The sequence below is a fragment of the Podarcis muralis genome, chromosome 2 (assembly GCF_964188315.1).
Source record: "Podarcis muralis chromosome 2, rPodMur119.hap1.1, whole genome shotgun sequence".
Lineage (NCBI taxonomy): Eukaryota > Metazoa > Chordata > Lepidosauria > Squamata > Lacertidae > Podarcis > Podarcis muralis.
Window position 1 is genome coordinate 36199966 of NC_135656.1, and position 259484 is coordinate 36459449.

The window sequence follows — 259484 nt, forward strand, 5'->3', positions numbered from 1 at the left end:
AAGGTAAAGGTACCCCTGCCCGTACGGGCCAGTCTTGCCAGACTCTAGGGTTGTGTGCTCATCTCACTCTATAGGCCAGGAGCCAGCGCTGTCCGGAGACACTTCCGGGTCACGTGGCCAGCGTGACAAGCTGCATCTGGCGAGCCAGAGCCGCACACGGAACGCCGTTTACCTTCCCGCTGGTAAGCGGTCCCTATTTATCTACTTGCACCCAAAGGTGCTTTCGAACTGCTAGGTTGGCAGGCACTGGGACCGAACGACAGGAGCGCACCCCGCCGCGGGGATTCGAACCGCCGACCATGCGATCGGCAAGTCGTAGGCGCTGAGGTTTTACCCACAGCGCCACCCGCGTCCCCAGTTGGTAGAGCACGAGACTCTTAATCTCAGGGTTGTGAGTTTGAGCCCCACGTTGGGCACAAATATTCTTGCATTGCAGAGGGTTGGACTAGATGACCCTTGTCATCCCTTCCAACTCTACAATTCTGTTCTTATGAACTACTTCAAAGTTTGGTAAAATTAATGCCAAGCTTCTCACAGACGTTACCAGCAGGTCTATCTCCTTTTTCAGCCCACCCCTGGTCAGAGGTAATGTGACTGTAACAGCTGAACTTTCTGTTTCATAAAACTACCGGTATTCAGTCCAGAGTCTAAAGTTACTCTGAGGGCTACCTACCAAAACGGTACTGCAACAGAGCTTTTGCCTTCCCCTGAAGAAGCAGCGTGTGCAAGAGCTAGCTGGGAGCTGTTCCTCAGCAAACACTTGTTTCCGGACACTTGTTGCTCTGTGCTTGTAGCAACCGGTGTCCAGAACTGTATACTGCAGTCTGATTCAGGGTGATGGAGAGGTGATCCTGCTTCCATTCATGAAAGTCCAGAGCCATTTCCTTTCCTAGCAGATGCAGATCTTTCCAGAAGTGCTTGGAATACCAACGTCAGGATGATCTATCAGCCTTTCTCAACCTGTGGGTCCCCAGATGTTGTTGAACTACAACTCCCATCACCCGTAGCTAGCAAGGCCAGAGCTCAGGGATGATGGGAGTTGTAGTCCAACAACATCTGGCGACCCACAGGTTGAGAACATCCAGCCAGATGGATTCTTGAAGGTCGTGATGACTGGTCACCATAAACAAAGCCACTGTTTCTGGGTGAGAGGGAACAAGGCTTACCTGCAGCCACAGGATCCAGCTATAGCTTCAGAGGTACATTTGTTTCGTTAACCGGCTGTTTTAATTATGGGCAGCACTACTAGCTGTATATAGTTCTGCACCTTCATAATAGCACCATGGTTCATTTTATACATCATTACTTCTGGAGCTCCAAAAGACAGCAATGATAAGTCTAAGGTAAGTCTATGCCGGATAGTTCTACAAATGATGGGTAGTTACTCTTTTTTAAAATTCGAAAGCTGGAATCTGGGGGTTGTGGTTCATTCTGTGGGACCAATTGCGCCCTTGGTGCCCGGAGGCCCTGAGTCTCAATGTAGGAGCAGCCAAGAGCCATTAGTTCTCATCTGAAAGCAGGTGGCTAGAGAAGTCGGGACTGAAAATCCTTCCTTCATCCCACTCACCAATGTACAGGTTCTGTATCTGAACAAATAAGCAAATAATAATTCGTCTACTCATCCTCCAACTTATCTCTCTTTTTCCTTCAGAAGCACTAAAAAGAAAACACAAGGAGCCCAAAGCCCAGAGCTGCCACGTTGTGAACCTGCCTTTCATGTTTCTTGACAATGTCAAGACATTCCCTTCATTTTTGTTTTCCCCGAACTGTCACGGGTTGTCGCATTCCTCCGCTTATGCCCTTGATCGAAAAACTTTACTGAGCCTGAAGAAAGAATATGCTGGTTGTTATTGTGTTTATTTATTGCTTTTGCTTCTTCTCCTGCTGGTTGTTATCGTGTTTATTTGTTGCTTTCCCTTTCCCTCTTGAGAGCATCAAGAATTATAATGTATGCTCATAGAAACATAGCAATGTATGCCTCTGGCCCAATCCACTCCCGACATGTGGCCCATGAGGGAAGGCAGTTTGTGGGTTGACCACAGAGCAAAGGCAGTTTTATAAACCGCTCTGAGGTGTTTCTTTTAAAAAAAACAAAACAATCAAGCAGTGTACAGATTTTATGAAATAGATAAGATAATAAATAGCTGCAAGCAGACCACACTTCTTTCCAGGTTGCCTTGTTTCAGGGAAGGAGGTTCGGCAACCTGTAGAAAATTTAATGCAGCCCTTGGACTGGTTGACGAGAGACAATGAACTCACGTCACTTGGTAAGATTTGCTGAGGTGTCTATGCATAGTTTTATTTTTATTTTGCATACACATATAAAAAACCCCCTCTGTATTTTCTTTTGCACGGTGTACATGCACCCAAACAGTTCCCAGAATTCCAGTGGGTTAGAGAGAGAGAGATGTGTTTTAAATATATGGTGTGGTTGTGACCTATGGCAGGGTAACAATGCCACAGGGTGAATGCTTTCATTTTAAAGATTTTAAGAATCTTTGGAGGGTTACTAAAGGCCCGTTGTTCGCAGATTTTACACAGCCCTATAGTTATGCCCCACTCTAGGGAGAGGAAGGATGGGAAGTGCATTCTTATGAGTGGGTTGCTGGCAGCCGTCAGCTTGTGTTTACAGGTGCCTCAGCCAAGTGCTTTCTCCTGGTGACCCTTTTATCCTGACTAAGCCTGGTTTCCTGTATACATGCTGCACATTTATCCTCTCCCTCTCTCTTTCTTAGCCCCCCCTCCTTTGCTCACTCATCTTCTTGCAGGACATACTGCTTCTTTCTCATTTTTTCAACTCTACCTGTCAATCAGGCTCAGCAGCACTTTTGATTATTGAACTGTAAGGTGTCGGACTGAAAGCTCACCCTGCCTCTCTTATACCACACAGAGGGCCAAGCAAGGCATTCTGGGTAAACATGTCATGGTGGCCTGACGTTCCTGTTTTGAAAGGAAAAAGCTCCTTCAGGAGAACATAGGAAGGCAGCAATAGATTTATAGTTAAGCGTAGCAGTAGGGCCCCCACGCAGATAACGGTTTCCCCCTTTCCCCAAGTTCTTAGGATGCACCATTCAATTAGAGACTACCTTTGAAACATGGCTATAAGCAATGCCACTGCCACTGTTGAATTCTGGTATTTTAGTTTGTTGCATTGTTCCTGTTCTTCATTTCTCCTGCTCCCTTATTAAACAGTAGTGGCCATGACAATGCATTTAATCGGGGCAGGTTTCCACAGCACAGCCAGTGGCACACAAAGGTTTTCATCAGACAGAAACAGGTCAGTATTGCACGGAACTTCATTCCTGTCATCAAGGCCAGATAGGATGCACGTCTTTTATATGGCTCGCCACAAGATGCTGGTGACGCTACTGGTAGGAGTAGGATCTTGCAAGTGTGCAGAGAATTGCTTTGCTGAAGAGTATTGCTTTGCTATTTAAAGGTAAAGGGACCCCTGACCATTAGGTCCAGTCGTGGCCGACTCTGGGGTTGCAGCACTCATCTCGCTTTATTGGTCAAGGGAGCAGGCGTACAGCTTCCGGGTCATGTGGCCAGCATGACTAAGCTGCTTCTGGCGAACCAGAGCAGCGCACGGAAACGCCGTTTACCTTCCCGCCGGAGCAGTACCTATTGATCTACTTGCACTTTGACGTGCTTTTGAACTGCTAGGTTGGCAGGAGCAGGGACCGAGCAACAGGAGCTCACCCCGTTGTGGGGATTCGAACCGCTGACCTTCTGATCGGCAAGTCCTAGGCTCTGTGGTTTAACCCATAGCACCACCCACGTCCCTCTGCTTTGCTACTTAATTCCCCCTAAAATATCCCCAACAGGATCTGGGAAGTCTCCATTGTGAGTGACCACTCTTTTTATGTATAGGGAGCTATTAAAGTGAGCTCATGCAGCAATACAAAATCTCCAGTGCCACCGGTGTCCTGAGGGCACCCTGTCTTCATCCCCCCCCCCCTTCATTTATTTATTTTAGAAAATTTCCTAATATTTTAATATTTAAAATAATCTCAAAGTGATATATAAAGCAAAAATCAAATGCAATGCAAAAGAACTCAAAATTATATACAAAATAGAACTCAAAATACATATGAAAAAAACCTACTGGAGTAACAGCCATATCCCTCAAGTAAAAATCCCAGCCCATCACATTCATATGATCCAGGTCCCATAATTTCAGTGCTTTCCCAATATCTGGACACAAATTATTTTCTTACATTTATATCCCTCCTTTTCTTCCCCATCATGAGACTGAAAGTGGCATATGAGGTCTTCTAACCAAATCAGTCCAGAACTGCTTAGCTTCTCCAGGGTGGTGGCCTCATGCATGCCAACCTACTTAAACTGAATCTGGAGAAGACGGAAGCAATGACTACCTTTACACCATGGAACTTGTTAGGACTCCATCATTGATGTGGTTCGGTCACCTCTAGACACTCAGCCCTCTGAGTCTGAGTGAGCTCATGAAGCCACTGCCAAATCTCAACACCCAGCTTCTGTCTATGTGCATAAAAAGTAGACTGCATCCTTTTCTTTCCACGTCATACACAAGCAAATATCATTGGTTCCTCAGTAACTTTAGGAGTAGTCTACTGCAGGGCTCTCCATGGGGATGTCCTTGATGAGGTTGCGGTCTATCTGCTGAAAGGCATGCTTTGAATGCATGACACCAGCCTCTGGCACCATCTTCTTATGGTTCATGGTCTCTCCAGGCTTCAACGTCATTCACTAGGACAGCGGCTTTCTAATGTTTCTATAGCAGATTGCTAGCAATAAAATGTTTGCTTTTCCTCAAAACCCGGCCATGGGTCCCTTGGCATTGTGGCTGTACATGATGGCCCCAATATATCCACTGCTGGAAGAACAGCTGTCCATCTGTAAAGCACTGTCCGTATGACCCAGAGCTGAGCCTTGTCCACCATTGGACAGGCAGGCCTGGAATCAATGCGCTTGCAAAGGGTTCAGTAGGACTCTTCCCATTTTCTTGTTTCTAATGATAGGGAAACAGAGGACAAAGATGTGGGTTCTCCAAAGCTGAGCACCCAGCCAGAAGCCGATTTTCTTATTCAAATCCTCGAGAGCATTTCTTGGAACAAACAGCATGAATGAGCAGTGCTGTTATTCCCCCAAAATGGCTATGCTGAGTGATAATTGTCAGGGTATTATTGGAGGGGGAGGGGAGAGATAAAGAGAGGGAGAGGAGAGGAGAGGAAGGAGGATGCCACTTGTGAGTTATTCCCCTCTCTCCTTCACAAATAAACACAGATGCCAGAAAAGATCAGCCATCTCTGCACAATGCACGTCTTTCCCTCCCTCCCACTCGTCTTCTGCAGGGAGACTTGTTTTAGATGACAGCTGTGGGAAAATAAAGGGGAAATGCTTGAATATATGGAAGGCCAGGAGCAGCTGAAGATATTTAGACCCTCTAAAGCTACACACAGCACTTTCTATTGCCGGATTTGTTTTTGTTTAAAAAGGAGAGACGTGGGGAAGTCTGACATTGCTTGCCTAGGGTGCTTGAAGTTAGGTTGTTTTTTTGCAAAGCAAGCTAGAGGTCTTTTGCTAAACTCACACCTCCTGGATTCCATGAATGCCACTGGGAAGCCTGTCCATAGCCCTTTAGGTTAGTCAAAGTGGTTGTCTGAAAACCAGTGCTGGTCCGTGAGCCATTGGCTGCTGGTCCACAGTGATACCACCAAACCCCAAGTTGAGTGGGATGCTTGGGGGACTAAATATGCAACTCCTCCCTGGCATGTTTGGAAAATTACCTGTCTACCACACCACATCAGATAGTTTGAGAAGCACTGCCTTAGGTTTCTTGTAATGGAACTGCTAAGCACTCCAGTTTCTCAAGCAGCTTAATCCTCTCTCCCCAGGGAACCCTGGGAACTGTAGTTCTTTAAGGGGGCTAGAAATCCTTAGTAGACGATTCCCAACCTCCTCAACAAATTCCACTTTGCATGATTCTTTGGAGGAAACCATGACAGTTTAGCTGGTATAAAGTCCATTTAAGGGTGTATTGTAGATCTGTCTGTATGGGATTACTCCATGGCATTTAGTCATTTTTCCTTAGAAAAAAAATTGCTTCAAATATACTGCCTTTCAAAAGTAGTGTCCTGGAAAGACCTCTTCCATGACCCTCTGTATAACCTTACAAAACAAATAATGTTAAATAGAGACCCACCTCCAAAAAAAATAAAATAAATCCACATCATATTTTGTACAGATTGTATGACAAGACTGGACAGGACTTTGGAATTGTTATCTAGACATTCAGTCCAAGTGGCTGTTTCCGTGAAGTTGCTAATTCCTTAGCGATGAGTTATGGTGCATTCATCCATCCATCCATTCATCCATCCATTACAGAATGCCTCGGGGATCTCAGTTATCCACAACCAAACCCATGAGGAATTATTCAGGAAATTGCTTATTAGGCTTTATGTCCACACCAGAATATGCTCTTGCAGAAAGTGAGATCCAAGGCCCTCTGCAAGAACATATTGCCCTCCTTAGATGGTGAAGTGTGTGACTTCACTTATTCCCAAATGTGGTAAGTCAGCTCTGCTACATGAGGATGTGTGTGTGTCCTCCTGCTCATTCTGTTGAGTGGAAAGTCCTGCCCCGGCGGTGCCATTGCATATGGAGCATCATACATGAAGCAGGAGCAGGAGTCTCTTTGTGATGACATCATTTGCACTACTTCCCCTCGTTCTCAAAGCCTAGTTAGCGTCTGCATCTAAGACCACCACCCTTTCTAAGACCATCACCCTTTTGGGACTACAACTCCCTTCATCCCTGACCACTGGTCCTGTTAGCTAGGGATGATGGGAATTGTAGTCCCAAAACATCTGGAGGGCCGAGTTTGGGGATGCCTGACATAGAGCAATGGAGAACAGAGGAAAGTGTGTGGAAGGGGAAGGAAAACACAAGCACCCTCCTAAAAAAAAAAGCAGCCTCTTTTCTCATTTGTTTCCCCCTCCTCCTTCAAGGAGAGGAAGGAGAAACGCACCATTATTTCAGAGCGACAACTTATCTAACTGCCTGCACGCCTATCAGCTACTGGTTTGTTTGCTCGTTTGTTTGTTTTGTGCGTTTGAAATCTTTCCCAGCCTCACACATAAAAGGATTTCTGTGCAGCTGAGATAAAGGAGCTCGAGATGGAGGTGGTTGGGTTCCAGCCGGAATAATCCAGCCGGCAAGCCCAAATGGCTCATCTCCTGCAGCTACTGATTCTGTCCCAGACTCAGCACTGCTCGCATGGCCATTGGCAGATGTTGTTGGGCTCCAACTCCCACTAGCCTCAGTGAACATGGCCAATAGCTGGGGCTGATGGGAGTTGGAGTCCGACAAACATCACCTTGGTGCTATTCGTGTGTGTGTGTGTGTGTGTGTGTGTGTGTGTGTGAGAGAGAGAGAGAGAGAGAGAGAGAGAGAGAGAGAGAGGAATAGCAATGGTGCAGAGGGACACGGGCTCCATTACAGTGCTACCCTGGCCTAAACTGGTTTAGCTTGCAAGTTTTCCACAAAGGGACCAATGGGAACTTTATTTCTGGAGTATACTCAGGAATCTCAAACAAGTCTCTAACTGTTATCTGCTGGAGCTGTAATTCCCAGGATTCCCTGAGGAAATAACCTAAGGGTGCTTCCAGACTGTCATTATTTTCTGGTGGGATTCAATCATATAGTATTGGGAAATTCAGGTTGCACAGCTAAAGTGCAATGGGAGCTCTTGTGCAACAAACTTGCTTTCTTTCCCCTGCCCAAATTAGACTTTTTTTTTCTGCTGATGGGGAAATGTCTTGGAAAGTGTGGGATAACAATTTCTTGAAGTATTGTTGTCTATCCTCATGGCAAACAAATTGAGATGAATGCTCAACAAACAGGTTGTCTGGAAGTGACCTAACTGGTTAAGCTTCTCCTTAAAGACTTGATGTGGCCTCTCTCTCCAGAATCCCAAATCCTGAGGTCCATAAGAGTATATGCAAATATCTGTTTGTAAATTATTATTTTTAAAATGCACAGAAAGAAGGAAAAACAGACTGCATGAAGAATGGATGCATGGTTTTCATTTTGAAATGGGGAATGCGGGTGGCTGCATTGCTCAGCATGCCTCTTCCTTTGTCTTCTTTCTCCAGGCCAAGCACCTCAACCACAAGACACCTCAGATCAAGAAGCCCCTGCTGTTTGAGAGCAGATGTATCCATTTAGAAACCTCCAGGCTACCCAGCCACTATGCTCCAGTAGTTTGGTTTCTCCTGACCCTGGAATCCATTCTTCCCTCTGGACTGATGCCTGAAGGAGCTGTCATCGTGGAGGCACTGAGCTCTTCACAACCCATTTACCCACTTTGGCCATATGTTGAAAGAGATGATCACTGCAGGAAGGCTGTCCTGAAATGCTGCAATGCAATCCCAAGGCTCCAAGTAAGCCTTCTCCTTTAAAAAAAACACCAAAAAACTGCAAGACGCAGCACTCTGCGAAGGAGCAAGCATGACACGATTCTGTCAGCTTCTCCTTTAGTAAAGGGGACCCCTGACCATTAGGTCCAGTCGTGGCCGACTCTGGGGTTGCGGCGCTCATCTCGCCTTACTGGCCAAGGGAGCCGGCATACAGCTTCTGGGTCATATGGCCAGCATGACTAAGCCGCTTCTGGCAAACCAGAGCAGCACACGGAAATGCCATTTACCTCCCCACCGGAGCGGTACCTATTGATCTACTTGCACTTTGACGTGCTTTCGAACTGCTAGGTTGGCAGGAGCTGGGACCGAGCAACGGGAGCTCACCCTGTCATGGGGATTTGAACCGCCAACCTTCTGATCAGCAAGTCCTAGGCTCTGTGGTTTAATCCACAGCGCCACCTGGCCCAAATTCAATCCCCAGCATCTCCAGATAGGTCTATGAAAGATTCCCTGTCATAAACCCTAGAGAGCCACTGCTGTATATTGGGCCCATTTTCTTCTTCAGTTGACCAACTGATGGGCAGAGGCAAAAACTAGGGGAAAGGAAATGGAATGGCATTTCCAGAGAAAAGGGTGTGGCTGGCAGGCATCCAAAATACTCCACAATGCAATATTTTGCTTCTGATACCCCTGGTACAGGTACTGAACACAAAAGAGGAATCCAATATGCCATTGTAGGTGGAACATTCACATTGCAGACCTATTTAAAAGCCGATTCAAGCCCTAACCGTGAGTATTATCTTGGGCTCTGTGGCACTAAAATTGTTTCTGTGTTTTCTCAGGCTTAAGGAACATCCTCAAGGCTGATATGAAGCGACTTTGGTTGCTTGTTAAAAGTAATGGCTGCCTGTCAAGTGATGATGAGCAGAATAAATATTTGTATGTCAAAACATTGTTATCTTCCACCCTTGCTTCAGTTTTAAACATAAGCACCCCTCCAGATGACCTGTTTATTGAGCAATCGTTCTGATTTGCTTGCCCAAAGCTTATGCAGAGCTTAGATTACATCAAGCCTTTATTGAGCATTCATGCTGGTTTGTTTGTGGGGAGGTTATATGACACTGAGCAGCCATCCTGCAATCATCCTGATTTGTTTGTGAGGTGTTTACACATCCTCCTTTTGGTCCAAATCCAAAGCTGCGCCTGTGTTAGATGCAGCTGTAGTTGTTTTGTTATTATTTAATGGATTTCTAGTCTGCCAGGGAAACACACAAATACACGTGCACAATCACATACCCAGTCCCACAAAGACACATTTTACACACACACAGGCATTGCAAGGTTAAAGGATGCGTCAGGTTGGGGGCAGGGGGCAGGGAACAAACAAGGCTGTGGGCTGGGAGAGGAGGAAGATGGAGGTTAAGGGGAGGGTAGAAATTGTTATGCCAGGTGCTGGGAACAGGGAGAACTGGTGAGATTTAGGGGTGAGAGGGGAAGAAGGAACATGCCTCTAACACAACATCTTTAACAGTCTTGCAAAAACTTGTCATCTGTCTCCAGCCACAGCCTGGATGATAGGGCAGGGTTAGCCCACCCAACCTAATGGTTTCGCTGCAGACTTGCTTGACCCATCAATCTCTTAAGCATTGGAAAAAAGGTGTACTCAGACAAGTTGCAAAATGACACCCCCCACTTTCAGAATATTAAGTGAGAATCAATTTTTACAATAATAAAGAGAACCAAGGAAATGTCTGGACTGTAGCATCTCCCTCCACCCCCATCATTCTGCCTGGACACTGAGGTCCACCTTCGAGGGCCTTCTGGTGGTTCTCACTGCAAGAAGCAAAATTACAGGGAACCAGGCAAAGGGCTTTCTCGGTACTCACACCCACTCTATGGAATGCCCTCCCAGCAGAGGTTAAAGAGTTAAACAACCATATAACTTTTCATAGACATCTGAAGGCAGCTCTGTTTCAGGAAGCTTTTAATGCTTAATGCCCCCCTTCCTTTCCCTCTGTATTTTTGTAGGAAACCACCCAGAGTGGCTGGGGCAACCTGGCGCTACTAGGCTGGGGCTACTACTACTACTACTGCTACTGCTACTGCTACTATTACTATTACTACTACTAAATATAGCATCAAGGTCCAAGTATGGAACGGGGGGCATATTTTATCAGTCTCCAGAATGAATGTGGTGGGTCTGGGCTGCAAGCATATGACCTTGTAGGAAAAAAATCCCTCAACCCCCAAGTTGAAGGTTTGTAGATCAGCGGCAGACCACCTGCTTGAGATGCAGAAGGTCGCAGGTTCAATCCCTGGCATCTCCAGGTGGGGCTGAGAAAGATTCCTTTTACAAGGCATAATGCATAAAAGTACCATTAAAATGTAACTGTGTACCAATTTTCCTTCAGCGTTGCTACATTTTGAGGGTATGCTATGCAAAATCCATTTCCATATAAGAACTTTGCTTCAGGATGAGAACAGAAATAGTGCTCCAGCGGCACGGCAGCAGCAGGAGGCCCCATTAGCTAAAGTGGTGCTTCAGGTTAAGAACAGTTTCAGGTTAAGTACGGATCTCCGGAACGAATTAAGTACTTAACCCAAGGTACCACTGTATACAGTAATGTAGAATAGCCAAGTTTATACCTTTCTCTCATTTGGTCAGATATGGATGAGTTGCTAAAGAGTCCTGCTTACAGGTGACTTTTTAAATGAATAATAAAAAAAGCTCAGTCTAGATTTTATTTGCTTGTGATGTCCTTCAGCAGGGATGTAGTAAGACTGTTCATTTCATTTCCCCTTGAAATGTTAGCCAAGGTCTGCTGCTAAAAGTTTGTGTGTGGCTGGAGCACCCCCTAGTGGGAAAGTGTGCTCAAGCTTCAAGCAGCAGAATTTGGACAAAATATTCCAGAATCAGGAAAAAGTGTGTTTCCAAATGGATGCAACTGTATATCCTGAGGCGCCTGATTTGCTTGCTGGTTCATCATTTATTGCTGTCAGTGGTCTTCTTAACTGGATGCCTCAAATAGCTTCACCTTCCACTTCCATCTCTGCCTTACTTACCAAGTCAATATATTATTTCACTTGGATCTCCAATCATTTTGAATCTCTACATCCCAATTCCACCGCTGCAGGAAAGTTAGAGGCATGGAGTTATATACCAATAATAATAATAATAATAATAATAATAATAATAATAATAATAATAATATCAAGCCATAGGATAAGTAATACATGCTCTAGCTGGGATGAGGAACACCCAGTCCTGCCTAAGTGTCTGCTTTAACCAACACCCTCGTGGCAAATGCAGTGTACTCCAGCCATTAAATTCTGTGTTATGTAATGAGTTCACAGTGCAGGAGCTAAAGCAAGCAAGGCGGATGGAATACCTGTGACTACCCATATGCTGTTGGGCTCCAGCTCTCATCATCCCTGGTCATTGGCCCCACGGGCTAGGGCTGCTGGGAGCTGGCAGGCCACACATATTCCATCCCTGAGCTTAAGAAATGCAAAATGGTACAACTAGGCAGTGTGAATTAATGGTTAGAGTGCTGGTCTCTGAATACTGGTTTCTGGAAACGACAGGAGGGGAGAATGCTCTTGTGCTTGTGAGTTTCCCACCGGCATCTGACTGGCCTCCTTGAGAACTAGAAGGATGCTGAACTTGAAGGGTCTTTAATCTGATCAAGTAGGACTCTTTTTATTTGTGAACGTTCCTTTCCATCAACTTGAAAATGAAACAAAGGCTACCCTGCCCAAACTGCAGAACCTAGTGCCCATTCACTGGAGAATGTGCCCCCTCCACACTCAGAAGTGTTTACTTTTGAGTAAAACTATTCAAGGATTGCTTTTAAGTCCACATTGCAATCACTGGGACTCACTCTGAATAAGCATGATTCGTTGATATGTGTAGTAAGGACGTCTGTGCCTACAGAAAATAACAATTATACAAAATAATAATTATACAAAACAGTAATTGTACAATTATGAATACTTAGTTTTTGCTAAAGGGAAAAGCAAACTCGACTCTGATGGATCACACATGCTGTTCCTGTCAGTTGCACCGCGGTATTTGCTTAGGCAGGATTATAAACGCTCTTACTCAGAAGTAAGCCTCAATGATCTTCTTATGACAGGTCTTGCTCTTTCGTTTTTAGTGCATTTAGGGTTTGCCCAAAGGAGGTGTCAAGTTCTGAAACGGCGGTGAGGCTGTTTTTCTGCAGGCTGCATTAATTAAACTACAGTTGAGTGAAAAGCATTCGAGAGTACAGTATTTGCATCTGTACTGAAGCGGAGGATTTAAGTTCTAAAAAACTACATTTCCCGAAAGAGCTTTCGGTCTCGCGAGAGGAGCTCTTCCCCCGCCCGCGGGAAACCTCGGTCAAAGTTTGCGCAGGCGCTTCTGCTTTCTCTTTCCTTGCTACCGGCTTCAGAGGTGCAGTGATGGTGAGTAGCGCGGTTTCTCTCCGTAGGATCCCTTGTAATCCTCTACGGCTGCCGCTCCTAAGCAGAAGTGAGCTTGTGATATGTGTCCCGGGGGCGCTTGTGCACAGCCAGGAACATTTATTTATTGGTTGGCTCCTTTCTTTCTTTCTTAGCTTTTTTGTGATTTTAACTGCCTCCCCCCCCCCCCGACTCTACACGGGTTGTTGGTGCGTATCAGGCCAGTAAAGCGAGCCTCCCCCCTGTAGGTTGAGAAAGACGAGTGTATTGATGAGTTGCACAGCCTTAAACGTTTTGAATCGCATCCTTTATTTTCTTGCAGGAGAAGAACACGAGAGGAGGGCGAGTATGGAGCCACTCTGGCCTGTGCTTTACGAGCCTCTGGTCCCAATTGGAGCAAGTTGGTTGATTTAAAGGGGTGTGTATTTTGGGATGCATATTGTACTGGTTGCAGAAAGTTAAGGGGAAAGAGCAGGGAATTGCAAAAACTAACCATGGATTTGTTTGCATTCCTGCTTGAAATATACATAATGTATTTTTGTATAGGTAAGGTTTGTCGAGCATTCTTTTAAGTACAGTACCAAGAAGTTACAGATCCTATAAGTTCCTCTTCACTCCCTGCCCTCATGTATTTTGTGTGAAGGGTGTGGAGCCCATCCTGGCCCCAATTTCATGTGGTTGGCAAGGAGAGTAGAAAAGAAGATGCAAAGAGAAGAGGATGGTGATCTCTTGGCTGCAGCTTGCTTGTTTTTGATTGCCAGTATGTGGTCCCCAAAGGGACGTGGGTGGCGCTGTGGGTTAAACCACAGAGCATAAGGACTTGCCGATCAGAAGGTCGGCGGTTCAAATCCCCGCGACGGGGAGCTCACCCGTTGCTCGGTCCCTGCTCCTGCCAACCTAGCAGTTCAAAAGCGCGCCAGTGCAAGTAGATAAATAGGTACCGCTCTGGCAAGAAGGTAAACGGCGTTTCCGTGTGCTGCTCTGGTTCGCCAGAAGCGGCTTAGTCATGCTGGCCACATGACCCGGAAGCTGTCTTCGGACAAACGCTAGCTCCCTCGGCCAATAAAGCGAGATGAGCGCCGCAACCCCAGAGTCAGTCACGACTGGACCTAATGGTCAGGGGTCCCTTTACCTTTATGTGGTCCCCAACAAATTATTGTAAGATTTATTTGCAAGATTAATATTCTGCCCTCCCTTCTAAAGGAGCTCAGGGGAGAAAGCAACAAGTGATAAAACTTGTTCAAAACAGATGCAGCTAGTAGGTGCTGAAAAAACCAGAGAGGGCAGCTGTCTAATATTCAAGTGAAGGGAATTTCAAAGAGAAGGTGCCACCACACTAAATGTCCATGCCAGCAGATCTCCTGATAAGATGGGATCTGCAGGAGGCCCTCGCCTGCAGAGAGCAGTGATCCATTGGGTATAGAAGGGGAGACAATCTGGTCTGATACAGAGTAGGCACACTGAAATTAATGGAGCCAACTTAGTCATGTGTTTTATTTTCTGTGGGTTTACTCTGTATCTGGCCAGCACTGGATACCTACCACCCCTTGAAGTCAAGGGGGGGGGAATGCCCACCCCAGGTAGGTTTTGTGCATTGTCCGCTAGATGTCGCCACGAGGAAGAGAAATGAAGTTGCTTTTACCATGTGCATTTTGCCAGAGTTGTCCAGAGCTGAGCTTGTGATGATATAAAGTTATCCCTGTCTGAAAAGGAAATCTTTCTCATTGTGGAGTTGTCGATTCTGAAGCTCAGCTCTAGGGAAACCTGAAAGCTGCAGAATAGCTGAATTGTACCGCTGTCCCTAACCTTTCACTTCTCCCGTTCTCAGGCTGCATGTGATTTTTCAAGCAAACCAGTCAAGAAGACGCAAAGTTTCTTTGTGTTGAGATGTAAACACCTGAGACCACGTCCCTTGAAAAGAAATGAAGCCTGTGTTAGCCACCGTGTGGTTATCTGATTCATATGCACAATGGTAAGCGTGTGCCTGCAGTCTTGTTGGTTGCTTGATTCATTTCTTTATGGTTGCAGGTATAAAATCCCATGAGCCTGACTGATCCGATATGAGACTTTGAGTTCTGTCTACTCCTGCGTGTGACTTCCTCAGAAGAGTGTGTACACAGTTGCTATTGTGTAATCCAAATTAGTACTTTTGCACACAGAAGGTCCCAAGTTCAAGCCACTTTAAAGGACCTTGTTTAATAAATAATGAAATAATAATAAAGTCTTGCAATGTGCTAAAATGAGGAAGGCTACTAGAATGCACAGATTCCTATAGGGTTATAGTCAATTTCCGAATGGCAATTGGAATGAATTAATCAAATGTGATTAGTTGTTTACACACTATTTTTTATTCTTTTGGAGTGGGTGGGTGACCATCTTTAAATGTCAAAAGATTGCCCTTCCAAATGGTCACTGGCATAGGATGTATCTTGTTAAATATCCTTGCATAAAATACCAAGTGCGTTGTCAAGTGTTTGTAGGGATGAGTGGGAGACTTTGACATACCTATCACCATTTTGCAACTCTTCTTGATTGCAGGTGAGGGTAGAAATAACTGGAGGTGATTGGACAGCATGCAGCCTTTGCCCAATGCCTTGCTGTGGCCATTTGGAAGGGCAGTAGTTTTCTGCTTGGTCATTTTGGCCCCTGAAAATCCCCACATAGGCAACACATCCCTCTTGACTTGATGCATTCCTGTAGTCATTCAAAAATTCAGTATGTTCCTATGGCCAGTAGCGTTCATTCAGAAATTCAGCACGTCTCTAAAATCTACCCAACGCCAGTCGGAGTAAAAAATGCTGGGCTAGATGTACTGATGATCTGATTCAATATAAGATAGCTTCATGTTGAAATAGTTGTCCTTCATCTCCATGACATTGGTTGTGCAAAGTTGGGATTCCAACAAGCACCCCTAGGACATGTAAAATACTTTCTGGGCTGGATGTTTCTTGCAGAGTGTTAAGTATGCGCACACACAAAAATGTAAGGGATTTTTTTCCCCTGTAAAAGAAGGTGTGCTTTGTCTGCTGGCCCACATTGTTTGAATGCTCTGAAGCAAGTAAAGATGAATTCCGCTAATATAGTGGAAATTTGATGCTGCTCTTAATGTGCAGATGAACACAATGGCAACAGTTTGGTATGCTGCAACTAGCAGATTATCATCTAGGGCCATTCCTTGGGAAGAGTGAGGATCAAACTAAACGTGACTTAGAGCACTTTTTTTAATTCAGGGGTGTGGTTTTTTTGCAACAGCCTACTAATTTTTGTTGACAAAACAGCCAGGGGCTGCAGAGGAATGCAGATGAGGATTGGGAAAGAGGTTTAACTTTTTCCACCTTGCACTGTTTCCCCAACTTTAAATATTTTTAAAATTGTGACATAATAGCTTTGTGTATAGGGTGGGTTTTTTGGGGGGGGAGTTGGTGGGGGAATTTTCACTTGGAAAATGACATTGGAGGAAAGCATTAACCATCCATGGCCCTGCAATTGTTTTTGTAAACAAAGATGTTGACAGTTGCAAGCGCATGATGCAAAAATGTGCTTAAAGTCACGTCTACTTTCATCTGGAGCTGGACAGACGTGTCAGTGATGAATCCAGTTGGGGAAAGCAGATGGTGGATTAACTGTCAAAGTACTACTGCTCAAATATGTTTTGGAAGACAAGCTTTAGGCCTGATTCAGACACAGCAGTAATCTACGACTTGCTGCTATCCCATGTGAAGATGAGCTGTGGGTTTGCACACTTCCCCTCGCATCCCCATTCTTTTGTGGCACACCTTCCCAACTTTGAGCATAATGGGAACTGTGGTTGGTTTAAAAGTAGATGCATCTGATCTCCTTTCAGCAGCAAAAGGAAGAGGGAGGGAGAAGTGTGCAAGCCGAAGACTTGCCATGGCTTGTTTGCATCACTACATTCCCTTGCAATATGTTTGCTGTAGAACTGGAAGTAGGCTTGTTGGTTGAGTAGATTGCAATAAGAAATATATGATACTTTGGTGGTATTTGAAGTTTTTAAAGTGCCCATTAGAATCCTGTTACGTGAACCTTAGTAAGCCAGAAATCCCAGGTATCTGAAATTGTGTGTACAACACCACCCCAACGTACGTTGAGCAGAATAACTTTGTGCCACAAACTGGAATGTCTGGTTTTCTAAATGTCTGGTTTATCCCAGGACTGAAATGAAGCTGCTGAATTCACTAGAATTAAATTTGGGTCTTGATTTAATTCCACATTGTCCTCATTTTGCACAAAACAGATGAACTCTCAAAGACAAGATCGTATTTTTTATCTAGTAACAAGATGAAGCCCTTTCCCTCCAAACTGGACTCTTGTTCCTTTTGAATAACAAATTGTCATGGGGCTTGTGATTCAGTTGTTATTCAAGAAAACTGTCTGAAAGCAGTGTGCAAGTTTTAAAAGCAAAATGAAGAAATAAAATTGATATGTTTGGCTCCACAGGATGCAGACCATTTGCCTCTGGACTCAGAAGTCAGTTTGGAAACAGCTGCTCAGGGTAAGGAGCTCAGGGTAATGCTTATTCATTTGTTTGGCTTCTGACAAATTTGATAATCCCTTCATGTCAGTGGAATGTGAGTTGCCAAGGACCAGACTCCCTCATTTCAGTGAAGCCTGAGAAGTTATGACTGGATGGGGTTTAGGTTTTGGCCTCTAAATCAAGTGTAAATGCTTATTTGTGACATTTTAAGCAATGCAAGTGGTTGGAAATAATACTTGGATCTTGCTAGTCGAAGTCCACCATTCTGTCCACAACATCACATGACTGAGAAATCCTGGGCGGGACTTGCTTGTTTGATAGAAATGGCAAGGGCTTAAAGGTTACCCTGATTTAATGCCTCAACATTAAGCCAGCGGCCTCCATATTTTAACACAACAATCAAATTCTCTTCAAGGGGGCAAAATCCATCCATCAGCCAACACCAAAGAAACATTTGCACTTTAAGATCCTTTTTAATTTTTTGGAGAATATGGAAAAATCCTGAACTCTTCAATGGAGGCAGAAGATGCAATTTCATGATCTCAACAGGCGGTTGCTGAGAAACCAAGTGAAAAGTCATCACACCCTAAACTTTGCATATTTCAGAGCTGGCGTGGTGTAATAGGCAAGGTGCCAAACTAGAACTCGGGAGACCAAGGTTCAGGTCCTCAACATGGCCACAAAACTGCCTGGGATACCTTGGGCTGGTCTCTTTCCCCCCTCACAGGGTTGTTATGAGAAAAAGGCCATGTATGTAGCCTTGGAGGAAAGATTGAATATATTTTAGCCACCACAGGAAAGCAGTTGAAGAAGTTAACAGCTTTTTTGGATCAGTCCTAATGTTGGCTTTTTCATCTGTCACACTCCTCCTAAAAGCCTGTGATGTGATGTTATCCCTGTCTGAAAACTCAGCTATGAGGGAAAATAAATATGCACTGAGGCTTGCCCACTTTGCCATCTCACAGTTGTCTTTGGTAGGAGTGATTTCTTTTGAGATAGGTGTGACCGCTATATCCTTCCCGCAGCATCGTGATTCAAAATTCAGCTGTTGGGCTACATTTTCCAGTAGTTTCTCTGGCATTGATTTGAGATGGAAGGGTTTCTGAAAGCGGGCCTTTCGCAACACCAGTCCCCTTCTGGAGGCTATTACAGTAGCCACAGGGTACTCCAAAGATGCCAGTCAAAGGGAGAACAATCTGTCGTCTAGTTTTAAAATTTCTTGAATCTGTAGAGATTCATATATCTGAAGCTGGTATCAGAGGCAAAGAGGTAATGTATGCTTGGCTGGGAACAGGATAGACAAAACTGAATGTTCCTTGTGCCAGTATTTTGACATAGATGGAGGAGTTGCCTGGCCTCCTTGCAGCACTAAAATCATTGGAGCAAAAGAAAATGCCATTTTTCTACTTCCACTTTTATTGTGTTGTTGACTGGAAGGAGGCCTTGGCTCAGCAGCACGAGAAATGCCTTGTGTTTGAGAACTCTGGAGAGTTGTTGCCAGTCAAAGCACACAACCCTGGGCTTGATATAAGACAGCTTCATATTCAATATTTTTGTCCTGAAAACAAAGTTGATCGGCTTTACAGCGTCGTATCTTCAGGGTCACAGAGGCCTTTTCTGCATCTGCTTGTCTGCCATAAAACCCTTGAGTATTGTGGGGGGTTCTGGAGCATAAACTCTTCACATGGGGTGCTGCTCTAACTGTTGGGCCTCTGTGCCACCCTGAACAAACCACATGCACAAACACCCTCGAACACCCAACATTCCCCTGTGGCTGCACAGGCTGGTAATGTTGATGAGCCAATTGTTTTCCTGCGTAGGCTTTCCACCATCACTAAACCTCTCCCTGTGAACCTTCTGATAAGCTGTCAGGGTGTCACAGGGTGTCCTGAACATAGTTTGCGTCGTCTATGGCTGGGGGAGGGTGGTAGGGGTGGCATTGGTGGATGGGCACAACATTTAAGTACAGAGCGCACTTTCCACAATTAAGTATATAGCAAGCGGTTGTTGCTTTCTCATTGGAGACGAGGCCTTGTTGATCACCTAATTCCCTCTGGTCTTTTACAGTTACAGCTAAGAGGCGAAAAAATGGTGGGGAGAACATAGACCAGTTTTTCCATCATGCAGTGATGTCTTTTCCTGCAAGCTTCCTTGGAATCATATAAGCCCTTCAGCCATGATATTATAGGACCGAAGTAGAGGGATCTCTTGTTTTGCCTTGGAACTTTGCCTGCAAGTTGCCTCTCCATTAACTGCAAATGCCCTGGTAAGCAGTGTGTCCCTGCTTTTTTTGCTTTTCAAAGAATTCCTTCTTGGGATATGATTGCTGCTGTTTCTTTTCTCTGACCATTTGCCTGGGGAATAACAAAAGCCCATCAGCCCAGGATACAAAGCAGAACAGCCAAGCTTTCTGTTAGGACTCTCACCCAGCAGTAGGCGGGCGAGTAGAAGACTCTGTATGCACATCTTTGCAGAGGGAAGAGCGACAGTTTTGTTAAAGCAAATGCCATGCCTGATGCAAACGCCTTGCAGTGATGCCCTGAACATAATCGCTCTTGTTGTGCCATGTGTAGGTGTCTTAAATGTCACATTATTGGCATAGTCTCAGGGCTGTTTATACTAGAGGGTGTAATCGGTTGAGGGATATAAAGACTTAAAACTGTTAACTCTTTATAGTCCGCATGCACCACACAAGTGGAGACAGACTTTTGTAAGGTGCAAGAAGTGCTGGTGTCAAGTTAGTAATGGAGTTTTGGATCGTTTTTTACAGCATCAAAGGACTAGCATGTCATACACATGTTGGCACAGAGAGGGTGACAAAACATCTGTCAAAGAGTGAATGTCTGTGGGCAACATGAATGCCGAAGCATTTCTATATGAAAGGTATGTCCAAAGTCCGTCTCGGGGCCTTAATCTGGCCTGCCAGTCAGTTTAATCCAGCCCCTGTGGCAGTTTATTTCCTAGGGTAAAATCCTTAAAAAACCCTCAACAATTTAATCCTAAAAAAGGTCAACAACTTTGGTCAGCCCCCACGGCCCTTCACTTCATCAAATCTGGCCCTCTTTGAAAAAGTTTGGACACCACTGCTATATGACATAAACTTAGTTTGAGGGAAATAACAAGCAAATAGTTTGAGGATGAAACAGGGTTTTTTATTATTATTTTTAAAAAGCAACACATTCCTTGAGGCCATTTAGCTCTGCTTTTGCTGTTAATGTTTAGTGGTCTTTTTATGGTTTTACTGCCTACGTTGAGAAACTTCTGGGTTTTGGTGTTCTTTCACATTGAGCACAAAAAACCTGAAGGGCAAGGTAAAAACAAAGAACCTTTATTTTGCTACAGGTGCAGCTGTAAGAGAAGAATGCATTTCAAGAACGGAGGAGTTCTTTTTTATTATGGGTAAGTAAGCTGGACTATTTCTGTTTTCATGACCGAAAATAACTGGTTGAAGGACTCCATTTCATAGTTAACATTTTTTGCAGCTCTTGGTCCTTGGCTGTGTCGCCTATTCAGATTTCAGTGCTAGACTTTTATGTGGGTCTCTGAAAATACCATTAGCTTTCTTTGCAGCAGTCCTTGATCTCTGGCAGGTCCCCTGTCCCCCTACCTGGGGCGCCTTTCTGGTTTCCTTTTCAGCCTGAAATCATGTAGTGTTTGACCAAGTGCTTCTAGTAACACACTGTACTCAAGTAGCTTGTTGTAGAAATTAAACTGCCTGTTGTGTTAAGCAGTTTTCAGTGGGGATGCTTTGCTTTGGCCCACCACTCCAATTTTACTGGGAGCAAAGCACTTGCTTGCTTGCCCTTTTATGAGCAGCCCATAAGGATGGTCTGGCTGCTCCACCTGTTTTCTCTTTCCCCCAAATGAAGAGGCAGAACAGTGTGGCTGCAGCAACATAAACACCTGCAGTAGCAGCAGAGGTTGGACTGGGGTACAAACATAAGAAGCAACCTTGCTGGGTCAGAATCGAGGGCCCATCTAGTCTACCAGCAGCCAGTGAGATGCTTCAGGAGGCTCATGCCAGATGTGGGTTGCCTTCCTCTGTCCTCTGCAAGCTGTTGCTTTGGTGCCTGTTCACGTTTGAATTAGTTTTCCTGGCAAACAACTGCTGCTAGTCCTAGCCTCCTTGAACGTGTCTAAATCAAACTATCGTAAGTCAGTCTGCATTGAGAGAGAGTGTAGTAGAGTGGTACCTCGGGTTAAGAACTTAATTCGTTCTGGAGGTACGTTCTTAACTGAAACTGTTCTTAACCTGAGGTACCAGTTTAGCTAATGGGGCCTCCTGCCGCCGCCGTGCGATTTCTGTTCTTATCCGGAAGCAAAGCTGTTAACCCGAGGTACTATTTCTGGGTTAGCGGAGTCTGTAACCTGAAGCGTCTGTAACCTGAGGTACCATTGTACACCACGTGTTGAAGAAGGCTGCCTTTTTGTTAGCCCTGAACATAATACCAAAGGGCTTTGTTGGCTGCCCATGAAGGAAGGAACCCAGCCACAGAGATATGGGGTTTATCCTTTCTGCCCTGCTGCCTATGGGCCTGTATGCAAGCTGCTGGAGCTCAAAAGATCAAGTGGTTCCAACACAGCTATTCTGGCCTCGTTCTCTTTTGCCAGCCTTATTTTTTCAGAGCCATCATTTTTTGATTCGTCTCCTCTGCCATCGTTTTATACCTTTTACAGGTGCTGGCTTTTAAGCAGAAGGGCCTGGAAGTGCCGAGCCACCCAAAAGGAGTTTCCCTGCATTGAACAAGAAAGCAAACTTGATCAGCAGTGGTGGAAAAGTGCAGTCTGCCTTGGTAGTGAACCTTAAAGGAGGAAGCCATGGATTCTAAAGTAGCGTATCCCACGTACCTGAGCAGTTAGAAGCTTGGACTGGTCCATGAAGCTCACCAGGTGATCTTGGGCCAGTCACTGCCTCTCCAGTTAACCTACCTCACAAGGATGTTGTGAGGATAAAACGCGGGAGGGATAACCGTGCACTTTTCCCTCATCCTTGGAAAAAGAAGTAAAATAAGAACAATAATAAAAACTTTTCCCCAACAAAAAAACAGTTATCCTCATGTTGTGTGATGCTAGTGGGAAAGGTAGTGTTTGTTTTTTGGCCCTAAAGTTCTTTCGCCTCTAAAGCAAGCTTTGCATGTTTACTCAAAAGTAAGTCCTACTATTCTCAATACTGCTCGCTTCCAGGTATGCATGCACAGGAATTCAACCTTAATAACTTAACACTGATAGCAAGGTAGGCATCAGAACTGTTACGTGGCAAGTGGTCTTCAGGCTTCCTCGCCAGAGGGAATCCACATCAAAACTTGTGCATTGCAGAAGGCTCTGGGGCACTTCTCCCCTGTGCCCACTGTTCGGGTCAGGTCCTTAGCCAAAGTTTTCCCAAGAAAATACCCCACACTCCCCTGTGGCTGCACAATGCCGGGGAAGATGGATAACGGCAGACAAGTGAGCTTAAGGGAACTTTATCCACTTAATTACAGTAATGAATAGAAGAACATTGATAGCCTCTCCTAGGAACACAGAAGATCACTGTTTTGAACCCTAAATCACTCACAGATTTGGGCACAAGGAGCGGTCAGAAAAGTGATACTCCCTGTTACATGTGAACAAAATTTGTTTGCCGGACTCAAGCCACCCATTTGCCCCTGCTTTTGATAGCAGGAGATGATGCGGAACAGTTAACACTTCCTAGAGTTTATACTTTCATTTTACAGTCTTCATCTGCTGCTGGTGGTTTAACATTCATACAGTGCCAACAGTTTGTCAAAAATGCTATATCTGGTTGCTTTATCAAAGAAGGAAGTTCAGGCTGTCAACTCTTTCTGGATCAGTTCCTTCCAGTTTGAAGCAGGCAAGAACCACTGATGAGAGATGGAACAAATGTTTGGTCTTGCACCAGAAGGCAAGGCTTGTTTCCCACTACTCTAGGGTGGTAAGGCCAAACTAGACCCCCTTCTTCCTAGGACCGCAGAAAGTAGAGCTATTTTTCTGGAATAATAGAATTAGGGAGTTGGAAGGGACCACAAGGGTCTTCTAGTCAAACCCCCTGCAATGCAGGAATCTTGCCCAATGCTATAGGGATTTCTAATTGCAGGGGAGCAGGAAGTAGGATATTAGATAACAAAGTTGTTTTGTGAGGGGAAAGAGGGTGTCTCCTAACAATTCTGAACACCCTTCACAAGGGGAAGCCATGACTGTTGGAAGTTACTTGCTTTAACTGTATACTGCAGATTGGGGAAGTAGGCATTCTTTACAAAACTGCATCCTACAAAACTGGAATTTTTTTTAAAGGGTTTCCCAGGATGTGGTACAAAGCTTATCTGTGAACATCTACTGCTCAAAGTTGTCAGTATTGCTCCATACATTTTTTTGGTGGTTTACTGTCTTTCATAAAACTCCATAAAGGCAGTGCCAGTCTGCTTCCTAGAGTCAAACGGAGCTGCCCCACCAAAGCCCTCTAGGGCTACACTGCTCGTGTGGTCCAGTGTCCTAGTGGTCAGAAGTTTGACAGGAGGTTGCAGCCTTCTTTCCTCCTAAATAACTTTAATAAAACTATTCCTTCCAGTAATACCTATCTGAAGAAGTGTGCATGCACACGAAAGCTCATACCAAGAACTAACTTAGTTGGTCTTTAAGGTGCTACTGGAAGGAATTTTTTTTGTTTTGACTATGGCAGACCAACACGGCTACCTATCTGTAACTTTAATAAAACTGTTTAATGCACAAGAGTCAACATAGCCAGTTTTGCAGTTTACCACATTTGTAGCCTAAAGAAGTGTAACCCGTATCATCTATGCGATAAATCAGAGGTGCATTTGAAGAGGTGCTCAGGGTGCAAGCCTGAATGCATCCCCATTTATTTCTCAAGCATGCATGGATTCTGTTAATGGGCAACAGGAGGACACTATACAACTGACATGGGTTCCTTCCAGATAGGTATTTAATATTGCAACAAGGTCATTCAGATATTGCAAATAATTCTGCAGTACATTGTTGGCAACAGTTTGCCATTTGGGTGCTGGCAGTGCTAGTTGGATGCTGTAGAAGTGCATGTGTTAGCAGTACCTGTTCTTCAATAAGCATCCATCTGGAAGCACTCTGTGTAGCCTCCCAACTGGGAGGTATCTTGCAGACAGGGTGCAGTGTGTCCCTGAAATACACATGGGAGCATAGGAAGCTGCCCTTTGCTGAGTCAGACCATTGGTCTATCTAGCTCCATATTGTGGTTCTCGGATGAAGGCATCTCAAGTCCTTCCTGGAGATAGAAGGGGTTAAACCCTGGACCTTCTGCCTGCAAGGCGCTGCCACGGAGCCCCAGCCCAGCCTGTCATTAGCATTGTGTATCATTGACTAAAGCGCAATGGTCAAACGCACCTGTCAAGAAATTATTTGGATTTCAACACGGAACAAGAAAAACCTAAATCGGGATGGTGTGTTTTGCCATGAAGCATAACCAGCATCATGCTTTGCTGCTGTTCCTTGATTGTAAAGAGGGAGGGTAGTTGGCAAAAGAACTTTGGCTTCAGTCGTGTGCTAGTCATGGAGTTTCCCTTACTCGCATGAAAGATAAATGTTAGTCATGTAACCATAAAGGCTACTTGTTTCCTCCAATCTAGAACTGCTTTCCTCTGATGGACCAATTTCTACATTTAAAAAGACCTGATTTTGGAAACCACAGAAGATTCAGTAAACATGCCTATGATCAGTCAACTGCTTCCAAGTGCTGTGATCCTGTGTGTACACTTCTTGGGAGTAAGCGCTGTTGAACACAGAGGGACTTGCTTTGGAATCAGGGTGTACAGGGCTGCACTGATCGTTGGGATGCAGTCAGGTTTCCTACAGTATGAAGGAAACATCCAGAGACTCCTTAGCACTGCCAAAGGATCAGTTTGGGACTTAACGGCCCATTACAAAATCTCGACAAAACATGTCCCCCAAAAATCAGTTCTCTGATGGAAAAAAGTTCTGACTTCCTATTGTGGCGGAATTGGACCACACTCTTCAGCATCCATTTGAAGAGTTGCTTTGCTGGTGGGATGGGGTCCCACCTGCATTTTGTAAGGTAACACTTAAATTTGGTACAGGTATATTTGTTGACTTCAGCTGACCAAAACTGCCCTGTGGTATTCGCTTGCATTTCCAGCTTTGGCTGAAAGCCTGGATTTGTGTCTTGCCTGGGTGACCTCTCCTGTCACCTGTGTACAAAGTCTGCCCAGGTAGGGGTTTTTCCTCTTCCTTAATGGTTACTTTTGACATTTCCCCTCAGGTATTTCTTCCTTCTCGACCTTCCATTTCATCTGTGTTAATACATGCCCACTCTCAACTTTCACCTTAAGAGTTGCATTGCGTGTTATATTTTGTTTGGTGTACACAAAACATGCTGCAAAAGCATACTTAAAAGCAGCACGTGAATGGCTCTGGAAAGGGTGCTGCAGAGCTGGCTGTGGCTCCGTGTATACCTTTTCAATGGCAAGTGTGGGCTTGCTGTCGCATCCTGTGCAAGAGGCCCTTCAACTCTCCAAGCAGATTTTTGGGTCTTGCTAACTGGGCTAGTTCCAATGTAAACTGTTGAAGTATTACTTTATATTAGGACTACAGCCCTATTAAAGAAATCTTAGGTGGTTGAAGGTAGGAAACTGAATGTATAAGTTAACTACTTAGAAATCCTATTGAATTTAACAGGGCTTACTCCCAGATATGGCTCTGTGGTTTAGAGGCTTGCTGATCAGAAGGTCGGCGGTTCAAATCCCCATGGCGGGGTGAGCTCCCGTTGCTTGGTCCCTGCTCCTGCCAACCTAGCAGTTCGAAAGCACGTCAGAGTGCAAATAGATACCACTCCGGCAGGAAGGTAAACGCCGTTTCCGTGCGCTGCTCTGGTTCACCAGAAGCAGCTTAGTCATGCTGGCCACATGACCCGGAAGCTGTACGCCGGTTCCCTCGGCCAGTAAAGTGAGATGAGCGCCGCAATTCCAGAGTTGTCCGCGACTGGACCTAACAGTCAGGGCTCCCTTTACCTTTTTACTCCCAGATAAGTGGGGTTAATCAGATTTGCAGACTACTAAAGCAATAGTTCTGAAGATTTGTTTTGTTTTTGGAACATTGTTAACTTACTACCTTTTTTAAAAAACACACACACACCATTGCCTTAGTTAACCAGAGGCACCAATTTCATTTATTAATTTAATGAATAGGCTCGATGTTGGAAATCCTGCTTCACATAGCAACTGACCTATAGGGACACAATGTTCAGCATTAGCTGGGGTTTTAGTTTGCGGTGCTGCACCTAATGATTCCATAAAACAGAGGACGTGGAAATGGGAGCAAGCCTCTTGGAGAAAAACCATGCTGCTGATGCTGTAGTAGATAACTGCTGCGACTTCTACTACTCAGCACTTCACATCCCATCATATATGTGAAGTATTGGGGCATTTTACATACATCTATCTCTAGAATCCTTACAACAAGCATATAAGTGAGCTCAGTTGCATCGCAGGGGAGTGACTTCCCTTTGGCAAATGGTATGTCCATAGCAGAAGCAAGATTTGAACCTGGAAATTTCTGGTCACTTATCAGCTGCTGTTACGCTCTCACGAGTGCTTGAGGGCCTCTAAGACCTTTGAGGAGAGTATTTGCTGCACACTTGAGATACTCTGTCAAAAGCACTGGGGTGTTTATCTGTGTTTTCATGGAATTTCATGGAACAGGTGGCATGTCATCATGACGCCTCTTCTGCAGAGGCTGCCACTCAAACAACACACGGTTTAAAACAGTTTGTTCTCTCCTCCCATCCCCACCAATCCTCTTTGCAGCAGCTTGGTCCTGTTTTTTACGCAACCAGCACTGCTTGCTCTGTTTCTCCCCCTACAGCTATTTCCCCCCACCTCACGCCCACATGACAAAAGGAAGACACAAAGGAGAAAAGATCATTCAACATTTATGCAATTATACAAAGTGGGAAAATGTTTCGGATTACATTCCACCTTCCCCCCATTGTGCGCCTGCAACCCTCCGTCTGTCACTAGCCGCTGTAACTTTCCCGGCAGAACAAAACTGACCCGATGCTGATCTCTTGGTTGCTATTTACACTTAATTATCTTACAAACACCAGTGGGAGGTCTGCAAGGTTAACTGGTGTCAATAAGCCCGCTTTCTTTGCTTCTTGGTTGCTAATTGTGGCTTAATTAGCTGGAGAGGGAATCTTACCCCATTGTGCCAGAGGAACGCGAAGTCAAAGGGTCAAGGTGCCCCCATTCTCCACGGGCTGCACCCTCTGTTGCTGCCTCTGGTGTCACTGGCATGCCTTAGCGCTAAGCCAGGCCACAGACCAAGCTGGCAAATGTCAGCATGAGAACAGCAGGTTGTCCTACACAAATGTTGTGGGTGTCTGAAAACTCAGAGGTGTGCTGCTGGTGTGTTGCCAGTTGCCTGAATGTGACTTGTCATCAACAAGAAGGGATATGTATTGAAAAAACGAGGAAATGCACATTTTCACTTACAAAATTCATCTGGGGGGGGGGTCGGCATTCCCATGAGACAAGATTTGAGCATTCCCTGTTATACCAAAGGCAAGTGTGTGGCTCTGCATATGAAATTAATGGAACACCTTAGAACATGGGTAGGCAAACTAAGGCTCGGGGGCCGGATCAGACCCAATCGCCTTCTAAATCCGGCCCACGGATGGTCCAGGAATCGGTGTGTTTTGACATGAGTAGAATGTGTCCTTTTATTTAAAATGCATCTCTGGGTTATTTGTGGGGCATAGGAATTCATTCTTCTTTTTCAAAATGTAGTCCAGTCCCCCACAAGGTCTGAGGGACAGTGGACTGGCCCCCTGCTGAAAAAGTTTGTGGACTCCTGCCTTAGAAGCACTGTTGGCTTTTTACTATTTCTCAAAATTGGGGTCTCCAGCTGTTTTTGGACTACAGTTCCCATCATCCCTGATCACTGGTCCTGCTAGCTGGGAACTGATGGGAGTTGTAGTCCAACAACAGCTGGAGACCCTACATTGCAAAACCCTACATTACAGCAAGGGTGGCTAACCCATAGCTCTCCACATGCTGCTGAACTACAAGTCCCAACCCCTCTCCTGATGGAAGTTGTGGTTCAGCACCATGTGGCGGACCAAAAGGTTCCTGACACCTGATTTACAGGTTAGAAATTTAGCATCCCCTATCTTGATCATCTGTCCTGCTCTCCACTTCCTGGACTCCACCAGCTTCATAGTGCAGGTAGGTGGTGCTCTTTTTGAATGCTCTCTTGCACAGTTATTTATTTATTTGACTTGTATAAAAGCCTCCCTATCTGTAGAAAACTAGGGGGAACGGTTCTAAGACAGGCCTTCTTCCTTCCGAAAATGTGTTTCTTGCCAATGCTACTGTAAACGTGGCTCTGGTGAATTTCAGAAGCCAAAGGTGGAGCATAATGGAAGCTCCTTGATAAGAAGTACGATTTATGCAAAAGTTAACAATTCGCGAATTACGCAATTAAAAAATAAATAAATTAGCAGACGTGACCCTATGCCAAAACAAATTAACAATATAATATTGTTCCTTAAGCTTCAAAGAAGGGGAAGAGCACGGGAGCAGAATACGCCCAGAACTTTCCCACCACCTGCAACATTTTCTGAGCCAAGCTGCAGCCACAAAGAGGTTTTCTTTGACACTTTAATAGGGCCCGAACAACTTGATTCAGGTGAGCAGTAAAGTAAAAGACAGATTGTTGGTAGTTATACAGTGTTGCCATCAGACCTGTTATCTTTGCGGCCGGATTTTCCTTGATTGACAGCATTGCAACTACTTCCCTGCTTGGACTTCTTCACCCCACGCAAGGAATTTTACACCACACGGACACAGAAATATCAATAGATTGTGGCTTTATTGAGAGGGTTGTCTTGCCTCTGTCATCGTATGTGCACGCCTTCGTATTTACATTTAAATACAACATGTTAATAAGCAGTCTCTACTCTGTTAAACATTTTGCGTGTAGTGTTGCCTTAACAGTCGTCTTTGCTGTCAGTCCCTGAGTTTACCCTGAGAGAAACCCAGCTTACAGAAACAGTCCCAAATGCACTTTTCTTGGCACAGCATTATTTATTTATTTTAACCGGAGAGTTAGACACGCAACCTTGCACCTCACCCACAGGGGAGGGATGGCTCCGTATCAATGCTATAATTTTCCTGCTTATCCCTGCTTCCGCACAAAACCAGGGGGAACTCTTGCGAGGCAGCCAACTAGGCCAGCCCTGGCCCACTTGAAAGGGGTCCAGGAGTCAGAGCTGGTGCTCAGGAGTGTGGATGGTGGAGCTGTAGTTTTTCACCGTGATGGAGATCTTCCTGTAAACACAAAAGTTCTGCCTGGCTCTTTTGTCCAGTGCTGACTGTGGGGCGAATTTACCAGTGACAGCATTTCCCATCTCTTCAACTAGCAGAGGAGATATTTTTGCGCGATCCGCCCGGAACTTAAACTAAACAGCCAGACTGGAGGAGGAAATCTGGAAGCAGGCTTTAGGAAAGGGAGTTGAGCTGTGTCACTGAGGAAAAGAGCCATTATCATAAAATAAGACACTGGCGAGTGGAGTGTGTATGCTCAGCACCCACATGAAGAAAGTAGCTGGTAGCCTGAGTAGTGCAAGAACACGAACTTGTGTGAAAGGTGGAAGACCCAATCATTCTTGCCCGCAACAATTACTGTTGCTTAAAAAATCCCCTTGTAGGTTCCTATTTCACAGTACTGTCCGTTAATGTGGGCCAATAACATTGCATGAGCTGAATGCTTGTTGTGTAGGGCCTTTTTTCTGAACAGGAGAGCTGTTCTGAGTTACGGAGCAAAGTTTTGTGGCTGCACCGAGGCCACGGCAAACACAAGCGCGCTCCAGCCCTTGTGCCCCATTTCACGACGAGTTTTGCCGGGCAGCTCCTAACAGGAAGAGGCGAAGAGTGGGGCGACTTCAAGAACAGCCATTTTGTTAGGTGAGGCCAATGTTCCAGGAAGACCAATGCTGGCTGGAAACATCACCGGAAGTGTGAGAGACGCTTGCAGAGCTGGGACTGTTGCCACTTTGTCACAGCAGGATCATGACTGCCGTTGCAGCTCCCAACTTTGCTGGGCCTTCCTTTTAGCATGGATTAGTACAGTGCAATTTGCTCTTTACCGTAGCCCATGGAGATGATTTCTCCACAGGCTGGCTGATGCAGGACTTCCTTTGGCACATTTGGAAGCTGCCGCTTTTCAGTTTCGTTGCTGACCTAAAAGAGAGGAAGGGCTACCCAGGATCCACCTGAAGGATGGAAATCAGGAGAAGCTACCCTCTCCCTTTCCATGCCCATGCGCCCACGCTGCCTTCACCGTTGATACAGCTTCATGATACCAGTCCGGTGCAAGCTCTTCCACAGCTCAGCTTCCAGCAGCATATCGTGGTTGGCATAGAAGACCAACGGCTTCTTCTCCTGCTCAAAGTAGTGGTCGGAGAATGCCCTGTAGTTGTCGGTGATGAAACCATAGGCACTGACCTGTGGGAGGGGAAGAAGCAGAGGAGGAGGATGACTTAGGGATGGGCGTAGACCTGAGGCCCAACCTCCCAGGCCTTGTCTGCCACCCCACCCTTGCCACGCACAGTGCCAAGCCACTTAAAATCTAGTTCCGAGGGCCTTCTGGCGGTTCCCTCACTGCGAGAAGTGAGGTGACAGGGAGCCAAGCATAGGGCCTTCTCGGTAGTCGCTCTCCCATCAGATGTCAAGGAGATAAAGAACTACACAACTTCTGAAGGCAGTCCTGTATCAGGAAGTTTTTAATGCTTGGCATTTTATTATGTTTTTATATTCTGCTGGAAGCTGCCCAGAGTGGCTGGGGCAAACCAGTCAAATGGGCGGGGCACAAATAATAAAATTATTATTATTATTATTATTCGGCACCTAACGGTGTGCTTGCGCTTTCAGATGACCCATGAAAGTTGCCCCTTTTCTCCATGCAGAGACAGAGAAGTTCTAGCTGCAGGTGGAACAAGCACATCTTGTTGGGAGGAAATTGATTATGTTCCCCGTTGGTGCTAGGTGTGTGAGAGTCATCTTCTCCCCTTTCCACGCAGTGTGAAGTCACCGTCACAACTTGTCTTAGGTCTCCACCCCCTGATGCTGAATTTATCAGCTGCTGGAAAAGTTAACGGTATAAAGACTCTTACCTGATCACAGGTATGAAGAGCTGTTAGAAGCATCAAGGCTCCAGTGCTGGGCATGTAGAGATGTCCATACTGGCTGTTTATTATTTCTGACCTTAAAAACCTGTAAACAGAAGAGGACCACAGGAGGGAAGTTTACAGGTTGTTAACAAAAAAAGAAGTTTTTAACTAATTGGCTGTGTCAGGTGCGAACAATGGGCCATATAAGAATCTGGCCATCAGAAAGATTTCAAACGTCCAGCCTATTCTTCTCCCTGACATACTAGCATTCCACATACAGGGAATTTTTGCCCATTGGTGTTGGCTCTCACATGATACAAAATGGAATTAAAGGCAAGATTCCTGCACAAATCCCCAGAAATTGTGCATCAGTCTTCCACCCAAATTACTCAGGTGACTCACAGTTCCCTCTATCCCTTCTGCCAGCCAGAGATTCAAACACCATCGACAAAGAAAGGCAATCAGAATTCTACTACATATGTATGTAAAAGTTAGGGGAAGAGGACTGTTATTATGATTATTTTACTATTAGGCTGCTTGTCAGTATGGTTTTTACTATGTTTTTATTATGTTTTTATCATTGATGTTTGGTAATTTGTTTTTAATGCTGTACACCGCCCTGAGATCTTTTGAGGTATATATATTGAATAATGAAAACAAACAAACAAACAAATGGTCAGTGGTGGGGAATCTTTGACCTGCTGGTCTAGTTAGACCTGGCAGAGTCCTAATTTGGCCTAATTTCCCCAAAGCTACACCCACCCACAGATGACGTCAGCTGCTGGGCCAGTAAAGAAACGACTGCAAAGGAAATGGTTCAGAAGCCTTCGAGTGCATGCTCAATTGCTCCCTGATAAGTGGGGATTGTACCCATGTCTTTTCAATCTGGCTCCAAACACAAGCCCCACTGGGATTCTTTCCACTCAAACTCCCAATCTGCACTCCAGAGTGAAGCCAATCCCTGCCAAATGCAGGCATGAAGTTGGTAGTGATTAGCTGACTGACGGTGACTTCAAGCCAAGCTAGAATTGGCTACATTCTCGAGTTTCCAATCAGGATCTCTGGAATGGGGCCAATCCCTGCTGAAAGTGGGGCTTGCAGAGAGCTCAGGATCTAGCCCACTGAGCTGAAAATGTTCCCACCCCGGATGTGTTTCATGTGATAATATGTGGGTTCCCCTCACTCCCACTGACATGATACAAGTAGTACATATATTGCTATTCGGTAATGTCCAATTAAGTAATACTCAGAGTGGACCCACTGAAATCAATGTGCTTATGTCTACTGATTTCAATGGACCTACTCTTAGCATGACTTAAGTTGGATATCACCCACTGTGAATATATGAAGGCTGGGAAAGCCATAAATCTCCAGATGTTGCTGGACTCCAGCTCCCATCAACCCCAGCTCCAACATGGCCAATGCACAAGGATAAAAGGAGTTGTACTCCACCAACAGTGGTCGTGTCCCGCTAAAAAGCAGGCCTTGCTGTGGTGTTCAAAGTCTCAAAACATTACCTCTCTGTTAGGTAATGCACAAATTCAGGGTGCAGCAACTTGAACTTTCCTGCAGATGCCTCAGATCCAAAATATTGTTGTGGCCTGTGGAAATAGAGCAAATAAAAATAGTTTTGTTGCATGACAACAATTTGACAGCGCTGAACTGATCCTGTGACTGGGGGAGAAAAACAATACATAAAGCAGAAAAATTGTACCATTTGTCAAGCGCCACGATGCCCGATAAAAATACTAAAAATGGATGGCGTAAAAATTAAATAACTCTCCAGAAATCTGGAAGAGGAAATCCAAATGGGATTTGCAGAGGGAAATGGAACCCTTCTGCACCTGCTGCTGGATGAGGTCCAGGAGAAGGGATTTCTGCTTATTCCTCCTTCCCACCTGCTGTCCAGAGGCTGAGCTACTGAAATGGTGCTGAAAACCTTACATCTCCCTGCATGCCTCAAGCTTCCAGCCTACCAGTGTGGTGTAGTGGTTAAGAGCGGTAGACTCGTAATCTGGTGAACCGGGTTCGCGTCTCCGCTCCTCCACATGCAGCTGCTGGGTGACCTTGGGCTAGTCACACTTCTTTGAAGTCTCTCAGCCCCACTCACCTCACAGAGTGTTTGTTGTGGGGGAGGAAGGGAAAGGAGAATGTTAGCCGCTTTGAGACTCCTTCGGGTAGTGATAAAGTGGGATATCAAATCCAAACTCCTCCTCTTCTTCTACCCTGTGCTTGCCCCTCTTAGATCACTAATGTATGAAGAGTTCATGGAACGTGGGTGGGATTGAGCTTGCAGTATTGCCAGTCAGAGCTTTTAAAGCAATCAAGGGATTTTTTGTTGAGAAACACAGAGAAAGAGAGAGAAGAGGTCAGAGAGTTGCAGGAAATTGTAGAAAAGAAACCGGAAAGGTAAAATAAAAGGTAAGCTCCAGCCACAGGCTTGCATCCATGCTTGCGCAAAGGAAGACCTCGTGCTTCTCGTTTGGACTCAAGCATCTCACCATGTGTCCTTGAACCCTAGATGCATGACTCTTACAAAGCATCGAAAGAGAAAGCATGAGATCAGTTGAGCTTCCTCCCAAGAGTTTCCATGAAACTTTAAAAGATTCTTCAGTGCTTATGAGAAACTCTGCAAGACCAGTGTCATACTACTGACATGGGAGTTCAATCTTAGGACTTCCACATGACATGGAATACAATCTCATGATACAATAGCTCTGGTTGGGTGTTCTGGAAGTGAGGCTATGTTGCACCTTCCACTGCCATCTGCGCATATTGTGCAAACATCTGAAAGGAGGGAGCTATCATGTGTCTACAGGCTTCCATGTGACCTAGGAACCATGAGCAACTGAGGTTCTACATCATGTAGAATCCTGTACCTACAACAACTCCCTCCCCACTTCAGACATTTGTGCTGGATGCGAAGATACCTAATTCAGTGCAGCCTTGCTTCCTGCTTGCAAATTCCCTTCAACCGTGAGTGGAATGCCTGAAAAATAGGGCTGGCATCACTGAAGACTGAAGGACTGGAGGAAGCACCTCTACAGTTGTGGAGACATACGCTACAACTGCACTATGATCCCCAGAAGTGTGATTTTGTGAGAACAAGATAGCACGATCATTTTTGGCAATGGGGTCTGGCTGCTTAAAAACCTATTTACTGCAGGGTTACCGGTAGCTTGCCGGCCTGAAAGGTGGCTCTCTGAGCTGCCTCAGTAGGAACTGGAAGCACAGAGACATTAAGGCTGAATAGAAAGCCGAGCTGATGTTCCTAGCTGAATCTGCTCTGGATGTCTCCAGGAGGACTGAATGCAAGGACAGAGAAGCAGATAAGGAGCACCTACTTACTCATCGCCCTTGTCATACCCGTCTGGGACCGGGGTGCCCAATATGGCAGATCTCAGCATGATATAATCTCGTAGATCTGAGGGGATGAAAATGTAGCGGATGTCCTGAAGCAAAAATAGGGGAGGAATGCAAAACACAGAATAGAAATTTAAGAATTGCACGTGGCACCCACAACAAAATGTTGCTGTATGGGTTCCAGGGTGTCAGCCAGCCATATAAAGACTCTTTTCCAGATACTCCATCCATTCCTGGCTCCTGGTTTTCCATTCCCACTCACCTTTGAAGAACAGATAAGATTATCGATGTACGTACCTTGCCCTGTGGTATCTGCGTGAAGCCATATTCTGCATAAGCAATGAGGGAATTCTTCATGGTGTTTACTGTGAAACCATAGAAGGAGATTTTTGTCCCAACATCTTCCTCGAAGCCTTTGATCACTGCCCCATTAAGCCTGTAAGGGGTATTTTCAGACATACATAGGTGTTAACCAGAAGAAACAACAGATTGAAGATTTTATTTTTGTTTGGCAAGCTCTCCGACAGGGGTTTTGGGGAAGCTTTTTACACCTATACCCATCCACAAATTGGATTTGGGTCCCTCCTTAAGAGGAAGGGATGCCGACCCCATTGTACCTGAAGACGAAGTCATGAGCATCTATCTCCTTGCCTTGACGAGAGCCGTTCAGAATCCCACCGTTCCCAACCACAGCACAGCGGCTGCAGCCATCAGGGAGCCCGGTCTTGCTGAAGAGCCTACCGCTGGCAGAGTCATTGAGGAGCTGCACGGTGGATGCAATTGCTGCCAATCAGAACACATAGATGCACATCAGGAGGAGGGCGGTACCAAGCACAAAAGGCTGATGGATGTGTTCCCTCTCTGCCACCCCAATGACTGCTTGTGTCATTCTTTGCTACCAGCCACTTTGGGCAAAGTGGATACAGAAGGAACTATGAATCGCAGAAACTGACTAGTTCAAAACAAATGATACGAGCTAGTTTGTTTAGGGTGCACTACATCAGACAATTGAACATGATGAGCTTCTGATCTGTTTGACTTCCACAGACCCCTGAAACATCCATGAATTGAATTTTGGAACAGCTTGATATACATAGTATGTTGAGGATGTCTTAACGCTATCTCCACCAAATAAAACATTGCTTACTTATTTCCCCAGCATAAAGCAGCTTTTGGGGTGGGGGTTCTTTTGTTCAAAATAAATGAGTAACAGTTCATGATGAATCAATTGAGAACTTGCAGCAAGTTGATTAATGGCTTTGAGTCATTGTTTTGAATAACTCATTTTGTGGTAGCTCAAACTCCTGCAGATAATAGAGATGAAGCGTTTGTTTGAGGTGCTTTAGTTCCTTCTCTTCCCCCTTCTTCCAGATGGAGCTCCCCACTTTTTCCTCTCAGTGATACCGTCAGGGCAGGACTACGTGGGCAGAAGGCACAGGACCCCACTCAGCAGGAGAAGCCTTCAAATGCAGCAGAGTGGGTGTCCATTTTGAAGTAATACAAACCACCGTCTAAGGCAAGGGTGGAGAACCCACATAAAATGTGGGTTCCTCTCACTCCTACCTGTCCCACCAACATGAAACATGCAAGTAGGGCATAAACTGGGTCTCACCCTAGAGGCCAGACACTGAGGTCCAGCTCCAAGGGTCTTCTGGTGGTTCCCTGACTGCAGGAAGTGAGGTTACAGGGAACAGGCAGAGGGCCTTCTTGGTAGTGGTGCCTGCCCTGTGGAATGCCCTCCCATCAGATGTCAAGGAAATAAACAACAATCTGGCTTTTAGAAGACATCTGGAGGCAGCCCAGTTTAGGGAAGTTTTTAATGTTTGATGTTTTATCATGTTTTTTATATTCTGTTGGGAGCCACCCAGAGTGGCTGGGGAAGCCCAGTCAGACAGGGGGGGTATTATTATTATTATTATTATTATTATTATTATTAATAATAATAATATACACATAGTGGACCCACTGAACTTAAGTTGACTGATTTCGGTGAGTCGGCTCTGAGCATGACTTAAATTGGATGACATCCATTGAACAGCTGCAACACTCCAAATGTTGCTGCACTCCAACTCTCAACAGCCCCACCCAGAGTCCAAAATTGCTTAAATGCACCACAGTTCCCCATGCTACCGGTTACAGAATGGGGTGCAGGGAGCTGGGGAACCCCAGGAAAGGTCCTTTGCCAACGTGGCTTCTGTGCTGAACTCATCTCAAGGCAGAAGCTTTCACACTTCCAAAAACTCTCTGCAGCCAGTTTCCCCACTACGCTGCTTCTTTGATTTGAAGCATGTCCCACATTCGCTTCCAGTTAAGAGATTCAGGACATCAGCTGGCCAGGCAGACAGCGTGCCTGGCAAGAAAAGGAAGAGTGGGCAATGTGGTAGGAAGTGAGATAATTCCCAAAGCCAATGTCCACAAGCAGCAGCAGCAGCGACAACAATGGAGTAGATTGTGCCAAATACTTTTGGTTCAAGTTAATCATCACAAAGACACTGGGATCTTTTATTTGGGCAAATGTCACAAGGCGTTGATACCAGCGTTTTCAAAGGCTTCCTCTCCCTTCAGATCTAAGTCTTTAAAGAGATGCCAGAGCCTGTGTGAAGCCCTCCGTCAAAATGACGACACTTGCAAACATTGGGACATTGCTGAGAAAGTAGAACGTTGAAAATTCATTTGGGTTTGAGCAGCTGATAGATGAAGAAAGACTCTCTTTTCCTTTTCTTCCGCTACCTATTTCCCCATGTCCTTCAGTTGTTGCTGATTCAGAGAAGGCACCTTTTTTATATAGGAAGCTCACTGAATACATACAGAACGAGCAGAGAGGAAGGATGCTTCTTTTGGGTCACATAAATTGTGAACAACGTCACTCCTCAACATCTGATCAGGGGAAGTATATCATTCCTGATAAGGATCAGTCACCCCCTTCCTCATCACCTCAGTCTGGATCAGGCAACCTGGATATCTGATGTACTCCACTGGCTGTGGGGCAACTCCCATGTGGGAAGCACCAAGAAGTAGCAGTGGCATGTGGGCATAAAGAGGAAAAGAGATTCTGGGTGCAGCTGCAGATAAGATGTGCAGAAACTACAGGCTGATCCTGGGCTTTAGAGCCTTTAGGTGGGCAAATGCTTGGCATGGCTCTGCCCTCTCTCTCCAAGTCAACAACAGTGATTCAGCTGTCAGGAAGCGAGGGAAACACTGCCAACCTGCCCCGCTGGCCATTACTGGGTTACATGAGAAATCAGGGATAGGGGACCATTTCAGCCCAATGGACCAGATCTTTATTTCTCAGGGCCAACTTTGACAGCTGGGTTGAAGAGAAGGGACTGTTTTCTTTTGGGGCAGGAATGTGTGTTTTTTTAGAAGCCCACCTATGTTATCAAATCGTTCAGCACATGGAAATTCTCGGCATAGAAATAAACACAGATCAAAATGTAAAAATGTATGATTAGGCAGAAAGGGGTTAAGGCACGAGCCATGGCTGATTGTGAATGAGGAGCACATGTGAGCGGCACGCCCTGCCTTATCACTCCTCCCCTAGCACAAGTGGAGCGAAGAATCATGAGCCACGACCTTACTATGCCATGCAAACTTAATGCTCGTGGTTTATTTCTCTCAAACAAACCATGACGGGGAAGCAAAAGAACAAAACATTGGCTTCAGATACTGCTTTGTTTGGAGACAAACACCTGGCTTAGAGGTCCCAGCAAGGCAAAGGTCATGATGTGTTGCTCATGCCAGGGGATGAGTGAAGCGGGAGCGATTTGGCAGCAAGCTTTTATGGCTTACCGTGTTGTCCAAACATGGCTGCTGAGGTTATGAGTACCAGCATCAATTAATGGAGTGTGCCAAGCACAAGGCCCCAAGAAAGGATGTATTCCTGCTTCATGTGTTCTATTACCATCTGGTAGGCACTGGATGGTATGAAGTTCCCTGGGCATTACAAAAAATTGCCATGGGCAATCGCTTGTTCGCACCAAGATTGGCTCATGTGTATTTATGCCACCGACACCTCCTGGAGCAGAGCAGTGTGAGCCCAGTTTAGAGCTAGGGTAATTAGATCACAGTGCATGCATACAATGTAGCATACAACAGAGTAGCCCTCTAGAGCTATGTCCCCAGCCCATTACCTGAATATGACAAGCCACGCCAGCCGTAGGGGACTTTGTGCTCTTTTAGCTTCTCCCAGGTCTCCGGGGTGAAGTGCTGCTTCTCCATCAGCACCGGGATGCCAAAATCAAACTGCTTCCTCATCGTTGGGTCCACCTTTACTTTGGACTTCAGTGAGTGGGCACACAAACCGGACTGAGAAAGGCTTGGCGTGAGCAAATCCTAAAGCGGTAGAAGTTAACACCAATCAATATTTCTTTGGAATGTTTACTTAGGTAGGTCACAGAGAAGTCTGGCAAAGAACATAGAACAACCTTAACAAAGCCCCAAATTATATACAGGAGTTTTCGGTTACAACACTATAAACACATGTTCATTGATGAAAATGTTGCAATGCTGCGAACATTCCTGCACTCAGAAAACTCAAATGCTGAGATCAGGGGCGATTTTGCCAAATCAAGCAAAGAAGCAGAACTTGAAAGAGCCTGTTGACACCTTTGGTTCTTGCCCAATGGCAGTGACAGAATCACAACAGACCACTGAACCCAAAGGGGAGGAAATGGTAGTTGGAGCAACGCTGTACAGGGGTTTGGGCTACACCCTCTGGGTTTGCTTAGCCTGATCAGCTGTGCTAAACGTTGTGTGGGATGAAGCCACGCAGGCGACTGGAACAGCCCCAGTGGGACAGATGGGAAGTCAGGTGTGCTGAATCAGTGCTTCTGATCTCTTAACAGTTTTTCTGTGTCCTGAGAAGGGGTTGCTGGATTTCTGTTGTCTGTTAAAACTTCCAGTGGGCAGCAGCTATCAGGTCACTAGTCCAGGGAATTATGCCTGTACAGTACTGAAGGTACATTGTTTAATTAGTTGACTGTTAAGGGTTGATGCTGCTCAGGACTAAACAAATGTTCCGCCCACACAGACACAACCCACTTGTGTAGCAGTTTTGCTTTGCTTTGCCCTTTCTTTGGGGTCAGCTCTTTCCTGCATCCCATAACACTTGATGGTACAGGAAAGAAGGGACCGTATGACTTATTTTCAAGCTGCACTGAATACTGAACAAAGAAATGGTGGGGTGGGGGCAAGAATCAGGGTTTAGGGAACCGTTTTTCTCTCCTCCTTGTGGGTCAGAGGAGAAAGCCTAAGATTTGTGGTTCTTCCTCCTTTGTTGTGACTCATGAAAGGAAAAAAATACATGTCCTGGAATGTGGGATTGGAGATCAGTGCTTTTCTACTTCTCGGCAACTCTGTAAAATAGCATTCCATACCATCGTACAAGTCAGATAATTTAGAGCACTAAACGAAGCATTCCAAATTTACTTCTATGGAGCTTAAAGCCAGATGTTAAACAGCAGCGAAGAATCGTATTCCTCGCTCCCACTGTTTGATGCATTTGCACTGGCTATGTAAATACGCTGCCCATGATTAAAAGCCTGCCATTAACATCAAAGGCAGATTCACACGGGCTGCACGGATGACATCTGCTGCTAGACGGATGATTTGAATGTCAAAATTTGAATTCCAATTTTGGGGGCCAAATACCAATTTTTAAAGTCAAATATGGATGGTATTTGAGTTCTGATGAGAACGTCCAAGGCAAGCATCAGAATCCAAATATTGTGCAGCAGAGTCAACCTAAGCACACTCGTGGCTGGGTTGTTGTTTTTTTTAATTAAAAAAAATATTCAACTCATAGCCAGAAACATTTGCAGAAATTCTGATTTTATTTATTTTTACGGGATACCTTTTCAGATGCCACTCTTGCACAATGACCCTCAAAGTGGCCTACAATAAAAATAAAGTGAAGCAGCAGCCAAATTCTCTGATCATTTCTGTGATCGCAAGGGATGGCGTGAGGATAAGGATACTGCTGGCTGTGGGTCAGAGTGAAAAAAGCATTAACCAGGGGAAGTGATATCCCCTTAGGAAAGGATCCGACAGATGGAGGAATGGGTTCTTTTCAGACAAAGTTACTGGACAATACAGTTGTTCTCCATTTACTGTGCGCATTTCAAGGCTCCATGTTTCTGGAGCCCTCTCCCCAAGGAAGTACACATGGCCTCACCTTTGTTACCTTTGCAATATACCTTTTCAAAGAAGAAGAAGAAGAAGAAAAAGGTTGCAGACTGTGTTTACCAAGCAGTGTTGTGCTGGGCTTTTAAACAGCTGTTGTGCGTATTTAGTTCTTTCACTGGTTTGTTTCATAAATCTATTTTTTTTAAAGCATTCTGCCTTGAAAGGCAGAATGTAAATAAGATACATGAGATAGACATCCCTGCAGATTTTGCATCACTTCTCGGCAATTGCCTTTTCCTTGCAAATTACTGTATAATGCTAAATTGACCAGGAAAACGTAATATCTAGGTTCAAAATCTACTTAAAGCATACTAGGAGATTTGGGGCATGTCACTGATGCCTTGCAGTAACCCTTTCTTCTCTCTCTCTCTCTCTCTCTGTGTGTGTGTGTGTGTGTGTGAGAGAGAGAGAGAGAGAGAGAGAGAGAGAGAGAGAGAGAGAGAGAAACTGAGCAAAGCATCCTAAAGTATTTTGTTTATTATGTTGAATTCAGACTTAAGTCTTATTCAGAGTAGATCCATTGAATTCAATGGGATTTAAATTAGTCACAACTAAGACTAGCTCTGTATTTTATCATTATAAATTCTAAACTATTACACACACACACATGCATTATATGAATATGCTATTCATTTCTCTGTTTAGTCTTAAGATATCATAACCAAATTCTGCATGATGGTTCCCAAGATCAAGGAAAAGGTTTTCATCTGGGGACATCAGAATGCCATTTTGAATTGAGCTGGCAGACTGAGCCTTTCAAAGCTTCACTGATTTTAACCAATGATTGCAAACCTGTGCTGATTTGTTGTTGCTGTTGCTCCTTAGAAACCCCAAAGATTGCCAGGTATGAGGTATTCAAATCCTGTGGATTTCAGTGGGCCTGCTCTAAGTGTTAATTGAGTGAGACCATCAACTGATAAATTTTCACAGCATGCAACCCTTTTTCACTAAGCACACCTGACGCTAGGGCACTCTGTGGCTTAGAAGTCCAGAATTTCCTTTTCAGAGGTTGTTCCTCTTGGTTGTAAACTAGCAAGCAAGAAAGTGGGGGATATACCTGTATTTGTGCCATGCCTGTTCCAGAGATATGTGGTCAACCTCTCTAACTCTGAATTAGAAACAAGTGTTGTGGAAGATTAACTCTTACGATGTGAGCCTTGAATAGCAGAGAGTAAATAGTTTTGTCTTTATTTAGTTTTTAATGTTTGATGTTTTGCTATGTTTTATATGTGCTGTAAGCCCATTATGATGATGATGTCTGGGTGCTGAACCGCTTTTGGGAAAGGGACAAAGGGCAAGGAAGTCCTTAGAATGAAGGATGGACTTGTTACCTTCTCCTTGGGATGATTAAGAATTCCTCTCTCAGATGAATTTTTGGTTGGGTTCCCCCTAGAACGAAAACAGCAGGAAAAGGAGACTGACTTTCACGCACAAACATTTGTTCACTGTATACTGAGATGCCTTCACTATCCAACAACCCTTTCTAAGGGTTTGCTCAATGTCCAGTGATTTAGATATGAAATCTAGACCCTTTTAGGGGACGCGGGTGGCGCTGTGGGTAAAACCTCAGTGCCTAGGACTTGCCGATCGTATGGTCGGCGGTTCGAATCCCCGCGGCGGGGTGCGCTCCCGTCGTTCGGTCCCAGCGCCTGCCAACCTAGCAGTTCGAAAGCAGCTCCGGGTGCAAGTAGATAAATAGGGACCGCTTACCAGCGGGAAGGTAAACGGCGTTCCGTGTGCTGCGCTGGCTCGCCAGATGCAGCTTGTCACGCTGGCAACGTGACCCAGAAGTGTCTGCGGACAGCGCTGGCTCCCGGCCTATAGAGTGAGATGAGCCCACAACCCTAGAGTCTGGCAAGACTGGCCCGTACGGGCAGGGGTACCTTTACCTTTACTTTAGACCCTTTTATAGCCATGGGATAGTTACAGATTGATGAACCTGTTGTACTGGGTCTGTCCCATTGCCATCTAGCCCACAGGAAGCATTAAAGAGCATATATCAGCATTGAAGTGCACTTATGAAGATGAAACCTGTGATACTGTTTGCCTGGTGTGACGATCAGAATGTTCAGTTGCTCAAGGAACTAAACACTTGGTAGTTGTAATTCTATGAGGAAAGGGGAAGTTGTCAGCATGGCTGGAATTAAAAGGTTGCATGTGGCAGGTTAGGAATAGGGAAGGAAACCTGGATGTTGGGAAATCAAGGGCCAGGGAGTCCAAAGACAAGAAAGATGAAGGAAGGAAAGGTGCAGGGCAAACCATGGAATATGAAAGACAAAACTGGGAAGAGGGGGCTAGGGCTGCAAACTATTGTCAGAAGGGAAGTGGGCAAGCCTAGGACACTGGGGAACTGTGGGTCAAGGAATCAAGAGGGTTATTAGCCAACATGGTGCCCTCAGAACCCTCTGGGCTACACCCCCCAGAAGCTCCAGCCTAAATCCTGACAGCGCAAATCTGCTAGCTGTGACTTATCTCGGCCCTGACATCCCTCTGGGGGCAAGAAGGACCCAGAAGAAGTGGGTGACTGAATCAAATGCATTGATTTTAAGTAACCACCCAATTGTCTGGCAACATTTCTGTGAGGAAGGGTTCACTCCAGCCTCACTCACCTCTTTGTCATGCTTTCTCTGGGCAGACTGTGGTTCCTGACATCTTGGGGAATTTCTGCTTGCGCTGGCCCCAGTGTCTCCTGCTGCAACAGTCTGGAATACAGAAACAGAAGCAGGTGGAGAAGTTATGCATGGAGTTCTCATTTCATGCCAGCGTTCCTATAGGTTCCGCCTCCAGAGACATCCATTTTATTCCACATTCGTGCTTATTTGTGCCCGTGACGCTACTGGATCAGTCACACACAATCCCACTATCAATACAGTTTGCATTTCTAAATGTTTTGGGATGGTTTGCATGAAACAGTCCATGCATATCCCATAACCTCCTGCTGAAATCCCATAACCTTTTATCCCACAAATGTTCTGGATTATTTTTGTCCTAGGTTTGTTGTACCGTAACCCCTACAGACAGCAATGACCACCTCCTAGTAGAGCAGAAATAAAACTGCTAGCACATTTGCAAAGCTAAGCAGGGTCCATTATGGGTTTCAAATTGGATGGGGGACCATGTGTAGAGATTGCTGAATAGCAGGGGGTTGGGCTAGATGACCCTCAGGGTCCCTTCGAATTCTATGATAGCACTGGGGAAGCATTGCAGAACAAACTCAAGCAGGATAAATCCACCACTAACGCACTTATTATTGTGTCAAGGACGCGTTGCAAAGTGTGCCTGCAAAAACTCCAGTCTGGAGAGGCCCTCAATCTGAGCTGCCACGTAGCTCAGCTTTTAGATCTTGCAAACTTTGTGTGACTTTAGCTCTGAGGTATGTAGCTGTCAGTATTTAGCAAAACTCCTGAATTAACTCATAATTTAGATGCTGAGGAATAACGTGTTCCACCATAAAGCATGGCAGCATGAAGCAATCCCTTCCCCCCCCAGTCTTTGCACAAGACCTTAACGATACGATGAATTTAGATCTTAGAACACCAGTGCTGGTTTCCTTGTTTTTACAATCCAGGTGAAGTAGAAACAAGTATGGAGAACGTGGAGTTCAAGTATAAGCACATTAAAAACAACAACAACAACAACAACAACACATTCTCTACTGGACTTCCCGGGGCTTGTAGGGATCCCAGTTTGCTCAAACTTGGCCTGAGTTGGTAAAAGGATCCACAAAGAAGGAGCAAAAGGCATTTGGGGGGCGGGGCGGGGGGAGCAAGGGCATAAGGACACGTTCCAACAAGATGCAGCAACTTGCAACGACAGAGTCTTGTGGTAAAACTGAAACCGGCCCATCCACATTTTCTTAGCTTGAACCGGTGTGATTTGGCAATCTTTTGCTTGGCTCAAGGCTGTTTCTCAACCATGCCTTTTGCAGAGGTGAGGTGGTTAGAGTGCCTCTCTATGGCTCTAATCCCCACTCCAGCAGTGAAGCACACTGGGCTTTTGAGAGGATAAAAAAGGAGGGAATGAGGATAAAATGGGGAGAGAATCAGAAACGCTGCCTTGAACTCCCTGGTAGTAAGGCAGAATATCTGTGTAACGAATGAACCAATGAATAAACAAATGTTATAAGAAAGATGCGTGGCAAACCTACATCTAATCAAACTTCTCTGCGCTGCCCAACTGCCTCATATTATTAGGCAAGGCAGGAACGTTGTTGACTTGAATGGCAAGCCAGACTTCTTCCTGTTCCTACAAGGCTTAGCGGGCCAGAGACAAATGAGACATGCTGGCCCTGATTCAGGGACATTCCTGCACAACAGCAGGCTGCCTGCCGGAGGCTGTGCAGGATGATCCCCCTCCTTCTCCCCATCAAAGAGATGATTAACGCTGTCAGCTTAGATTGGAACAGCCCTTAGACTTTGCCACACACAATCCGCGCATGGGAGATGTGAGCTGGCAACTCTCATCCTCTGCCTGGCATTGCATCTGTGGCAAAGGAACACAACACCTGCACAACGCCTGGTCAGGTGCTGGATCTGGGGATTTTGCATGCAGATCCGCTCCTCTGGATCTGAGTTCCCATACTTTGCCTTCAGTAGAATACCAAACTCCAAGGAGTGTGAATTTTTATGTCCAGCTGCTTAATATTGGTGTTAAGTATTCAAAGCCTCCTTTGTGGCTCTGGGCCACTAACAACAGGTGCGAATTAATGGCTCACATCAGTGCAGCAGATCACCTCAGCCATTTGGATCATGGAGGATGTCTGTTCAGGGCTATTAGCCATGATGGCTATGTTCCCTCTCCACTGTCAGAGGCACTATGCCTCCAAACACCAGTTGCTGAATACCAACCCTATTCATGCTCCCCAATATCACCAATTGGGAGAGTACTAATGCACGCAGGTCCTGCCTGTGGTTTTCCATAGGCCTCTGGTTGACCACAGTGAAAACAAGATGGCGGACTAGAAGGGCCATGGGCCTGATCCAGCAGGGGGGCTCTTATGATCTTATCAGTGTTGGTGCCAGGGGTCAGCACTCTTCTGCAGGGCCCCCACTTCCAATCTTTGGAGCCCCTTGGCCCCACTTCCCTGTTCACCTGCCTAACCCCTTTGACAATGCAAGTGGTGACTCGAGTGAGGAGACAGAGCAGCATGCTGTCCCTTGGGGTGGTTGTGAGGCTGCAGCCCAGAGAAAGAGGGCAAGCAAATGGAGGCAGCAGTGAGGAAGACATGCCCCCTCAAACCTGGAACCGACGCTGACTTGGATGGTCAGCTTGTATCAACCTGCAGGATAGGAGCAGGTTGACTGGGATGAGGAGGCAGGGAGAGCTGCTGCAAGAAATGGCTTTTGTTTTGTTTTGCCGTGGAGACTACCCCACCAACCTCAGTCTCCCCTCAGTCAGCCCCTCAACCCATACCCCTGGTGGCATTGCTTGTAACCCTTCTCTTCCTTAGGTTGTAGGTTGTATACATACATTCAAAGCGCATTCTTTCCCTCAAAGAATTATGGGCACTGTGGTTTGTTAAGGGTTGCTATGAATTGTAATTCTGTGAGGGGTAAACTACACTACCCATAATTCTTTGAGGGGAAGAACGTGCTTTAAGAGTGTCGTGTGTACACAGTCTTAGTCTCAGTGTTGCCCTTGAGGATGGGGACAAAACTAGAATTACCTGTCTCCGCCTGTCTCTCAAGGGCTGCGGTTGCATGCCCACTGTTGCTCTCCCTGCCACTCTCAATGGGCATCAGCCCCCGCTGTTTATTTTAAATCTGCTATGGTTGCCTCAGCGATCTCTAGAGAAACCATATTTGCATTTCTGAACGTTACTGTTTGTTACTATTTAAGGACTATTGTTGCTGCAAACCTAACACAGCCTGACCGTGTGTGCTTCTTTGCCTTGCAATAATTGCTCAACCAGTACATTTTTACATAAAGGGATTATTACAAAAAACGCAAGGAGTTTTCCAGTCCATGTTCTTTGGAAAGCAAATGGAACAACTCTCTAGCCTTCTCTCTTTGGAAAGCAAGAAGACCCCGTTAAAAGCAGTGGCTGTGAACATCTTTCACTATCGGGAAAACAAGAAGCACCATGTATATTTGGGAATCTTTAAAATCCAAAGGGTTGATCCAGCCAAACAGCCCAGTTAAATTTATTGTGGATAAGAAAACAGCTTCAGGATCCCATTTAGGATCTCCCTGCCCCATGCAGGAAGATCCTGACTATTAATCTGACTAACTTTATTCTGAAATAAAATCACTCACAGGTCCCAATCTGGAACATGCTTCTGGATCAGGTTCCTGTTTTCTGCTGGAAAATGCCCCTTCCCTGGCTGCTATTTGTTCCCGAAGGTGCTGTTGGCAGTAAACATCCCTTTGGGTTGCTGAAGTAGCAGCCATAAGATGAACAATTTGCAGTAGAAATCAGTGCAGGACTGACCCCAATCAAACCTGCAGTGCATTCCACACTGAGGCCCTGAAACTGGTTTTTTCTCCAAATGATAGTGGTCAGTTGAAGGATTATCATTATCATCATCATCATTATTATTTAAAGCAAGCATGCTACAGATCTAGAGGTGTCCATGAAGAAAAGAATTTCAAAGGAATTCTACTTGAATGATTTCAAAAGGAGGCATCAGTCTGAGATGCTGTATTACTTACTGAGCAAGGAATCTTGGCCGGAAAAAAGACAATGGCTTCATTTCCTACAACAGCATAACTCAGTTTTGCCAAGTTGATTGTACCTGTCACTGCTTCCTGTTAAGAAGCACTTGAGCTTGTTTTGAGCAACTGTAATTCAGGCACATCCAACCGGGTGCTGAATGTCGATCGCGGGATTAAATAAATTGGGCAATGACAACTCTGAGCACTCCCCTCTAAAAAAAGCTCAACAACTCTGGGGGCACTCCCCCCAAAATAAGCTCAACAACTCTAGGCAATGACAATGGGTAGATCACTGTCTTTTTTTATACCGGGAGTAGATCACAGTCTCTTGGGAGTTATCTGTACTTGTTGCATCTCATTGCTTCCAATGTCAATGCACTTTGCATGTGTATAAAAAGGACCCCTGACAGTTAAGTCCACTTGCAGAGCTCATCTCGCTTTACTGGTCGAAGAGCCGACGTTTGTCCGCAGCATGACTAAGCCGCTTCTGGCAAAACCAGAGCAGAGCACAGAAACGCCGTTTACCTTCCTGCCGGAGTGGTACCTATTTATATACTTGCACTTTGACATGCTTTCGAACTGCTAGGTTGGCAGGAGCAGGGACCGAGCAACAGGAGCTCACCCCGTCGTGGGGATTCGAACTGCCGACCTTCTGATCGGCAAGCCCAAGAGGCACAGTGGTTTAGACCACAGCGCCACCCACATCCCCTTGTATGTGTATACATACCTGCAATTGAAGATTAATATTACCATTCCTGAATCTGATGATGTGGCCTCTAGTCCACACAAGTTCCTGCTTATTTGTTAATCTTTAAAGTGTCACTTACCTGGGAGAAAGTCCCATTGAATGCAGTAGGCCTTACTGCTGAGTAAGCATGCATAGAAGAAGAAGAAGAAGAAGAAGAAGAAGAAGAAGAAGAAGAAGAAGAAGAGGAGGAGGAGGAGGAGGAGGAGGAGTTTGGATTTGATATCCCACTTTATCACTACCCTAGAGAGTCTCAAAGCGGCTAACAATCTCCTTTTCCCTTCCTCCCCCACAACAAACACTCTGTGAGGTGAGTGAGGCTGAGAGGCTTCAGAGAAGTGTGACTAGCCCAAGGTCACCCAGCAGCTGCATGTGGAGGAGCAGAGACGCGAACCCGGTTCCCCAGATTACGAGTCTACCGCTCTTAACCACTACACCAAACTAGGATTTGTTTTCACCTCTAGGTTGGTAAGATTTAAGCATGTGCTTCACTCCTATAGTGAAACAAATTGAACATCAAATGTGCTCAGGTATCACTGGATCATGCCATAGGTCTGGACAAATCAGCATATTTGCATGTGAAAACCATTATTTTACTGTACTTAAAGGAGCAAGTAGTTACAGAGTTATTGTAAAAAGTACAATGAATGAACAGGAAGCACTTTGAGCCTGCATACACACCATCGATTTAAAGGTTACTGGAAAATGCAGCACTGTGAGAAATAAACTACAGTTCCCAGTACATTTTTTTTTTAGGGGCAGGGACTGTGCTTTAAATGTATGGTGTGTATACAACCTGAAACTCTACATAAATATTATTATAAAATTATTTCTGAGACATGGGTCTCCCAGTCTAACTCAATTAAAGTACTGTACAAACATAGACATTAACAACTGTCACTTCTTATTCACAAGGACAGACAAATCTGTCAGTTTCAGATTCTCATTTTCCCCAAACTTCAGTTCAGTTCATTTTCACATCCATTTGCCATTTTCCCTTGAAAAAGTCCACATGAAGATTCACAGTTCACACACATTTCTTTCGATCTTTGTGTGCAATTTTGTCCAATATCGTTTTTGCAAGCAATTTCCCCAACTATGTTGCTTTGCATACTATTTCCATATAGTTGTGCACACTTTTTCATTGGATAACTGCAGCACAAAATTTGGGGAAATGAGAATTCTGAAGGGTATCTTATTAGTACAGGAAGTGTGAATTGGGTCATTAGTATCAACTTCGCCCCCATCCCTACTCAGAAGTAAATCCTATTGTATTCAACTGGGCTAATTCACAAATAAACTTGGGGTTGCAGCCACACAACCCCTAGCTTCTTCTTTTTGTTCCTACTTTGTTCCTACTTCTTCTTTTCCAGATGCCTCTTTTGTCTTGGATCTTACCCAGCCACTGGTAAACCTGAGGTCAGGCAACTTGGCTAAGCCCTTCTCAGTCAACAGCTCCACCTCCCTACATGCTAGATGGGTCATCTTGGAAGAAGAAGAAAGAGGCCCATTCATTGGGAAACAGAAGGTTGACTTCAAAGCAACTCTCACAGCAGCCTGCCCAAGTTTGTGTGGGTGGGGAAATCAATATCACCATCGTGTATCTGTGAAAAATGCTTTATTGTGGATTAGACAAGGCACATGTTGTTGAAGAGGCATTTACTGAAATATGAGCACTTGATGAGAGTATACTCGCCATCCTGGCTTGAACTTTCTGCAAGGCGTCGCCCCAGACCTGAACTGGCTTTAGGGTTAAGTTTTAATGCGCCTCTGCCTAGTTAACACCTGCTTCCTGTTTAACAGAGCCCATTGAAACTAAACATGGGCACAACTGGAAGACAGGCGTGTACTTCCTTGCAGTAATCTGGAGCTGCCACATTCACTGCAATGTGCAAATGAAGCTCCAAGCACAGACTGCCTTGTTCATTGCAACAGAGACAGCCAACCTACATGTACAAAGAATGGAAGCACAGATTTTCTCCCTCCAGAAAAAAGAATGGATTGGCTCTCTTTGTGTAGGTGTTTGTGTAGACCAGAGCTCCCACAACCATCAGGCATTGAGGAGCATGGCAAAATAATTTCGAGGGACCACAACGATCATCTAGTCCAACCCCCTGCAATGCAGAAATCTTCCACCCGGTGCGGGACTCAAACCCACGACCCTAAGATTAACAGTCTTGTGTTTTGCCAATTGAGCTATCCCTCAGCTGCCCCTTCTCCAAAAATGGATTTTAGGGGTGTATATAAAAAGAAACGTAGAATTACGAAAATAAATGATTCAATAAAATGAAGAGGAATAAAACTATCCAACCTGTGTGTGTGTTTTAGGTAAATAATAAAGTTGCAACCTGGCACCGAAAATAATAAACTGTTGGCATTGAAGTGCCAACCCAGTGAAGGTCATTTCTTTTGGGCATACAGTGGTACCTTGGGTTACATACGCTTCAGGTTAAATATGCTTCAGGTTACAGACTCCGCTAACCCAGAAATATTACCTCAGGTTAAGAACTTTGCTTCAGGATGAGAACAGAAATCGTGCTCCGGCGGCGTGGCGACAGCAGGAGGCCCCATTAGCTAAAGTGGTGCTTCAGGTTAAGAACAGTTTCAGGTTAAGAACGGACCTCCGGAACGAATTAAGTATTTAACCCGAGGTACCACTGTACACCAAATGTACTTTTCCTGTAAATGAAACAGACTTCCTCTGATGACTGGGTGCACAGGCATTAAGAATTCAAGCCATTTCCCCCCACAACTGAAGTCAATGGGGCTTGATGGATTTACAACCCCGTCCATCTAGATGGACAGGTCTGTGGCTTGGCGTTAATGAAAGGACTCCTGCCCTTTGCACAATAAGCCTTTCCAGGAAGGCCACCAAGAACCTTTCTCACAACAGAAAACACTTCTGTATCAAACCTATCCATTCTTAAGGAAATCAGCTCTGAGTGCTCACTAGAAGGACAGATCGTGAAGCTGAGGCTCCAATACTTTGGCTACCTCATGAGAAGAGAAGACTCCCTGGAAAAGACCCTGATGCTGGGAAAGATGGAGGGCACAAGGAGAAGGGGACGACAGAGGACGAGATGGTTGGACAGTGTTCTCGAAGCTGCCAGCATGAGTTTAACTAAACTGCGGGAGGCAGTGGAAGACAGAAGTGCCTGGCGTGCTCTGGTCCATGGGGTCATGAAGAGTCGGACACAACTAACCGACTAAACAACAACAACATGTGCATAATTCCACATCTAGTTCACCAGACCTTGCTTCGCTTGAATTTCAGGCCTCTGGGGCATGGCTTCAGAGGGATGTCTGCCACAGGCTACGCACATGCAGAACTGAAGAAACACGATCTGCTCGGTCCTCGGTGTGAAAATCACCATTTGGGTGTCACAAAGGTTTCCTTGTCTCTCTTTCTGCTCCTTCAGACTGGCCCTGGCCAGAAGGTCAAGCCCTTGAACCACAACTATTGGAATGGATTCCAAAACATCCCCCCTCAGAGGAATCAGTCTCCACATGCTCAGAAATATAGACTGGAGACTTTTTCAAAGCAAAAGGGGTGGTTAAAACTGATCTGTGAACTGGAACAGCCCTGTTTGTTTTTGCTCTGGGGTACAAGTCCAGAGATCTGGGTTCAAATCTCCACTCAGCCCTAAAGCTCACTAAAGTGGCCTTGGGCCAGTAGCTTCTCTTGGCCTAACCTACCTCACAGGGCTGTTGCGAGGATAAAATGAGGAAGGGGAGAAACTTATATGCTACCTTGAGCTGTTCGGATGAACATTTGAATCCTCAGTAACCAGTATGCACAACCCTTCTCAACCCACACACTTATGTGTTTTGCAACATATGTATTTCTATGAATGTCTGGCTTTTGTTCTGCTTGTGAAAGGATTATTCATACAGCCAGTGCAAACAATGGCAACAGGGGCAAATGTGAGGCTCTGCCTAAGCTACTGGTGGGGCCAGAAAGGAGAAACATTAAGAAGGGAACCTCATGCAGGAGGCAGAAACATCAGAATAAGAGTTTGCTTATGAAGCCTGGAGGAGTAGGATATTCTGAGTGGTTTACCCAATGATTTCTAAAAACAGTGGCTTTGTACATACGCAACCTTTTCTTCTAGGACTCCCATGTCTTTCACTGCTGCATGGTAGGCAGTTCTTTTGGACATCTTTCTTACATGCCTAGACCAGGGGTGGCCAACCTGTGTGGCCCTCCAGATGTTGTTGGACACCTCCTGTCATACCTGATCAATGGCCATTGCTGGCTGGGGCTGATGGGAGTTGGAGTCTACAACATCTGGAGGGTCACAGGTTAGCCATCCCTGGTCTAGACATTCCCCAGACTCTTATTATGACTACCGTGGGACTTCAGGAAGCCCATTTCAACAACTACCAAATAAAGGGGTTGAGAGGTAACAGCTACCCCATACCGTCCAACGTTTCTCCGATGAAAATAGGGACATCCTATTCTATTATTTAAGGGACGCGGGTGGCGCTATGGTCTAAACCAGAGAGCCTAGGGCTTGCCGATCAGAAGGTCGGCGGCATAGCTGTCAAGTGTCCCTTATTTGAAGGGACAGTCCCTTATTCCAGTGCCATGTCCCACTGCTGTCCCTTATTGATGGATGTCCCTTAAATGTCCCTTAAATGATGTCCCTTAAATTTCAAAGGAAGCAGCTCCTCTCCTTCCCTCCCTGCCAGCCAGGGAGGAGGGAGGTTCCAACTGTGTTGCTTGGCTGTGTTGCTCACCCAATAAGAAGTCTAAGAACGACTGGGGAGGTGAAGCTTGCATGCCTTGTGTGTGGCTAGTTAATGCAAGCTGAGGGGGTTTTCGAATTCTGGACGCCATTTTGTTGCACGTGCTGCTGCAAACTTTGCAGTGCAAAGCCAGGCCGGGGAGCCATCTTAAGTTGAGGCTGCATAGGCCTTGTGGTGCATGTGATTCAGATTCTATTCAGTTGAACCTCTGGTTACAAAGTTGGTTGGACCGTGTTCTCGAAGCTACCAGCATGAGTTTGACCAGACTGCAGGAGGACAGGAAGACTGGAGTGCCTGGAACAAGTGAGGCTGCAGGTCCCTTATTTTGGCTGCTGGTCCCTTATTTTCAAATCTGTAAGTTGACAGCTATGGTCGGCGGTTCGAATCCCCGCGACAGGGTGAGCTCCCGTTGTTCGGTCCCAGCTCCTGCCAACCTAGCAGTTAAAAAACCCATCAAAGTGCAAGTAGATAAATAGGTACCGCTCCGGCGGGAAGGCGTTTCTGTGCGCTGCTCTGGTTTTGCCAGAAGCGGCTTAGTCATGCTGGCCACATGACAGAGTGTTCCGATCTGGTGGAACACTCTGTCACAAGAGACTAGGGCCCTGCGGGACTTGAAATCTTTCCGCAGGGCCTGCAAGACAGAGCTGTTCCACCAGGCCTTTGGCCAGGGCACAGCCTGACCCCCTCCCTCGGCAATCTTCGCGGAGCTCTGGCCCAATGGTTGCCAGTGGCTTGATTTGAATTAATTTTATAATGAATGATTTTAGAGTGTTGTGTTGTGTTGTACTTTTGTTTTATTGTTGTTAGCCGCCCTGAGCCCGGCTTCGGCTGGGGAGGGCGGGATATAAATAAATTTTATTATTATTATTATGACTCGGAAGCTGTACGCTGGCTCCCTCAGCCAGTAAAGCGAGATGAGAGCCGCAACCCCAGAGTCGTCCGCGACTGGACCTAATGGTCAGGGGTCCCTTTACCTTTACTATTTTATTATTATTATTATTATTATTATTATTATTATTATTATTCTATTTATACACAGCCCATCTGACTCGGTTGCCCCAGCCACTCTGGGCGGCTTCCAACATATATAAAAACATAATAAAACATTAAACATTAAAGAACTTCTCCATACAGGACTGCCTTCAGATGGGTCAGGGGTCAGATAACTCCATAACCGCCAACATTTCTCCGATGAAAATAGGGACATCCAAAGGAAAAGAGGGACATTCCGGGATCAAATCAGAAACCAGGATGACGTCTGTAAATCTGGGACTGTCTCTGGAAAATAGGGAAACTTGGAGGGTCTGCTACACTGAGCCTGGAAACATCTATCCTGAGTGTTCCAGTTTGAACCTATGGTTTGCCTGTTCTAGTTTATGAATGTGAAAGGTCACCCAAAGCAGTGACAAGGCTACAAGGGAGATGCCACCCAGAATTGTCTCCGGCACTAAGCGGAGGAGACGTTCACATTTGGAGTTAATGATTTCAGATATCACAAAAATAAACGCAATATGTCCATCTGTTACAACTTGGCAGGCACCAGCTTTATGCAAATGATGTGCAAAACCTGTTAATTACAATTAGCTCAAATATACAAATTAGATGCCGGCACCTGGATATCGTATGTTGCCAATGTGGTTCTCAGAGCTGTTCACCCCTGATCTAAAGGGACCGGCAGCAGAAGTCTATACAACTTATGGAAACATGTATTTGGATTTAGCCTTGCGAACGTGACTTCTAACAAATCTGTCTCACTCAGACATGTCTTTCTTCCCCATCATCTCCTCTGCAAGCTTCTTTCGGACGTCAAATCCAATGAGAGCCAAAGCATCAATCAGATTTTCCCTCGAGCCGTCGCCAGGAAAGAATGTCTACTGGTGTGGGTATTGTTATAGCTAACCTACATCTGTTTTCTTAAAATTAAAAACAGCAACAGCATTTTCACATTTAGAAAATGAGATACAAATCCACTGCGTTAATGCATTTATTTTTAAAAGGGTAAGAAAGGTAAAAGCTGTTATATTGCTTGACTTCCAGATTATGGATTAATTAAATTGATTTAATTAATTTCTTAAATTCTTATGGAGCAGCTAAATCATCAAATCAACCCCATGGTCCTTAATCTGTAACTACACACTGGACTCCAACAACTTAAACATTCCTTAGTTTTCTTGCTTTCTCAACATGGTTGTTCATTTTATAATCCCAACCTGCTCCTATAACTTTTTATCAGGTCTGTTTTACTTGGTCTTGCACTTTTCCCTTAGTTTTTAGCATATCCTATCATGACCATCATAGGAATGCATAATACCCACACTTGGTAGATCGTTAGGATGCTATATTTTACATAATTAAATGAACAAAGCAAAGTGTCCATCTGAAATGCATCTTTAAGCATATTAATCACCATATGCTAAAAGCTCACAGCCTTCTGGCATCGCCATCCAATTTGATATAAATCTTCCCTGACCAAGTGCGTTGCCTTGAGGTCAGATTCGACGTTGGCTTTACCAAAAATAAATTATTTGTGTTAAAACTATTGCCTCAATTACCCTCCACATTCTACTTTTATTATGACACCATGTAATTCCGTTTTAATCAGTAAACTTGTTAAAAGCACGCAATTGACTCAATTGCAAAACTCTGAATAAGTGGCTAATGTGTAGGGCAATTGAAGTTTTGTTGTGGTTACCTCAGTGGCGGTTCACCGTTACCATAGTTCCTTGAATTACAAAGCAATAAGGGCAGGTCTCGGCCCAGGTCATTTGTGTGAAAGACTTGTGCCAACAACAGTCAATTTTTTTGTATGACAGAAGAAAACAGGATTAGGAGCTGCATAGGGAGGGTTAGGAATAGTAGTCTAATTAAATGTATCAGGCAAGGACCCTAGAAATTACATCCTGATTTCTAGGCACTGCCTGTGGAGATACTGGGTGATCTGTATGCAGAGCAGGGAATCCTGCAAGGACTGGAATCAGACATCAAATAAAAGGAAGAAGTGGAAGCTAGAGGCATCTAAATCAGTAGGTTTTGAGCTGTGCTTTGAGATCTTTTGGGGAGCAGCCACAGATAGGCTCCTTGCCAAATGTTGTGGTGCTCTATTTAGACCAAGGTTCCCCAAACTTGGGTCTCCAGCCGCTTTTGGACTACAATTTCCATCATCCCTGACCAGAGGTCCTGCCAGTTAGGGATGATGGGAGTTGTAGTCCAAAAACAGCTGGCGACCCAAGACTGGGAACCAAGTTTGTGAACCAAGTTTGTCCAAGGTACTGGACAGCCAGCATCAGGAAACACAGCAAAAAACGGTGGTCTTATTTAGCAGATATTCAAAGGATCTGACCTGATTTCAGTTTCTGGAGCATAGTCCCAGGAATAGCTGAGTGATGAGGGCAGCTATCGCCAGGGGTGGACTTTTGATAACATGGTGCCTTGAGCGAGGACAAAATTTGCCCCCTACTTTAATATTTCTTATTTTCACAATAATTCCTTTTGGTACAGTTGCATTTTTATGGATCTTCTCAGTAGGTTCTCGTGTTAATATAGGTATATTATTATTATTATTATTATTATTATTATTATTATTATTATTATTATTTTCTGGAGTGTCAACACAAGGGGGCTTGTGAAGAAGGCGCAGCAGAGACTGTACTTTTTGAGAATTCTAAGGAAAAACCATCTTCCGCAGAAACTGCTGCTTGCCTTCTATCACTGTGCCATTGAGAGCGTGCTCACCTATGGCTTATGTGTGTGGTATGGAAGCTGTACTACCCGGGACAGGTTGGGGTTGTGCAGAGTTGTTAAGGCAGCAGAGAGCATTGTTGGCTGCCCACTCTCCACCTTAGAGCAGATTTATGCCACAAGGTGCCATAGGAAGGCACTGGACATAGTAAAAGATCCATCACATCCTGGTCACTGTCTCTTCGAGCTCCTGCCGTCGGGACGGAGATACAGGACGATGAAGACAAGAACAAGCCGTCTTAAGAACAGCTTCTTCTCCAGAGCGATCTCGGCCCTGAATGGGAAGCCTGGACTTTGAAAGTCATCTAATCTTCCTTGCTGTTTTATACTGTATTGTTTTAATTAGTGTTTTTATAGTTGATTTGATTTTGTGTGGAGTGCCCTACCTGGGTGGATGGAGCAGCCAAGTAATTTCGTTGTCCCCGAGAGGGGGCAATGACAATAAAGATATTATTATTATTATTATTATTATTATTATTATTATTATTATTATTATTATTTTGCTCCCCTTTGGTTCAGCACCTTGTGCAGGGGAGACACCCACACCGCCCTAAATCTGGCGCAGCTCTTACACAGTTCCTCAAATATGACCCAGTGTCTGGTGAAAATTATAATTGTCCAAAAGCACAGCAAGTGTTATTTTGGCTTAAGTAGAATGTTTGCTAGGTCTACAAGAGAGCAAGATGGCTGCTACCAAGCATCCTCAAAGGAAGTCTTTATTTCCTCCTGTCTTCTCCCCTAAGGCCTTGTGCCTCTGAAGGCATTGCTTCATCCAGAGAAAGGAGCTTCCACCTACAATTTATTGCTATTAGGGGCACAGTAGACGTTACATACAAATGCGTGTAATAAATCTTTCTATCTGACAAATAACTGGGGGTGGGGTGGGGGGAGGCTGTTTAATCCTTTCCCCACCAGCCATTTCCCTGCTGAACATAGTATGTCCCTCTCACCCCACTCACCAGCTTCTTTCTCATGGACTCATATAATTTTAGGAGAGAAGAGACCCCTGTGGGGTTCCATATGCAGGCAAATGGGCATGTAATTCTATGAGGCTGCATTTTAATGTTTTCATGTTGTACAGTATTTTAATCTTGTTTTTAAGCTGCATTTCAATCAATTGTTTTTATATTTGGTGTTAGTCGCCCTGAGCCCGGTCTTGGCTGGGGACATAGCTGTCAAGCGTCCCTTATTTGGCGGGACAGTCCCTTATCCCAGGGCCATGTCCCGCTGCTGTCCCTTATTGATGATGTCCCTTAAATAAGCTACTGAAGGTAACGGGGCCCTTTCTATGTCCAGCTGTGCTTTGTCAACAACAAATTGTTGCTGTTTTTGTGTGTTGAATATATGCTATATGGTAATTTATGGACCTAATAGGTATCTAAAGCCATTTGCATGCAACAAAATATGTATTTTATCAAAGTAACTGTTGATCCCTTATTTTGGCTGCTGATCCCTTATTTTCGAGGCTGCTGGTCCCTTATTTTCAAATCTGTAAGTTGACAGCTATGGCTGGGGAGGGCAGGGTATAAATAAATTTCATTATTATTATTATTATTATTATTATTATTATTATTATTATTAAACTCTACAGCTGAACACCAGCTAGAGGCTGGAACAGAGAAAGGGACCTTCCCCTCCACAGCTCATCTGATACAAATCCCAGCCTCCGAAGGCTGTGTTTCCCTGATGAAACGCTCTAGTTTTCATTAGGAGCATTTAGCTCACCCTTAGTTGGCCTAGAAATGGGGGTCAATTGTGATGCAGCAGTGCTCCTTGCCATTTGCTTTCTTCATAAGGAAAAACTCTGGTGCAGATTTACCAGATCCTGCCCCTCTGAAAACATGCAGTGAGGAGGAAGTCACTTTGATGTATAAAAAGAAAGAGAGGGGAAAAGAAGGAATGAGACCCGAATGTTTATTTTGCAACTAGAGTACATGTATACCAGCAGGACAATGGTGTGGCAAATGGAAAGTTCTGATAGAGTTGAGATGAAAAATTGAACTGTCCATCTCAATAAAGATAGGACACGGTATTACCCCCTATCAATCTGAAAAATGCTGGGGCAATTGTCATCCATCTTGTTGTGGGGTGGTGGGGAGGGGAGGTTGGATAAGAGATATCAGAAATTTGACCCTCACAGAACTGACAAAATGTGTTGTTTGCTCAATTGAAAGGAAGAGGTTGGAAAACAGGTTGGGCCATTATGTCTCCTAAACTCCAAGGAGCTGCCCTGAAGGACATGAACAGTAAAGAATTGCCCACAAACTCTAACTTTAGGGTTGCCATATTTCAAACTGTGAAAATCCAGACAGTTGTTGAGCTTTTTTTAGTTTTGCCCAAAGTGGTTGATGGTTGAGCTTTTGGGGCAAAACTGCTAAAGAAAAGAATGCCGTTTTTATTTTTAAAAGGCACTGCCGACATTGGCTGCCGTACGTCCGGATTTTCCAGGACGTCAGTGCCGATTTCCGCCTTGAAAATACTGCTGACTGCAGTATTCTGGATATATCCGGCCAAATCTGGATCCTATAACTTAGAACTTTTCTGTTTTACAACAAAGGCAAATGTGTCCATTTCACTGTGAACTTAGTCATGCTGAGAAGGTTGGGCCATAGCAGAAAAATGGAGGAGGAGGAGGAGGAGAGAGCTCTTAAATCATACGTAGCTTGGATATGGAATGCCTTTCAAGTTCTTGAGATAATGGGCAGTATTCAACTAAACAAGTTTGTGAGCAGAATGACTTTTCCTCATTGGAGGATGGGACTTTCCCTCCCCTCCTCCCCCTGTGCACACCATGCCATCTCCCAATCTGCTCTGGAGGTTTGGAGGAAACCCCAGAACATATTTAGATGGAACTGGAGGGGGGAGGGGGGTACCCAGTCCATAGACTCATAGAGTTGGAAGGGACCACAAGGGTCATCTAGTCCAAACCCCTGCAGTGCAGGAATCTCTCACCCAACATGGGGCTCAAACCCATGATCCTGAAATTAAGAGTCTCGTGCTCTGTCAACTGAGCTATCACGCCTGGCCATTGTGCAAGTAAAAGTTGTTCTGCGACTTAGCAGTACGTTGGACATGACCCGTTCAGTTCAGGAATGTCCCTCCTTCTATTGTATGCCTTGAAACATTGGGGGGTAAGGCTCCTCCATCAGCAGAGGCCAGCAGAGGTGGCTAAGGCTGCGTGGAGGGGACATCTCCACCCCCATCCAAAACCCACCTCCGGCACAGGTGATCAGAGGTTTGGATTGCTCTGCAAGAAAAGGGGTGCTTTTTTTTACAGGCATTCCCATTTTCACTACGCCATGTCCCAGACTTGCTCAGCAAAGAGCCCCAGCAGGGCCAGTTCCAGAGGGCCAGCTCAGGAGCCAGTGGGTCCTTTGCTGGCCTAGCTCAGCCACCTGTCCAGCATACAAGATGTTGTCTTTTGGGGCCTCCAGCGACTACCAGCGGTAACTTCCACCCACCTATTGGGGTCAGGGAAGTACAGATTCAGATTCAGGGTTGTTGTGTAGTTAAAACCACAAACTGTGGGTGGCATTCAACATAAAGCCAAGTGGGGTATCTGTGTATGGAACAAGGTCTGCTCATACAACAAGACCTTTCCACTCTCTCCTTCCCCCAGGAGTGCTCTAGACCTGCTCTGGGGATTCCCCCAACCTGCCATCACAGATTTAGAGGTGCAAGGAGAAAGCCCTGTTGCATGAGTGAATCTCATTCCATGCACACAACAACTTAGTTGAGTCCCATTCAAGTAAGAGTAACCCTTAGTTAGTGGGTTACACTCAACTAACTTATTAACTAACTCATAGTGGACCCAATGAATTTAAGGGACCTAAGTTAGTCATAAGGGACACTGGTGGTGCTGTGGTCTAAACCACAGAGCCTAGGGCTTGCTGATTGGAAGGTTGGCAGTTCGAATCCCCGCGATGGAGTGAGCTCCTGTTGCTTGGTCCCAGCTCCTGCCCACCTAGCAGTTCGAAAGCACGTCAAGTACAGGTAGATAAATAGGTACCGCTCCGGCGGGAAGGTAAATGGCATTTCCGTGCACTGCTCCGGTTCGCCAGAAGCGGCTTAGTCATGCTGGTCACATGACCCGGAAGCTGTCTGTGGACAAACACCGGCTCCCTCAGCTTATAGAGCGAGATGAGCATGCAACCCCAGAGTTGTCCGCGACTGGACCTAACGGTCAGGGGTACCTTTACCTTTGTAAGTTAGTCATGGTGATTAATTTTAATGAGTCTTTTTTCTTTTTTAAATTTTTAATTTATATTTTTCAAGTTTATACAGTTCACTAATTTTACAATCATTTTGACATTTCAAAGCTTGACTTCCTTCCCCCTCCTGCTGTGGTTTCTTAAATTTATTTAAATATCTTCTGCATATCCATTGCTCATTTATTCATCTTCTTTAAATATACACTCTTATGAAGCTGCAGGTTATTACAATAATCCTGCCAATGTTCTTTTCTGTTTACAATTTACAGTCATACCTCATGTTGCGTCCGCTTCAGGTTACGTGTTATCATGTTGCGTCATGCGGCAACCTGGAAGTCCTGGCATGGGTTATTTCTGGGTTTTGCCGCTCGCGCATGCGCAGAAGTGCTAAATCGCGCCACACATGTGCATAGACGCAACGCTTCGCCATGCATCAGTTCCGTGTTACAGATGGGCCTCCAGAACAGATCCTGTCCTTAACACAAGGTTCCACTGTACAGTGGTACCTTGAATTACAAACACTTTGGGTCACAAACACTTTGGGTTACAAACTCCCCTAACCCGGAAGTAGTACCTCAGGTTGCAAACTTTGCCCCAGGATGAGAACGGAAATCGCGCACCAGCGGCGCGGCGGCAGCGGGAGGCCCCATTAGCTAAAGTGGTGCTTCCGGTTAAGAACAGTTTCAGGTTAAGAACAGACCTCCGGAACCAATTAAGTTCGTAACCTGAGGTACCACTGTATCTGTAAATATTCAATAAACCATTTGCATTCATTTATTTTAAAAAAGTTGTCTTGATGAGTTTATTCTGAGAAAACATTTGTTCAAAACCTAAGCACTGGCCACCCCTAACTCAAAGCTAAACTATGAACCTGCTGGGTGAAGTTAAGGAATTCACTATGTCTCACCTCCTGCAAGTATAATATGGAGATAGTCCTGGCCAACCCCCCTAGAGCTTTAAAGATTATGGATGTATACAAAACACTTTTTGAACTACATTTGGTATGGGGAACTTTTGGCCCTCTGGATGTAGGTGAACTACAACTCCCATCAGCGCCAGAAAGTATGGCAATAATGATGGGAATTGTAGTTCAGCAACATCCAGACGGCCAAAGATTCCCCACACCACAGGTAGTCCATAAAGTGTTTCATATGGTCATTTTAACCAAAAGATACACAGCTAGACCTGAAATTCATAGAACATACTGCTACATTCAAGGACGCGGGTGGCGCTGTGGGTAAAAGCCTCAGCGCCTAGGGCTTGCCGATCGAAAGGTCGGCGGTTCGAATCCCCGCGGCGGGGTGCGCTCCCGTTGCTCGGTCCCAGCGCCTGCCAACCTAGCAGTTCGAAAGCACCCTTGGGTGCAAGTAGATAAATAGGGACCGCTTACTAGCGGGAAGGTAAACGGCGTTCCGTGTGCGGCTCTGGCTCGCCAGAGCAGCGATGTCACGCTGGCCACGTGACCCGGAAGTGTCTCCGGACAGCGCTGGCCCCCGGCCTCTTAAGTGAGATGGGCGCACAACCCTAGAGTCGGACACGACTGGCCCGTACGGGCAGGGGTACCTTTACCTTTACCTTACTGCTACATTCAGAACTATTGAATGCAAAGTGAAAAGGGAAAAAGGAGGGAGGGTCTCGCACTCAGATCTATGGGTAGTTGCGAGTGCCTTCTCCTTTCAAACATGGATGGGTGGATAGTATAAAGCAAAAGCTGAACTTCAGGATGAAATGAAGGGTGGAGCCTAAAGCAGCAAGTTTTCTTTGATGCTTGCCAAATGGTTTCAGTTATCTGGGATCTGAGTTTTGGGTCCCAACCCGTTCCGAGAGAATCATCCCTTCTTAGCCCCTCATCCATCTCTTAAGCAGTAATGAAAGCAGATGACATCTGTATCTAGGAGCCCAGGAGCTGTAGGGCAAGTCCTTTAAGCCTAGTGAGCTTAATGTGGGTGAACCATCTTGCAGGCACTTCACAACATAGGCTTCATCAAGCTGGCGCCCGGCAGACACTCTGAACTACAACTCCCACCAGCTGGCTGGGCCTGAGGGGAGTTATAGTCCAAAACATCTGCAGGGCGCCAGCTTGACAAAGGCTGCCATAACATCTTTCCAGCCCTCTGTACTTGTCTATTCCAACTTTCACATCACTGCTCTTAGCATAGATTACACAGCTTCACCGGCTTACAAATTCAGGGCTTTAGTCTGCCAGGAGCAGAGTAGGAAGGCTCCTAAGCAAAGGTAAGGGCAGTACATGTTCCCTGGGATCTGCAACGCATCACGGGACATGAAATGAATGTACAATCTGAGCTGCACTTTGCTCTCTTGTCCGTGTGTGTGTGTGTGTGTGTGTGTGTGGACAACAGCAGCCTGCATGTCAACAAACAAGACAGGACACGCTGCAACCATGCACAGCACCCCATCTTCAAACTTGAAGCCACCTGGCACCCTCTTAAGAACCCTGCATTCGCCTGCTTGGTCTCCCTGGCCCCACTGTGTGGGAATGTGCGCTCACGGCTAGGAACTCTTGAACGCACAGGCGTCTGGAAGCCTCAACTCTCTGCTTCCCATGCATTACTCACTCCGCTGAACTTAATTAGCATGCCTGGCCTGCTTTTTATTCCTAGCCTTTTGGGAGCTGGGAGTACAATACCCTTCTTCTCTCCCAACACTTGCCTGCCCTTCCTCGCTCTCCAGGAGAGAGGTAGCGTTGTCGCTGTGGGCTTTGTTTCTGCACACATATCTGCCCGCGCCTCGGAGGGCGTGTGTTCCATTGTAAAGCAACATGTGCAGTCTCATCTCCGAAAGCAAGCTCTGAGGTTCTTCCAGGTTTAAAACTCCCCCTCGCTTTAAAAATAAACGAACTTGCACGATGTTTTTCGATACAGCTGCGGTTTGGGTCGCAACCCCATCGGAGCAAAATAAAGCACACGCAAACAAAAGAATATTAAGCAAGAGTCTTCGATTCTGAGGCTGGGCACACACACACCATACCCTAAAAGCACATTTCTCTCCCCAACCCAAAGAAGAATGGGAACTGTCGCTTGTTTAAGGGTATTGGGAACTATCGCCCTGCGAGATGTGAACTACAGTTCCCATGATTCTTTTTTTTTTTTTTTCGGGAGCAAAGAAAACGCGCTTGGGATGTGCTTAAAAAGTGCGGTGCGTACACCGCTCTTTCCTGTTCCGTTTCCAATACGATTGCCAGGTTCCCCTGGTTTAGATTTTTTTGGGGATTGCGCCTTTCCCCCAAACACCCTCGCACAACACACAAGGGATGCTACTCATTTCTGAGCAGCCGGCTGCTCCCTTAGCATGCTAGGCAGGGCTGTTTTTTCCTCCCGCGACGCTGCTTTTGGGATCATTTCTCTCTCCCCCCCCCCCACCGCGCCCCGCCCCGCCCTCCTGACTTACCTGGATGAATCCGTCGTGGTGTAGTAGTGCCCGTAAAAGATGACCGAGAACGTTATCCCTATCAGGAACAAAAGGCAGAGCCTCTTCCACCGGGCAGACCCCATCCAGGCAAGTTTGGAGCACGCCAGCAGTAGCAGGAGGAGGAAGAAGAAGCCTTCCTCCAAAAAAGGCTGGCCTCCCGGTGCGCGCTATCCTAGGCGCTGCCAAATGAAATCAGAGCCACCTTCGCTTCCCAAGCGATGCCGCCCTCCCTTTCAAAAAGCAAAAGGGGAGTGGGGAGTGGGGAACTCCACAGTGGCTCTTTCAAGCTCTTTTGAAAAGTTCCCGAGTTGCTCTCCTGCCTGACTTTGCCCTCTTGAGCCCAGCTGGAAGAGGTCCCCCGGGCTTTGGGTATTGTGCGGCGCGTAATAAAGACCTCCTTCTCTCTCTCTCTCGCGTCTCCTCCCTCTCCCTGCCCTTCCATCTGTTGATAGCTGCCAATGCACCTTCCCAGGATAGCTAACTAAGCAGAGGGAGAGAGGCTGTGTAAAATGGGGGGCGGGGGGGGGGAGAGACAGGGCACTTCTTCCCTAACTGGTTTAGACTCGCTCGCTGGTGGAGGGGGCGACGGGAGGCGCGAGTTCCTACTCCTAAAACAGCTACTAATTCTCAGCTGGAGATTAAACATTTACTCGGGCAGGAAAGGAGCATGCTTGGAAGCTGATCGTTCTTTAGCCTTGACCCGCGAACGTGGTTTATTTTGTTTTCTTCTTTCCCTCTTTTGGGGGGAGCAGGGAGGGGGTGGTGGAATTCATAAACGCTTATTTCAGATGAAAGAGCAGCTTTTACGCACCCACGGAAGCGCGCGTGCGCACCCCCATTTCGAAAACCTCGCAGCAGATATGTGAGAGGTTTCGGGCGGGGTTGGCGGGGTGGGGAGGGGTTGTTAGCGCTGATCTAAATCCGGAGTTACTCCTGCGGTGTTGTTGGGTAAACAGAAGAGCCCTGGAAGAGCGGCTGAGCTGCTGGGCTAAGCAAAGACCCGCCCACCCTCGCTGAAGAATGTATGGAAAAGACCCACGTCCCGTCCCCTCCCCTCCAACCATTGCAGGTACTCCTCAGAGAATTTCCATGGAGATTTGTCTCTCCTCTGCCCTGCCCTGAAGAAATCAGACCCTGTTCCCCCACCCCTTGCAACTTCACTGGGCGAAGGCCAGCTCCAGAGGGTGACCAGGTTGGGCATTTCCCAAGGCCCCAAGACCAACTTTGCACAGAGAATGTGCAAAGTTTGTGTGTCTTGGGAAGTTTGTATGTCTTGCCTTCTCCATGGGATGCTGTACCTGAATGCCTGATGAATTTGCATGCGCGAGAATTTGCGTGTCTCCATAATATAATACAGTGGTACCTCAGGTTACATATGCTTGAGGTTACATACACTTCAGGTTACAGACTCCGCTAACCCAGAAATAGTGCTTCAGGTCAGTGGCGTAGCGTGGGGGGTGCAGGGGGGCCCGGCCGCACCGGGCGCAACATCTGGGGTTAGGGCAAACCCACGGGTTAGGGGGCGCAAATCCACGGGTTAGGGGGCGCAAATTACTTGCCTTGCCCCGGGTGCTGACAACCCACGCTACGCCACTGCTTCAGGTTAAGAACTTTGCTTCAGGATGAGAACAGAAATCGTGCTCTGGCAGCGCGGTGGCAGCAGGAGGCCCCATTAGCTAAAGTGGTGCTTCAGGTTAAGATCAGTTTCAGGTTAAGAATGGACCTCCGGAACGAGTTAAGTACTTAACCCGAGGTACCACTGTACAGAAGGTTCGTCCCTGAGATCACCGAACAAGACAAAGGCAAGGGACTTGTTTTCTTTCTCTTTCTCTACCTACGGCCACTGAGTCCACACTGTACCTTCAAAGCACACTCAGTGTGCATTTAAATCTCATTCCTCATCCTGAGAACTGTAGTTTGCTAAGGGTACTGGGTATTGTAGCTCTGTGAGGGGAAACTAGGAAGTCCCAGGATTCTTTGGGGGAAGTCAGAGCCTAGGGCTTGCCAATCAGAAGGTCGGCAGTTCGAATCCCCGCAACAGAGTGAGCTCCTGTTGCTCAGTCCCTGCTCCTGCCAACCTAGCACACACATTTCCCCTTACTTTTTAGGAGGGAAAAAGTGAGTCTTATAGAGCAAAAAATACGGTATTTGCTTTCTGGTAAGTTTGAGTCCTAGCTATGCACTAAATAATCACCGGCTGAACTCTAAATAAATATTAAGAAATGACTTGCAGTTAAGGCAATGATGGTGCAGCCAAGGTCTGAATCTGCCTCTGTGCAGCCATCCTATTCATGTGCTCACAATCAACATGACGCTTTGTCTTACACACATTCACACCTAAAAACCTACTTGTGGAATTGCAAATGAAAACCCTGGCAGCTTCCTAAATCCCTGTCAGTGGAGTTAGGTTAGCAAAAATAGCCTCCCATAGAGTAATACCTCGGTTTACGAAATTAATCCATTCTGGAAGTCCGTTCTTAAACTGAAACCATTCTTAAACTGAGGCGTGCTTTCCCTTATGAGGCCTCCTGCCACTGGTGCCCTTCCACCGTTCGGCTTCCATTCTTAGACCGAGGTAAAGTTCGCAAACCGGGACACTACTTCTGGTTTTGCGGAGTTTGGAACCTAATAGTTCGTAAACGGGGCTGTTCTTAAACCGAGGTACCACTGTATTCAACTTCCCAATAGCTTCATTCACGTTTACTCCCACTTATGTCAAAATGGAGAGGTTTGCGGACATGATGCAGAATCGTGTTTCTTACCACATTGATGTTGTCACACAAACTTGCTCTGAAAATACAAAGGACTGGATTAGCCATCAAACTAAATGATGCAGTTGTGTAGGAGGTGTGTATGCGTGTGTGTGTGTGTGTGTGTGTGTGTGTGTGAGAGAGAGAGAGAGAGAGAGAGAGAGAGAGAGGCATTGTTCGTTTGTTTATTTCATAAAAATTATATGTTGCTTTATTGTAGAAAAACCCCTCAAAGTGGTTTTCCAAAAAAAGGATAAAACAACAAAATTATCACTAACATTTTTTACAGCATTAATTCAAAACATAAAAAAGTTACAACAATAGACTGAAACTAAAGAAAATTCAAATCAGCTTTCCAAACATCTGGGTAGGCTTGTCTAAACCATAATGTTTTTAGCAGGCACTGAAAATAATACAGCAGAGCAGGATCTGAATCCAGACCATCCACTGGGGTTGTATGAACCACCAACGCTACTGGGATGTAAAAGAAAGTGCTTGCATGTGACAGGATGTGTTCAGGTTCCAAACCTAACTGAAATCCCATTTTTGGGCCTTCATGAATGCCACTGTCTGCCAGTGGCACAGTGTCCCAGTTTAGCACTATTAGCATTCTTCCATACAGAAGGAACACTTTGTATGAAGGACAGAAACTCAACAAATGCTGCTTTCTCCCACTACATCTAATCCAATTTCTTGCATATGGCAAGAATGTTCTTCAACCAGGCATTGACTTGTCCATGATCCTGACTACAACAGTCCATTTCCTGCTAGTGGCGCCTGTCCTGTGGAACGCCCTCACATCAGATGTCAAGGCGATAAATAACTATATAACTTTTAGAAGACTTCGGAAGGCAGCCCTGTATAGGGAAGCTTTTAATATTTGATGTTTTATTATGTTTTTATGTGTGTTGGAAGCTGTCCAGAGTGGCTGGGGCAACCCAGTCAGATGAGTGGGGTACAAATAATAAAATTATTATTATTGTTGTTGTTGTTGTTGTTAGCATAGGAGGTGCACTGCAGAAAGCTGTTTAACTGGGCAGATAGCTTAAGAAAGACAGGGATTTTCAAGCTGGATACCTGTGTTTCCTTGTAAGCTCATAAAAGTATCTTCAAGAGCAGTAATGGCAGTTCAGGTTTGGATTTGGATTTGATATCCCGCCTTTCACTCCCTTTAAGGAGTCTCAAAGCGGCTAACATTCTACTTTCCCTTCCTCCCCAACAAACACTCTGTGAGGTGAGTGGGGCTGAGAGACTTCAAAGAAGCAGCTGCATGTGGAGGAGCGGAGACGCAAACCCGGTTCCCCAGATTACGAGACTACCGCTCTTAACCACTACACCACACTGGCTTCCACAAAGAAATAAAACACATTGTGATTCCTGTTTGAGGTTTGAGGGGTCATTCTGAATCCCTCCCAAACCTGTGACCCTGTATCTATTTAAGGGGAAACCAGCCAAACCAGTTCCTTTGTTTGGGTAATAGCTTGAGCTAGCCATTTACATATCCAAAGAGGTTGCCCTGTTGCCATAGAGACAAATGGGTGGCCTTCCCCCAGCTTACCTGGCTGGCTGGCACATCATCCTAGGATGCAGAACAATAGGCCAAGGGGTCTGTGCATGAGGTAAGTTTGGGCTGATGCTGGAAGCTGGAGACACAGGCTTGTCTTGCTCTGTACTGGATCCAAAGTTTGGGGCTCCCCACGAAACCTAGTGTTAATGCTGCGATCCCCTTCATCTTTAACTCAGGTTGTATATATGTGTACAGAAAACTATATAACCTAAAGACACCACAGTCTCTTCATTTCAAGGAAACCAAACCCTGGGTAAGTACTGGAACTGCTCGAGTCTCTCACCGCTCGTGTATTGGGGTGCATGATGCAGCATGACTATTACTGCATGGACATGCTATGTGATCTGATGGTGAATTTGGGGCGACCCAATGCAAAAATCCTGAGCCTGAGAGGGTGGAACTTTACATGGAGCAATGCCATTATCTAAGAGAGACCGCATCCCTTCGTCTCTCTCTGTGAATATTGAATAAACTACTTGGTAAGAACTCTTCTTGTTTTTCTGCTTCTTGACATCCCACTGTGGGAGCGATAAGATTCCCTGAAGTCCTGACACCTACCATCTCAAGTCTCTGGAGAAGCTTACATCATCACAGTGGGCCCTGAGAATGGGAGGATATTATTATTGTTATTGCAATTCCCTCTCCTGCACTCTGTACTGGCCACTGCCTTAGACAGCATGGTCAGGGATGGTGAGAGCTGCAGTTCACCAACATCTGGAGGACCCTAGGTTTCCCTCTCTAGCTGTAAAAAGCCTCCAGACACATTTATGGACATTTTTAGAGCAGGACACATTTCTTCTCCATCTCTAGCAATGTAGTCCTGGCAGGAGAACCCTCCAGCCCTTGCCAATATAGTGGAGCACGCTGACCGTGTCCTTCCATGCAGCCATGTTTCTGCTTGAAATTAGATTGTCCAAGTGAGATGACATTGCGCCATGTAGATTCAGGAAACATGAAGGCAAGAGGCAGTAATGAGATGATGGAGGCAGGTAATTAAATTTGTTCCGCTAGGAAGCGGGGACCCTTTCGAAAACCGCAGGCAGAAGAAGCCTGCGACCGTGGGACTCGGCGGGCACCGTTTGCGCCCCCCGTTTGGCAAAGGAACCCCATAAAGGGCTCCGAAGTGAGACGGGGGCTGGCGCGGTGCTGAGAGTCAATCGCTACTTCTGTGGAGCGAAGCTGCACAGCTGATGTCAGAGAGCGCTGTCCTTTTTCCTGTGACAATTCGGATTTTAAACAACAACCCGTGAGTAGGACAATTGAAACTATTGGATTAAAAATATACCTTTGAATTTGACCCGAGACGGGAAGGTGCAAACAGGAAGTCCGCCTCCCGTTCTTTGTATAAAGATCAAAGCAAAGATTTTACAAGCTAAAAGCCGGATAAATTGAAAGCTTGAAATTTCCTGCACTTTTAACCACCAAATCCCCCTAGACAGCAGGAGGGAAGGGGAAAAAAAACAACAACTTGACTTTCTAATCCTGCGGAGAGTGAGTTAAGAAAATAAGTCTCCATTGTCCCTAACCTGTGGACGGAATGACAGGAAAGAAACTGTCGGTGATGCTTACAATTTGAATATAGAAAAATTGACAGATAGAATTGGAAAAGGAAAAAGATAACTCCAATGCTGCTTTCTGCCTGTTTGTTTCATATTGAAAGGAAACAAAATATCTGAAAATTGAAAGTAACTTTTTTTTCTTCCTTGTTGGATACATTTTAAAAATGGATGCTAAAAAGTAACTACTCCCCCTAGAGGAAGCCTACCAGTGTGTTTGTTTCAATCTATAAAGAGAACATAGTAAGTGGGAAAATCAGACCGTGGGATCAGCTCCCTGACCTTGACAGAAATGATTAGAGAGGAAGTTTTATCTGCCCTGGACAAAATATATGATGTGCTGCGACAGCTGGATGAGAAAGTGTCTTTGATGAATCAAAAGATGGACTATATAACAGCTGCAGTCAGCAAAGAGGTGCCAATGGGAAATGCAGTTACAGAAACTGCACAACAATCTACCCAGGAAACTGGTTTAACAGGGCAAGTGCAAGGGCAGAGAAAGATGGAAGAGGTTGGTCCTAGGAGGCTGGTTTGTTTTTTTAAAAAAAAAAGAGGAACGCATTGGTTTCCAGCATTTCATGGCTATCAGCTCTCCGCCCTTGGTTTTGGACATGGCCTCAGGAAGTAACTAACCCTTGGGTACAACGGATGATCAGACGAGTCTCCTCTTCGTTAATACTTCTAGGCTAAGATGATGCGTGTCAATGAGGCACACGCAAAGGTAAAATCTAGACTAGAGGCCCTGGCTCGTAAGAGTGAATTTGTCGATTACAGTCTCGGAGGAAGGCGAGATTAAGACAGCCAGCAGGGAGCATCCTTTAAATAAATATATACTGTATTTTTTGCTCTATAAGACTCACTTTTTCCCTCCTGAGAAGTAAGGGGAAATGTGTGTGCATCATATGGAGCGAATGCAGGCTGCGCAGCTATCCCAGAAGCCAGAACAGCAAGAGGGATTGCTGCTTTCACTGCACAGCGATCCCTCTTGCTGTTCTGGCTTCTGAGATTCAGAATATTTTTTTTCTTGTTTTCCTCCTCCAAAAACTAGGTGCGTCTTGTGGTCTGGTGCATCTTATAGAGCGAAAAATACGGTAAATATATTTTTGGAATCAGCGCCCAGGGATTGAAAAAGAAAAAGAAAAAAACAAAAATTCAATATCGCTTGGCTGTGGATGACAAGCTGCTCTGGTAAGGAGTTAAGGTCTCGTACAATGTGTGCCTGAAGGTGATCCTTAAGAGACCGACTTCAATAGTCTAGCAAGATAGATCCACAGTATACGTTTATAGCACACCCACCACACATTTAAAGCACCTGGCTTTCCCCTCCCCCTCCCCTGTAGGTTTGAAGGGTTCTCCTGGGAACTGTAGCTCTGTGAGAGGGAAAACTACAGATCCCATGATTCTCTGAGCGGGAAACTCATGTGCTTTAAGTGTGCATTGGAAGTGCTTTAAGTGCAAGAAGTGGATCTGCTGCACGTTTGCAAGTAGCCTTCTGCACACGTTGCTGATACTTTATTAAATTAGTAGGATCTATGTGCAGCTTCATCTGAAAACAATGTCCTGAGGTTTGCATTAAATAGTATAAAATATTTGTTAAAAATAGCAATGAAAACAGACTTTAAAAAATTGATGGGGTTTTTATCTGGATGCCTGACATCCCTGCCAATATTGAGGCCACAATGGAGTCTTATAAGCTTTCAACCTCACCGGACGGCCTACTTGTACACCCAGCCTTTTGACGGAATCTGTGTCACTGTCCTTTGTTATTTGAAGGGGGTATGTGCTCTCTCCTGTCGTCCTGTTTCAATGTTTACTGCTAGAACGTGCTTTTTTATATACTGTGTTTTATGGGTACCATATCCTGCTTCCGGGTTATTTCCTAATGAAAAGCGGGCAACAACTTTTATATATATAATACCCTCAGCTCAGTTTGCAGCTGCCCCCTTATCAGCTGCAACTTGCAGCACATCCTGGTGCCAAATCCAGCACCTCGGAGCCCTCTGCCAAAGCACCACCCTGGCACCTTTGCCAAGCAAGTGTGGGCCACCACCCCCAGAACAGGCACCCCAGCTACCTGGTGCTGAGACTGGGCAGCTGAAGGAACAAATGGCCGAGAGAGACTGCCATAGCTGCCCAGCCCAGCATTGAGCCCTTGAAAGGAAATAAAAAACACACACCATACGCTGGCAGGGGGTATAATCATTATACTCATCCCTGCTAAGCTTACAGGGGTGGGGGACATGTTTTCGGGAGGCAGGCACAGGCTCTGGCACAGCTTTTTGTTTTTCCTTTTAAGGATTCAGCTCCGAAAAAGGAGTTCCAGGTCAGGCAGCTGCAGTGATGGCCATCTTGGCTCCTCCACGGTGCCTTGGGGGGCCCAGAAGCTTTGGGTGGTTGGGTGTGATGTGTTGGTTTTTGTCTTTTGGGTAATAGGAAGAAAACCACTAGGTAAAATAAAAGAAGAACTCCCTGGATGCTTAGATGGCGGTTTGGAGAAAGTACTCTTTGGTGAGAGAGAACTCCAACAAAGATCTAAAATCACAAAAATGCAGCAAAATAAAGTGTGGAAATCTAGACTGCTGGACCTTTACAATATCCCCTTCTAAGTTTCTTCCAAAGCTCCCCACTCTTAGCATAGAAAGAGACCAAACATTTTGTAAGTTAAAAACGGTTTACTTACAAACTCTTCAAAAGTCAGATTAATGTGCTTTTCCACACGGCAGCAAGAAAAGATAGGCAGTATAATTTAAGCTCCCAAAATGACAAATGTTTCTAAATTATTTGTCTAGGAACACAAAGATTGCTTGCTTAAGCCCCACTGTCTAAGCTTGGAGCATGCAGCTTTGTCTTCCTTACGGGTAGGGTTCACATGGTGAAAGAAGAAGAACAAGAGAGTTTGGTAACCCTTCCTTCCAAGATGATGGGGAGTGACCTAGCTAAGCCTGGCAGGACTGCTTACTTTATGGCCTTAACCCCTTCATGCATTTTATTATGTTTTTATATTTTGCTGGAAGATGCCCAGAGTGGCTGGGGAAACCCAGCCAGATGGGCGGGGTATACATAATTAAATTATGATGATGATGGTGGTGATGATTCATTAGAGTTAAGCATGTTTGTATAGGCTGGATATCCCACAGGATGGTTCCACACTTGATACTTCTTCTTTCAGTTTATGTCTGAAAACAAATCAATCCTGGAAACAGCTCCAGTATGCCCTTTGAGGCCCATGCCCCACTATGCTGTGTGCTAACTTCTGTCCTGTTCTGGGGAAGGGGTGTCTTCTCAGGCACTGAACTGCCCCACCCACCTAAATTAACCATTGAGGCCTTACAGGAGAGTCTATAAGGGATGCGGGTGGCGCTGTGGGTTAAACCACAGAGCCTAGGACTTGCCGATCAGAAGGTCGGCGGTTCGAATCCCTGCGACGGGATGAGCTCCAGTTGCTCATTCCCTGCTCCTGCCAACCTAGCAGTTCGAAAGCACGTCAAAGTGCAAGTAGATAAATAGGTATCGCTCCGGCGGGAAGGTAAACGGTGTTTCCGTGCGCTGCTCTGGTTCGCCAGAGGCGGCTTAGTCATGCTGGCCACATGACCTGGGAGCTGTACGCCGGCTCCCTTGGCCAGTAAAGTGAGATGAGCGTCGCAACCCCAGAGTCGCCCGTGACTGGACCTAATGGTCAGGGGTCCCTTTACCTTTACCTATAAGAGACTTTCTGTATAGGCTTTGCCTGAGCAATCGTCTTCGTGCCTCTGGAGTGATTCTGGGTAGTTGGCAACCAACTTCTCTCTGTGTTGCCTGTGGCTCACTTAGCCCTGATAATTGCAATGCTCATCCAAGCCCATTGACCTGGCTTTCAGGCATATTTTTATTAGAGAGGAAGGTGCACACCCACACCTGTGTCAACCAGTTGCCACATCCACAGCTTTACTGAGGCTGTTAACACTTAGTATAGCTTTTCATCAAAGGCTGGATCTTCGTTTGCACCCAGAGCAGAAAATCCAAGCATGAGAAGTATACATCTCCCCATAAAGATCCTCGAGATGGTCTACAAAGTCTGTCATCCATCAACCCTGCCAAAGAACATAGAGCATATGGCAGTCTGGGAATCTGCAGCATATGGGCAGAGTAGATAGCATATGTCTCAGGAGACTTCACAAAATCCTTCCACCGTGAGCACGATATGCTTAGGAACAAAAGCAAATGTGCATATCTCTACTGTGGTACATGTCAAACTTTAGATGCCCATAGATTTAGGAGGAGGACCAGGAAAGAGCAGACTTGGGGATGAGCTTGTGGGAAGGAGGAAGCAATCCTGAGGTTCGATTCAAAGCAGAATTTAGGAACATGGAAAGTTGCCCTGAAACTGAGCCAAACTCAGCCACTGGCAGCATCTCTTTGGGTTTGAGACAGGAGTTTTTCAGCGATCACTTCCTTTCATAGGAGCTGCTGGAAGGCTGGAGTCAAAGACAGTTGGGGAACTCAAGTAGCTTCAAGTGCATTCCAGCGCAATGACTGAGGGACAATTCCTAACAGCTCCTTGGTGATGGAAGAATCTCTCCAACCCTCAGAGAGGCCATATTTGAGTCAATCTACCTCAGGCACTGACTTTCATATGCACTTTCAAATGGCCGCACTAGTTTCCTCTTCTTTTATTATGTGGCATGGTGAAAACAAGGGATGCAGGTGGCACTGTGGGTTAAACCACAGAGCCTAGGACTTGCCGATCAGAAGGTTGGTGATTCGAATCCCCACGATGGGGTGAGCTCCCGTTGCTCGGTCCCTGCTCCTGCCAACCTAGCAGTTCGAAAGCACATCAAAGTGCAAGTAGATAAATAGGTACCACTCTGGCGGGAAGGTAAACGGCGTTTCCGTGCGCTGCTCTGGTTCACCAGAAGCGGCTTAGTCATGCTGGCCACATGACCAGGAAGCTGTACCCAGCTCCCTCGGCCAATAAAGCGAGATGAGTGCCGCAACCCCAGAGTTGGTCACAACTGGACCTAATGGTCAGGGGTCCCCTTTACCTTTTTTTTACCTCAGGCACTGACTTTTCATATGCGCTTTCAAATGGCCACACTAGTTTCCTCTTCTTTTATTATGTGGCATGGTGAAAACAGCAACAGACTCAATGAGAGAGAGAGAGCACAAACCATCCCCCTTTGTCTTGCTTTGTTATTGTAATGATATTGAAAGCAGACTGGATGTGCTAAATTAGGGATCACCAACCTTTCTGGGTCAAGGAGCAGAAGACCAGAGCATTGGCTGAGTGGCACAGGGCTTCCTCCTTCTGTTCTGATTCCCCCCTGATTCCCTAATGCACTCCGGAGAAAAGATTTGCATATGAACAGCGCTTGGGTATTTTGCTTTCCATTGCAGTACGTCAGATTGGATCACACACACACTCCCGCACTTACACTGTGACTGACAGCTGTACGAAAGATGGTACACCATATCTCAGATTGTGGCACTTTTGCAACATCACATGTTGCAATGCTATTTTGTGAAAAGAGTGCATTAAAACTAATAATCTATGAACACATTTCTATATTGCTTTTCATAAACAACAGCCAGAAGTGTACAAAACCAAGAAGTACAACAAAACTACAGTTGAGAATAAAATGTAGTCTCTAGGCAAACAGAAGGTTAAGTTAAAAAGAAACTAGCTGGTATTGGTGGCCAACAAGGACCTCAGACAACAGAGGGGTTTGCAGCACATGCCAAAATTGCAACGGTGTAGGCAATTGCTGCAATTCAGAGAGGGGAGGTGATTCTACAGAGCGGGTGCCACCACTAATAAGGCCTTTCCTCTTGTCACCTCTAAAAAAGCATTTGTAGGACACAGCATAGCCAGGAGGGATTCATCCAACAATCTTAGTGACTGGGCAGACTGACAAAGGCACTCCTTTGAGTAAGCTGGTCACTAGTTCAGGGCTTTGCAGTGCAAAACTAAAACCTTAAACCTGGCCAGGTTTAAGAGTGGTATAACAGCTACATGATAGGATGCCTGGCTCAGTACCTTAGCCCCTGCCTTTTGGAGCTGCTGAGGCTTTCAGACTGGTCCCTAAGGGCAGCCTCACACAGAACGCATTACTTTGAGCTTTGCTGTCAATAAATCATATGGCAACCTAAAGAGATGCTGCCACCTGATGGACCAAAGCAGCATTACAATTATGCAGGGAGAACATGCACATTCTTGCGCATGTTCTTGGGACACCTTCAGCCAGTGGCGTAGCGTGGGGGGTGCAGGGGGGGCCGGCCGCACCAGGCGCAACATCTGGGGTTAGGGCAAATCCACAGGTTAGGGGGCGCAAATCCACGGGTTAGGGGGGCGCAAATCCACGGGTTAGGGGGTGCAAATTACTTGCCTTGCCCCAGGTGCTGACAACCCACGCTACGCCACTGCCTTCAGCCCATACATTGGCGTCCGCACCAGAGAGGTGGAAGAAAGTTTAGTCCCCCCACTTGAATGGGGAAAACTCTTTCCTCTATCACTATGGTTCACCTCACGTGTGTGTCTGAGGGCATGCAGTGTATGCATTCTCTGGATGGGTAGGTTTTGTGGAATATATAACCTTCTTTGACAAACAAACTCCCTGCCATATTGATGATGGGCATTTCACTAATGACTTGTTCATTGTAAGGGTCATAGCGGAATAGGTGAAAAGTCAGAACTAGCCAGTATCCTGCCTTTGGAAAGGAGATGTCTTAGAGGAATGATTCAAAGATGAAACCCTTTGCAAAGCTCTGCAAATGCAAAAAGAACGTTTCCCTGCCCTCTCCTGGTCAAGACACCCATTCCTGTGCTGGCTAACCTAGGTATTTTTATATTTACATCCATTCTGATCACGTTCTTGTATAAGCAAAAGCATTCAGGCTGCAGTGCTAGGAAGTAAGCTCAGTAGGACTTTTTCTGAGTATTGCATTTAATAAGGTGTAAGTGTAAACATAGGCCTGTTTTTTAAAAACTCTGCACTATTTTTATATTGTGATATTAACTGCCTCTGCCAGCTCCTGAAAAGTTTGTCTTGTAATTCTTACCTTACACTGCAATCCTACGCAGGTGTGTTCAGAAGAAAGTTCCATTGAGTTCATTGAGGCTTACTGCCAGGTGAGAAATGCAACTTTAACTACTTATAACACTGGTTAAGAAATACCACTCGAGAAACAAGTACATGGTAGTACTTTCGGATAAGAGCAAACTATGTAGCAACGGACGCCAAGAGCAATAGAGTGGGCATAGGAATGCATACGTGTACAAGTAGATTTCCAGTACAACTGGACAACCCAGCAATAAAAAAGTACTTCACTTTCTTCACTTTTATTTTCTTTCCTTGCTTCTCTCCCTCTTTTATCACAAGCATCACATCTACTCTGGCCTTTCATAAATCAGAAAAAAATATTTGATAGTATCTTTACACTATATTTTTAACAACTCTGTTAAACCAATCAGCTGCTTTGTAAAAATAAAATAAAAAACAGTGTCAATATCTATCTATCTAAAGAGGCAGAATGGATCCACCCTCCAGCCTGAACTTAAAGGAAATTCAGCATCTTAACCTTCTGTTTTCTGGATCCTAAGAGATCAGGATTTTTCCTCCAGTAAGGCTACAATGATTAATCCCAAACCAGTTCTATGGTCTTGTAGGAAAAAAGCAAGACAGGGGTGCAATCAGCTCCGGTCATGCAGACAGTTGATCTTTGTCCATGTCTCTGTGCCCTTGATTTTTCTTGGATTTGCAGCTGACTTTGTTGTCAAGGGAGAATTTTCCATCACCTCCTGCTGATATGAAGGAGTTGGAAGGTAATCTCCTTTCCACAACAGAGAAGTGCAAGAGAGAAAGGGCCTCTGGAGAGAGAAACTTCAAAAACTTCTTGGGAATTGAAAAGGGTCCTATTCAGCTTTGAAGAATGCCAGCATGGAGATGGTCACCTAGCAACCTGGAGCAATGTGGCACAGCTTGGATTCCAGAGCCGAGAAACAATGAGTCCTTGCGACCCTACTGAGAACTTAAAGCCCCAGGATCGTCTCCCAGAGCAGAGACAGAGCACATCTAATGGGAAAACATCTAATGAGAAAATAGGCTTCACCAAAGCGATGGCAAATGCATCAAGACATGTTGACAACACACACACAGAGGAAAAAGCAAGGGCTGATTGTTGAGCTTTGCTCTTCACTGATGTAAATCAAATGTTTAAGCTACTGTAGTAGAGACTGACTGGTGGAGAACTGAAACCAGGAAGGAGTAAAATGGACCAGAGAGTACAGCGGAAATGCTGTCTGAGACCCCTTCCAGCCAACACAGGTAGCAGTGGCCAACCCGGCTCATCATACTCACAGTGGATTCTCAGGGAATAATTAACCCCATCAAAATGTTTTCAAGCAGTAATATCCTTTTAGTCTTTTGTTTTGTTCTGCAACCAACAAAACTGCATGTGCAGCGGAACGGGTATTTGTTGTTGCAAGGACCAAGTCTTTAGTTGGCAAGGACCCGCTCTACCAAAATGATAATAGAAAATATGGCTCAGATCCATCTCAGCTTCCAAAATTTGCCATCAGCCAGGGCTCCCTTTTCATCTCGCTCAGGATCGCTGGTACAGCTTCATGATGCCCGAGTCGTGAAGTTTCTTCCATGTCCTCCGTTCCAAATCAAAGTCATGGTTGCTATAAAAGACTAAGCGGTGCCATTTCTGGTCATAATAATGATCTGAATACTTTTGGTAGCCTTCGGTGATGTATCCGTAAGCACTTACCTGTGGAAAGCCAAGAGCCATGATTGGGGAGCTACAGGATAAAGGAGGGCTATATAACAATAATAATAATAATAATAATAATAATAATAATAATAATAATAATGTGGCCCACACAGAGATGTGCTGTGGAAGATCCATGGTGACTAGGGTCTCCTGCAAAATTATTAGCAGCCCCAGGGGGCAGTTTTGAAGGCTGGGGAAATAATGCATGGGCCGAAAGGATGCTCAAACCTTTTCTTCCCTTGCCCTTTCCTTAACCTAAAGCAATCTCCATCCAAAGCTGTTATTCGTCACTGAAGTGTGTGTGTGTGTCAGAGAGGTTTTGGCAGGGCAGGATTTAGACTGGGGAGAAGTAAGGGAGAAAGGGGTTCAGCCTCACCACCCTCAGCTGATACAACCCTGTCCATTGACAGCATCCCTAACATTCCCGAGATATGGGGAGGAATTAAATGTCACACTAATGTGATTGTTCCATCAGCGTGCTAGAGAGAACAATCCCCACTTGCCTTGCTCCCGTGCCCCACATGTTGTCCCTGGGGTTCTCCAGACCACCCCTAGCCAATTGGGAGGGGGCATGGAAGATGAAAAGGGGAGGAAGCCCCACAGCGCAAGCAGAATTCCTTGTTGACGGTCCTGCCCGCTGTGTGTCTGCAGCCCTTGCAGCTCAGATTATCACCTCGGGGCACTTCTAGACCGCCACTGATTTTTGAGGGTGGGATTCAGCCACAGTCAAGTTTCGAAATTAATTTCTAGCTCTTGTGCAACAAACTCGCTCCCCCACTCCGCAAACTGAACTTCTTTGTTGAATGCCACATTGTATAAGCTCCCCGCAAATAAATCAGAACAAATGCTCAGCAAATAGCCGGCGTGATCTAACCGCCCTGTAAACTTTGTGCAAACAAATCAGGAGGAAGATTCAACAGACAGATTGTCAGGAAGCAACCTTTGAGGCGCCTTTGAGTTCTTACCTGGTCACACAGATGGAGTGCAGTTAGAAGGAGGAAGGCACCTGTGGTGGGTCTATAGATCTGCCAGTAGGATTTGTCTAGACTTTTGGATCTTAGAAACCTGAAGTATGAGATATTATTTTTTTAAAAAAAAAAATGTTTCTTTTTGAGTTTTATCAACAGGATACAAAGGTAAATAAGCTAGCTGGAGATGCTTTGTGGGCACAGAGGGCTTGTATTACATCCTTATTTGATTGTGGGAGCACATCCTGTAATTTCTGATGGCCGCTTAGGCAGGTAAAAGAAGTGGCATTTTTAAAAATGTAGCAATACAGTGGTACCTTGGGTTAAGTACTTAATTCGTTCCGGAGGTCCGTTCTTAACCTGAAACTGCTCTTAACCTGAAGCACCACTTTAGCTAATGGAGCCTCCTGCTGCCGCCGCGCCGCTGGAGCACGATTTCTGTTCTCATCCTGAAGCAAAGTTCTTAACCTCCACTATTAGTTAGTGGAGTCTGTAATCTGAAGTGTATGTAACCTGAAGTGTATGTAACCTGAAGCGTATGTAACCTGAAGCGTATGTAACCTGAGGTACCACTGTAAAGCCAACCTAACAATGGATGCTCCTCATTTGTAAAAGTTGCCATCTTCCGTTCGGTCAAAGGGCCCTGTGTTTTTAAGAACTGTGCAGAAGAAATCCAGTGCTATGTTTCTAGAAAAAGAGGTGCCGGAACTCACCATGAACGCCTCCCCAAGAGGTGCCGGGACTCGGTACCAGTGAGTTCTGGCTGAAAAAAGCCCCAACTGTCAGTGGGTACAGCTTCTCTAACTACCATTGAAGGCAGTGGCAGCTGTTCTTGTTCATAAATGATGACATCATCATGCCAGGACAAGGAGCCCTATCCCCTTACTGGAGCTGACAAGCCTGTTTATTTGGACCCTGCTAGTCACAGAGCCTAGGGCTTGCTGATCAGAAGGTCGGGGGTTTGAATCCCCGCGACGGGGTGAGTTCCCATTGCTCGGTCCCTGCTCTTGCCAACCTAGCAGTTCGAAAGCACATCAAAGTGCAAGTAGATAAACGACGTTTCTGTGCGCTGCTCTGGTTCGCCAAAAACGGCTGGCCACATGACCCAGAAGCTGTAAGCTGGCTCCTTCAGCCAGTAAAGCGAGATGAGCGCCGCAACCCCAGAGTCGGCCACGACTGGACCTAATGGTCAGGGGTCCCTTTACCTTTACCTAGCCCAGAGCATCCCTTATCATTCAAGTTAACTTTACATACCACATACCTGTTTTTCATGTATCTGAGAAAATCGGGATGAATGACAAAGTAGTTATCCAGGGTGAAATTGCTACCAAATTTATCCCGAGGGTATGGCCTGGGAAAGGAAACAGAAAAAAACCTTTCAGGCCAAGCATGTGCCATTCAAGCAAGAACTAGTTTGGCCACTTCTCCTATGAGTGAGGTGATGTGGTTGGCAGCCACCATTTTTCAGGGTGTGCCTAAGAACCTTATGGGAAATGAACTTTCAAATGATCTTTATTTCGGCTGTTTGAAACAAAGCAAAAGCGCTGCCAAAAAAAGGAAAGGAGGCGAGGAGGACGTGGCTTTTAAAAGGGCAAGGGGGAGAAATGAAGCGTCATCAAGGGATGGGGAAAGGATGTTGCGTTTACCACAGAAATTGAATGAGGAGACCAAAGGCTCTCTTCTCACTGAGTTCAAATGCTGCTAAAGAAAAGCCCTGTGCTCATTCACAGTAGCATGGGACTCTTTGCTGACAATATTCCAGCCCGTCAGGTCTTCCTGGAGGGATCATGTGGCATATGATGTCCTCCATCAAGCCTTTATGTTGACATGGCTGTACCTGCAAGAGCACATAGTACAATCTTTGGTGGGCATTCCCACATACACAGGAGTTCTGGTTGAAGATTCACCAACTACAGTGGAACCTCGGTTGTCAAACGCTTTGGAAGTCAAAATTTCAGCTTTCGAATGCCATCAACCCGGAAGAGAATGCTTCCATTTTCGAACGCGCCTCGGAAATTGAATGGCTTCCAAGGCATGTTTCTCCATTTTTTCAATGGATTTTGCCGACCAGCAATTGTGCCTCAGTTGTTGAACGTTTCGGAATTTGAACAGTCTTCTGGAACGGATTACATTTGATAACCGAGGTTCCACTGTACTTGTTAAAATAGCAGGAGAATCCAGTGCTTTAACTCTGGAATTGTTTTCACTATCCATATTTGAAGAAGTCAACTGTAGTATTAAACAGAAGGGAGTGATACCTTATTTGTTGACTGCCACATGGAAATTTGAATGTACTTTAAATGAATGGTGTGGCTCTGCCCATGGTCTTCTGCAAATGCAAACTAAAATGGCCAAACTCTTAAGGAACATTGTCCTGAAATGGACTGAGAAACAAAAAAGGGGGAAATCTGCTTCTCTTACCCATAGCCATCCAAAAATCCCTTCCTGACTCTCGTGTTCAGCAGAAGAGCTTTCAGCCATTCGTAATCTCTTGGCCCTTCCAGGAAATGAAGGTACTTGATCTCCTAGGAAACAAGCCACACATACGCTGGTAGGGGTTGCAGCAGATGGAGCATAAGCGCTGCCAGAGCACAGCTAATGAATGGGTAGGCATTCTGTGCTGGCCAAACAAAATCCAAATTCTGATCCAGACCTCATTCTGAATAATTTATGTAAATGAGGCACGGCCAACCTCAGTGGAACAAGAGAGGCAAAACGACAGAAAATGGAATGCTCTGCAAAATTTGGAGTGCTGATTTAAAAATCCAGAGACAACCCAGATTATTCAGGGTCAGCATAAACTAGGTACTGTGTGGCTCTCCCAAGAAGTTCCACTGGCGGAGGAAGGGGGGTGCAGTGGGTGCGGCCCACCCCGGGTATCATCCCTGAGGGAGGTGACATTGCTGTGCCGTCCCCCCAGGACACTTTCCCCCCCATGGCTAGCCCTGCCCCTGGGTGCACAGCATGTGTGCCGCTCTGGGTGCAGGAGCAGCTAGCTCTACCTCTGTGGAGAACTGAGCTGGACACTTTAGTGACTGGTCTGCTGTTCTGCAACATAAAACACACGCTGGGACTAGGGTTAAAGGCTCATCTATTGTCAAGCCTAATGTCAATAGATACTAAGTGGTCACAGACTGAGGAACCAGTGCTTGGATATTAATGTGGAGCTTGGAGGGTGGGGAATAAACCTTTCCCCCTTCACCATTTTTCTCATCTAAATGACCCCTCTCTAAAAACCCCACTAGCTGTCCCACATGGGAGAAAACATCCAATATGCCATAATCTGCGTTACCTTTCCCACGGGGATCTTCTTGAATCCACGATTTCCCAGAATTGAGACAGAAGACACTAAGGAGTAGGCTGTGAATCCGTAGAAGGATGTTCTTGTTCCAACGTCTTCCTCAAAACCTTTGACCACGGCCCCACTCACCCTGGCCAAAAGTGACCATATAACATTGCAAAGTTAGCCTTGCAGCCGCCTCTCATTACTGGATTTCACAATGTGCTGCTGGGGTAGGTGGTTTTCAATATGTGATACAAAATAAGTGGCTTGGGCAAGTTTCTAGATGAAGGGAGCTCCAAAGGTTAAAGATATCTAGGTGATTTCAATTTTCTATAAGCCAGAACAATGAAACTTAATCGGAACCATGATCTTTGCACATATGCACAAGGTTGGTGTATAATGGATAGCTGTTAACATCCTGACATTTGGAGAAGACTCCAAATACCCTGGCATGGAATTTATATGTAGACACAAGCAATAAATTATACAGTATATAAGGTGTGGGAATCCCCCATAACTTTTAATTTTAAAAAAGGTTGTCAACGATGTTGGCTCCGAAGAATGAGAGAGAAAAGGTCATTTTGTGTGCATAATATTTGGTTTAGGACCATCAGTTTCAGATTTCTCAGACTACCTGGAAAATAAACAGCAGTGTTGGTGAATTGGCCCTGTCCCTAGGATCGCCTTCTCCTGTGTGAAGCATCCCTCTCATCACCATCAGAAGATTCCCTACCTTAAGATGCCCCAGCTATCCCTACATTTGAAAGCACTTTCAAAGGACATTCTTTCACTCAACAAATTATTGATGGAAGTTCACCTTGGCGCGCATACGTTCGTGCGTGCGTGCGTGCACACACACACACACATATACACATATGCGTGTGTGTGTAATTTTGGCTTATAACATTGGTTTTTAGTAGATGACCAAGAAGGCTTTGTGGTACTGTTGCAGGATTTCTCCCAGTCAATAATGACAGACACGGGTTCTTTCTGAGGAAGGACAGAATTTATTCACCTGCGCAGGGGCTGCAGCGGGATCTCTCCCAAAGGCTGAGCCCCTCCTTGTTCTCTGACGCTTCCTTTCATAGTGACCAGTAAACAATTTCTGCAGGATTACCCATACAGGCAAAAAAAGAGGAAGCTTACTCAAGCAGGCAAGAGAAACAGAACTTTTTTAGCTCCCCCCCCAATCCTGTCTGCCCCAAACTGCGAGCATGTGCAGGTTTAAAAACAGACATCCGTTAGCTCATTCCTTGCGACTGACTTTCTGTCATAGATTGGCTTTACAGAGCACTTTTCTGCCAATCTCCAGACTGTTGAGGGGAGATAATCTCGATCCTTCAGTACTGAGAGGAGATGCCAGTTTTAATTCTGGCTTTATCCTTCTGGCACTTTCATGGATTATGCTTTCGTTGACTTCTGATATACACAAACACACATATGCACACATAAATACGTGTGCACACGTCACTGTTTTAACAATACTGTTAAGCTACCTTAGACTGTTTTCGTTTGCTTGTTTAGGAAGGACTAAACTTCTAAATTGGGACGCGGGTGGCGCTGTGGGTAAAAGCCTCAGCGCCTAGGACTTGCCGATCGAAAGGTCGGTGGTTCGAATCCCCGCGGCGGGGTGCGCTCCCGTTGCTCGGTCCCAGCGCCTGCCAACCTAGCAGTTCGAAAGCACCCCCGGGTGCAAGTAGATAAATAGGGACTGCTTTCTAGCGGGAAGGTAAACGGCGTTTCCGTGTGCGGCTCTGGCTCGCCAGAGCAGCAATGTCACGCTGGCCACGTGACCCGGAAGTGTCTTCGGACAGCGCTGGCCCCCGGCCTCTTGAGTGAGATGGGCGCACAACCCCAGAGTCTGGCAAGACTGGCCCGTACGGGCAGGGGTACCTTTACCTTTACCTTTAAACTTCTAAATTGGGATGCGGGTGGCGCTGTGGGTTAAACCACAGAGCCTAGGACTTGCCGATCAGAAGGTTGCCGGTTCGAATCCCCGCGACAGGGTGAGCTCCCGTTGCTCAGTCCCAGCTCCTGCCAACCTAGCAGTTCGAAAGCACGTCAAAGTGCAAGTAGATAAATAGGTACCGCTCCGGCGGGAAGGTAAACGGTGTTTCCGTGTGCTGCTCTGGTTCGCCAGAAGCGGCTTAGTCATGCTGGCCACATGACCCGGAAGCTGTACGCCAGCTCCCTCGGCCAATAAAGCGAGATGAGCACCGCAACCCCAGAGTCGGCCACGACTGGACCTAATGGTCAGGGGTCCCTTTACCTTTAAACATCTAAATATATAGATAGGCAGAAGAAGAACATAGGAAAAAGCAGTTCCTCTTACCGGAACACGTAATCATGGGAGTCAATCTCTTGGCCCATTTTGGAGTTGTTCAGTATCCCCCCATTCCCTACCACCGCACATCTGATACACCTGGAAGTCTGGCTGCTGTTGCGTGCAAAGAGAATTTGGTGGTACGGTTTAGGGGGAAGCATGGTGATGACTTGTTTTACCACTGAAAGACAAAAGGCGTCCTTATTTAGTATGAAGGGCAGGCAGTAAACATGCACATCTCTGAGCTGGTTGGGGCGTAGGATGGAAGTAAGGCACAGGAACAGAACAGAATCAGAGCACTTTAAAGTCTGCCAGGTTGTCTTAGGCTTGGCCTCTGAAACGCTGCCATTTTCACTTTTGTAGACATCGCTTTGTAAGAAGTCCATACCTGCAGAAGACAGCGGGGCAGTTGCTGAATTGTTGCTATCTGTACGCAGGGAGGGCGTGCCTAGTGCACATTTAGATTCCTTGCTCTCTCCCCCCCCCCCATTTCAATGCCCACTACACTCCTTTTCAAACAATAAAAAAATCCTGCAAGCTTTTTGATATACCCAATGTGCAATAGCAGAAACTGTGCAGGCTCAGTTTACAAACGGAGGTTCACATAGCTTTCAAACTTCTGAAGCATCTCTGTTTTTGGTTCCATTTAATATAGCTGAGTAATAGTGTGTGCCAAACCGAACTTTTTCTACGGTTTTTTTACCGCAGTTGGGTAAAAGTTGGCATAAATTTTATCTAAAAGGAGATCCCTATTATAAGCTTTCTTCACCCTGGTCTTTATCTGGAATGCTTCCTGAAAGACTTCCTGACAATCTTAATACTTTTAAGTAAATATATTGGGCCAGATCCTGGGTTCTCCCACCCTCAGGAGGCAATTTCAGCAGGTGCCTGCTCACCTGTCAAGCACCTGACACCCCTATGCCTGTCAGCTGACAGGCACTGACTTGGAGCTGGGATTGCCTCGCAAAGGATTTCCCCTGGCTTGACGTCAGTGTCTGTCAGCAGCTGGGTGCTAACTTAAAGCTTCACTTTCTTCTCTGCTTTCTGCTGGAGTCCCCCACAGAGAATCCAGAAGTGCAGCTGATCCCAGCTGGTTTGCTCTCTCTATGCTGTCATCACATATGACAGCAGGTGAGCATGACTTTTGGGAGGACGCAGCCCGGTGGCCAAATTGGGGCCTGTGCCAGACCTAATTAGTTCTGCAGCCCAGAGGTCTTCCAGCCCTGCTGAAAAGCCCCTTCCAATGAAGGAGTCTCCTTTTATAACAGTGCTTTCCAAACTTGGGTTTCCAGCTGTTTTTGGCTACAATTCCCATCACCCTTGACCACTGGTCTGGCTCGCTAGGGATTATGGGAGTTGTAGTCTAACAGCAGCTGGAGACCCAAGTTTGGGAAACCCTGTTCTACAGCCTTCTACTTTAAGGATGCATTTGCACTGATACTCAAGATGCTCCTCACCACACTCATTTACCAAATGCGCAAGCACACCTGGAGCGCATAGGCACCTTCTGCTAAGGGAGGCCAGACCCAAAGAGGACATGGCGGGGGGGGGGGAGTCTCCTACATCTTTAAGGAAGCGAATTGATTCCCCAGTGCCACCGTCTCCAACCCCGCTCGCACTCTGCACTCTTTTTAGAGCTTACTGGGGAGCGGGGGAGTCGTTCCCGGCACCCGCAGGAACTCCAGGTCCTCAGAATGCTCGATCTGAGGGTTTTTCAGGGTGCCGCTGCACTCTAGCGGCTCTCCCCTGTTTTCAAAGCGCCGGTGCCCTTTCCGCGAAAGAACTCCTGTCCGCCATAATCGGGCGAGCCAACCGGAAGTCGAGTCTCCTGCATCTTTAAGAGCTCAGCACAAGAGGGAATTCCAGCATGGTGCACTTACACTTCCCCTCCTCTACCCAAACATCGAAGACGCAGGAACCATGCTTCCTTTCGCATTTGGTCAATCAATTTCTGTTAAAGCTACCTCAAGGCATTTTGGCACTTGAAGTGAAAAATCCAATAATGTCCTCTCTTGGTTCATCATCATCGTCATCATCTAAATAACTTACAAGCTACCAGCGTCCTGAAGGTGGGAAATGCTTCTATTTGAGGATACTATCTACCTTGTAGCAAAATAATCCCTGCTTCTTTACATCTATCTGTCTCGATAGACAATGGAGTGTGCGTCCAGGGGTGAAGTTTAACCACTGGAGAATCACAGCGCCTGCTGTGGCTGCAGAGACCGGTAACCCATAACTGCTGCCTCCCATGTTGTTTTGCTGCGTTCTTTACAGTAAGCCTTACAGTAAATCTGAGTGAACAGGTTTGCCCTAAACCTGAGTTTCTGCAAAAGTCCTCACAATTCTCGAAATGGTGACTGTTCCTAGATCACATGACAGGGGGACAGGGAGCAGGTTCTCATCTGGGGAATTTGAAAGAGGGTTGGTCTTCTCAATGAAAGACCTGTGAGCACTTGTCCCAGAGAGAAGAACCCTTGACCCTCGGTTCTTTCTGTCATCCCCTTCAAAGAGTTACTCACATGAGTAATTCAGCTCCATGAAGCCATAGGGTGGGCCAAAATGGTCTAGACGCTCCCATTCGCTGTCACTGAAGTGAGTCTTGTCCATGAAAAGAGTGAGGTTGGGCAGGAAGAGATCCTTCAGCCAATCAGACTTGGCAGCCTTGACCCGCAGAGAATCAGGGCAGCTCTCAAAATACACAAAAAAAGGGTGAATGAAGTCAGGAGGTGTTTATTTGAGAGACTATATTTAGAGAACCATATTAACTGACACTGAGAACGGTAACCACATCCTGTTAGTTACGTTAGCAAAATCCTGTTGGACAGTCTCAGTCAAAGGGAGCTGCTATTATCTGAATGATTTTTGTGTACACACCATGCATTGAATGCATGCACACATCCACACCCCGAATCTTGGGAACTGTAGCTCGGTGAGGGCTATACTACAACTCCCAGGATTATTGGGCAAGGGGGAAAATAAATATGTTGCAAATGGGTGGTGTGTACACAGTCAAAAAGAGTTTTAGACCATCTCACTGGGCTGCTAAACCTGTCAGAGATTGCAGATACAGGCTGATGTTAAGTGGTCCTCTGTACTAAAAAAAATACCCTTCCTTCGTATAGAAAACTAGACCAGAGAAGGAACCTTGACTTTCTGTTCCCTTCTCATGCCAATTCTCTGTGCCCATGGATTTATTTATTTACCTTATTTTGTAGGGACAATAATCCAAGCCACCATAAGCAGTCTAAAGTGCATTAATTTATATTCATCAACTCAAACCAGAACAGGTGTTTAAAACACTGTAGGAACCCTGGAGGAACCCTCATGCCCAAAAAGTTTACAGCCAAGATTAGAAGAGTGGGAAGAGAACAGGTGAGAATGTCACCTAGCGGAGTCAGCTTCTACTCTTTTGTTGGATTACGCCCCAGACTATAGAGAACTGAAATGGCCCAGGCCAGGTCTATACTTCTGTATTATTCTGTATGTGTAACCATGAAATGAAGGTATCTGTAGGACATTTAGGGCCAGGTCACGCTATACCAACTCACTGATGCTGGTGTTGAATTGTCCAGGAGATACTGGTCATCAAAGTCCCAATGGGGCTCAGATTTGAAGTCAGATGCTTTAAGCCTTTTCTTGGGGGTCGATGCAGGAACTGGATGTATGACTTGTTGAGCCCCTGGCCTAGGGATAGAGACGTTGTGATCTGCGACAACAGAAAGAGAATCAACTAAACTCTGGTTCTTTTTAGCTACGTCCATTTCTCTGGAAACTTTCCCCTTGGTGTGGCTTGCAGTGGGTCGTGGTGTGGCATTTTGATTGGATGCTGTTTTTGCACCTCTTTCCTCATCCAGCTTTTGATTGGATGCTGGCGCTTCATATTTAGCCTCAGCTCGTTCATTTCCTTTGTGTTCCGACTTATTTTTCTCTTCCTTTGGACTGGATGTTGATGTCACATGCTTCTCCCTTTTTTTCTTATACACCGTGGGGGTTGCATTCAGACCTCCAGCATGGTTTTGACCAGCTGCAGTTGTCACAGTCTTGTGTTTAGCTTGATTCTCATTGGCTGTGGGCCTTAGTTTCTCCACAACTTGCTTTGGATTGGCTGCTATCACACCTCTCTCCCTGGCTTGCTTCTCAGTCGAATCTGATGGGCTGGTGGCCTCCACATGCTTCTCTCGGGTGTCCATGGTGTTGCCACCATTTGCCAATCTCTTAACAGCATCTTGCTCCAATGGGGAGCTACTTGGGCCAAGTATTATACTGAGAGGCCTTGGTGTCTCCCTGCTGGCAGTCATCACTTCTGGGGTAGCGGGCCGGGTGTCTGTTTGCGGCATGCTTCCAGCACGGCAGAAGTAAGGAAACTGGCTGAAAGGTAGTTTAAAAAAGAGATAGTTACTGCAATAGATAACTATACAAATTATACACTGTGTTCCACTTGTATGAAGTGTACTAGACAGTTGCTTACACTTGGCAATATCATGGAAGCCGTGTTATGGAGACCCCAGCGACATTTGAACTCTCTACCCCTTGTTTACAACCTTTAATAAGCCATTATAATTAATTCTCCCCCAAGGCACCTGTGATGCCAAGGAGCGGACTGCCGATATTTGGATTTGTAGAAAGGTGACAGGAAGATTCTATGGATTTAAACAAATAACAAGTAAGCCCTTCCTGAGGCTGGGTTTTAACACATTCAGACAAAAAAGCCAAGTGTATAAATACACTTGGGCTATGTACACATTGGCGGCATAAACCGCAGTGAGATCATTTCAAATCACATTTATACATTGTTCTACACAACTGCGCGAGTGGGGATGTTTTCTCCAAATATGCAATACCGGATTTGTTTCCCCACCCTGTAGCGCCCCCTGCCAAACTTTTGTTCAAAGAAACTTCCGCCTGCGAATGTGCTGTCATCAGTGCATGTGTATGCGCAAAGACTGTACACACCTCAGATTTGCATTTTCAAATCAGACAAAAACTGCTTTGAGGGAAAACGCATCCAACTGGAGTGTTTCTCAAGAAACTATAGGATACAGATGGATTGTGACTAACATTTTGTGTAAGGTAAAGGTAAAGGGACCCCTGACCATTAGGTCCAGTCGTGACCAACTCCGGGGTTGCAGCGCTTAGCTCGCTTTATTGGCCGAGGAAGCCGGTGTACAGCTTCTGGGTCATGTAGCCAGCATGACTAAGCCGCTTCTGGTGAACCAGAGCAGCACACTGAAACACCGTTTACCTTCCCGCCGGAGCGGTACCTATTTATCTACTTGCACTTTGACGTGCTTTCGAACTGCTAGGTTGGCAGGAGCAGGGACTGAGCAATGGGAGCTCACCCCATTGCACGGATTTGAACCGCCGACCTTCTGATCGGTAAGTCCTAGGCTCTGTGGTTTAACCCACAGCACCACCTGCGTCCCCAACGTTGTGTGTACTTATCTTCAAACACCAGCAGTGGAAGCACACTGGAGCCAAGATAAACAGTAGTGGGTGCATAGCCTTGTTAACATAGCATTATAGGTTTGGTTCTGTGGAAGGCTGCTAACATGCAAGGCGGCTATATTGGTCATGATAGTGATTTAAATTTAAAAGATTTATATATCACCCTTCATAAAAAACAAGATTCCAGATAAACATGTTAAAAGTTCGTAATTCAGCAGTTATTGCAACTTGCTACAACACACACATCTCTATGGAGAGCAATCCGTGAACCTATTATGCCTGCTCCTTACTGTTCCTTTTGTAACTAGCATCCCAATAATATGTACTTCATGTGTTGTTGTTTTTTCATGGTATGTTTCTTTTGTTACTGTTGAAAGCCAATGAAATACATTTTTGTTTCAGAAATGAAATACAGCTCCAATAAAACTATAAACGCAGACATAAAGCCAAGAGTGCACAGATAAACCACAAAATGCCTGGGTAAATAAATGAACCTTTGCCTGCCGCCATGATGACTGTGACATAGGTGCCAGCCAAAGGAGTCTTTTTGGGGAGAACACCCTCTCCCTAGTTGGCAGCCTGAAGGAGTTTGCACTAGAAGAAGGGCATAATTTTATATCACAGCAAGATGAATACGAGAGTAGGCAGACACAGGAATATTTGGGTCTCAATCCATGTAGGGCACAGATGAGCAACCTGCAGCCCCCACCCTGCCTTGCAGCTGTCCCAATCTTCCATGCCATCAGGTTCCCTTCCTTCCTGTTCTGTTTCTTCCTTATCCCCCCTCCCCTTGGCTTTTAACAGTATTTCCCCCTCTTTCCATGTAGACTGCTTCCAAACTGGGCATTTACTGTGGAAGAGCAACGAGCCATCTGCATGTCATTGCGAACAAATCAAGCTCCTCCCATGTTGTCTGTGTTCATCTTCTTTCTTTTTTCAGAGCTCAGAAACGTAATCTTAAAAATAACCACACACAAAAAACCCACGCCACGGCGGAACAGCTGCACAGTTTCCCCAAATAGGATGACCCATGTGACACAGCAATTCTGGCTTCTTAGGGCTTGTGTAGATTGTTCTAGCCATTCCCTTCTCTACTGAGCATTTTTCCTCTCTGGGAATCACATCTAGCCATTTAAACATTCCCATTTCAAATGACATTGCATTTTTATTTTTTCTTCTTCTTATCAGCTGGTTTTCTCTCATGCCATCCACAATTGCAGCCAGATGTTGAAATAAGGATCTAGAATCATTGTATTTTAATATTCTGCTGGAAGCTGCCCAGAGCAGCAGGGGAAACCCAGCCAGATGGGTGGGGTATAAATAATAAATTATTATTATTATTAGGCAGCATGGGGGGAGCTGGGAGTCTGGCTCCCATGAAATTAGCAATGAGCCACCTGCATGTCATTGTGAACCTTTCCCCACAACACACACACACATAGGATGTGTGGCCCTTAACAGATCAATCCCAATGGAATACAGCCCTTGAGAAGAAGAAAAGGTTGTTTATGCCTAGTTTAAAGGTTCTAGGTAAGTAACAGCACTTGGACTCTGCTCAGAAACAACCGGGCGACCAGCACAGATCTTTTTAACCTATGCAACAAGAAGTGATCTGAACAAGCTGGGACACATCAACATTTTGGCAAATGTATCCTGCCCTAACGGAAGCTTCTGAAGTGTTTTCAAAGGCAGTTCCGAATACAACCCATGGCAGGAATGCAACCTTGACAATACGCTGTTATTTACCAGGCTTCCTGAGAAAACAACAACCCATATTCTGTGTATGAAAGCCACATGGCTGCAGCACAACTTGTTTAATGCATTAAGAAAGAGTATGGGGTTAAAGGAATAATCCTTTGGGGAAAGGACTTGCTGCAAAGTAGTAATATCACTGCTCTCGGCTCTTTGTGTCCTGCTAATGCAGCGCTTCCCAAACTTTCCAAGTTGGTGACACACTTTTTGAACATGCATCATTTCACAACACAGTAATTCCATTCTACTAGCAAACTAGAGATTAAACTAGCCCCTTTCCAGCCCCAGGAGGAGTGTAGGGAGTGTTTGTGCAACGCACTAACGTGTCACAACACAGAGTTTGGAAAGCTCTGTGCTAATGTCTTGAAACAGCTGGGAATATCATCTAATGGACTGGTAACTGCATCTCTTATCCAAGCCAATGAAGATGCTTTCACCTTGCACCAGTATCTCTGCTGGTGCTGGAGGCGAGATAAATTCATTTACCCAGGTGTGGCTGTATTCACACATATGTGCAATTCTTGGGGAGTGTGAGGCGTGTACTAGCACAAGGTGAGGAGATCCCCCCCCCAAAAAAAAGGGTGCAAGCACTTATCTGCTGGAGTCCTGAATGTTTGTAAGACAGTCCCCACTGCCTTTAGTGCATGCAATCGCACAGGTTACATGCGGTTGGAACTGTTTGTTGTGCTGGCACAAATGTGCAGAGCGGCAGCTAGCCAGAAGATAATCCATCATAGCACATTGCCGGAGGGTTTGTTTAAAAAAAAAAGTAAGTGAAATCCCATCCCCAAACAAAATAATGCTTCTGTGCATCAATTGCTGGGGCTCTGAAAAAGACACAATGTGCCCACGTCATTCAGCAAAGCACAAGTAAAATACTGCTGGTCTGTGGTTAATGGGGCTGTGGTGCTGGCTATTCTTGGGAAACTTTCTGTCACTGAGAATTACTGAACTCCCACTGAACCGCAATCACACGGGCATTTGTCACATATCTGTATCTCCATGACATTTCTGTAAGAATGAGGCCTTGATGATATCATAAGACTTCAATGTTGCAGTTCGGGAAAAGCCACCCATGGCAGTTTTTGCTTTTTGTTTGAGAAGGTTGGGATAAAGAGAAGCAGAGATTTAACAGAACTGTTTGATAGAATCTGATGTTGAGAACAGGCACCCTCTACCATGTCACCTTGCCCTCCTACAGCTACAAAGAAGACTGACTGCCGGATCCCCTGCTTCAGTTGTCCCTTCTCTCTTGGCAATACAGTATGCCTCTTGAAGTTCAAGAATTTGTTTTTGTTATTTATTTCATTTTGTTGAGAGTATAAAGTGTTCTTAATGTTAAATCACGCCCCCCCTTCCTTCCCAAAAAATTATGTAAGCAGTTGAAGAATGCTCCTGCCTCACAGTGGCTCCATTCAGTGCCAGCACCGTTCACCCCAATGACTTTCTCTTCCCGGTGGCACAATTTGGAGTACAGTAGTACCTCGGGTTACATACGCTTCAGGTTACATACGCTTCAGGTTACAGACTCTGCTAACCCAGAAATATTACCTCAGGTTAAGAACTTTGCTTCAGGATAAGAACAGAAATTGTGCTTCGGTGGCTGGGCGGCAGCGGGAGGCCCCATTAGCTAAAGTGGTGCTTCAGGTGAAGAACAGTTTCAGGTTAAGAACGGACCACTGGCACGAATTAAGTACTTAACCCGAGGTACCACTGTATATAAATGGCAAGTGGTGGCGCTTGTTATGGTTTCTTCATGGGGCTGCAACATGCCAGCTGGCTCTGAATAACCTTTTCTAGGAAAGTGACCATTAAGCTTCCTTCCACACGAACTTTTGGAGGAGACTGGCGCTCTAAGTTGGAACAGGGATCCCTTCTAAACAACATGCTGTTCTAATAACTTCTAGACCACAAGGACCAGCACAGGAGAGAGAACTATTAGCATGCCCCATGGTAACTTTACCCACCACAGGATGTACTGCTCGAGCAACCCTTGATTTATATAGAGGCCTTGCATTTCTGCGTTATCTTCCACCTCTTTTCAATAAACTTTAACGGTTACTCTGTCTTTTGATATGTTCAGCACAAGGTCTAAGCTCATGCACAACTCTGACCCTAAATTAAATCTCGGACACGCCTGAGTAAATGCAATTGTATGCACAGCCCTTCTGCAGATCGAGCACCAGATGGCTGCCAAGTCCAGCAGCCTGAAAGTCGGGATACCATTGTAAATAATTGTAGGTATGCAATTAAAAGGAGGAATGGCTTGTACTCCAAAAGTGACAGGCTTGAACCCTCTCCGCAAAGAATGATTTATTGATTTAAACTGTGCTGGACATCTGGTAATGATTAAAGCTTTAGGTTGAAAGTACAGTTTTGAAACGACAATAGGGTTGCCAGGCCAGTCAGTTAATTATCAGTTGATCACCTCTCACTTGATCACACCCAACTATCCCATGAAACCACGTAAGTGGAAGTTTTTCAACCCCATGCCCCACATGGGGCCACTTGTTAGCAAAAGCATGTGAGAATTGCAGTACTTACCCTTTAGCTCAGTGGTTCCCAAGGTGGCTGGTACTGCCCCCTGGGGGGCAATGGGATTACCCAGGGGGCACTAAGAGGCAAGAGGGCAGCAGGGGGTGGGACAGAGGTGGGCCCCTCCAAGCGCTTTGATCACTTATTTACATTGACCAAGCTAAACACCTTCCTCCCTTCATATTTAAAGTTCGACTGCTCTTCTCCATTTCAAGGCTGTTTCCTTTGGTCATGTCTGCATTTACAATTCTGAGTTGTCAGAAGTCACAAGATGGCTGCCAATTATTGGCAATAGCTGTGGATTTTCTTCTAAATTAGTTACTGTGCATCTGTGGTAGGTGAAGGTTGGCGCATGTTTGCCCTCGTTGCCCATCTGCCGGCAGGTGAATAGATCTTTCCTGTTCCAACAGTGCTGTTCTGATTTTATTGTGATTATTTGTGTGGTTTTTCATAGATTTAATATATGTATATAGTTTTAATCTATCAGTGTTCATTTTTTTTAAAAAAAATGATGGGTTTCCCCCTATGTATTTAGTGGTTCTACTTTTTATCTGTAAGCCACCATGAGTCCCATCAGAGAAAAAGGCAGGGTGTAAATAAATGCAATAATCAAGGCCAGCATGACCCATGGTCAGCATGACCCATGGTCACAAATGATGGGATTTGTACTCCCAAACATCTGGAGAGCTGGAGAGCCCCAGTATGGGCCTAAGACTGCCCATACTATTTTGCTTGCAGCAAAAAACAGAGGCTACCCCCTCCTTGTCATCGAGCTGTTTAATCCACACCCAGGTCAAAACATATTTTAGAATTCAGTTTCATTCTTTCAATAAACTGTAAAATAATTTTATCTGCAAATGATGCCTAGGCAATTATTTCAACAGCGCAAGTATTTCCTCTTTCCAGGGGGAAAGATTTCCCCTTTTCTCTCCCTGCACAGTGTTCTTCAGGTTCTCCTAACCTTCCAGAGCAGAGTTGGGGGAGGAGAGAGGGGGAAAGCCCTATTGCGCTGACAGGAGCCCTTAAGCTAGCTTCCACTAGCAGAAAAGGTTAGTTAATAGTTAATAATAACCAGTGCTTTTTTCTGGGGGTACACATACCCCTAAACATTTTGTGAATCTTTGTACTTTTGTCCATTTACTGTATTTATTTCCCCCGATTTGAACTATAAAATGGTGATTTTCTTGAGTCAAACTGAGAGTACCCCTAAACATTTTTTTTAAAGAAAAAAGCACTTATAATAACAAGAATAATTTTATTATTTATACGCAGCCCATCTGACTGGGTTGCCCCAGCCACTCTTGGCAGCTCCCAACAAGATATTCAAAGCACAATAAAACCTCAAACATTGAACACTCCCCTCTAAAGGGCTGCCTTCAGATGTCTCCTAAAAGTCATATAGTTGAATCCAGCTCTGTGTTATGTAAATAGATATATAATTTATCATTACTATTCAATATTTATTTATATCGCGCCTTTTCCCTTGACAGGGACTTAAGGCAGCTTACCAATAAAATAAGAGCAGCTAAAAACATAGAAGAAAAAGCAACCATTAAAAAACAAGTAGAATTAAAACAATATAAAAATATATTGATTAAAAACATACATATATTATTACAATAAAAATAGCGCTATCTAATTTATGTTAAAAAGAGGACAGTGAAACCACTAATGGAATATTTGGTAGAAACTGAGCTGCAGTGGAATGGAAACAGTGCTGACTGCAATGAATATGGATTGGAATGGAAACTGCTGCCTTCTTACATCCCTAGTTCTGTCCTTTCATTATAGACAGACGCAAGAAGTGTCAGCAGTGCTCTAGAATATTGTGCTGCTTCCTTGCTATCCCTTCAATCAAGGGGAACGGAGAGGAAGGAACCCCAGGAAACGGAACAGAAAAACTGCACGCCTCAAATAGTAGCATGCACTTCTTGGCAGCATTGAGGGCTACAACCACTACCAGGCAGCAAGCATTATTTGTCTTCATGTGCTCATAGCAGCAGGAGGCTTCTCCCACATAGGACAGAAAATTCTCTTCAGCCACCCTTCACAAATGGGTTAACCATGGGAGAGCTAAAGGGTGTTTCCAAGTGAGAACTAAAAGAGCTTTACTGCAGCCAGTATGTACCCTTTTTTGTATTTCTCAGCCAGTTTTTTTAAAGCATTGGTATGCAACACAAGTTTAATCCTGAGCGTCTGAAAAAATTAAGGTGCACAGCTATTTCCCCCACCCCCAATTACTATTAGTTACAGCAGAAGTAGTTTGCTTTAAATTTTTAGATACCTCATGTTCCTTAATTCTTATCTGGGGGGCGGGAGGGACTTCTTGTCATTTAACTCAATGAATTAGTAGTTCATTTTCCATTATATGTGGAGCTGTTATATCTGCATAAACTCACTATAAATCTCCCCCTTTTGGACATTATTTCAGGAATGTAGTCATTATAAGTGAGTTGATGTATTTCAGTTTACAAATAGCTGTTCTCATTCAACCTGTGTGTGATGATAGGTGAGCCTTTTATAGATACAGACACAGATTATGTGAAAGGCGTATCAAAGTTGCTGTTGGTTATAATGAAGCCAACACTTCTGATTTAATTCATTTGAAGCCCTACCTGGAAACATAGCAGTCAAGACTTTGCAAGGATGGCTGGCTATGGCCCTGCAGATAAAAGTGAGCCACTGACAGAGAAAATATTATCTTAACTTATATTATGCAATAGTTTTACGTGTCCATAAGAGAGATTACATGGGTAAGTATGATACACTATGCATTTCAGTATAAGGAAAGACCAGCTAAGCTTATCAGAGGAAGCAACACATGAGGTTCATCTGAAAAGGAGAGGGATCTCCTCTTACCTGTATGGATATTTTTCAGTAAAGCCAATGTAGGCAGCAAAAGAGAGAACAAGGAACAAGAAGCCTATGAGAAGCAGCCTGGTTCCCCTAGGACACCACCTCCTGATTGATCTCATGGTTTCACACTAGACATCCTAGGAAGTATCTGCCTTCTTTGCCACAGGTACTTTGCAGACTGACGAAAGCTACAAATCTGCTCCTCTGATATCCCTTGAAGGCAAGGCACACACTCCATTCAGGTGCTCAAGGGCAGCTCAGCCTCATTCTTCTGCCAAAGGGGCAGAGAAGGGTTACTTCCTCATATCTGGCTTAGTGATTTTGTGGGCAGAATTTGCAAGCAGAGAAACACCCGCAAGTCAAACAGGTGGGTTTCACACATTTCCTTAGCCCCATAAACAGTGCTCTTTGATTATCATCTTGAAAAAGGCTTGTTTGCTGCAGGTAAATATTACCTGAACAGATGGCGAAAGGAACAGGGCTCTGTTCCCTTTAAAAAATTAAAAAGAGGACATTTAGGCAGGTGTGGCTTTATCTTATTCCTGCAAAACAAGCTGCACCTGCCGAAATTTCCTCTCTGAAACAGCTACTGTACCTGAAGACAACACAGGCATTCTGTCTTCTTTTCCTGTTAGTTTCTCTCTCTGTCTCTGTGTAGAAAGAAGTGGCTGTGTTCACAAGGAAGGGGAACTACAGTAAGGCTATAATCCTGTACTGAAGTTACTTGGCAGTAAGCCCCACTGAACTCAGTGGGACTCCCTTCTCTAATCAACATGCATAGGTTTAGGCTGCATCAGATCTAAGATGTAACACTTCTGGAGGATTTGTAAAGAAATGTGCATTTTCATTAAGGAATTTCATTCATTTAGGGAGAGGGGGACCAAATGGACAGGGCGACCCTCTATAGCAGATTGGGGATGGGGAGGCTGCAGTGGAGATGAGAGGAAGGGGAATTATCAATGCAGACATCCACTCACACAGAATCTTTATTATACAGTGGTACCTCAGGTTAAGAACTTAATTCGTTCCGGAGGTCCGTTCTTAACCTGAAACTGTTCTTAACGTGAAGCACCACTTTAGCTAATGGGGCCTCCTGCTGCCGCCGCGCCACCACTGCATGATTTCTCTTCTCATCCTGAAGCAAAGTTCTTAACCTGAGGTACTATTTCTGGGTTAGTGGAGTCTGTAACCTGAAGCGTATGTAACCTGAAGCATATGTAACCCGGGGTACCACTGTACAGTCATACCTCGAGTTAAATATGCTTCAGGTTGAACATTTTCGGGTTGCGCTCCACGGCGAACTGGAAGTAATGGAACGCGTTACTTCTGGGTTTTGCCACTCGCACATGCACAGACGCTCAAAATGACGTCACACACATGCGCAGAAGTGGCGAATCGCAACACGTGCAGACGTGGGTTGCATTCGCTTCAGGATGTGAACAGGGCTCCAGAACGGATCCCATTCGCATCCAGAGGTACCACTGTACTAACACTATTATGTGGCACACTAAGTTTATCCATATTTACTGACCTAATTCTTCTTTCTCATTTGGATGGGTAAATACATTAGGTTTGTGATGGTGTCACAGATTTTACTTAGGATCTGTGTTGGATATTCTTTCAACACCAGGATATTAAAGTTAGCAAGTCCTTTTAGAAAACTATAGTTTGTGGTTGAAAGTATGAGCAGTAGTTCTAAGCTGCAGGCATTGAAAGGATTAAGGATGTTCTTGCAGTTCAACAATTATTTCATTATATGTCATAAATTATCATCCTTAAATTACCATATTTTTCGCTCTATAAGACGCACCAGACCACAAGACGCACCTAGTTTTTGGAGGAGGAAAACAAGAAAAAAAAATATTCTGAATCCCAGAAGCCAGAACAGCAAGAGGGATCGCTGTGCAGTGAAAGCAGCAATCCCTCTTGCTGTTCTGGCTTCTGGGATAGCTGCGCAGCCTGCATTCGCTCCATAAGACGCACACACATTTCCCCTTACTTTTTAGGAGGGGAAAAGTGAGTCTTATAGAGCAAAAAATACAGTATTTTCTTAGTTCTGTGAAACCATGATTTCCAGAAATAAAGATTTCCTAATAATTCTTCCTCCTCCATGTTTGCATTATAAAACAGTACAGTAAGAGGTGATTAAACCTGGGGCTATTTTTTTGCTTGTATTTATTATACAAAGTGTTAGACATGGCTCATATGCATGGCTTATAGCCTTATCAAAATGTGAGCAATGCCAGAGTGTATTGTTTAGACTTGTCAAAACATTAATTTGGTCCAGTATTTAAAATCTTTTTGGGTAAAATCTGATTTTTAAATAGGCCAGCATAGCTGCTTCAAAGTGTTTTCTAATTCATGGGAGAGCTAGTCCTTTCTCCTTCATTGTTATGTAGAGTCTTCAAAGTTACTCTGGGTCTTTTATTTTGCCAGATAAAAACTATAAATATCCAATTATCAAAAATTTCGGGTGAACTAATGGTAAATTTAAAAAATACAATAGTATTTTTGACAATACTATCATTTTCAAAGCAGCCATTTCCCCCAATTGTTATTTATGTGTGACCAGTGTTTTTATTCATTTTTGTCTTTGTTTTACTTCAGATAGTATGATTATGTTTTAAAAGTTTTTATGCACTCATTTATTTATTTATTTATTTATTAACAATGTATGTATATTACCCAACAGCTAATATACAGGTGAATAATAAAGTTTAAAATGCATAAGTATTTTTAAAAAGCAACAAAACAAGCAATAAAACATTAACTGATAAAACCATCAACAGCAAACCATGTAAAATAGCATAAAAATGGCAGATTGGACTATTGGAAATCTTGACAAATAAATTGAGACTTGCATGAGAATAAATTTAAAAAGGAAATTTCACTGCAACCTGTGTTGATTTATGAGTACAGCTGAACATTGCAATCTTCTGGCACCAGCTCCTTGTATTGTATAGTTGATGTAACTCTCCTAACCCCCTTTCTTTGGTGGCTCACCTATGGGGAAAAGGGCAAGTTTTATTTTATATAATCCTTTTGTCATAACGTCTCTTTGAATTAAAGTTTAATTATTTTTATTAATTCAATCCATCTCAAAGCATTATTTAATATTTTGCACCATAGTTGGGTTTTGTTTCTTCCTTTTTATGTTTCATGACGTAGTATATATTATTTGTAGTTTGTTTAGCTTGCTGCATTCTTTTATGATTTTGTATGTTATATTGGCTTAACACCTAAACAGTTACAGTAGTATGTATGCTAATATTGTGGAAATTCCAACTTTGGTGTTTTATAGCCTCTAGTTTGGAAATGTGATGTTTCTCCTTATTGTTAAAAATCTATTTTTTTTTTAAAAGATAGCATATAAAAGTATCTATTTACTAGAGTATCTTGAGGATTTAAAATCCCAGGGGAAATAAAAAAGGACCACAATGTGGGTGCCAGGCAAGTACCCCTAGCCCCTGGTTCCATAACCAGGGCATGACCACCAAAAAGGTATCATATTAGATGCTGTAAGAAAATAACACTGTGAAATCTAAAAATACTGGCAGGGTGAAGATTTAGGCTGTGTTCCTATGAATAGAGATAATGGAGGAAGCACTAGACTCCCAAGAAGGAGCACAGGACATTGGCCTTCCTTGCCAACCTCTTATTCAGTCCAATCCTAAACATGTTTATTCAGAAGTAGCACTGAACTCAGTGAGATTTACTCTCTAGTAAGTGTGTGGAAGATTACTCAATACATAGGTTAGATGGAAGCTGTTACACTTTTCTTCCTGATTGGAAGCTGCAGTGCCTAGCTTAAGAGAGACCACAGACACTCACATGAATGGCGGAGGGGAGGGGGGGGGGGACTGAATACAGACTTTAGCAGGGATAGTCAATGTGTTGCTGCCCTCTAGCTCCTATAGCCCCTGATGACTGGCCATGCTGGCTGGGGGTGATGGGAGCTCAGCAACTTCTGGAGGGCACCATATTGCAGTGTTTCCCAACCGGTGTTCCGCGGCACATTAGTGTTCCGCGAGATGTTGCCTGGTGTGCCGCGGCGGCGGCGGCTGCTACTGCAAAGCAGGGAGAGAAGGAGGCGGCGGCGGCGGCGGGGAGCCGGGCAGGGAAGTTGCTGCTGGGGATGAAGAGGCGGCGGCAGCGGGAGGCGGACTTCTCTCCCTCTCTGGTGCTGCTGCTGTGAGGCGCTTGCCAGCCCAGCGGCCCCTCCTGAGCGGGATATGGGTGGGCGGACGGGGTGGGTGGGGGAGAGGCGCCGGGCCCGCCTCGTGCCCTGACAGGAGCTGCCGCTGCGCCCGCCGGCGCCCTTGACGCGGCACCCCTCACAGTGGCGTAGCGTGGGGGGTGCCAGGGGTGCCGGCCGCAACATCGGGGGGGGCGCGAGTCCAGAGGGAAGGGACAAGTTCCTTCCTCCGCCGGGCTCCCCGCCGCCACCGCCAGCCTTGCGCCCTAGGGCGTGCGCGCCCCCCGCCGCCGCTGCGGCTGCGCTCCACTCACTGCTCGCAGGAGGAGCAGCCGCTGCAGCAGCGCCAACGCTGCCACCGACGCCTGGCCGGGCACGGGCAGCCTCCGCACCCCGACGCCGACGCCATCCCCTCGGCCCAGCCACAGGCGGCGGCTGCTTCTGCCGACTGGGAGGGAGGAGAGCTCTGAGGGGCCTCGCCGCGCCCTGCGCTCCCCAAAATCCTCCGAGAGGAAGCCGGTGGGCGGGCGAGGGTCTCCCGGCGGAAGGGGGCGCCGCTGGCTCCGGCTCTCAGCGCAAGTCTCAGCCGCGGGGGGGGGGGGCGAGGACGGAGCGCGGCTGGAAGCCCCCGGACCCGGCCGGGAGGAGGAGAGGCGCTCGCCAAGCTCGGATCTGGAGCGCCTCGGAGCGTGGGCTCCACCTACAGCCCAAGGAGAGGAGGGGGCGGGGAGGCGCGCAAGGGGAGGGGGCTTCGGCTGCCTCGGCCCGCGGGGGCTCCGCAAATAATAAATTTAATAAATTCCTGCTGAGCCTTTGGGGGGGGTCCTTGGCTCCTTCGCTCGCCCCCAGCCCCAGTGGCGTAGCATGGGGGGTGCAGGGGGGCCGGCCGCAACATCTGGGGGGGCGCGCTCGCACTCGAGTGCTAAAATTCACGGGTTAGGGGGCGCAAATTACTTGCCTTGCCCCGGGTGCTGACAACCCACGCTACGCCACTGGTCATCGGCTCCGGTTGTTGCCTTTCTCCACCGAGGTCGGTGGACCTTGCGCCCGGTGGACATGAGCCAACAGTGTGACGCGGCAGCTAAAAAAGCCAATGCAATTCTGGGCTGCATCAATAGGAGTATAGCATCTAGAATTCTAGATCAAGGGAAGTAATAGTGCCACTGTATTCTGCTCTGGTCAGACCTCACCTGGAGTACTGTGTCCAGTTCTGGGCACCACAGTTCAAGAAGGACACTGACAAACTGGAACGTGTCCAGAGGAGGGCAACCAAAATGGTCAAAGGCCTGGAAACGATGCCTTATGAGGAACGGCTAAGGGAGCTGGGCATGTTTAGCCTGGAGAAGAGGAGGTTAAGGGGTGATATGATAGCCATGTTCAAATATATAAAAGGATGTCACATAGAGGAGGGAGAAAGGTTGTTTTCTGCTGCTCCAGAGTAGCGGACACGGAGCAATGGATCCAAACTACGAGAAAGAAGATTCCACCTAAACATTAGGAAGAACTTCCTGACATTAAGAGCTGTTCGACAGTGGAATTTGCTGCCAAGGAGTGTGGTGGAGTCTCCTTCTTTGGAGGTCTTTAAGCAGAGGCTTGACAACCATATGTCAGGAGTGCTCTGATGGTGTTTCCTGCTTGGCAGGGGGTTGGACTCGATGGCCCTTGTGGTCTCTTCCAACTCTATGATTCTATGACCCCGAGCCTAGGCTTCCTTCCCGCACCCCGCTTTCCGAAGACCGCACACCAGTTGGGCCAGTACATATTCCCCTCCCGTGACTGGAGCGGAATAGCCCTTTCTCTTCTTCCCCAACCCTTGTCGTTGGAGGAGTCCCTCAGTCCCTCGCTTTGCTGCCTCCTCCCCCCCCACCCCCAAAGCTTGGAGGTTCCCCGGCAAGGGGGAGGGGGAAAAATTGAAAGTTACACTTTCGTGTGTCCCTCCCGGCGTGACGCTGCGCGCTGACGTCACGGGGCTGTAATGGTGGTGTGCCTCGAGATTTTTTTCATCAAACAAGTGTGCCTTTGCCCAAAAAAGGTTGGGAAACACTGCCATATTGGCTACCACTGCTTTTAGGCATTAGATGGGGGTTTATTTTCATTGTATTATTGACAGGGGTGTAAGGGGAGAGGTAGTATTTCTGGTGAGAGATAAGTTGTGCTCCTTCTGGGGGAGTTAGTCCATCTTGGTCCCCACCCTGCACTCAGCTCTCACCTGTGGCTCCTAGAATAAGGTTACCAGACGTCCCCGTTTCCCGGGGACAGTCCCCAGATCTAAACATCAGTCTCCATACAAAATCCATTGAAGTTGAAAAGTGTCCCTGGATTCATTGAAAAAAGCTGGTAACCTTATCCTAGAAGCTGTCAACATGCTGCAGTAGCCACACTCTGGGAATGGCTTCGATTGGCCAGCTAAACTGAGTGAGGCTAGCTGATGGGTCTCAAACCCTTGGTGAGTTTAAGGACCCTCCAGGCGAAGACAGGCTGAAGCAGATTGAGTGGATGAAACCAAGAAATGGTCAAGAAGGTGGTTTCTGCATGTGCTGTGTAGAGGGAAGCAAGGGACAGATGGGGCTCATCAGCCTGGGGAAATAGTAGCCTATCTAGGAGAAGGAAAACTCTGATCCTAAACCTCTGCTGCCTTGCAGTTTATCTTCAGGAGAAGGAAAGGCTAAGGAGTAAACCCTACACAAATCCAGTCCCTAATGTGGATGGATGGCGCCTTGCATGCCTCCTTCCAGCAACTCCTGCAGCCAAGCTGATGCCCAATGTATTGCTCTGCTTTCCTTTGGACCACATCAGCAAGGCTGAGAGGGGAACCATGTCATCTGGGCAGCCCAGGACCTCCATCCACACACTGCCCAGGCTTGTGCCCTGGGGAGGTCACTTCAGTGCTGCTAACACAGCAGTTTGAATTCACCCTTGGAGGCACACTCCATTGTCTCTCAAGATAGATGGATGCTAGCCACCGTTATTGACATACATTGTATCCACATCACTGCAAAAGGCCAGTGGAGCTGGTTGAAATGAGGTGGAAAACTTTAAATAAGGGGCCTGGGGCTGGTTAGAAAATAATTATTTATTACATTACATGGCCTTCTTGTCAGAGTTGCTGTTTCTGCTTCTGTTGGCCTTTCCCCCTGCTCATTCCTTTTCAAATTCAGTTTCAGTTCCAGAACACTAATAATTTAAAGTGAATTAACATACATTAAATGAGTCTTTACCTCGGAGGCTGGTTGTGGGTGGGACTGATATTGGCAACCTTATTGTCAAGTCAGGATCCTAGAAATGGTTACTTGGTAGTTTCAGTGTTATAGTGAATAGGATACTATGCTCTTTGTGGTAGGAAGTTGTCTTGCCTTGGGCATTGTATTCTGAACATACCAAAGTGTCTGTCAATGTTTGCTTGATCAAATCCATTCCAGAAGAATATTTGCCCTTCAGAATTATTTTTATCATGTGTCTGGCAGGAGCAATTTAACAGCATCAGACGGACAGCATCTGATACTGACTCTCTTTTTGTTTTCACTCTGGAATTTTAACACATTTCTCTCTCGAGGAAGTGCTCTTATAATGGCATTTACTTGTTTCCCTGACCTCCTCACACCTCCCTTTTTTGTATTCCAGTTCAATTAGTTAATTCAGCAAATCCTTTCCCTCTTTATTTTTATCTTAATCCTTTGTCTTGATATATTATAACTTTAGATTCACACCTATTAGTAATCCATTTTTACATACACCTTTGTAACATTGCTGCTAAAACCACTTAACTTCATTCCAACATCATTCTAACATTCATTAATTTTACAGTATTTCTGTAAATAATCTTTAAATTTCTTCCAACCTTCTTCCACCAACTCTTCTCCCAGGTCTCGGATTCTGCCAGTCATTTCCGCCAGTTCCATATAGTCCATCACCTTCATCTGCCATTCTTCCAAGGTGGGTAGTTCTTGTGTCTTCCAGTACTTTGCAATAAGTATTCTTGCTGCTGTTGTAGCATACATAAAGAAAGTTCTATCCTTCTTTGGCACCAATTGGCCAACCATGGCTAGGAGAAAGGCCTCTGGTTTCTTCAGAAATGTATATTTAAATACCTTTTTCATTTCATTATAAATCATCTCCCAGAAAGCCTTAATCCCTGGGCACGTCCACCAAAGGTGAAAGAATGTACCTTCAGTTTCTTTACATTTCCAACATTTATTATCGGGCAAATGGTAAATTTTTGCAAGCTTGACTGGTGTCATGTACCACCTGTATATCATTTTCATAATATTCTCTCTTAAAGCATTACATGCCGTAAACCTCATACCTTTGGTCCATAACTGTTCCCAGTCAGCCATCATAATGTTATGACCAACATCTTGTGCCCATTTAATCGTAGCAGATTTCACCGTTTCATCCTGAGTGTTCCATTTCAACAGCAAGTTATACATCTTTGACAGAATCTTGGTTTTAGGATCTAACAGTTCTGTTTCCAATTTTGATTTTTCCACCTGGAAGCCAATTTTCTTGTCCAAATTATATGCCTCCATTATTTGATAATAATGAAGCCAATCTCGCACTTTGTTTTTTAGTTTTTCAAAGCTCTGCAATTTCAATTTATCTCCCTCTTGTTCCAGAATTTCCCAATATTTCGGCCATTTGGCCTCCATATTGAGCTTTTCCTGAGCCTTCGCTTCCATTGGTGACAACCACCTTGGGGTTTTATTTTCAAGTAGGTCCTTATATCTTATCCAGACATTAAACAATGCTTTCCTGACAATATGGTTTTTAAATGCTTTATGTGCTTTGACCTTATCATACCACAAATATGCATGCCACCCAAATACACAACCTTGCATTCTCCACATCAAGAGAAAACTGCAGTGGTTCTTTATGATGATGCAGTCTTCGTAGCGCACTGTGAGGAAGCTGAACAGAGATCCATCAACCGTTTTGCCCAAGCCTGCAGGGAGTTTGACCTTACCACCACCCTGACAAAGACCAATTTCCTGGGTCAGAACATCGCCAGCACTCCATGCATCAGCACTGGCAACCACATGCTTGAGATGGTAGATGCTGTTGTCTACCTGGGCTCCACAGTAACCAGCAACCTCTCATCGACGTTGAGCTGGACAAGCATATTGGTAAGACAGCTACGGCAACGGCTCCCCTCTCCAAGAGTACGGGAGAATGTGGTGCTAATGACCAATAGCAAGATGAAGGTCTACCAGGCTTGCATGTTGAGCACACTGCTTTATGGAAGTGAGTCACAGGCAGTGGCGGAGGAAGGGGGCGGTCTGCCCCGGGTACCAGCCTGGGGGGTGACATCGCTGTGGGTGGGCACACCCCCTTGGGATGCCTGGGCAGATGCCACCCCATTGGGATGACGCTCGCATGGGCGGGCGCCTACCCAATTGGGATGACAGCTCGCATGGGTGGGCACCTCCCCCTTGGGAAGCTTGCTCGAGCGGGTGCCGTCCCATTGGGATGACGGCTCGCACGGGCAGGCACCTCCCCCTTGGGATGCTCGGGCGGGCACCTCCCCCTTGGGATGCCCCCATGTGCGACATGCCATGCCCCTGCCACCCTGGGTACCAAAGCCCCTTCCTCCACGACTGGTCACGGGCAACTTACAGAAACGATGCCTCAATGCCTTCCACATGTGCTGCATCAGGAAGATTTTGGGCGTCACATGGCAGGACAGAGTCTCAAACAAAGATGTGCTCTCCCAAGCCCACATTCCAAGCATGTTCACAATGATGTCTCAGCAATCTTTGCAATGGCTTGGTCACGTCCAGAGAATGGAAGATGGCAGGATCATCTATGGGGAGCTGTCTTCAGGCACCAGGCTTGTTGGCAGACCAACTCTGTATTACAAAGATGTCTGCAAACGTGCCGTGGAGCCAGGCTGCATTAACCGTGCCACGTGGAATCCCTTGCAGATGACCGCAGCACCTCAAGACAGGCAGGTTGTGTATCCACAGCAGTGATCGGAAGAGGAATGACCCCTGGGAGCACAGAAACGCATAGCACGTCTGCATCAGCACAACTGGATGCCTTCATCTGCTCCAGATGCAACCAAACATGTCGGTCTCTGCAGCCACAGCAGGTGCTGTAACTCTCCTATGCTTTGACTTCACTCCAAAGGTGCAGGGTTCTATTGCCTCCTGAGAAAAGATGCCATCAACAAATAGCTTACACCTAGACTGTGAAGAAACGCTAATGTAGGCTTCATGTGAAAATGCCCTATATGCCTCCCCTTAAAGAGATTGCCTTGCACGCCCTTAGTGTCTTTTGTAAGCAAATCCCTTTAATCATACTTTTAAGTATACATTGAAAAGGCCTTTTTTGTGTTCTTCTCAAAATAAACAAGGTGATAGAAAGATGTTGATTTTGCATCCAATGTGAAAGGATTGAAAAAATCTGGATGTTCAAGTCCTTACCTGGTTCAGGGAGGAAGTTCCATTAGCTAACACATTCTTTCTGTGCCCATCATAGTTCTAAAGCAGGCTTCCTCAACCTCGGCCCTCCAGATGTTTTTTGAGACTACAGTTCCCATCATCCCTGACCACTGGTCCTGCTAGCTAGGGATCATGGGAGTTGTAGGCCAAAAACATCTGGAGGGCCAAGGTTGAGGAAGCCTGTTCTAAAGAGTATGAAGCATTACACGACTGTGTTGACTCTGACATACATCACTGAACTTTGGAAGCACATCTTCATACTGCTAGAATGTGTACGTTAAGTGAGCCCTTCCAGTGAAGGGCAAAAGGAAGCAGGCCACAGCACCCATATTAGCTGATTTTTGAAACAGTGACCAGAAAACAGGAGCCAACTCCTAGGGGCTCAGGTCCCTTCGGTCCCCACAATAAAATATTTGAGGGGCTGCCCTCCCCCAGTTAATAGGCATTGCCATTCAAAAGGTGTGCATGCACTTCAACTTTTGACTATGTGGGGCAGGGGTTACCTCAGCCCCTCCCCCATATTTTATTCAAGTTGGACCCATATTTTATTCACCCCTGGACCAGAAACACTAAGTTGCAGGGAAATGGCCTACAGCTATACCCAATTAAGGCAGGGGGAAGATGATGGCGCAGTAAAATCAAAAGGCCCAGGGGGCTTCAGTGTCTACGGATGCCAGTTGGTTTGCCAACTGATGGCCCTTCCAGAATGCAGAAGCAGCTAAGGTGCTGGTGGGTACCACAGGCTAGGCACGTGTTCACCAGTTCTTAAGACCTGCACTGGTTGCCTGTGTTTGTATAAGCACAATTCCAGGTGCTTCAGGTATTTGGGGCCCCATACAACTTGGCCACTAAATACCTGGAGGATCCTCCTCCTTTTAGGCCTGCCCATGTGTTGAGATCTGCAGGGGAGGCCCTGCTGACAGTTGTGTCTCCCTGTGATGTTCACAGGTTGGTCGTGCATGAACAGGACCTTTTCTGTGGTGACCCCCCCAAATTGAGGTATGCCTGGCCTTACCGTTGTAAACATTTCAGCATTAGTCCCTTATTATGGACTTCATGTTAACTTTTGTGGATTTTTTGTGGACCTCTCTTTGAAGAGAGATGAGATCAAAATACCCCTCCCATTGGAGTGGCGTTACTATTTCTGCTCATTAATTTGGTTGAATTTATGGTCTCGTCATGTCTACTTGTACTGAGTTGCATGTATCCCACCCTGGGACATGGTGAAGGGTTGGGCTATAAATGCATACAAACAGAATTAGCAAAATACTGGGAGTAGGGATAGATGGGGTGCGTTTTCTTTCAGTCCTTCCTTTCCAGGATGGAGAAATGTGTGGAGAACACAGAAGCAACAAAGGAAAACAAGAACACTAACCAACAGATATCCTACCTTGAGAGAGCAATAGGCCAGCAGCAAGTGGAGCTCAAGAAATAAATAAATGTTTTATTTCTTGATTGAGGTTTATCCTCACACTTCTGGATAGCAGGAGATGTGAGATTATCTGTCTATATTAGTGAATGCCCACTGAGAAGTAGCTTTACTGTCCACATATTAAGACTATCACCCTGGTCAGCACCACCATTCTTGGGGCAACACTTTTCAGTTGTGATGCTGGAGGAATTAAAAGGTAGAAAACAGCAGGTGGTGATTAAAACTGCCATTAAAAGCAAAAGTTTATATAATTCTTACTTTCAGTGATGATGTGAATCAGTTCCCTGCTGCTGATTGTACAGCAGTGTGTGTCATGCACAAGGAGTTTCATTTATTCGCTCCATTCCCAGTTTCTGTTTTGTCAAACTGCTCAGGGCACCCGGCCATTTGCAGCAACAACTGTATTGTTAATGTTTCGTTAAAGCTCCCAGAAGCTTGTAATTATGAACGCCAAGCAATTGCAATTACTGTTATAATCCAAGCTCTGCTCCAAGGCATGTGCTGCAGCTAATAAAGAGGCAGAGTTCGCTCCAGCTTTTCTAATGAGCTTGCCAGTTTGCCATCATGCTGGACCCAAATAATTGAGCAGGGACCATCCCCGATTCAAGACAGAAAAAGCAAGAGAGAGTTTTGGAGCAGATGTTCTAGTACAGTGGCAAGTAAAGCAAAATGGCTTAAGGAAACCTTCCATGTTCTTTGACTGCAGAGACCAATTGTTATTAGAAGCAGTTTTCAAACAAGACTAATAACTTCTATACTTAGCAAACTATCACGGTAGGATGCAGATTACCCGGTAAGTTATAATATAGGGCTTTGCAGCCTGAGGGATTCCAGGTTGAGACCAAGACAGAGAATGTTGCAGTCTGGTCTTACACATCGTTATTTAGAAGGAAGTCTCACTGAGTTCAGTGGGGCTTATTTCCAAGTTAGTGAACATAGGGCTTCAGCTTCAGTGACATGAACAGTATTTTCTGAGAGATAGGACCGTTGACAACAATACCAGTGGAAAAGACATAAAATGGTGCATTTGTGAGCAGGGATTTAACCAGTCAAAAGCAAAGGAATGGGACAGCAAGAGGCAGCATTGCCCAACATGACAAAAACAAATTACAATATCAGAGTCAATAGGATAACATTAGGCTATGGTGACTGGCCTATTTTCGTCCCTTATTACGGACTTCATGTGAACTTTTGTGGATTTTTTCTCTTTCTTGAGAGTTAGGCAATGGACTGTTCCATCCCACTTGACTTTCTTTCCCAGCAGTATTATATGGTAGAGGCAGTGGAAGCAGCAGGAGGCTCAGGAAACTGAATGGAGAGGGCAGCACTTGGCTGCAGGGTGCTTATTTCCCTGACCTCTTGCTCCCACTGCCTTTGCTGGGCAAGAAAGCAACCCACAGCCAGGTGCCTGAGATGGAAGCAGCCTGTCTCAGGGAACTGGATCAAGGGCATATTGTTCTCCAACATTGTGGAATGGCCCGTCAGTGGCTTGAGAATATCCACATTCTTTTTGTAATAGGCCACAGCCACTCAAAGTGCATCCATGGTGTCGTGGACAGTAGTGGAAAACCTTTAAAAATAGCAGGAGGGGAAGGTCAGCTGTGTGACAACCTATCAATTTAAAATAAACGTTTGTTTGGGAATCAAGACAGTACTAAGGGCACCAGGGAGATCACAAAAGTTCATAAAACTGCATGTTTGAGAACTTTAATTTGAGATTAACAAAATTTATAAAAGCTTCTGCTATGGAATCTATAAAGTGAGTTTCCAGATTCTGTTAAAGAATAATCCAATGTTACTTATTCTAATCTCTTTTTTTTTAAAAAAAATTCTCCATACTACTTATTCCTGACAAGTTGTCAATATAGTACATCCAGTGATATTACAGTGAGCTCCAAACTATCAGCAGAACCAAGTGAAAAAGAAGTACCGTATTTTTTGCTCTCCAAGACTCACTTTTTCCCTCCTAAAAAGTAAGGGGAAATGTGTGCGCGTCTTATGGAGCGAATGCAGGCTGCGCAGCTATCCCAGAAGCCGGAACAGCAAGAGGGATCACTGCTTTCACTGTGCGGCGATCCCTCTTGCTGTTCTGGCTTCTGAGATTCAGAATATTTTTTTTCTTGTTTTCCTCCTCCAAAAACTAGGTGTGTCTTGTGGTCTGGTGCGTCTTATAGAGCGAAAAATGCGCTACATCCAGATGGCTCAAAAAGGTGAGCTGTCACTACCGTTTGCTAAATAGGAAAGACTGCCAAATACTATGTAGAACTCACATATGCAGTAACTGGGATATAGTGAAAATATTCCTGAACTGCTTCATGGGAGTCCTACAAACTGGAACTTCTACATTATCAACAACTGGCAAAATGAGACAACCACAAACTTTAAAACGTTGGTTTAGTCATAGCACCATCTAGTGGAATACAAAGTTATCACTGGGAGTATCTCATAATATACTGTAATACTGTATAAAAACAATTCTGCTCTTACAGAAATGAAATTACCATAGTAATAAACCTAAAACCGGCATGTAAATAAGTTACAGATAACATGAGTGATGCTCATGTTCTCCATGATTTAAATACTGGTTTTGAGTTAATTTTGTTTCTCAGATAGAGTTACAAGACAGCCTGACATGCATGTAAACAGAAATAAGTTCCATTGAGTTTACGCCCAGGTAAATGGGTATAGGTGTATAGAATGTAACCTATGTCTCATTTAACTGTATAAATGACTCATTTGTCCCCTTGCTTCCCCTCTCTCTCCAAGGTTTAACAACTGGAATATTTAACAAATTCGAAGTGTGAACCCCCTGTGCTGACTTAATAGGTAAAGGTAAAGGTACCCCTGACTGTTAGGTCCAAGGTAAAGGTAAAGGTACCCCTGCCCGTACGGGCCAGTCTTGACAGACTCTAGGGTTGTGCGCTCATCTCACTCTAGAGGCTGGGAGCCAGCGCTGTCCACAGACACTTCTGGGTCATGTGGCCAGCGTGACGAAGCTGCTCTGGCGAGCCAGTGCAGCACACGGAAACGCCATTTACCTTCCCGCTAGTAAGTGGTCCCTATTTATCTACTTGCACGCGGGGGTGCTTTCGAACTGCTAGGTTGGCAGGCGCTGGGACCGAGCAACGGGAGCGCACCCCGCCGCAGGGATTCGAACCGCTGACCATGCGATCGGCAAGTCCTAGGCGCTGAGGTTTTACCCACAGTGCCACCCGCGTCCAGTCGCGGATAACTCTGGGGTTGCACGCTCATCTCGCTCTATAGGCCGAGGGAGCCAGCGTTTGTCCGCAGGCAGCTTTCGGGTCATGTGGCCAGCATAACTAAGCCGCTTCTGGCGAACCAGAACAGCGCACGGAAATGCTGTTTACCTTCCCGCCAGAGCGGTACCTATTTTATCTACTTGCACTTTGACGTGCTTTCGAACTGCTAGGTGGGCAGGAGCTGGGACCGAACAATGGGAGCTCACCCTGTTGCAGGGATGTGAACCGCCGACTTTCTGATCGGCAAGTGCTAGGCTCTGTGGTTTAGACCACAGTGCCACCCACGTCCCTGACTTAATAAATTAAGTCAAAAATAGAAGTGTTATACTGCTGTAAGATGTGGCACTGAGTGAATATTTCCTTAGTTTAACTCGAACCCTATGTACATGTTTGTGCTAAACATGACTAAGAAAAAATATTATCTTTTATAAACATCAGCAGTGAAACACATTTTGGTTTTTCTATGTGCAATAAAGAAAGATGCTTTATTTCCAGGGGGAAAATGCATTTGTCAGATAACTGGTCAAAACATTATCTTCATAAATTAAAGACTCTTAACAGGGAAGAATTAACTTGAGACATGAATGCCTGTGTCCACAATGAAAGTAATAACTGAACCTGAAAATTAATTTCACATCTGTCTAAAGAATTCAGTCACTTTACTTTATTACACAAAGTTCACTGTGTGTTATTCCAGGAATACTGATACCAACATCTTTGTCATGTCTATCAACATTGAGTAAGAATTCCACCCTGAAACACATTCAGGATATTACGGTACAATTGAAAGGGTATGCAAGATTCAGAATAGACAAGATGTGCCACTGTTCTCATTGTTAACAGTCCCCCAAAGTACTTGCTTTTTGTTCTGGTGCACATGGTATGCCTTTTGATGACATCAGTGGATTTCCTTTTGAGAATTCTTGCTCTACAGACAACTGGGTATAGTTGCTGAAGGAAGTACATCTAACATTGGGGGCAGGACAGAAAGCACAGCCCTACTCCCCAATATTGCCCCATATGTCAGTAATACATGTATAGGGCCTCAAAGTTGACAGCAGCATGTCCGCAAAAAGATGATTTAGATCAGGTGAGGAGAACCTTTTGTCCTCCAGATGTTATTTATCTACAACTTCCATTACCCCTGTCCATTGGACATGCTTACTAGGGCTGAAGGGAGCTGTAGTTCAGCAACCTCTGTGGGGGCCAAAGGTTCCCTGTTCATGATTTAGATAAAACCCTTCCTTCTAGAGAAGAATCCTCATAGTATAAAGTAATGTCATCATTGCCTGTTGATAAAGGAACTGTTTCCAAAATCAGTTTGCAGCTGCCATTTAATGAAGAATTATTTATTTTGTTACAATTCCCAGAGGGACAGCTGTGTTAGGCTGGTGCACCAAAACCAATAAAGAGTCTTGTGGCAGCACAAGGACTAACAAATTCATTATAGGGTCAGCTTTCATGGACCAGAATCCACTTAAGTGGATACATGAAGTGCAAGAGTGGGGAATCTGCTGCTGATCTGCATTTCCCATCCTGCCCAATCACAGGGCATGTTGGTTGGGGCTGATGGGAGTTGCAGCCCACTGGTTCCCCACCCCTGCTGAAGTGCAATCCCCAATTGGTGTGGACGTGTACATACATTGGGGCGGGGGGTTGACAGGAGTTAGTCCAAGAGAAATGCAAAAGGACAGTGATAATAACGTAAAAGCAAAATAAGTATTGTAACAATTAACAAGGCTGCATTGACAAAAGCATAAACACCCCATCCTTGGTAGGTGCCACCAGACTCTTTGTTATTTTCATTATCGTGCAATTTAAACACTGTGGTGATGTATGACAGAAACAGGCTGAGAATCTTAACAAGATTAAGCAACGGTGCTGTGGATAGCAACTCAATATAATGTACAAGAACAGATTTAGTTCCAAAGCAAGGCAACTGCCGTAACGTAACATGAAGAAACACAACAGTAGCAGGTCTACAGGACACATCCTTTGCCTGCATACAATTTTTTACATTCGTATGTTACGAAGTAATACACAGTCAAGACATGTTTGCATTTCCATCACAGTACAATTTTGATTCTTCAAATGTCTTCACAAGTTGCAATTCTCTCTGGACATCTTGGTTTAGAGATCCTTTTGCTTGCTCCTGTGGCCTTTGCTTCTGGCATATACTATCACATTTTGCAAAGATCCAATTCTGTAGATAGTTTAGGCAAAGCCTCATCCTACTCGAAGCAAAACAAAATACAGACCAAGTGTGTAACTCAAGTGTATATATATAAAAAATCACAAAAATGGCAGTTCCTTGGTTTTGCAGGCGTCTCCATTTTTCCCTGTTGCTGCTCACCTTTTATTCACAGATGTCCATGTCCACTTAAGTTCCTGCAGTGATGTGATTATATCCAACAGCACGAGCCATAGGAAACATTTGCCTCCATCTTCAATCCAGATGGAGCAGTTTTTCTAGCAACTTACCTCTAACTCTGTTGCATCAGTTAACAGTAACTATTCTGATGTACCAAAAGCACTACAAGGCACTACTACACAAAGTCATATGGTTCTATTGCAATATTTACACTGAGATTCATGTTGCAAAAATAGATAATAAAAATTCAGGTAGCCAAACATAAAGCCATTTCTCCTTCTGTCTTGGATGATTCCATGACTGCCAAAGAATTATCTGGAAGAGTATTGGCCTCTGCTGCTAATTCCATTTGATTATTTGCACCTTACGGTTTCTTAAGTTTTTATTAAAAACCACATATGGAACTTCTGACTTCTGCACCTATATCTGACCTGCATAGATAAGCTCATCCTCAAGCTTAGACAAGACCCCAACAAACTGATGAATACATTCTTTGGCCATAATACAGTTTACAACATTATCCTGACCTGCCTATACTAAATGATAGCTTGTGAATTCAATACAAAATAGTGAGGGGGAGAGAGATAACATAACCGCCCCCCCAACAAATCATTTATCATCATTCTGACAAAAAAAGCACAGAAAATTGTGATAGCAATTTCTATTAATTATGGAAACGGCAGCCACTTTACAATACTTAATTAGGAGTAACTAGATGTCACAAAATAAGTGGCTAGTTTTTCAAATTTCACAATCCTCTTTGTCAGACAGGTTGTTAAACAAAACAAGGTGTCATGGAGAGAAGAGATCTGTTGCTGGTAGAGGGCATGGTAGAAGCCCTATCACCAGTAAAGGACAAGCCCCTTGCAGATTGATTAGGTTAGTTTATGCCAAGTACAGATGGTTCAGGTTGCACCAAAGAACATTGGGACAAAGAATCAATGGCCATCCCCCCTTTGAAAATACCTGAGTAGTGATTCAAAACCAAATCAGAGACAGGTTCAAGTGCTGGCTTTGCAATTTCCAAAGTGAGCGTGGTCACTGATTCTTTGTTCAAATCATTTGCACATGGCATAAACAGACCTAATCATTTGGCAAACGTTTTCCTGAATCACTGTGCTAAGGCAATCACATATGGCACATGGGACTTCCACTGCGCTCTTACTAGCAACACCTTTTTCTCTTCTCTCCCTGTCGTCTTCCTTTTTTGTGTGTGCATTCCATATTCATCCCGATAAAGAGTTCTGTGAAACAAGAAGGTTAGTTCACTACTCTGCAGTCCTAATAACAGTATTATGATGCTGGGGTTGTCTGGATTTTCTCTCATGGTCCAATAGGGTTGACTGTAATTATAATTAATTATGGATACTGAAGAGTTTCCCTGTACTTGTATTAAGCAAGTCTTTCCTACCAGATGTAATTCCATGTCCTTAAGGTAGTCAAAGTGGGAAAACGTATATCAGAATTACAAATAGTAAGATGGGGGGGGGGGGGGGAGAGATATAAACTGGTACAAATGGCAATAGACAATGAATACTTCCTAAGTGCCACCACACTAGGGAATGATGGTTGGGAATCACAGCCAATTATTGCTCCAAATGACCTCTTCTAGATAATGGAACTAGTCTGCGGCAGAAACACAGCCCTCAGATGGCTTATTCTAGAATAGCACATAGCATTCAATGACCAGCTGAAGTAAGAAATTTGCTGACTGCAAGAGAGAATCAATGCAAATGCAAATATCCAATGCTGAAAAACATGTATATGCTTACTTTGTGTGGTCTCATTTCCCCTGTCTACCCAATACACTTGCACATACAATTTGTTAACATCTGAAAAACTGTTTCACCTGTTTTTGCTTGGGTTCTTTATAATGACTAGTTACATACATGTGCCTCTCTGGATAATGCCTTGCAGACAGAGCAGTAAGCAGATACCTGGTCCACAGCATTTTTCATTATACCATCTTACAAGTTTCCATCAAAGAAATCAAAATGTACAGTTTCATTAACAATGAGAGTATACATTGAAAATCTTCACGATGTTAAAAGGGAACAGCTTCTTTCATCTGTTATTAGACAGTCCTATCGTTGCAGAGATTAGTCAGAGGAACATATCTGTTCATCTATATATGTAAAATGCAGTTTAAAGCTACCTAGGAACAGGAAGCCCATATCCACTCATATTCATCCAAGTGTACAATTTGTAAGACACTATATGATGGTCAAGCAGCAACAAACCCATTCTTTCTGACAAAAACAAACATATATTACTAGCATCTTTCCAACTATCCCAGAACCTGATAGAACCGCAGGACTTTCTTCAGGTCTGCCAAGAATAAATCAGCTCCTGCATCAGATAGGTCATTGACATCAGGCAAGAACAGGTTTGCTTTATCAGGCGTAATCAAGTTATGCGACAAAAAGTGTACACCAATTTCATTACAAAAGCCTACCATTTTCTTGTTAACATGCTTTTGAGCTTTTGCCATCTGTTCAGGATTTTGGTCCATCTTGCAAGCACGTCTTGGCAACAGTGAAGACCAAACTATAGTAGCATTTGGGAACGCTCTTTTAAGAATGCCCAAGTCATTTTTCATGGATATAATGAGAGACAAGTTATCGTTGGGAAGTAGATCATCTTCTCCAATATGAATTATTATAAGGGATGGAGAAGAACGGAGATGATAAATTTCATGCAGAAGAGGCATGAGCTGTTCCCACTTCATTGCCTGTATCCCATGCCAATACACATATGCCCTTGAAACAGAGATGCCCAACTGCAATCCATGTGGTAGAATTTTAGCTCTCTTCTTTGACGCCAAGATCACAGAATTGCCACATATCCAGATTTCCTTTGGGGGAGGTTGCTGTCCTCCAGCACCTAAAAGTAAAATGCCACATTAGTTCAACTGCTTCAGATTGACCCCTGCACTAGCTTACTGTTCCTCCATCCTGAAAACGCTAGTACTAAAAGGTTAAAGACTGAAATTTAAAATCTATAAACAAGTTAATATGCTAGAAAATTTGATCAGCATTCTCTCAAGACCAAAATCAAGAGACCAAGCTAGCTGTACTTTTGAGAAGACAGAAGTCCACTAATATGCAGCAGAATTAAAACATTCACAGAAGCCTGTTAAGACAACTGACTGAGGAAAACCCACGAAGAGGATCAAGGATGGGGTAGGGTGAACAGTGCAGCTGAGCTCAGCACACGAGGAAACACACAAAAAAGGATATCCCCCTCCTTCAGCTGTAAGCACTCGTTTTCAGGAACAGGTGACAGGACTATCACTGCCACGGGTCATGAAAAGAGCTGGCTGCAGAACCAGTCTCAGCACCACTAATCCTTCCACTATGAGCAGCAGCCCAGATGATACGCAGGCAGGGAAGACAACAGTTGCTGAGTGATCCTGACATCTGCACTCACCCACTTATCAACCTGAGGCTATAGTGTACCTAGCTGTAGCAAATGCAGCTCAATTTGACCTGAATTGAAGAAGGTGCAATAAAGTGTTTTTTCTGACCAAGAAAGACCATTAAGCTGCTTTCACAGGAATAAGCATTCTGGGGCAATTTCCCCCACAAGGAAAGGCCACAGCAGAAACCAGCAAGTAGAGGCAATTTGGCATGCCTCATCTTCTTGCCACCCCAGAATTTTATTATGGCCAAAACATGGTAATCTTATGCTGCAATCCTTAGCATACATGGTAAGGAGTAATGGCCACTGGGCATATGGAACTGACTTTGGAGTTAACATGCTTAATTTTGTGTTGTTAAACTACATTTTACATATATAAATGGCAGAGAAAGAGAAAGTGCATCTGTACAGTATTCTGTTTGCCCAGTTCAGTGAACTCTGTGCAGTTTTAACAGATCTCGCCACTGCTGTTTTCACAAACATATCTGTATGAACCAAAATTCAGGCAAACAGAAAAGATGCTCCTCTCTCTTTATTTTTTTTAAGAGTCAAACCCTGCACTCAAACCTGCCTCTCCTCCATCAGCAAACAAATACTGCAGGTATTGACAACTGCAGGTTATTTACTGCATTTTTTCGTACGATTACTACAAAGAGTTTTATTAGGTAAGAGGGGAACCAGCAAGATTAGTCTACTTACCTCTGTGATGAGACTAGTGTCATTTAGAATGAAGGAGGAGGATATAATCAACCACAGCAGTAAGAGTAGGAAGACAGCAAAATTCAGTGAGTGGTGAAAATAGTCAAGAGCACGGAGATGGCCATTCGAATGGCAGGTGGTGCTAAGAACCTGGCTTGAGAGTTTTTTTAAAGTATCAAAACTGCAGTGACATAATGCAGTAGATTCTTTTTGGCTCTGTTAGCTTCAAAATCCGCACACAGAGAAAAATAAGGGGCACAAGTCGCAATCATTATGCTTTGACATCTGTGGAATGTGAATTATACCTACCACCTGTAACTCAGTTCCATAGAAGTTTTGAATAAAAGCACCAGAGAGGAAAAAGAACACTTCCAAAAAGAGCATCTGACTGTAATTAGCTGGTTTCTTTTTATTAGATGGATTAATACTTAAGATAAATATAAACAATATATGGCAACAAACAAGGTTTTAAAAACCCACAAAACAAAACTACATCTTAACAAAGTCACACATAACTTGAAAAACTAGGGTAGAAAAAATTATCTGAACCTTGTTTTGTGTCAAGAACAAAGAATCATACTGCTGGAAGAGAAGATGAACAAGTATAATACTCTACTATGAAGCTGGTCACCCACCCCCCAGCTTCCCACAGATTATTAGCCCGTGCAATCCAGAGCAGAGTGCCCAACTAGTAACTAAGTGGAACTCAGAAATGTACATGATGTACAAATAGATCCAGGTGTTAAAACAAAGGAGATGAGACATATATTGGTTTTAAAAGTAAAGTGGATTTGATAACTAAAAGTCACTGCTTCCAGTCTAATGTTGCCAGTCACACCTTCACCAATTATGGCATTAATAAGGGAGACCAAATCTAGCTCTCTGCTCCCAGTGCTATCATTGATTATTTGACCTGGGGTAGCTGAGGGAAGGAATTATGTGCATAGCACCTATGCATGCACACAGAACATTTCTGGAAACATGTGTCTGCAGCAGGCTGTCTAGTTTTTTGCTGGATAAGCTATAGCAAAGCACATGAACCACGTATGGAGATCCAAAGTAAATATATATACTTCAGAAATTTCTTAAAGCCAATGAGATTCTTTGGTGCCACAGAAATTCTGGGCACCCAAATGCAGCATTCGAAATTTCTGTAGTTGAAAAACCTTTAATTTCCAGCTGAATTTATTTAATGGCCAACTAGGAAAGGTTGCTGTCTTATGAGTGATGAGCCTCTGTTATGCTGGTCACAATGACTGTTCCCATCTTTAAGGCATGCCCACAGTGTTATGAGCACTGCTCAGCAGTACAAAACTTTAGGCTGCCGTTTTTGCAAGACTTATCCAGCAACATGTCTGCAGGGTGCTCCCTGTCCCTAGCAGAGCTGGTTTCAGGGTGGAAGGACTACTATCTTCTTGCTGTTGATATGCCCCCAGGCAGGTAGGCAATCTCCTCACTTTCTTTGGTCCAGCAACTTGATATCCAAGGGCACCTGCCTCTGCCACATGCTTACCCTCAGTCCTGGAGAAGTGTCTGGTGATGCATACCTGGATTTTGATGCTGTATGAATCCTGCTCCTGGTGCACTGCTGGATCCTTCCAAGCGATCAGTGCAACCTTGAGAGCATACTGTCCCAGTTGTTCCTAGGCAATATTTTATGTGAGCTACAATGTATTTTTCACTTGATAGTATTTGGACCACTACCCCTGGAAACATGTATGCATTCACTCAAGTATTTCCACAAGTGTACTTGATCAAGGAACAATGGCTGGTATGGATTTGAGCCAGCAACCTCCTGAGTTTGTTCACGCTTGCTTGGAGACAGCACTATTGCATTCTCTTGTTTGTTGCTACCACTTGATTCTATGCTTTTCTTCCATTGGGGTTTGCTAGAGGGGTAAAATGTTTTGCCTTCGAGCCAGTAATCACCTAAGTATGTTTGCTACCACTTTAGCAGACAGCACCAGAAGGGCCCCTTGAATGTGACTGCTGCCCAGTTGTCTGCACTTCGTACATGTTAGGGGCACAATGGCATGGCCAAAATGCCCCCAGCTTGGCTTACTGGCCCCCTTCATGTCTGCATTATACGCAGCATGTTCCGCATAGCACCAGATTGATGGACAGTGGCACTGTTTCCCTTTTTGTGTATTTTCCAAGTAGCGTGTTTCCCCACTCCCAGTCTGAGTATGCACTGGATATGGTAGCCTTTTTTCTGGCAAAGCAGCAACATATTGTTGGTCTCAGTGTAAGGCAAACATATGACTGCTTTGTTAATACAGTATCTTTGGAACAGCTATAGGCAGAACCAAATGCTAGACAAAGAGAGGCCAAAAGCACAAGACAATAAAGATCGTCTTCTTCTATAGTACTTACATCTATTGTTCAGAAGCATAAGGACCTCCTGATCATGCATTGTCTGACTTGCTGTATGACACAATAACATTAAAGCTTATCACATATAGCATGGTACCTATACTGATTCAGCAATTGCTTTTTCTAAATATTTCAGGATTTTATATACCATTGCATTTGTGCCCATATTCTTTTTCAACTCTTTATTTACTACTTTCTGGTTTCATAATGGGTATTCCATTGCCTTAATTGTTCCACTTGCCCACTTTAATGCAGTCACTAAAAATCTACATTATTAATTCAGACGTTTATGGTGTGGGGTGCACAATCAATTTATACCACAACATGTGTTTTCTGCATTTTCAAATATTCCACAATTAATTCTATCCTTTCTGGCCTTGTCAAAGGCCATGGGACACAGAGACAAAACTTTCCGTTTCCTGCTAAATAAAGAAAAATCTACCCTTGCTCTCAGTGAGTTGCAGCTAGATATATAGTTGGCACAATTATCAGAGTCATGCCACACTAGGCAGCTGTGGTTTGGAAGCTTTTCTATCCTCACTCACTTGCTGCCATTTTTTCCAAACAGGTGTGGGACAAGATACAGTGGCTGGAAATGGCAATCCCTGCAGGTTTGTGTTTCAGAGCATCTCGCTTGGGGTTGCAGCCCCATCATATTAGAGGGCACCTTGACTTACCTGTTACCTGTTGCACGGCAGTTATCACAGACGTACGGATCTCATTGACAGCCTTCTTCTTCTTCCCCCCTCCTGCCAAGCGGGGAATAGGATTCAGGCCTCCCGGAGGGTCTACTGCCGGAGGGGCCACTCCGTTGCTGCCTCCTGGATTCAATTCTGGGGTGCCTCCCGGATTCAATTCCGGGGTGCCTCCCGCTGCTGCCATGGCTTCCGGGCCAAGCAAGCCACGCCGGCCAGCGATTAAAACCGCCTCCAAGGCTTTCATGAGGGACGGGTTGGGGGGACTGTCCTTAGGATTGGGTCCCCTGGGAAACTTGTTTTCTGGAGTCCCAGGGACGACGAGGCTGTCGTCACTGGGCCTCTTGACTGGCTCCATGGCAGAAACAACGGGGAGATGGCAGGGAAGCTATGGGGTGCTCAAAAGGACCAAATTTTATTGCAGGTATAAGGGGAACTCCAGGCCCCAAAATAAACTATAAATATAGGGCGCTGCCTGTCTCTTGGGGCAGGTGCTTTGCAGGCTCAGCACTGAGGTGCTTCAGGTCCAGCACTGAGGTGGGGGCGGCGGGAGCCGCACCTGGCAGCACAAGCAAGCGACTTTTTAAAGCGGGAGGCGAAATGTAGGGCCCTTCGGGGTGGAAGGCAGAGGGGGCGGTTACTCTGCAGCCGGAAGAAGCGCGAGAGCGGAGGGGTCCAGCCCAGGCGCCCTTCTCTACCCCTCCCCCCGCTACCCTCCACGGGTCTCAGCTCCCGAGAGAGGCGCGGGGGTATCTGAGGCGCCCCCCTCCCGCGAACTCCGCTAGGCCCCGGACGCTTCCTCGCTGGAGAAGAGCGAAGAGGCAACGGGCCGTTGCCCTGGAAACGCTCGTCGTCGTCGTCCCCCCCTCGTCTCTCCGTCACCGCGAGCGCCGGACAAACGACGACAGCGGCGTGTGACCGCGAGCAGGGAGCAGCTTCCCATTTAACATCGAGCGGGAAAAGGACCCACGCAGCCGCCGTAGCCAATGACCCTTCTTCCGGACTGAGGAGGGAAGTGCGCGTGCGCACCTGGCGCGGCGCGGCTCGCTACTATATCCTAGACTCGCAACTTGTAGAGAGTCGCCTGGAGGCTTCAGTTCGTGGTTCAGTTTATCCCTCGCTTCCCTCTCCTCCTGGCGGAGGTGAGAGCTGCGCAGGACAGCATATCACGCATGCGCAGTGCGGAGGGAGGACCAAAGATGGCCAAGATATACCAAAAATCTGCATGTGTTTTTATAGGGAACAAATGTGCCTGGGCTGATTTATATGTGTAGGTGCACATTTAAAAATAGTTACTGCGCCATAAACACAGTGGACTGCCCACGTGTGCTTAACCCTAACCCTGCTTCCCTGAATTCAATAGAACTTACACCTGAGTACAGTAGTAGACATGGTTAGGATTGTGCTGCTAAGCAGCATGAGAAGATTTACATAATTTCACGGGGGGCCACCAGGTGGCGCATTGGAAGATGGCCGACAATAACATCTCTCCGACCCAGACGAGGTAATTAAGAGGCTGCTATGGGAAGTATGCAGTCTTCCCGACCCCCCAAGGAGATGGGGGGGGGGACTGCCTTGCCAGCGGTGGCCACAATGCACCCCTGGATTCGAAAGAAGGGGGTGCCGGCCACTTGGCACCAGCCCTCGGTGAAGTCGGCTCTTCCTGACGCTGCTTCCAATCTGCGCGTGCTGGTTCGCTTTAGCTCGAAAATATAATTGGAAATATATAATTGGAAAGAAGCTAGAGCACATACATCAAGCAAAGTTCGGGAGATAAGACTGCTGATTAATGGATCTCTGGGATCGGAGCGGCGGGCGTGACAAATCAAGTGATGAAGCGCCATTAAGAGACTGGTATGTCTGGAGTGAAGAAGGCGGGTGGAGGAAAAATCTTTTCTTTTCTTTGCCTTATGTGAGTACTAATAACCCTCCACCCCAAAGAAAGAAGAATCGTCGTATTTTACTAATCACAAGCAGGAATTTAAAAACTGTGTGGGGTGAATTAATGATCAAAGAGAGGACTGGTAAATATCGGAGAATGAAAAAATTCTATGACGCAGTTTTAAATGGCGTCTCGCCGTTTAAGACAGGCTTGTCTAAGAAAGACGGAGGGAGGAGGACCAGGATTATTGGAATGTGAATGATGATTGGAATGCGATCTTAACTTGGCAGAGCCCTCTATGAGATATTTGACAAGCCTGGGAAAACTAAAGGGCAGACCGAAGATAAATTTTTGAAGGAGGAGGGGAACGGCGGCTGTCCCTATGAGATATGACTTGTGGAGTGTGCAAAACCCACGCAGACGATGTTTGCTTCCAACCTGCTTGTGAAGATTATCAGAGATCGCAAAGAAAGGAATATATGACAACAACAAGAAGATGAAGAAAGTAATAAAGTGACTATCTGGATAGAACTGTTTAATTAAAGCAGTAATAGAAGTGATGTTTGGACCCACGTTCGGAGCTTGATGTATGGGTACCCCCAACAAAATTTAAAAATCTGGCTGTATAATTTGGAATTAATGTGATTTGAAATAATGTGATGTGATTGGCCTGTTAATAAAAATTATGTTTAAAAAAAAGGAAAGAGAAGATTTACATAATTGCAAACGTAACAAAAGTCATCAGCAATAAATAAAACTCATCAGAAAGTGCCCAATCAAATGGAACGATTTCCACATAAATCATAATGGGATCTAAAAAATACAAGATACAACAAGTTAATAGCTGTAACAGTTATTAAACAAGACCCTGGGGCCAAAAGTCTGTTCAGCAGCCTCAGCTTTTGTGGCTGGAGTGCAATCCAGTTACCGTAATTCATGGACGCTGCAATTGTAGAACCTTTCTGGCTTGTCTTAAATATTCAAGTTGACTTGAGGCTGGCAAATTATAAGCAAAAGTTGTTTTGTGGGGAATGGGGACAATGCTGCCTAACGGTGCAAGTAGCCACCACTGAAACACTTGTATTCGAAAGGATTTCTTTTCTATTGATGAAAGTGAGTTGGAACGAAATGGCATAGAATACCGAGGAAAAAACATTTTGCCTATGCTCTTCACCAAACTACAGGTGGCAATCTTATGCTCACTTGCTTAGGAGGAAGTCTTATGAAATCAATGAAGCTTTCAGCGAGCAACCCTCAGTAAGATCACACTGTTATAATACATGAATTGACTATTATTTAATGAAGATATCCCAGCATGTGTTCTTACACCCACAAAGTCCCTTTGGACAAGATGCATTTCTCTCCCACTGCTTAACAAGCTATGGATTCATTTCCACGTTCATGTAAATGTTATGTGTTAATTTTATCTCTGCCTTAAATTCTAAGCGGGTATTATTACTCATTTTATGATCCAGGGGCTCAGATTTTTTTATTTTTTTATTTTATTAATTTGTTGATAGCTTGTGATGCTGCTCCTTCTGAACAGCCATACTGGACTGGAGGGTGGAGAATTACAATGTGGACATTTAAAATAAATAAAAGTCTCCATCTTACTGGAGAATACAGTATGAATACATAACTATATTCTGAGAGTTCTTATATGTGTCGTGGAGTATTTAGTTAAAAGGCTGTATGGCTTATTCCTACCATGGGAGAGCATGTGAAATTTGAATTGAAAACTGGAATAAAGTGTTATTTTAATCCTAGCCTGAGATCTTGGGGCAATCTCCCCCACCCCACTTTCTCCTGGCCTTATATTGAATAGCAGAAGAACAAATGCAAAGCCCAGATGGTCCTTCTAATCAACAGCACGTGCACACTCAGTGTTCCCCCCTTTTGTATGTTAAACAAGAATGCATTTATTAAAGATATCAAGAATACATTTATTTATTTAAGAAAACATAACATGAAAACAAACTTTTCATAAAATTTCCTAATGTGCTTTTAGCAGTAAGGTAAAAGGTAAAGGCAGTATATCCATTTATCCCATATTAAATATGAATGAGCATAGATCTTTATTTGTGAAAGTTTTAAGTTAATGTTTATCATCAGCTTTTAAAAAAAAATAATATTAGGGTTTTAGCCTTCCACAGCATCCATGAGAAAGTTTTGTCAACAAGTGTGTGAAATCTGATAAATGTAATGCCAATTAAGAAAATGTTTTATTTGGAAATATATGGGAGATAATATGTTGAGAAAGTAGCTGACATTATTTACTTTGCTGCCAGCAACAATATGTTTCTAACAACCATTTATTACTCTACCTAATTGGTTACATTATCTCAAAACAGATCATTTCAAACAATTATCTTGTTTCAGCTGGGTTCGGAAACATTGAATCTTCATGCAGCACTAAGGTTATCTTCCTTCAATGCGAGTGTAACATTAATGTATGGAGCGTTGATTGGGATAGCAGTTGGTATATTCAAACAAAAAACCAGAGGACATTTTTCTTCTAGGAAAAATCAGTTCCTAAAATCAGAATTAAAGCTAGTACTAAATATTTTCAATAGGCCAAAATGCAAACATTATCTTGTTCTACATATTTTTGCTGAAAGTTCTGCAGCAGTCTACATGTCATAAAGCTTAAGCTGTTCTTTGATGTCAGTTTCAGACATCTCCCCAAATGTTTCTGTTTTTTCCTTTAAGAGGGTGAAGATGGCAGTCAGTTGTTCTCTTTGGACCCTGCCAAGAAGAGAAGAACAGTAACAGAAAGAGAAAATGGAAAAACCATTGCACCATAAACTTATAATGCCTCTGAGCAAGATTAATGGAGTCTGTCACAATGCTTTCCAATACTTCTTCTGCAGTTATATCTGGTGTCTCTGTGGTATGAGTACGATAGCCCTGGGATATTCCCCATCCAGAATTAAAAGCAGGAATGGAGACCTGTGGCCCTCCAGGTGTTGGACTCATCAGCCCTAGCCTGCTAACAACATCTGGATGGTACCATATTTCCCATCCCAGACCTAAAGTCTGATTTATGGTAGGACATTTGAATGAAACCTTTCCCTAACATTCAGAATGGAAAATAGCATGCCCCTCTGGTTGTGGGGGACCTTGGTTTCTAATCCCCACTTTGAGTGTGTTCATTTATTAAATGGAAATGGTCTTTTCAGATACAAGAGCCTATTTCCCTTAATCCCACCAGTTCCAAAAACATGTTGTTTATCTTTTAGTCCCAGCAATCATGGAAGCTAAGACCAGTAAGGTGCTATGTTACGTATGAAGGTGTTTTATGTAAATAGATAGCTTCTTTAAGAAGGCACAACAGAGCAGTTGTTTAAAGCAGGGTTTCAGTTTAATGTACGTAATTTAGAGGGAAGTGATGGGATGTCTAAAAACACCTGTAACTTCAGGTTACTTCTCCCATCCGTTAGACAATGGACATGCTCTGTGACTTGTGACATTTTTATATGTCCAACTTTGAACTTCACTTTGTAGAAACAAGCATCTCTGAAGTGTGTCACCCTTAAAAACGACTATAGTTCCAAAACATACTTTTCTGATGGTCTCCATCACTCTGATACCTTGAGGAAGGGATCTAGCACTTATTCTTCATTGAAATTAGGGACAACTGGGGATTAATCATTTGCTACTCAGGAGTCAGTGAGCTTGCCATGAGGAGTTGAGCAGTGGTCCCAAAGGGATATGTGTGGTACAGAAGCAAGTTCAGTTTAAATGAACCTTCAGGGGTGAGAGGACATCATGTCTGCACAAACTAATGCTTCAGCGCTGATTGCATATTTTATTTCAGAAAATCATAGATGTCTAACAGCAGGGGTGAGATCTTTAATGTGGAACTCTCATTCTAAACATATTTTAGCAAAGGGGAGGGAATACTAATACTAAGTCCTGCCCATTCGAAATCCCAGTTCAGTCATCTTTCCCACCCTCCCATATAAAGAGAAAAACTAGTTCTGTCCCCCCCCCCCCTTATGGAACAAGTCAATCTTAAGGCACATCGGCACATCTGAATGGATAAAGCAACAGACTTCTTTGGAATGTTTTAAAGTCTATTGTGATATGAACTTCTATGGGCAAGAACCTTGAAAAATTCATGGCTTACACATGGCAACTGTACTGGTGTAAGAACATGCACATTCTTGAATCTGCAGTTCAGTTGAATGTCGGTTTCTTGATGTGGCAAAAGAAGAAATATTGGTAAATTCAGAAAGACTGGATTTGGAACTAAGAGGAACTTCTATAATTAATAGCAATGAATTAGATTATTATTATTATTATTATTATTATTATTATTATTATTATTATTATTATTATTATGACTTCTGGCTTAAAAATGGATTTTCCATGGTTATGTTTCAAAAGAAATGTAAGTTTTCTTGTTATTTTTCTTCTTCATCAAAAAGAGGAGGTAGAACAGGACTGTATGTGTTGTATCCAATGCTGCGAGTGCAGAGTTATACTCGTGCAATGGGACTTACCCTTCCTCTCCTTGTATGCCTTCAAAATTTATTATGGGGTATTCTGCAATCCTCAGGAGCAAATTTTCCAGCTGTACGGGGGGGGGGGCGGTTGAGGAGAGGAAGTATCGATTTGGAGGCCGAAGTATTCTCTGCTAGTGGAAGAGCAGCCTAGGCTACAAGCAGAAGCCTGTGGACCAGCCTAGACAAAATGCTCTGCCATGTGGTTTTTCCCTTGACATTTTCTTCTACAGAATGAGCGGCAGAAGTTGCAAAAGCAGAGAGAAAGATGTGTGCAGGTGGATTGCAGTGTGCCATGAGACAAAAGTAGCTTTGGGGCGAAGGGGTTTTAGTGTGGGAAAACAGAAAAGCATATCTCCTGTCATGCTCAACTTCAACAGCAGACATACTGGGGTGGGTGGGTGGTTGTTGTTTTTTAAATCACATGAAAACATAATGTGACTGAGTATCACGTAGCTTGGCCCATAGCCATTACTGTCTGAGAGAAATGGTTACCATTTTTAAAATGAGCTTAGTAACTGTCCCTGCTGAGGAGAACACACGGTGGTGGAACACTCTTTTCACAGCAACCCATTGCATAGATTTCATTATACTTGTGACTTGGGTTTAAAAGTTCATTGCCCTGATCATTCAGAAGACTTCTCTATTATAACCAAGGCTCCAGTGCTGATTCATGGTGACAGACACTATTATACATTCCTGATTAGCTACCATGGGTGTAGTCAGGACTTTTGTTTGCGGAGGGGCAGCAAAAGTTGTTGGCCTCCCCCCCCCCAAGGAAATAAAGATTGTTGAACTTTTCTTGGGAAATCACAGGTAAAAATACCCTGTACTGTAAATAGGACATTGCGGGGTGGGGGGAGCTTCTGCTTGGAGGGCAGAACCTCAGATAACTGAGCACTTTCAGTGCTTTTCAATAATATTTGTGTACTCCCATGGGTACAGGAGATGGGGAGGAAAGGGGGAGGAAAGGAAGCGACAGGCAGCCTTTCATGTGAACAACTCCAAATCCTTACCTACTTTGGAGTGAGGCATCGCTTCTTTCCAATTTTGGACTGCTCTTTTGTGCAAGCATGGTAGATCACAAAAGGTATATGCGCACATATAAACAAATATCATTGGATCTCAGGTTTCCTGGCTTGGAGCAACACACACACACACACACACACACACACACGGCTGCTGTTTTGTGCAAATTTGGTAGATTGAGGAAAAATAATAAGAAAGTTGTGTGCTTACAGGTAAACAAATACCAGTGTGCATGCCCATAGTGATCTCAGGGAAGGCCAGCCCACCCATGAAGTGGTGTGAAGTAGTTGCCTCAGGCAGAAGAAGCCCCCAAGGCAGCAGCCTCATGGGCGCCTCCTGCTACTCCCCCACCTCTGCCGGAGAATCGGTGCCAGTATAGCCGCTGATCTCCTGCTGGTTTCCGGCAAGATCTTGCGAGACATCATCAAAGTCTTGCAAGATGTCAAGGAGAGCAGAAGTCCTCATGAGATCTGGGTGAGATCTTGCAAGTTCTTTCAGGGAATCGGCACCAATGCCAGCACTGCTTCTCCACAAGAGGCGGAGGAGACACAACTGGTAGTGAGCGTCCCACTGGTGGTGGTGTGGCAGAGCAGGGTGGCACTTCCTGTTTCTCCTCAAGTGGAAAAATGGGATGTACCACCCATGACCTCAGGATTCCAGAACTTACAGCTGTCAGTTTTGAGGGAAGGCAGGCAAGAACCCACAGTCCAGGTGGGGCTCACTACTCGGGGAGGAGGTGTGTGATTCCTCAGCTGGAGTAGGTTTAGGACAGGTGAGGGACACATACGTCGTCAAGCCCAGAAGGTATAAAAGGAAAGTCGTCCTGGCCTGGCCAGGCCGGCATCCTTGCTGGGAACAGCTCTCCTGATAGATGATTTGGACTCAGGTAATTGGATGCTACTAACAGTGGAAGACAGGAATGCCTGGCGTGCTCTGGTCCATGGGGTCACAAAGAGTTGGACACGACTAAACAACTAAACAACAATTGAATACTTTCAATGCTTTTCAATAATATTTGTGGATCTGGGGATCTCATTAAAAAGAAGACGACAGGAACAATCTACATCTCTTGTACTGCAACTTCAGGTTCTGGTCTTCATATTTTGTGTGCTACTCAATGCTACTTACAATCAGAGAAGATCTAATGAAATCTGTTTGTTATGATTTATTTAGATGCTGCTTTTTGGCCCAAAAGCTTAAGTCTATGGATTTTAGTAGGTCTGCTCTGAGGATGACTTAACTGAATAGCATCCTTTGTGTGCTGATTCAGCATTTTTACATCCGGATGCAGAAGATTTAGCATCTACCAGTCACTGCTGCTCCACTAGAATGCCAGCTTGGTGTCCAGATTTTTGGAATCCAAATAACATTCTATAACTAAGTGATCCTTCCTCCTTTACTCAGCTCCAAATATTGGGTGTAGAGAGATAATTTTTATTGGGACCTTGGAGTGGAGGAAAAGGACTTACACTCTCTCTGCCTCTTGCTGCACTCCCAGTCATGATTGCCCCCACCCTTGCTGCAGCTGTGTGTGGTGGTGGTGGTGGTGGAAGAAAAGCAGATAAAAAGGTAGTACTATTTGGAAAGAGAAGGGTTAAAATGGTAGTCTTGAGTAGGAACAAGGAAGCTGCCTTATATGAAGTGAAGCCACTGGTCTATCCAGTAGCTGATGCCATCAGGTGGATCCCTGCAGCTTACCCAGAAGAAGAGGCAATGGGGAGGTCAGCACTGTGCAAACACACTGGCGTGAGCACTGTATTAACTCCACTGGTGCATTTGTGCAGAATCAACCTCCCTACAGCCTTGCCCTTCCCTCTCTCTCTTGGTAAGCAGCAGCAGCAACAACTCACCTGCACAGAGATCAGGTAAGGACTTCTGCCTACCACTGAAGCCATCTAACTCAATATTGACTAGCAGCTCTTTCCAGGATTTCCAGTTGATGCTTTCCCAGCCTTATCTGAAGATGCCAGAGGATGAACCTAGAACCTCTTGCATGCAAAACATGTGCTCTTCCACTGAGCTACCGTTCTTCCCACAAGAACCTAGGGAGATTCCTCAAGGGAGAAATCATAGCGAAAGAAATGACCAAAGCACCACTTCATCAGACCACACCCAGCCTATATAGGCCAGAGTAGCTGTGCAATGGGAACAGATGTTCCAGAAACATTTGGCCTTGCATGCCACTATTTTTCCTTTCAGACTTTATTTATTTTTAAGATGTTGTGTTAGTTAATCTAAAGTGCTTTATGCAAAGTTGTATGGTTTGATCTTTGTATTGATGTATTGATCATTGACACTAGGGTTATCTGTAACTGAGGGAAGGTCTTGTCTCCTCCATCTTTCTGGTTCAACCCTATGTTCATTGAGCAGAGATGCCGTCCAGATGCAGCCTTATTCTCTATTTCCAACTTTGTTTGGCTTGGTGCTGTCTCAACTTCCCCTCAACCACTTTTCAGCTGCCCAGCGGACGACCCATCCACATGTGCCCATATTCAGCCCACTGTTATACTGCTTACCTATGTGAAATACGAATGGACCCAGACAGCACATGACATGCAAAAGCATGAAAGGAAGTTTTTGAGGGCAGAAGGGTGGTGGTGTTGAGCGATGCCTGTAACTTTGTGTCCTGGCTACTTTTAACCCAACATAAACTGATAGTTTGAATTTGCTCTTTTAGAATACCTACTTCTCATACCATTCCTTCAAAGATGATACTGTCTTCTAGTTGTTAATCTTGGGCATTAATTATGGTATTGTTTCCCAAGGAGGGTATAACTAATGCTCTTTGAAGTATTCCTCCCACCCCCCCACCCCCAGGGTAATATTTGAAACAAACCAAGTAGTTCAAGGGTGGAAAGGCATGGACACCATGCACATTAAGAAACACAATGACCATTCATATAAACTATTTAAAGGTTTATTGGACTGAATAATGGCAATATACATTTTAAGCCACTAGAAATTACAGTCCTATGTATATAAGATCCACCTTCACATTTAGAAAAAAAAAATATGTAAAAAATACCCAGACAGCCACTTTTGTCACTATTGAGGAGATAGCTTTGCTCGCTGCCACTAGTAATATTCCTTGTACAATAGACGTATTGCTGTATACTGAGACATTATATTGTATATAAGGCATTCTTTGCATAGTTAATGCTGTTTGGAACACTGCATCTGTCAATGTGAGTTGGAGGCAGAATGGTTGCTAACAGGTTTTTCAAAGCCGAGTGTCCTTATACATATTGGTATATATAAATAGGATTCAATTGCAAACTGTATTGCTAGTGAAAACATACAGAAGCAGAAGCTTAGACTTAAAAAAAAGAAAAGAAAAGCCAAACTTCCCGCTGTTTCCTAAATAAGCCCTTGAAAAAGTTATGCTGGGGGGGGGGGGGGGGGACATCTGCCCCAAACCTAGGTGCCCCAAAGAATGATTGACTAAACAACTTCAAGTATTTTCTGCATAAGTTATCATTTTTAAAAGCAGCTTGGGTTTGATATATTATTAAGCATCGAATCAGTCTGCCCTCATAACATGAAGAAAAAACAGGAGTATTGGGAGGAAATTCCAGCCTAAAATGGTAATTCTACAAAACAGGAAGTGACATCAGTATTGTCCTGAAATACTACCTTTGTGGAGGAAAAGACTTATAAAACCAGTGTGGGCTTACAGTAATTGATGGTTTCTAGCCACTAAGGCCCATCAGACGTTATTTTCTGTATGGGTTAACGATCTGATAAATCTTTCAGGGAAGCAAAGAACAGAGAAGTTCAAAAAAGATGTAACAGTGTGGTGTCAGGGAGAAAAGAAAACAAGGATCTTTGAGGTTACTCGGGAAGTTTATAATTAATATTTCAAGAGTTGCCTTACATTTCATGGATTATGTTTTCTAACTCTGTTATTGGGGACAGGAAGCAACCGCTAAGTAAACAGAAGCATTGGCTATCGAGCGTTAATGATGCTCAGACCTCAGGATGAAAATCAGTCGTGAACTATTACACTAAGGCGGCAATCCTGTATATCCATTTTGCTGGGAGTAAGCCCCATTGAACTCAGTGGCACTTACTTCTGAGTACACAGGCCTAGGAGTGCATTCTTATCTCTCAGGATTCATTCTACCTAAGATGGAGGACTGCTTCGTCTTCAAAAGGCTATGAAGCAAGATAGGCTACACTAAAGTCTACATCCTTCTACCATCCACAAACCATCACAATGCTTTATATCTCAATGCATTGTCTTCAAGGATATAAAGGAAGCTTTTGGTCCCAGATGGAGGGGTGAAAAGGGACCAAATAGTTTGATATTGTATCTCTGGACTGGCTGATGCAATGGGTAACCTTTGTCCATGCTATCTAAACGGAATATCTCGGGTTTTTCTTTTGGATACAGCAGATATGGAGTGGATGTCACAACAAAGTGCATTCATGAGTTTTACTTTGACATCCAAGAACAGCACCCTCAAAATGTAACTTCCCATAACTTTCTCTAGCCCACATAATTCTTGGGATCAAGCCACACAGATCCTTTACAGTCTCGATATTACAAAGATTTATTCTGAGGAACTCAGCTTCGTTCAGCCAAAGAGAAAGTCCCGTATTTTGAGGGGTTATTTATTTTTCGGTTATGTATGTGTATCAGGTTGGTTTGGGGTTGGTTTGTTTCTCAAGCCTTTAAAGATGCCAAAGGGAAAGCCTTAGGAAGAGTTTAGGGATAACTTCATATAGTCTTCAGTTCTGCAAGGGAAACAAGAAGAAAAATAAAGAGGATACATTTCAGTCATGTCGCCTTCTGTGGGTTGCTTTCTTACTACTACTTTCTGAGATAAGTGGAGGAAAAGAACCGAGTTTAGGGAGGGAGCTTGAAGGAAAGTTTCTGAACCATCCAGGCACACACACACACAGTGATTAGCAGAAGGGGTGCCTCAAGGTTTAACGCATTTGCTTCATCATTTGCAGCAGGGTAGTCTATGCCCAAGAAAGTGAGCACTGTACCTAGAAACCTCTTATTTTGTGCCAGGCATATTCCAAGTTCTAGCCCTGCAAACTGAAAACATGCAAGGATCCATGTAAAACCAAATTAATATGTCTCACTGTCCCACCTCAAACATTTTCCCCTTTGGATGTCCCAAGAAAAGTGACCAAATAGCATGTTTCATAATATAGGTCTACAAACAGAATCAGGCAGGCCATACATCGCTGATGCCGGCACTTCTCACACATTTGTGTTAGCCTTTCCACAGTTGACAGAAGCAGTTTTTACTGACCCAGGAAACTGGAGCTTGCAACAGAGGGAATTACTGCAGTGCATAGCTTTAACCAATCTCATTTCCGCTGGCAACCTTTCCTAAAAAAATCCACATCCCAGCATCATTTCCTTATCCCCCCACCCAACCGCATACAGTTTTCATAAAAATCAAAGACTGACTCGGTTCATAAACATTTTGAGAGCACGTGCTTGTTAAGGTTTGCTGTTGAGACAATATGGGTACTGGTAACCATTTATCATAGACAGCAGTGGACAAGATTTATACTCACCCATGTCTTATATATCAGATAAAATTAGTTTACACCCAATTGTCCAGTATAAAAAGATACAGGCTATAATGTTCTTCAAGCTGGAAATAATATCTTAATAATTTACAAAGGGCAGCATAGTTCAGTCACACTCAGTTGTTTATTGTTCCCCTTTTATAGATTGAATAAAAGAAAAAGAAGCAAAGTGTATGAATCCAATATCATTTATACTGATGTTGACTTACTGAAGTTAATGAGGCTAAAGCAATGGAAATGATCGTGTAATAGCTCCAGTAGGTTGCAGTCAACATGATTAAAGAACTGGTGTGCCTGCCCTTAAACCACTTTTACCTCATTTGGGTCAAAGGAGCTTAATGGCTTAAGAGACAGGCAGACAGAATTTGAATGCCATTACACTCTTCAGAAATGGTCCTTTTCCCAAAGTAGCTTTGGGATCAACAGACTTAATGGCCTCGGTGTGTTATGTCAAGTCTTTTTGAGCTGTTGGACCACACAACAGTTCTCTTGATGCCATATACATTTATATAAGGCATTTTATTTTGTTTATTTTGTTTTGTTGGAAGCCGCCCAGAGTGGCTGGGGAAACCCAGCCAGATGGGCGGGGTATAAATAATAAATAATAATTATTATTATTATTATTATTATTATTATTATTATTATTATTATTGTCGTGTCAACTGAAACAGTTCATCCCAATCTTAAGACAAACATTAATGTCAGCATCAGTTGGCTTAGCAATATAAGCAGCATCATGCAAAAGAGAGTTCCACATGCTTTCTGATTTCAGCTTTGTGGACAGTCACTGACTTTAGTGTTTTAGGGAAACAAAATGGCATTCAGTTGTTCTATGAAATTCTTGATGCATCTTCTCCATGCGTAGGGAAAGGAGGGTACCCACATACCACACTTTTAGGGAATGCAGAAAACTATCTTATTTTGACCATGATCACCCCAAAATGCACATTTCTTGACAATTCACTAACAGCCCAATCTACCCATTCAAGCCAATATACTTAGATTTTACTACAAACATCAGGAACTGCATTAGCTAATGTGTCGCTATGCAAGCAATTCATCTGATGTAATGTTAGCTAACTTTGCATGGCATAGATCCAAAATACTGTAAAAGTAGGGAGAGGAATATGAGATCATAGGCCCTTGATGGCTCCCAGTTCTCCCATTCAGTATTTTTCTGCAGCTTCCTAATCCATTCACCCCCTTCCCTATCGCTTGTTGACACAGCAAAACACTCATAAGTTAGCAGGTGGGGAATGACATCAACTGCCTGGAAAAGGATCAGTACAACACAGAAGATATGAGAAGGAAATTTTGTGAAAGATTGCCAGGTGGGGCACAGATAAAGAACAAAAAGACCTGGGGAGAACTAGAAGCTGAGCAGAAATGGAAAATTTCAGAAGCTCAAAGCAGCATTCCCACTGCCCCTCTGTTTTCTCTATGCCTTCCTAACACATTCAGAAAGAAGAGAAATTTTGGCCCACTAGCTAAAAAAACACCATGGGTTGTATTCCAATTAAATTATACTCAGAGGAGATCCATTGAAATTGAAGCACCTACGTTAATTTCAGTATGTGTACTCTCATGATTTCCCCTTATATGAATGGTTTTGTTTGAAAATTTGCATGCAGGCTAATTATAGTTTCTAGAGAAATAGCTATGCTGACTGCAGTAAGCCCCCACCGCCTTGGGTCTCAAGATTCCTGCTTCTTCTTCCCCACCGGTGAGTGCTCTTACCGTGCTGCAAAAGATGAAAAGCAAAAAAAGGAACAGAAACTTACCAGCCTCTCTTATCCCAAAGAAGCACCATGCTGGACAGGAAAGCAAAGCTGCTGATCAAGGAGTGGGAGGAGAAGGACAAGGCAAGCAGCAAAAGGGCAAATGACAACAGGAAGAGAAGGTATTTACCATCCCAAGGCTACACACACAAGGAATCAGCAAGCAGATATCACAGGAGGAGCAAGCAGAGGGGGGAAGCATGCACTGGGGAGCAGGATTGGCAGAGGCCAAAAAGGCACCTGCTCCAATGTATTCCCTACCCCTCGGAAGGCCTAGCTGTGTTTGCGGAAGGGGGAGTTGGCAAAAGCGCCTTAGCTGCTTTGATTGATTCTCTGCAATCGCTTCTTTCTTTTGGCATATTCGGAGGAACTGTCTTATGATGACGTGTTTGTGCAGTCTGCAGTGATGCAACAGTGATGCTCTGTGACTAGAAAGACAAACTTGTATGTTGTCCTTAAAAAACAGGACACAAGCAGACCCCAAATGGGAAATTCTTGCCCTACCCTGTGGGATTTCACCAAGAAGTTGTGGTGCACTAACATTTAGATCCAAAGTTGAGAGTTCTTCCTGTTGTATGAATTGTGAGTTTCAGAGTGTTGTGCACAAATCTGCTGCAAGCTTTGGCCACTGTATCTTAAATGAAGGGCAGGTCAAGCAGGAGGGCTGTATCCCCTCCATTCTACTCTTCTTCACTTGGAATTAAACCAGGGCAAGCACACAGCTATTGGTGATAGTAAACACAGCCACCATGCATCCAGCTCCCCACTGCCCACTGCCATAATGTCTAGTAGAACGTATACTGGCTGCAATCTGCAATGCCAAAATCATATTCATTCTCCAAGCTGCAGAATTGGGAGGTAGGAAAACATGAGGTCATGATGTCACAACACAAGGTACGTTCTACTACACATTAGAGAAAGAGAAGTGGAGCTAGATGCAGAGCTGCTGCTTTCATTGGCAGCTGCACGTTTTCCATGATGTCTAAGTCTGGCTGTCAGAAAACTGCTTTGGGGTTGTTTGTACCTGGAAACAACAGCACCTGATGCTATCAAATGGTGGTTACCTCAGAATGGCACTTTGTTGATATTTCCCAGGAGGGGTGACATTCGGAAAGCATCCTGACCTTTATTGCTCTTTCAAAACTCACGGGACACTTGAATGTTGCCCTTTGCCTCTGGCTAACCCTAAAACTGTGTCAAGAATGTGCACACAGACATTCTCCTCAAAATGGAAATTTCACAGGGGCCATCTGCAGACCTTCTTGTCCTTAGGCTTAGGCTCATACCCTTAGTGAAAGGGGGCCACACTCTCCGTTTCTCTCATCTACGGAATGACAAGAAGATATTGTGGGTTGTATCAGCCCAGGTCCTGCCCAGAGCAGACCCGCTGAAATTAGTGGAACTTAGTAAGTCATGGTCATTAATTTCAACAAGTCTGCTCTGGTGACCAAGAAAACCTGTGTTTTTAGACCCTTGCTTAACTACACTGAACAACTTACATTGGTTTATACCTTGTTAACTGCCTAGGCTTCCTCAAAGAATTCTTGGAATTGTAGTATGAAGACATGGTGAGGAGAATTCTATGAAAGGTCCCCACCACATCTACCATCACCAACACCCTCAAGCTACAATGCCAAGGTTTCCCTGGGAAGAGGGACTGGTTGAGAAACCAGTTCAAATCTGGTGTGGATATGCTGCTATAATAGGAGAAGGGGTTTTGCAGAGAGGCTTCTCAAGATCTACAGAGGGCGCCCCAACACCAGGAATCTCACATTGTCTTCCCGGGGGAAACAGTAAAAATGAAGTGTAATAACTAGAAGACTGGAAAGGACAGAATCCAGAATCATATCCTGCTTTGAATTGTTGCATCCTTCAGGATTAAATCCTAATATGACCAGAGATGCATAAAGTATAATTCACAAATCACTTACTGAGGCTATTTCTAAAACGCATCCTTTAGACTTCCAGATAGGCAGATGGGTGGAAGTGCATAAGAGGAGGAAAGGTAATGCTTTATACATAAATATAGAACGTGGAACCCATTTGAAATCATGAGCATTTCCAGGCTGGTTTGTTCCCTTGACGCCAAAGGGACTACTAACGAAGTGGAAGTGCAAGTTTGCCACTTGAAGTGGCTTCTGGACTGTAGGTTTTGGCCACGACCCAGAACCTAGTCACTTACTGCAGGGCATCTTCATAGATTTTCACTGGGGTATCTGCAACACTGAGAAGGCTGGCATCAAGGGTGCTTGCTGAAGCCCATGCCCCAGCAGGAGGCTTGCTTCCAATCCCGGTTGCTGCCTCTTCTTGCTGCCTGTTCACCTGCCCTCTTGGAGTGAGCAAGGAGAAGGGGCAGCAATGCCTTGCACTCATTCTCTTGGGCAGGGCTGCCTGGTGGGCCCCAAAGGAAAGGCGCGTTGTGGCAACAATGGCGAGGGAGAAAGGGATGGGTGCGCTTAGGGAAGGCAGCCCACGGAGAGAATCTTGCCCCCAAGGGGCCCTTGGATTGGCACTGGACACCGATGCTGATCCTCAGCTACCAAGATAAGTTATGAAATGGAGCTAAGCCAAGAGGACAAAAAGTATTGAGGAGCCAGGTAGGCAGAGCCTATGCAGTGCAGCTGGATTCCTTGCAGACTTCTATGTTTGCTTCTTCAGTAATCCTACTATTTGGCTTGTCACTGCTCTTGACCCCTGCTGGACCCTATTTCATAGCTTCAGTTCTTACTCTCTGCTCCTGGGGCTGTAACTTTCCCTGTTTGCGCTGCAATCCTGGAAGCTTTAACCTTGCCTTGATGTCCTGGCTGACTAAACCTTGGCATGATCATAATCCATCGTCTTCAGCTACCTTCAAGCTTTGCTGTTCCTGCCAATTTCCTTGGCCTCTGACTTGAATGAGTTCCGAATGCATCCCTTACGTGTGAAGTGTTGAATTTTCCATTTGTGCTTTAGTGATTAAAGTTGTTTGCATCAGAAAGCTGACATGACCAGGACGCCCCTTGAATTTTCTCCCTGTTACCAGATTTTGAATTGGCCCAGATAGTTGCCCCTTGAACAGCAGTTTTATGTAGAGCAATTAGCAGTGGATAATGATTAGCTCCATGACATGAAAAGCTTCACTTGCTGATGTCAGACCTACGTAAAAGGCAGAGAAGCAAGCCAGAGCTGCTGTAGCTGAGTGGCTAGGTTCAAGTCTCATTTCTACCATAGACTGAAAAGGCAAACCATTCTCTCATCTCCACTCTCCATCTCTGGAATACTATTGATCTTCCTTACTGGGCTGTTTCAAGGATTGTTGAGATAATGCATGTTTCTGAACACTTGGGAAGTACTGTATGAATGCTAAACAATAATGATTTTCAGAAAAGCTTGTTCTTCAGTATGAGAATTTCTGGAGCTGTTGGGCAAATGGTCCCTTTAATAACTGCCCTCTTATTTTCATGACTGCACAGCAAGCTAAGCCCCATATGTAGCTGTTGCATAGTGTCTACATAAGGCAGCTGTCCCCAACATGGTGCCCTCCAGAGGTTCTAGACTACACTTCCTATGATCCTTGACCACTGGCTTTGCTGATTCAGGCTGATGGGAGTTGTAGTCCAAAACACCTAGAGGGAACCAAGTTGGAAATGGACGATTTAAGCCAAAATTGCAAGCATTAGATTGTAAACAACACAGCAAAACCGTGGCAAAGGGTATTAGTGGACTGGGGTCAGTGTGTCCTATATTGAAAACCCAGGGTCCAATCCAGTCAGCACCGTAAAACCTCACTAATGTCAATGGGAGAGATTTCAGCATGTGCATAGCTTTGAGGGTGCTATGGTAGTTAAAGAGCACAAGTTCTGGACTAGAAAATGGCCTTAGGCAAACGACTGTATCTCAGCCCCTAACTGATACAGTCGCACCTCAGAAGTCAAATGGAATCCATTCTGGAAGTCTGTTTGACTTCCAAAATGTTTGGAAACCTCCTGCAGCCAATCAGAAGCCGTGCAAACCGCGTCAGATGTTCGGGTTCCAAAGACTGTTTGTAAACCGGAACACTGACTTCCGGGTTTGCGGCGTTCGGGAGCCAAAACGTTTGACAGTTCCTTTGGGCAGAAAAGATGGCAATATTACTACAATCAGAAACTCAACCTGAATGGAAATAAGTTCTGTCTAGCCTATAGCAATTTGATGTAAATGTTCATTTTCAAATTTGGGAGGCAACTTTGCTGGACTTGGATGAAGTCAGAATGTGGATTTGGAGATCTGACAGAAGAATCCTACGTGGAACCCCTGCAGCCCGATCTTGTTATTTTTAATTCTGGCTGCTGCCTAGGAGGAGTAATTTGCAGAATGGAAAATAAAGGCCAGTGAATGTCCCATTAGGGAAAAGCCAGTGTATCCTGTTCCACCATATTGATTTGTGGTGCTCACGGTAAATGAAATGGGGCACAGAGGGGAAGGGGACTAATTCATTAGTTATGAGGAGGGAGGGGGGAAGTGGGAGGTGCGGGGACGGGAGGGGGAACATGGTCAACTTTAGTTTCAGATCACATTAGCAGAGGTTATAGGTGGTACCACTAATTCTAAGAAGCATCGTCTCCTTACCAAAAAGATTTGTAAGAATGTTTGTGGCCGAGGACCTAAGGTACTTGCTACAGGGATGTGAGGTCAGAGGTCAGCTCAATCCTGTAATATAAACGCAGCAAACCTGGGTCACATCAACATGGCAGCACTGTCAGGCAGTCCCTGACTGGGGTGGGGCTGAGGGGTAAGGCAGTTGTGTTTGCACGCAAGGGATTTGGGGGTGGGGGGGGAGGACTGGGTGGCAGGTGGCATGGCTTCCCTCATCTGATTCAGTGCATCTCCTTACCTGAGGGCAGCCCTGCCCCAACAAACCAGCTAGAAAGAAGGATTGTTTGAAGAAGCCTGAAATGAGAAATTGCTGATGCCACAGCCAGCACTCAGAGGTGGGGCAAGGACGGGGGAAGAAGAAAAGAAACAAAACCAGAGCTTGGGGAAAACAAAAAACACAGACACACAAAAATATGGCACATTGACAAGAAACAGAGAATCCGTTAGAAGAAATGCGACAATCTGCCAACGCCAATTAGTGCAGGAGGCTGGAGAGGGGTTTGCGAAGGGCTCTGCACAGAGGCAGCAAGCATCAAGGATCCCAGCCCAAGTGAATTCTGGAACGGAAATGCATGGCACAGGAGAAAATGCTGTCAGCCAGGAAGCAAACCACCGCTTGTAACACCGACATTGCAATCCAGGACAGGGAGAGGTGTCAGAGCACATGCTCAGCCCTTATGAAAAAGTGGTCCCATAGAACTGCTTGCCTTCCTGTTAAATGGAAGGTCGGAGGAACAGTCACTGAACCACCTCCATGACGGAGGCAAGAGAATCTCACCTGGTTGTTCCTACATCAGTCCTCTTGCATTTTTTGTTAAATTAGCACCTGCAGGGATGGGGAGATTATGGCCCTCCAGAGGTTGTCGGACCCACCAGCCCCAGACAGCAGGACCAGCGATGACTGGGGTTGGGAATCCAACAGGACTGGAAGGGCCATAGGGCTCTCCATCCTTGATCTACCCAATGAATGATTGTGGTCTATAAAGCAGACCTGCACATCATACAGGCTTTGGATCATATGTGGTATATGGGGTGGCCATGTGTCCTACTTCACAGAGGATGCTCCTCCGTTTGAAGGTGGCTGTCTGGTCCAAATCTGGTTTAAAGGTAAAGAACCAAAACAAGGAAGTGCAGTAACTTTGAAGTTGCCCATCCAGGGCCATCCCAGACTATGGTGAGAAGTATTGTATTTCTATTTACATTATTTCTCTATCTATCTCTCCCCAGCAAAATTTCAGTCAGCAATGCAAGGTCAATAGAGCAATGGGATTACAAAGTCAGTAGAGCAATACATTAGCCACCTGGAGCCTCTTTTACCTGCTGATGCATCATTGAAAAGCTAGCTAAACAGTTGGATCTTTCATTTTTGTATTAATGGAAGAGGTAGAGAAAGCCTGGTACGAATGAGAGCCTAACAGGTACTTGAATTATTACCAACAGAGGAAGGAAAGGACATTATGTTCCTACATGTAAGCACAGCAAGTTTGATTCCCTGGAAATGTGCAAGTCTACATTTTGCCTGCTAAAGATATGCATGAGGACAGAGGTGCCTCTGACTTGCACTTTCTGTATTTCTGCATGTCATGAATACAAAAATGCAAGCAGCTCTGAGCGCTGAGACTTACAGTGGAAGGGCAGGATATAAATAGTTCTAATAAATAAATAAATGAAAGACTGCTCCAAAACGGCTTAAATAATTTCTTCCCAAGAAAAATATGTTTAGGACTGAGGCAGAAGATAAGCTTACAGCAAAGCTTGCATCAAAATGAGTTGGGACTTCTCAAGGATGGATCGCAGCTATTGGAGACCACAAGTTTGATTCTTTTGTGGCTTGATTTTAACTTAACTGCCCAGATTACATAAAGATCTTCTTTCCAAAGAAACTCATTTCTAACTACGTCCAGTTAAAAGCATCAAACCACACCAATGAACAGAGGCTTCTCTGAAGGACATTTGATATAGGAGGCCATTTCTAAGAGTAGGACAACTCCAGGGCCTTTCTGTACCCACAGTAGTATGTATGAATGTAACAGGTAGCACTCCTATAGCACCCTACCCAGCTAATGGGTACATTCAATGCTACTTCACTGAGGGCTGTAAAGAATTGTCTTCTTCCAGCAATATGCCTGATGAGCATGAAATGTTGCTGTTAGGTGTTACCAAAAGAAGCTAGATATTTGTGCCTGGTGCACACATTTTGAAAGCTTTAAATTCATATTCAGTTCCCTTGAGCATTTGGCTTCCTGACCTGATTACTCACCTGGCAAACAATGCCGCAAGGCATCCTATGACCCCCTCAACAGTTCACATCTGTATTAGCCTGGTAATTAATTTATTTTGCTTGCTCATTTACACCACTCAGATCAGCTTTTGGGGACAGGATAGGTGCATGAACTACTAGACGATAAAGCTCTTGTCTGTTATGAATTGATTAATAAAGGTAAAGGTAAAGGACCCCTGACAGTTAAGTCCAGTCGCAGATGACTCTGGGGTTGTGGTGCTCATCTCGCTTTACAGGCCAAGGGAGCCGACGTTTGTCCACAGACAGTTTTTCTGGGTCATGTGGCCAGCATGACTGAGCCTCTTCTGGCAAAACCAGAGCAGCGCACTGAAATGCCGTTTACCTTCCTGCCGGAGTGGTACCTATTTATCTACTTGCATTTTTGGCGTGCTTTCAAACTGCTAGGTTGGCAGGAGCTGGGACCAAGCAAAGGGAGCTCACCTTGTCGCGGGGATTCGAACCGCTGACCTTCTGAACGGCAAGCCCAAGAGGCTCAGTGGTTTAGACCACAGCACCACCCGCGTCCCTCTATGAATTGAATTGATACATAGGCCAAATATAGGCACCTTGCTGTGCTAACTACCATTGCATGAAAAGCTTTGCATGCTGAAATTCCATCTGCTACACAGCTATTCTACATAAATGACTCCTGTCCTGTTGCATTTGGTCACCCTATGTGGTGGTCGCAATCTACAACCGAAGCAAGCAGAAGCACTTCTACTGGAGTGACTTGTGTTCAGCTGGAATCAGCAGCTCCAATTAGCCTATATGCAGTGATTTCCTCACAAGTGGATTTCCATTGGAGAAAGCAGATCTGGACTGTTTAAGCTGCAACCCTATACACACTTACCCAGGAGTAAGCTCAGCTGAAAACAATGAGATCTGCTTCTGAGTAAACATGTCTAGGATTGCAGGTTAACATCTTTACAAACATAAATTTCAGTTCCAGAACTGGCTTCCTTTCTCCATCACGATATTCTTTGTAGACCCTTGTGGAACCGTAAGATAATTCTGAACTGAGTTCCAGCTGAAGAAGCAGGGTGTCATTCTGCTATTTTAAATAATAGCAATCTATAGTCCCTGTTTTTATTGGAACTAAGTGTGACTGCAGAGCAAAGTAAGTGCTCAAAAATAATGAATTATTATCTGTATGTGTGTTTGAGTATGTATATAAAGACAAGTCCAGGATTTATGGAATTGCCAATTAAATATTTAGGCTTGTGAGCATGCGACCCATTCCTAGCCAGACTTCAGGTCTCCATTAGTAAGCTCGTTTTTACACAGCTCTGACCAAACAGACACAAAAAAGGGAGGAAAAGGCAAAGCAAACTTTGCTGACCATGTCATAAAGCAACAACACGAGAGGGAATCGCTAAGCCATTAGCACAAGAAGGAAAGCTTTAATTTTTTTTTGCTATATTCCATTATTTTCTTCCTTATTTTATTTAGGTTAAAACTGCCTTTTTATTTTTATTTTAACAAAAAAGGCAGTATCACAAGAACTCTTTGGCACAGGTGTGGGGAACTCTTGACCCCGCCACCCCCCATGTTGTTGAACCACAACTCCCATCAGCCCCAGCAAGCATGGCCAATGGCCTGGGATGATGGGAGATGTAGTTCAGCAGCATCTGGAGGGCTAAAGGTTCTTCTCCACCACCTGCTTTGGCATGTAAAACATAATAACGATGCTGGTGATGCCATCTCCCAACTGGACCTAGGCAGCTGTTCCTGTACAGCTGCAATCCTAAATGCACATACAAGAGAGTAAGCTCCACTATAGTCAGTGGAGCACACTTCTGAGTAAACGTGCTTAGGCTCATGCTGGGCATCTTCCAGTGCTAGGATTGCGTGAAGTATTCAGCCAAGACCCTTTTTGGCACTTGATTTTATAATCTTCAGTACTGGGGGGAACTTATATTTTTTGTGGGGGTGGCGGTAGCTTATCATGCTAGATATGAGATGGCAGAAGGTATCAAGTGGTGGCAGACATGTAATGAGCAGTGGCAGCTCAGCCTTCCTGAATGGGAACTGCTATGTATTGAAATTCTCACCCTGGCCACCAGGGGTATTGTGTACATAGTTTTCACTCAGGTCCACGTCAGTTAATTTAGGTGGGAAACCCTGGGGTGTTGTTGTTACAATGTTGACAGCTGGCTGCCTATAAAAGCAGGCCGGCTGAGCTGTTCAGTTAGTTCAGTTCCAGCTTACTATAAAGAACCACTTGGAGAAATCTCTGTGTCATCTGCTTTGTCAACCCACTACTTAATAGGAACGATGCTATATTTTGATGCAGTACAGCCTTTGGGCTACAACTTCTATCAACCCCACTGATGCAGCTGCTGGTGGGAGTTGCTCAAACATCTGGAGGGCACCAGGTTGTGGAAGGCTGGTGAAGCACCATTCCCAGGGGTATTAGTGGAAATATGTATAGTTAATCCCACTGGCCACCTGTTCCCTGGTTGACAAGAGGTCTTAAGGCACAGAATGAGAAAGTAATGGAAGGCCAGAAATGGCGTCTATTTACATGATCCCTACCATACTGGGTGGCTAAACTCAAAGAACTAAAAAGAAAAGAAAACCTCTTTGGAAAGTGATTTAAACTGAACTTGTCTGAGCCTGAGGGCAACCACAACAGGATGCCCACAGTATATCTTGTTCCTCTGAGAAATGCTGGCTATTCATTGCTTGGGACAACCTCGAGATCCCTCCTTGAAATAGGAGGCTAGAGCCATTCCTTGCCAGCAGTGCTGTTTCCAAGGAAGTGGGCAGCATCTTTCAAAATGGGAATACCACATAGCCGTTAGCCGGACTTTAATTCCCAGGGAAGCAGCAGGTGCAAATAGACCTGAATGCCTTAGTCTTTTGAGAATGGATAAAATGCAGTAGCCAAATAATTCCGAGTTACAACTTGTAACCAGAAGAAGATGGGTTCCAATCCCCGGCTGATCTGCTGAATTTAAAAGGATGCTCAGCTTACCTTTGTTCTTCTTCAAGTTCTTCTTTGGTCATCATGGTTTTATACTGGTTTCCTCTCAGTTTTCCAGGACTATATTTAAAGGAGAACTGTTCATCTGCTACAGAAGAAAGAGAGAGAGAAAGTCAGAACAAAGAAAGAGCTAGGTCCACAATTTTATGCTGACATAGGAGGAAAGACTACATAACAGTGAGGCTTATTCCCAAGCAAAACGCAAAAGATCAAGCTATTGTTCTCTGAAGAATATTCCTTTCTCCTTGAATTAAGGGTTCACTTCCATATTAGGAAGAAGCAAATGCTATTTTGATTACCCTACGTTATTCTGATTTTGCCTTCCTTCCAGCCAGAGATTTATCTGTTTCCCTTGTGAGCTGTTTAATGCTTTTGTTTTGCATGCAATCTATAATCACATAGAAAGAAAACTGAGCTGGGCCAAAAATGCTCATCACACAGAAATCTAGTTGCATCTTGAAAATAATTCCACTTCAGATTTTTCAGTTCTGAAATGTGAAAATCAGAAGAAACATTAAAAAAATATATTAAAGGTGCGAGCTGGTCATATCTGGCCATCTCTTATAGGTGCAAGAAACGTTTCCTATGCATATTTCAGAGAATGGCAGATAAGTTGACCTGAGTAGATCACAAGGCAATCACTTTATTCTCACTTTTATCACCATTCCCTAACCTCCCCCTACAGTCACATCTCTGTGTGTTGTTCTGCCCGGTGTCTCCTCACACAGTGGGGCTCTAGCATGTCAAATTCTGTGTTGAATTGTGTACCCATTAAGCATGTTGCATATATGACTCAAACATGTGTGCACAGTCCAAGATTTTATGGGGCAGCGGTTTTCTTTGTTACCACGTGACGGTGATGATGATTTTATTTATTTGCCACCCATCTGACTGGGTTGCCCCAGCCATTCTGGGCGGCTCCCAACAAAATACTGAAAAAACAAGAGGATTCCTAAGTTGTAGATTGGGTTTGCTGCCTTTCTTTACAGCAATGAATGATGCTTTATTTCTTTGGAATCCTGTAGACATAATTAAAGCTATAACTACAGTGGTACCTCAGGTTACATACGCTTCAGGTTACATACGCTTCAGGTTACAGACTCTGCTAACCCAGAAATAGTACCTCGGGTTAAGAACTTTGCTTCAGGATGAGAACAGAAATCGTGCTCCGGGGGCGCGGTGGCAGCAGGAGGCCTCATTAGCTAAAGTGGTGCTTCAGGTTAAGAACAGTTTCAGGTTAAGTACAAACCTTTGGAACGAATTAAGTACTTAACCTAAGGTACCACTGTAGTAGGCAAAGACCCGAGGTTTATCTATTCAAAGCAGGTTTTTGCTAGAGCTCTTTGATTATGTTTTAAACCGCAGTTCTGGGTTATCTTCCAACAGGAGCCTCAGTAAATGATAGGCCTGGAAGTCAATTAAAGGCCCCACGGCAAGGGGGAGGCACCTGTGCCTGTCAGTTTCTCTTCCTTTAAGCCTGTATACATAAAAGGTTGCATTTAAATAAACTCTGCACCAGGCGGACGATGGAGCAATGCTGTCTCATTGTTGGACTCTCCAGTGGGGCACAGGTTGTTCTCCATGTGCGAGGAGCAGGGGGACACTGTCTATTCTTAGAGCTTTATTTCTAACTGCAGAGAGGAGGGTATTGTTGCAAAGCAGTCTATGCAGCTTCCTCGCCATTGCGAGAGGCAACTCATCAGGAGCTGAAGGGCCGCTGCTTCATTTGTATATGCTAATGTCACGCCATCAGCATAATGACATGCTGTTGGCAATTTGCATCTCATTTGGAAAGAGCCAAACAGCGCTTTGTGCATCTCCAGCAATACATCTTCACGAGGAATTGTCATGCTGTTTGTATTACTGCTCCGAGCGGTGCTTGTCTTTGGCGAGGGGTCGGGAACAGATGGGGAGGAAGCACCCCAGGGTTTCCCTCAGAGCCACCTAGGCTGCCTTGCGCCACCCCCAATAGCTTCAGGTGATAGTATGGGCCCAACTGCCAAAGGGAAAGGCCCCGTGCTGAGCCAACCGTATGGAATTCTGATGGTGTCGGGTAAAAGGGCAGGAATTAAATTTCTGCTTCAACCAATTAATCGATTCATTAGCCAATTGTGGCACCAGTTAAGAGTCATAGAGGCGGTTGCTCACCCCCGCCTCCCAAAAGTGGTAGTGCTCAAAGCTCTGCCTCAGATATAGCCAATGCAGGTGCTCTTCATGTTGCTGGATCATAGCTCCCATCATCCATGACCACTGGTCATGTTGGTTGGGGCAGATGGAAGTTGGAGTCCAACATATCAAGGGCATCCCTTTAGCTACCACTTCTCTGGCTCAACCCCTATATTTAATAATAATAATTTAATAATAATTTATTATTTGTACCCCGCCCATCTGGCTGGGTTTCCCCAGCCACTCTGGGAGGCTTCCACAGAGAACAAAAACACACTAAAATGTCACACATTAAAAACTTCCCTGAACAGGGCTGCCTTAAGATGTCTTCTGAATGTCAGGTAGTTGTTTATCGCTTTGACATCTGATGGGAGGGCATTCCACAGGGCGGGTGCCACTACAGAGAAGGCCCTCTGCCTGGTTCCCTGTAGCCTCACTTCTCGCAATGAGGGAACCACCAGAAAGCCCTTGGCGCTGGACCTCAGCGTCCGGGCAGAACGATGGGGATGGAGATGCTCCTTCAGGTATACTGGGCCGAGGCCGTTTAGGGCTTTAAAGGTCAACACCAGCACTTTGAATTGTGCTCAGAAACGTACCCTCCATGTTGCTCTATCCCCCAGTTCAAACCACCTGAGAAAACTACTTACCTCAAGGTAGGGGGGAATCCATCTGCTGGACCTATATATGCAGAAGTAAAAATTCCTGGACCCTTCTATCATACCCATGCTTCAGTCTCCCTCCTCTATTTTGGATCGATCATCTTCAGAAACTATAGTTTCTGGAGCAATCTGTGGATAACTAAAGTATGTACTGGGACACAAGGACCATCAGCCATCAACCAGCTCCATAGCATATATTTTATATTTTCTGGGACTGAGAAGAAAGAGCAGCCCACAAAAGGTAGAGGTAAACTATGAAGTTTGCTTGCAGCATTGGAGTAAAACTACTGGAAAACAGCACTATGCAAATTCACTCCCTTCCCATACGCCACACACGTTCAGCAACAGCAGCCACCCTGAACAGCAAAGCCTTGGTTCAGCAGCCTTGAGGAAAGTGAAGCTTCATGAAATCTCATTTCCCCTCATGGAAAAACCAACAGTGTCCCCTGACAATGGCAGCCACACAAGTCTGATCGACTGGAAGTGTGCAGAACTTCAGCTCATTTAATTATCACACACTACCAGAGAGCTTGAAAAGGCGCTTTAATGGGTCACTGATCCTGGAGTTCCTGGATAAATGCTACCGAGACCATCCATTGAGAGAAATCAGCAGTAACACCATGATTTATGAAAGGAATTGAATAAGGAACGGAGAAAGGATTTGTTGTTTCTGTACTTAGAGTTAGCCTGGCCACTGGCATATTCAGAAAGCTCCGAAGTACAGAGTTTTGTTTGTTTTCATTCCCAGTGGAATGTCCAGGGAGGCCATGATATTTTCAGTTGCCTCTTGTGGAAGGAGTAACAGAAACCTAAGGTCACTTTGCAATCATTCCCTCTGTTGCTGATGTTCAGGTGAGAGTGCCGGTGTACCAAAAGGGAAATGTAATGAATTAGAATATGCTTGGACAAGAGAAAGTATATGCTCAGAGGAAGGACTGCAATAAATACAAAAAGGCCAGGTTTAAAAGCAGCCAGGTCATTCCCACCTCGTTGCATTTCAAATCACATTTGCATGTCACTGCATATAGCTGTATTGGGTGTGTGTGTGTGTGTGTGTGTGTGTGTGTGTTTCCAAGTTGCCCACCGTTTGAGTTCACAACAGTGGACAGAGAGCGTGTGTGGATGCCTTCATACGGTTACGTTTTCAAATAGGATCAAAGCTGGTTTGAGAGGAAAAGCATCAAAACTCAGTATTTCTCAAGAAACTACAGGAGAGCTGTTGATTGAGGCCGATGTTGTTGTGTGTACACATATCCACAAACCAGCAGTGGAAAAGTGCACGGAATACAAGCCAATTCTTAAAAAAAGAAATAGCACCGAGCGTGCTCATTGACCACAAAATGCTGACAGTCTGTTGGGGATGGAGGGACAAAGCAGCAACGATATAAAACTGGATTTGGGGAAACTGGAATGGAGTAGGGGCATCCTGGAAGAAAGCCTGGCTGACTGAATAAAAAAGTGAGCAGGCACGCTATAATAGCTGATGAATCTACCAAGGACTTCTTTCTTCCACTTCTTTCCATAGTCAGGGCCGGCCTGAGACATGTTGCCACTGCAGGCAAAATACGACGACGCTGTCCCCATCTGCACAATGGCGCCCCCCACCCACAGATCCTGGTCCCCTCCCTGGCTCTGCCATGGCCCCCACACTGCTGCCAGCTGCATTACTGCAACTGTACCCTCATCTGCAGCTGTACCTGTGCTGCCGCCACAATACGGGGGCAGTGGGCGCAGCGGCACAGTCGTTGGGTTGGTGGCACAGCTGAAGCCCCAGCAGGACTGACAGTGGCCCAATGGCAGGTGCGGGGGCAGAGAGGGAGAGGGATCTGCAACCTGAGGCAAATGGCTTCCCTTCAATCGCATACATGGAAGGCTCCTGTCTGTAGTGCAGGGAACTTTTGCTTCTCCCGATGACGTTGGACTTCCGTCAGCCGCAGCCACAGATTCCTCCACCCCTGCTCTAATGCTGTTGGGAAGATAGGATGAAGCTGGATAGGATGTAGCTAGATCTAGCCGCCCAGACACAAGTGGAAGAGGATAGGGCTGGGGGGCGAGTCCTGATGCTCTGACATTCAGATGGTAGATGATGAGTGACCATCAACATACCATGTCATTTCAGAACAAAAATGAAAAATAAAACACTTTCAGAGTGATCAATCTGCGCTAAAGCTGCTGCTGCTACTGCTTCAAACACTAATGAAAGTTTACTGAACAAAGTCGATGGTCATCTATCCAAGCTTGCAACTTAACTCTTATTTCTCTAGTTTTTACTTCTTCTGTGAGAGCTTCTTCATTTAAAGATCAACACACAATCTCTGTGGGTCCTTCCACACGACCTGATTATTGAGCGTTCATCCTGATTTATTGAGCATTTATTCTGATTAGACAATGTTCGCTATTTAATGTGCATTCGTTCTGATTTGTCTGCAGGGAGGTTAGATGACATTGCCTCGAAGCACGTGTTATCCCTCACTTTCCTTATTGCAAAAAGTCCAAACTTTTAGGGAAGCGGGTTTGTTGCATGAGACCTCCCAATCAAATATAATTGAGCAACCTGAATTTGTGGCAGAGTCTCCCTCAAAAATAACAACAGTCTGGAAGCACCTGCAACCCCTACATAACCTAAGTTTAAATTATCCATAGATGCAGTAAAGAATTCTAAATATGGCAAAGCAAGCTTTCCAAGTGTTCATAGGAATTGGGCTGAAATGAAAAGGCCTACCAATATTTCTATCTTCCCTGCCTCCAGCAAACTACAGGAAACACTTTTCAAGTTCTGGGCATGAGACTTGTTGCAAAATATGTAAGAGGAGTGGAATGACCTACTTTAAACAAAGCAGCTGGAAATACAATTTTAAAAGGCATTTAGCTAAACTCACTCCTTTGCCCTCACCCACCCCATCATGAGCCTGCCAGATGCCATGGGACTCTGCCTCAAAAGGTCATCTTCTTCCATGAAGTCATTTTTTTATTATTTTAACAAAATAGAGAACTTTAAATGCTTTTCCATCCTATCTTCCTCACAATCTGATCCTATGCAGGTCGTTTTCTCAGAAAGTTATCCCAATTACAGTCATACCTCGGGTTACAGATGCTTCAGGTTGCGCTTTTTTGGGTTACGGACCACCGAAACCCAGAAGTACCGAAACGGATTATTTCTGGGATTCGGTGCACGCGCATGCGCAAAAGGACTAAATCGTGCTTTGCGCATGTGCAGAAGTGCCGGATCGCAACTCGTGCGTGCGCAGATGTGCCGCTGTGGGTTGCGAACGTGCATTCCACATGGATCACGTTCGCCACCCAAGCATCCACTGTAGTTTGATAGGACTCATTTCCAAGTTTTAAATCTGTGAATCCTATAGCCTACTGGAGATTCTTGTGTGGCCATGTCACACCTTTAAGGAAGATGAAGAGGGATGCTTGGGGTGGGGGCAGTCTCAGCTTGTTGAAAGCTTCATTTCTGGCTGCACCCTGATAGATAAGAGGATGTGATACATGAAGCTTTGGTTTCTAACATTCAGGATGCAAAGTCAGTGGCAGATTTGCCAAGTCATTCATCTCCTGCTATATGCAGTCTACAAAACACTTAAAGTATATCGGCTCCTAAATCTGCATGGACCTGGTACTTTTGAAATGAAGTGATACTGAGTCCATATCCATATCCATATCCATATCCATAGAGTTCAGGAATCAAATATGATAAAGTAATATTGATATTTGATACTGCAGCATTACGTATTTGATCAGCAACACTGAAGTGGGCAGCCTTGCCGCCCAAATCTGATGAAGCACAAGACTGCAGTGCTGAAATGGGGCGGAAATCTCCCGCTGAATCTGCCTGGAAGCAGACTTAAGTTCACATTGCCGAAAAGAAGTAGAAGAAGAAGTGAACCCTGAGTCAGATTGCAAAAGAAAAAGGAAAGAGGAAAGAGAAAGTAGTTGGAACTATAATAATGGGCACTCTTCCACAAAGATGGGAACCGGGGAGAGAGGCATCCATTTACGTCAGAGAAACACTCAGAAGGCTGGATGCTGCAGGCAGGGGCGAAAAATGCATTAGCAAAGTACAAAATTTGCTGGCTAACAATTCAATTCCCACATGGTTGCCAGGGGCCTCACCTTCTTGGCCTTCCCAATTCTATTAATACGCCTGAATTATATAATACCTTTCTTCGTGGTTGGGAGGGGACGAGTGTATGAACCGAGACAGCCGCAGCACCAGAGTCCCATATGGCAAAGATTTTGTATGACCTCAAGTTCCCCAAGCCTTGGAATCCTGTCTGCCTCCACTGACTGCTATTGGCATTTTACATGGATATTTTAAGCTATTCCAGTAAATGGTATCTCAGGTTCGTGAAATGAATAAATTCCAACACACCCAGGGATCATGTCGCCTCCTTCTTAGGACAGTAATAGTTTTCCTTCTAGCTTCTTTCTTTAATTTGGAAGTCCCTTAATCAATGCTGGACGCAGAGCTGGAGATCGATGATGCACCTTTCTTATTTTCACTCAGTGATGCCTATTCAGGTGTGTCTGCATACATATGTAGTATCAGGGAATTGGACAAGCCAGATGGGAAGGAAGACTGGGCTCCTGAAGCTTTTGTAGCAGTGCAAGTGTGGAAATTTCAGGAGGGGCAGCTTTTCTTACCTTCGCAAGACAGACAGCACTTGCTGGGGGGAAATGCTTCCCACTTTTACACATGGTTAAAGGTCCCTGTCCTCCTTTGCATCAGATCACCCTAAAACTCACCACTCTGCACCTTACTAGGTGAAAAAAAGTAGCTCTGTAGCCTTGTGTCAGAGCCCTGGTTGGCTACTAGTCTCTAGTATTGCTCTTAGAAACATCACCCTCACAGAGCCAGACTGGTGGTGTTTTGCTGTTGTATTCTGCAACATGCCACTGGTGCAATGAAAGTGGTGGTGGACTGAACCTCCTACCCTTCTGCTTTCTCGGCCATTCTGTGATAATCCCCCAATGTTATTGCATGACTGCTTTCTGGAGGAGCATATAGTGCTGCGACGAAAGCAAGGGCAAAGAACAAATGAAGCTGGAACGTTTGCGGTACAAAGAGTTACAGGATGTTGGCAGGAAGCTAAGGGGCACGCACCAATTGGAAACAAAGCACCGCAATATTTCTGCAGGCACAAACACTACTGGGTATAACCACCCCGATGCCATCATGAACATCATGAACCGTAAAAACGACGCCAGGAGAGGTCCACTGTCTGCATTGGCTCTGTGCTTTGTTTATCTAGAGCTTCCACCTTTTGGCAGGACTTTAAAAGCTATGGAGCAGGCAGAAATTCAGCGGCTGGGACTGTTAAATGCTTTGGCATGCAACTTTACAGTCCATCTGGAAACCTAGTGCCAACCTCCTCCTGGGCTTTGTTTTGTAGGTGCTACAAGATGAGGACAAGCTACACCGGACACAACTATTATTCAGGACTACACATTACATTTGTATGCATACAGGAAGATATAAAGGTTGGGACGATACAATACAGTAGGCAATACTTTTGTGTTGTGAAAGGATCATAGCTTTACAGCAAAGGACATGCTTTGCAGAAAATCTCTAGTTCCAATTTTGTTTCTTTTAAAGGATCAGATAGTGATCTCAAAAGACCTCAAAAACTGCTGCCAGTCAGAATACGCAATATTGGTCTAGATAATTGGTTTCACCCAGTTTAAGGTATTTTCTTATGTTTTCCCCCCTCTTTAAACTGGCCTTCCTCCTGTGCCTTTAACCAGCAAAACCTTTCCTGGTGCAGAGATAAAATGAAAGGAAAGGATTCACCTGCTTAGTGTCTTGTGTGCCAGACTGCTGTTAAAGGCACAGGAGCAGTGCCTATAAAGAAATGTGGCAGCTCCACTTCTTATTTCTTAAAAAAACACACGTCTTGCTGTGTGAGCGCCAGCAAATGGCACTATAAAACAGGGATGATAATCACTCCCCCTGCCCCGCGGACATGGTTTGTGAGGATTAAAGATTGTTTATAAGGGTGATAAGTGTAATCCTCCTGAGCCAATAGGATTGTTGCTGTGACATGGGGCCTCGAGGGACAGCAAGAAAGTGGGACAAGGATGTGTCCCACTTGCTGTAACCACCAGACAAGTTGCAAACAGCACCGTGACAACTTTCTGTAAACTTCCTCAAATGATCCTCCAACCCCGAAAAGTAATACAGCACTTTTTAAAGTAAGTCAAGCCCAGTGCCCCAGTTACATTTCAGTAAGATTATCAGGCTTGCCAACTGCAAAAGCAACCCCCAGTAAATCTGGCGTGTTCCTATTGCTTGAACTGCAGGAACCACCTGCCAATTGGCGCAGATCGCAGCACTGCTGAAAGCACAGCTACAAGGGCCAGTTGAAAAGTTGGCAACCCTAACTGGACACTGGAATTTGAGCCGCTGGTGCTGGATCGTGGCATAAAATACAGAGGGGTTTTGTTTTTTTTTCAAATTTAGCTGGAAAGGCCTCAAGGCACACATGTTTCTGTCTGCCTTGCTTTACGCTGTGTTCCCCAATTAGTCAATTAATCATTTGCAAATCAACTGATGGACTAATCACTTAAACATATGAACCTCTTCAGAGATGCCCTCTAGATCTGGCAAGGAGCTCTAGGCCCGGCTTCCAAAGTCATTGTAAAGCAAGGGTAGGTGGAGGTAGAAATAGAAAGCAGATCTGTGCTGAATGGCAAAGGTCGTGTGTTGGTAAGCTACGCTGCCACGCTAGCGTTCTGCTTTATTTTTAAATGTATTATCATTTGAGATGTGCAATTTGTTCCATGCTGAGGTCTGCTCTGGCGGTTGGGGGTGGGGGGACACCATTTGCAGGAGGTCCGCATCTAAAACGCCTGCAATTAATATAAATTGCCTAGTATTTTCATGAACGTGAAGGATGCCAGCTGATACAACTGGTGGACACACTGTGCTAATTTGACAATCTTCTTCTTACAAGGTTTCATTGACAAATCCCCGGCTTGTCTTTTGTTCTTCCCCCTGCTTTGCATCTCCTCTGAAAAGAATTAACAGCCTGATAATCAGGAGGAGGAAGCAGCTGCTTGGGGGGCAGGCAGCTAATCCTCTGCCCTCCCCCAGAAGGGATGGGAGAGTGAATGCAATGCCCAGGACTTCTTCACCGGAGGCCTTATTTATAGGACGTGACAGCCTTGCCTTAGCCTTGTAACTGGGCTCAGACTCTCCAATTCACATCCTTCAAGAAGCAGGGTTCTTGCCAGGCTGCTTTAGTCCTCCCTCTCTGGCTCCCCCCCCCCCCACCTCTGCTAATATAGGAGAGAATTGGAAATGAAAAGTGAAAGCCACCTGGATTGTCATCTTTGCTGGCTCAGAGGGGAGAGGACGAGAAAGTGTAGAACTTGCAGGGTTCCGATTGTCAGCACCAGAGTTCTTTGTCAGCCCCTTCCATTGTATCGCAAGGGGTGAGTTCGCATCCAATAATAAGCCATCAGATCCCACCCAGGTGTGTATGTCATCCCTGATTTAGTAGGGGTGCAGATATTGTTTGCTTTTAATCTAAGGGTACTATGGCTGAGGTGTGCCACTATGGAGCTTTCTGTTCACATTCAAATATGATGGAGAGATATTCCCACAATGCACTGCACAATCTTCTTGTGCAACAAAGCTAGATAGAGGTGGAAGGCAAGCCTCATATTTTCAGAAATGTGCCTATTTCCCCAAGGTTGCTTAAAGGGCCAAAAATGAGGAAGCAGTTCAGGTAAGGCTGCGGGGTGGGTAGGTAGGACTACGGAAGTTGGAATCAACAGACAGTAGAATTTCTAAAGTAAGAAACAGTGGGAAGTTGGGAGTTGCCGTCTCTCTCATTAGTAAAGGTAAAGGGACCCCTGACCACTAGGTCCAGTCGTGGCCAACTCTCATCTTGCTTTATTGGCCGAGGGAGCCGGCGTACAGCTTCCAGGTCATGTGGCCAGCATGACCAAGCTGCTTCTGGCGAACCAGAGCAGTGCACAGAAACGCTGTTTACCTTCCCGCCGGAGCGGTACCTATTTATCTACTTGCACTTTGACATGCTTTCGAACTGCTAGGTTGGCAGGAGCAGGGACCGAGCAACAGGAGCTCACTCCGTCGCGGGGATTCGAACCGCTGACCTTCTGATCGGCAAGTCCTAGGCTCTGTGGTTTAACCCACAGCACCACCCGCGTCCCTGTCTCTCTCATTATCTAGTGTTAATTTACATGTAGGTGTATACACATTTAAAATGTACTTTGTTTATGTTATGAATGGAACTGAATCAACTAACATTTAGAAATTGGATTACAATAGAGAGTCAGGAAAATCAGCAGGAAAACCAACCAAGTGGCAACGCATTGTGGCATTTGTCTAGTTTTCCCTAGAACTGCAGTCTACTGAAATATAAGGCATCTTACTCTAAAGTTCACATTTTCCGCTTGGCTCTGATTTTCACAAGTGATCCCTATACCTTCAGTCCACATACAAAAGCTTGCACTAACTGGAATGTGCATTCCATTTTAAAATTGCCCTGGAAGAATGGCAGATGCAACTGATAGACTACATGGAACTGGCGGAGATGACTGGCAGAATCCGAGACCTGGGAGAAGAGCTAGTGGAGGAGGACTGGAAGAAATTTAAAGACTATTTGCAAAAGCATTGTAAACTGTATGAATGTTAGAATGATGCGGGATATAAAGATAAGATGGTATTAGTGATATAGTTAAAAGCTATGCAAAAATTATATACAGAACAAAGGTGAAGTCAGAATAATATTATGTCAAACCTAAACAATATGAAAAAGTGGAGGGAAGAATAGAGGCATAATAGTTGAAGTGTATAATATGAATTAAGATTTGAAAAAAGGTGAGGTATTGCTGAACAAGATCTTCTAAAAGGGAACACAGAAAAGGGAGATGTGAGGGAGTCCAGAAAGAGGACTAAGAGAATAATATCCAAGAAAATGGCTTTTTTCTTTTTCATGTTTTTTTTTCTTTTTTGTCTTTTGTGATGGGTTTTTTATTGTGTTTTGTTGTTGTTTGTATGGTGTTTTTTCTTTTTCTATTTTGTGTTGTGAAAATTGTCTTATTGTTGAAACGTTAATAAATATCTTTTAAAAAAATAAAATAAAATAAAATTGCCCTTTTTGCTCTGTCACAGCCTCTAATGGTTAAGAATTTCAAACAAAATAAATTTTAAAAATGGCTTTCTTCCAGTCTTACATTAAGAACATTAAAAAATGATGGTCTCCAGACTAAATGATGCTCTTTGCATCACTCGTGCAGTCTTTTATCGCCAACGTTTCTCCCTCCAGCCATCATGCATCCCCAGACTTACCATCTTCAGTCTCAGGTTCCCTCACCACTAGTTTCTCATTTTCTGATTCTTGATCTTCTTCCTGGAACAGAGGAATTAAACATAAATCTGTTGTAAAGATGCTGGCGGCAAGACCTCCCTACAAAACAAACAGAGCAGCACACTGCAGAATCACAAGGGAATCATAGGCATAATAGCTCAAAGATAGAATTTTAGTTGGATCTCACTGAAAAGCATCTTCCATTAAATAAATCTTAAATTCATTTACACTTTCTTCCCCATTGCTCTTCAGAGGAACAGGCGCCGGAAGATGGAATTTAAAGGCTTATAAATGCAGGGTAGAATTTCATGCAGCTTATACACAGCACATGTAAAAATGGTTGGCACAAGATTGTTAAAAGAGAAAAATAAATTTAAAAATGAATGGCACCTTTTTTTGGCACAGGGAATTCATTAAGTGCTTTTTTTTCTTAAAATTGCCCTCTTTAAAACTTGAATTGGCTAGCATGTACATTCTATTTTAAAATGTTATTTATCTACTTCCTGTCCTGTGTTAATAATGCACACATACATATTCCAGGAGAAGGTGGGAGCCTGATTCTTTTCTGGTGGTAGCTTATGTGTGTGACAAAAGGAACTACCTCTATGATAAAAGGGGAAAAAATAATAATTGCAGGAAACTTTGGTCTTGGATTTATAGACCCACCCCTTCTAGTTTAAGCATGTTCATTTTGATCCACCTCATTCCATCTTTGGTCATGCCTACACACACACACACACACACACACACACACACACACACACACAGCACAGAACCTCTGAGCATCTACAGAGTGCCTGCACATGTTCAGAGGCAGGGGGCTTGGCAAACACCAAGGGGAGGGGGATGCCTGATGGTGCTCCAGCTACAAAAGCTGTGGCTGCTGAGGAGCCAGAGACCATCTTGGCTGTGAGTCCTGGAAGACCTGCTCTCTGCCTTGCAGGATTTTCCCACTGGCCTGGGAGTGTGGGGTCCTGACTGACTCCACAGCTGAGTCTGCTAAACAACTACAAAAGCTGAGGCTGCTAAACAGACTCTTGGGCTGTGGTGTTGTTGGGAGGGACGATTCAGTTATCACTGTTGGTTTTTTGTAACTTTATTTTAGATCTTGTTGTGATGTATGTGGAAGTGGTTGAGTTTGGTTGTGTATTTTTCAATGCTTTACTTATTGTTTACAACTACTTTTGTTATGTAGTAATGTAATTTTTTTCACATGGTAAGCTTCCTCGTGTATGCTTTGAACTGTGGAAAGGAGGCATACAAATAAAATTATTATTTATACCCAGCTAGATGGGGGTATACATAATGCATTATTATTATTATTATTATTATTATTATTATTATTATTATTATTACCACAGTGAGGACCTCAGTATTAGCAAATTCCCAGAACAAGACCTGCTATTCTATACATAGGTTGAAAAGTAATTCTCTTCTCTCAGGGAGAGCCGGGAGATGCAGGTCCGTGAAAGGGAGAATCACAAATTCTCAGCATCCTCAGTAAACTACAATCCTTAGGATTCTTCAGGAAATTGTTATTGCACTGATTTTCTGTTTGGGTTTGGATTTCGAGTTCTTGCCACTGGAGAAGCTGGTGCCTCAATCGGCTAGTCCCCCTTCCACAGACACAAATGCCCACACGCCCACACTTACTTTTCCATTAACACTTAGGTGCTGGAATGCATAACAGGGCAGCCAGCAGCAGCAGCACATATTCCCTCTCCGTATCTCTGCATCCCTGGAGAGGAGTGGAATAGCCAGTCAGATTCCAGATGGTGTGTGGGCCTGTCGCCCATCTCCTCCCCATCTCATCTAATCTCCCATGCTTGATTCAATGGGACAGGGCCTTTACAGTTGCTACCATTTGCTCTGCTTGTAAATGATGGTGTGTGTGTGTGTTTGTGTTAGAGGAAGAGCCACGGGAGGCTGCCAGCCTCGATTACGAAGATGGAGTCAAGTTGGAGAAGAGACAAAGGGAGCTATTGCAGACATCTCAGGGTCAAGAGCTTGGAGAGAGGGGAGATAAAACAGGAGTGCTCTCCCGGCAAGAAAGGTCTTGGGAATTCAGAAAGCAGCTTCATAGAAACCAGAAATTTGCTGTTGTTACCCAGAGGTCAGATCTGGATGGAAAGTATCACCGCTGAGGAATGTGTGCGATTCACCATCCTTTTTGGGTGCATCTCGCATTCTCTGGTCTCTGACTCACCAACCGGCTGGACACACACACACACACACACACACACACACACACACACACACACAGAGCCAGCATCTCCTACACACACGTCTATTTTAGTCCATGCTTCCAAAAATGGAAACTCCTTTCGCCTCTTCATTCATTTATTTCTCAGCAGCCCTTATTTGGGGTGGGGAGAGGAAGCGTGACCCAGCAAGCTGGGGTTTTCTTATGCATAGAGGGAATGCCAGAAAGGTGGCTTGGTTTGGTTGTCTTGCATAGATGGGGCAGACCAGACCAGAGAAATTCTGTCTCCTTGAATGGGGGGTTGTTATCTGATCTTCTGGATGCAATAGAGCACTATGCCATGGGTAGGCAAACCAAGGCCTGGGGGCTAGATCCGGCCCAATTGCCTTCTTAATCCAGCCCATGGACAGTCTGGGAATCAGCGTGTTTTTACATGAGTAGAATGTGTCCTTTTATTTAAAATGCATCTCTGGGTTATTTGTGGGGCATAGGAATTGGTTCATTTCCCCCCCTTCAAAATATAGTCTGGGCCCGCCCCACAAGGTTTGAGGAACAGTAGATGAAGCCCCCTGCTGAAAAAGTTTGCTGACCCCTGCAATATGTCATCCACTATTCTCCCATCCACACTATACATCTAAAGCACTATTACACCACTTTTAACAGTCATGACTTCCCTCAAAGAATTATTGGAACTGTAGTTTGAGGGCGCTGACTGCACAGACCTACAATTCCTAGGACCTTTAGCAGACTACAATTCCCAGGATTCCCCATGACTTAAAGTGATACAATGGTGCTTGAAACATATGCTGTGGTCATGAACCCAGCCTGTAAGATCGTTTAAATCTGCACTACTGCTGTGTTTTCTCTATTACCCATCTCTCTTGGTGGGTGGGTGTGCATGAGGGAGAGGCTTAGACCAATAGACAGAGCTAAGATAGATAGAAGCTAAGTAAGTCTGGGTCTGGTCAGTGCCTGGGCAGGAGTGGAGACCTTCTCAGAAACCAATGTATGCTGCCTTCAATCCAATGACGCAAGAACGGTGGAATATCAATATAGTAAAATAAGTATTGTAGAACTCTGGAAGAGCAAATGAGAATTTTAGATATCTAGACAGGCATCTGTCTGCCTGGGCCTGTGTGTGGGATTAACACACGGGAAAGAGTCCAATGGCACTCTTCTGCTAAGTATAAAACACCAGTTTAAAAATAAACATATGCTTCCATTAATGCTTTAGCCTGGATAGCTCAGTTGGTAAAAGCATGGTACTGATAATGCCAAGGTTGCAGGTTTGATCCCCGTGTGGGACAACGGCATAGTCCTGCATTGCAGGGGGTTGAACTAGATGATCCTCAGGGTCCCTTCCAACTCTACAATTCTGTGATTCCAGGAAATCTCTCCTTTTTTGTTATGTTCACCATTATGATAAAGTTAAACCATTTTCTGACCCTCTTGCCTTTGCAGGTTCCTGTTCTGACTTCTAATCAGCAGGTGTTCCTTGGCCATTATTTTTAACAGATCAGGATGTACGTTTCAGCTGTCCGAAAGCTGTGCACAGGACTATTCGTGCTGAACATCTTTTCATGAGGTCATATAATATCGCTGGGGCGGCGGCGGGGTGTGTGTGTGTTCACAACATGTTTCCATCTCATCTCTCTATTCCTTTGCCAATGGTAAGAGCGCCTCTCTCCGAAGCATGTCCCAACAAAACCAAAACTGGGCAGTGCAGATGGCCTTTCTCAGGAGGAATCCAGCAGTTTTCAGGGTCTGGTGGAACTTGCTTTACATGTTTGCCTGACAGAGTAACACAGCAAGGTGGAGGCACAGGTGAGCAGGAGGTTCACAGAATATCACAGCGAGTTTATTTAATCATGGTGGGAGGGGGTGGGGAATGATTTCCCCAAGTCATAACTAAAGCAAAATGGTCTTATTTGCAATGGGGTTAATATAAGAAAGCCCTGGATCCACAGGAATGTTCTAATTTTTGCTCGTTATCATCATTTCTGGAGACGATCATCTGGGGCACATGCACTAAACTGCAGTTGTTGCTTGGTTACTGCAGAGAATTCAAATGACTTTTCCCAAGGTAGTGTTTTCACTGCAAAATAATAAAATATAATAATAATAATAATAATAATAATAATAATAATAATAATAATAATAATAATTGCATCATTTAGTGCTGGGAGGGGAAATTCCTCTACTCCCAGTGTTTTCATTGTAGTTATGTGTGGTGTGTGATGCCGCAATGCAAGAGAATGGCTGTGGCAGTGCCAATAAACTATTGATTCCTTCCTCCTCCAGCAAAAGTCAGCATGAAGTCAGGGAAAGATCATCCCATACTGCAGTATAGGGTGAAATGAAAGTGTGTGTGGTGTTGGGAGAGCCTGCTGCTGCAATACCACCCCTTCTGCCTTACAGTCATTCATTAAACATGTGGAGCACAGCAAGAACATCTGAATAGGGCGCTCCTTTGAATTATAAAGCACCATGGAATCCTCACTTCTGCTTTCTGCTGTGTTGGAACAGCGGGGCCGGAGGTTTAAGACATTTCCTAATGGCACATCTGTCTGGGAGACCTTCTTGCACTTCAGTACACAACCAGAAATATGGAAAGCAGTCTCAGAAACAGGAAGCACAGTTTGGTGCTGAACTATCTCATGTGAACATTGCACCTTCCTCTGTGATGCCTGGATTGGGGTGGGCGAGAAGTCCGTTTGGGTTCCTTTCAAGTTCAGTGCCAGATGTACATATAAGCTAAACAAGCTATAGCTTAGGGCCCCACTGCCTGGGGTGCCCCCAAAAAATTTAAAGGGGAAAAAACTGGATGTACTTTGATAAAATACATATTTTGTTATGTGCAAATGGCTTTAGATACCTATTAGGTCCATAAATTACCATACAGTATATTCAACACAAACAACAACAACAATTTGTTGTTGACAAAGGACAGCTGGACATATAAAGGGCCCCATTATCTTCAGTAGCTTAGGGCCTCATCAAACCTAAATCCGGCCCTGGTTCCAGCTGTACAATTCTATGATTCTGTGTGTAGACTGTGGCATTCATGCCCACGGCTTGCTGTTCACTGCAATCAAGGCATGTGCTGTTCAGCACTAGCTTTGAGGCCTGCACAGGGAGAACACCACTTTTATGATAACGCCAAGGTTGCAGGTTCAATCCCCGTATGGTGCAGCTGCCTGGCTGAGGGCTGGACCAGATGATCCTCAGGGTCCCTTCCAGCTCCACGGTGCTATGATGCTGTGCCACACAGAGGGTCCCTAAGAGTTATCAAGTCAAGCCGCTCTTCTGTAAGATGGAACAGCTGTTTCAATGATGGGCAAAACAAGAGGACAGAAAGGCCCATTGGCAGAAAAGCCTCGACCCAGTTGGCAAGCAGCAGGCAAAGGAGCATCAGCGCAGATTTTTTTGGGTCATGAAGGCCGCGGTACCCCAGGAGGCTTATGTTCTCCCAGTGTTCACTGACTGTGGCTTGGAGAGTGACATCAGCAGGGGTGGCAAGGAGGTTTCCCTTTAGGAAAGAGGGCAGTGGAAAGCTTCTTGCTTGAGGGCAAACGGAGGCACAGATCTGGGAGCATCTGGGGGAACTGCTGCATACACAGGCAGTTTGGGCAGCTGCTGTAATTGACAAAGATCCATTCATTGGAGGATTATATTATTTTTGTTTCATGAGTATTGCAACCTTGTTTCCCCGCTCCTTTCCTCTGTGCATTCACTCTGTGAATGCGATGGGGACATTAATGTCAGAAGGAATTGTGAATTTTGGGGTGAGAGAAGCCAGGCTCTGACTCTTCTGGTCACTTTCAAAGATGGGCAGTTATGGGAACATGACAGAGAGGGGCGTGGTGGGCTAAAGCCCCCCCCCCAGTTTCCGTGCTAAATCCATCTATTACTGGACTGTATAGATCAGACTGCTACCTGTTTTTAAGCACAGCTCTGGCTAAAGAGGCTCATGATATCACCTTGTTTATTTCCTACAAGTTCGTTTCCATTGTCCCCCAAACACAGGCCGCCATCTAACAGGTAAAGTTGCCAGATGATCCTTTCAAAAGAAAAACAAGGAGAAAAGGCAAGTAAGGTCTGCCAGATGCTTGATTTTTGTTTTTATTAAAAGTGAAAGAGCAATCCCAAGCCCATAGAGGCTGGAGGAGGAATCTGTGTGATCTCTACTCTGAGGGAGAAGAAGGGTGTGAAGGGAATGTAAACACCGAGCTCTGAAGAGGAAAACCACAGCTTGGAAAATAACTCTTGGCTTACAGTGCTGAAGCCAGTAACACGTTGCCATTTATGGCTCTGCTTTCTGACCCAAGCCTGATGCAAGACGCTGCAAGAGGAAAAGGGAAAGAATGAAGTCTGGAAGAAAGGCACACTCCACGAACATGGCCAGAGAGACAATGACATCATGCCCTGTTCCTTTTCACCCTTATTCCACATCTAGAACTCTGCCTCCTTGCATTGAAGGAAACAGCTGCGAAGGCAAACACCTCTCCAGACCGTTGGAATAACCACAGCTGAAGTCTCTTTTTGTCCAGCATGGAAAAAAGTGGATAGCCAATATGTAGAATCAATGGGGGAGAGCACGTTCAGCTGAGACGTCTTGGATATCCTGTATGTGCACGTGTGCGTACATTATGTCCCATGTGCATCAATGCGCCTACTGAAGGAGGAATGCCGTGGCAAACAGGGGAAGAGATACACTCTGCCGATTTGCTTTGGCAGACAAAATTATGAATGGTTACTAACCCAAATGGCCAAGTTCTGCTTCCATTGTAGGCTTCTCCTAATACCATGACCGGGGATCACAAGCATGAAGAGAGCTGTTGTGCTTTTGTTCTTTCCAGAGGCATTTGGTTGGCCACTGTGAGAACAGGATGCTGGACTAGATGGGCCTTTGGTCTGATCCTGCATTCAGGTGTTCAGCTTCTTGTGGTTCCAGCTTCTGAGGGCTCCCTACACAACCAGGTCCTAAACTGTGAGGGAAGCTATGTAAGACAGGGGTGCCAACTTGAATAAAATATTGGGAGGACCCAGGTAAGCCCTGCCCCACATAATCTATCACATGATGTGGTTTGAATGGCAATGCCCATCAACTTTGCAGGGGCCTGGCCCCCTCAAATATTTTATTGGGGAGCCAAAAGCAGCTCAGCCCTTAGGAGTTGGCTCCTATGGCTTTAGAGGTTCACCTTACAGCTTGTTGAGAGTGGCGACAGGGATATGGCAGAGGAGGCAAGGACGGCAACTGGGGTCCCCCTCTCCCCACATCGTATGATGAACAGCTTTTTGTTTTCCAATTGCCCGTGAACACAGGCAACCAGATAACTGTGTACAGGGCTCCAGTGCCTTTCATTGTGGTTTCAAAGAAGTGACTTGAGCCACTTCCATGGTTTTAAGATGTCAAAGCGATAAACAACTACCTGACATTCAGAAGACATAATATAATAAGACATCTATATAATATATAAAAGGATGTCACATAGAGGAGGGAGAAAGGTTGTTTTCTGCTGCTCCAGAGAAGCGGACACGGAGCAATGGATCCAAACTACAAGAAAGAAGATTCCACCTAAACATTAGGAAGAACTTCCTGACAGTAAGAGCTGTTCGACAGTGGAATTTGCTGCCAAGGAGTGTGGTGGAGTCTCCTTCTTTGGAGGTCTTTAAGCAGAGGCTTGACAACCATATGTCAGGAGTGCTCTGATGGTGTTTCCTGCTTGGCAGGGGGTTGGACTCGATGGCCCTTGTGGTCTCTTCCAACTCTATGATTCTATGATTCTATGATTCTATGATTCTATCTGAAGGCAGCCCTGTTCAGGGAAGTTTTTAATATGTGACATTTTAGTGTATTTTTTATCTTTGTTGGAAGCCGCCCAGAGTGGCTGGGGAAACCCAGCCAGATGGGCGGGGTACAAATAATAAATTATTATTATTATTATTATTATTATTATTATTATTATTATTATTATTATTATTATTATTATTAACATCCTGTACTGTTCAGTTGTTACGCTGTTTAAACTGGGTGGTTATTTTAAATGGTTGGTTTGCATTGCTAGCCGCTGTGGCAACCCTTTTAGGCTTGAAGAGCAGGGTAGAAATTGCCTGTAACCAACCAGCAAATGTATTGTAAAACATCAGCTGGCGTAAGGTCAATGCTTGGTTACTTAGCTCCTGTCTATCTCAGTTTTGCCTGTGACCTGCTTGGTTGCTCTGGTTCTTAGCTTCTCATACCTTAACCTTTAACTGCATGACAAGCTCCGGCCTGGGACTTCTTCCTGGAGCTTGAAGACCTTCTATGAACATCTGTTTTTGAGTCCTGATAGAGCAAGAAAGGTTGAGGAATGCCTTGCCTCCTCTTCCTCCTCCTCCCCACTGGCATTTGAGCCCAAATGCCTCATGCCACTCATCAGCAGCAGGGTGAGAAGGAAGTCTTTCATTATCTTCTGAACTTACTGGCAGAAGTTGGCCTGATAGGCAAGGTGAGATGTTCTACTTGCAATCTCTCATGCTGTGATCTTGACTCTCTAATTTAAAAGGAAAGGTGGCGTATTCTCTGTCAATAACTCATATCCTGAAATGGGTCTCAAGGGCTTTCATACGGACATGATACATTGACCAGTTCACTGATGAATGAATGTAGGCTGGGACATCACCAACTCTTGCTCCACACACACTGCCTTCACAGTGACTTAGACTTCACACATTAAACCAGGGCAGACTTTGGTAACATGGCATCCTGAGCAAGGACAAAATTTGGTGCCCTCTTCCCTGCAATTATTTTTTATTTCCACAATAATTGCTTTTGGTGCAGTTTACCCATATAGCTATCCATATAAATATGTTGTTGTTGCTGCTGCTGCTATTTTTCACCCCCTTGGCTTGGCACCATATGCAGGGGAACCACCCGCACTGCCTTAAATCCAGTGCTGATTACACTGACAACAGACAGAAGCTGTCTATATACATGTACAGGCAGGGTGCACACTTGTCAATGTGTACAGCCCCACTATTGTGTACACAGACTGTACACTCCTTGAATGCTGCATGCAAATAAATGTACAGCTCAACTATTTGTGTACACAGATGGTGCAATTATTGAATGTAATATATGTGACACCCCCAGCGTGATCTGAGGAGGACAGTGGGGGATGGAGGGTTGGACTTCACATCTCTGCCTGCCCATGAAATCATGGGGTGGTTGAGAACGTTCTCCCTCTCCCAGCCTCAAACCCATCATCTGTAAAATGGGCGTAATGTTTACTTGTCTTTCACAGTGATGTTGTGTGGATGAACGAGATTACTTTTAAAATGAGTTGTATAAAAAGATAATCATTTGACCATTCTCCACAAGGCTGAGGCTGAAGGATAATTTATAATTATGCAATGAAAAAATAAGTTGTGGCCAGCACAGGATTATTCCTCTCTTTTTTTATCTAGCTCACAAAACTATACCTATGAAGATCTTTAAAAGGCAAGAAAGTGACCTGGGGACCAGTGTTCTCAGGAGCTAGTCACCTAGAATTGCACCAAGGTGTCGACATCCCTAGACAGACAATTAAAACCGCTCCCAGACAAATTGTAGGCCTACCCAGCATATAGCTGCCCGGATCTGCTATTTATTTCCCTTCTACATTTATCCCTGCTCTGAATGTAGTAATAATAAGGGAAGGAGCTAACAAAGGGCTCCCAGCCGCACCCAGCCCATCCTCCTGGGATGCTTTGCAAGGTTGTTTGAGTCTGCTGTTTTTAACAACATTTCTAATCTGTCTCATTAATACCAGACCTCCAACTGCATCGGCCTGATAATATATGATGTAATTTTGCCTAGACATTATTATGAATAGATTTCAACTAATCTTAGAAACAGCAGGAATTGCTGGCTACAGTGTTAACAGCACAGGACTTGAAGTCCAAACGCGAAGTTATATTCCATTATTGTTTTGGGCACATCATGTCAAATTTCTTTGTCTCTGTTTCCTTACTAAGAATAAAAATGACGCTTTCCCCATTAAGCACAATTGGAATATCATTTTCTTTTTCCTGCAAAGAGAGAGTTCTGTTTCCACTTGCTTGTCCCCCACACATCATGCATGTCATCCCCTATATATTTTAATCCCTTTGCTTATTAGACTCTTCTTCTTACAGCTCAACAAAGCATTGCACAGTAATTGTTCTAAGCAATTTGAGAGCCACAAGCAATGTTCCCAACCAAGAAAAGTATCTTATCTTCTGCTTACAACGGGGAATATTGTGTGCACAAATGCTATTTCAGATGGGAAAGCAAGACTACAGTTATTTGTTCTTTGGAGAGCATGTCCATGTTAACATGCTCTGTTCTGTACCTTACCCAACGATGGGGCCGGATCCACATTACAGCTCCTTGTGTTTGCAATGCAATGCTACACTGATTTTTTTTAAATAAACACAATTGCTACGTATGGGGCCTATTGCATGGGGTACCATCCTATAAGCCCCTTGTTAATAACACAAGCCCATGGCATGTAGCACGGACTCACATTATAAACAAGGGACTTATGGTGTGGTACTCCATACAGTGGCCCCTCCGACCAGCAAATGTGTTTGCAAAAAGGTATGTTGCGAGTCCATGCTACAAGCCCCTGGGAAATGCAGTAAGAGAACATACACAATGTTTGACAAGAACACGTCCATTTGCGCAGGCAGTGGGTGTCTCCCTCTCCCAAGCCATTTTTTCCTCATCTACAGTTTCAAAAATCTATTTGAGGTTCCTTTCATGAAATGTAGGCTTGTGTGCCAGCTCTGTAACAACAGTCACCAGAGCTGCCTTTACGTTACGCAAGAGATATTTGCCATCGGTCAGTGAGCAGCACCTGGTCTGCATCTGGCTCCAGCCCCAACAGTCCCCAAGGGGGTCCCTCAACCCCAGGCAAGGTGTACAATATGTTCCCTGCCATTGCCAATTCTCTACCTTCCTCGGTGTGTTAAGGTGCTTGTTATGCTTCTCTCCCAGGGCCGGATTTAGGTCTGATGAGGCCCTAAGCTACTGAAGGTAATGGGGCCCTTTATATGTCCAGCTGTCCTTTGTCAACAACAAATGGTCGCTGTTTTCTGTGTTGAATGTATCCTATATGGTAATTTATGGACCTAATAGATATCTAAAGCCATTAGCAACCAGTCCATGCAGAGTGTAGGCACCCTATATATAGAAATGAGCAAACAAGTGATATTTTAGGGAGCAGGCTAGCAGGCCATTACAGTGGTACCTCAGGTTACATACGCTTCAGGTTACAGACTCTGCTAACCCAGAAATAGTACTTCAGGTTAAGAACTTTGCTTCAGGTTGAGAACAGAAATCGTGCTCCGGCGGCGCAGCAGCAGCAGGAGGCCCCATTAGCTAAAGTGGTGCTTCAGGTTAAGAACAGTTTCAGGTTAAGTACAGACCTCCGGAACAAATTAAGTACTTAACCCGAGGTACCACTGTACTTACATCCTAGGAACCTACACAACACAAAACACTGTTGCTGTATGTAGGCTTTATTTGTTTTGTATCTTATATTTTGGAAATGTACAACCAGTTTTTCCCCCTCTAATTTTTTTTGGGGGCCCCCAAGAGAGTGGGACCCTAAGCTATAGCTTGTTTAGCTTATACGTAAATCTGGCACTGTTCTCTCCCTACGTGCTTTTGCCTCATTCCCCCTTCCATCCCTGGCAGAGTGAGCAGTTCACCCTGCGCCCAGGATTTACTCAAGGAAGCAGCACAGGTAGCAGTATTATTGACAGAGCACTTACATTTGGACCTCTGCAGATATACAGGTGTACATGGAGAGGCAGCATCTCCATGCAACCACAGCACCCCTGACAGATGGCTGTCCAAATCTCTGGTTAAATACACCCAGCGAAGGAGATCTGAGCCTACCAGAACCTCCCAAGGCAGTTGGCTACACCGTCAAGTTCAGAGGGTTCTCCCACTGTGTTGCCAAAATCTGCTCCCTTGCCATTTCCACCTATTCATTCTGGACCTGTCAGCTGGAGTAGCAGAAGAGAAGTATGCTCCATCTTCTGTGTGGCAGCCCTTTAAGCCTTTGAAGACAACCGCTGTCTATAAAAACTGCAGGATTCCAGGAAGAATCAGAACCAGACAATTCATACTGTCTAGATGCACAGATGTGCTGTCATTCCACACAGTTTGAGGGAGGATTTAGTGCAGGGATCAGCAACCTTTTTCAGCCGTGGGCCGGTTCACTGTCCCTCAGACCATGTGGTGGGCCGGACTATATTTGGGGTGTGTGTGTGTGGAAATGAACTAATTCCTATACCCCCACAAATAACCCAGAGATGCATTTTAAATAAAAGGACACATTCTACTCATGTAAAAACACGCTGATTCCTGAACCATCCGCGGGCTGGATTTTGAAGGCAAATGGGCCGCATCCAGCCCACGGGCCTTAGGTTGCCTACCCCTGCTTTAGTGCAAGGATGATGCTACCATCCACCCCAAATGACAGGAAGTATCAGAGGTAGAAAAGAATGTTGAAATGTGAAGTATTGGAGTTAGGTTTTTTAAAAAAATGCTTTTAAATGTTATATGTTAATTTGGATTTGTGTACAGTATATGGATTTTTGGGCTGCAGTATTGCTTAGGGGCTTTTGTTGTGGAATAGATTGTTTATTATTAGTGTGTATACCTTTGTATCGATAATGGTTTTGATCATTTTTATTCTGTATGTTGAACTTTGTATAACATAACTTTGGGTTGTAAACTGCCCTAAGATCTATGTGTATAGGTATACAAATTTAATAAATAAAATAAAAACAAATATAGTCAAAAAAGGGGGACACGTGTCCAAAGAAAGCAAAAAAATTGTGCATGATCGGAAGCAGGGATAGCCAACATGGTGCCCTCCAGACGTTATAGACTCCAACTCTCATCAGCCCCAGTCAGCATGTTCCATGGTCAGGAATGATGTAGTCCACTAAAGAAATAACACAGTCAGGTTTAGCTCGTTCTACCAAACGACTGCTTGCTACTTTGGGAAAAGTTTGTGTGAAGATGCTGTTTGTTTTTCTCATTATTAACATCACATACCACACTGGCAGAGGCTGAAGCAATGAGCTATAGTACACATGCAGGACAGGTTTGTTGAGCTCTGGGCCCCTAAAATAAAACTGACAGGAGCCTATTAAGGCCCCTCTAATTGGACTGGCTGTAAATATGTCATCTGATCCAGCAGCTCCAGTAAACAAAAGGTGTCACAAGAGCTTGAGCATGTGGACTGAGTTCCTAACTTTATAGTTGGGGAGGGTGGGCTGTTGGCTTGTACGCAGTGGGAGGTTTAAAAATATTATTCCATTGCCTTTTGGAGGAATTCAAGAACCTAGTGCACAAAGGAAAAGGAAAATGCAAAACAGAATGCTGTAGATTGGGGTGTTGTTGGTTTTTTTTGCCTACAGATGACAATAATGAAGTATGAGCCGCACCTCATATTGCCAAATCTCTACACACACCCCGCTTTTGGTCAGGTTTTTGGGGGGAAGTTCCCACAAATTTATAGGACTGAATGAGATGTTTTAAGATTAAATTCCTGACCACTTTAGAAAGCCTGCACTGGGATTCTATAAATCTAAAATGCAGCCCATATATAATTAGCTAGACTGTGTATGTGTTTTGTTTTTTTATTAAAAAAAACAGCATATGCACACGATAATGACAGCTCTTAATTGAGCTTCTACTCTCAGTCCAATTACTACCCCTTCATTCCTCTCCCCTCTCATCCTTTCTTGGTTTTCCACAAGAGCTGATCTGTGCACAGCTTAATGCTGAGAGAATAATCCCCATATCTCCTCCCCCACTAGAATCCAAGAGCAGGAAGAGCTCCCATGGAAACCTTTCCTTTTTAAACTCCAGTGCATCTATTGTGTTTTAATTTCTTTAAAAGGTGGTGAGGAACAAGGACTAACCCCCTGCCCCCCCCCCCACTACTAAGGATGCTTTTCTTAAAATTAAGGAACATCTGGCAGCTCTGCTCCTTGCAGCTACCCCACCCGAAACTCCTACAGGGCAGCTGGGATAACATCCATCCTCTGCCCATTAATCAGGATCTTGTCTGCTTGAAAAGCAAAACATGAGTTAGGAGGCAGCTGACTCTGCAGGGGGAAGTGTCAGTTTACTGGGTGAATAGGACCGCTGTTGTCTAGCACAATTCCTTTCCCACATGGTTGTGCCTGTCGGAGGCGGCCCCTGCTCTGAGGAACTAAGACTGCTGCACTGTGATCTTGACATCTTTGCTTGCTAGGCGACAGGCACCGTCCAGATCTTCTCTCCCCACAAAAGGAACCCTCAACAAAGCAGGAAGAGTTATCTGAGGACTGGTCTACATGCACACGGGCGCAGCACTCCATCAATCTGTTCTGATGACTCAGATGACATGGGGAACTGCCTCCCTCTGGTGAAATATATTGTCAAAATGATGTCAGATGATAAGAATTCTCTGCCTGCGGTTCGGAACAACTAACTGGGCTTAGAAGAGTTGCAAATGGGGTTGTAAAGGAAAATACCTTTGATGTGAAACCCAGTCTCCCTTTTCTTTCATGTGTAAGGGGGAAAGAAAATAAAGCTTTTCCACCAGCCTCACAAACCTGTCCATGGAGAAGCTATATAGACTGCCAGTGTTTTTAAGATCATGTAAAATGACACCATGAGCTCGGTACTATGTTCTTTTCTTTGCTGTGACTGTATTGTGTGTGTGTGTGTGTGTGTGTGTGTGTGTGTGTATGCACACACAAAAACGATGTCAGGTGATAATAATGTTCTGCGTTATTTTAATATGGGATGGCTACTTCAAGTGTACAAATCATCGCTTGAGGTTGCAGTCCCATGTCTGAATGAATACTAAACTCCACCGACCTTAGCAGCAGCAGCAACAACAACAACATAATAATCCTGATTTCAGTTAGTTCAGGTTTGCAAGGACCCCAAGCAATCCACAATGCTTGGACACAGAGGACTGACAATGGCAGTAGGTTGTATATTATATTGCCAAATAGGCCCACAGGGAGACAAGAAAGACTTGAATCTTTTAAGCGTGTACCTAATTGGGAAGAAGAAGTGATAAATTAAGTCAGAGAAGAAGTCCCATGGAAGCGACTGCACTGTACCACTGGTTTTCGTCTGTATATTTTCTGAATTGGATGCCTCTTTCACTCCTGTTTCTTGAGTTGGCTTGTAGGATTATGTGTAGGAGTGAGAGGAGGGAGCTGAAATTTTAAAATTTGCTCATATGTGCCCTCTCTCTTGCCCTGCCATTTCCTGCCCTGAGCCATTTCAAGGCACATATGACAATAGAGCGAAGGAGGAAAGGCAAGGAATTGCCTCACTCTTTCATACATCTAGAGATGCAAGAGAAGCTTTTGCCTTAGTGAATTCTTCAGGAATCTCAAGTAGGGATTTGCCAGAATCTGGCAGCATTTCTATACCTTCTCATACATATGTAGAAATTTCCTGTATTGGTTGACAATAGCATCAGCCCATGTCAGGGACATTGTAAATTCACAATGAAGTCCAGCCCATTCTGGGTTCCAGACACCTGGAGAGTTCTGGAAACAGTTCCAGAAGTTTAAGAGAAATCCAGATGGAAAATTTAAAGTCATCAGATGCCAAGCAAGTTTCTCATACTCAAGCCAAAGCCTAGGGGCTAAGCAACTGGATTGGGACTCACGAGAGCTGCAGGCTTCATTCTTGCTCAAAGCATGTAATACTTTAAATTTAAACACCCACCCCATAACCACTACAGGTTCATCATCTACAAGTGGGAATAACATTATGAACCTCCTGTGTGATATTATTTTCAGCCTACTGATTTCAGAACATGATGTCCTATGGTTTTAGGGCAAAATGAGTAGGTAGGATTTATACATAGCAGGGCTATTTTGTGTGTGAATACTCATAAAGACAACCAAACGTCTGATGGGTGATCAGGACCCCATCTATGGTAACTGAATATATTAAGAAGGCGGCAAGGGTAGCCAAAAGCATTTTGGGATCTGCGGTAATATGGCACTTCCTCTCCCCATCCTGATTCCACATTCAGAAGTTGACGAAAATGGGAGATGAATTTTCTTTCAACACTGGTGATGGGGCACTCTCCTCATCTTCTACTTCTAAGACCACCAGGTTTGTTTAGGGGTTGAGGGGAGGCCCCATGATCCTCTAACGTGTCACCTGTTGATACTGTCTCTTTAAGAGGCAAGCTGAGAAGGCCTCGTGCTAGCAGTCCATGCAAGAGGAATAGAACAGGACAGGGGGACAGAGAGGGAGGGAGGAAGAGAGAAAGAGAAAGAGAGAAAGAAAGAGATTTAGTTTTCTAAGCTGCAAAGAAAGGCCTGGGATATTTTTGCCAAGACAATCAGAATCTGGAAATTATTTGGCAAAGTTGTTTATGTTGCTCTTTAATGTCAAAAATTGTTGCTTTGTAGGTTTTAAGAAATATTTGTTGAGTTTGATGATGTGGTGTGACTTACTGCTTCCCATAAACAAGATCACCACTCACAACTCTGCTTCCCCATTATCGGCCACCTGAAGCAGCCGCCTCATTCTGTCTAAAGGTAGGGCCGGCCCTGGGAAGCTTGAAAAGAGCCTGTTTTACAAGCATCTTGTTTCCTTCCCATAACTTCAGCTGAAAGAGAATGCATAGCAGGCCAGTGAAAGAAAGGCCTTTAAGATCCACAGCTGTATCCGATCCCATCTATTCTCTGCTTCTGGTCAGGCTCCCTTCTTATCTGAACTGCAAAACCTTTTTAGCTGGATGTCAGGTCCTTTTAAAAATGGCTCCTGTATCAAAGCTTTGCAGCTTGATGAGCAGATGGGATGCACAAACCTACTTCTGATCCAGCTCACAGGGCAGGAAAGGATTTAAGGATTTTATCCACAAAACACTGCTGGCTACAGCTCTATCAGCTGCAAAGAACTTCTGCAATACATGTCACTATTATTACATGCATCCCAAAGCAAGGACCTACTTCACCAACAGAAATAGACTGTTTACTGTTCTTGGTGGAAAGACTCCCCCCCCCCCCAGAACCACTCTTCCAAGCAACTGGGAGCCTCAGCCAGCCATGGTGGGAGTTTGGACTTGGCGGCAATTTAAAATTTGCCACCCTGAGCTCCTTTAAGAGGAAGGGTGGGATAGACATTTAATATCTACAGAATACGGTGCTCGAACTGTTGGGTTATCAAGTGATGAGGAATCCAGTGTTTAGTATTAAGGGGGTGAGAGTGGAGAGAGACAAATGTGGTCAACTAGCCCAGTGTTCCCCAACCTTGGGTCTCCAGCTGCTGTTGGACTACAATTCCCATCATCCCTGACCATTGGTCTTGCTAGCAAGGGATGATGGGAGTTGTAGTCCAAAAACAGCTGGAGATCCAAGGTTGGGAAACACTGAACTAGCCAACAGGTTGGAATTTGCTGCAAAAACTTGGTTTGACTGCCAAGCCCAGTCTTTTTGGTACATCTAGGGATGCTGCTGATTCTCATTCTCAGAGGTGGTTTTCACAGGCACATGGACATCAGCTTGATTTCCTCACAGCTTTTGATGACTTTTGAAGCGCAGGTGGGTTCCCATGAGGCAAGACACAGTGATAACAGCAAGAAATTTATTGAATACGTAACTGGAAAACAGGGGCAAAGCAACTGCTTATATACATTCCTGAATGCCTGGGCCACTCCCACTCCCAACGTGATTGGCTGTCTAAACTTCCAAGCTGCGAATCACAATTCAGAGTTCAAGGGCCAATGGCAGAGGCCCAAATCCTGAAATGTTCTGTGATGTCTCGAATCAGAACACAGGAGCTCAGAATCCTTAGTCCAGACTCAAGCTTGAATACATAACAACTTTGAGCTGAGCTAAACAAGTGAAGTGATTTGATTCAAAACTTTTGCTTTTATGTGAAGTCAGGCAGTGAAAGTTTGTATGTAGTGTTAAGATATGTGACCACATGATGCTACATGTTACCATTCGATACTGCAATGTGCAGACAGAACCTGTTTGTGTGTCTGTTTGCTTGTGTTGCTCCGTAAAGGGTGCAAAATAACATCATAATGAAGTTACCAAGTGACAAACAGTCATGGATGGGCCAACCCTTGGTTTCCTTGGTTTGTGAAGGTGAACGGGATAAGGATGCTAAAGCCCCTTATCAACAAACAGCCTATCAGCACACTGAGAGCACCTTTTATCAATGAGCATTTTAGTTGGCTGATTAATATTTGCACGGAATCCAACCACGTCCTGATGCATGATGGATCCAGGCAGTTGAAGGGGAAAGAGGCAATCATCCTTGCTTTTCTGCCATTCCTGATGTAGCGATTCAATTAAAAGGGCCTTCTGCCTGCTTAGGAAACCCCTGAGGTGGCTACAGAATGGACAGCTGAGCTCAGTGTCTCGGAAACTCAGGTAGCAGACATTTCTAGAGCTTTCCTGATTAGATAAGATTATTTTAATAAATCATGCCTGCCACAGATTAAGAATTAGCCAGGAGGCAAGGAATGTCATTATTTTCAAGGTATCTACATCTTTCTCCAGATTCCTCTTGGCATTTAGAGGCAGCTGCGTAGTCAACAACGTCTTCCTAGGTGGCCTTCCAAACAGCAGTGGCTCAGCTCCCTGACCAAATCTCTAGTGTCAGGTAGACAGGAGGAGTTTTTCAAAACTCCAAGAATCAGCATATTTTTAAGGCAAATGCTTGCTTCATACTTCTTCCTTTTTTCCCCTTTTCTTTTTTTGCAAGGCAGCCATCAGAGAAACAGCTCAACAACATTCCCTTTCTAGGAGTAAGGACAAATAAATCCAATCACTGACAGCTAAACCAGATATTTATTTGCATCCAAGTCCGCCTCTCTCAAACACCGTTGACTCACAAAGCCCTGATCAGATTTCCTGTACAATCTGATGATACATGTCTACTCAAAAGCAAGTCCCGTTGAGTTCAACGGGGCTTGCTCCCTAGCAAGCGAGTATACCACAGCGGCCTAAATATCTTCTCTGGAGTTGCAAATTTCATAGCAACGGCAATGACATTCTCAAATAGAAGAATTTTTCATGAGAAAATGGGCTGGATGAATCAGACAAACCAAAATGCAAGCCGATAAAGAGTTCACAGGGCTGACCTGGAAAGTGACCAAAAAATCAAGAAAGAAAGACAGACCATAGCTCAGTTTAGGGCATATTATTTGCATGTAGAACATCCTAGGTTCAATCCCAGCAGCTCCAAAACAGAGACCCTGAACAGCAGACAATAATAGGATAGTTGGACAAATGGTCTTCCCTGGCCTAAAGCTGAACCCTGAGTTCCAAACCCACGATCCAATAATCCAATAAGTTAGTATTTATTCAAAGGCTCCCTTATTTCTGCTCTAGCTAGAGCAAGGGAGATGAGAGACACCACAGACCACGTTTTCAAAGACTAAAGGGCAGTGCTAATGACTGCCACCATCTTGAATTCTCTGGGCACCATTTACTTTAATGCCAGCTATTTTAAAAAAGGCCTGCTCAGAGACAAGCCCAGACACAAGCCTAGTCTCCCATGTGCTGTGCCAGTCCTGTCCTGTCAAGCACTTGCTTAGTATAGAAACATCTCCCTCCCTCTAGACACCGCTCAAGCACAGCCTCGCCTCCCTCCGAGATCAGCCAAAAGAAGCTGTGCAAAGCAAGTCAACTAAATGGGGCCATTCTTCCCACAAACAACATGTGGCGAGTGGCAGAGAAGTAATAATCAGAATATTCCAGCTAGCATTAACAGTCTAATATGGGGTGGGTGGGGTAAAATGAAATGGGGAGACCGTGACGTGAAGCCGGCCCATCATCTAACCCCGAGCTGTTTAACAAACAAAAGAAAACTTGAGGTAGCTTGCTGGTAGGCAGAGGAGAATGTATCAGCTGCTCCTTGGAAGTTGTGTGTGCAAAAAAGGAAATGCTTGACTTTAGACTTGTAGGTCATTTGCAGAATTCTGGCTGAGAACTTAAAAAACAAGGGATGTTGGAATGGGTAGGTACCATACTCTACAGGCTGTGGGGTTGTGAAACATGACATTTTCTTCACAAAGCAAGGCACCTTCCCACCTAATATCCTTCCAATATATTGGTTTTCAGCCTTGCGAATGCGTGGTATGCAGTCTGCATAAATGAACATAATAAATAAATAAGAAAGACAATGTACAGCACAAGGCAGTTAAGCCAGTGAACTGCTCGGGATGTTACTTCTGCCTCAAAGCATTCTGGCTAGGATCCCAGCCAAGCCCATCCACTCATTAAACCCCTCTGGACCTGGTAGACTCACACTTAACCAGGCATTGGTTTCCTGTGGCTGTTCTAATCAAAAGGCCTGATAATTCTCCCTTAATTATAAAAACAACAACAACACCAAATGGAGTTTGCTTATTGGCATAGGTTAAGTCCAGTCGCGGATGACTCTGGGGTTGCGGTGCTCATCTCGCTCTATAGGCCAAGGGAGCTGGCGTTTGTCCCCAGACAGCTTCCGGGTCATGTGGCCAGCATGGCTAAGCCACTTCTGGTGAACCAGAGCAGCGCACGGAAATGCCGTTTACCTTCCCGCCAGAGCGGTACCTATTTATCTACTTGCACTTTGTGCTTTCGAACTGCTAGGTTGGCAGGAGCTGGGACTGAGCAACAGGAGCTCACCCCGTTGTGGGGATTCAAACCGTCGACCTCATGATTGGCAAGCCCTAAGCTCTGTGGTTTAACCCACAGCGCCACCTGCGTCCCTTATTGGCATAGGGCAGGGGTAATCAATATGATGTCTTCCAGGTGTTTATTGGACTCCAGCTTCCACCAGTCCCTGCCAACATGACCAACGAACAGCGGCGATAGAAGATGCAGTCCAGCAATAACTGGAGGGAGTCAACTTAGGGACCATATTTTGTTTTTGAGGCAATTTAGTGGGCACTGTTCAGGAAGTAACGTGGATTCAAATTTAGCCCCCCCCCCCCCAATGCAGCACGTGAAATTTAACACAGTTAGAATGTGTGGATTCGTTTTGGTGCAGATGTGCATTCTTCATTCACAGTTTGAGTTTGCACAGATTTCATGATTACAGGTAACAAGAAAAAAATGGAGCGACAGAGTTATGATGGTGGTGGTGAGAGGTGATTATGATTCTGAGGGGAAGGGAGGGAGACATGATAGGAGACGCACTGATGGAGGGGGGGGGGGAACCCAGGTAGCTTTACAATGTACAAAAGGTCTTTCCCCCAAATGATAGTCTTCCCTTTTCTAAAATTATCTCCAAAACCATGAGGGTTAGCAACATGGGAGTCACCAAACATATTCATACAACAGCTTTGTTTCTGAAGCTGTGTTCTATGGACATACAGCTAGGAGTCACAGGAGACTGCCCATTAATCTGCACTGATAGTTATCACACAATAAACATGGGAACACCCCATGGACATATTTGGGTACAATCAGCAAAAAGGCAGTAAAATGAGGTGACCTTATGTACAGAGCAGGCATAAACGTTGCTTTTGTAGATACTCTTAGAAAGCGTAGATAAGCTGTAGCTAATACAGAGACAGAAGAATAGGGGGAAAGGCAGAGAAGGGTGTACGCTAGCCAGAAAGGAGCCCAGCCCCACCTCAGAGAAATAAAAGTAATTCTTTCTGAACCAAGAGACGCCCATCATGCCACGACAGTGGGGAGGCTCCCACCAAGCACACTGTGAGGCTGCTGTCTGAGGCCAGCTATTTTATTTTTTTTAGATGCTGTATATTTCCACCCAGAGAAGCCAGCACATGCTCTGTATGCTGGGAAACCCAGCTGGCTTAACAGAAGCTATCTCCTGATCAGCAGGCCTGCTCAGGGCAACTTCTCCCTCTCGCCAATGTTTCCCCGGGGAAATTACAAAACAAGGTAAAAGGGTGCCCAAAGGCATAAACAGGCACGGGAGCTAAGCGAGGGATGTGGAAGGTAATCACCGGGTCCAGGGATGAAAATAATAATCACAATAGCATCAACAAACACATCCTTCCTTCTGCACTCTGGCATCTGGGCTATAGGGGCCTGTTTCCAAGATGTGCTGACTCTGCACTGCTTCCATTTACTTCGCAAAAAAACCAACGAAGGTAGCATTTCTCCTAAAGAGATGCCGCAGAGGCAAGCAGCATATGAACCAGAAAACAAAATGAGCAGTGTAAATGCAGGACTCATTTGCCAGGCCCTTTACTAATCTTATTCACTACTCCGCACTGGCTTTTGTACCAAGTGAGACCTCAGATGGAGACCTGAAGTGATTTTAACCAAGAACAGACACACCCCCCCCCCGTTGTTATTTCTGACTAGCTGGAGAAGGTAGCGTTTCGACTCTCAGACTAAGACCAGGAGATCCAGGTTAAAATGTAGCCATGAAGCTCACTAGGTAACCTTTGGTCAGTCATCACATCTCAACCTAGCCTACCTCACAGGGTTGTTGTGGGGATAAAATGGGGGGGGTATGATACCTTGAGCCCATTGCGGCAAAGGGGGGATATAAATGTAATAAATAATATTTATATAGCACTTTTTGTGGGTTCAAAGAACTTCAGCAATCCTTACCACAACTTGTAAGCAGGTTAGTATTCTTCCCCTGTTAGAGATGGGAGAGTGGGACTGGAAGATATGTATGAGGCAGTGAATGGCACAAACTAGTTAAAGACAGTGACGTCAATGGAATTAAATAATCTTAAATCGAAGTCTTCTGGGTTGGATCCCAGTAAAGCACCCAGACAGGCTCACTGCTCATTAATCTCCTCTGGGCCTGCCACGCTCCTACACACACCTAACCAGGCACCAGCCCTTTTAATTGTTCTAACCATGAGCAGCGTTATTCAGTCGGGGTGATGAGAATTATATTCCAACACCATTTGGAAGGAGACACAAGTTTGGTGTTCCCACTGCTATTCCAAATCAAATTGGGGGGGGGGGGAGGGACACATATAAATTACTTTCATTTAGTAAATCCCCTCCAAAATCACCTTTTATTCGGGGAATTATTCAGCTTTGGTGTATGCAGTAATTCAGGAAACAATGATGATGATGATGATGATGATGATATAGCAATGCCTAGTGAGATCCATCATGGAGAGTAGATTTGAACTGGAAGCGTTCTAGACTGCAGCTCATGTCCTCTGTCGTCTAGCCGCTACAACACAACAGCTCTTTTAATAGTGCTATTTCTATGGAGTTGCAAAGATTATACACCCAACATAATGGAGGAATCAATGTCCTCCCTCCCCAATGCTGAGTCATGCCACAGTGGTGACGAGGCTAGACTTGGACTCTTCATGAGACTTTACACACACTTTCTATATGCAGTAGATTTTCCTCAACAACCAAGTCAATGTTAGGCAGCGCACATTCTGTGTTGCACTTAGGCAAAAGTGTTGATGTGGGTGGGGTTGTGCACTGCTTCCCTCTTTTCAAGCCCTCATGGCAGCCTCTTTCTTCAGCAAAGGAATTGTTCTTGGCCTTGTGCATGTGGGTGACGACAGTGACTCATCTATCTGGACAGAGTGCACTCCAACAGGAATGGGGTGGTGGTGGATGACCAGTGCTATTTTTATGGAAGAAGAGGTGCTGGAACTCACCATAAACACCTCCCTTGTTCTCTTATAATGGCAATGGATCCCACCCGAGTTCCTGCTCAAAAAAAGCCCTGGAAATGACCTTAACACAGGGTGCAGTGTTAAGAATGAGGGGATCCCCTCAAATGAACATTCAGCCACCACCCTCCTTACACTTCAAGCGTCTTAAAAAAAGGTCTGCCTGGAGCCATCTGTTGTGATACTTCAGTGTGCATCTGTAATAATCCTATATGGTAACAGCAGATTCATTCCTTGAGTGTGGATCCCTGTATAGCCAAAATGGCCCAGGAGGTGATGTGCAGAAGTACTTGCAGACAGAGAAAAGTACAAAATAGTCTGTAGAAAAATAAAATTAAAATAGCAGCCCTGCATAGAACAACCCCACAGTGGCCATGGGAATGCCAACTGTTGAGGAGGGGACAGGAAAAGGGGGTGGGAGTGGAAATGGAATGGAGTATCCTAGAAAAAGCATGGCCAAATGTTGCTGCAAGTCCCACTTGTCTGGACTATATCTGAGCTACTTCAAGGAATACGGTTCCAGTGCCAGTCTAGAAGAGAGTGAAGTAATGGGGCATATTTTAGATATGAAGGACTTTAAGCACAACACATGGTTTATAGCCTAACTAGAACAATGGTAGGTTGATAAAGCAGGCAGTGTGTCACCTCTTTGTGTCTTGAAGATGGCTCATTTATTTTTAATCAGAAGCCATCCAGGGCTGAATGCAGAGGCGAGTATTTTTTACCTTTGCTGCATGCCAGTGCCTCCTGCCCTATGCATATCCAGGGCACATCTCTGGGAAAATAGGGGACACGTCATAATGTGTCTCACTCTCGAGACTATAGGAAAACATGAGGCTGCAGGAGGAGATAGGAAGCCAGACCTATCCTTCTTAAAGGCTGGAAAAGGCACCACCCAGGGGGATTTCATCTTCATGTATCAAAGTTGCGTTATGAGTAAGGAGAAGACTTTCCAAGGCCTCCTCTAGCATTTAGGCTACCAACAGAAAAGACAAAACGCCAAAGGCAGATTCCCAAAGTGAGCACAAGCAACTAAAGGTAAAAGGTAATGCTTGCGTCTGCATTATTTCCATCAAGCTATCTCAGAAATAAATAAATCAGCACACCTTTTCTTTGGGAATCTTAAAAGTCTCTCTTCTGAATGAGGCCTGCGACATTTACAGCAGCAGCAAGCAGTCATTGCTCATACTTCCTGAAGCAACAGGTGGGCTTCCTGAGCCAGTTACACAAATGGGAGAGAAGGGGATGGAAAGCTTTTCGGGGTCTCCCTTTTATAGATGCACTGGGACGTACAAAGAGCGAAACCAAGACAGCTTGTTGGTTACAATCAAAGTTTGGGTTGATGCTGTCAAGAGATCGAGGGTCCTGGATCACTGCCCCCCGTTTATTACGGTACCTCTTTGACTCGCGGTCTTTCCAGGATGCGGGCTAGGGCAGTGCAAGTATTAGAAGTACCGTAATAGCACTGCATGGAACGTGGCATCGCCCTGGAGCTGCGCCCGCCAATTGCCTGGAATGCTGAATGGGCACGAAACGCAGAGCAACAAAGGCGAGGTGCGGCGAGGGGAGTCCTCGGCAGGAGGCGATCCGCGCCTTGATTGGCTGCGGCGGGAGGCTTCGCTCGGCCTTTCGAAGGAAAGGAAGGAGAGCGCATTGACCTCCCCACCAAATACCCGCACAGTTCAAGTCACCGGCTTGGCTCACATGCACAAGGCGAGGCAAACGCGCACAAAATGCAAAAGCAGGGCTGTCCGGAGAAGTGGAGGAGCTCCGCGATCTAGACATATACATATATATACACACACAGGAATGCTTTCGTGGAGAGTCCTGCATTGCAGGGGGTTGGACTAGATGACTCTCGGGCTCCCTTCCACACACACACACACCTGGATCTTACAAGACTCTCCAAGCACACACTTCTCCCTGACTCCCCCAGTAGCATCTCCTTTACCTTGCTCTCCTCCTCCTCTTCCTCCTCCTCTTCTTCCTCTTCTTCCTCCTGCTCTTCTTCTACTGCCACCGGAGCTGCAGCGACAGCCGCCGCCGCCTGGCTGGGGATCTTAACCTCCTGCGGGTGGCTCTGCTGTCCGGCTTGGGCAGTCCTAGAGGCGGCGGCGGCGGCGGCGTCCTCGTCCTCCTCGGCGCCTCTCTCCCGGCGCTGCTCTTTCTCCTCCTCGTCCCCTTCTTCTTCGGCAGCCCCGATCTCCTCCTCCTCGCGGCGCCTTCTCCCCTCGCCCTTCACTTCCCCGCCTCCCTCCTCAGGAAGCCGGGGAGGCCCCGCTGCGCCCGGCTCCTCCGCTCCCGCTTCGCCGCCCTCTGCCCCGTCCGCCGGCTCTGCCGCAGCGCTCTCCTCGGCGGCCTCTCGGGGCTCGCCTCCTCCCGGGGCCGCCGCCGCCGCCGCCGCTTTGTCGCCCTCCGAGCCGGTCCTCAGCTTCACAAAGACCGAGGCGAGGATCACGGCCAAGACGGTGAAGAGCAGCGGGACGGCCAGGTAGTACAACTCCGACGCTACATCCATCCCTCCTTCGGCAGCAGCAGCGCCGCCGCCGCAGTCCCTGCGCTGGGGGCTCCGCAGCTCCGCCTGCAACGCACCAGCAAGGAGCTGCCTCCGCTAGCAGAGAAGAACCGCGTTATTAAGGGTAAGAGCAGCAGGCAGCTCCCTCCGATATCTCGCCTGCCCTGGTTCTGCTGCCGCGCAGTGGAAAGAGCTCCGGCGAATTCCACGGTCCCCACGCGCGCCGCGCAACAGCCTGACAGCAGCAGCACTGGGCGGAATCCCGCCTCTCCTCAAGCTGGGTCGGGTTTCACAACACGCGCGTCACGGCCCTGCGCCCCGCCCACCGCCGCGCGCTCCCGCCTCTCAGACCCCCTGATACGGGGGGCGCGAGTTCGCTTTGCTCCTTCTCCCCAGCTGGTATGGGTTGGGCCCAGTCCTTGACATCATCATCATCATCATCATCATCATCATCATCATCATTATTATGTTTCTATGCTACTTTATATTTTTAAGCAAAAAACAACAACTCAAAGTGGTTTACAACTTAATTAAAACATCAAATAAAACAATCCAGAATAAAACAATATTGAAGAAAGTGAAATATTATATCATAAAACATCTTACAATATCATCAAATCATAAGATACATGGGCATAACCAGGGGACAGCCCCCCCATCTAGTAAATAAAAATACTTAACTGACCAATCGCGTCATAGATAGCTTGGTTTTACCCCCCCCTCCATCCTGCCCCCAATATAAATCCTGGTTATGCCTATGAATAGATAAACACTATGATCAAGCAATCATAAAATCGTATCGTGCAGTCATCACCCGAGGCCTTTCTTCGTGTGCCTCTTCCTCAAGAGGTCCATAGGGTGACAACACAATATTTATGGAATGCTCTGTTCTGCTTCTCCCCTTCAAACTGTGTATATGTGTGCAGGGGAAGGGGGGCAATTATTTCTGTTTGTTATTATGGTTTGCATGTGTTTTTATATTAAAAACTGACCTGTGATCTTTGGATGAAGGGTGGTGTAGAAATAAAATAAGTAAGAATAACAAGCCTCTTTCCAGCAATGAATTGCACTTGCTCAGTTAAGACAACTGGGTGGCCCTGAATCAATCACTCAGCCTCTGCCTCAGTTGCTTACTCATAAAATGGGGACATTAAGCACTTATTTCACAGGAATGAGGAAATATTAAGACTGTAAAACACTTGGTCCATTAAGAGTGCTATATAACTGGCGCACTCTCACATGCAGAACTAAGCTCAAACCCATCTCCCACTTAAATACTCTGTCTGCTATGGATTCTCTCCTTCCACCCAGCAAGGAAGGTTCTTTCTGTCCATAATCTCCAAAGCCAAGCAACAATTAAGGTTGGTTTAGCAATTCAGTTGTTTTGTTCCTCAGTATACAAGGGAACATCTTGCAAGAGGGAATCTCTTTTACACCTTCTCCAGAGATTTCCCTGGCCTAGTGCTAAGGACTTTCCCTGCCTGTATGCTACACTAAGTGAACATCCAAAAACTTCTCTGCTCACCTTCCCCCATTCCTAGAACTCATTTTTAAAATACCTACTTAATACAGCTGGACTGTCTGTCTCTATTTGCCTTCAGCAGAAGTTGGTCAGGAACAGGTCCAGAGACCTCCCTCATGAATGGAGATGGTCAGTCTATTAAACCAAGTTAGGAATGAAGGTGAGCAGTGGACTGAGAAGTGTTGCTTCCCTGTTTTTGAAAAGTATTGTAGCTGAAGAGCCTTTGGCTTCAAAACAAGGTAGAATCTGAGGGGCTGGCAGCAGCCGCCACCGGTTAAACCACAGAGGTACAGCTTCCCTTAGAGACACCTATACCGTTTGTCACACACACCGGCTTTTTGCATTGTTCAGTCTACTTCCCACAGCAATGCCTTGCTTAGCAAGGCAGGAAGAACAATCCTTGATGCACCACAAAAGGAGGCACAAGGTGACAGAAAACATCTCTGGACAATAGGGCCATGCTTTCCCCCTCTCTTTAACAGTCCTAAATATTGATTAAAGCCTGCAAGGTTTGTAAGGCTGGTAGCAGATTGCTGCCCAGAAGTAAAATTTATCTGTGCCGCTACAGACTCCCCCCCCAAGCTATCAGGATAGATAACTATGCCCTGACTTGCCAACAGGAAAAGGAAATTAAAGCTCGCATGCCAGACCCATATCCTAGGGCTGCTAGGTGCTGGCCTGTAAACAGAGCGATTAGTCCTGCAGTTCTCCATCCTGCTTCAGTCATAAAGGGGAGGGAGGGAGAGAGAGAGAGAGAGAGAGAGAGAGAGAGAGAGAGAGAGAGAGAGAGAGAGACTGCACCATAACCTTGCAGTCAACGCAGATGCAGCCTTCAGTGATGTTTACTGGTCTCGAGTCATTGCCAGGAAGCTGGATGGCCAGATATTGTTTGCACAGCCTTGGGGGAAAAGATAAGGTACAAGGTGGATGCTAGAAGCGGCAGAAGTTTTACCCATCTCTCCATTTTACTCATTTTTCCTTGTTTCTTTTGTAAAAACAAAAACAAAAACCCACAAATAGGTCAGCTTCAGCCTTCTTTGGTTCATTTTAAGATTCTGAAGTTTGTATGTAACACCAGAACTCTGGTAAGATAAGAGAGGGTTGGCTTTTATCCACATCCTCGCTAAACATATCCCCAATTTTTTCAATAGATGTATAAATGAATCAGCGTAGGTGCTCAGCATAGGGCTGTCTTCAACCAACTCCTCCGACTAGGGCAAGGGCTTCTGCCTATGAAACAGGATGTTCTCTTCCCAAATCTGCTCTGGGGTTTAAGGAACCCCTAGAACAGATCAGGAGGAATTCATGGGGAGGAAAGAAGAGGAAGTTCCTTTGTGTAGGTGGTGGAAGCCTTTGTGCTACTGGGACAAATTTGCTGGGTAGAACTCAGTCTCTAGCTCATGTTACAGTTCCCAGTTTTGTGTGAAGTCTTGAGGGGTCCAGTGAATGCAATGCTTTGTACTGAGACAGCAAAGCAGGAGTGAGGAGCTCTGTGGCCCTCCAGGTGTAGCTGGACTTCAAACCCCCATCAGCCCCAGCCAGCATGGCCAATGGTCGGAGATGGTGGCAGTTGTAGTTCAAGAACATAGAGCCACAGGTCACCTCCATCTCTGTACACATACAGCTTGTGAGATTTCACCAAAGGCTTGAATTGGTAGAGTCTGCATTTTTACAGATCCAGGACCCATATTTAATCCAGACATGCATCTGGGGATCCTTTTCTTTTCTTTTTTCCCTTTTACCATATATTTGTGTGGTGGTAGCACAACTGTTATGACCCACCTTAGATCACCTTTGTTGAAGACAAAGGTTTTAAATGCTCCCGGTATTGGGCAGTCCGGCCTCATGTGAGTGCCTGGTTAGAGATCTAGTAGCACCTTAAAGACCAGCTAAGTTAGTTCTTGGTATGAGCTTTCATGTGCATGCACACTTCTTCGGTATCTGAAGAAGTGTGCATGCACACGAAAGCTCATACCAAGAACTAACTTAGTTGGTCTTTAAGGTGCTACTGGAAGGAATTTTTTTGTTTTGACTATGGCAGACCAACACGGCTACCTATCTGTAACTGGTTAGAGATCTGTGTGTGCAGAGATGCTTGCAGCCATACACACACTTGGATTTTATGCTACTAGTTTGCAGGTCAGAGAAAAAGTGAGTCATCATCCGTAATGAGAAGTGATGGATGCAGGGCTGCTCCCATTTTCTAAAATATATGAATAGAAGTTCCAGTTGGCATTTGAGACGACTTCAGCCTTTAAGATACAAACAAACCCACCAAATCACATTCCCACAGGTTTGCATTGTTTCCTTTACAGCAGAAGGCAGAGGCGTCCCAGCCACCAGGCAGGGGAGGCCACTGTTTCAGGCAGCAGAAACTCCTCAGGCAGCATGCCTGTGGGTGCCTTGCCTACCCCCCCCCCCCCAGGAGAAGCCCCACCACAATCTGCACCAATTTTGGGCAAGTTTGCAACCATTTTGGGCAAGATCTCACCTGAAACCAGTGCAATCTTACCCTAAATCAGCACTGATAGTGGTGCCACTCCTCTGACAACGGCGCATGCGGTAGGGTGCATGGTGGTGGCAGAACAGGTGGCAGCAGAAGGTAGGAGATGGCAGCAGCAGAACTTCCCCTTTAATCTCAAGTGACAAAACGGGACACACCACCCCTGGCAAGAGGGCATTAATCAAGCTCACCTCTGGAGACAAGGGTCACATTCCAGCATGCCTTTAAGGGACAGGGTTTGTTTTCTTTTGATTTTGTCCTACTTAAGTCAACAGAGCCAATATAAATTCTCTCCGAGCTCTAATGTGACCTTTATAAATTAATATTTTATGCATTGCCTGGGATAGGGAGACCAAGTAAATCCACTTTAAAGAACAGTGAACTGGCCAAGGCAACGTCTCCAGGGTTGTAGCTGGGATTGTCTTTCGGGCTAATCCTATCAAGACGGTGATCATTAGCATGCGGATAATTATATTCTTAGTAACAAACAGCCATAACACCTAATCTTCTCCTCCATACAGCTTTATATCTCACAGGAAAGGGATAAGCAGAGCTGGACTGTTAGCGATCGCTCCCTTTTGGACGGTGCTAAGCACATCTAGGAAGCACTGTCAGCTGGCTGGCATTTCTTCTCTTTTGTTAGACAACATACAGTTGCTTGATACATCTGTGTCATTTTTCAGAACTGACTATGACAGAAAAGGGAAGTGAATTCTCCTTAAATCTTTAGCATTAGAACATCTCTACCTTTCTCTCCGCTTGACTCAAATCTTTGGGAAGGTCTAGGCTAGTTGCCTCCAAGTTTCATTTTGGCAGGTAAAAGTAATAGATGACAGAACTGGCATCTGATACAGTTTTCCAGTTCTCTGATTTAATCAGAGTAGCTCCCACACTGACTACTTCTGTGTGCAAGAGGGAGCAACTGGTACAAGTGAGCCAAGTATACAGCACATCAGTGATAGGTCATAGCCTCTATTTTATTTGTTGCTTATATTTCCATTTTGCAGACGTGTTCATATGGACACACTCAATATGGACATTTCTGGATTTTGAGTATCTAGCTAAAAAACACCCAAAACTTGATTATTACTATTTATTTTTTTTAAAAGGGAGTATGGTATAAGAACATAAAAAGATGAGGCCAGTGACCCATCTAAACCCAGCATCCTGTTCTCACAGTGGCCAACCAGATGCCCATGGGAAGCATGCAGCCAGGAACCAAGTATATACAGTGGTACCTCGGGTTAAGAACTGAATTCGTTCTTGAGGTCCGTTCTTAACCTGAAACTGTTCTTAACCTGAAGCACTTTAGCTAATGGGGCCTCCTGCTGCCGCCGCGCTGCCGGAGCAAGATTTCTGTTCTCATCCTGAAGCAAAGTTCTTAACCCGAGGTACTATTTCTGGGTTAGCGGAGTCTGTAACCTGAAGCGTATGTAACCCAAGGTACCACTGTAGTCTTATGTGACTGAATATTTGGTTCTCAGAACCTCTGACAAAAAGGGAAATCTATGGACTGGGAATCCTTTTGAAGATTCACCGATGAAGAGCCATAATCTGTACAAAGGGTTGATGTGGCAATCCATTTCAAGAAGGGGTAGGGAACCTGGCGCCCTGCAGATGTTGCTGCTCTGCAACTCTCATCATCCCTGAAAATGAACCATGCTAACTGGGACGGATGGGAATTGGAACAAAACTTCCTGAGGGTCACAGGTTTACCTTTCCCGGTTATAAGGAAGTGGTAGCATGGTTTGCCAAGATTCTCCCCCTCCCCCTTACTTAAATGACCAGGTTGTTGTTGTCTGCTCTCCTTAGTCCAGATCACCCCATTTTTTTGGAGATAAAGGCCAGTTCTTAATCAAACGGTGTCTAATTTTCAACAGACCAAGCTCTTCCACAGAACACTTGGCTAATTTCAGCAGTTTGCTGCCCTCTAATGGAAAAGGGTGGTCCTCCAAACAAATATCTAAGCAGGAAATTGACAGCAAGGACAACTGCAACTATGGTGGCAATATGCAGACTCAATCGCTGTAGAATGGAATGGACCTTATTGAGAAAAACAAGGTAGGAAAGGATAGTTGAGCGCCAGCACTATTTCCAATGCAAAAAGACATGTCAACCTAATTTGTAAACAACCAGTGTGTTTGGATAGCCAATGCACAACTAAACCATGGCATGGTAACAGAGCAAATAAGTTGAACATCTGAAGTGGGAGAGAAAATCCCCCTTCCCTTCTCACTATTATGATTGTTTGATAATTATGGAATTGCCTTCCACATACATGGTCCCAGGTGGCCTACAGCCATGTCCTTAAAAGGCAGAAAAGAACGACCCAGTGTAGGTTTAAAATCACAAAATGAACACCTAAGGCAGGTAACTTTTCAATTAGCTGAAAAGGCTTGCAGAAACAAAAGTGGTATGAGTTGTTTCTAGAAATCATACATAGTGGGCACCTGCCATTATCTTAGCAGGAATGCTGCTCCGTAGAATAGGGGCAGCTATACTGAAAGCCCTGGTCTGAGTTACTGTGGGGTTGACTTTTGGTACCTCTGGAACTTTTAAAGACAAACTCTCCTACAGAATGCAGTATATAAGGGATATATAAGGGGAAAGTGCCTGGTAGCAGACTGACAGCCAATGCAAATCCCGCAAACAAGATGGTACCATACAAAAGGGGTTCTACCAGAAGGACAGTGAAACTCTTTCCCCACCAGTGCTGCAGAGGGAGACCATGAAGATGAAGGCAAAGCTGCAAATAAGCTGTTGTTCAGATTTAAGAATCTAAATCCTGTACCACAGAATTGTAAGAATTTGCAAAGTCTTAAGAAACTGATGTAGGTGGCTTCCTACAGAGTTCAGTGGGGCTTACTTTCTAGTAACCATGTATACTTGGATCACAGCTTCAGCCATTCCCTGGGCTGGCTATTGTAGGGCCCTGCAACCACCATTCAACTATCAGACTCTGCTGCCTTGAAGTTAAATGGAGTATTATTCATAGCTGCTGGCAGAAACAGGAAAGGCCAAATTTTACAGTGGGCTGCACAGGAGGCAAACATTGTTCATTGCTGAATGCACCTAACTGAATTAGAAAAAAGTAGAAGTGAATACTAGACCCATCAAGGATATGGGGTCTCATAAAAATTGACCACGTTGATACACTGGTATATTAAGCTGGAGCAAGTTTGGGAAAAGAGGAACTTGTGGACAGTAAAGCAAATAGAACAAGGGATAGAGGTATTCTGTGAACACTTGCAACCTCAAACAGACACAGAACATAGGCAGGAAAGTGTGTTAAATGTTTAGGGTTTTGATTGGGACATCTGGTGAATACTTTAAAGGATCATAACAGGGAATTGTATTATTTTCAGAAATCTCAGCAAGACCAGGTGGACACATAACTGGGATGAGCTCATGGTGAGAAAGGCTACTGAATTCTGCAGTGTAGGTCAAAGTCACATGTGGAGAAAGAGGGGGAATCAGAGGGGCACTATGTTTGAGACAGCCACCTTATATGGAACCCAAGGTTTAAGAACTATATAAAAAGGGGCAAAAGCATGATGGGCGTGATTCTTTTGGATTTGGACCACCAAAGCTGTGGGTGCATATGGGACTCTGGGGTGACAGGTAAGAACTGCTACCTTAAATCTCTACTGTTTAAGAAATGCCTTGTGTTTCTTCTTTTCAATATTTGTGTGACTTTATGGTTTTAAATGTTTGTAAGAAATTGTGTGAAACTTGTTTAAACCATAACCACATTTGTTCCGATTGCACTCTTAAATCCAGAGAAAGACCAAGGTCAACAAAAAGATGATTGGAAAGCTTTGTAGGAGCTTCCAGATCAAACTCTGGTAACTAATTAAAGTCTCCTAAAAATAAATTCCTAGAATATAATTGCAGAGGTTATATGGCCATCTGATCTAGTTGAGATTCTTGCATTGTAGGCGGTTGAACTAGATGACCCCAGGGTACCTTCCACCTGTACAATTCTATGATAACAGACTATTCCCTTTTTTACTATTGATGAGTTTTCTAGTAAAACATATCTAATTCCTCTCAGCCGCATAACTATAGCCTAGCACTGAGTAAGTAGCACACCGCCTGGCATGCATAGAGAGCGAAGCAGAGATTCACAACTTCTTTTCAGATCTATGCGGTTGCTCTGGCTAAGTAAAGGATGTTGTAACTTCCAGTTAAGCCATATCAAACTTATGTTTAATTTGTCTGATATGGCTTAACCGAAAGCTACAAGTTAATTAAAGGCAATCTGTTCTGTCTCTGATATCCTTATCGAGGCTACACAAAACTAAAGGCCAATTCACTGTTGCTTTCAAATGTATGTATTGCAGAAGCACAAAGTCACATTGGGCTTCTGATTTCCTCTATGCAGAAGGGTACAATAATATCTAAAGCATTTCCTAGAAAATGCAAGGCAGTAATCAGGATACAAATTCAATAAGAAGTTGAAGCTCTAGCAGAATATATATTCTAGTTAGCATGCTGCACTGCATCAAGTATTTCAGAATCCTACAAATTGTGACACTGCAAGTTAGTTACTGCACATAAGGAAAAAGATTATCACCCAATGTTTAGATGAAAGCTAAGTACAAGTGAAGTAATGGAAAATAAGGCTTTATTTTAAAAAAATTAAAAATGAAAAACATGAAAATCATTCAGAGAACAATTCAGAGCACTCCCACCCTGGTTCCATTAAATGATTAGACTTTACAAGTTGTTAGCGGAGGTGGCACTTTAAATGTTGCTGAAACAGTCGAGACTTCGCCCCTCACAAAAGGGAAGAATGGAGCTCTAGTCTAAGGGCCTCTCAGGTATCCTCAACACAATGACACAGTCATTAGGAATTCGAGAAATAAAAGGATTTAGCACAGTTCCCAAAGTAAGAAATGGCTGTTGCTGAAAGCTGTTCAGAAAAAAGGTTGATCCAATTTAACTGAAATATGCAAGAAGAGCTAATAAACCCAGGGCTTTCTTTGATGCAATCACAAGCTCTCAGTGAAATTTTTCATCAGATGGGTAACTGTAAAACATGCATCCTTTTAAAAGGATGTTCTAATAACAGTACAGGATTAAGGACCTGAAAATAAAGTCTGAGCTAGAGATATATTGATTTGTAAAACCCCTGTTGTTTAATTAGTGTTTAATAATGATCCTGGCTAGGATCATTATAATCTCATAGGTTTCTAGGTATCATAGTTATAAAAAAAGCCAAGTATTAGCCATTGGACTTTTAGGCAGCAACTTCAGGTCTAACTGCAGCTGGCATAATATAAACACTGCATTAGTTTTCAAAGAGGCACATTAAGGAGGGGGAGTTTGTGAAAAGCAGTATCTTTAAAATAAGAGTTGTGATTTAAACAACGATCAGCTGTAAATTTTCTCGGCAAGGATTATTTAGAAGCAATATTGCAGTTTTCACACTCTTGTCACCCCATCACAAAGGAATCATTAAACCAGAAGCTTGGAGTTATTTCCTTCTGCTTGCAACCCTGGGCAAGTAAAGAATTCAGGATCCTTATTCCCAACCCACGGCTATCTGAATGATTGGTACTTAACAAAACCAATTTACTTTCCTCCAGCATGACAGCTGCCTGGCTTCAACTCCGCAGAACAGGAATATAGTTGGCATCTGGCAAAACAATGAAAATGACAACACTGAAAGAGCGCAACTGAAAGGAGCTAGCCAGCTACTCAGATGCAAGATGTACATTCCTATAAATAAAATCTACAACTTTTTTAAAGAAAGAAAGCCCAAGTTTAATGTGGGTTTTTTTCATCAGTTTGGGAGATCTGGAATAAAAATATTCCCTAGTACAGTAACAGAGGCAAATAGCATCTACAAATGAACAAATCCCACTTGTGGAAGATATACATTTAAAAAGGACACTGATTGTAGCTGAACACTGACATGTTCAGTTGCTTGTGGTAACTATTCCTAAAAAAATATAACTGGCTTCACCAGTTATGCCAAATATCCATCAGTTTTTGATACAAAGAAAAAAGCCACCCAAGTTTGTGTTTTAATGGCATATTTGATACAAGACAGAGAAAGTTAGCATATTGTACCCAAATGGCAGGGCTCTTCAGCCTCACCCACCAAGCATACTTAGCCCCCAACTTCCAGATGAATTTTACTGATCAACTCAGTGAAGGTTTGTAATCCTAGTTTAAATAAATGTACATGGCTGAACAAATGTATCTGCATCCCGGTATGACAAACAGGAATTAAGACTTCTAGGTAAAGATGACATTCCCTGCAAACCTAGTGCATAAAGGCCACACAGAATGTATTACACAAGTCTCCTTTTTTAAACACAGAAAGCAAAACAAATACACTTTCAATATTCTAAACCTCATGGTTGCAAGGAATACTTTAACAGCACTGGCAGATTTTGCCAAATTCTGATTGGCATGCCGAAGGTTATTGGTGCAATCCACGGTTGTCAAACAACGTAATAGCAGGAAGCAAGGCTAGAAAAGACCTTTGCCCAAGATATTGAAAATGCCGCTGCCAATGAGTAAATATTGGGCTGACTCAGGCGGCTTCAAATTCTCTGGTCAATGTTAAGATATCTATACTAGTCCTAATTCCTTTCCTGTTGCTGTTCATCTGCCTCCTGAGTTACGAGTTCTTGGGTACCAGGCCACAAAAAAATTGGAACATAAAGTTATATAGATACAGCTTCCCAGGAAGTTGTAAAATCCAAGGTAAATTCACCTGGTTACTTTCATCTGCTATAAATTTTGGAAAGGTGTTTGTGCGTTCGCTATGCATTTGGATCCTTCTTCTTAAGATATTGTAACCAAACTTTGCATGATGGTTACTGAGTTCAGACATCAGGTTCTCCTCAATGTTTGGATGCAATTTTGAATCAAGATAGTGGACTGAACCTTACAAACGATACTGATTTTAACTGCACTGGCTGAGCAGCATCAGGTACAAGTCTGCTAGTTTAACTCAAGTGTTTTAAGGAAAAAGAGCCTGGAAGAAAACAGTTATGGGATACAGAAGGCAGCCATCCTTTTAACACATACTGTTGGCATTCACAAAAAATGATAGTTTTGTGCAAGTATGGAGTTAAGGCTGGCAAGTGATATATGGATCCCTGCCTGAGTGATATGGTAGTATTTTGGAAATGAATAATTAGTACTTTCACAATGCATCAGCCAGTAGATGGGAATTCTCCCTAGGTTGCTGGTAATGGGGTAAGCAGAAAAACAAGAAGAGAATTTTGAAGCATACCCAATTAATCATTAAACTTGCTTTAAAGTGTTATTGGGGCATCAGACCTTTTCACTATATTGCAGACCTTCAGGGTAGAGACTGTTGTGTATGGAGGTACAAGACCCATGTTGACACATAACACCCATCTCCATTAACAAAACAAAAAACCTTGAAGCAGCAACATATCCTGAAAGAATACAGCTACCTTAAGATACACACAACCACATCTTATTTCAAGACAAAACACACACACGTAAAAAAACCTGCCATATTACAACAGCAGATACGAGTAGGAAGTTTCTGGGCTGCAGAGAAGCAGTTCTTCATAAAATGGGTTTTTTATTGTATTTTTTCAGACTCCATACACTCCATATAAAAAAGCTTTACCTTCATATAATGTTTCCAGAAGCTCCCACAGGGAGAGGTAAAAGAGGCAACTACAGCTTCTTCCATACCTACTTTTTCTGGGGCAAACTTACAAACTTACTGCAAAATCCAGCAGCTTTTCTTTAAAATAGAAAGCATATGTAATTGTGGAAATGGACTGCTGGTTCAGACATTACATATATCACAAATCTTATTAGTCCATGGTTGGTTTGGTGTCATCAACAAATTAAGAATTACAAAAAGGTGCTTCTTACAGGGTGATCATTTTTTACACAACAGAAGGGTACTTAGTTGGATACAGTTAACACAGTGTCTCTTTTTGTGCTCTAGTTAAAGGATCTGCTGACTAGTTACATGCAGCAGAGGTTATAGTTCTGACCTCCAGTTGTAGTGCACGAGAACTCAACTTGTAAACATATGACAATGTTGGAACTTGACACAGGCTTTCAGGAGCTACCTGCTTATTTTTAAGATTACGTTTTGAATAGATATTCCCCATTTTCTTTTGCCGACTGCACAGAGTTGTGAGCCACAGCACAGCCTTGCAGAGGGCAGCATTGTCTTCTGATGTATAACAAAGCTTGTTTGATGGAGTGCAGAAAGTTTTGAGAACATAGAAATCTTTAGTTTTCTCCTTTAGTAAGCAAGAAGTCAGCAGGTAATGGCAAGTAGAAGTTTGGATTTAAAAAATAATAAAAAGGAGTGGTGAAGACTTGAGAAAGCTCCAAGCATACAGCTGACAGGAAGAATAGAAGACTGTTGGCTGGCTGCAACTGCCTTTAGATGGGTCTTGTTATCTTTCAGGGATGAGCACGGCTTCCACAAGATTCCCTAATCCTGTCAAAAATAACAACAAAAATAAAAACACAACTTCCTGTCATGTCAGGGCATGCATCTTTTAGCTTATGCAAGATGGCTGTAAAAAAAACTTTTCATAGAGAATCTAATGCACCTCAAGCTTCTTGGAAGTAGCTCCAGTTCTTTAATACATTTACTGCAAAGGAATCAGAAGTGGCTAGCCAATCATATGAATATCTGAGAAAAGTACTGACATAAATAGCTGGGAAAGAGTCTTTAATTTCCCAACAATTCCCATCCTGCTAGCCTTCAGACCACACAAGCAAGAGAGATGAGATGCCATCTCAAGATGTTTACCTCAGCCACAAGCCTTACCAACAGCAGGACAACAGCTCTTCAGAGATCCACTTTTTTGTCTTAAAAGCAGAAACTCCTAAGCTTTATATCAACAGGATCCACCAATAGATAGCATGGTCAGAATCCACCTGCTGCCTCTGAAGAATGACCCAGTGGTACAAGAGACACCATTTCTTTTCCTTTGTTACCTACCACCCACCATTGGAAGCTTACCAGGCATAAGCTCTGACCTACTATTTGAACATCAACATCTACAACACTGGAGATACATGAAGTCAAGGCTACAAAAAACTTCAAAAAACCTGAGAAGTCTCTTCCAAGATATGATTAGCTATTCAAATCTCACTTAACACCCCTATAAGCATGGAATCTGATTCTCTCTCCTAGGATTTTTATACCTCAACAACATTACCATTTTCAAGGTTAGGAGTTGTGAGTTGGACAAGCAATCAAAACGAATCAAAAGTGAAGAAATCTAGCCACTTTTGATAAATAGAAGTCCCAGTTTAGAGCATTAGAAATGAGAAAGGAGATGTGTGGGGTAAGGTGGGTTACAAGCACATGGTGAAGCTGCCTCCCTTTATGGACAACTCCCCTATGCTCTCCTTGTCTGCAATTAGCAGCCCAGCCCCACAAATCTGATTAGTTTCCATAATTTGTTGGGTCACCTGGAGGAGCTGCGCTCTTTGCTCACGCAGTCATCGTGGGAGCTTGTATCGCCATTCCCCATCATGCTGCATGTCCTTCGCTTTTTCCTTCTGTGCATCATTCCTTCCGTCTCAGAGCTAGAATCACACTAAAAAGAAATGGCAGTAATAAATCCTGACTATCAAAACAGCAATTCTGATCACTGATTAGTAATAACGTCTACATTGTCTGAGGAACAGCATTATTTCATGGTGACATCTGAAGTGATTACGAGGCTCCTAGAATCTGAGCTGTTAAGAGGCTATTATATTCCTATTTAGATGTCCAAAGATGGGGTAGAATGCAATTAAGTCTCATTTTTGAACACGATGGCCACACCTCTAGAATCTAGTCATTCCTGGAGGTGGGCCCATATCAGTTGGGCTTTGGCCCAAGATTTGGAAATTAAGCCACTTCAGTATTCCTTGGTGGACTGTGCCTGGAGACTGACTTTTTCAACTCCCTAGATCTTACAGTGGCATATCACATGTACAAAAGAAGAAAAAAACAAGCATAGCTCAATGGTGACTGAGTGTGCTCACTGCCCACAGAATGTTGCTGTCTATTCAAGAGGGGGGAAATGAAAAACGTGGTGGTTGACCCTGAACAGGAACATCCCACACTGCCACCTTTTGCTGAAGATTCACTTGTTGATACTACTGACCATCAAAACCTTTTAGATCATTTGCAGGGGTTGGGGAATATAGAAACCATTTATAGATAGGACCAGGACTAGTGTTGCAATCATTTTTGCTAAAGCACACCACCTGAAAGTCAATATCCCCCACTCCAGCATTGTTGTCATACAACCCCACCCGTGACTTACAGCATGTGGCATGTCTGATGTAGTAACTTACCTCTGAATCAGAGTCTGAAGAACTGGAACTTGAAGAGCTGGACGAATCACTAGAACTATCAGAAGCAATGCCTGTTGATTCCTGTAAGTCAACAGAATCTGCTAGTGCAGCCAGCTCAGGATGTTCCTGTTTTAGGACCCTTGAAGACAAATTTTCAAGAAATATTTGTTGGAAAACAAACTAATAAATATACACGCAGATGGCAACATTATTGTACATTTTGCATCTTCAGCCCGTATGACACAGCAGACTATTTCACTAGCCAAATGCATCAGCTACAATTCTGGAGTCTGTGTTTACATGCAACTTGGAGCGTTTATTAAAAGTAATTTAACAATATTGACTGGGGTTCTCATGTACAGTATCTAGGTAAAATAAGAAATGGGATACAGATGTTCTCAATTCCCAATATGCTGCTTAAATGTGATCCAAATTCATTCAACAGTTCAAGCTAGCCTGTTCCCATCAGTGTAACCATTGCAACTTTGAGCTTGCCACCAAAAATACCAGTTGCTGGAAACAACAGGAGAGGGCTATTGCCCATATGTCCTGCTTGTAAGCGTCTCAAAAGGAATCTGAAAGGTGAAAATGAGAAACAGGATGTTGGACTAGATGGGCCTTTCCTTTTGATCAGTTCAATGGGAAGCCAGATCAGACTACTCACATAGGTAATCTGAGAAATGAGTACTCACAACAGAGTGAGAATGCATCTGTTTCTAGAATAACTTTAACTGATGCTCAAAAACATCCCTTTTCACCATGATAATACATTTCAACTACTGAACTAGCATTTTTATTTGATAGCTGGTAATTGTAAGTTTAAACAAAGTGTTCAAATGCATTCCCTGTCTTAAACTATATGTTTTAAAACACAGTTGAGTCACCTTATTGAATCTTGAAATCCAGAAGCCTAATTCTCCTTCTGGACTACATGCAAGATGCTGCTATTAGAAAGCCACAATCTTTTTCCAAAATGCAAAAACAAGTACACCTTCATCACTTCTGTCTTTCAGATATTCTGTCAAGCATCATTCCAGGCGTACGCAGGAAGCAACATTTAGCTTGTACCGCCAGCATCTGGGAAACCACAGAAGTAATGATCACATCTCTCACCTGTACCACTTTCTTGATAATTTTGGTCTTCCCCTTACTGTCTTGTGCCACACCACAGGGAAATTTGTACAGCTGGCAAAGTTCTGAGTGACAGCAATAGTTGTGTCAAGATTGAGAACTACATGCCACCAGCCACCTACAAATGCAACACCACATAAGGTTATAAACAACCAACCGAAGGAAGCTATTTTTAAAGGTAGGCTTGAAAATAGGGGAAAGGATGTTTGGAAACAGAGGTGTATAAGAAGCATCTTTGAAACCCATTTCTCCTGTACAATACTCATTCCAATAATGTCTTGGGATAAACACAAAGGTTTACAAATTTGGTCAAAAGTGGCAGTCACCTCTGCCTTAAAAGTGTGAGGAAAGGGGAGAAATTTTTCACCTTTCTAAAAAGCAGTGAGAGGTCGGCAAGGCCCTCTGCAAAAGCTACTCCCCAAGTATTCTGTAATGTGCAAGAAACTCAGGGATGGGGTCTTTTCTAAATCACTTCAGGCCAGGCTTTAGCAGACAACAAAAACAAGTTGAGACTTTTCCTGCTTTTATAGAGAACCCCAGTTCCTAGACAGTGGTCATCTTCACACATTGTGATAAACCATGCAGTGTTCAGCATGATGTGCATGAGTTGTGTGGCTCTGACTAACGTAACCTATTCTCCCCACAGTCAAGAGGGCGACTTCAGCAGCATTTCATTTTACTTTCTCTGGAACAGGAAAATGTTCTTAAAACCCTGACTAGCTTAAAAAGCGAGTTTCAGAAACCAGGGTTTGAAGCTGGCTTGTTTTGAAACCGACAACCAACTTTGTTACAAGCTGCAATCCCTGGTCTTTACAACAGGACAAGCTGAGATAAGTGAAACTGAACAATGTCAAAATCTTCCTCCCTGACACGGAGGACAGAGAAGAAGTATGTAGACCAAAGGCTTACAACCATAAAAACAATAATGAAGAACAGTATCCTACTGCATTATAAACAAACTGAAAAAGGAAAAAAACAACCTAGTTTGGGAGGAAAGGCAGGGTATAAATTTATAAATAAAGCAAACCCATATATGGGAATGAAAATGAGTATTTTTGTCCCCAAATCAACCCCTGATTGACATCGATGAAGAAAATTCAGAGCAGCAGAGCATGACACTACATAAGAGGAGGAAAAGGGACTGCTTAGCAAACAGTGGATGAAATAAAAGGGTTTCCTTATACTCTGGGACTGTTCACCTGATGAGCCATCCTTCTAGGACAGCCTTCCCCAACTTGGTGTCCTCCAAATATTTTACACTACAAATCTCATCAGCCCCAGCCAGCATGGCTGATGGTCAGGGCTGATCTGGACCTCCACAGAGAGAACATGTGATGCAGTCCAGTCCATTGCAGATGTTACCGGAAAAATCCGAGGGCTCCCTTGGACAAAACAAAGACACCAACCAGGATAACTTGGAGCAAAACAGCAGCCTGTAGGCTTGGCCTTTATTGAACTGTTGCAACAGGGTGTTCCCCTCACTTGCAGGAGAGAGGAAAGACCCAGAAAGATGGTGTGCAAGACCTTATCAAAACTTTTGAAATTCCCATCCTCTAGGTCAAGCCCACCCCCAGAAACATCATGCATACATTACAGAAAGGAGGGGTTGAGGGAGGAGTTGTGGTGGTAACCTGAGTGTCCTGTCACCTGGCTGGTTCCTCCTTTCCCCCTCCCCATGAGTCACTTCCAGGAGACAAAGGGGAGTTGGCAGTTTCCTGCCCCCAGAGGGAAGATCTGATCATTGTCCTTTGTTTCAGTCCATGCTGAATCCACTCCCATATGCAAGTTCTTTGTGATCTTGATGGTCTTCTGTCTAGGACCATCAGGGTTGGCATAGCAACTGGGCAGGGCTCCTGTGGATGTGCTGGGATGGTGAAGGGATTATGGCTGACCAGAACCAAGCCACCCCCCTTTGATAGTCCTTGTCATATGGAGTAAAATAAAAATGGAACAGTGCAAATCCGATGTATGGTTGATTTTTCTATGAATTTATAACAGAAGTGTGGCGTATGTAGTGTGTGAGTGTGAGTGTGTGTGAAGTTTGTACAAACTGAATGATTGGGGTGGGGGGTTCCTGCTACACAGATTTACCTGGAAGTATGCCTCACTGGGTTCAATAGGATTTAGAGTGTTCACTTACTTGGAAGTCCTACCAAACATGGTGAGACTTGCTTCCAAATAAATATGTGGAAGGCTAGGCTGTTAGCCACAGAATCCAATCAATATATCAAGTAAGACAGAAGACGCAATGAACATTAAATGATAAATAAAATGGAAGCACAATAGCAATAGCTTGGTTTTTATTTGGGATCTTATTGTTTGAACTAAATAAAACTATTGTATTTAAACAAAACTGTTTTGTTTTGCTTCAGTATGGTTTTAAAAGAACAAAGGAGTCACAGAAGAATGGAATTCTGTTTCCTCCACTGTTAGTGGCATACTTAATATGTAATCTATGTTGCACAGAAACTCTGTGTCAAATACCAGAGATCTATTTTTAAGCTGACTTTTTATGATGAGAATATTAATTTCCCTCACATATGAAGCTACAATTAAAGACATGATCAATTGATTACATTTACACATTTCTTATGAAAGGAATAAGCACCTAAGACAAAAACAGTTTATAAGGGAAACTGACAAGGCAACTCATGTTAACTGAAGACTGTGATATATTTCTGATACAGAATCAACAGTTCTACAAAGACAATTGTCAACTGACCAAAAACCCTCCAAACACAAGAGACGGAGGCCTACTACAGTCTGGTCATTATTTGACATCTGGCTCATGTCCTAGAAGTGTGCATTTAAAGGCCAAAAACCTGATCTGGTCCACAGATCACAGAACCAGTATTTGCTACTGGGTCAGCCCCAACCTGCCAGAGACCATAATACCCATGTCTTTGAGTTTCTGAAATTAAAAGTCGGAGACAGAAGGAGATAAATTATTTCCCTAAGGAACAAATTGAAATGAGGGTCCAAGTGTTTGCTTCCCTGCTTCATATACCTTTTCTGGAGAGATGCAGGTTTGTACAGATGTGACAAGAGGTGCTAGGGCTTTTGTTAGAGACGCAACGCAAAAGTGATTTTAAGAAGCAAGATCAAGTGGAGTCCACTTGTCCACTTTCGTTTTCTGCTTCCATTTCACCGTGGAAGTCTCAAAGCTGACAAATTATCTCGCCTATTGTACCAGTTAATCTGCTTGGAACTGAAAGGACATTATTCAAGGGGCTTCCTCCCACTTCCTAATCTTCAAAGGTTTAGCACATCTCCATCTCGGTTGCCTTGCTGAAGTATACATTATTTCAGGATTACCTCCCATCACATTTGCTATGCATCCTTCTTGCTCAACACACACAGCCTAACATAATAGAATCCATGAAGAAGAATCTTATGACACTTTATTTCGCATCTGTCCAGGCTTCGATACTGCACCAGAAGTGTATCTTCTATAACTTCTCTTCAGCACAAAACTTAATAAAAGCCCTTACCTGGTACAAAGACAGTCTCTCCTGGTTTTTGCACAATTTCCAAGGGTTTGAACTCGGAAGGCCAAGTGGGAAGCTGAGTCCTTGGATATATTACTCTGAACCAAGTGATGGCTTCATCTTGTTGGTTCCCTCCTTCCTCACGAGTCACTTTGATCAACTCTCTGGGAGTGCTGGTAGGGAAGAGGCACCAGCGTTTGTATCCTTGGACTAAGGAATTCCATGCACTGGTTCCCAAAGGGTCAATGTGGATGCCTGTACCAGATCGAGGAGGACCCATCACAAACCATCTGAACAAAGGGAAAAACCCAGCAGGGTTACAAACAACTCCGCTATTTTCCTTAACGTGTTTCTCAAAAGCAAGTGTTTTCTTTCCATTTCCAAAGCAGTCTGAGATAAGTTTGCTTTATCTTTTGTTTGTATTTGAGGAGAGATGAAAGCAAAGAGATGAAAGAATGATAAAAATTACGTTGCTCTATACAAGTCAGACCACTAGTTCAGTATTGCCTAGGTTAACCAGCAGCTTTCTCCAAGCTCTCCGGAGGCCTTTCCCAGCCTGCTATTCATTTAACTAGAAATTGCATTATTCCGCCTCCCATCCAAGACGAACCCTTCTTCAACCCAGCTGGCTGAGTTATCCCAGAACCTGGGGAGACGTCTCCATAGAAATGTTACAAAGGCAATTAAAAGGTTGATGGCATATAAAAATTAAATTAAAATTTATGATTATGCCAGCATAATGTGAACTGCCCGAGATCTATGGATAAAGGGCGGTGTACAAATCTAATAAATAATAATAGTAAATAGTAAAAAAAAAGCCTACAGAAGGCAAGACAGAAGGCAATTTTACCCAAATGAAGAAGTTAGAATACCTTTTGAAAAAGGAAGGTGTAAGAGACTGGGGCATTTTAATTATATTTCTCATATTGTACTGCAATTTGGAATTCTATGTAATGCAAATATTGCAATATAGCAAAATATAGTAAAAGAAATAAAAGAAGCAACAAAAAATCAATTGGAAATTATGTAGCACTTAGCACAGTTCTGTGGGGGGCATGTTTGGGAACCAACGATCTGTACCATAATTTTGTTACTGAAATATGGTAACATGGTACAAGTGTGAAACTGCGGAGCCCCCCCCCCCCCAAAGTAAGGAACCTGATTACCCTGAGACGTAGCTATGAAAAGTATATATAAGCTTACGAAAATGCACTGCAAAGAATGTAAGCCAAAAATGCGTAAAGTCACCAAAAGGGTGACAGTAGGAGTGAGGAGGAACATCTGGCATTGGCATAGGAAGTACAAGGTCATTTCCGTAAAATATGGGTCTTTTATGTCTCTCCATTTCTCATTAGCTCTTCCCTATTATGTTTTTTGTTAACTTTTAGTGAAAGTTCTGAAATAAAAACAACTCTGGCTGTATATGCAGGGAAAATGGAAAATGTTGGACCCCTGATGGACTGTACATCTGTTTAAAAATCACTGCCCTTTGCTGCTTCTATCCCGAGGCATCAAATAACCAGTTTATACCTGTAAGGTGGCCTTCTCTTCTCGCCTGCATACTTGAACAGGTCATCTGTGAAAAACTTGGGCACCCTGTAATCCTCCAAGAGTTTTCTACGCTTCGGGTGCTCTCCATAGCTGCTGTCGAATATATAGAGGGGACTGTCATCCCGCGTGGTCTCCATGTATTCAATGTAATATTTCATTTTCATCTTGACAGAGTACCCATCATTGTCCTCCCCACACTTGAATTTCTGGTTCCTGTATTTGCGTTTCAAACGCTCCAGGGTCCATTTCTCTTGAGCTGGCCATCCTGCCTGAGCATTTAAGAGGACAACCGGCTTGTAAGGCTTCTCAAAACGTTCAATAAATTCTTCCACTGACAAATGGAGTGCGTCTGCCCTTTCCACATTGTCCTGAAAGATGGATAAAGTGTTCTCAATGCAGGATAATGCACATTTAATACTGCAGAATAATAGTAACCATGTTAAGATCCACAGAACAAGTGCAGAGCAAGCCTTATACTGAATCAACCAGTCAATAAGAAATATACATTAAGCAGCCACCCAAAAAAATATTCCTTAGTTCTACAAGCACATAGACTCATCCAGGCAACCAATAGGCAGTGGATTTTATTCTGAATGCATCTGAGTAATAGCACTATGTGATCCACACTTTTAAAAATATGTTTTTAAATGGCCAGATAATCTGATATGCTTAATGAAATACAAGAGATTCTAGTCCTTAACTGGCACCCTCAAGGAAAAACACTGTGTATGGTAATAATTATTTTAATATAATTTCTACAACACTTTAACAGTGCAGCCATATACATGTCTATTCAAATGGAAGCCCCATTGATTTCAGCAGGACTTACTCAGATAAACAAATACAGCCTCAGTGTACAAAGGAATTTAAAATATAGCAATAAAACTGACAATTACAGATCCCCCTTTAGATAGGAAAGCTTCAAAACACATAAATTTTGTTCTACGCTGAAAACATGCAGTTCTAAATGATTCTATTCTTATTCCTCATTAAAATAAGGCACAGCACTAACAATATCCTAATTGCTGAAAAGTATACCTGAATCATCACCATGAAGCAATGAGTGAAATCAGAGGGATAGAGAAAACATTGCAACTTAATCCAAAGTCACCCAAGATTCTTGCTACAGCTAAAAGTTCTCTGTACTAATAGTGAAGTACTTGAATGGAAATTTCCATTCCTCTTCATGTCTAAATTGCTATGCATTAAGATAAGATATTACTTTGTATTTCAACACACATCAACAGATCCCCCTCCTACATTTATGTCACACCATAAAGATTCCAAAGTTTCAAGATAACCAAGTTATGTCAAACAGTCAGATCTGTAAAAATCTGCAACACATGAAGCCTGATCATATGGAGATTTGCTCAGAAGCCCCACCAAGTTCAATGTGCAGAGGATTGTACATTAAGAGTAATTTTATGGTCCATAATATTCTTGGAAACAGACTATTTTTGGTGTGCTTATGATTTGAATTTTAAATGGTTGCTTTCCACTCCGAGAGTAGAGTTACAGATACAAAAAATAGAACGAGACCAGAAGCCTTAGATTCATGTTTCCTTGATAACTACCCACTGTAAAGATGACACAGGATTCTATGTTACATAAGGAAACTTATTCAGTGTTAAGTGTTAAAAACTCAGATATATACACTAGGAAGCAAATGACTCCTTAAACCAGGATTACAGTCGCCCAAACAGAATGTCTAGCTGCCATTTCTGGCAGCTGTGCCAGACAACTCAAAAGTTGTATTTTTCAGTAACACTTTTTGATTCTTAAAATTCATTCTATATGTGCAGATAAATATAATGGATAGAATTCAACTGGATGTGTTGCTAGTGTGTGAAGACAGTCAAGATCCAAGAATCCCCAAGCTTGAACCTCCTGGCGCTTGGGCATCTTCACTTGGTTACAACTGTTCTTGGCACCTGGCAAATTTAGAATGCTGTATACAACAAGTTCTGCTTTGTGTCGCTTGTTCCAAAACTATTGAGACAAGATTTGTACAGTTTCTTGAGAATACGGATGTTCTTGAGTTAACAACCGATTTATTTCCCAGATCTCCAGCAACAAGTGTTCTACCACTTTTCACAGCATACTCATAAGCTCACTCTCTCTGGGTCATTGTACCATATAAAATAAAGAACCATGGATGGCAAGACAGTCCCAAACGGCTTTCTGTTCCCAGGGTGTGCTCTGAAGGCACATAGCTGAAGCTATGGAGGTGTTCAGTCTGACACCGCCTGGCAAACCATTTATATGCCACCTTAGGTTCCATGGTCAGAGAAAGCAGGAGAAAAATGGAAGAAAATAGGGAAAGAGCAGCTACTTATGCTCTTGCAAAGTACTTTTTTTAAAATGCCAATGGGAAAAACCTCAAATCTGCAGCAACAGTTGCACTGACAAGACTAAAGCTTTATCCCCATTTACGTGAAAGTAGACCCCACTGAACAACGTACAGTAGCTTGCTTCTAAGCGGACATCTATCAGCTTGCGCCACAGAGTTAAGTGAAGCATGCAAGTGCATACAAGCAGCCTCTGGTGATTGCGGGTTCCAGTCCAGGAAAGTTCACACCACAGTACACCTTGGTCTTCAAGGGATCACAAGACTTCTGCTTTCCCCATACCTATATACATATTATATACAGTACACACACACACACACACACACACACACACACACACACACACACTCCCTATGTGGTTTTATGATGAATCAAAAGGAAAACGGGCACGCATTCACAGGGTGGCTGCTGTGGGTTAAGCCCCTTTGCCCCTAGGAAGGACTGGCACCTGCCTAACCTTGCCCGGTTTCACGCAGGATCCGGCCTTGAGCCTCTCCCCGACTCCCTGCGCCCCACAGCCCTTCTCCCCCTCCCCTCCCCGCCATTTTCCTGCCCCTTTTCACCTCCCCGCGCCCGCTTCACCTTGCAGGCTGCGGGGCTAAGCGGGAAGCTCTCGCAGTAGTTGTGCCGGGTCCAGTCGAGGGAGTCCTTGAGCTCCGGCCGGGCGCTCCGCTTCGCCTCGCGGATGCGCTTCTTGCTCTTGTGGTTCATGCTCCCGCTGCCGGCGCCTTCGCCGCCGTCTCCTCCTCCTCCTTGGTCCGCCGTCTCTTCAGGCTACGGATCCGCCGCGGAGACACCCCGCCCGAAGGAGCAGCGCCCCGCAGCTTCCAGAAACCTCACGCCCGCGCCTCCTCGCTCCGCCGCCAAACGCCGCTGCCTCCTCAGCCTCGCTCCAGGCATCGCTCCTTCCCATTGGCCGGCGCTTCTCGGCCCTCCCTCGCGCAGGCAGCGCCGATTGGCTGACTTTGGCAGCGGAAAGAGGGCGCCGAGAGGGAAGGATTGGAGGAGGCGGAGGAAGTGGCGCCGCCTCCGCCGCCATCTTGAGAAGTCAATCGCCCACCTTTCAAGGGGCTCTGTCGCCGCAGTGAAATGTGCAAAAGTTGTGGCTGGCTCTTGCCGTTGTTGTTGTTTTTATTAAAAAAACAAAACGGGAACTGCACTGCCGTTTAGGTAGGAATGGTGCATAAGATCTGGCTGGCTGGCTGGCGTGGGTCAGAAAGCCCATTCCCAATGTCAGTCTGGATTGTAAGAGAGGAGCGGCTGAAAGAAAAGAAATAATCGCACAGCCATGTGGCACCGTGAAGACTTAATCCTAACGCATAAGGTTTCGTGGACTCGAGATTCCTCAGATGCACCGTAAAGCGGCCTTGAGGTCACGAAAGCTTTTGCCCCAATGCATGTGTTCATAAGGGGACACACACAAGTCTTTGGGTGGTATTCAACTCAGGGTAGACCCACTGAAATGCAAGAACAATTTAATTTCAAATTCATTTCAATAGGTGTACTCTAAGTAGAACTTCGTCGAATCCCACCCTTCGTTTTTGCTACACGACAGTTACCCCTTCCAGGAAAGAAAGAGACGCATTAAAGGCTGCTCGAGGAGATGGTTAAACAATCCATGTTTAATCATACTTAAAGTCAGTGGCTCAGCCCCAAGCAAGTGTGCAAACGATTGCAGCATTATGGACAAAGTGTGCTGGATATGCTCAATCAGTCGGAGGTGCTTTATATTTCTTGAAAACAACACGTGGCATTCCAAACCATAGACATTGCCGGACTCTGCGCAGGCATGAGGACTATGTCGCAACGTGGGTTTGATCACAGGTGCCTGATATCGTGCATCGGATGGAAGTAGGTCCCACGGAAGTTCTTTAAATAGAACCAAGAACCAAAGAACTAAAAACTTGCATGCATCTAAGTGGGCTCTGATCCACAAAAGCTCCTGGCCATTATCAGTCAGCTGCTCTTCGCTGTGTGTTGGTTTAGGTGTTCTCTCCCCGCATTTCACCTCATCAGATTTTTATTTTTATTTATTTTTTAACTCCGTAGTAGTAATGCATTAATTGAACCAACAGGGGTACTTCGAACCATGAAGACGGAATAAAACAAAAATTAAAAGGCGAGGGACCCCTGCTGCAGCACAAACTCCACCATCCCGTCTGCTGCTTTTCCTAACCCCACCCTCCTCGTAACTGGCTGCGATAGGGTGCTTGGCCGGAAGACGCCTTTAACGTTCTTGACTGCGAATGGTCCACTTAGACATCAGTCCAAAGCGAGTAAGATACAGCCAATGCTCAGGAAGCACCTCATGGTTGTCTGTCTATGTACCGGGAGCTTTCCTTCTTGCCGGGAAAAGGGTTCCCATGTGCGAGCCGGAATGCAAATTCAGTGTGAGGGAGTACAGGTTTGCAGGAGAGCATCAGGAGGAGGAGGAGGAAGAAGAAAGAGATCAGCTAGTGGTGCTTATTCCTGAGGTGCTGATCCATTATCATTTTTTAAATGCGTATTTGCAGGAAGCAGAATTTGGAACTATGCAATTTAAAGCAGAAGAAATATGGGGCAGGAGATACATATACAGAAATATATGTATCAAATGCGTCTGCATTTACTAGTAAATTGCACACGAATCATTTGGTGTTGCTTGCCACTTAGAGACATTTTAATGAAAGCCGCTTAATTTATTTTGATAGGCAAAATCACCTGAGTTGTTTTTATGTTAACTACTAGGAGAAAACTAAGGGCAATTTTGTAGGATTTTTAAAATGTTATTTTTTGTGATAAGCTTTGTTTTAAAACAAAACGAACTGTGAAGATGGAAAGGTAGCCTTGTTATTTTAGTCCCACCCTGCAAAGGTTTGGCAGGACTTTCTGTTGCAAAAGAAAAGTAGTGCTTTTTTTCCAAATCTGTTGACAAGGAGGTAACAATGACGACATTTCATCTTAGTTCAGGACTATTTAAATTTCAAGTATTGATCTGAAAGTGGAAACCACTTAGGTTGCAATCTTGTGCCCACTTACATGGGCATAAATCCCATTGAACTAAATGGAGCATTATTCTGAGTAGAGATGTACAAGACTGCACTGTTAGTCCATTATGCTGATTTTTTTCCTTAGCATTCACCAGCAGCTAGAAATATGATGGCTCTTCCTGTGATCCATTAGCACAATTTGTTCCATTATTTGTGAATCACTGAAGTAAGGTACAGGTGATCGTTTTGTAGGACAAATCAATGAATTCAGGATTTTTTTTCTTGTCTCTTTTGTATCTCAAGCTTCTATTTGCTCTGCAGATCTTTGCCACTTCTACTCTCACAGCCAAACAAATCACAGCATATATGCACTGTCTCGACCATTTGCACGTGTTTATGTATGGTTCATGCCTCAGTGATGTGCCAGACTGGGTTGAAACTTCAGCACAGTTTGCATTTATGTTTTTAAAAATAATAGAAAGAGTATGTGTGTTTGTCTGTGTATTTGTCCTTTATGCACAAGTGCTTTATATGTAATTTGACTTCTTATCTGTATGTGCTAATTTAGCAAATACAACGTATGGTTGACAAATGCTTCCATAACACATCTTTTCTTTCTGGGGGGATGCATACCCCTAAATATTTTGTGAATCTTTTGTCTACTGTATTTATTTCCCCCGATTTAAACTATAAAATGGTGATTTTCTTGAGTCAAAATGAGAGTACAGTGGTACCTCGGGTTAAGTATTTAATTCGTTCTGGGGGTCCGTTCTTAACCTGAAACTGTTCTTAACCTGAAGCACCACTTTAGCTAAATCCCATTACAAAAAGGAAAACTGATGAAAACTTAAAATGCACTTGTATCATGTTTCTTTAAAAGATGTTTCTGAAGCAACCATGTTTTACAGCAAGATGTCCTTTTTTCAGGTCCTTGATCCCCAATATGGCATGTACGTTTGGCCCTGTGCAGTGGTTCTGGCCCAATATGTGTGGTTTCATAGAAGACTAGTCTGCGGCAAGAGAATTTTGGAGGTAAATCATCGTAATCATTTTATTATCATCTTCATCATTATAAAATTTACCCGCCCTTTGCCAGCAGGTCCCAGTGCGGGTTACAATTAAAAAGTGAAAACAGATTAGTCACAGGAATAGGTCAGGCCCTGAAAACAAACATGGAAATGCAACACCTTGGATTATAGGTTTATAGTATGAAATTATAATTTTAAAATAAAGTAAAACTATATATTTAAAACATGGGTGTGACCCTTGAGATGTTATCTAGCTCTCTGCAACACAGAGGGCTTTGACAGGATCAGTATTCAGGAATCCCTAGTCCCATAAATCTCTGGGACATGGACCATATGAATAGGGTAGCAGACCATGCAGTATTATACCTGCTTCCCCATTCAAGCTCTCCTGCTAAAAAACTGCAGCAAGCAAATGTAGACCAGACCACAACTGTTGGCACAGTTCATTTCTGAAGGAAACAACCAAAGATTAAATTACTGCTTTCTAGAATGGTTTTAAGTAGAAAAAGACCTTAGAAATCGGATTGTGCAACGAAACAGAGGCTTCTAGTGAGTAAACTGCTGGTATGTTTTTATTTGTTTCATTTAGCAGTTATCGATGATCATGAGGAAGAAACACAGCCAAGCTGTAGTAAAGTTCTGAACTTGTTATACGTGCATTTGGTGCTAAAAATCAGTTTTTACTCTGTTTAGATTGGAGCAGGTGTGAGTCTTCCTGGGATAGTGGCAGCAAAATGTGGAGCAGAAATTATATTGTCAGATAATGCAGAATCCCCTCAGTGTTTGGACAACTGTCGAAGAAGCTGCCAGATGAATAACCTCTCAGGAGTATATGTCATAGGACTCACCTGGGGTCATGTATCACCCAGTCTATTGGCCTTACCTCCAGTGGACATTATTTTGGCATCCGACGTTTTTTTCGAACCAGAAGGTAACTTTTAGTTTTATCTACTGCTGTGCATGTTCTGAGCATCTGTGTGAAGATACCATAGCATAGAATTTGACACCAAATTAAATTGGTGTGAATGGTGGCTACAAAAACCTGAGTAGTTCCTCAGCTCTCCTTGGCCACTCCTGTCTGCCATGTGTGTTATCTAAATTGGTGAAGAAAAAATATTATTCCCCTTGAGATATATATATATATATATATATATATATATATATATATATATTTGCTTTCGTAGATTTTCACGGGTACAGGAATGCAGGTTTTGGTGTCCTCGGGTGTCTTCCCGTGTAAAAGTTGGGGTGTCTAGGCGACAAAGGCTTTAGCAACTAATCCACACCTAATGACCCACCTAAGTGGTACTCAGGATATCACTCAAGAAATCACTCATGATATCCCTCAAGCAATTAAGGAACAAAAGAAGAAAAGGCACACTAGCCTGGGAACTTCCTCTCTGCCCAGAACATTGGAGGCTATACACCACACCTCCTCATCAGTATTTATAGGAACTCAAACACTGAGATCCTGCTCTGTTCCAGTAACAAGAAGCCGAAAGCACCAGCCTGAAGATGACGAGTGAGACCTCGTCGAAACGTCGCCTAGACACCCCAACTTTTACACGGGAAGACACCCGAGGACACCAAAACCTGCATATATATATATATTTACACAGAGGCTGTGGTTAACAGTGCAAATATTGGAAAAGTGGTTCTACATGCAAATTATGTGCACTGATAATAATAGACATGCAGTAAAATACTAGTGATGTGGAAACTAGCAAAGGAAATTAAAAGGAATAAAAAAGGATATTCCTTTCTGCTTAAAGGTCCGGGTGTCATTCTTAGAATATTTGTGAATTAAGTATTTGACATGAACTTTGACTTGGTCTCCAATACATTGAAATTCCTAAAACTATCATCAAAACACAAAGTGTGGGAGCTCTGCAATGACAGAAATGGTAAATCATTGATTTGAGGCACTGCAAGAGTATACTAGGATAGAGCAACTTGGAAAGTAAATGGGAATTTTTCTTAAATTACTGACTCATGGAAATCTAGCAAAGTAGCAAATATTTGCTTTTCATTAATATATATCAGACTAAGTATCATTGGTCAATTATATGAAAATGAATTCATTTTCTTATATTCCAGTCTTCCTTCCAACAAGAGCAGAATGCCCAACATGTCCACAATAAAAAAAAAACATGAAGCTGTTCTGGACAATTACTCATCTTGGTCAGCATTTTCTATTGCTAAAGGTCTATGTGAAAAAAGCAACTTGGTCCTACTCTTTTTTTTTTGATGTAGTTTTGATCAGCGCCAGATTCTTAAGCAGGCTAAGAATGCCATGACCTGGGGGCCACTATGTTCATAATGCTGTGGTGGTTTTAAAAATACAGGTATTGAACAGCAACAAAAATCCCTTCAAGCTGGAAGCACATCAGAAATGAAAATTGCAGTTACAAAAGTATTTTGTGTGTTTGAATTTGTAGAAAAGAAAGTCCATCAAGACTGTTAGCAAAGTAGTAAAAATAAAGTTTGAGAACCACTAGTCTATAGGGCTGGAGAACCTATGGTCCTCCAGATGTTGTTAAGACTTTTAAGTCTCATCAGTTTGGCTATTCCGACTTGCTGTGGGTATCGTGTAGTGAACTTTTCAAACTCTTCTCATTACCCAAGGTATTTTAATGAAGCTAAATCCCAACACCTCTCTCTGCGAAGTGTCTACGCCCCCATCAAGCCATGGCCCACTCCCCTATGAACTAGAATACTGTTGATTAAATTGTTGTTCAAGTGATAGCACAATGAATTGGGCACCTGCCAGTCTTAAGGGTGCAAAATTCTGCATACTAGATGGCACATGACACAAATAGGACAGCAACACACCTTCCTCACTCTTTCATGTGCTTGTAATCATTTTAATTTTTACAATCTTAGGAGCTGCAAATAACCCATTATTATGGCAGTATGGGAACACTGTGGCCTTTTATTGACATGTGGTAGATAGGCAGAATATTCCACCTGCGCTTTCTTCAAAAAATTAGTCAGGACCAGTAAAGGCTATGTAAAGCTACCCGATACATGTGTGTGTGTACAGTGTAATATTTTTCTGCACTTGTCACATGGGAACAGTTTATTTTGAAATGGGAATCAGATACAATGGTTGTACTCTTATTCAGCTGGATAAACAAATATAGTTACAAGGGTGGGGAACCTTTGGTTCCCCCAACTCCCATTAGCCTAAGCCAGTGTAGCCATGGGCCAAGGATGCGGTTGGCAGTCCCATTCACTACCCATTCTGCAGAAACTTGGTCAAGATCTGAAAAACAGGCAGAACTCATGTGCAAAACTGGCTGAAAGCCCCACACACTCAAAGAACAAAGCTTATATGAAGAGGCTTTTTAGAATAGATGTTACTACAACTTATACTTCTGATAACAGTATTTATGCCATTGTACAGCAAAATATAGTGCACATAATTTACCAACTTCTACACATTTATATCCCTTCTCCAACATGGAATAAATGGCAGCTTAGGTTTTTAAAGACTAAAGTAAAAAAGGCACAAAAGTAAAATGCCACCACTTTACAGTATTATCGCATTAAATACTTCTGTTATTTCATACAGACTTTGAAGATGTTATAAGTACAGTGCACTACCTAATGGCAAAGAATCCGCATGCTCAGTTCTGGACTACACATCAAATCAGAAGGTATGCTGTATCTGTATTGGTATTTTGTTTCAAGCATTTTCACAGGGCATACTGATGGACCCTGGTCTAAAATGTGCACACTATTAGTTTATTACCATTTTTGTATTTTTACAAGGTGTTCTGTGACTTGTAACCTTGAAGTGTTACTGAGGAGCCAGTTTTAAAATACATTGGCGATTACACAAGCCTAGGTATTGAATGATAAAGATTCAAGTGCTGACTGGTGTTTCTTTCAGTGCTGACTGGAGTATTGAAGGACTGCTTCACAAATGGGAAATGGAAAGCATCTCTGTGCCCTTGCAATCCTTTGAGGCCAACAAGGAACAACTGGCAGGCTCTACTCTTCCGGGGAGACATACTATTGAAATGCTGATCCTCACAACAAATAAAGCAACCAAGTCAGATCCTGTTACTGTTTAAAAGAGAGGTTTGCTTTGATTTGTTTTAAAATAAAAGTTATTTACCTCTAACACATTTGGGTTGGATATACTAGCAAGCTGTACATTCAGCCAGTTTACGATAGATGCTCTTAAATGGCGAGTTTATGTGGCACTATGAAGTGGTGTTTTTCCTTGCAATTCAAGGGTTCCCCCTATTCTTCCCCCAACATTAAGCAGTGAAGTAGCAGTTGCCCCCAACATAGCTGTCAATGTACACAGCATGTTTATTAAAAGTTTTAGTGCAGCCATTCTCACATTAAGATCACATATTCTGCTTAATCAGTTTAGTTTCCTACTTCATGTATCCACTACCCAGAAAACACCTCCAATGACTTATGTGCAATATTCCCATCTGTGTGCTCTACTATAGTGTACTGTAGAGGTACATTATTGACTCCTATCCTGCAGATCTGGAACAATTAATACAAATTTCAAAGGAAAAGTACTCCAAATGTGATTTGTTATATTTAAATGAAGGTTAATACACATTAGCTACTGTTCTGAAATAGGACAGATTTTGTTCGCTTCTAACATACAAAGCAGAGTCAGGATATAAGAGTTCAAAAAACTGAACACCAAGTAAGTGTTTTATTAAACTACAGACACAGTGGTTATAGTATAGAATGTTGTAAGAGATACTCAAAGTCAGTACTTACAGAGGAATGAATCAAATGCTTTTAACATTACATTTGTTTATATCCAAGTTCACATATGTAGATGGTCTAATTTACCATTCTGGAAAAAAATAAGGTGTGTTTACCACCAGCTAGATGTGCTCACTGTATGCTCCGTTATTTTTATGCAAGGCCCGGGTGACTGGAAGTGCAGTTGTCAGGCAATTATAATTAACTGGACAGCCATTTGTTTCTGCACGACAAGGCATCGTTACAGGAGCAATCAGGAGAAAACAGGAAACAGCCAAGCACTCTGCACTGCAACACGCCACCTTAACAGCTAACCAGCATTACTCAACTGCTACACAACTGCGCCTAGTGCACAAAAATACATAAGAGAAGAGATTAGAATTTTGTCTGATAAAAACAAATTGTTCAAAATAATTGTCAGCTGTAAAGTTTAACGTTTGACTTGTAGATACTATTTCAACGAAGTATTTGCAAATGCATTTGAATTAAAAATTTCAGAATTTTAGACTAAAGGCAAAAATTGAGCATGTGGACAGCATTAAGCTATTCAGCATATCACAGCTGCATAGATCTTTAATAAACTTGAGGAAGCAAGTTAGTTATCACTTTTATTTGCAAAATCAGCACTACATGAACAAAAATGAAAATTTTACCTCACATATCCAAGTCAATAATGAAATCTGTAGTCGTTCACTTCACTAAATTACAAGAAATTTGAATAATAGCAACAAAATGGCACATAAATGTAAAAGTCTGCCATTTGAGGCTCAAAAGTAAAGTAAAAGTTAGACAAAGTGTTACAAAATAACCTTTTCAACAGCTGGTTGGTTGTGCCGGGATCTCTCCAATGGACTGGCGATTCGAACGATCGTACTTCCTCCAAGGCTTCCTTTATGTAGGTTTCTCATGTTTTTGACGTTATCTAGGTTTGAAAAAGGTATAGTTCAGCAAGGTACCCCTTTGTATGTCCTCCATATTTTATGGATGCTCTGATTCCTAGTAATACTGGCCTTGTCTCACTGTTTTAGAAATGTGCAATGCCCACCTCCCACCATGATACTGGATACTAATGTAGACAGCATGAGAATTTTTTGAATCTCCATTATTGATGTTACATAGTGTCGGGCTAAGATCGAACTACCCTTAACCTGAATCCAGCCCAATTCACATTAGGCATTAGTTCTTATTCAAAACCTTGAAGAATCATTAAATAGTTGTGTAACTTAACAATTCTAGGCCCACTTCCGTTGAAAAAACAGGACCAAACAATTTGAGGGAGGTTAAAGACACACTATCCATTTTCCCCACCCTACATATCCTTAGAAGCCCACAATCGTACTTTAGATAAAACTGATTTCCATTAGCTCTTGCAATTCACCTTCCACTTTTAAAAATATTGGATGCCGTTCAGCATTGTAAACACAGGACTGATTGGTCATTAACAGGATAGTGTATCTTTAACATTTAAAGACAAACCTGCTCCAATACACGCCCACAGAAACTGGTCCCTGGAGGATCAGCCAAATCAGTTAAAATCTGCAATACTGGCCAATATTCTTTAAGCAAACAGGAGACCGCAGCTTTAAAGGGGAAAATGCAGATGTTGGGTAAGAACAGTAAGAAATAGTCATTTCAGAAATAGGTTGCGTCTCAAACAATAGATATTAAAAAGCAAGCTATTAATTGCAACAAAACACAAATATAGTCTCTGTAAAAAATTGCATTTTATTTTATTAGCCATAAGCTAAAATGCCCTCCTCAGAAACGAACATGCCCCATTAGGATTTACTTACGCTAGAATCCTGTCTCAAGAACCCAATACCCACTAGAGTGCTACAATACAGCATGCAAATACAGTAGGCCGCCAGACACGTTACCATATTCTTAAGATGACACAGCTCCTTCTTCTTCGGGAGACTTAGGAGGGCTCTTAGAACGGGACCTCGACTTCGATTCCCTCTTTGAAACAGGCGGGGGGCTTCTTGATCTGGACCTGGACCTCGATCGGGAGCGAGATCTGGAGGCAGATGAGGACTTGGACTTCGATCTCCTGGCAGACCTGGACTTGGAAGTGGAACGAGACCGGGATCGTGTGCGGGATCTGGACTTGGAGCGGCTGTAGCGCGATCTGCTTCGGGACCTGGAGCGGCTCCTGCTTCGGGACCGGCTGCGACGACGTCTTCTAGGACTGCGGAGAGCGGGCGGGTTAGAGGAAGGATTGAGAAGGGAGAAAAAAGGGCGGATTGAGTAACGGCTAGAAACTCACAATGCTATTTCCCGGCCAGATCTCGTTTATGACGCCTAAAGGGGAAAACTCCGCGCCGCCCATTCGATCCCTCGCCCTCGGGGATCACGTGGCCCAGCTCTTTTCCCGCCGACCTGAGCCAAAGCGATCCGCAAAGAACACAGGCCTTTCGTTTGCCACTTCAAGTTACTCGCAACAATCACTCCCTTTACCTTCACACGCCCAAGATCCCACTTTCCATACACCCCTCCACCCGCCCAGCCTTGGCCTCCGGAGCAGCCGCGGGGCCTTCTCTCCCCCCCCCTCACTCACCTCCTGCTCCGACGTCCGTAGCCTCCGCTGCCGTACCGGCGCGGAGGGGGCCCCCGGCGGCTGTGGTGGGAATCGGGCGGCCGCCCGTAGCGGGCCATCTGGACGCGCAGCTCCCGCCCGTCGAGCACGGCCCCATCCATAGCGTCCATGGCGTCCTCCGCGTCGCGCTTGTCGTGGAAGCGCACGAAGGCGAAGCCGCGGCTCTCTTTGGTGTAGCGGTCGCGGGGGATGTAGACGTCCCCGACGCGGCCGTACTTCTCGAAGACGCGCCGCAGCGTGTCCGGGGAGGTGCGGTAAGTCAGGTTGTCTACCTTCAGCGAGGTCATGCCTTCCACGTCCGGCGGCGGCCGCCCGTAACTCATAGCAGCGGGAGGGGAAAGGGGAGAAGGGAAGGGAGGAGGGGGTGACGCCGGAGAAGCGGAGCGGTGACGGGGGTGGGGAAAGAAGGCGCGTGACGAGAGGGCTGGGGGTGAGGAGTAGCGGCGGAAGGCCTCTTCCGTTAGGGCTGCAGGTATCGGGACCTGCGGTCGAGTCTCAAGCGCGCGGACAGGGCCTCACTCGCTCACCACCATCTCCGCGCAGCCACGAGCAAATGAGCGAGGTGCCGCCCTTCCCCGAGCACTTAAGCGCCACAAAATGGCCGCCGGTGACCCGGAAGCAAACCGCGAGACCACCCTGCCCCCTCCCTCCTACTCCCAGAGTTGGGCCGATTCAAATTAAAAACCCGTTTTCGTTTTCCCAACCGAAATAGTCATGGAAACGCGCTGGCGGCGCAAGTGGGCCGTCAAGGGAGATACTGTAAACTTAATTACAAGGTTTTGGACGCTCAGGCGCCGTTAGGTTTGAAACCCCGGAAGAGATTACACACACACGTATTATACATAAATGTCTGTTCCTGATGACTATGTACTGTTTTTAAATTTGATGAATCAAATATGAAAACATGTTGTTTAAGATTCTTTTAATTACAAGTTGCGCGGGTTTATTTTTTTTTAAGCGTTCAAATAGCGCTTGTGGAGAAAGAGGAAGTATTGGATTCAAAATGGCGACGAAGGGAGAGCGGAAACTGATCTTTACGGAGCGCGCGCGCGAAATCTGTAGTACGCACGTAGCGTGCACGAGAGCCTTGGACGGTTTAAGGATGTGAGGCGGAGCGATGATGTCCTTCCTGCCGCAGTGAAGAGGCGCGAAGTAGGGATGAGGGCGTGGCTACCTTTTGCCCCGCCCATTGCTATTAGTGCCGAGTTAGGTGGAGGAGATGTTGATTGGAGCCGTGCTGCGTTGGTCTGATGTGGTGGTAGGAGTGAGGGTCGAATCAGAAGATAATAGCCCGCCAGTATTGCTTTTATCAGAAGCAATCATGACACCATAAAGCAAGCTTTTTGCTAAGGGGACTGCAGATTACAACTGGTGCATTAGTGAATGTGAACAGCAAAAAAAGAGGAAAAGTTTGGCATTTTAAAAAATCCATATTATGGAAGCATAGACCTATCTTACTGTATTTTGTTCTATGGAGGTTTATAGCCGTTATTGCAACCTAACCTACCAAACTGTGTTCTGTACAAAAGTATTACACTGACGTAAACAGATTTAAAGACAGGTGAATTAGTAGTGCTCCCAAATGGAATATCTTTTTCTTGGGGCAATGCACTAGTGAGTTAATAAGGCACCTCTTTTGGGTTTAAAGGTACCCCTGCCCGTACGGGCCAGTCGTGTCCGACTCGGGTTGCGCGCCCATCTCGCTTAAGAGGCCGGGGGCCAGCACTGTCTGAAGACACTTCCGGGTCACGTGGCCAGCGTGACAAGCTGCATCTGGCGAGCCAGCGCAGCGCACAGAAACGCCGTTTACCTTCCCGCTAGTAAGCGGTCCCTATTTATCTACTTGCATCCGAGGGTGCTTTCGAACTGCTAGGTTGGCAGGCGCTGGGACCGAGCAACGGGAGCGCACCCCGCTGCGGGGATTCAAACCGCCGACCTGACGATCGGCAAGTCCTAGGCGCTGAGGTTTTACCCACAGCGCCACCCGCGTCCCTTTCTTTTGGGTTTGGCTATGACCAAAAATAGTGTTTGGCTACTTGATTCCACAAGTGAAATGTTTAGCTGACAAAATACTGAAATATTAGAGGTCATCACTCTGATTTATGAAATGATGGTAGAAGCATCTAAAAACAATGCCTCCCAACCTTTTTATGCACCAGCAATATCTTGCCCACATTCCAAACATACCACTGAACCAGAATGTATCACCACCTAATCTGTTGTGCTGCATTGTCACCAAAAAGCTTCATGGGAATGTGTAACTGTTAATTAAAAAAGTGGTTTTCTTGTGTGATGGAAGAATAAAGTAATATAAATTATTACTGCATTACAGTACATGTTATATCTGAGTACTTCACATTCTAGTATGGAGAAAGTAAATTAAAACACTGACACACATAACTTGCATGCCCAATTAAGTAAATGATAGATATCTTACCTCTTTTTACCACTCATTGAGATTATTTAAATATATGAAGCAGAAATGTATGTTTTTTTAATGGAGTCAACAATTCCTTATTAAATGTATCATTTAAACAACTAAGCAAGTCCTTTCCATGCTTTTCTGTGTTGACTAAGAAGGGAACATTCAGAACTGCATTTCCCATAATTCATCAGGGCTTTCTTCCTCTTGGTCAGCTGACCTGACTTCTGTACTGCTCTTTAGTTCCTGTCCAGCATGAACTGAATGCTCTCTCTGCAGGAGTTCCCTTTGTCACCACGTGATTTAAAGTCTTTGGGCCAAAAACTGACTCAGAAGGTATGATGAGGAAGTAAAATGTCAAAGAAGATCAGCTGGGGCAGAATGCTTCATCTTTTGGGAGAGCCTGCTGTTGTTCACTGTGTGAAAGGTAGTATTTTCATTCCTGTTGCTTGGAGATTTTTCTCTGCTATTATTCTGCTTAGCTACAGTTGTACATATTTCCCTTCATTTGTCAGAATATATCTGTCGATGCCACGGTCAGTTTTACATATACGCTTATTGTGGTATTTGTGTTGTCTTGACAGATTTTTTTTAAAAAGAAGCTTAAAGGGTAGTGACCCTGCCCCAACTTCAGCCAGAAAGCTTTTTGAGGAAACACAAAATGAATCCTGAGACAAAAAAACTGTTGAACATCATTGTTCTAGGAACAGCCTTTATGTTTATGTTCACTGCTTTCCAAACATGTGGAAATGTTGCGGTAAGTGAAAATATGAGCCTACCCCTTCCTACCTTCCCCTGAATGCATCCCTTTCCTTTCTTCATGGTGCTTCAGTCTTGTTATATTGTTTTGGGGCTTCAAGCACATGTAATGTGATAACTCTAGTTTTGTTTCTTCTAATCTCTCTAGATTTTGAAATATTTCTGAAGCTATCTACTGCTTTTAGTGAACACAGAAAATGATTAGGGCTGGAATCCTAACCTCATTGCCTGCAAGGATAATAGATCTCACTGAGCTTCCAAGTGAAAAAACATGTGATTCCCCACACTGCCCTGTGTAGCATTCAGATGATCTTTAACGTAATGCTGAGGCATAATAATCTTTACTCTGTCTCTGTGTGTGTTTCAGTCTGTGTGAATGCAAGGCAGAATAATCACCCAATTCTATAGCCCTGCCAGGACTGATATATATCCCCACCCCAAATATTCCAGGAGCATGCCAGAAGATCATGCCAGGAGCATCCCAGAGGCTTGGGATTCATCCGAACATTCCTCTCCAAACACCACTGGGGAGGAGCCATGTCAGTGGCCTTTTTATTGGGAACCAGGGGAATGGTTCTGGGGGTGGATGCCCCCCTCTGAGGATGGACCTCTCTCTTTGGCCAAGGAAATGAAGACCTGCAAATTCCTATGGCCCTGGGACACCCTCCCATGGACTATAGGATTGTATTCTTAACTGCCAGCACTTGCACATCTCTTTTATAGAGAGAAACCAATGCCTCTCTAGATGTTGTTGGAGCACAGTTCCTATCACCCCTGACTATTAGCTATGCTGAGGCTAATGAGAGAAGGATTCTAACAACATTAGGAGGTTACCATGTTGCCCATCACTTTGTTTGAAATTCCTTTTTTTATCACTCCACCTTGCCCCAATCCCATGCATGAGGTTTCCTGGGTGTAAGGGATAGAATTAAATGCAGCGCTAATGAAGCATACATACACACAACATGGTCCAGTCTCACAACAAGACACCCCCCATGTGCCCCTTAAACCAGTTCTGGGATTTCCTCCAGAGCAGATTTGGGGCTGGCTGGCAGGCATTTGGGGGGAGGATGAAGGGAATTCCTGTTGTGCAATAAGATCTTGTTCCATGCATGCAACATCAATCCTGTCCTCAATAAGCAGGAGTGTGAGAGAGTTATTCCCTTCCTAGTTCCCTGTGGATTGTACGTATTCAATGACACTTCCCACTCATCAGTTAGAATGTTCCATTGTAATCTCATTAGTGTTACCTGTTCAAATGTAGGTTTCAGAATATCTGTTTGTTAAAGTAACGTGTAGTTTTGCCTTCAGGAGAAGGGGAGAGAAAAACACTCAGGGAGCTCAGAAAACAGATGTGCAAAACTCTTATCTTACTTAGGCTATCTACTTTCCTTTGCATCCTTGCTTTCTGTGTTGCAACATTAGTGATTATGAAAACCTGTGTTCACGTGCTGAATGAGTCAGTGCCTTTATCAATGAAAGGAGTATTACAATAGCAACTACCTAATTCAAGGCATTGCTTTGAAGTTTAATTAGTGTTTTAATTGCAGTTAATCTGTAGTTTGATTTCTAGTTCTGTTAGGTATCTCAAGTATTTATCATTTTAAAAAATATTTAGATACCATATTTTAATATTTTTAAAAAAATCTTTCCATACAGCAAACCGTTATCACAAATTTAAATCACACTGATTTCCATGGCAGTGGCTATACAAGGTACTCTTCACTGATACTTTTCTCTTTTTGTTGCTTTTGAGTCACACTATGTGCTGGGTTCAGACATAATGGAAAACAATCATTCTCCCTATCAATACCCTGAGTTCCTCCTCCTTTTTTTGGGAGGTCCCAAACAGAGTTTCAGAGCTAGGCATTTCAAGCTAAACAGCTAATGCAATGTGTTGGAATGCTAGTCCCCATCTGCAAAGCAGTGAAAAAAGTGCATGAAGAAAACTAGACTTGCACCAAAGTGTCAAAAAATAGAAACCCCTCCATTTTGTCCCCTCATGTGCATGCCTCTCTTGTGGGGGAAGGGGGTGGGGTGAGAAGGCAAGTCGGTGTCTAACTCAATTTTTCCCTGTCCATTTCACTGACTCATAAGGATTTATGTAAATAAATTGGTGATATCCTGCAAAACAAACTCTGCTCATTACACAGAAGTTATCTGTCTCTTCCAAAGTTGAAAGTCCTAAACAAAGAATGTGTTATAAACATCCAGAAAAAAGTAAGGATTAGCCTCTGGATAAGAAGTTACAATGTGCTGACAGCATTTCAACTTAAGATACAAATGATACATTCCTAGTTATTTTCATCTCATATTGTGAGGTAATTGCTAAAATACAGTAGCTCTAAATTATGTAAAAATGCATATACAGTGGTACCTCGGTTTAAGAACAGCCCTGTTTACGAACTATTCGGTTTACGAACTCCGCAAAACCAGAAATAGTGTCCCTGTTTGCGAACTTTAACTCGGTCTACAAACGGAAGCCGAACAGTGGAAGGGCACCAGTGGCGGGAGGCCTCATTAGGGAAAGCGCGTCTCGGTTTAAGAACGGACTTCCGGAATGGATTACGTTTGTAAACCGAGGTACAGTACCACTGTATCTGCTTGTTTTGTGAAATGTATTCTGCTTCCATGATTGAGCTCTCCCAATTTATAATGTTTTGATGCAAGCCATGGAAGGGAAGAACAATGAAAATGGCTAAAATAATAATTGACATCCTTTGACTACTAATGGCTAAATCAGATTTGTCATTGGATATGTGTGAATACAACTTCCTACATGTCCTGTTTTGTGTTGTTTTTGTAGAGGGACCTAAAAATTGATTGGATTGGACCTGATTCCTTTTGAAAGTCACCCTCAAGTTCTGCTATTAACCAAGGATTCCCCTCCTTTTGTGTTGTGAGGTCCAACTCATGCCTCCCACATGATTGCTTTTATCAAAAATGAAAAGATGTCGTGTTTGGCCTAGTCCTGAGCCAGATTTCCTGTTACATTGCAGATCTATGAAGGCATACAGTCCTGTGTGACATTAATTGATAGATAGTTGAGGAAGGCAAGTAATGGCCAAACTGGACATTACATAACTGACCACACTAAACCTCCTGATGTATATTCTGATCCAGTTTACATTAAATACATTACTTCTGGTAAATGAGCCACCATAGCTACTAGAGGGCCATGAAAATTTGTGTCCCGGGCTTTTTAGACTCATCTACCCATGTACTATCTGAAACCAAAGTGGCACGTTGGTTGCCATATGTGAAATAAGTTGGCATTATTTTCATCTCTCCTACCCCACTATTAATATATTTAAAAACTCTGAAATGACATTGAACGGTATCCTAATATTTATTAATAATTAGTGTTACTTTCCGCAGCATGGCTGTTATTTATGGGGTGTTTTCGGCATCCAATCTTATCTCGCCTTCGGTGGTTGCCATCATAGGACCGCAATTGTCCATGTTTGTTAGTGGTATCTTTTACAGGTAAGTCAAAATACGTAAGTCCTTGATGTTTCCTTCTGGCTGTCTACCTTTTATTCATCTACCTTTGGAAGGCTCATTGTTCTCATGTGCAGCATCAGCAGGTGAGGAACTGAGGAACATGAGATAGTGGTTAGTGTGTTGACTTTGGACACAGGATGTACAAGTTAAAATCCCTGTACAACCATGAATCTTGCTTGGAAGCCCTGATCAAGTCATCTTCTCACAGCTTAAATCGACCTCTTGGGGTTGCTGTGAGGCTAATATTTTAAACTGAGCTTCTTGGAGTGGAGTACAGTGTAAGAAAATAATGGTTGTTAGATTGCATGATTGAAACAGCATGTCATGTTGTGCTTTAGTCATATGTAAAACTTTCAGATATATTGAGCTGCAGTATTTTTTGCAGTTGGAGTAAGAAATTGACTTTAATATAATATAAAGTATTGCAGTTGTGGCATCAGCAATTTTAAAACTGAATCCCATACATTGCCATCTTTTCAGCATATATATTGCCGTTTTTATCCAGCCTTCTACTTGGAGCTTCTACACAGCCTCTGTTTTCCTTGGAATAGCAGCTGCTGGTAAGCCTTTTCTCACCACGCCTTGGTTCTCGTGGAACTTTAAAGCATAGTGTAGCACTAAACTATGGTTTTAACGAAATGTGTGAATGAGGCCTTTCTGTATGCTGTTCCCCACTTTGTATCAGAAAGATCTAGGAATGTTTAGGTTGGACGTAGGTTCTTGGTAGGATCTTGAGATTGAGGCCAAGATGCCCAGAGCATATATTCTAGACACATAATGTGCCCTTTGGAATTGTTGATTTTTTCCCAGCTTCCCCAACTTCTTTGCTTTTGAAACTCCTTTCAGTTTAAAAAGAGATGTGCTATGTAGCATGAGGATATCCTGTTTGAGACGACAAAGTCAAAAGCTCCTTTGGACATGCAGAAGAACTATGTGTGGTCTTTGAATCCAAATTTTAGTGTTTCTATTTTTAAAAAGCTCTTTAGTGTCCCCACTTCTCTAGTAATGATAGTTGTAAAGAAACATTAGAGAACTTTTATACCTGCTAGTTTGGAGCTGGAAGAAGAATGAATGAAAACAAAGTTGAATGTAAAAGATCCCCAAAATTATTCTGTTAGCAAATCTCTTGATTTCTTGAGCTCCGCCTTTAAAAATTAAAAGAAGTTTGTGATTCTTGATGTTCCAACTTAGTAGGAATCCTAAAATCTAGGTGAGATGTTATATTAAATGTATCGCATGTTACATGTTTCTTTTTCAATTGCTAACAGCTAGTGTGTGGATTTTTAGTTTTTTTAACAGTCACATCAGGGGAAGAAAGGGCTAAACTCCCTCTCCTTGGCACCATGGTCTCAACAAGTTCTCTGTGCCTCCGATTATGAATTAAGATGCAAAAGGCACAAGAACAAGTGACATGGCTAGTTTGGCTTTAAGCACGCGACAGTACGTTTGTTGCATTTTTACAGCTCAAACTGAGAATTATCAAGTTGGTATATCTTGAAAACGAAATATTTACACAAAGCATACACTCAGGCATGGATATGGTTTGTGTGAAAGGTTCCCACAAGAATTATTATTATTATTATTATTCCCTTAGGCTGCAAACCTAACACATTATCTAGAAAGCAAGTCCAGTTGAATTTAGAGAGATTTACTTAGGATCACCTTGTTCAAAGTAGGTAGTATTATAATTAACTTGTTGGTTTTTTTGCTGTGTCATTTGGAGATGCCCTGAAGTGGTACTCAAAGTCCAGATTAGAAAGATGACCGTAGCTGAAGTGGCATCCACTCTGAAAGTCATACCTTATGCATCTTAAAAAGTATATATGATTCAGATTTGTTGCTGCCAGCAGCCTGTGATAAATCAGAAACTAACCCTTAGTGCCGCAGAGGCTGGCTGCGTTGCCAGCAAGTGGAGAAATGCCTAGAATGCCTTCTAGTAATGTTTTATGTTATTTGGTATATATTAATTGTTGATGCTTGCAAGTGTGTAATTATTTTCACATTTTGAAGCTGGGTGATAAATGTTGTTTCACACATGGCAACAAATTCTATTTGGTATTTGAGATTTGTTGATGCTTGCAAATGTGTCATTATTTTCACATTTTGAAGATGGAGAATAAGTGTTGTTTCACACATGGCAACAAACTCAGCAAGGAGCTGCTGCCAATTCCATCCTTGTAGCATATGAAGTATGATATTTGTGTTTCAGACAGAACTTTGTTACATTCACACTTGACATTTTTATTAGTACACTTAAAAACATCTTGGGTATAGTCCTAAAAATCTGTGAAGTGGCCCAAATAGGCATCTTAAAAATACTTACGTGAACTAACTACCCTGGGCCCTCAGACATAGACACACATAAAATGTCAGCAAATCATAGATAACTTTCTTTCCTTGTTTACCTATGTTCTGATTTAAATTTCAGTACTATGGACTGCTCAGGGAAACTGTCTGACAATAAATTCCAACGAAAACACCATTGGCAGAAACAGTGGCATCTTCTGGGCATTATTACAATCCAGGTAGGAAACAAAATTATCACCTTTACTTATATCTACCCAATACGATCTTGATTTCTCCCTACTTGTTGTTTGTTGTTGGTAAAAAGCCAATAAAAAGTTTGTCTGTCTATCTACCTGGCACTTGTTAGCTTTTTTGACATGAGGGTGACACTTTTCTTTAGAGAATGCTGCACTTGTGTCATTTATCACCAAATGTCTAGTTTTATGAATTCTGTCTCTTCTGAAATATCCGTAGTTAATTGGAACAAAAAAATTGCAGTTCAGTAGCAATTCTGTGCTCACTCATTTTCTTCCAAGAAAATATGGCTAGGATTGAGTTGAATAACAGCTTCCAGCCAATTCTGTGTTCCAAAATGCATATTTAGAACTGGTCTTCTTTATTGGAAGGAGTGCTTTGCTCTAAGGCTGTTCTGAGTCAACATCACTTCTGTGTCATGGGAAATGATCTGCCTTGTTCCTGTAGGCTAGCACTAAGAATTTCCCATGAACTTAGCTAGTGCCCTGGCATCTGAAGGGAAGTAGTCAGAAATTCAGGGAAGGCTGCAGAGTATGCTGTCTGGCTTATGTGATCAGTCTTTTATATAAGCTTTATTCCAGACTTCCTTGACACTAACCCACAAAACTGTTCACCTGCTGTCATGTTCACACATGCATATGGACGTCACTTGCCCCTAGAAGAGGAAAATAACCAATTTCCTTCCAGTTCATGTGAGCTTCCTTGTCTGGTTGACTGGAAGGCAATTCCTATTCATTTTTTAGACAACCTGCTTCACCTGGGAGGCAAGCTGGTTTAGAAAGAAATTATTCTCATTCTTATCTCTTGTCCATCTAACTGGGTTGTCCCAGCCACCCTGGGTGGTTTCGAGCAAAATATAAAAACACAATAAAACATCAAACATTAAAACCTTCCCTATACAGGGCTGCCTTCAGATGTCTTCCAAAAGTCATAGAGTTGTTTATCTGTTTGACATCTGAAGGGAGGGCATTCCACAGGGCGAGCACCACTGTCAAGAAGGCCCTCTGCCTGGTTCTCTGTAACTTCACTTCTTCCAGTGAGGGAATCGGTAGAAGGCCGTTGGAGTTGGACCTCTGTGTCTGGGCTGTGTGATGGGGGTGGAGATGCTCCCTGTTTGCTTTTTAATGAGTAGACCCCTGATTTAAATTTGTCCAACAAATGTCAAGAAGTCTTTAGAATGGTAGTTTTTAGTGTGAGTTGATATGGCGGCTAGTGGGGATTTGAATCCTCACCAGGAGGGAGTTAATGAGTCACGGTGCCAACACTGAGAAGGTCCTGTCTATCACATGTCCCTGCCTGATTTTGTGTAGGAGTGGCACCGGAAGCAGGGGCTGTAAGGTCAGTCAAGTTCCTGTGTGAGTGGGCAGTTGCCAAGGTAACCGGTCCCTAAGCTGCCCATTAATTAATTAATAAGATTCCCGCAGCTTTATTATTATTATTTAATTAAAAACATTTACAAACTGCTTAACATTTTTAAAAACCTCCCAAGTGGTGTACAATATAAAACATTAATACAAAAACTCCCTATGAAACAGAGCTAGAAAAGGATATAAGAATACAGTGGTACCCCGCAAGACGAACGCCTCGCAAGACGGAAAACCCGCTAGACGAAAGGGTTTTCCGTTTTGGAGGCGCTTCGCAAAACGAATTTCCCTATGGGCTTGCTTCGCAAGACGAAAGCCCATAGGGAAATCTCCGGGGACCTCTTTTAAATGCTAGCGGTGGGGAGCAAAGCCTTTCCCCCCCCCTCCGGCCTTCAGAAGAGGTCCAGGAAGGCTGGCGGGGGCCGAAAGGCTTTGCTCCCCACGGCCAGCATTTTAAAAGCAGTCCGGGATAGCAGGGAAGCGCTTCCCGCTATCCCGGACGGCTTTTGAAGGCAGGAGAGGTCCGTGAAGCCTGGGCGCGCTGATCTCAGCGCGCGCAGGCTTCGACATGCCGGCAACTCTCCGCAAGCAGCGGCAGCGCTGCCGCTGCTTGCGGAGAGGTCCGCGAAGCCTGGGCGCGCTGATCTCAGAAGCCCTCCGCTGTCCCGGGGTTTTTTAAAATGCTGGGGGTGGGAAGAAAAGCCCTTGTCCCCCCCCCCCCAGCCTTCAGAAGAGGTCGGGGGACAGACTGTCCCCGGACCTGGTCTGAAGTCGGTTTCCCTAGGAACGCATTAATTGATTTTCAATGCATTCCTATGGGAAACCGTGCATCGCAAGACGAAAAACTCGCAAGAAGAAAAAACTTGCGGAACGAATTAATTTCGTCTTGCGAGGCACCACTGTAAGTAAAACAGGAATTCAGGGAATACGAACATATAAAACAGGGCCCAATTTCATGAGTCAGGGAAAGCCTGGTCAGAAAGGTAAAGTTTTCACAAGATGTCTGAAGAAACTGATGCTTGTTGATTCATATATGGCAGAGTTTAGAGATTTAAAGGTTATCACCAGTAGTTTAAACTGAGCCCAGAAACAAGTGCCCCCCCTGGAATTAACTCTGAGATCTGGTGGTGGTGGTGGTAGAAAATGAAGAAAGAAGAGCAACGATATAAGCAGATCCTGACAAAATCCATTCTTCTTTTGGATCAGTTTTTGTGATGTAGATGTATACAGTGGTACCTCGGGTTACATACGCTTCAGGTTACAGACTCTACTAACCCAGAAATATTACCTCGGGTTAAGAACTTTGCTTCAGGATGAGAACAGAAATTGTGTTCCAGCGGCGCGGCGGCAGCGGGAGGCCCCATTAGCTAAAGTGGTGTTTCAGGTTAAGAACAGTTTCAGGTTAAGAACGGACCTCCGGAACGAATTAAGTACTTAACCTGAGGTACCACTGTATCACCATTTTTGGAAGCAACTTGCTGGGTTCTTTATCCAGCCAAGAAGTATTCTTGCTTTAACTTGGTTACACTTTTTGTGTGGGTGTAGCAGGAGAACAAAGAGAACAAGCTCTTTGTTATCTTATGTTGTCCAGGTATGTTCAACTATGCCTGGAAAGCCAACATAATTTAACTTTTTACAAGGAAATCCTTGGGCTTGTTTCAGCTTCACTAGGATTTGCAGCCTTCTGACAGTGTAAAGTAAATTGCAGTCTACATTTCCCCCCTTCTTTTGCGATTCAAGTAGCTTGCTTAACCAGTAATGTGCTTTCTTTTGTTCACAGTTTGTTTTTTGGAAATCTATATATATACTTTGCCTGGCAAGGGAAACTTCATATATCAGGTTGGTCTTTTTAATATATCCTTTTTTTTAAGGTAACCAGGTTGTGAATGAAATAATAAGGGGAAATTGCTATGTTGATGAGGGGACAAAAAGAAATTTAAAAAGCAGTGGAGATAGCCACAGCTTATTTTAAACGGTATTTTAAAAGTCCTTGGAGGCTATTTTTAACTTCATGTGTAGCAGCATAATTGTAAACACTACAGTGTTTCCCTTCTGTTCGCTGTATTTTTGTTCCATGTGTACAGCTGGCTCGTATTCCCATCTATGCCTTCAAACTGTGATCCTCGCTGAAACAAATCTACTTTGACACATATCTGGGTGTTGCTTAGCTTCCTCTTTTATTGACCTTGCCTTGACCCTTTGGGTCCCTTCCAACTCTACAGTTTTGTGATTCTATGATTCCACGTCTCGGTGTTTTATCATTCCAGCCTCAAAAAAGCACTGCCATCCTTGAACTTCCCTCCTACATTCCTCTTGCTCTGGCTCCCAGATTCTGCAGCTGAGATCATGCCAGTTTTCACAAGCTTCAGTAACGTTTTGCGTTTATTTTGTCTGTGAATCAGATGTGATACATTAGCTAGAATTCACAGTTGATTTTGAAATTGAATAAAGCTCAGAATTAAAACATGCTACTGGCATGTGGTTCCCAGAAGGTTACTCAGGAGGAACTGGCCCTTGGATTGAAAACGGTTCCCCACTTCTATTGTATCGGTAACTTTGGATATAGAACTTGAGTTTCATTGATGGAGAACTTGACTAGTACATGGGAGAGTACACCTTATTTTATATGCTGTATTTAATCACAGCACAGAAATGTCCTAGGTATAGAATGAATGGATATGCTATTGTTGGTTTATGAAGTTGACGCATACTTCTTTTTCTTTCCCAGAAAACGACCGTAGGACCGTCTTCATTGCTCTGACGGTGATTAGTCTTGTGGGGACCGTTCTGTTTTTTCTCATTAGGACCCCAGAAGAATCAAATTCAGAGGAAGAAGACGCTGATGCCTCTACTGACAACCTCATAGAACGCACGTAGGTGTTTATGGCTATCCGACTCCTGAATCTGTATGCTTAGCCATTTCTACTCCTCTGTGAATAAGATAGATAACTAATTTGTATTACGAAGGATGGTTATGCACACTGGCCTCACAGGTCGCACTATATTTTTCCATTAATCAATTTGCTTTTGGGCGGAGTAGAGGAGTTTGTGGGAAAGACTCCAACTAGCAGTTCGAAAACACATCAAAGTGCAAGTAAATAAATAGGTACTGCTACGGCGGGAAGGTAAACGGCGTTTCCGTGCACTGCTTTGGTTCGCCAGAAGCGGCTTAGTCATGCTGGCCACATGACCTGGAAGCTGTATGCCGGCTTCCTCGGCCAATAAAGCGAGATGAGCGCCACAACCCCAGAGTCGGCCACGACTGGACCCAATGGTCAGGGGTCCTTTTACTTTAATGTGACACTAATCCAGGCTAAGGTGTGTGGCTAAAGTAAGAATTAAGTCCTTCTGATACTTTAGGAGTTACTATAGAATGCAATAGTCATTCATCTGGGTGGCAGAAATTAACTTGGGTTTGGGCAGAAACATAATAAACAACATAATTTCCATCCATAACATAATATCAGTAAAATGCAACAATTCAGAGGCAGCTTGCTGGCTGGGGTGCAGCTGCTACACGAGCTTCTTGGCAGGTGGGTTTGCTGTTGCGTAGTGGGAGATAGAGAAGGAGTGGTGGGGAGGTCAGGAGAGTGCATATGCACCAGCAGAGCCAACCTGGCACACCTGCCAGTATGTTTGCACTGCACTGACCTCCCTGCCACCTTACGCTTCTCCTGTTATAAGCAGCCGTGACTCACCCACCAGGAAGCTAGTGGAGTGGTTTCGCCCCAGCCGGCGAGCTCATTCTGAAATATGGCTAATAATCATAAGCAATGCATAATAAGTAGTTCGTTTCTGAACAAGTTATTTCCCATATTGGTATGGTAAATTTTCTAATGGCATTGTTGTATAAAGAATAATAATCAAGACAACTTAAATTCACCATTTGTAAATTTATTTTCTCACTTTAAATAAACGTTTGTTTTAACCAGGTCTGGCCAAAGCAACATGACAAGGGCCGTCGATGCATTTAGTAAGTAAAATCCCATGGAAGTATTAGATTTTCCAGCATGCCAAGCCATAGTCATACATGGATGCCTCAAGTTAAAAGCTCAACTCCAGGTGTTGTTTTTTTTAATAAAAAGGGCAGGCAGTATGCATTATTTTCCTGTGTTGTATGACGCGTCTCTTCTTGCCACCCAGACATCAATGCTTTGCATTTCCCAGGACCACAGTTAAGTATCATTGTCTGAGATTCTTACCCCTAGGGAGGAAAAGATGCTTTTAATTCCCCGTGCTAGGGGTTCCTTGAAAGTTTCATTCTTCTTGGAGCATGGTGGCTGTTCTCTTAAGGGAGCAGTGGATGTGTTCCCCTTGGGGTAAGGGGAATTGAAAGATAGTTTGCCTAATATTAGCATCAGGATTACTACATTCCCTGTAATGTGGTTTGTTTCAGATATGAAGTAGGCAGGAAGGGAGGCTCCTAAGGTGTCTTCTCCTGCCTAGAAAGCTGCCTTCTTCTGACCATTGATCCATCTAGCTCAGTATTTTCCATCCCCACCTGGAGACCCCTACCTGGATTGAACCTGGGGCCTTCTGCATACAAGCAGCTGCTCTACCAGTGAGCAATGGTCTAGGCTCACAAAGCTGGAATCTGTCACCCTTTTGTCTTCTTAAGCCCTATAGTTCTGTGTTCCTGTATGCAACTGTGAATATTAATTCAGAAGTCATCATTATGATTGTGGGAGGGGATAACATAGTTCAGCCCATTCCACCTCCCCCCACTTTAATTCAGCATCCAGAGAGGATCCTCATGGTGTGCATGTGCGTATTTTAATTGTGGCTTCTTTGCAGAAAGATCCATCAAGCTGTGTGTCACAAAAGAGATTCTGCTGCTTAGCATCACAACGGCCTATACAGGTAACTAACTGGACGGAGATAGAATCACTAGCCTTAGGAGTTTGCATGGGACTTTTCTTTGGCCCAGACTGACTTTCTTACTGCCTATCAGTCCTGTCCCAAATCCATTGCTTTTGGCTGCATCATGCAAATCCCCCAAGTGCTTTTCTTTTCCTTGTATCTCCCAAAGCATTTGTTAGTCTGAGTTTCTGCTCTCATTCTGAGCCCATGAGCCTGTGGGAGAACCATGCACAGAGCTGAGGATTTCTTTTAAAGATTTCTCTGCATCCAAAAAAGACAATTCCTCTTTCTAATGAACTGCCACTCATATTGCTGGCTGGCGCTACTTCGGACAAAAGCCTTGGCTGCTTGGATGATTCCCTTGTACACATCTGTAGATGCCTTTTGGATTGTGGTCCTTGCCCTGCATTAAGACATTCCATTCCAGCATCTTCAGTTATCTCTTCCAACATATTTCTCTCTCTCTCTCTCTCTCTCTCTCTCTCTCTCTCTCTCTCTCCCCCCCCCCCCCCCCGCCCCAGCAACTTTCAGTGCTCCTCTTCCTATATCTTCCCTTTGGTAGCCGAATGCTTGTGTTGCAGATTGCCATCTGGTGGTTACAGCTGATATCTGTACCTTTCATAGCCTGCAGTCTTTTTTTTTTTTTTTAACCCTTTCAGATGTGAAAGGATTTCAAATTTGGGGGGCTTTAAAGTGAAAGTGGAGATTTTCAGAATTTTGCATTTATTTCAATCCCATTTTTTGTGGACCTTAGTTGGCCCGATCACCACATTTTAGTATTCTTGCTTTAAACTTGGAGGCCTGTCGCAGGTTCCTTCACCAAGTTGTGTTTTTTTGGGGTTTGCCTGCAGTTCCATGGGTCGGTGGAAGTTTTCGCCCATAGCAGGCTCTCAATGGACCATGTGACTCATTTACCTCATTTGGTTAAGATTTTTTATTATTTAATTTACGTTCTACTTTTCGTCAAAAGTAATCAAGGCATGTGGTACATATGATCCTTTTAACCATCATTTTATAGAACCAGACAGCTCTGAAGTAAAATGTTTCATGAATATTTCTTGGGAGTTGTTAGTAAAGCTAACACCTTAGCGTTCCATAGGTGCCTTGGTGGTTGTAGCTGAATCCTGCACAAACATTCTTAAAATTTAATATCGTCGCCAGTGGTACTTAGAATACCTTGGTGGTTTATATGGTTGGATCCTATACAGGCAATTTTGCTACCAGCTGCTTCCTCCAGATAATCAAAGTACTGTACGCAATGCCACCGCTGGTCAGCTTGACTTGCATTGCATAAATACAGTTATGAAAAGTTCTCCTAAAAGACCAGTGTATCATTCAGACTACAGTGGTACCTCGGGTTAAGTACTTAATTCGTTCCGGCGGTCCATACTTAACCTGAAACTGTTCTTAACCTGAATCACCACTTTAGCTAATGGGGCCTCCAGCTGCTTCCGCGCCGCCAGAGGACGATTTCTGTTCTCATTCTGAAGCAAAGTTCTTAAACTCAAGCACTATTTCTGGGTGAGCGGAGTCTGTAACCTGAAGCGTATGTAACCTGAAGCGTATGTAACCCGAGGTACCACTGTACTGATATCTTTTGGCAGCTCCATGTTGCAATTCTATCTTAAACTGTAGACTTTAATAAAGCTCTAACTAGGAACTTTCTCCTTCTGTCTTTGTAATATTGTTGTTTCTTTCTAGGTCTGGAATTAACGTTCTTCTCTGGAGTGTATGGGACCTGTATAGGTGCTGTAAATAAATTTGGTACTGAAGAAAAAAGTCTGATTGGACTCTCTGGTATTTTTATTGGTATTGGAGAAATATTAGGTGAGTCATAGGAACAAAGGAAATTCCTTGATGCAAGTTAGGCTTTTGGTTCATCTAGCTCAGTATTGTTGACATAGAGACTCATCTCCAGGGTTTCAGACAGGCATCTGAAAAGGCGCTGGGGATTGAATCTGGGACCTCCTGCATGCAAGGCAGATGCCTTACCATTGCGCTATGGCCTCTCCCCAAACTGGATTTGAAATAGCAGGAAATAAATTTTGTCTTCAGTTGTATAATACATATATACCACATATGCCAAAAGGCTTCTAGGTGGTTAAATGAGATGGGCCTGTTTTAAATGCTTATGAGGTGCATTAATATAAACAGCTACAACAGTTTGTTTAATCCTCAGAAGCTAACTAAGACTATCCACACCAGTTTAATGCATCAGGAAGTTAAAAGGTTAAAAAAAAAAGGTAAAGGAGCTCTGGACGGTAAAGTCCAGTCAAAGGCGACTGTGGGGTTGCGGCGCTCATCTCGCTTTCAGGCCAAGGGAGCTGGCGTTTATCTCCAGACAGCTTTCCAGGTCATGCGGCCAGCTTCTGGCGCAACAGGACACTGTGACGGAAGCCAGAGTGCATGGAAACACCATTTACCTTCCCGCCGCAGCAGTGCCTATTTATCTACCTGCACTAGCATGCTTTTGAACTGCTAGGTTGGCAGAAGATCAGGAAGTTAATACTTATTTATAGTGGTGATGGAGTAGCAGCAGTGTTTTGCTCATTTTAGACTATGCAAACTCTGCAGTATAGGACATCTGACAGCCAAGGCAAGCAGCTGTTGGGTATAAAAAGCAGATTGCCTTTTTGGCTATTGGAGCCAGCAATGTTTGTGACATAATTAGTCCTAGTTCTCAGAAATAGCAGTAAACCATTGAAGTGTACCACTTTAGACTGCAGATACAGACTTACATGAGTGAATACATTTCTGTGAAAGAAAGAAAAACAACCCTTGGCCTAACAGACTAGGTTCCAGGGAGAAGCATACAAGCTTAGTCCTTTTCCTGACATGCTAGCGTTCTCTTTACAGGGATGTTTATTTAACCGAGGTGGAGATATGGAGGAGCATGTGGGTTCCTACCCTCTTGAGGTCTCATGTGATACAGTGGTGACACAGTTTACCTCCTGATTTGCTCTTGTGAGAGGCCAGGCCACGGTTTCCACTTGTGGATCAGGTTGTGGTGCCGTGTTGGGGAGATAGGATGGAGCGTTAGCTCGACACTTTGCCATAGTCAGTCATCTGGTGGGGGGTTGCTTCTCCCCTCCCACAGTGTTGCCTGCTTTCTAGCATGTTGGACTGTGGGTAGAACCATCACCGTTCAGGATGGAAGTTGCCTCTGCTGGGTTTTCTGGAATCCCTCCATCCTACTCAGGCCCTCCTCTCCCAAGCCAGAGAACGCCACAATTTAGCAGGATCCTCTCATCCTTTAGTGAGGCTTTTTAGGGGGGTGGGATGATGCTGAGCAGAGCAGGGGTCAAATAAGTCCATTCCCACCAGTCCCTTACATGACATACTAGGGAAGTGATTTAACCCTGTTTTCTTGCTCACAATAATGATACATTCTCTATTACAGGTGGAGGAATCTTTGGCCTTCTTAGCAAAAACAACCGTTTTGGCAGGAACCCAGTGGTGATGTTAGGCATTGTGGTCCATTTTGTAGCCTTCTATTTGATTTTCTACAACATGCCAAACGATGCCCCCATCGCCTCCATCCATGGCACAGACAGCATAGCATTCATGGAACCAAGGTACGAGTTACTTTACTTCTCATGACCAGACAGATCCGGTTTACACAGGGTGCTAAGCCAAACCATGGCTTAATATGAACAGGCAAACATGTTGGTTACAGGACCAAAGATAATGTCTGAGGCGCTCCTCCTTCCCTTTCTGCTGCCACGCTATCTGGGGCCAAGTCATGGTCTGCCTTACTGTGATGGCCAAACTTGGGCTCATGGTTTGTCTTGCTCCAGACAAACCATGATCTGTAAACGTAAGATTTGCTCTTGGTTTACCACCCATGGTTTATCTGGGGAAGACAAACCATAAGCCCAGGTTTGGATGGAATGCTAAGTCAAAGAATATTTAAAACATTAAATAATACGGGCAAAGTGCCTTTGACATATTTAATTGCAATGCAGAAATGCCCAAAACGAGAATTCTCAAAACAAAGCAGCTCTTTGGTAACAATCTGGACCTTGCCATTTTTCTCTCCATTATTTCTCAGTAAACTTAGACAAAAATAATATGAATGGTAGGATTGTACCTAATTTTCTATTCATAGTTGTGTATATTTTTATTAGTTACAGTATCGTTTTTGTTGGCATCTCTTTATTTTCAGCAAAGAAGTGGCAATTTTCTGCAGCTTCTTACTGGGTCTAGGTGATAGCTGTTTCAACACTCAACTCCTCAGTATTTTGGGATTCCTGTACTCAGAAGACAGTGCACCTGCCTTTGCAGTCTTTAAATTCATCCAGGTATTACTGGTTGCCAAATGTCAGAGCCAGACATCATATAATCTGTAGTCTACTGAAATAATACAGTAGTTTATTCATTAGGCAAACAAAGAGCTTTGTGTAAAATTGGAAGGAGTTTAAAAGTCATCTACTTTTGTCTAGGACGCTGGGTAAGGCAAGAACACAGAAGCCTTTTCAGTAATGCAGGATGTTTGGTTAACCAAAATACATGCTATAGTTCTGTGTTTAAGCCCCAGTGAAGACACTGGAATTTAATTCTGTTTAAACATAAACATGTTTGTGATATGATATTTGTGCGTGATGAAACAATGTTTAATATAACAATTATTTTTAAAGAACAAACATTTTGAGTAGTCATAAGTGGAATACATGCATTGGTAGGTGTGCTATATAGAAAATGCTACCTTCTGTCTCAATGCAATGAATGATACTAATGGAACAATAGCATTCTATATCAGTATAAATTAAATTAAAATAGCTAAGTGGATAAAGTGGAAAAGATAGATGCAAAAAACACCATGGTCCAACTCAATCTACAAGTCACCGTGATGGCTCAGTTGGTAGAGCATGAGACCCTTAATCTCTACATTGGGCAAAAGATTCCTGTATTGCAGGGGGTTGGACTAGCTGACCCTCATAGTCCCTTCCAACTCTACAATTCTAGGAATCTGGGAGTCTCTAATTTCCTGGATTTGGTGCAGGTCAGCCGTTTGTAGACGCAGTAAGGAATCTAGGAATGAGGAATGACCTTGGATCAGGAAGAGTCAAAGCTGATATGAAAGGGCTTTTGATGCTAAGCTGTTCACTTTGAAATAGGCAGATTGCAGGAGAGCTAAGTAAGGCAGTTAATTAGAAAAACAACTTGGACTGGGGAATTTATGCTCTGGAAATCACAAAAAGTTGGAATGTTACTAAAGCTGAACGGCACTGAAGCCAAGTTGAAATGTCACTCACGCCCTTCCTTGCTTCCCTTTTCAGTCTGTCTGTGCCGCCATCGCGTACTTCTACAGCAACTACCTGCTTCTTCAGTGGCAGCTTCTGATTATGGCCGTGGTTGGGTTCTTTGGGACACTTTCCTTCTTCACCGTGGAGTGGGAGGCCCCAGCCTTTGTGGCCAAAAACACAGATTACAGCAGCATTTGATGGAGGCGGTTTCAGTGGCCTGCAACAGTATTCACATGCAGAGACACAAGCACGTGCTCCTTCGAAAAGACTTGATAGCATCTTCTGAACACAGGGAAGACTGAACTCCAAAGTTTAAAAAGCTTACCCTCCCCTTATCAACGTGTTGTGATGGGTACTGCATACTACAATGTGGAATAGTAGCCTGGCCATTGGGGCAGCGAAGCCTCTTCTTAATTATTTCCACTTGCCAAGTGCCTGCATCTTACGCTTATGCCCACCTATTGTGGAGACCCTTTATTCTTTTTAATTGCATTCCTTTTTCATTTTTTACTTGCCTTTCTCTGAAGCAAACAGTAGTCTTTTCAGGACAACCCTCCCCCAAGTACATGAGGATATTTTTTTCACAAGATGGAAGGCCAGTTCACTTTGTGGGTTTATATGGAAATCCATGGCGGGTTTCCAATGCTTTTTAAAATAACCCCACTTCCATTTTTCTCCAAATAACTCTAATGTTCTTACATTATAATGTGAATGAGCGTCGATTTTTTAAAAGAGGAGCTATATATTATGGGATAATAGCATAAGGGAATGAAATGCATTTGCACAAGCTATTTTAGCTAATTTTAGCTGAGTCTCATCAGAGGTAAAAATGATTCTGGTCCAGAACCCCCGTAGTCCCCATATTCCTGTGTGCTCTGAGACTTTATATTATATTTTCTCAGGATCAAGTTTATAATTATATTTGCTGCTATGAAACTCTGTAGGAAATGCACTCCAGAGACTCCCAAATACTTTACCATAGTGATCCCACAAATATTCAAATACCCTGGTGTTCTGCATGGCTTGTCACAGGCATAAAAATTCTCAGCTGCACAGGTAGGGACCTGATTAAGCAAAGTGCTGTGCTGGATTCTAGCCTCATTGTCTTACTTTACTGGCAACATCATTTGGGGAAATTTGCCACCACAGACTTTTAATATGTTTTTTTTAATGTTTGCTTGGGAAGAATAAGATCTTATGAGTTTAGCTTTGTCAGGATCCCAGGGAGGAACACCGCTAAGAGCAATGGCAAGAGACTCAGGGCCATTTAAAATGTTAAATCCTACAAATTGCTTACAGTGCTCTCCTGTGCATGTTTACTCAGAAGTAGGGCTTACGCCCTAGTAACTGTTACAGATTGCAGCCTTAAAATGTAGGGAAATGCGTGAAAACCATATGTGACAATCATGGTGTCTGTGTACAGATAGTGTCTGCATGTACACAACTAGATACATTGAATTGCATACTCTGTGCTTAAAGGGATAAGTGGGAAAATGCAGTACACTAAGCCCACAACTTATGCACATTTGACTTAGGTGCATTCAGCTTTACGTGCTTGGCAATTTTTTTTAAAAAAAGGGAGGGGGGGTATCCAGGAAAAAATACTTTGGCAATTCCACTTGCATTGCACCCAATGTGTCTTGACTATATGCAATTTTGGCATTAGGCATGATACCTGGAACAAACCCCCTGTGTAAGTTGTGGGCTTACTTGGCTGGCATCCTTGAGTTCATTATTGGGAATTTGGTGAGATTACTATTAAATAAACTACCTGGGAGTTAATCACCTTTTCCAAGGGAATCATTTTCCAAGATCCTTGCTGAGAGTAAAGAGCTTATTGTTTGGGGCCAGGGGTGAGGAATGAAAAGGGTGATTCTAGGTACTATGAACTTCTCAATGCAAAGCCTTGTTGAAACTGATTAGTTAATTTTAGTGGGGTTTGTGTAGATGTGCACAGTGAATTGGGTTCAGAAATTTAAAAATAGTTGCTGCAAGGTAACCCCATTGGGTAGTGTCGCGTGAACAAGAGTTTGCTCGTGCAATGGCGGAGTCTCGTGCAGAGGAAAACAAGATCCTTTCCCTCTGTTTGGGGGGCTTCTCCCCTGACACTGGAGTCCTGGATGATGCAGTCTGCAGAGTGTGGTGGACCCCCTCTGGGTAGGCTTGTCAGAGGGTAGAGGGGCTGCAGTGGGAGGAAAGGAAGCTTGTGCTATCTGAGCTTCTTCAAACTCTTGGTCTGACCCTGAAGTGGAGGCTTAGGATGTCAAGGGTCAAATGCCAAATGAAGCAAAAGGATTCCAGAAATAGGGTATTGGTCCCATCAGTCATTGCCTGTCTCGGAGGGGAGAGACACAGCTGCCCACATACAGAACCTGGCAAGAGACACCACCACCACCACCAAAGGTAATTAGTTAGGGTAATTAGATGTCGTTGGCATAAATTTTGCAGTACACATGCCTTGCTGTCCCAGATTTTTTTCCATTCATGAAATGATTTTGTGATCAGCCATTCTAGTTTATTGTCATACTTCTGTTTTTTTTTTTTAAATGATGACTCAAAGTATTCTCATTTTTATGGCACCAGTTTTGAGAGTGTTGAGAATAGCTCCTTGTTTCATTTCTTTCTGTGATTACATCATCTGAATAAACGTGAACCTCAACCAATACCTATATTTTGCAAATGTGCTTAGTGTTTTTTGAGTTAAATGTGTGGCGTGGATTATCTGCAAAATCCCTTGCTTTTTCTGTATGGTAGAACAATTGCGTCTTGTTTTACGGAAAGAATTCATGACAGCCATGGTGGATGCCCCTCTTTCCTGATAATGGTGAAGAGTGCCCTTACCTTCGAATTCTTGCAAGCCATTTTATAACAATTGATACTTTTCAGAGGATTATGAAGAGCAAGCCATGACTGCAATCCTATATACACTTGGGAATACTTTTGCATAGGTTTCTGAGTATATGTATATCTAAAGCACACAATGTCTTTCTCTCCCCCCCCCCCAATTTTAAAGATTCTTATTTGTAATAATTTCAGTCTAATTATTTTTATTTAAAAGATTGCTGAGCTTCCATTCAACAAAATTGTAAGGACAGCATTCAAAGACAATCTTTTTTAAAAACAACAACCACCACAATCAAAAAACAACACAGTAGACGGAAAGTGGATAAAACCAACAGTAAGCCAGTTCATATACAGTGATACCTTGGTTCTTGAATGTAAACTGTTCCAAAAGTCCCTTCGACTTCTGAAACGTTCGAAAACCAAGGTGTAACCTCCAGTTGACACAGGCGCCCTGGAAACAATGGCCGACAGCCGCATCGCGCATTCGGCTTCTGAAAAAATTCGAAAACTGGAACACTTCCGGGTTTTCAGCATTTGGGAGTCGAAATGTTTGTGTACCAAGGCGTTCGGGAACCAAGGTTGCATTGTATTTGTGCTGGAATGTGTTAACCTGACACTGGAAAGAGATATCAGTTGGTGCTAGTCCTTAGGGAGAGCATTCCATGAACAGGGTGCTACAATTAAGGTCCTTTCCCTGGTCCCCATCCACTTAGAGGAAAGAGAGGAAGTTTGCATTTTTTGTTTTATAGGCTGAGAGTAGCTGATGGGACAGGAAGAAAGCAAATATATACATGGCTGAAGGAGGTGAGGACAGGTGACCCCACCTAGGCCCGAAGTCACCCCCCCCCCAACCAGGCCTCAAAACTGTCCAAAATTCCTTTTCTCTCTTCTAAAAAATCCACAGCTAAAGTTTTCCTCTGCTTTTCTCACAAGATGATGTGCAAGGGCAAACCGTTACTTTTATCAATACGAGAAGGCTTCAAAAAGCTAATGAATAGACTCTGTCAGAGCAGGCCTGAGAAACGAATCTGATCTCATTCAGTTGCAACATCTTTGGACATGCTGAAACGCTCTCATTCCCCTTTCCTGGGAAGGGTGCCAAGAGTCCCAATAGTCCCAAGACAGGAGCTTTCTGTTCATGCTCAGGGGAACTCAACATGGGGCAGGACTCCTGAAGAGGAGGAGAAAGGGGAGGGAACTGGAAGGGGAATATATGCTCTGTGCAAATGACTGTGAACCCGTGCTTGTTTGTGAACTATCACACTTGCTCCTTCTACCAGTTCATGGATGGTAGAAATAAAGCTTTTTCTCTGAAACTATTCCTTGAGTGTCTGTTGACTCCCATATCCCTTTCCCGGGCGCAATATTTTTCCCCACCTGAGGGCAAAGCCTCATAAGGCTACATGGCTAAACTAACAAGGAGAGGAAATGCTACAAGCGTAGAAGGATCTGACACACATGCAAATTTGCAAAATGTTTTTTCCTCCTATGGGTCCCTAATACTTCTGTTACTACCTAGGTTGCAAATGGTGATGTGGAAAGCAGACATTATGGCTGGGAGCTGCTCTGGCAGAACAGCAGTGTGCGCTCTACTGTCTCCTAGGGACCATCTTTGCATGGATGCCTCTCACTTTTTACTGCTCCTCCCCTAGGCCCTCCACTGTCCTCTGCCACAAGCAGCTCGTTGTAAAACAGCCCCTAACAAAGGTAATAGTTGTGGCATTATGGAAATCAAAGTCATTTGCATGATTTCCTTCATGGCCCGAATCCATAGCTTCCAGCTGGCAGCCGCAATCCTTCCTAAGAAGATGGATGTCTTTGAGCCAGGCCTGTCACTTGCTGAGGCAAACATGTACCGTGCGGTGCCTGCAAAGCAGGGTCTGGGGAAGCTGCCCAGGAATAAATGATGGCCGACAGCAACTTCACGGAAACTTTGGAAGCAGGTGAGACCTGGGCATTGTTGCGCAGGCTGCAGCACACGATGGCAGAGTGGTTTGCGAGTTGCGGTTTTAAGGTTTCTAATGCAATAGGAACAGGCAGCCAACAAACGCAGATGGTGCCTCAATTATCCGTAGAGTTGTGGGCTAGATCTAGAATCCTGCTCGCCGCAACCGGTATAGGAGCACACGGGCGCAAGGACAGGGAAACGCAAACCTGGAGGAATGCAAATGGGACCTGTTAGCTTTCTAAGAGGAGTGCTGTAGTCTAGGACTACAGGCAGCCTGGAATAGGAACCTTGTGGTAAGATAGTGTGTGTGTGTGTGTGTGTGTGTGAGAGAGAGAGAGAGAGAGAGAGAGAGAGAGAGAGAGAGAGAGAGAGAGAAAGAGGGAGGGAGTGTGCGGAGGTGTAGCTAGCTCATAGCTGTCAACCTTCCCTTTTTTTTTTGCGGGAAATTCCCTTATTCCATCGCCGTTTCCCGCTGCTATCCCGGATTGTTAGATATCCCGTAGACTGTCCCCGGGACAGGTGAGCCTGCTGATCCCTTATTTTGAAAGTTGACAGCTATGAGCTAGCTGCTCTGGCACCCGGAGCGGTGGGGGCGGGGTGAACCGCCTGTGGGGGTGGCGATCCACGCATGAGGGCGGCACAGCGCAGCAAGCTGCCCACGGAGTCCGCCTGGTGGACGCAAGCCCCACGCTGCTGTTTTGGGCAGTGCGGGACCCTGAGCCACTGTGTCACTCCCAGGAGAGACACATGGCTCGGGCGCTTTGCAGACCAGGCCCCACGGTGAGTGCTGTTTTGTCACCCCCTCATGGATGACATCCAGGGCAGCCTGCACCTGCTTCCTACACCCCAGAGAGAGAGGGAGGGAAGGAGAGACCCCTTGAGGCTTTTCCCACCCATGCTGTGTAGCCCTAGAAGGCAGAGCCGTAGCTACAAAGGGGCTAGCCTTTATTTTTTGCCTCAGGTGAAGCCTCCAGAGAGGCACCATTGATGTTCCCAGCCTGTGTATGTGTGTATGCAAAGGTGTGTGTGTGTGTGTGTGTGTGTGAAACTGGGTCTTTGACCCAGTTGAAATAAAGCCTAGTTTTGCCCCTGCCAGAAGGTATCCAGTGTTTTCTCCAAGGCAATACTTTTCAGGCTGAAGTCCAGGGCTTTGCTCAAAAAGAATGAGTAGGAGTGTCCCTAAATCAGCAAGGCTGGCTTATCGCATTTGGCAGTAAATGACGTGATTAATACACATTACCATCTAAAGAGGGGTGTCCACTGTGTCATCAATATCAATATAACAACCAGACAATTAAAAAAAATAATCACATTCCATCTTTCTCTCTTTAAACCCACAAACCCAAGTACTTTTAAAGGCTTACGCTGTCCTCCAAGTATGTAGAAGCCACACAAATCTTATTTTTGGGTAGGGGTATTTTGTTTCCAAACTGATAGGCACTAAACCTTCTTAGTTTGCTATAATAACAGGGCTTATGGCTGATTGCTTGACATGTTGAATCTCGTTATTTGAAATAAATGGCTTCTCCTGTTCTTTTTTTTGTTTTTGTTTTTAAAAAAGATAATGAGAAGCAAGGCTGATTTTGTTCTCTTCCTACAAAAGGCATTTGGTCTCCAGTGTTATCTCTGAAAGGAGGAAATAAATAGAAAGGTTAGTGGTTTATGTAAGAAATTTCTCATGCTGTCATATTAAAAGGAAATCGCCATTTATGAAAGTCATTTGTTGAAATCAACTTCAATTAGGCTCCCTTTTGCTATGTGATGGTTTCTGCCTGCTGGCAATACAGTATCTTCCGTAAGTGGGTTTCTGGCTTTTTTTTTTTAAAAAAAATGATTCTGGATGAATCATTTTCTCTGCAAATTATAGGAATGCAGAAATAAAAGGTGGGACAATCCAGCCCAAAACACAAGGTACTCTTTCTTGACGGCCTTTGCAGCAGAGCATTTATTAAGGTCCTAAAATCAACCCCAGGCATCTCCATGTAGCACAAGGAGCAGATGAGGAAGCTGATTGGTCTCTTGTAGGTCCAGCACTTACTCTACCCTATATAGATCATGTTGTGCCATATGCAGTATACCACAAGTAAGAAGACAACATATAGTACATAAAGAGCCATCCATTATTATGCCAGTGCTGAAACTGATGGTCCATCTAGCCTAATAATGTCAATGATGAATGAATGAATGAATAAATGAATAGTCTCAAACCTGACTGCCTAGAAATACCTTTCTCAGCACTGCCTCTTGGAGATGTTGATAAGTCAACCTTGAGCGTCAAGTAATTGATCTTGTGTTCTATCTTGCCTACTCATCTGCTAAATAGAAAGTGAGTACTGTTATCAAAGGACGTGGGTGGCACTGTGGGTTAAACCACTGAGCCTAGGGCTTGCCGATCAGAAGGTCGGTGGTTTGAATCCCCGCAATGGGGTGAGCTCCCGTTGCTCAGTCCCAGTTCTTGCCAACCTAGCAGTTCGAAAGCACATCAAAGTGCAAGTAGATAAATAGGTACCGCTCCGGCGGGAAGGTAAATGGTGTTTCCGTGCGCTGCTCTGGTTCGCCAGAAGTGTCTTAGTCATGCTGGCCACATGACCCGGAAGCTGTACGCTGGCTCCCTCGGCCAATAAAGCGAGATGAGCGCCACAACCCCAGAGTCAGCCATGACTGGACCTAATGGTCAGGGGTCCCTTTACCTTTACCTTTACTGTTATCAAAGGCTGAGCACATACAATAGATTTGTTAAGAGCTGGTGGAAATTGTAACTCTCATGCCCTCCATCATTTCTCCGATGAAAATAGGATTAAATATCCTATTTAACATCAACAACAACACTCTGCCCATCATACTGGGTTGCCTCAGCCACCCTGGGCAGCTTCCAATATATATATACAGTGGTACCTTGCAAGACGAATGCCTCGCAAGACAAAAAACTCACTAGACGAAAGGGTTTTTTGTTTTTTGAGCTGCTTCGCAAGACGATTTTCCCTATGGACTTGCTTCACAAGATGGAAACGTCTTGCAAGTTTGTTTCCTTTTTCTTAACACCGTTAATACAGTTGCGACTTGACTTCGAGGAGCAACTCATAGAACGCGGTGTGGTAGCCTTTTTTGAGGTTTTTGAAGACTTTGGTGATTTTTGAAGCTTTTCCAAAACTTTCCCGACACCGTGCTTCGCAAGACGAAAAAAATCGCAAGACGACAAAACTCGTGGAACAAATTAATTTCGTCTTGCGAGGCACCACTGTATAATGTAACAAAACATTAAACATTAAAAAACTATACAGAGCTGCCTTCATATGTCTTCTAAAGGTTGTATAGTTACTTTTCTTCTTGAGTCGGGGGTCATATAATTCCAACATTTCTCTGATGAAAAAAGGGACGTCCTAAGGAAAAGTGGGTCATTCTGGGATCAAATCAGAAACCGGGACGGCTTCTGTAAATCCGGGACTGTCCCTGGAAAATAGGGACGCTTGGAGGGTCTGTGAGGGGTAAACTACAATGCCCAGAATTATGTGCTTTGAATGTGCTTTAAAGGTATAGCGCAGGCATGTCCAACTCCCAAGAGACTGTGATCTACTCCCAGTATTTAAAAAAAAAACTGGCAGTGATCTACCGATTGTCATTGGAGGGAGGAGGAGCATGCATGGGGTGGGTGGATTGCCCAGAGTTGTTGAGTTTTTTCAGGGAGGGTTGCACAGAGTTTTAAAGCTTTTTTTGCAACTTTTTGTACACAATAAGGATCCTGCGACCTACCAGGATCAGCCGGGGATCTACCAGTAGATCACGAGCTGCTGGTTGGACATCCCTGGTATAGTGTGTTCACAGCCAAAGAGGCCCCTTGGCCATGGCAAAGAGAGCTATTATATGTCAATTGAGGCAGGAGCTTCTATACCTACACACTCTGATGAGCTTGCCCCAGTGAGCAGGGTTGATCAGAGGGTAATACCTTCTGAGCAAGGAATGCGCTTCATAAACATCAAGTCAGTCAGAAAGTTCAGCCAAATGAGCTTTGTCACATTCTGGGGTAGAGGAAAGTACAGGAGGGAGGCAGGCCCTTTCTTCAGCCGGAACTCAGTTCTGGCACCTCTCAGGTGGGTTCCATTGCCATTGTAAGAAAACAAGGGAGGCGCTCATGGTGAGTTCCGGCACCTCTTTTTCTAGAAACATTGCACTGGGGTGGGGGGGGGAGGGATTTGGAATTTCAAATATGGTGGACCCTGAGCATTAAAACAAAGCTCACCATTACCTCAGCATGGATCTCCCAGCTACTGATTTGATCCCCAGCATTTCATAACAAATTCATTGCAAGGGTGTAGAAAGACTTCTGGCTGAAATCCTAGATGTCTGAATTTCAGAGATATTGCCAGAAAGGGTTGGCGGGACTTGTCCTGATCAAGCATTAGTCTGATAAAAGGTAAAGGTACCCCTGCCCGTACGGGCCAGTCTTGCCAGACTCTGGGGTTGTGCGCCCATCTCACTCAAGAGGCCGGGGGCCAGCGCTGTCCGGAGACACTTCCGGGTCACGTGGCCAGCGTGACATCGCTGCTCTGGCGAGCCAGAGCCGCACACGGAAACGCCGTTTACCTTCCCGCTAGTAAGCGGTCCCTATTTATCTACTTGCACCCGGGGGTGCTTTCGAACTGCTAGGTTGGCAGGCGCTGGGACCGAGCAGCGGGAGCGCACCCCGCCGTGGGGATTCGAACCGCCGACCTTTCGATCAGCAAGTCCTAGGCGCTGAGGCTTTTACCCACAGCGCCACCCATGTCCCGATTAGTCTGATAGCATATGGTAATTCTTTTTTATTGTGACAGGAGGCAGATAAGTGATTACTATTAGATAGCCTTTCTTCAATAGCGTTCAATTTTGGGTCAGCAAAAGCAGAGAGGAGCAGGATAATTCACTTCCAGTGGTTCAGGGCTCATCCACACTTCTGCTTGTCCCTCTGCTTTATCCTGGGAAAACTTTCTCCTTACTGCTGAATCAGAGCAAATGACAACTGGTTTTTCTGCAGATTGATGTTTGCTGTGAATCAGTGGTAAAGAGCAGGTATCCCTAGGTAAACTGGTGGGGCAAATGGAAAAGCACTCGGGGCCCTTCCCTAGAAAGGATGCTTTGGGAGGTCACATCCACACAATATAGTCGCACCTTGGGTTGAAGTAGATTCAGGTTAAGCATTTTAGGGTTGTGCTCCGCAGCAACCCGGAAGTAACGGAACACTTTACTTCCGGGTTCGCCACATGCGCAGACGCTCAAAATGACATCATGCGCATGCACGGAAGCAGCGAGTTATGACCCGCGCATGCGCAGACGCGGGTTGCATTCGCTTCAGGCTGTGAACGGGGCTCCGGAACGGATCCTGTTCGCATCCAGAGGTACCACTGTACATTTAAAGCACTTGTATCCTACTTAGCAGTCATGGCTTCCTCCAAAGAATCTTGGGAACTGTAGTTTATTTCTCAGAGAGTTGCAATAGCCAGCACTTAGGGGTAGAAGAATCTGTTGGTTTTGGTTCTCTTACAGTCTTTTCAGGTCTGAAATTCAGTTCTCCACATTTCTGTAGCAATTTGATTTTTTTTAAACAATAACAACAACAACTCTGCTTAGTTCAAATTCCTCCTCTTTTAGTCAATGCCTTAAAACAACAGTATATTAAATGCCAAGTTTTTGCATTATGCTCTGCCCATGGGGATCATATAATAGATTCAGGAAAAACAAATCTCCACTTTTCTGAAGTCTATGAATCACTTTGCGCCTTCAAGGAGCCTTTTCAGGAATGCATTGAATCATTTTTACACAGTGTTTTTGTCCCAAATTTTACTCCAGAATTTAGGGGATGCTTTTATGATAAAGTAACATCTGAGGAAGTGCACTGTTATTTCTAAACTAAAATCACAGCCCTGATCTGGCCCAGATAGATTGTCTGCAGACTTCTACAAATGAGGTAATGGTCCCGCACCTTGTGGACCTATTTAATGGGATTGTTGAGAGCAATATTGGGTGGTAATCCAAAAGCCAGGAAAAGATCCCAAACTGGTGGATTCTTATCACCCTAATTTGCTCCTCAGTCAGGGCAAGGAAATGGATCTCCTGGAGGAAAGAGTGTCTTTACCTCAGGCACCACTCTGTGTGTGTGTGCGCACGCTTGTGTCAGGGCAGCAAACCTTTTCTGCTCAGGGGCAACAGAATAAATACAGCCATCTTGAATGCAGAGACCAGTTGGTCCTGGAGATGACAGCTCTTTTTCATGGCAGTGGACCAGATCACATAGTCTGTGATGCCAGCTTTCAGATTCTATCAACTTGTGCAAAAGGGAGCAATGCTTGAACGCTGCATTCCTATTTACATGCAAATTATCCCTGGATTGGCTCCTTTCCCTTGTTTTCATCAGGTATAACCCAACCCATCACTTTTTCCAAGGGCAGTGAGTTCCGCAGCTGTGAATGTATGGTTTTCATTCCTTTAGCTGGCTTTTATCAGGTCAACACATATGCTGCTGATCTCCAGTTTTATCATAACCTCTCACATCTCTTGCCTCCTCTGCAGTCCCAATCTGTCTCTTTGGCAAGATGAAGAGCTTGTGTCAGAAATGGACTGGATGTGTTTAAGAGGTCAAGAAAGAAGATGTCCTTTCTGAAGTGGATTGAAATCTCCAGGGCTCTTTGAAGTCTCATGCCATTCCTTTTGAACAGATATTGAAATAAAGGGGAAATAGATGTTTTAAAAAATTGATATTCCTTTAGTTTTGCTAATGCTTGCAAGCCCTGAATTCATTCTCTCTCTCTCTCTCTCTCTCTCTCTCTCTCTCTCTCTCTCTCTCACACACACACACACACACACACACATTCCTTACCAAGAAAAGAGCATTCTGTCACAAGTCTTCCTAGAGCCAAATTAATTATCCCAAGGGAATTACTCTTCATCCTGCTTTGTGTTTCATTCATTGATGTAAACATGTCAGTTCCTCCTGCTCAAAACCTGACAGAACAACCATGATGGGGCCTCGGCTAGTCTCATTGTATTCTGAAGCATCTGTCTAAAGCACGGACCTGACACTCATCTCTTGCTTGTTGCAAAAATAGTCAGTGTGAAACACACCATGGGGAAAAGACAGATTTGCTTTAATTGACTGGGGTTCTTGACAGAGAGCAGCATCTCGTAGGGTTGAGATCTAAGAGTCAAAATGAAGACAACACTCCCCCCCCCCCCCAATGGCTACAAACCTGAAATCCTCTGACCGCATCATTTTCCTAAATTGAATGGCATTATTCCCATATCATTGATTTTAGGGTAGGTTTTCAATTTTTCCTTCTGAGGGTTTGTCGGATATTTCCCCACGCAGGGTACTGCTTCCCTAAAAAGAAAGGGAAGCTTAAGGGAAGAGCCGCAGCTCAGTATGCAGAAAGTCCCACTTGCAAACTGGGACTGGGAAAGACCCGAGAGAGATGGTGTCAGTCAGTGTAGACAGCGGTGAATTGGATGGATCCGGCGGTTTGACTCAGGATAAAGCATCTTGCTATGTTTGTGCATACCCTGTTGCAGGGAAGGGGGACGCTCAGGCCCGGGGACCAAGTGGACAGTTTTAAGGACCCTAAGAAAGGAGAGGGGCAGGGGTCTTGAAGTTGCCCATCAATAGACAACACTCAACACTGGACTGTGCAAGCACATAGGGCTGCCCCATCTGCCCCATCCATTTGATGCACTCTCATACCACTTTAACAGTCATGGCTCCCCCACAAAGAATATGGGAATTGTGTAGGGTTCTGGCAAAATACAGGGCTGGGCGAAGCGGGGTGGCTGGTGGACAATTTTTTTTAAAAAAATCTGGTGCTGAAGCGACTTCAAAGCAATCCATTAAAATCTACTGCAGCGTAGGATGGCCCCTCTGAAATTTGTCTCTCTCGCGCACACACACACATTTGGAGAGGATCCCTAACTTGGCAGAGAGAGAGAGAAGATTGAAATACAGTGGTACCTCGGGTTAAGTACTTAATTCGTTCCGGAGGTTCCTTCTTAACCTGAAACTGTACTTAACCTGAAGCACCACTTTAGCTAATGGGGCTTCTTGCTGCCGCTGCGCCGCCGGAGCACGATTTCTGTTCTCATCCTGAAGCAAAGTTCTTAACCTGAAGCACTATTTATGGGTTAGCGGAGTCTGTAACCTGAAGCGTCTGTAACCCGAGGTACTACTGTATTTATAAGATGTTCAAGTCACCTTTCCCTCCCACTTTGGTGGGTTTTTTAATATATATATATATATATATAACACGAATAAAACAAATACGGCACTATGCAGGAACCACAGTGCAGGAAATCTGCTACTACGGCACCTATGATAGGTGGCACCCAGTGTCTAATAAAGGGCATTACCTTTCAAGGCAGAGAACAGAGATTTAATCAAAAGCCAGATGATTGGCTGTGTTTGCTGCACTGAAGGGAGTTGGACTAGATGACACTTGCGGACCCTTCCAACTCTATAATTCTATGATTGATCAGCTAAAATCTGTAATTTTACAGATTGGCCTTGGGAATACCAGTAACCTGTAGAATGCTGGTTTGGTTCTAAAACCTATATCTTTATTTATATATAGTAGACGTTAAGAATTTGAGATGTATGTAATGAACGAAAATGAAAAATGAATAAAAATGTTAAAATAAAATAAATAAAACCTAGCTGATGGTGGTTCAGGATGCAAATTGCGCAGTATGTCTCCCACATGTAAATAGAAGTACTGTGTAGTGCAATTCAGGAGCAGGCTTGAGCACATAAGAATAGGCATGGGCTGTTTTATTCAGTTTGTGGACTCTTGCAAGCGGAAATATTTCCTCGGTTTTGGTCAGGCATTTGCTGTCTGGATTGACGTGAATAGCACAAACCTAGTCAGGATATACGACTTAAAGTATATTTATGCCTTGACTGATGGCTTTTGGTAGCCTTATTTCATGCGGCTCACTGCGTTCTCTTTCATTCTATTCAAATAAATATTCATTAAGTCCTGAAGTTGCAAGTAGCACTCTTTATGCAACTCATGTGCGACATTTGCTATGATTATTTCCTTCTTTTGCCTAGAAATACAGCCCAGAACGCTCTTGTGCGGCCACCTCTTTTTCTTACTTAAAATCCCTGCTCAAAATCTACCTTTTCCATGAAGAGCACAAGGGAGGGATCTAGACACATACAAAAAGGCTGTGAAAACGCTTTAAAAACAAACAAACAAACGTGTTTTAAAATATATATTGAATTTGCCATGAGCTCACAATCGCCATCTAGTGTCACTTTTGTATAATGCACTTAAAACACACTTAAAACGTTATATTTGTGGCTGTATAGCTGAGTCCTTAGGTACGCGGGTGGCGCTGTGGGTAAAACCTCAGCGCCTAGGACTTGCCGATCGCATGGTCGGTGGTTTGAATCCCCGTGGCGGGGTGCGCTCCCGTCGTTCGGTCCCAGCGCCTGTCAACCTAGCAGTTCGAAAGCACCTCCGGGTGCAAGTAGATAAATAGGGACCGCATACCAGCGGGAAGGTAAACGGCGTTCCGTGTGCTGCGCTGGCTCGCCAGATGCAGCTTGTCACGCTGGCCACGTGACCCGGAAGTGTCTGCGGACAGCGCTGGCTCCCGGCCTATAGAGTGAGATGAGTGCACAACCCTAGAGTCTGGTAAGACTGGCCTGTACGGGCAGGGGTACCTTTACCTTACCTAGCTGAGTCCTTGGTGGCGTGTTAGATTCCACCCATAGTTAGGATTGCAATGTTAGTCCCCGCATCATGAAAAGCCTCAGAAACTAGTGTGGTGTAGTGGTTAGAATGTTGCACTAGAGCCTGAGAGACCAGGATTCAAATCACGGCTCACTCACTTTCAGCCTAACCTACCTCACAGGGTTAGAATAATAGAATCATAGACTCTTATGAGTTGGAAGGGACCCAAGGGTCATCTAGTCCAACCCTCTGCAGTGCAGGAATCTCAGCTAAAGCATCCATGACAGGTGGCCATCCAACCTCTGCTTAAAAACTTACAAGGGAGGAGAGAGTCTACCACCTCTCATGGGTTCCACTGCTGAACAGCTCTTACTGTCAAAAAGTTTTTTTTCTGAATGTTTAGTCGGAATCTCTTTTGTTGTAACTTGAAGCCATTGGTTCGAGTCCTACCCTCCAGAGCAGGAGGAAACGAGCATGTTCCCTCTTCCACATGACAGCCCTTCAGATACAGTGGTACCTCAGGTTACAGGTGCTTCAGGTAACAGACTCCGCTAACCCAGAAATAGTACCTCAGGTTAAGAACTTTGCTTCAGGATGAGAACAGAAATCGCACGGTGGCGGTGTGGCATCGGTGGGAGGCCCCATTAGCTAAAGTGGTACCTCAGGTTAAGAACAGTTTTAGGTTAAAGAACGGAGCTCCGGAATGAATTAAGTTCTTAACCTGAGGTACCACTGTATTTGAAAATGGCTATCTCTTCTCTTCTCAGTCACCTCTTTTCCAGGCTTAACATAGCTGTGAGAATAAAATGGGGAGGGGGAAAATGTATGCTACCTTCTGCACCTTGGAGGAAAGGTGGGATATAAATGTAATAAGGCATAAACACAATTGCACATTCTCCCCTTATGCACTCCTGCCTCCATTTCAAGCCCCCTTCCCCTTTGTCTTCCTTGGGTTCCTCCAGGAAACCTGTTTATTTCTCATCCATCCTGGTTTTGTTGCACAAAGGTTATGCAGAGGTTAAACTATGGCCAGGCTTCATGGAATTGTTTGCAGGCTAGTTTAACAGCAATGGGCATTCATCTTGATTGACATGCAGGGTGCTTCTGTGTCTTCTTCTCATTCATTATTTGTTCATCCCACACTTTCTGTGCATTTCCCCCACGTCTTCCTAACAGCAAAAAGTGCCTCTCTCTCTCTCTTCAAAATAGAATTGTTGCACCTTGACAAGAGAGCCCTTCAATCCACTTTTAGTGCACAAACTTAGATTTCCAGCATGTGTTTGAATCCCTCCCACAAAATATTGGCATTCTGGAGGAATCCCTAGTGTCAGTCTCTAGCTTTTAAGCTCCTTGGGAATGAAAACTTTTTTTTGGTAAGGTGTCACTTTGTAAAGTAGTTGTGCTGCATGTATGTAGGTGAATCTGACCGGACAAACTAATCATGCTTTACCCCCAATCAGTTTTGTTTGTAGTTTGCCCTCAAGCAAACTTAATCCGTTCCGGAAGTCCATTCCAAAACCAAAGCGTTCCAAAACCAAGGCACACTTTCCCACAGAAAGTAATGCAAAATGGATCAATCTGTTCTAAAACAACCCCTAAAACAGCAATTTAACATGAATTTTACTATCTAACGAGACCATTGATCCATTAAATGAAAGCAATAAACAATGTACTGTAGTCACACAATCAATCAATCAGCAGCTGAACTGGGTTCCACACAGTCACAAAAACAAAATAAAAAGAGCCTCAAAAACAAAAACGCAAAATAAATAGCAAAAACAGACAGACCTCAACGTAACACTCAAAACGGAAGTGTGGCACTCAAATTGGAAGCGTAACACTCAAAATGCAGCATGTTTGGCTTCCGAAAAAAGTTCACAAACTGGAACACTTACTTCCGGGTTTGCAGTGTTTGGGTTCCAAGTTGTTTGAGTACCAAGGCGTTTGAGAACCAAGGTACCACTGTATACGCATGTGAAACAATTACTAACACATGAACACAAGTGGGCTTTCTAGAAGGAAAAGAAACATGGAGGCGAGGTGATGAAGCAAACGCAAACCCTTTGCTCACACAATGCCTCTAATGCAGCTGCCGGTAGCAATAATTAATATGAGAAATCACTGATCATCAAAGAGCCACGTGTAATTCAATTTTCTTTCCCTCTTTCACCATGCTAGATGTTAATCAGCTCAGCACGTGGCAGAAGAGGCCCCCTCGGCCCACATCTAATTTTGAAAGGCATGAAAGATAATATAGTGTGTGCCATGAAGGATTAAACCCCTTTTCAAAAGTTGACAAGTTTATAGAGCTTTTCTTACAGGATTACTTTGAATGGTGTCAAAAAGAAAAGGCCTCTAGAATATGCAGATAAATCGCAATCAAATAAAGTTCTGGTGAGGCGACCGGAAAACAAGCGCCTCGTGAAGAAGCAGTGGCTTAAGAACGAATAAGATGAAGAAGAGATTATATTTTTTTTCCCTCAGAGGCATGAATCTTTGATACAACAGAGTGTTGTGGAAATTCAGCGAGAAACATCGGGCATACATACAGTATAGATCTGTGTATGGAGACTGACAGGTGTATCCAACCATGCCGTCCTCTTAGGGCAAGAACGTTTGCTTTTGCAACAAAACTTTACTCCCTCTTCGTTCCCTGTGTACCCCCCACCTCTGTCTACTCCAGAGAGGCAGGGCAAGTTCTGTGGTCCTTGCACTAATGCATGGGTAGGCAAACTAAGGCCCGGGGGCCAGATGCGGCCCAATAGCCTTCTAAATCCGGCTCGCGGATGGTCCAGGAATCAGCATGTTTTTACATGAGTGGAATGTGTCCTTTTATTTAAAATGCATCTCTGGGTTATTTGTGGGGCCTGCCTGGTGTTTTTACATGAGTAGAATGTGTCCTTTTAATTAAAATGCACCTCTGATTTGTGGGGCATAGGAATTCGTTCATCCCCCCCCCCCCAATATAGTCCAGCCCCCCACATGGTCTGAGAGACAGTGGACCGGCCCCCTGCTGAAAAAGTTTGCTGACTCCTGCACTAATGGGATGGCTTTGCTAGACACAGCCAAAATGCCCAGATAACAGATCTTCAGGTTGTGGGCTGCAAGGGCCCAGATTAAGGCCATCTCTTATTTACATGTCAAGCAACAGAGTGCAAGTGTTACTGTAGCACTTCAGGAGGGAGTTCAGGAGCCCCTCCTGTCTCCCTTTCCACTTAACACATGCCATTCCATATCACCAGCTGCTTTCAAGCACGCCTGTCTGCCCAGTCTAATTCCACATCCCTTCTGGGAACTGCCCAGCAGAGGGTGCTGCTCCCTCGCTGGAGCTTCCTTCTCCCTCTCTCCACCTCTTTTGAGAGTCCTTCTCCCATTTCACCAGTCTCTTTGTACTACACTCTCCTATGAAGGTGCCCTTTCCGATATCTCACTCCCACTGCCAACAGGAGACTTTCAATTAAACCCAGTTTAGGTCAGCTCTGACAAGCAGCCTGCCTTGTAAATCGAGAAGGTTATCAGCTGATGTATTCCTGAAATGCATCTCAGGGAAGGCAGGGAAGAGGAGCACTCTGCTGTAATTCAGTGCCATTTATTTTTTTAAGAAAACAAACAAAATTAATTGGTTTCTCCCTCCCTCCTCCTCCTCCTCCTCCTATTGCAAATGCCAGACTGTCTTTTATAAGCTGAGTTTCTGCTATC

The 259484-nt window shown here is 44.4% G+C and overlaps 8 protein-coding genes, 1 long non-coding RNA gene and 1 other non-coding gene across 20 annotated transcripts; 4 read left to right on the forward strand and 6 right to left on the reverse strand.

Moving 5' to 3' along the window:
- The first annotated feature begins 12772 nt into the window (after window positions 1-12772).
- Window positions 12773-22385, forward strand: LOC114590657 (uncharacterized). Of its 2 annotated transcripts, XR_003705142.2 has the most exons (8): window positions 12773-12848; window positions 13168-13263; window positions 14674-14817; window positions 17304-17358; window positions 19408-19606; window positions 20111-20223; window positions 20683-20739; window positions 22018-22385. It is a non-coding gene; the product is annotated as an uncharacterized LOC114590657 (long non-coding RNA). The 2 variants fall into 2 exon arrangements; XR_003705143.2 differs by lacking the exon at window positions 20111-20223.
- LOC114593108 (small nucleolar RNA R38) lies at window positions 14517-14597 on the forward strand. The gene has a single exon (XR_003705602.1). It is a non-coding gene; the product is annotated as a small nucleolar RNA R38 (small nucleolar RNA).
- A 7776-nt stretch (window positions 22386-30161) lies between the features above and the next one.
- ST6GALNAC2 (ST6 N-acetylgalactosaminide alpha-2,6-sialyltransferase 2) lies at window positions 30162-65095 on the reverse strand. The gene is made up of 10 exons (XM_028717023.2): window positions 64565-65095; window positions 43669-43761; window positions 42391-42448; window positions 39007-39208; window positions 35494-35659; window positions 35174-35312; window positions 34862-34965; window positions 33031-33114; window positions 31517-31616; window positions 30162-30848 (listed from the first exon to the last, which is right to left on the reverse strand). Exons 1-10 carry the CDS (start codon window positions 64666-64668, stop codon window positions 30681-30683), a joined length of 1218 nt encoding a protein of 405 aa, XP_028572856.2. The 5' UTR covers window positions 64669-65095; the 3' UTR covers window positions 30162-30680.
- Window positions 65096-77757: 12662 nt separating this feature from the next.
- On the reverse strand, window positions 77758-100225 carry ST6GALNAC1 (ST6 N-acetylgalactosaminide alpha-2,6-sialyltransferase 1). Of its 2 annotated transcripts, none has more exons than XM_077924240.1 (9): window positions 98375-100225; window positions 89332-90151; window positions 88303-88471; window positions 85793-85964; window positions 83470-83608; window positions 82599-82702; window positions 81439-81528; window positions 80175-80274; window positions 77758-79127 (listed from the first exon to the last, which is right to left on the reverse strand). In XM_077924240.1, the coding sequence occupies exons 1-9, from the start codon at window positions 98488-98490 to the stop codon at window positions 79056-79058; spliced, it is 1782 nt and encodes a 593-aa protein (XP_077780366.1). In that variant the 5' UTR covers window positions 98491-100225; the 3' UTR covers window positions 77758-79055. The 2 variants fall into 2 exon arrangements, with proteins under 2 accessions (XP_077780366.1, XP_028572858.2); XM_028717025.2 differs by having other exon boundaries at window positions 77758-79206; window positions 98375-100223.
- A 17967-nt stretch (window positions 100226-118192) lies between these two features.
- LOC114590660 (uncharacterized) lies at window positions 118193-124372 on the reverse strand. The gene is made up of 2 exons (XM_028717026.2): window positions 123236-124372; window positions 118193-118949 (listed from the first exon to the last, which is right to left on the reverse strand). The coding sequence occupies exons 1-2, from the start codon at window positions 123609-123611 to the stop codon at window positions 118354-118356; spliced, it is 972 nt and encodes a 323-aa protein (XP_028572859.2). The 5' UTR covers window positions 123612-124372; the 3' UTR covers window positions 118193-118353.
- Window positions 124373-127066: 2694 nt separating this feature from the next.
- MXRA7 (matrix remodeling associated 7) lies at window positions 127067-186697 on the reverse strand. Its single transcript, XM_028717031.2, has 4 exons — window positions 185840-186697; window positions 160032-160092; window positions 147873-147969; window positions 127067-127880 (listed from the first exon to the last, which is right to left on the reverse strand). The coding sequence occupies exons 1-4, from the start codon at window positions 186404-186406 to the stop codon at window positions 127766-127768; spliced, it is 840 nt and encodes a 279-aa protein (XP_028572864.2). The 5' UTR covers window positions 186407-186697; the 3' UTR covers window positions 127067-127765.
- An 8341-nt stretch (window positions 186698-195038) lies between these two features.
- Window positions 195039-210172, reverse strand: JMJD6 (jumonji domain containing 6, arginine demethylase and lysine hydroxylase). Of its 2 annotated transcripts, none has more exons than XM_077924242.1 (7): window positions 209852-210172; window positions 206901-207289; window positions 205374-205660; window positions 201865-202000; window positions 200752-200890; window positions 199876-200003; window positions 195039-196069 (listed from the first exon to the last, which is right to left on the reverse strand). In XM_077924242.1, exons 1-7 carry the CDS (start codon window positions 209978-209980, stop codon window positions 196006-196008), a joined length of 1272 nt encoding a protein of 423 aa, XP_077780368.1. In that variant the 5' UTR covers window positions 209981-210172; the 3' UTR covers window positions 195039-196005. The 2 variants fall into 2 exon arrangements, with proteins under 2 accessions (XP_077780368.1, XP_028572863.1); XM_028717030.2 differs by having other exon boundaries at window positions 195039-198889; window positions 209852-210170.
- An 833-nt stretch (window positions 210173-211005) lies between these two features.
- Window positions 211006-221159, forward strand: METTL23 (methyltransferase 23, arginine). Of its 3 annotated transcripts, none has more exons than XM_028717038.2 (5): window positions 211006-211120; window positions 213166-213270; window positions 213960-214197; window positions 216841-216925; window positions 217162-221159. In XM_028717038.2, exons 1-5 carry the CDS (start codon window positions 211115-211117, stop codon window positions 217343-217345), a joined length of 618 nt encoding a protein of 205 aa, XP_028572871.1. In that variant the 5' UTR covers window positions 211006-211114; the 3' UTR covers window positions 217346-221159. The 3 variants fall into 3 exon arrangements, with proteins under 3 accessions (XP_028572871.1, XP_077780369.1, XP_028572869.2); XM_077924243.1 differs by lacking the exon at window positions 211006-211120 and adding an exon at window positions 211179-211545; XM_028717036.2 differs by lacking the exon at window positions 211006-211120 and adding an exon at window positions 211552-211743.
- Window positions 217919-221192, reverse strand: SRSF2 (serine and arginine rich splicing factor 2). 4 transcript variants are annotated; one of them, XR_013391836.1, is made up of 5 exons: window positions 220567-221192; window positions 219887-220197; window positions 219486-219589; window positions 218819-218931; window positions 217919-218354 (listed from the first exon to the last, which is right to left on the reverse strand). XR_013391836.1 is itself a non-coding variant. In XM_028717039.2 (3 exons), exons 1-2 carry the CDS (start codon window positions 220926-220928, stop codon window positions 219894-219896), a joined length of 666 nt encoding a protein of 221 aa, XP_028572872.1. In that variant the 5' UTR covers window positions 220929-221190; the 3' UTR covers window positions 217919-218931; window positions 219887-219893. The 4 variants fall into 4 exon arrangements, 1 of the variants encoding a protein (XP_028572872.1); XR_003705144.2 differs by having other exon boundaries at window positions 217919-218931; XR_003705145.2 differs by lacking the exon at window positions 219486-219589 and having other exon boundaries at window positions 220567-221190.
- A 2057-nt stretch (window positions 221193-223249) lies between these two features.
- Window positions 223250-242866, forward strand: MFSD11 (major facilitator superfamily domain containing 11). 3 transcript variants are annotated; one of them, XM_028717027.2, is made up of 14 exons: window positions 223250-223454; window positions 223612-223784; window positions 225446-225501; window positions 227165-227272; window positions 227771-227850; window positions 229719-229815; window positions 232976-233034; window positions 233924-234068; window positions 235128-235168; window positions 235990-236055; window positions 237757-237882; window positions 239456-239630; window positions 240221-240356; window positions 241335-242866. In XM_028717027.2, exons 2-14 carry the CDS (start codon window positions 223689-223691, stop codon window positions 241497-241499), a joined length of 1350 nt encoding a protein of 449 aa, XP_028572860.1. In that variant the 5' UTR covers window positions 223250-223454; window positions 223612-223688; the 3' UTR covers window positions 241500-242866. The 3 variants fall into 3 exon arrangements, with proteins under 3 accessions (XP_028572860.1, XP_028572862.1, XP_077780367.1); XM_028717029.2 differs by lacking the exons at window positions 223250-223454; window positions 225446-225501 and having other exon boundaries at window positions 223634-223784; XM_077924241.1 differs by lacking the exons at window positions 223250-223454; window positions 223612-223784; window positions 225446-225501; window positions 227165-227272 and adding an exon at window positions 227342-227373.
- The last annotated feature ends 16618 nt before the right edge of the window (window positions 242867-259484 follow it).

Excerpts from the sequence above, each read along its gene's own strand:
- MXRA7 (XM_028717031.2), bottom strand. The coding sequence starts at position 186,406 with ATGGATGTAGCGTCGGAGTTGTACTACCTGGCCGTCCCGCTGCTCTTC. Across the intron at positions 160,093-185,839 it reads AAGAGGAGGAGGAGAGCAAG|GAAGAAGATCAAGAATCAGA; the intron begins GTAAAGGAGATG and ends CCTCTGTTCCAG. Across the intron at positions 127,881-147,872 it reads GAACTTGAAGAAGAACAAAG|GGTCCAAAGAGAACAACTGA; the intron begins GTAAGCTGAGCA and ends TCTTCTTGGCAG.
- SRSF2 (XM_028717039.2), bottom strand. The coding sequence starts at position 220,928 with ATGAGTTACGGGCGGCCGCCGCCGGACGTGGAAGGCATGACCTCGCTG. Across the intron at positions 220,198-220,566 it reads TACGGACGTCGGAGCAGGAG|TCCTAGAAGACGTCGTCGCA; the intron begins GTGAGTGAGGGG and ends CGCTCTCCGCAG.
- METTL23 (XM_028717036.2), top strand. The coding sequence starts at position 211,633 with ATGTGCGAGCCGGAATGCAAATTCAGTGTGAGGGAGTACAGGTTTGCA. Across the intron at positions 211,744-213,165 it reads TAGTGGTGCTTATTCCTGAG|GTCCTTGATCCCCAATATGG; the intron begins GTGCTGATCCAT and ends TCCTTTTTTCAG. Across the intron at positions 213,271-213,959 it reads GCGGCAAGAGAATTTTGGAG|ATTGGAGCAGGTGTGAGTCT; the intron begins GTAAATCATCGT and ends TACTCTGTTTAG.
- LOC114590660 (XM_028717026.2), bottom strand. The coding sequence starts at position 123,611 with ATGGAGCCAGTCAAGAGGCCCAGTGACGACAGCCTCGTCGTCCCTGGG. Across the intron at positions 118,950-123,235 it reads TGCCGTGCAACAGGTAACAG|GTGCTGGAGGACAGCAACCT; the intron begins GTAAGTCAAGGT and ends TTTTACTTTTAG.
- ST6GALNAC2 (XM_028717023.2), bottom strand. The coding sequence starts at position 64,668 with ATGGGGTCTGCCCGGTGGAAGAGGCTCTGCCTTTTGTTCCTGATAGGG. Across the intron at positions 34,966-35,173 it reads CGCAGATACCACAGGGCAAG|GACATCCGCTACATTTTCAT; the intron begins GTACGTACATCG and ends TTTTTGCTTCAG. Across the intron at positions 33,115-34,861 it reads GGGTATGACAAGGGCGATGA|GCCACAACAATATTTTGGAT; the intron begins GTAAGTAGGTGC and ends CTATTTCCACAG.
- ST6GALNAC1 (XM_028717025.2), bottom strand. The coding sequence starts at position 98,490 with ATGAGATCAATCAGGAGGTGGTGTCCTAGGGGAACCAGGCTGCTTCTC. Across the intron at positions 80,275-81,438 it reads CTCAGATACATGAAAAACAG|GTTTCTAAGATCCAAAAGTC; the intron begins GTATGTGGTATG and ends CTCATACTTCAG. Across the intron at positions 79,207-80,174 it reads CACTCCATCTGTGTGACCAG|GTAAGTGCTTACGGATACAT; the intron begins GTAAGAACTCAA and ends GGCTTTCCACAG.
- JMJD6 (XM_077924242.1), bottom strand. The coding sequence starts at position 209,980 with ATGAACCACAAGAGCAAGAAGCGCATCCGCGAGGCGAAGCGGAGCGCC. Across the intron at positions 207,290-209,851 it reads TTAGCCCCGCAGCCTGCAAG|GACAATGTGGAAAGGGCAGA; the intron begins GTGAAGCGGGCG and ends TCCATCTTTCAG. Across the intron at positions 200,891-201,864 it reads TTATCAAGAAAGTGGTACAG|GGTCCTAAAACAGGAACATC; the intron begins GTGAGAGATGTG and ends TTTGTCTTCAAG.
- MFSD11 (XM_028717027.2), top strand. The coding sequence starts at position 223,689 with ATGAATCCTGAGACAAAAAAACTGTTGAACATCATTGTTCTAGGAACA. Across the intron at positions 234,069-235,127 it reads GACAACCTCATAGAACGCAC|GTCTGGCCAAAGCAACATGA; the intron begins GTAGGTGTTTAT and ends TGTTTTAACCAG. Across the intron at positions 236,056-237,756 it reads CATCACAACGGCCTATACAG|GTCTGGAATTAACGTTCTTC; the intron begins GTAACTAACTGG and ends GTTTCTTTCTAG.